General features: G+C 47.0%; 1 protein-coding gene and 2 pseudogenes across 1 annotated transcript; 2 read left to right on the forward strand and 1 right to left on the reverse strand.

Annotated features, from left to right (window-relative positions):
• Nucleotides 1-64,220: 64,220 nt before the first annotated feature.
• PLB1 (phospholipase B1) lies at nucleotides 64,221-211,752 on the reverse strand. Its single transcript, XM_019020713.4, has 58 exons — nucleotides 211,596-211,752; nucleotides 190,891-190,952; nucleotides 189,208-189,274; nucleotides 187,981-188,039; nucleotides 182,136-182,176; nucleotides 181,497-181,537; nucleotides 178,030-178,120; nucleotides 177,659-177,710; nucleotides 175,258-175,344; nucleotides 169,113-169,175; nucleotides 168,316-168,395; nucleotides 167,085-167,160; nucleotides 165,732-165,836; nucleotides 164,275-164,331; nucleotides 158,638-158,709; nucleotides 157,468-157,542; nucleotides 154,563-154,626; nucleotides 144,517-144,575; nucleotides 142,254-142,327; nucleotides 140,741-140,784; nucleotides 134,268-134,376; nucleotides 129,413-129,464; nucleotides 127,865-127,945; nucleotides 125,504-125,569; nucleotides 125,126-125,226; nucleotides 121,779-121,860; nucleotides 118,075-118,179; nucleotides 117,859-117,954; nucleotides 117,552-117,623; nucleotides 116,458-116,496; nucleotides 115,869-115,929; nucleotides 114,907-114,965; nucleotides 113,877-113,950; nucleotides 109,560-109,603; nucleotides 108,848-108,956; nucleotides 106,746-106,797; nucleotides 106,274-106,354; nucleotides 105,624-105,689; nucleotides 104,669-104,769; nucleotides 103,543-103,624; nucleotides 102,829-102,933; nucleotides 101,641-101,736; nucleotides 101,022-101,093; nucleotides 93,480-93,545; nucleotides 89,784-89,844; nucleotides 89,175-89,233; nucleotides 87,238-87,305; nucleotides 86,925-86,968; nucleotides 86,590-86,689; nucleotides 82,440-82,491; nucleotides 81,045-81,125; nucleotides 78,920-78,985; nucleotides 78,364-78,455; nucleotides 76,898-76,976; nucleotides 75,423-75,527; nucleotides 74,532-74,627; nucleotides 66,473-66,547; nucleotides 64,221-64,618 (listed from the first exon to the last, which is right to left on the reverse strand). Exons 1-58 carry the CDS (start codon nucleotides 211,648-211,650, stop codon nucleotides 64,415-64,417), a joined length of 4,377 nt encoding a protein of 1,458 aa, XP_018876258.4. The 5' UTR covers nucleotides 211,651-211,752; the 3' UTR covers nucleotides 64,221-64,414.
• A 14,663-nt stretch (nucleotides 211,753-226,415) lies between these two features.
• Nucleotides 226,416-242,423, forward strand: LOC134756747 (uncharacterized; annotated as a pseudogene).
• Nucleotides 242,424-254,479: 12,056 nt separating this feature from the next.
• Nucleotides 254,480-254,697, forward strand: LOC101128540 (small nuclear ribonucleoprotein G-like; annotated as a pseudogene).
• The last annotated feature ends 13,490 nt before the right edge of the window (nucleotides 254,698-268,187 follow it).

Below are 268,187 nucleotides of genomic sequence, written 5' to 3' on the forward strand. Positions count from 1 at the left end.
AGTTGCACTGTTGAGAAAAATAAAATAATGCATGTAAAGTCCTGAGCACAATGCCTGCCATATAATAGCACTTATTATTTGTATGAGATGCCAATAGGCTTTTGGAGAAAAACACATGAGAACTGGCAGTCAGTCAACTAGTGATGGCCCCTACTTGAGTAGTGAGGCAGCAGGATCACAGCCATAGGCTTTGGAGTTAGACCTGCTTTTAGATCCCAGCTCTGGCATTTTCTAGCAGCTGTGTGATCATGGGCAAGTCACCTGACTTCTTTTGGCCTCAATACCCATCTCACAGGGTTATTGCATGGATTAGTGATGTAGCCCATGGAAGCCTCAGTACCTGGCATGTAGTAGGTGCTCAATAAATGGTGGTTACTAGTCCAGGTCCTTAGAAAAAGGGGCTGTAAGAAGCCAGAGGAGTGAGGCAGTTGAGCCAGTTGTAAAACTAGCGGGGTTAAAAAAAAAAAAAAAAACACTAGGAGAGCAAGGTCAATCCCTTTGGGGCCTGTATTAGTTTCCTGTGGCTGGTGTAACAAATTAGCACAAACTGGGTGGCTTAAAACTACAGAGATTTATTTTCCCACAGTTCTGGAGGCCAGAAGTTCAAAATCAGTATCACTGGGTCAAAAGCAAGGTGGCAGCCGGGCTGCACTCCCCCCAGAGGCTCTGGGGGAGAAACTGCTCCTTGCCTTTTGCAGTTCCTGGTGGCTGCTGGCATTCCTTGGCTCATGGCTGCATCCAGTCTTTGCCTGTGGCTTCACATGGCTCTGTCTCTGTGTGTGTGTGTGTGTGTGTGTGTGTGTATGTGTGTGTGTGTAATGCTCCTCATCCTCTAACTTATAAGACACTTGTGATTTCATTTAGGGCCCACCTGGATAATCCAGGATAATCTCTCCATCTCAGAATCCTTAATCAATTAATTAATTTTTTGAGACACGGTCTCACTGTGTCGCCCAGGCTGGAGTGCAGTGGCGAGAACACGGCTCACTGCAGTCTCGACTTCCCAAGCTCAAGCAGTCCATCTCACCTCAACCTCCTGAGTAGCTGGGACTATGGGTGTACACCACCACACCCGGCAAATTTTTGTATTTTTCTTTTTTCTTTTTTTGTAGAGACAGGGTTTTGCCACGTTGCCCAGGCTGGTCTCGAACTCTTGAGCTCAAGCGATCCACCTGCCTCAGCCTCCATACCTGACCTTAGTATCCTTAATTGAATCACATCTGCAAAGGCCTCTTTTTCTTATTAGGTAACATTTATAGGTTCCAGGGATTAGGGCGTGATATCTTTAAGGGCCATTATCGTGCCTGTCATAGGGCGTAATGCACCAGTGGTTGGGAGAGGATTTCAGTTTGCTTTTCCCTGGAGTGATGTGGCAGGGACAGGAGTGGATGAGGAGAGGAGAGATGTCACCAGAGCAGTGGCAAAGTCAAGCCAAGTCTAGCCTGTATGATTAGGGACAGAGCAGGGTAGACCAGGGATATAGGGGACATATGGAGACCACATGGAGATAGGCAAGGGGACACCAGCAAAGCCACATAGCAGAGTCGAACTCAGCACTAGCATCTGAGCAGGGACATGTTTATGGCCTCTAGGAAAAGGCATGAGTCACTTGGACATCTAGCTAGGGGAAGGAAGAGACCAAGGTTTACCTGATTGCACTGGTGAAGTTCAGAGCCAAGGTAGACTGCACTGAGAGCCTTAGACCCAACAGCTCTTGCTTAACCTCCCTGAGCTGGGCCTGGCTGGGCCACAAGGAATAGGACAGTCCCTGTCTTTGAGCAGTTCACATCCTAGTGGGGGAGACAGGCATATTAAAAGTGTTTTATTATTAATGCACATATGCATATGAGTCTGAAAGAACATGTAAAAGAACAGCTGTTCTACCTAGAGCCAGAAGGTAGTGGATCTAAAGTTTCAAAGAGAGGAGGCACTTGAGGTGGATTTTAAAGTTTGAGAAGGAGTTTTCTAGGCAGAGGTGGACAAAGCTGGAGTTGAGACACAAGAAGGCAGGCAGGGTTGGGGAGGCTAGTGACCTTGCACGTTTTCTGATTTCGCCTTGCTGTGAAACAAGTGCACTCTTCACACTGAAACAGGCAATCAAGCATTGCCAAGGTTTTATAATAAATGATCAACTGCAATCTAAATTAGAGCCCTGAGATTGGAGTTAGAAGACAAACTCAAATCTCAGCTTTGCCATTACTAGTTGAATGATGTTGGGCAAACCACTCCAGCCCTCTGAGCCCCATTGCCCTATCTGCAATATGAAGGGAGGAACATCTTCCTCTGATGATGAAGTGAAATAATCCAAGGGAAATAGTCTGAAAATCTACATGCTCAAATGTTAGTTTCCTGCCTTCTTTATAGGTAAGGCAATTTAGTCTGACAGACCATCACCAGGCAAATGTTCTTCCTGCTAGGAAGGAACAGGAAGTTCCTTCATGAATGTCAAAGACATCTCACCTTACCAAGAACTAGACTTATTTTCTCAGTTGCATTTTCTTCTTCATTCTCCCCGCCCCACCTCCATGCTCACAGGAAAACTTCGGATTCTGCTCAGTCCTTTTACACATTTGTCCTTCTATATTTTGCCAATTTGAGACTGTTCACTTCTAAAGAGAAGGGAATTTCTTAGTATGGTAGGCACTAATCAATATATATGCACACTCTCCACCCCAGGCAGCAACCATCACACTCCATAATCCTTGACTTTCTGGGAGCAGAACCAGCGGCTCTCCATTGCAGCTCACCAGCTTGTGTAATCCTCCCTTGGCCACACCCATCATGCTTCTGACAGCCCAGTTTTGAGAAAATGCTATCTGAAGATCCATAGGAGGTCAGTGGAGTGGTTCAAAGGATGGGGTTTGGAGTGAGAGAACCTGGGTTGAAGTCCTGGCTCTGCCATTTCATATCTGAGCCTCAACTTCTTTCTCTGAAAAGTACAAAAATGATAGTAACTACTTCATAAAGAATGTTACAATGATTAAATAAGATGCTTGTAAGTTGCTTAGCACAGTACAGAGCTTCTATTAACTAGTTTTAAAGGGAAGGATTAGGACTAGAAAGATGCAAAAGTTATTTAGAAAGCCAGGAGGAGATGGAATGCTCCAACAGTACTTCCAACTCTCCCATGATTTCCAGTGACCAGATGACAGGGGCAAACCCCGTGCAAACTGTGAGCTGATAGAAGGGTTGATGCTGAGAAAAAAAAGCCTCTTCTCCAAGCTAGCCTCTTCAGAGGCCCAGTTGGGGCCTGAAATCCTAGCCCCTAGACAACCGTTTTCTCGACCAAGGCCTTACATCTCTAGGAATTATCTGATATAAAACAGAAAGGAAACACATTACATCATTAACATTTTTGCTGAAAATATAATATCTCATGGGACCTAAAGTAATGAAGCACAAGACAGGTATTTTTTTTTTTTTTAACACAGGGTTTCTATCTGTTCCTGAGGCTGAAGTGCAGTGGCGTGATCTCAGCTCACTGCAACCTCTGCCTCCTGGGTTCAAGCGATTCTCATGCCTCAGTGACCCAAGTAGCTGAGATTACTGGCGTATACCACCACACTTGGCTAATTTTTGTATTTTTAGTGGAGACAGGGTTTCACCATGTTGGCCAGGCAGGTCTCACACTCCTGGCCTCATGTGATCTGACTGCCTGCACCTCCCAAAGTGCTGGGATTATAGGCACAAGCCACTGCGTCTTTCCTAAGACAGGTACATTTTGACAGGGGAGGTGTAGTGGGTTGAATGATGGCCCCCAAGAGATATGCCTACATGCTGGAACCTATGAATGTGGCCTTGCTTAGAAAAAGGGTGCCTGCACATACAATCGAGTTAGAAATCTAGAGATGAGGTTTTCTTGGATGATGTGGGTGGGCCCTAACTGCCTTGACAAGCATCCTTATGAGAGAGATACTCACAGAAGAGAGACACATGGAGAAGAGAAGGCATGGAGGGAAAGCAGCCCTGTGAAGACGGAGGCAGAGATGAGTGATGCAGCCACAAGCCAGAGAACGTTTGGAGACACCAGAAGCTGGAAGAGGTGTGGAAGGCTTATCCCTTACAGACCCTCCGGAGGGAATGTGGCCCTGCCCACACCTTGATTTTGGCCCTATGATACTGACTTTGGACTTCAGGTCTCTAGAGAATTCTTTTTTTTTTTTTTTTTCTGAGACAGAGTCTCACTTTGTCACCCAAGCTGGAGTGCAGTGGCACGATCTCGGCTCACTGCAACCTCCGCCTCCTGGGTTCAAGCCATTCTCCTGCCTCAGCCTCCCAAGTATGTGGAATTACAGGTGCCTGCAACCCCTGGCTAATTTTAGTACAGACAGGCTTTCGCCATGTTGGCCAGGCTGGTCTCAAACTCCTGACCTCAAGTGATCCATCTGTCTCGGCCTCCCAAAATGCTGGGATTACAGGCATGAGCCATGGCGCCCAGCCCATTTCTGTTGCTTTAAGCTAGAGACAACAGAAGTTTGTGGTCATTTGTTACAGCAACCACAGGAAACTAATACAGGCTGTCAGGAAGGAGAGAGGGAAGGTTTGAGGTGCATGAAATGAAAACGGTTGGATCAATCCCAGCATTTTAAGACAGGTCAGGGCACTCACTGAGAAGGGCTCACTTTCAGAGGTTGTGCACACAATTTAGTCTATCCCTGTTTCCCTCATGTTGTTCATTCACTGGCTTCTGCCAATTTCGACAATGGCATGGACAACTAGTATTTATGTAGGCCTTGTTATCTCCTGCCAAACACTGCTCTGGGCTCAAAGCACACGGCACTTAGCAAGGTGGCTGGGACCCCTGCCCTCACAGCATGTCCAGTCTGGAGGAGCTGTTCCAGCACTCAGCCTGGCTTCTGGACTCTGTTCTTGCCGTCATTCACGCTTGGATTTGACAGTGGAGGTTCTGACCTTGACCTGTTCTTGTTCTGCTTGTTTTCAGCTTTGGCTCTTTCCTGGTTGCTGCTCCTCTCCCATCTGTTCCCCTCCCTTTCCAGGGTTGGCACTTGGCTCCTTCTGCATGCCTGGCCCAGCCTGGCACTTTTGGATCAGCTGACACTGCTCCATTCAGCCCGCACCCCATCCCAGGCCTCATCCACTATTTACAACTCTGTCTCCTGACCTGGGCTCCTGACATCCTGCTTCACCTCCTGAATATAGCTTCACATTTGTTCATGGATTTAACCACTTCTCTGGCTCTCCTGGTTCTGACGTGAGCTCGAAAGGCTGCTAGTGATTTATAGTTACTGACCTGCCTCACCTACCTGGCTCTAGGAGAATGGGGTTGTCCAGAGCAGGTTTAAGAAGGCTCTGATGAGCTGAATGAGATTTCTGTGGTACTATGATCTTGAGATGAATGTCAGCCATACCAAATGCTTAGTTGTCACAGTGTCTCCTTAAACAGGGACACTTTGCTGGTTCTTTTTTTGTTTTTTGAGACAGGGTCTCGCTCTGTCACTGAGGCGGTGCAGCGGTGCAATCTCAGCTCACTGCATCCTCGACCTCCTGGGCTCAGGTGATCCTCCTGCCTCAGCCTCTCAAGTAGCTGGGACTACAGGTGCACACCATCATGGCTGGCTAGTTTTTGTCTTTTTTGTAGAGACAGGGTTTCACCATGTTGTCTAGGCTGGTCTCAAACTCCTGAGCTCAGATGATCCACCTGCCTTAGCCTCCCAAATCACCTGTTGGGATTACAGGTGTAAGCCACTGTGCCTGGCCCTGGTTGTTTCTTATACATTGCAGCTTAGGCCTGGTTAATAATTCCACTTTGTAGACTGTAGATAAACTATCTGTTCAAAGCACTCTGCTTATTTTTAATGTGTCTAATACAATGATCATCACACACATCTCTCCACAACTTCTCTTCAGTTCATCTTTTATTTTCGCTTTCTTCTCTTTCCTAGTAAAGAGTAGAAAAGGGTGAAATTGAACCCTTGAAAAGACACAAGGAATTTGCGTTTGTTTTTTGTGTGTGTGTGTGTGTGTGTTTTTGAGATGGAATCTCGCTCTGCCACCCAGGCTGGAGTGCAGTGGCACGATCTCCACTCACTGCAAGCTCTTCCTCCCAGGTTCACGCCATTCTCCTGCCTCAGCCTCCCGAGTAGCTGGGACTACAGGCGCCCGCCACCACGCCCGGCTAATTTTTTGTATTTTTAGTAGAGATGGGGTTTCACCGTGTTGGCCAGGATTGTCTTGATCTCCTGATCTCGTGATCTGCCTGCCTCGACCTCCCAAAGTGCTGGGATTACAGGCATGAGCCACCGCGCCCGGCCGCTGCCTTTGTGGTTTTTAATGATCAAATGTATCTCCTTTTGGAACACACAGAACTGAAGAGCAGTGAATGTATCTTTCTGATTGTTTCTCTACAGTGCTATGTAGCAAAGGGTGGGAATGTGGGGGAGGAAAAGAGAAGGGAAGTAACTTTTACCCAATGTATCTAAGTACCAGGCATAGAGGTAGGTACTTTGTAGATAATATCTCATTTAAGGCTCACAACAATTCCAAGAGTTAGGTAGTAGTATCTCATTTTATAGATGGGGAAATTGAAACAGAAAATTTGTAAGTCCTATCCAGAGTCACGGAGTTGGAATTGGGAGCTGGGGCTTGAGCCCGTGTGCTGATGTAGGTGCCTAATACAAATGGAATAATAACAATGAAATGGTTTTTAGAAATCACCTGGGAGCATAACTAAAACTGTAGTCAAATCACCGGGACATAATACCTCTTTGCTAGAACGAGGGCTGACATGGGCTTTAATTAATTAATTAATTAATTTAGAGATGGAATCTTGCTCTGTCACTGAGGCTGAAGTGCAGTGGCATGATCTTGGCTCACTGCAACCTCCGCCTCCTGGGTTCAAGCGATTCTCCTGCCTCAGCCTCCCGAGTAGCTGGGATTACAGGCATGCACCACCACACCTGGCTAATTTTTGTGTTTTTAGTAGAGATGAAGTTTCACCATATTGGCCAGGCTGGTCTTGAACTTCTGACCTCAGGTGATCTGCCCGCCTCAGTCTCCCAAAGTGCTGGGATTTCAGGTGACGTGGACTTTAGCAACTTTGAATTTCTTTCTCAATGGAGGCTTGTGAGTATAAAAGAAACTACAGTTAAAGTTGGAGATTGCCACCTGCAAGTCTGCTTTTTTAGACAGTGTCTCAAATTAATTAACATTTTCGAAGCTCTTTGAGATACAAAGATAAGAGATGTCATAGGTGTGACAAGTGTGACTACAATACTGCCCCCAAAAGCAAGGTAGCATTCCAGATCCATCACCAGGGCCTGGCTGAAGCAGAAGAGGGTTCCAGTGGCCCGCATGGCAAGGCTTCTCCAGGGAAGACCCTGGGCATGGATACAAGCATCCTCCCCATGGAGAGGCAACAAAGTGAAACTCTGCAGTGTGATTTCAGGGCTTGGGCTCAAGGTCCTGGCCTTCATTAAAAGATAACTACTCTTGGGAGGTATTAGTGGTTGTCTGTTACTTTCACCTGAGTGGGACGGAATTCCAAATTCTGTCCAAAGATCAATTTGGTTAGAAGGGGAGAAAACCCCAAGATCTCAGGTGCCAGGGGCTGGGAGGAGGAAGACCGCAGCAGGCTGGGGGCACAACATGGAGAAGCTGAAGACTGAAGACCAGGCCTACTCAAACCATCATTTTACTTCGGGATGGTCCTTGGAATGAGACAGTGTTTTAATTCTTCAGTTAGAGGCCCAGGTACACACATAGATCTAGGCATTAACTGTAAGCAGGGACTGGAGCCATAGAAATGGATGGAAACTTTCAAGGAAAGAAAATAGGAGCACATAGAATGAGCGAAGGGTGGAATAGTATTTCAGAAATTCAGGTAGAAATGATTTCCCTGGGCAGGAAGTAAAGATGAAGCCAGAGGAAAGGAATGAGGGCTCCACATGTAGTGGGAAGGAGATTGATGGATTGATAGATTTTTTTTTCTTTTTCTTTTCTTTTTTTTTTTTGAGATGGAGTCTTGCTGTGTTGCTCAGGCTGGAGTGCAATGCTGTGATCTCTCGGCTCACTGCAACCTCCACCTCTGGGTTCAAGCAATTCTCCTGTCTCAGTCCCTTGAGTAGCTGGGATTACAGGTGCACACCACCATGCCTGGCTAATTTTTTGTATTTTAGTAGAGACGAGGTTTCATCATGTTGCCCAGGCTGTTCTCAAACTCCTGAGCTCAGGCAATCCACCCGCCTTGGGCTCCCAAAATGCTAGGATTATAGGTGTGAGCCACCGTGTTCGGCCTAACTTCTTTTCTTTTCTTTTCTTTTTTTTTTTTGACATAAGTTCTTGTTTGTTGCCCAGGCTGGAGTACAGTGACATGGTCATAGCTCACTGTAGTCTCAAACTACTGGGCTCAAGTGATCCTCCTACCTCAGCCTCAAGTAGCTGGGACTACAAGTATGCACCACCATACCCAGTTAATTTTTCTTTATTTTATTTTTGTAAAAACGGGTTCTCACTATGTTGCCCAGGCTGATCTCGAACTCCTGGGCTCAAGTGATCCTTCTGTCTCAGCCTCCCAAAGTTCTGGGATTACAGGCATGAACCACTGTGCCCAGCCAGGAAGGAGATTTAGAACCACCTAATAGATTGTCTATGACAAGACACAGAATATGCTCTGTGATAGCTTTACTGTTGTGAGGACACAACAACCCTCAGATGTGGGTATTATTATCCATCTTACACAGAAAAACTGAGGTCCAGAGAGCAGAAATTATGTGTCCCAGGTCATGCAGTTAGCAAGTAGGAGCTGGAATCCAGGTGCTCCAACTCCACCGTTTGTGCCCTTCCCACCTGCCTGTGGCTGCTTCCCACATCCATCATTTTCAAGGACGCAAGGTACCAAGAGAGATGAACGTGACACAGTGGAAAGAATCTGACCTTTAGGTCCCGCACATCCAAGTCTGACTCTTGGCTCCAACACTGAATTGTTGTGTGTCTTACACAAGTATTTGAGCCCTTCATTCTCATTCTCCTTAGTTATAGAATAGGGTGAGAGTTCCCATCTCTTACACTTTTTTTGAAGCCATTTATTTCACACTTTGAGCATTAAATAAACAGATGATGCTGATGATGATAAAAATTGTAATAGTTGGCTGGGAGCGGCAGTTCATGCCAATCCCAGCATTATGGGAGGCAAAGGCAGGAGGATTATCTGAGCCCAGGAGCTCAAGGTTGCAGTGAGCTATGATCATGCCACTGTACTCCAGGTGACAGAGTGAGACCCTGTTTTTAAAAAGAAGAAAAAGAAGAAGAAGGAGGAGGAAGAGGAGGAGGAAGAGAGAAGGAGGAGGAAGAGGAGGAGGAAACATACACACACACACATACAAACAACTGTTAGATAGAGATTATTCCCACTTTACAGATAAGAAGCCCATGCATAGGCTGGGCATGGTGGCTTATGCCTGTAATCCCATCACTTTGGGAGCCCGAGGTGGGAGAATTGCTTGAGCCCAGGAGTTCAAGACCAGCCTGGGCAACATAGTGAGGCCCCCATCTCTAAAAAAGGAAAAAAGAAAACAATGCACAGGAAAGCTAAATAAGTTGCACAATATCCCATAGATACTAAGTGGGAAAGTTATGTTCAATAACAGAGGTACAGATAAACCCCTAAGACAGGGAGTCTGACTGGGGGTAGAGAGACCCGCAAGGTTTAAGGAAGAGCTGGCCTTGTGCCACCACTGTGCTTTGCATGGTCTTTGCTCAGAGTGGGAGCTCAGCAGGGAATGTTGACAATGATCAGTTTCCTCTTCTAGATCCTCCCTGCCTTGGTCATTTTCCCCAAGAGGGTTCTCTTCTTGTATCTGGCTGTGATTTACTCATTGCTGTTTTTGAGCTGCAGCTCTTGTGACTCAGTTTATCTCTCTTGTCAAACTTTTCTCAATCAGATCATTTTTTTCCATTTTTTAAATTGTTGCAAGATACACATGACATAAAATTTACCATCTTAACCATTTTAAAGTGCACAGTTTAGTGGTATTAAATACATTCATAATGTCGTGCAACTATCACCACCATCCATCCAGAACTCTTATCATCTTGTACAACTGAAACTCTGTACCCATTAAGCAATAACTCCCCATTCCCCCCTCCCCCCAACTGCTGGCCACCACTATTCTACTTTCTGTCTATGATTTTGGCTGCTGTAAGTACCTCATGTGAGTCAAATCATACAGCATTTGTCCTTTTGTGACTGGCTTATTTCATTTAGCATAATGTCCTCAAGGCTCATCCATGTAATAGCAGGTGTCAGAGTTTCCTTCCTTTTTGAGGCTAAAGAATATGAAGAATATTCCATTGTCTGGATATACCATATTTGTTCATCCATCTATTGATGAACCCTTGGGTTGTTCCCACATTTTAGCTATTGTGAATAATGCTGCTATGAATGTCGGTGTACAAATATCTCTGGGATCCTGCTTTCAATTCTTTTGAGTATGTACCCCAAAGTGGAATTGTGAGATCATACGTGAATTCTATCTTTAATTGTTTGAGGAGTCGCCATACTGTTTTCCACAGCAGCTGCACCATCTCCATCAGGTCTTGACTTCATCATCCTTCAACAATGCCCATCCCACGTGTTGACAGATGGAATCCTAGTTTCCTGTCTTTTGTTCCTCTGATTTCTCTATTTCTCAGCGCCCCATTATCTTACTATCCTAACTTCTGAGTCTGATTCTGGGAGGCAACTTGTACTGTCTTCAGCTCCCCAAACTTTATTTATTTATTTTTAGAGAGGGTCTTGCTCTGTTGCCCAGGCTGGAGTGCCGTGGGGCAATCACAGCTTACTGTAGTCTCGAACTCCAGGACTCAAGTGATCCTCCTGCCTCAGCCTCCCATCGCTGGGATTACAGGCATGAGCCACCATGCCTGGCTCCCAGCTCCCCAAACTTTTACCTCCTACTTTTACCTCCGGGGAGCACTTGGCCTAAAGAGACCTGACAGAGATTGAAGGGACATCTGCATGTCAGGTAGAAGGTGGGAGGTTGGGTGTGGTTACCTTTAAGATTACCCTGTCTCCAAGCAACTATTATAAAGCAAATACACAGAGCTTGTGTGAGCTAGGCCCAGGGTAGGGAAACAGGGTTGAAGGAATGTGCACCTAGAGGCTTCTGGTCACATGCAGGTCCCTGCTCCCACATGTATTGGAAGCATCAGGCCGTGGGGCTTCATATTTGAATTCCAGGGTCAAACTGTCCATTCCAGACCTTGGAGAGTAAATTAAGCCCTGACTCCTGGGCTTCTTGATGCAATGCCACTCTCCCACTCCCCATTATCTGAATTTATTTGAGAAGCTACAGGTGCTGGTAGTCAAGCCATTTGGTGATTTTTTTTAAAGCCACTGTGTTATTTTTATTTTATATATTTTTCTATTTTTGAAACAGGGTCTTGCTGTGTCACCCAGGCTGGAGTATAGTGGTGCAAACACGGCTCACTGCAGCCTTGACCTCCTGGGCTCAGGTGATCCTCCCACCTCAGCCTACCATGTAGCTGGGACCACAGGCACACACCACAATGCAATGCCCAGATAGTTGTTTTTTAATTTTTGTACAGACAGGGTCTCATTTATTTGCCCAGGCTGGTCTCGAACTCCTGGGTTCAAGCAATCCTCCCACCTCTGTCTCCCACAGGCATGAGCCATTGTGCCTAGCCCAAAAAGCCACTTTGGTTACCAGGGCAAACCCAGAATAATAGAGCTCCAGAAAAATCCATGGCCTAAACACACGTTGAAAGAATGATTGGAACTTGTGACCCCCAATAGTGGCGGAACAGTGGTGCGCTAATTGCCCTGGGAGAGGGGTGCATGGCAGCTTGATATGTGGCCACAGTGAATAATAGACCAGGCACACACCCAGCTCACCCGGGAGTCTGGGGATGCGGAGGCTGCCTTGTGATTTCTGCCTCGAGTTCTAATTTCTCTCTCAGCTTGTCACAGTCAGGGCCCTGAAACTTCTCTCCCTGCTGTGGTGCTGCATGGTTTGAACCCTGTGGGCCCTGCCTGGAGGTGGAACAGCTCTCTGCTCCCACCCTGCACAGGGTGAGGCCGGGGGCTCTGGGCCTGGAGGAGGGAACAACTTGACTGATTACACTCACCTCCCCCAAAGCTCCTTTTAGCGAGCACAGGCTGTTCCACTTTCCCTGTAGCTTAGCAACCTGAGCCCCTGACAACTGATTTATTGGAAAAAAGCTTAACTTTCTCCGAGCAGGTTTCCTTTCTTTTTCTCTCTCCCACTTTCCCTCTCTCTTTCCTTCTCTCTCCCTTCCCTCTTCTTTTTTTTTTTCTTTTTCTTTTTGGTACATAAGCAAGCCTTGACTGTAACAAGGTCCTTGCAAATTCCTCTGAGGATGCTGATTTCACCCTCTGTAGTGTGGACTCCTGCCTGAATACCAGCTTTCTCCCCCATCTTGCAACCTCGGGTCTCACCTCCGGTCCCTCCTCCATACTGTAACCAGAGTGATCTTTGTTTATTTTATTTATTTATTTATTTATTTAGAGACAGACTCTCCCTCTACACAGGCTAGAGTGTGGTGGCATGATCTCAGCTCACTGCAACCTCCACCTCCCAGGTTCAAGCGATTCTCCTGCCTCAGCCTTCCAAGTAGCTGGGATTACAGGCGCACGCCACCAAGCCTGGCTAATTTTTGTATTTTTAGTAGAGACGGTGTTTCACCATGTTGCCCAGGCTGGTCTCGAACTCCCGATCTCAGGTGATCCGCCCGCCTCAGCCTCCCACAGGGCTGCCCAGAGTGATCTTTTTGAAGCTCAGTTCTGATAAGCTTCCTGCTATGGTCTGAATGTTTGTGTACCTCCAAAATTCACATGTTGAAATCCTAACTCTCAAGGTGATGGTGGTAGAAGGTAGAAGGTCCTAAAGGTAGAATGCCTTTAGGACATTCTTAGATTATGAGGGCTCTGTCTTCAGGAATGGGCTTGGCACCCTTATGAAAGAGGCCCAAGGGAGCTTGTTTGCTCCTTCTGCCATGTGAAAAGATGCTGTCTATGAGGAAGTGGCCCTCACTGGACACCGCATTTGCTGATATCTTGATCTTGGACTTTCCAGCCTCTGGAGCTGTAGGAAATAAATTTCTGTTATTTATAAGCCACCTAGTTTGGGGCATTTTGTTAGAGCAGCTTTAACCGTCTAAAACACTTCCCCTCTTGCTTAAAACACTTTGGTAGCTCCCAGGAGAAATATTCTTGTATGGCCCTCCAACAACCAGCTCTGCTTATCTCTTTCATGTCACCCCATCTCTCTCCACACCTTCACACTCTGCTCCCCCTGATTATAATTCTTCTCTTTCTTGCTTCATGTCTTTGCATATGCTGTTCATTCTAACAGGAATGTCCTACTTCTGCTCACTTAGCTATAAACTGTTCTTCAAGATTCAGCTGAAACATAGGTTCCTCTGGGCGGCCTTTCTTGCCCACCACCCAGGCAGAACTGCCCATTCCTTCCCCTGTGCTGCCACCCACCCAGGACCTACTTCTTGGGGTGCACATATGGACCTGTGCCACAAATGTGAAATTGTCACTAGACTGCGAACTCCTTGAAGGGAGGGAGTATTTCTCATTCTCCAACATGTCTCCAGTGCCTGACAGAGAATGATCTGTGTGATCAGGTGATCATGTGAGTGAATGAGAAATACAGGAAGGAAAGAGGGAAGGAAGAACAAATGGTGTGTTGGAAACACGTCTGAACATCCAGAAGCCAACATCCAAGGGGGTAGGAGGATGGCACCCACAGTGACATCTGCCCAGCAGGATGAAAATGACTTTTCCTTGACTTCCAGGCCCTAATCTTGTGGATCAAAGGCAAAGAAAGGTGGGCTTCTGGAGGCCTGGCAGAGGTACCTGGTAAGAGAAAATACAAAGCCAGGCCATCTGAGCCCTTTTGCTCCCAGATTCATTTCTTGCCCATCTCTTGCCTGGAATCAGGGAGGCTGACCCCTGTAAGTGCTGCATCAGTGGTTTCTGGCTGGGTTTGACCAATGGGAAGTGCTGGGGGGGAAGTTGGAGGGTGGGAGGAGGGGAGAAGCCAGGGTATATCTCCATGTCCCTCTCGGCTTTGGTGGTATTTCTGGCAGTGACTGTCTTTCTCTGAGTCTATAGATATTGCTGGAGAGGCCTGCTACTATTACAGCATTTGGCAGGTGATCTGGTCCCTGGGCTCAGATAACACTGCCTGCCATCTTTTGTCCCTCCATCCCTTGGGGGTGGTTGTTGCTTTCAGATGCTCTGGGCTGCCACTTCTTCCCTTAGTTGATTTCTCAGCCTTCTGTGACCTATGTAACCAGTTCCCTGCACTATGTCCTCCCTGTTGTAAAGAGTTAAGAGTGGTTTCCGTTTTCCTGGTTGGACTCCAACTACTATACCAGTTTAGTTTAGAAATTCCCTTATAGGGTCACTGATGCTTACTTTGGAGGAGATGGCATGTTTTTGTCTTTTTCTAGGATATCGAGTGGTAAGGTGGTGTGGTATGTCTGTTTTAAACTAGATGGAGAGAGTTGGGTACACTTGTTTGGTCTGCCAGGCCACACCTCTGCTCATTTTGAGCTCCAAGGGCCCACTGTGCAAGTTCTTCATAAATGACATGCCATCTGGGTTTCAGAGATTCTGCCTGACCTCTGACCCCTGTCCCTTGCCCCCAAGGAAGAAGATGGGAGCTCCGGGCCCAGTCCCTGAGTTCATGTTGGAAAAGTAGCATAAAGAAGGATATCAGGGAAGCAAGGTGCTGGTGAAAAGAGAGACTGTGGCATAAAGAAGGGAGGAAAGGAAAGGGAAAAATAGGGGAAGATGATGAAACAGGTGTGCCCATGTTTAGCACATAGTTTGGCTCAGCTGATACTGGTTGAATGAATGAAAGAATAGAGACAGTGGAAGGGACAGGTGGAATGGAATTTGTGGGCAGTACTGACAAAGGTCAAGTGGAACTTTGTCTCCGCTACTGTCACCATGCCTCAGGTCTTCTGAATGGCTCTTCTGTGAGAACAGCCTGCTAACTGGTTTTCTGGCCACTGCTTCCAGGAACTTATCCCAGATCACCATCTCAGTTGCTTGCGCCAAAATGTTCTAGTGGCCCCTAGGTGGGTAGTGATCAAATTCCACTGTGTACTTCCAAGCCTTGTCTTATACTGCACGTTTTTAAAACTGGAGTCCACATTATTCTCCATGCCTGGAAGGTGTGTTTGTGTGCGTGTGTGTGTGTGTGTGTGTGTGTGTGTGTCTAGGGTTGAGGGGAGGAGATGATTTACTTTGAAGGCATGGTACGTACCCTCAGTCTTGCTCCCTAAAACTGCTTTCCTGGCTTCTATCTTTGTCCCTTTAAGGCTTGGGATCCTACCATGATTTGAGACAGCATTGGGCAGCAGGAAGTTGGGTAACTGAACTCAGATCTGGCCCCTGACCCCACCTCCCGCTCTCCCTCTTCCCATAAATTCCTTTTGGCTGTTGCCGTGTGTGGAATGCTGGCTCCACTCCAGCAGACTGGAGGTCGCTCACAGCTGTCCTCACTCTCTGGGCTTCTGAGAAAGAATGGGCTGTTGGGCACACAATGGCTTAGCCCCCCAGACAGGCTGTGCTTATACTCAGAGGTCACTATGCCTGCTGCTGAGCTGTGTGTGTCAGAGCAGATGCAGGGACTAGCTCTGGGCAAGTGACAAGAAGACAAAAGAGCATGTCAAATTGTGCTTCCCCAGCCCAGTGGGACAGCCTGTGACTGCACTGGAAGCCAGGCTGGGACTTGACGATTCTTTTGCTGACTGCTGGGAGACTAGAAGATACCTGGCTCAACCTCATCCCTCATAGTTAATCCAATGAGCCTTTGCAAACGCATGTAGTGTGACATGGCAGCTATGCTTTGCATAGACCTGGGTGTGATCTCCTGCTGTGATACTTACCAGCTGTGCAGACTTGGACAAATTACCTGATCTCATTTTCCTCATATGTACAATGGAATAATGAATACCAACCTTGGCTGGGTGCAGTGGCTCATGCCTGTAATCCCAGCACTTTGGGAGGCTGAGGTGGGTGGATCACCTGAGGTCAGGAGTTCGAGACCAGCCTGGCCAACATGGCAAAACCCCATCTCTACTAAAAATACAAAAATTAGCGGGGCGTGGTGGCACACATCTGTAGTCCTAGCTACTCAGGAGGCTGAGGCAGAATGGCTTGAACCCGGGAGATGGAGGTTGCAGTGAGCCAAGATTGCACCACTGCATTCCAGCCTGGGTGATAGAAGGAGACTCCATCTCAAAAAACAACAACAACAACGAAAAACAAACTTATAGAGTTCCAAGTACAGATGCTCCTTGACTTATGATGGGGCTGTGTCCCACTAAATCCATCAGAAGTGGAAGATATCTGAAGTTGAAAATGCATTTGATGCTGGTAACACAGCAGATGGTCCCCGACTTATGGTGGTTCAACTTATAACTTTTTTACTTCATCCTGATGCAAAAGCAGTAAGTATTCAGTACAAACTGTAATCCCACTATAAGTCATAAGAAGCTCTTTGATAAACTTAATGTTAAGTCAAAAAATTGTATGTCTAACCATCATATGTTGGGGACTGTCTGTATTTTGTACCTTATGAGGCTTCAGTAAAAGGCACTATTTTTATTACTGCTATTTATTTATTTTTTGAGACCTGTTGGGGTTAAACTCTGTGCTTGGCCTCAAGGCTATGAGTGAGAATACAGAGATGAATAAGATGCTGTTAGGGGCCGGGCGCAGTGGCTCATGCCTGTAATCCTAGCACTTTGGGAAGCCGAGGCGGGCAGATCACCCGAGGTCAGGAGTTCAAGACCAGCTTGGTCAACATGGTGAAACACTGTCTTTACTAAAATACAAAAATTAGCCAGGTGTGGTGGCACACACCTGTAATCCCAGCTACTCAGGAGGCTGAGGCAGGAGAATTGCTTGAACCTGGGAGGCAGAGGTTGCAGTGAGCCAAGATTGTGCCACTGCACTCCAGCCTGGGCGACAGAGTGACACTCTGTCTCAAAAAAAAACAAAAACAAAAACAAAAGATCCGGTTAGGGCCAGATGTGGTGGTTCATGCCTGTAATCACAGCACTTTGGGAGGCGGAGGCAGGCAGATCACTTGAGGTCAGGAGTTCGAGACCAGCCTGGCCAACATGGTGAAACCCTGTCTCTACTAAAAATACAAAAAAAATTAGCTGGGCGTGGTGGCATGCACCTGTAGTCCCAGCTACTTAGGAGGCTGAGGCAGGAGAATCACTTGAACTCAGGAGGCAGAGGTTGCAGTGAGCCAAGATCGTGCCACTGTACTCCAGCCTGGGCGACAGAGGGAGACTCCATCTCCAGTAAAAAATAAATAAATGTTCTGTTAGTACTTTTGGGAGGTGACGATCTAGAGCAGGGGTGGGAAGACTACTGCCTGAGGGTCAATTTTGCCAGTACTCATTTTTTTGTTTTTTGTTTTGAGACTGGGTCTTGTTCTGTTTCCTAGGCTAAAGTGCAGTGGTGTGATCATAGCTCACTGCAACCTTCAACTCTGGGCTCAAGTGATTCTCTCCTGCCTCAGCCTCCTGACTAACTGGTACTACAGGCACATGCCACCACGCCTGGCTAATTATTTTTATTTATTTGTTTATTTTTGAGACAGAGTCTTGCTCTGTTGCTCTGGCTGGAATGCAGTGGTGCAATCATGGGTCACTGCAGCCTTTTCCTGCTGGGCTGAAGTGATCCTCCCATCTCAGCCTCTTGAGTAGCTAGGACTACAGGTGTGTGCTACTGCACCCAGCTAATTTTTAATTTTTTGTAGAAATGAGGTCTCGCTATGTTGCCCAGGCTGGTTTTGAACTTCTAACCTCAAGAAATCCTCCCACTTTGGCTTCCCAAAATGCTGGGATGACAGATGTGAGCCACCGTGTCTGCCCCCTGTTTTGTAAATAAAAAGTTTTTTTAGAACACAGTCATGTCTATTCATTTACATATTGTCTACGGCTGTTTTCACACAATGACGGTGGAATTGAGTAGTTGCAACAGAGGCCATGTGACCCACAAAGCCAAACTATTTGTTATCTGGACCTTTATAGAGAAAGTTTGCTGACCCTGGAAGATGGCTATATAATCAGGATGAAGCTATTTGGAGAAGAAGTAGAGATCGTTCAAAATGATGGCCCAGAAGGAGAGAGAATCAATTCTGACTTGAGTGGGCATCAGGGCTTTAAGCCAGGCTGTGAGGGCTGAGAAAGAAATTAATCCCTGGAGCCTGAAAGTAGGGGAGGGGTGGGAATGGGCATGTAAAATTTGAGCACAATTTTAAAGGGATATGATCCATATGCAGTAGAAGAGACTAGAGATTAAATGGCTAGTCCAAAGCCATGCAATTTGGAGTCAGAACTTGAACTTGGCTCATGATATGGTTTAGTTCTGTGTTCCTACCCAAATCTCATCTTGAATTGAAATCCCCACTTGTCGAGGGAGGGACCTGGTGGGAAGTGATTGGATCATGGGGGCGGTTTTCTCCATGCTGTTCTCATGGTAGTGAGTGAGTTCTTTTGAGCTCTGATGGTTTAAAGGCAGCACTTCCCTCTTTGCTCTCTCTCTCTGTTCTGCCACCATGTAAGACGTGTCTTGCTTTCCCTTCACCTTCCTCCATGATTGTAAGTTTCCTGAGGCCTTCCCAGCCATGTAGAACTGTGAGTCAATTAAACTTCTTTTCTTTATAAATTACCCAGTCCTGGGCGTTCTTTATAGCAGTGTGAAAATGGACAAATACAGCTCAGTGCCTTGGAGAATTTACACGACCTTATATTGATGTAGTATTTTATAGGATGCAAAATACATAAACACATATAACATTATTCAGTCCCCAGAACCACACTCAGAGGTAGGGATTGCTAGTGTTATTTTATAGATGAGATTAAACATTACATCCAAGAAGCAGCATTGTTGGCCTTGAATCCAGGGAAGATGCCTGTTGACTGTGACAAGGGTACAAAGCCTCTGCAGTTTCCAACTCTGTCACAGGATATGTCCTGGTTGTCTGGCACAGATGTAAATGACAGGCCTAAAAACACAGGCAGGGGAGCGTCTTCTTTTTTTTTTTTCTTTTGAGACAGGGTCTTGCTCTGTTACCCAAGTTGGAGTGCACTAGCACGATCTCAGCTCACCGCAACCTCTGCTTCCTGGGTTCAATTTATTCTCCCACCTCAGCCTCCTGAGTAGCTGGGATTACAGGCATGTGCCACCATGCCCAGCTAATTTTTTTGTATTTTTATTAGAGATGGGATTTTGCCATGTTGGCCAGGCTGGTCTTGAACTCTTGACCTCAGGTGATCCACCCTCCTTGGCCTCCCAAAATGCTGGGATAACAGGCATGAGTCACTGCACCTGGCCCGGGGCAGGGTAACTTCTGACCTGTACACCCTGTGGGTTATTTAAAACCCAATATGACTTTAGTGAAGGTCTGTTGTATAATATGCACAGAACTAAATGCTGAGAGAAAAACCCATGGAGAAACACAAGACAAAACCACCCCTGGCCCTCCAGGGGCTGTGGGTTTAGCTGAGGACATAATCTTCAAAGACCCATAATGGCATGAGACAGTATACGCCAAGTCACCAACATGTGGTGCAGACATGGGGACGGGAGTTGGAGGCTGTAATCAGGAAGGCTCCATAAGGGGTGTGAGGCTGGAGATGGGGTTTAGCTGATTCTATGCCATGGATTAATTGAAGTGGCCATCTCCTCGCATTACAAAATCCCCATTAAACCACAGAACCTCAGAGCTGGCAGGGATCCCAGTTCTTCTCTCCATTTACAGATGGGAAAACAGAGTCCCTAAGAAAGGGCTGAGTAGCCCATGAAGTCCTGATATGGAGCTCAAACTCAGGTTTCCCTTTGAAGTCCAGGGCTTTTCTATAGCACTGTTTCGTCCCTTTCCTCTAAATTAAACCCCTAGACTTCAGTTTTCCCTTTTCCTTTCCAAATGTACCCTACAGAGAGTTGGTAGATGAAGACTCCAGAACCTCCAGTGGTGTGTGTCACTCTTCTTGCTCACCTCTTCCTCCTCCCCATTTTCCATATCTCCTTGCTGCCTTCAGAATAAAGACCAAGGCTTAACCTGAGTGACTGGAGAGGGTAGTGGCTGAGAGCGTAGGCTCTTGCACCAAGTTGTCATTGGTTTGAACCCTTCCCTTCTCTACCACTTAACCACTGTGTGGGCCTGGGTGAGTGGGAGAACCTTTCCATGCTTTAGTTTCCTCATCCTCTTTCCTCAAAGTGGGTATAATCATACCCAGACTGTGTAATCACAGTAATTGCCTCATAGGACTATAAGGAATACATGAGATAATCCATGAACAAAACATAAATTAGTGTTTGGTATCGAGCAGGTACTCAATGAAAGTTAGCTAAAGTCATTGCCATTAGCCTGGTATTCATCAGCCCTTGCAATTGGACTCCGCCCATTTCTCCAACCTGGCCTCCCCAAACCAGTCTATTCATTGTCTCTTATTAGCCATGCACCATTTCTCCCTTTTGAGCTCTCCCCTCTACTCCCCTGCTCCTCCCTGTATATTTGTTTTACTGTGTGCTGTTGGGTCGCCTTCTCTTTCTCAGAAGCCCTGCAGCACCAGTCTGCACTTTGTTCTTACATTATCCATCCTGTAAGTCCATATCTAATGGTTTCCGGGAAGCAGGGCTTCTGGGTTCCCCTAGCACTTAACACTGGATTTTGCACATGGCAGGCGGGCACTCATCCAATATGTCTTCATTTATTGAGCACCTACTATAAAAAAGACCTTTGTAGGCCAGGGCGGTGGCTCAATCCTGTAATCGCAGCGCTTTGGGAGACTGAGGCAGGAGGATCACCTGAGGTCAGGAGTTCGAGACCTGCCTGACCAACATGGTGAAACCCTGTCTCTACTAAAAATACAAAAATTAGCGGGGTGTGGTGGCCGGCGCTTGTAATCCTAGCTACTCGGGAGGCTGAGGCAGAAGGATTGCTTGAACCCAAAGGCAGAGGTTGCAATGAGCCAAGATTGTGCCACTGCACTCCAGCCTGGGCAACAGAGCAAGACTCTGTCTCAAAAAAAAAAAAAAAAAAAAGACCTTTCTTTGTTGACACTGGGGACACAGGATTGATTAGTCCCTTCTTCATCCTCACAGTATGGAGGGAGACACAGACTCATAAGCCAAGTGCTTAGGACTAGAATGGAAGGAGGACCTCACTCAGGGGAGCCTATGGAGGGAGGGAGTAATTGGTACTGATGCATATTTCAGGGTCTTGACAAAGAAGAGTGATAGGACCCAAGAGGGAGATTCCAAAGTCATTATACCAGAGGAGTAAATGGGCCTAGGCACTGAAGGAGAGAGAGGAGTTAAAGCTGATTCTGGGCTTTTCAGCCTGGACAACTGAAGGCATCTTCTGGAGACGTGCCTGAGCTAGTTAGGGTCACCAAGAGCAGGGAACAGAGTGAGGACAAGGACCCCACTGAAAGGGGGTCTTTTACTTCATTCTCAGGCACAGCCAGGCCTGGGAAAGGAGGAAACTCAAGTCTGAGGCTGGAAAACAGCAAGAAAGTTGAAAGCTAGGGAAGAGGGTCTGTATTGGGCCGTTCTTGCATTGCTATAAAGAAATACCTGTGACTGGGTAATTTATAAAGAAAAGAGGTTTAATTGGCTCATGTTTCTGCAGGCTTTACAGGAAGCCTGGTGCTAGCATCTGCTTGGCTTCTAGGGAGGCCTCAGGAAACTTACAGCCATGGAAGAAGGCAAAGGGGGAGCAGGCGTGTCACATGGCAAAAGCAGGGGCAAGAGAGAGAGAATAGAGGGAAGTGCCATACGCTTATAAATGACCAGGTCTTGCAAGAACTCACTATCACAAAGACAGCACCAGGCTATGAGGGATCTGCCCCCCAGGATTCAAACACCTCCCACCAGGCCCCGCCTCCCGCATTGGGAATTACAATTCAACATGAGATATGGGCGGAGACAAATATCCAAACTATATCAGGGTCCTTCCATGCATGATGCAGGAGGGAGTGGCCTGAAAAAGACGAATGGGTTACAGGGGAAGGCTACAGGGGAGACAGGCATGGGTAGGGTGAAAGGGCATTCGAGAATGAATTTTCTGAGAATGCCCGTTCCATGAGTGGCTGTGAGCATTTGGGGGCCAGGATGGGGTTTCAATAGCCCCGCTGCACTGGGCAGTGACTTCAAGGGACTACCTTGAAGTCAAGAGTTGCATGTTTCCCAGCTTTGTACATTCTACACCATGGCAGGAATAGGGAAGTCAAGGAAGAGGAGGAAGACTTCACTTTTGGATTTATGTTAGTAAAGGAAGTTCAGGTATTATGGGGGCTATAGCACGTTGATTCCAAGATGCTAACTGGATGTACAAACACCAATGCTCAGAGAGCTGTCTGGAGATAGGAACTTGAGTTTTGGAGTCCACCACTTTGACAAAATGGTGGAAGCTACAGCAGCGAGTCCATCCTTTAAGGGAGAGAACCTTTGGCATGTGAACCTCCGGAGATGGGAGATGGAGAACAGTAAGATAGAGAGTCTCATCTCAGGGAGCTTCCAAGTAAATGGAATAAGAGAGACCCAATCCTAGGTGGGATGTGACAAGTGATACCAGCCAGGTCTAAAATGCAGGAGAAGTCAGAAGAGATCAAGGTCATTTCAGGAAATGGGTGGGGCAGGGAGGAAGAAGGGGTTCCGGGTGGATCAGGGAAGTCTCTCTGAGGGAAAAGGTATCTGAGGCAGATCTGAAAGAGTGGGCAGGACTCCAACAGTGGGGCCCGGGTGAGGCGGGCAAGGTGTTCTAGGTGAAGGAACCAGCATGAGTACTGGGGATGAGGCTGGAAGAGCAAACTGGAGTCAGATGGTGAAGGGCACCAGATGCTGGGCTGAGGAGTTTAAATAGGAGTCTGGCACAGGGAAGCAGCCACTGATGGTTGAGGGTTGGGGACAGACTGATACTGACATGACTCAAACTGGCTTTTGGAGAGTTCAGCGTGGAAGCCCTATCTAGTGTGGCCTGAGTAGAGAGCCCCTGGCACCATGGAGATCTCCTAGAGGGCTGTTGCTGAGTGCCCCATCTTCCTGATGTGTACTGGAGCCACCATCCCGGTCTTCTTGCTGTGCTGCCCCTCACTCGCGGAAATAGACCGAGCTCCTGATAAGGCGGGCCGGGTTACAGAGGGTAGCAGGCAGGCAGGCGGGCGCTGACTGCAGCTTAGCAGGTGTGTCACTGATAAGCGGTGATCTTCTTGTGTTTGACCTTATCCTGTGCCGAGCTCTTTGTGGGAGAGTGGAGAGGATCAAATATCTGCACCTGGCTCTTCTCTTTCCAACCTGCTCCAAAACTAGGGGTTTTTGTTTTTTGCTGGTGGTGTTATCATTATTATTTTTTTTTTACAAGCACGTAATGGTCTAGGGTTCTACCTTCCTTTCAGATTATTTCTCCTTTTTTATTCACCACAATTTATTTACTCTTTTGTCTTTTTTCCAAGTACTAACTAGGCCTGACCCTGCTTAGCTTCCTAGATAAGGCGCATTCAGGGCGGTATGGCTGTAGACTCATTACTCTCTTGTCTTAGGGACTATCCTGAAGTCAAGAATTGCATGTTTTTCAGCTTTGTACATCCCACACCATGCTTTGTATATAGTAGGCCCGCAACGTTTTTGGCGACCTCAAACCCAAACAAAGTCTCTCTTCTACTTCCAGAATCACTCAGTTCTGCTTCTGAGGTGCTCAAACAGGTCCTTGCCTTGGATAACCGGCACGACAGCATCTCCTCAAGAGGAGACAGGAGATAATAACCAAATGAAAACATTCTCTTGGCATCAGTACCTTCCAAGGACAGAGGAAGAATTGTTCTCTGGTGTGGTGTTTTGCAAAGGCATGTAAAGGGTTAATTAAATCTCAGCCCACAGGACTTTGCCATATAAAGGCATTCCCGCAGCAGGAATGTGGGAGTAATGTTGGGAAGCAGGTTTCTCTCCAGGCTCCGGGGCCTGGAGTTGGAGGCTAATGTCTGGGGCTGTGCAGAGGTAGGGAGACACAGGCCTCTGGGGGCCAAAGGGCATGATGCCGAGTGCCTGGTGTGCTCTGCCTGGCCTAAGCCTACCGAGGAGGAGCCCATGTGGGTCCAAACAGTGATCTAGCTTCTGAGTAGAGAAGGCTTAAAATAGTGGTAATCATTCCAGCAGCTGCCGTTTGCTGAGCGCTTGCTGTGAGCAGGCACCCTGCCAAGAGCTCTTCATGTGTGACCTCATGTCCACCTCTCTCCCTGGGAGCCAACGGCTCTTGAGGACACTTGCTTATGGCGTCCCCCCTGGAACATTGGGCCTCAAGCAGCACAACTAACGCTCATGGGATACTCACCATGTGCCAAGCCCTTGCATGCACTTCACCTCGTTGAATCCATACGCCTGTATTTTGGGGTAGGTGTATTTGTCTCCATTGGTCAGTTTAGGAAACAGAGGCTCTCTGAAGTTAAGTCATTTGCTAAGATGACACGAGCTAGGGGCAGAGCCAAGACTCAAGCCCAGGCCGCGGATGCCGAAGCTCTTAGCTGTTTCACAGTGGGACCTCCTCAGTGACCAAGGCCGCTCTGGTCCTCAGACCCCATTGACAAGCAGCCCAGTTTGCCTTCCTTTGGGGTCCCCTCATCTGGGAACAGCATCCTTTAAGGACCCTGATGCTACTCAGGGTTTTGGTCATCCTCCACCATCTAATGCGGGAATTGGGGACCCTGTTTCATTTCTGTCTCATCAGTTTCTGAGGAAGATTGGCATAGATGACAGCTCCTTTTTCAAAATCTCTGTCTCTCTCTTCCACCTTCTGTGGGCCCTGCTTCATCTTGAGTCTGATTTCCCTCAGGGTGGTAACATGGCTTCAACTGCTCTTGGCTTCACATACACACCTGCCCAGACTCAGGAGAGATAGACAGGGTTTCGGGGAATGGTTCCAGAAGAGCAAGGGAAGCTTTCCCCGAGGTACCCGGCACACCTCACCTGCTGTTCCATGGTCCTGAGCTGGGTCAGGATGTGGCCCTTGGACTGAGGAACATGGAAGTCCCCACAATGGGTCTGTGCTCAGGGCCTCTGCCTGGGGTCAGGCCCATTTACTGCACTGCTTTCCTTTAGTGTTTGTCACAAGTCAAAATTCTCTAAGCTCTCTTGGCTCTTGCCAAGCGATCTCTGACCAGCTCATGTGTCTTGACCCTCAGAACCAAACGTGTAGTCAGGGGGTGAGACCCTGCCCCAGAGTGGGTGGAGGGTGCAGGGCTGGCTTCTTCCAAGGCCTGAGCTGCACAGGAAGCTGGGTTTACCAGGAATGGACACGGGGGAGGCCCCCCGACACCCCCGTCCGTCTTCTGTCCCCTTGGCCTCCTCTGGTCCTAGACCTGCTATGCACCCACAGTGTCTGCTTTGTTTTTGGCTGTTTTGCTTTGTTTTGGTTCAGGCACATAGTAGGTGCTGAAGCAGGAACACATTTAGTTGTCCCACCTTTAATTTGAACATAAAGAAAACAACTCATTATCTTCTCCCTTCAATTTCTCTGGCCCTATGAGGGGTATTATTATCGCTTGGCTTGCTGGGTAGAATATTTATCTTTCTTGTTCTCTGTTGATTAATGTTCACTTACTGGAATACTGCCCTCAAATACATTTATTCTGTAAAGCCTTACTAAATGCATGCTTTAAGATCTCCTTCATTATGTATGTGTATGTATGTAGGTAATTATATGGTGCATATGTGGTTGGGAAATTTCTTTTGTATTAGTCAGGGTTGTTGTTTTTTTTTTCTCTCCAAGCGTTTCATTCCCCTGTGCCGCCCCCAGCCCCAAGTGCCCAGGCCTTGCTGAATCTATTGCTTTGGGGGAGGGCTGTGACAGGACAAAGAAGGAAACAAAGGCAGCTCCTTGGGGGCAGGAGAGGAGATCTGATCTGCAATCGCTTGGCAGGGGCCAGTAGAACTTAAAAGTTTTGACTTGGCTTAACCCTGTGGCAAACTATAAGGAATTATTCCTTAATTTCAATGATGAAACCTTCCAGGAAAGTGGTGCAGGGCAGCTAAGTGAGCCTGACCCCAGGCAGTGGTCCTGGCCACAGGCCTGCTCGCTGGGGCGTGGGGATTTCCCACACGCTTCAGTCTCATTTCCTGAGTAGCATCAGCAGGGCACACCAGTCTGAGATGCTGAATCTGAAGTTTAACTTCGCCCCATCCAAATGGTGTGATCTTGCTTGAGTGACCTAATCAACCCCCTTACATCTCAGTCCCATCTATAAATGGTAGCCCATAGCACCCACTTGGAAGGATTCCTGTTGGGATTAGATTATGCATGCACAGCCTTTTGTCCTGTGCCTGGCACAGAGGAGGTGCTTCCAACTGTGGTTTTCATCTCCTTTCTTTCCTTTCTTGGAAGAGCCAGAGTAGTGAGGAAAACCCTGAAAGCAGGCAGTGGGACCATTCATCCGGCCTGGAAAGAAATGGTTCGCATAACATTTGCCTGTGATTAGGGGCAAAATTTACCAGGTGTGTAGCTGTTTAAGGGGTGTCAAGAGTCCTCTGCCTCCTCTGGGTCATAGAAAGGCAGGAGCTTGTTTGAGAAGCAGTGTATCGTGTTTGGGAGACATTAGACACTGCATCAATATTGGATGAGGCTTGTGGGGTGCGGTTGGCTGACCGACTGCCGTGTGGGACTACAAGCTGTCCTGTACCTGGCAGGACCTGAAGACTGACGTGCTCAGGGCTGGGGAGCAGCATGTTGTCTTCTAGGGAAGACACCAGGCCTGAGCTGGCTCCAGCCTGGCCATTCTCTGTTTCCTGCTCTCCCACTGGAGAGGAAAATAATACTAATACCTACCAATTACCAACTGCTTCCTCTGGGCCAGGCATTTAACAGGTGTTATCTCTTTTAGTCTTCAGAAGGCTCATTTAAGGAAAGTGCTGAGAAAACTGAGGCCCGGAGAATTAAGAAACTTGCCCAAGGTCAAATAGTAAGCCATGGTCCTAGGAGGGCCAGCTAACCACTTGGGGTGAGAAACCTTGTTCCCAAACACCTGCTGCCCTGCTTCAATCTTTTTTTTTTTTTTTTTTTTTTTTTGAGACAAGGTCTCATTCTGTTGCCCAGGGTGGAGTGCAGTGGCATGATCACTGCTCACTGCATGTTCACTACTTAGCCTTGACCTCCCAGGCTAAGTGATTTTTCCACCTCAGCCTCCTGAGTAGCTGGGACCACAGGCGCATACCAGTATACCTGGCTAACTTTTGTATATATATATATATTTAAGGTAGAGATGGGGTTTTGTCATGTTGCCCAGGCTGGTCTGGAACTCCTGGGCTCAAGCAATCAGCATGCCTCGGCCTCCCAAAGTGCTGGGATTACAGGCGCGAGCCACCATGCCTGGCCCTGCCTCAATCTTAATAGTCAGGAATAGTGGGATTGACCTTCATCCCTTCATTTTTTTCGGGGGGTGAGGTGGGTTGTTGTTAGAGACAGGGTCTTGTTCTGGCACCCAGGCTGGAGTGCAGTGGTGCGATCATAGTTCACTGCAGTCTTGAACTCTTGGGCTCACAGGATCTTCAAGTGACCTTGAAATGGCTGTGGCTGCTCCTTTAGAGGACCCCATCCTGACCCTCTTCTAGCCATGCCTCTCCCTGTGGGTAAGGAGTCTACAGGGCCAAGGAGATGTGACTCTGTGAAGCCCATGGCTCCTTTCTAAAACAGTCTCTGGATATTCTCTGCAGTCTTGAACTCCTGGGCTCAAGTGATCTTCCCGCCTCAGCCTCTGGAGTAGCTGGGACTACAGGTGTGCACCACCACAGCCAGCCCTTCCTTCAGTTTGCACTTTCCTCTTCCAACTTATGCTCATTTCCCCCGACCCAGGCCTCTCCCTTTAAGAGCAAATATAATAATTCCTGGAATTCCCCACCTGAAAGGCTCCTAGCCTGTTCCAACCTTTTCCAGGCTTCTTTCCCAGATCTATCCTCCCAAAGACTGAGGTCACAGCCAGTATGGCTAGTCTGTGCACCCCTAGGCTTAAGAAATAGCAAAGGGGTGGCTGTGAGTGGGGCATGTGGATGGAGCTTGGTCCTGTGGGTTGGGCTGGGAGCAAGTAGAGTGGGAGATGGGAGGATAAGTCCATGAGTCCAGGACTAAGCATCTGGGAGCTGGCATTCTCTGGAAAAGTGAGAATTCTAAATTTGAAAGTAGCCTTCTAAGTCATTGTACATATATATTTTCAAGATAGGCTAGTAGAACATATTTAAGTTTGTCAGCTTGACGTATAATTTTAAAATATTAGACCTATGTCTGAGGGCCTCCATTTGTACTCTTGCACCGGGTGCCACAGATATCAGGGGAGTTTCTCACTGTGATCTGTTACGAGAGCACCAAGGGGAACCCTGATGAACAAGACAGAGAATCATCCACTGAAATGACTGCAAGAGTGTGACTGTTTTTCTCTTTTCTTTTTCCCACTGCCTATGAATGGCCAGACACATCAAAAAGCATAGACAATAGCATGGGGAATGTGAATGGGCTGTCAGTGAGGGTCAGAGAATCACCTGCACTATTGTGATAACATGATAGACATTCTTGGAAACAGGTGACTCTTTGGCCTTCTGATCAATTTTACATTAAAATTGAAGCAACCATTTGAAAATGCTTTGAAGCATTTACGTATGAGGCTTTTGAAGGCTTTCATCCAGACCAACAAGGCCTATAACGAGTAACATTTTATTCCTCATTTCCCAAAGTAGGAGGTTCAGGGAGGGTGTGTAGTTTGCTCTACATATGACTTCTTCCTTTTCCTCCTCCCATGGGGAGCTGCTTGGCCACAGACCCCACCCTCTTGCTGTAGGTGACCGTGTCCTTGGTGCTGTGGGCCACGCTGCCAAGGTTTATGGGAAGCTACACCCCTGGGCTATTGTGTTGCCCTCCCTGAAGGCAAATCTCTTTCCCTTCCCATGAATGGCATGTTCCACCATCTCTATTTATTGTCTTGCCCAGCATCCAGTTCCCAGAACTCCGTGGAGAATTCTCAGACCTCAAACAATGAAGTGTCTCATTCGGAGTAAAAGGAAGAGCACAGGAGTCACCGGAGTCCACGTGGACGCAATTCCACAAGTGACCTTGAAATGGCTGTGGCTGCTCCTTCATGTTGACCGAAGCCAGCTGGCAGCGGTCAGGATTCTGACCATGTTGCCAAAAAGAAGAGGGGCAGGAAGTGCTCCAGCAGGTGCTTGGAGGGATGGCTGAGGGCTCATCTCAAAGGTCAGAGGGTGGAGTCTTGTGACTCCTCATGTAGTATCGCAGGCTGTAGTTATTCCCCTATAGCCTAAGCTGGAAGGCTCAGCTTCAACAGGATTATGAGGTCAGACAAGTTTGTATTGGTCAAACCTCCCTCTGTGCCTCTCCCCCCAGAACCCAGTTGAGAACCTTGCTGTCCTGGCCTCGTATCCAGCATTTGTTCATGGCTTCCAGCTCCTCAGGGCTAACACTGGGCTGCCTGGGGGTCCCATCATCCTACCCTCCCTTACCATACCCTTGAGGACTAAGGTTTACACACAGACACGTGTGCATATGAATGTGTATACACATGTATCGAGCATGTGTATGCACGCACATGCACACACACACTCTCATTCTCTCTCACACACACTCTCATTCTCTCTCACACACATGCACGTGAAATTCACTGGTTGGGGTTTCATTTTCCCAGAGCTCAGCTCCATGTATTTTTCAATGGGAGGCAAGAGAAGAGTGATCCTTCCATTTCAGGTAGCATTTGCTCATTTAAACCCTGATAACGTGTTTTCTAACCTCCAGGCAAAGTATATGCTGGCCCATGTGGCAAGCCACCCATAAGAATGAGAGAAAAGCGCCCTCCCTCTGGGCAGTTATGGGCCTTGGTGGGCAGAGTTTGGGTTGGATTCCAGTCCCTACTTGCCTCTACCCTGGAGACCTTTGTGCTCTGAGCTATCTCACAGATACTTTGGAGGAGTGATTCTAATGGGAAGAACTCTAGGCTGGGGAAGGAAGGGAAAGCTTTGGGGGTAGATAAAGCCTTGTAGTTGCCCACAGATCATCCCATGTAGGTGTCTGTCTATTCTGTGTGCTCACAGAGCTGGCATGGCAGGCTGGGCTATGCCTCACTGACTCAGCAGGATTGATTGCTCAGCGCCCCTGCAAAGTGCCTAACACTGCAAGGAGCATCGGTGCCCATTTTATGTGACCAGTTTGTATGGCCCCTTTAAAATGGGCCATAATTTTAGAAACATGACTTAGTTGATCACTTGATCATGTTTGATCAATCAAGGTGACTGATTTGGGAAGTAGGCAGGGTAAGAATATTATAACCATCTTAAAGATGAAAAAACAAAGACTCAGAGAGGTAAAGTGCTAGGCACACAGTCACTCAGCTGGTAAGCGGCAGGGTTGGAACCGTGATCCTCTGGTTCTGCCAATTAGACAGCCATGTCATGTTGCCTCCTACCAGACAGACTCACGAATGCCGGCTTGAAGCTTAACTTTCTAGAATGTATAAATATTTAAGAAGTCCTAGCCAGGCCCAGTGGCTGGCCTGTAATCCCAGCACTTTGGGAGGCCGAGGTGGGTGGATCACTTGAGGTCAGGAGTTGAGACCAGCCTGACCAACATGGTGAAATCCTGTCTCTACTAAACTACAAAATTAGCCAGGCGTGGTGGTGTGTGCCTGTAATCCCAGCTACTTGGGAGGCTGAGGCAGGAGAATCACTTGAACCCGGGAGGCGGAGGTTGCAGTGAGCTGAGATCGCACCATTGCACTCCAGCCTGGGCAACAAAAGTGAAACTCCAACTCAAAAAAAAAAAAAAAAAGTCTTTTGTGCCCCTGAAGTACAGGCCATTTGCCCCACACATTCTCTCATGTCCAATCAGCCATTCTGATGGATTCCCCAGCAGTGTTACACATAGGTTTAGCACTTAATGTTCTACAGAAGCCTTTTGCTTACAGCAGTCTAGGAGGGTGCCAGGGCAGGTATTCTGTCCATTACATATGAACAAATGGAGACCCAGAGAGGACAGGTGGACTGCCAAGCTCACATGCCTGGTTTGGGACGAGCATCCAGGTCTCCTCATTTTCAAGTCCAATGAGCTTTCAGCCATATCATGCTGCCTCTTCCCCAGAGGGCTTAGGAAACAGGAGCAACTGCCTACAGGAAATATGCTTCACCTTCCTCCACAGACACAGGCTTCTAGGAGAACCAAGCTCCATGGAAACGGAGAGAGAGAGTGTGTATATGGCATTTCTTTTAGGGCCACTCCAGTTCTCATTAGAAGCTGATGAACCACAGCATATTTTCATGGTGGGTCAATCCTAATCCATGTTATCTTCAAAACAAACCAGAATAATTGAATTACAGAATGTCAGAAAAGAAAGAGAACCCCAGAGCCTTCTTTCTAGTCTAATTCTCTCATTTTACAGATGAGGATATAGTTTGGGGCTATGATAGAGACAGGTGAAATGATCTGCTCAAGGCCACCTGCCTAGTTAAGGGTAGAGAGAATATTCTACAGTCCCACGTTGAAGTTGTTAGCTTGGTTTCTGCCTACGTATATTCACAACCTGGGGATTAGGTCCTGAGAAAAGTGAATGGCTGTTGTCATTTCTATCCTATGCTTTACTCTGAAGGAGGCCCAGGAGGGTGACAGAGTGAGGAACGTGGAATACACTGGCATCATATTGGTCACTCTTTGAAATCTGTAATCTGGCACCCCCCAACCTTGATTTCCTGTAACCTGGAAGAAAAAAACAATCTTTACCTCAGCATTGGCCTTGAAGACTTCTGAGTCCTAAGCCTGTGCTCCATCCCCTGCAGATTCCCACTGTTCTCTGGGAGCAGTTGCTCTTTCCACACACATTTACTGAGCACCCATTTCATACCAGGCCCTGTGCTAGGCCAGGGGACACCCAATAAGCAAGACAGACATGGCTTTGATCCTCAGTCTAGCAGAAGCAGAAAGGCTGCTTAAAATGATTCATCCTGGAATTTATTATTTATTTCCTATTTTAAAATCTTTTTAGAGACAGGGTCTTGCTGTGTTGCCTATGCTGGAGTGCAGTGGTACAATCATAGCTCACTGCAGCCTCAAACTCGTGGGCTCAAGTGATCCTCCCACCTCAGCCTCTTGAGTGGTTGGGACTACAGGTACATGCCAACATGCCCAGCTAATTTTTAAAAATTTTTTGTAGAGAAGGGGTCTTGCTATGTTGCCCAGGATGGTCTCAGACTCCTGGGCTCAAGTGATCCTCCTACCTCAGCCTTCCAAAGTTGAGGATTACAGGCGTGAGCCATCATACTTCTATTATTAATCCTAGGAATGCCCTGGCATCAGCATTCATAACTCGGGCTGTTAGGTGTCCCTACTCATCTGTTCTGGATCCTGAGTTGCCTTTCCCAGTCTCTGTGTCTGAAAACCATTCCCTGTTTGTTTCCTGATGCTCATCCCAAATTGGATCCCAAATCCTGATTTATGGGAGCCTACATGGATGACCGCTGACCACACCCCTGTGTTCTCCTGCCTGGCTTGAGCACCTAAATTTATCAGTGTGCTGGGTATTGGGGATAGGATGCTGAACAAGTGACACATCACCCCCACTCTCAGGACTGGATGTTGGCTCCAGGCTGCTACCCTCTGGCCAGGGCTAGGCAGTGTTTTCCCTTTTCTCTTGGAACTGATGAGCATTGGCCATGGCTCTCTAATTCAGATGCTAAATCTTTTGCATGTTTTTGCTTTGATCTCATGTCAGTCTCTACCCTTGACTTTGACATTTGGATTCATGGTAACCTCCCTGATGAACTGGCCCCCAACTACAATCTTGGGCATGGCAACTTCCTGCCACTATGCTCACCAGCTTGGTCTACCTCCTAGTTCTTTTTTCTGGCTCACTTCATCTGAAGCAACCATGGCCTAGAGCTGACCCATCATGATAACAGGCCTTCAATAAATATTTATGAAGTTGAATCAACTCAGGAGCAGTTCAGAAATTCCAGGAACCTCTAAAAGAATACAAAAGAGTTGGCTGTCATATCATGATATGTTCCAAGTTGAAAATAACTCTTTTCATCTCTGTGCTTCTCTGTGCTCCAGAAATTTAAAAGAAAGCATAGAGTCTCATGGTGGGTGAGTCAGGGAGGGCCAAGGGGGCAGTTCTCCATACAGGACTTGCTTATCTAGGAATAGTTTGCAGCCTCAAACCCAGCCCTTTGGGAAGCCTGGATGGCCCTGGATGTTAGAAGTGCTGGGAACAGGTCCTACCTGTTACTGGCTGATTTGGTGTGTTCTTACTTCCATATCTCTGCGTGATAGGCTCTGTCCACACAGAAAGCAGAAGCAGTGCCCATCTGTGAAGTTCTTTGTTTCCCTTGAATGCCTCTTTATGTTTTTGCATAGGCTGTTCACTCTGGGTTAGAAACCTCTCAGCCTTCATGAGCTTTCTTCATACCCACATAAGGTAGGTGCAGGCAACTCACTTGGGGCACCAAAGCTAAAGCCTTGTGCAGCCAATGATGAGGCCTTCCCTGAGGGGCAGCCAATGGCCATTTTTCCTGCCATCTGGCTCAATTCAGCCACCATGTCACTAACTGGAGCACACCCTGGTCCTGGTTTACAGTGAGCATTAGCCATGGCTCTCTAATTCAGATGCTAAGTCTTTTGTATGTTTTTGCTTTGATTTCATGTCAGTCTCTACCCTTGACTTTGACATTTGGATTCATAGTAACCTCCCACTTTTCCTGAATTTTGTTTGCATCTTGATGATTTCACCCCCAGAATGAGAGAAAGATTTTGCCTTTTGAAAGAGTGGTTGAGCCTATATATCCTGATGACACAGCCTGTAGGATGGCCCCCAATGCCCTCCACCTCCTGGTGTTCATGGCCTTGTGTAAGGCCCTCCCCTTGAGCTATACACGTATTCTAACAAATAGAATACAGCAAAAGGGATGGACACAATTTCTGAGATTAGCTTATAAAAAGACTGTGGCTTCCGTATCAGGTATCCACTCCTTTCCTATTCCCTTCCCTCCCCTTCCTTCCCCTTCCCTCTCCTCCCCTGCCCTCCTCTTCTTTCTCTTTCTCAGATCATTCGCACTGGGGCAAGCAAGCTGCCATGTTGTGGGCAACTTTATGGAGAGGCCCACATAGCGTGGTGAGAAACTGAGATCCTCAGTGCAATAGCCTGTGAGGACTGACACCTGCCAACTTACCAAAGAGTAAGCTCAGAAGTGGATTTTTCAGCCCCAGTTGAGTCTTGAGATGACGGAAGCCCGAGCCAACAGCTTGACTGCCATGTTATCAGAAACCCTGAGCCAGAATCACTCAGTTTAACCACTCCTAGATTCCTGACCCCCAGAACTGTGAGGTGAGATGTGTTGTTGTTTTAAGCTGCTAAATTTTGAAGTAGTTTGTTATGCAGCAATCGATAAATAATACATATCCCCATATAGGAACTGCAAATACACAGCTTTCATTTCTTCCCTAGCCACTCATTTATAACCTTCTTGTCATATGCCTTCTCTCCCCATCAAGGCTGCTCCTAGCCCATAAGGCATCTTTGTGCCAGTTATGAAAAGGGACTCATTCTTCAAGATTCTTTTCTCCCTTTGGCTGGAAAATTGTCATAAATCTCCAATCTGTGAAGGGAGCCATGCAGTATTAGTCCATTCTCATGCTGATAATAAAGGCATATCTGAGACTGGGTAATTTATAAAGGAAAGAGGTTTAATGGACTCACAGTTCCGCATGGCTGGGGAGGCCTCACAATCATGGTGGAAGACAAAGGAAGAGCAAAGGAACATCTTACATGGCGGCAGGCAAGAGAACGTATGCAGGGGAACTCCCATTTATTTTTTTTTAAGTTTTATTTTACTTTAAGTTCTGGGATACATGTGCAGAATGTGCAGGTTTGTTACCTAGATAAACGTGTGCTATGGTGGTTTGCTGTACCTATCAATCCATTACCCAGGTATTAAGCCTGGCATGCATTAGCTATTTGTCCTGATGCTCTCCCTCCCATCGCCCCACTGACAGGCCCTGGTGTGTGTTGTTCCCCTCCCTGTGTCCATGTGTTCTCATTGTTCAGCTCCCACTTACGGGTAAGAACATGGAGTGTTTGGTTTTCTGTTCCTGTGTTAGTTTGGTGAGGATGATGGCTTCCAGCTTCATCCATGGGGAACTCCCACTTATAAAACCATCAGATCTTGTGAGACTTATTCACTGCCACGAGGACAGTATAGGGGAAACCGCCCCCATGATTCAATTATCTCCACCTGGCCCCACCCTTGACATGTGGGGATTATTACAATTCAAGGTGAGATTTGGGTGGGGACGCAGCCAAACCATATCACATGCCCTGTAGATTGCTGACTTTGTGCAGTGCATAATCCACACTACTGCATATAGCAACCCTGGCCCCACTCCTGCTGAAAATTTCGCCTCCACTGTTGTTGATGACCTGCTGTTTTGCAACCCTGATGATCTTTCCTTAGCTCCCCTTTCCTTTGATCTCTCAGCTTTACTTGACACTGTGGACCACCCCTGCACCCTCACAGTTTGTTATGTGGGATTGCAGGAGACAGGACTGATATCTTGCTGAAGAGATGGGTGATTACATCAATCCCAAACCCCAACACAGCTAAGCTGGTCCTTTAGCGTAATATACCCCAGATGCTGCTTGGTGTCTTCTTGGTGTCATTTTCACAGTCACTTCTGGTTCCAGCTTCCTTTCTCCAATGAGCTCCTCTCCCCTGCACTTGCCTTGGGCCTCTGCCTTTATTGCTACCCTGATGTTGCACCAACATGGAAGTCATATTTGTTCCTTCCTTTTCCCCCAAACCTCCCTACTTTGCTAAAGTTTGAGGAGACAAAGGGTGTATATTTTCATTAATGTCACAGACAATGGCCTCTAAGAAGCTTCTGTTCTTAGAAGTTCTTTGGTGCCTCTGCAGAGTGGCTTGCTCCCTGTCTGCCCTCTTACTCCTGCACTGATGCAGCTCCATTGAGCTTTCTCTTTTGCTAGCTTGCCTACTGAGAGCCTAAGCTCCCAGACTTACCTTCCATCTCAAGGCTTCTAAAGGTATTATGCTATGGCAAAACAGTTTCATCTCTAAGAGGAATTCTGTTTCCAGATATTAAGCTGAGTTTTTTTTTCCCTACATGCCTAAGTTAGTCCTTAAAGTGACCATACATTCATCATGTGTTAAATGTCACCTCCCCACACAAATTCAAAGTGGAGGAAGCTGTTTTCAGACAATGAGGCTTCTTTTCCAGAGTCCTTTCTCCCTGGGACCATCTTTTACCTCCCTCTTCGTTGGCATTTCCCCCAGCATGCTGCAAGTACTTTTTATTCCACATTGCTGAGTTTCTACCGCAGCCCAGAAACTCACTTCTAATTTGATGGATTTTCCATTGTGCTTCATGCAGGCAGCCTTTTACTTTGAAAATGATGACAATGAACTAGATGCCTGGGTTGCTCTTCATGCAGGCCCAGTCTTGTACATGACATTTTCTTTGACCAGCTTTGAAAAAAATCCAATTTAGATGGTCACCACCTGCAGTTTCAGCCTTGCACTCAGTGCTAACTCAGAGGTTCCTTTGTTATCGAAACAATTTGGCTAGAATTTGTTGAATAAACCCCTTCCTCCACCCTCTGGCATTGCTACTTTCCAAAAATTTGCTAATGGTGTCACAAATTCTTTCCCTCCCTGGCTTTTGTGACATGAGATCTTTCCTCCCTTTCTTTCTGCCTCTCAGACCACCCGTCTCTCTTTCTTTGGAATTGCTTCCTTCTGCTGTCCCTCAAATATGAGTCCTTCTGGCTCACTCTTCCCTCTTTTCCACGATGCCTCATCTACTTTTGGGGATTTTGCTACTGCTATTTGTTAAGCTACTAAATATTTCCTTCATTTATGTATGTATGTATTTTTTATCATCTTAATCAATTTTTGGGGGGAGGGGACAGAATCTCTTGCTCTGTCTCCCAGGCTGGAGTGCAGTGGTTCTACCTTGGCTCACTGCAACCTCTGCCTCCCAGGTTCAAGCAATTCTTGTGCCACAGCATCCCGAGTAGCTGGGATTACAAGCATGCGCAACCATGCCTGGCTAATTTTTTCTTGTAATTTTTGTAGAGACGGGGTTTTACCATGTTGTTCAGGCTGGTCTTGAACCCCTGACCTCAAGTGATCTGCCTGCCTCGGCCTCCCAAAGTGCTGGGATTACAGGTGTAAGCCACCATATCTGACCCAACTTAATTATTTAAAAATGTACAGTTCAGTGGTATTAAGTACATTCAGATGATTGTGTAGCCACCACCACCATCCATCTCCTCTTCTCTCAACCCCTGGCAACCACCATTCGACTGTTGTCTCTATGAGTTTGACTACACTAGGTACCTTATATAAGTGGACTCCTACAGTATTTGTTCTTTTGTGACTGGTTATTTCACTTAGCATCATGTCCTAAGGTTCATCTATGTCCTAGCATGTTAACTATTATTTTCACATGAGTGATTCCAGATGTGTAGCTCCAGTTCTTACCTTTCTCTTAAGATTTGTTTCTGCACCTCCACCTCCCTTTGGATTCTCTGACACAGATGCATTGCAGTTGCTTCAAAGATACTGAGAAAACGTGGCTTTTTGTCTTATTTTTTTGAGATGGAGTCTTGCTTTGTCACCCAGGCTGGAGTGCAGTGGTATGATCTTGGCTCACTGCAACCTCTGCCTCCTGGGCTCAAGGGATTCTCGTGTCTCAGCCTCCTAAGTAGCTGGGATTAGAGGCACGCGCCACCAGGCTCATCTAAAACCAGGCTCATCACCCTTCTCCCCAAATCAGAGTTGCTCATTCCTATCAACGGAAAGATGCTTCCACAGTCTCCTTCAATCTTGGGTCATTTCTATTCCTTCTTCCGTTTTTGTCTTCCACATCAAGTTACCCCACAGCTTATAAACTGTCTATTCTATAGGCTCCTTATTGCCTATAGAATGAAGTTCAAAGTCCTCAGACCACTTAGTTTGGCCTTGAATTGGAATTAGTCTCAGTTGTATATGTGTGAGAAAACCCAAAATAATAGTGGTTTTAAAATAACATAAAAGTCCACTTTTTCAGCCGGACACAGTGGCTCATGCCTGTAATCCCAGCACTTTGGGAGGCCGAGGCGGGCAGATCACTTGAGGTCAGGAGTTTGAGACCAGCCTGGCCAACATGGTGAAATCCTTTTGCTTTGTAAACAAACAGAGGCCTGGAGGCCTGCTTCAGGAGGAAACAGCAACTCCCGGAGAGGCCCCAGAAGGAAATTCAGGGCATGTCTTCCCCAGGTGGGGCTGCCCCTAGCAGGCCCCCAGCAATCACCAGCCTTGTAATCCACAGGAAGCCAAGAACCTGGAATCTGTGGCTGCATGTATTTCATAGGAAGTTTGTCTTGGGCCCATCCTACATGGTGTATTATTAAAGTGCCATAAAGGTCTCATTTAATTGTTGATTGCCCCAACACAGGAACGCAAGGACAATATTATAGCCAGGCCTCTGCTCAGGGTGAATGATGCCTTGTATTAGATGAGACAGCAGGGTTGTTGATGCATTTTCCTGTCTGGCTCCTTCTTGGGCTCATGACAGTCAAGTTTTGTAGGATTGTGGAGTCCCCTCCACCGATTCAATGCACTCTCAGTCATTGTCTTGCACACGTGGTTCTCCTAGTGTGGTCCCAGCACCAGTGGCATCAGCATCACCTGGGAACTTGTTAGAAATGCAAATTCATAGACTCCCTCCAGTCCTGCTAAATTAGATGGAGCCCCGCCATCTGTGTTTTAACAAGCTTTCCAGGTGATTCGTAGAAACACTGCTCTTGTAGGTGCCCAGGTGAAAGTTGAAAAGGGCAGTAAGCAAGAGTTGGCAGACTCTCTGGGTTGCGTGAGGGCCATCGGGAGGTTGGTGAGGTGTGTTCCTGCCTATCTGGAGTGCTGGCTTTGGGAGCATGAAGGCCTCCTTCCACGGCACCCTGATTCCTGGGAAGAAAAAGCTCATTCAGAAGGAGGAGCCGTGGACAGCAAAGGACAGACAACAGGTAGGGAAACTGAGGGACTGGGATATAGAGAAGCAGCTGGGACAGGCAGACCTGGTCAGGCGCATCAATGTCTAAAGTGCAGGCTGGGCCAGCATAGATACTGGTCTCTTGGCCAGCTTTCTTTTATTCTTTTGGGTACATGTCAAAGATTCCAGGCCACCCTGCCGACAGGGAGTTATTGATTCCTGCCTGGTTATTGGGTAACGCCCTTCACAGCTGCCTTGCATGAGCAAACATATTCAATGAGCAATTCAGGTTCTCCATATTTTCACAGTGTACTGGGCACCTCTCACACCTCTTTTTTTTTTTTGAGATGGAGTCTTGCTCTGTCGCCCAGGCTGGAGTGCAGTGGTGCAATCTCGGCTCACTGCAACCTCCACCTCCTGGGTTCAAGCAATTCTCCTGCCTCAGCCTCCCGAGTAGTTGGGATTACAGGCACGCACCACCACGCCTGGCTAATTTTTGTATTTTTAGTAGAGATGAGGTTTCACCATGTTGGCCAGGCTTGTCTTGAACTCCTGACCTCGTGATCCACCCGCCTTGGCCTCCCAAAGTTCTAGGATTACAGGCGTGAGCCACTGTGCCCAGCCTCTCACACCCCTTATAACTCATTTTCCACCACTGGCTCACCGTGGTCACGTGGGACAGCACATCCTTCCAAGGTGGTGCAGTTGGATGTTATGATACAAGCACTGTCCACTTGATTAAGGCTTTCATTTCATATCTTTGCCTCCTAGAGCTATGTCATTCCAGCGATGGGAAGATGAATGAGATATTGAGGTGACGTGTGGTCAGGAATGTCTGAGTTAGACGTGTCCCGTTAAAGTCAATAAGTCATTTTCATGAAAAGTTATTGATGAGAAATCATAAATTGTTCCAGTGCTGTGACTAAATCCTTAACTGCATTCCTACTGTCGGGCAGGGAAGGTTCTGTTCTACATGTCTATTTTGCACATTTATGCTAAATAATGCATCAGTCCTCTGTTAGCACGTCATAGTCACTGTGTTTGTACCTGTGAACAGGAATGGCTCAGACAGGCTTTGCTGGAAGGCATTGTGGCAGTGGAGGTAGGGATGAGGTTGGAAATAGGAGGGCAACAGGAAGGAGGCACTGGGGGAGGAGGGGCGACCCATATGTGGAGCTGGACTCTGAGGGAGGTGGCTGAAAAATCACTAGGTCTACATCAGTTTGAAAAATGATGTGGGCTTTTCAGGGTCCAGATGTGGGACACAGGAAAGAGAGTCTCTTGCATTGGTGAGAAACAAGGGTAGGCAGGTAACCACCTGAAAGTCCATCAGACTTGGAGCTGGGGGGAGGTGAGGGCAAGGCTTCAGATTGGAGACCAGCCAAATATGCAGCGGCTCCAGGCCTCAAAAAAGGAGCTACCCAGGAACTAGGGTGATGACCAGGATGGTGTAAAGACAGTTGGTGGACATGTGGCATCTGTTGCAATAGATGTGTGGCTGGAACGGTAACTCCGGCATCCACGACTGGCCACACTCTTATCCAGAATTGGCTCAGGATGGTGAAAGGTGTCAGGGCCTGCAGGAGGCAGGACTGCCAATGCCGGAGCCCCAGTTCCATTGCTGGGAAACAACGTGGGGTGAATTATCAGTCAGATAGTTTCCAAAGATGTCATGGATTTTCCAAGCTTTAATTACAAGTCTACCTCCCCTGTCCATGGCCCTGCCCATGCTCTCCCTGGAGGAGGTTTCTGAAACTTTGTTTGCTTCTCGAACATGGTGAGTTACAGTGGAAAGCACTTTGGAATCAGGCCAGCCAGGCTCTGATTCCTGACTTTGCTGTGTAAACTCAGCTCTTTCAAGAGAATGTCTCTTCATCTTGCTCAGCTTCAGTTTCCTCATCCATAAAATTGGATCATCATGTCTTACAAATATTATTTCAGTAATGAGGATGAAGGAGATCAAGCACCTACGGCGTCATGGAGAAGACTGGGAGTCAATGTCAGTCCTCTCTCGTTCCCTCTGCTCCCTCTTTCCAGTCCACATGCATTATAGGGGTGGAATCATGCAATACAGAGCCTCTGGCATTTGGGTTTTCAAAGTAAGAGAGGGACTCCAGCCCTCTATAATGCATGTGGACTGGGAAGAGGGAGCAGATTATAAAGACACATGCACACGTGCGTTCATTGCAGCACTATTCACAATAGCAGAGACATGGAATCAACCCAAATGCCCGTCCATGACAGACTGGATAAAGAAAATGTGGTACATAGACACCATGGAATACTATGCAGCCATAAAAAGGAACGAGATCATGTCTTTTGCAGGGACATGGATGGAGATGGAAGCCATTATCCTCAGCCAACTAATGCAGGAACAGAAAACCAAACACCGCATGTTTTCATTTATAAGTGGAAGCTGAACAATGAGAAGAACATGTAGACACAGGGAGGGGAAAAACACACATTGGGGCCTATGTGGGGAATCGGGGAGGGAGAGCATCAGGAAAAATAGCTAATGCCTGCTGGCCTTAATACTGAAGTGATGGGTTATTCTGTGCAGCAAACCACCATGGCACACATTTTCCTGTGTAACAAACCTGCACTTGTACCCCAGAACTTAAAAACCCAAATGCCTCGAGGTGCACACGTTATTAGTCTGTTCATGTTAGCTTTGTTGTAAACGGGGGCTTGGAAAGAGGGAGTCCAGCTAAGTTTCTTTCACTTGGAAAGCTAGAGGCAATTTTCTTTCTTTTCTTTTAGTAAGAGAGAATCTATGTCAGATATTCTATCCTGGAGATCAAGTTCAGTCCTCTGGGCACAGTCTGGTCACACAATATCCATCGCAATTACAGGAGAGGTTGGGATCTGGGCTTCATCCACAACATTGATCGTGGACAAACAGTCTAGCTCTGGTTTCATGTTAGGAGGAGCCGAGGTGGAGTGTGGGCTCAGGCACTCAGGCAGCCCATCCACTCTGTACCACAAGTTCAAGACAACTCAGTGATTTATTCCCCTCTGTAGGAATACATTTCTGAAATTTCTGCCTCATAGCCAAGACATGAATTTGGATTCTGCTGCTTCAAACAGCCCTGCTTGCTCAGTGTTCTCCCCCTGTCCCCACGGGAGTTTGAGCTGCATTTGCTGCTGTTGGCAGAATCTGCCAGAGGAAGGGGAGGGCCTTTGGACCTTCAAAATGTAATTCAACTGCAGGGTTTCCTGGCACAGCAGAGCATCGCAGCTGTACTTAATCTTCCTGGAGCAGAGCAGCTGGAGGCCTCCCAGCGTCCTGGCGCCTGTGGGCAGATGATTGGCTTGCCCCAACTATGCATTTGAGCCAAAGAGTGTTCAAAAGGAAGAGTCAACGTTGCAAAGCTGTAGCTGTTCCTAAGTGCTGTGTGTGAGGGGTGTGTGATGTGTGTGTGTCATCCTGGCTTTAAACAAACTTTTGAGAGCTGTAGTATGCTCAGTCGTTTTTGCTACACAGATTGGTAAAATACATGAGATTTCTGAAAGAAACAGGAGAAAAAAATGGTAGGAAAGAATATAGGAGCCCTCTTTGGGGTCAGACAATTCTGGAAGAGGAGAAAGAAGAGGAGGGGAGAGGAAAAGTAGAGAAGAGAGAGGACAAGGAGGAGGGGAGGGTGGCCAGGAAGAGAGGCCCCAGCTCAGCAATTGTCAGGTTCCAGCCCCAGCTGAGATCCGAGGGGAGTGGGTGGATGGGGCAAGGTGTGGGGGTTGCTGGAAGAACACTCGAGGAGTGGGTGGACGGGGCAGCAGGCGGCGGTGGCTGAAAGAACACTTGAGAGACAGCAGGTAAATCAGACGTGGCTTTATTCAGCATCTCTCGTCAGCCATTCTCTTACACTGTCCGCTCTGTCTAGGCTGCTTACTCTGGCCACTCCCACACAGAGCTGCACAGCCGGCTCTCGTTTGCCTTCAGGGTCAGCAGCTTAACTCTTTCTCTGGGCACCAGCAGGCTGAGCTGTGTCCTGGCTCCCCTCTGTTCATCTGCAAAGGATGGACAGCTCTGTCTCTCTCTCCCTTTCTCTGGGTTCGAGCACGCCTGCACAGTGTCAGCAAGGCAATTATGCCTTTACAGACAATAGTGGCTTAGAGCCAAGTGATAAGCCTTCCCGTGTTATGGCTACATGGCTGTGATAACAGGTGGAGTTATACACCTGCACTGTAAACTCGCTGAGTCACTCTGGATGTATACCTCGGCCTGTCCTTGACCAAAGCACAGCCATGTTCCTTGCAGCAATTCAGCTCCGCGCACTGTGCCCTCACTGTATTCCAGTACCTGTAACCTAAACAGCTTTCTGTGCCCTGCTATTCAACGAGGTGTCTTCAGGGGAAGGTGTCATGATGAATGTCCAGTGCTCTGGGCATCTCCGAGTTCAGCCAGGTAAGCATCTGCCCTAGCAGATGGGCTATGACCATGATCTTGGTTTTCACTTCTTTTGACAACATTGCCATAAACTCTTTGAGGACCTATACTGTCAGTGTTATTTACTGCCATATCTCCAGTGTCTAGCACGAGGCAGGTGCATAGTAAGTATCTGTTGAATGAACAGGAATGAATATTCAATTGAATACTGTGGAAAAAAGAACACCAGAGACCAATGAGGGACTTTAAGCACAGACACAACACTTGATATCAGTGCCTCTTAAATTTTAATGTGCATATTAATCTCCTGAGGATCTTGTTAAAGTCCCTCATGGGCCTCACTTGAGAAGCTGCTAGAAAGGCTGAAGGTGGCTTCACCAGAAAGTGGAAGATTGTAGGTTGGAACTCAAGTTTAGATCCCAGCCTTGTCTGTAGCCTCTTGAGCTCTGTAGTCCAGTGACCCAGCACCAGACAAAAAGAAAAAGCCAGCTTTTCCTCTCCTCCCTCTGCTGGTGCCCTGGGACATTTCTATAGTAAAGAGGTTTTCCTGCAGCCTGTACTGTGCACTTGTTGTGATTAAAGCCTTCTTGAATTCCAGGGAGGTGGGCAATAGAGTCCCATGGGCATAGAAGGCCAATGATCATTTTGCTAGGGGTCTTTGCCATCTTCTGGGCTCTTTGAGGTCCAAGGTTCTTGTCTAGCTTGGATATTAATTCTGGTGATTTGGGACAGACTCACTTATTCTCTTCTGGAATCCTAGTTATACGTAACTATCAACAACACCTCCATCTCCACCTACATTTTACTACTGCTGCCTCTACCCCTTCTGCAGCTTCACTGGCGCCACCTCCGCCACCTCCAGCTTGCATTCATACAGTGCTTTGGCAGTTTTAATACTGCTGTCACTTCAGCCTATGAAGTAGGCACCATTATCACCATTTGAAAGAAGTATAAGGGCCCGAGAAACTAAGTCCTACGTCTGAGGTCTCACAGCTAGTGAGTGGCAGGGCTGCAGCTCGAATCAGTCTTCTGACTCCAGAGCAAATGCTGTTACTCGCTCCCCCAGTGTTGACGCTGAGGGGGTGCTACATCCTCCCTCCGCAGTCTCGTCACCAGGTCTTCAGCTTGTACTCTGGTCGGGGGCTGGAGAAAGACTCCTCCTACCCTAGGCACGGTGCTGATCTCATCCAGAGAGGGAACTCAAGCCTCCCTGGGCACAGTGGTCAACCCCAGCTGGTTTATGGCCATGCTTCTGTGCCGAAGCAGCCACTGAATGGGTCACTTCACTCACACAAACTCAATTCACTGGAATGGATGGGGGTGTGGCCAGTGATGTCACCATCACTTCATAGCCTAAACTTGTAGAGTCAACCTTTGAAAAACATTTATTTATGTCTCAAAATAAATCAACAACTGCCTCACTCTGGCCCCATCCTGACTCTGTGATGTGGACAGAAAGACACAAAGTCATAAAGCACTGATAATAAGCACCTTGCTTTGTTTTGGTGATGTGTACTTTCAAAAAGCCCATAATACTTTATTTCATCTTAATCCTCCGAATGCCTCCTTTAAAGGTAGCCAGGGACAGGTAGTATTCTCACTTTATAGATAGGAAAACTGAGGTTCAGAGAGGTTAAAGGTCACGGGTCTAGGACCAGCATGTAAATAGTCTGCCTCCAATTCTTTTGACCACATTGTACACATTGGAGTTGATGCCTGCCTTGGACACAGTGTTGCCATCCAGCAGAGACTCCACCCAAGCCCTGACAGATTTATTACTAGCAATTTGTCATTGCTTATTTTATTATCAAAAAAATGCAACTCTTTAGAAAAACATCTGAAGATTAACCAACAAAGTGTGCAGAGAGCTGAGCTGGCATTGGAGTGATGAGATATTATGCCCAGGGGAGGGGCAGGGCTGTTTCTAGATGGGAGGGGCACAGGTACTGGAAACCAGTAGATCAGAGGTCACACCCAGAGATGGAGGGAGCAGCAGGTAGAGGTGTGCCAACCGGCAGGCCTGGAAGAAGCAGATCAGGTCCAAAGTCTGAGTTTTAAGAAGCCAGGCTCAGAATTCTCCAGGAAAAATGGTCAGGGACTCATATCTGGCAACAAACAGAGACTGGGCAAAAAAACCAGAGGGAGTCTAGGCAAGAGATCAAGAATACCAAGAGTGGAGCCTGATACTGAGCCTTGCGTAGAGCAGAGGCTGTTTCTAGGCTTCCTGTCCAAAACAGAACTAGGTTTAAGTGTTTACGTTGGCCCGAGTCCACGGAGGAAGGCAGGCCGGTCAGTGGACGGCAGTGAGAGCCCAGGGAAGTTCCAGACAGATGATTTTTGTAGGCTGTGTTTCCCAAGCTGACATTCTGCAGAATAGAATGTCTCCGTAGAATGTAGAATGCAGAACAGAGCATCTCTGCAGGATGCTCTGTGTCAAGAAGGGTCTGTGCTCAATAAAGATGGGAAATACTGGACCCAGTGAAGTTCAACAGGTTCCTTTATTACAACATTTCTCTGCATCTTAAAGAAACGCAGTATGTGTTTCCAAGGGAAAGCTATTGAAAGCAGAGTTTTCCAAGCTTTTTTGACCTTGGTCCACATATTAACATCTGGAACACAGTTTGGGAAAGTCAGTCCAACCCTTCCTTTCCTGGGCCAGTGGTCACACCTGCAACACTATCTGCTTTCTGTACCTGACCCCTGGCCTTTTCCCTTACCATGACTATCCTGGAGGAAGGGGTTGGGTTAGACACTTGAATAAAATAGGACTGTGATTTTAAGAATTAGTCCACCCTTTCACCTCTGATTTGGTGTGTTTCCTTCCAATTTTTTTTTTTTTTTTTTTTTTTTTGAGACAGAGTCTCACTCTGTCACCCAGGCTGGAGTGCAGTGGCATGATCTTGGCTCACTGCAACCTCCACCTCCTGGGTTCAAGTGATTCTCCTGCCTCAGCTTCCCAAGAAGCTGGGATTACAGGCGCCCACCATCATGCCCAGCGAGTTTTTGTATTTTTATTAGAGACCAGGTTCCACCATGTTGGCCAGGCTGGTCTCAAACTCCTGACCTCAAGTGATCTGCCCACCTCCGCCTCCGCCTCCCAAAGTGCTGGGATTACAGGTATGAGCCAATGTGCCTGGCTGCCTAGAGGCTTTTAAGATCCAGATTGCTGGGGCCGGGCATGGTGGCTCCTGCCTGCAGTCCTAGCACTTTGAGAGGCGGAGGTGGGTGGATTGCCTGAGCTCAGGGGTTCGTGACCAGCCTGGGCAACATGGGGAGATCCCTTCTGTACTAAAAATACAAAAAATTAGCTGGACGTGCTGGCTTGGGCCTGTAATTCCAGCTACTCAGGAGGCTGAGGCAGGAGAATCACTTGAACTCGGGAGGTGGAGGTTGCAAGTGAGCCGAGATCATGCCAGCCTGGGTGACACAGCAAGACTCTGCCTCCAAAAACAAACAAACAAACAAAAAAACCATATTGCTGGGTCTCAGCCCCAGAATTTCTCTTCTGATTGAATAGGCCTAGGATGAAACCTTAGGGTTTGCATAAATTCCTGCCGGATGCTAACACTGGTAGCTTAAGGAACACGTGTTGAGAACTACTGGTCTATACTTTCCAAACCTGAATTGGTTGGGAAGCTTGGTTTTATTTTTTATTTTAAATTTCCTTATTGTTTAAAACACTTTATTTAAAAAAAGTTTATTTATTTATTTATTTTTTATAACAGATACAGGGTTTCACCATATTACTCAGGCTGGTCTCGAATGTCTAGGCTCAAGCAATCTGCCCGCCTCGGCCTCCTAAAGTGCTGGGATTACAGGCATGAGCCACCACACCTGACCTGGTTTAACAAAAGTGGATTCCTGGGGCTCATTTCAGACCAAATGAATCAAAATTGTCAGGGATGAACATCCCTCCTGCCTCTCTTAGGCCTTGCCTCTGCTGGCCTGTTTCCTCTTGCCTGTGCCTAACAGAGATGCTGGGATGAAGGCCCTTCAGCTGCCTGTGTTCATGAAAACTCATCACAGCAACTGGGCTGCAAAAGTTCAGAAGAACATATATTTGCCCTTTGATTAGTTTTAAGATGGTCCCTACCTGGGTATATTGTTTTTTTCTCTCTAGTGGAAGTAAAAACAATCACTTGTAGTTTGTCAAATGTTGATTTTTTTTTTCAACAATAATCCTGTGGGATATCATTAGCCCCATTTTATATGTGCTCAGAAGGTTTAAGACATTTACTTGTGACTCTAAGTCGCATGAGTTTCCTATTCTCCAGTGCTTGGAGGCCAGGTTCCAGGTGAATGTAAAAACCTTGATCTGGAGGTTAAGTGCCTCTCCTTTCTACCTGGGGACAGGTGTGCAGGAAGAACTAATGGCTCCACCTGAGGCTAGGCAACACTGTAGTGAGCCCCGCAGCATCAGCCTGCATTTTATTTCAGGTAGTTTTTATACAAAAACATCTTGATGAAGCTTTTATATTAGAACTTCAGACAAAGGAATGGAGATGAACTGAATATATGTGGAATATATATAATACGTACTGAATACATATAATGTGGATGTAATTAGATATGTTAATTGAACAGTTTTCATTTTTACTTGTTGCATAAAATTCCCTTGCTTGAAAATTGTTATTTTAAAAATGAGGAAACTGGACTCAATAAGATCAGATGACTTATCTATGGTCATGGAGTTAGCAAGTGGCTGAACTAGAATTTAAAGGCTGTCTGACTGTTAATCCTGTGCTCTTGAAATTAAAAAGACTAACTATAACAAGTGTTGGTGAGGATGTGGGAGAACTGGAACCCTCATACCCTGTTGATGGGTATGCAAAATGTCACAACCACCTTGTAAAACAGTGTGGCAGTTTCTCTTAGAGTTAAATGTATTCTTGTCATATGACTTAGCAATGTTATTCATAGATGTGTACCTAATAGAAATGAAACATACATCTAACACAAAGACTGTATACAATGTTGATAGCATTTTTGTTCACAATAGTCCAACACTGGAAACTACCAAAATGTCTAACAATAGGTGAATGAAATAAACTGAGGTATATCTGTACAATGGAATACTACTCAGCAACCAAAAAACACAATGAAAAAGACTCACAATGTGGATGAATCTCAAAAATGTTAAGCCAAACATCAAAGAGTGCCTATTCTGATTCCATTTACAGAAAATTTTAGAAAAGGTAAAACAAATCTATAGGGATACATGTGCAAGAGTTAGGGTACAAAACAGGCTCTGTTTTTAAATATCCATTTGACAGCTGAGAAACTGAAAGGTCAAATAGCTTGTCCAGGATTACACAGCCAGAAAACAGTGTACTGGGGACAGGCAGTTCACTGTCCTGTTCTGGAGCTTGTCTACCTAATCTCCAAGCTGTGCTGAATCTGGACCTACCCTTCTCTTCTTGATCTTGGGCTGTCCTGTTTGACTTTGCTCATTTTTCTGGCTCCCTCTTCTCTTTGAGAAGGAGTCTACTTACTTTGCCCGGAGTCTAAGCCTGGGCTTACTACTTCCCTCTGCAAGTAACTTGATACCCTGTAAGGCTGATGTCATTTGGAGTTTTCTGCTCTTCCTCTATATCTTTAATTTCATTTGATATTCCCTTTTCCCACATTTGCTGTTCTCTCTCCAATCTCCCAATGCTCCTGCTTGCTCTCCTCAAATCTTCTCTTTTGCTTCCTCCTGGTCTCACTCTGTCTACATCTGTACCTTGCTGTTTGAGCTGGGTTTTTTTGTTTTTTTGTTTTTTGAGACGGAGTCTCACTTTGTCATCCAGGCTGGAGTGTAGTGGTGCGACCTCAGCTCGTTGCAACCTCCGCCTCCCAGGTTTAAGTGATTCTCGTGTCTCATCCTCACAAGTAGCTGGGACTATAGGTGCACATCACCATGCGCAGCTAATTTTTGTATTTTTGGTAGAGGCAGGGTTTCACCATGTTGGCCAGGCTGGTCTTGAACTCCTGGCCTCAAGTGATCCTCCTGCCTTGGCCTCCCAAAGTGCTGGGATTACAGGCATGAGGCACTGTGCCCAGCCATTGGGTGGGAACTTCCTGTTAGGCTGAGATTCTCAGACAAACATGACAAACATACTCTTCGATAAGGAAACTCTGCTCCTTCTAAGGTTGGCAGATTTAGGGTGACAGGATGACCAGTTATATGTCAATTTCAGACAAACAACAATTTTTTAGTATAAGTAAGTCCCAATTATTGCATAGGACACACTTATACTAAAAAATGGTTGCTTATCTGAAATTCAAGTTTAATTAAATGTCCTATGTTTTGTCTGGAAACTCTAGGCCCTCCTGATATGCCATCATCTTGGTAAAAAAGGAGAGGGTTTTGACAGAAACTCCAAGAAGATAATCTCACTGGAAAGGAAAGTATACTGGCCCTTCAGGGTTTCTTCACTCACATGCCTCTCAGGGTGCTGATCTGGTTTCACCCTTGAACCCTAAGTGTTTCCTCTTGGTCTCCCTGGCTCTCTGCCCTGTCCTTCATCTCCTTAACTCCTGCCACCTTTCCTGGTCCCCTACCCACTCATGTTGCTCCTTGGCAGGTGGCTTGATCCACTTTCTCTAGCCTTATACGTATTATACCTTCTCAACTCCAACTTGCACTGGCTGTAGGTATATACCCTGCCCCGCCCGATCTGGGAAGGCTCTGGGACTCACCATGCTGAGATCAAAGCCCTAGTCCATTCAGGACATCAGTGCATTCCACTCATTCAGAGCCTTCACTCTTCCCTCAGTTTCTACCTACTATGTGTGAGTCACATGAATAGACCCACATTCATTGCCAGGGTGGAAGCTGAACAGGTTTCTGATCTACTAGGTTGTTTTCAAGTGGTTACTGGAAAAAAAGACTTAGAAATATATCCTTAGTTGGCAAAGGGCAAAAAGGGCCTATGTTTAGTTTATGTCAATAAGATTCTGGTGATTGTTCCAGGCAAGGAACAAAGGAAATCTTCTGTTAAGCTACCTGGTGAGAGATTTTGCAATTCTTTCTATTTCCTTTAAGATTTTGTAGGCACAAAACACACATAAATCACTTGATCTTTGGAAAGCTAAGTGTAAAGTTGTTTGTGGGCACGGTTGGCTAGTTTATAGCCACAATATTTTAGAGGGAACAAAGCATTTAAGTTTGTTTCGGACATTGGTCCAGAAGTAAAGGTGGGATCAATCAATCAGTCCATAAACATAGCACCATTTCCCTGTAAGAACAGCAGTAAAAAATCCACCCACCCAGTTTTAGGGAAGACACACAAAACAAGAAAATCTCGTATGAGGCTGGGCTCAGTGGCTCACGCCTATAATCCCAGCACTTTGGGAGGCCAAGGTGGGCAGATCACTTGGGGTCAGGAGTTTGAGACTAGCCTGGCCAACATGGTGAAACCCCTTCTCTATTAAAAATACAAAAATTAGGCCAGGTATGGTGGCTCACATCTGTAATCCCAACACTTTGGGAGGCTGAGGTGGGTGGATCACCTGAGGTCAGGAGTTCGAGACCAGCCTGGCAAACAAGGCGAAACCCTGTCTCCACTAAAAAGTACAAAAATTAGCCAGATGTGGTGGCGGGCACCTGTAATCCCAGCTACTCAGGAGGCTGAGGCAGGAGAATCACTTGAACCTGGGAGGCAGAGGTTGCAGTAAGCTGAGATCGCATCACTGTACTCCAGCCTGGGTGATAAGAGTGAGACTCCATCTCAAAACAATAAAAAATAAACACAAAAATTAGCCAGGTGTGGTGGCACATGCTTGTAATCCCAGCTACTCAGGAGGCTGAGGCAGGAGAATCACTTGAACCTGGGAGGCAGAGGTTGCAGTAAGCTGAGATCGCATCACTGTACTCCAGCCTGGGTGATAAGAGTGAGACTCCATCTCAAAACAATAAAAAATAAATTAAACACAAAAATTAGCCAGGTGTGGTGGCACATGCTTGTAATCCCAGCTACTCAGGAGGCTGAGGCAGAAGAATCACTTGAACCTGGGAGGTAGAGTTTGCAGTCAGCTGAGACTGCACCACTGCATTCCAGCCTGGGCGACAGAGCAAGACTCCATCTAAAAAAACAAAACCAAAAAAGGAAGAAGAAACTCTCATATGCAGTATTATTTCTCATGTGCAGTGCTGCAAAGGAAGCAGTGGTCCTGGCTGGGAGAAGCTGGAGAAGGAATCAAGGAGAAGATGCTATTGTGTGTACATGTATATGCATATTTTTGGTAGAGATAGGGTCTCACAATGTTGCCCAGGCTTGTCTTGAGCTCCTGGCCTCAAGCGATCCACCACCTTGGCTTCTCTAAATGCTGGGATTACAGAGGTGAGCCACCACATCCTGCTGAGAAGGTGCTATTTGAAGTCGGGTCTGGATGGCTGAAAACATGTTGTGTTCCAGGGAACAGAGAATGTGTCCTCCTTGGGTCCTCCATCGGCCTGTCCCCAGTACATGAGGTGTATAGGAGGAGGCGGGGGCAGGCAACAGCTTGGCCGTTATTCCTGGCTTAGGTTCCCACTGGAAGGTTCCTTTGCAGGGTGCTGGGGAGGAGCAAGGTGAGTGCATCTCCTGGAGGGGCTGCCCTTCCAGCCCAGAGGACCCTGAACTCAATTTTAATGTTCTCAAATTTTAATGTCTGCCTGAGTCGTTTTGGTGTGGGGAGGAAGCAGTTGAGTGATAGATTAATGTGGGAAAAAATTTAGCTGGAGAGTTTGTTGAAATACAAATTGTTGTCTGTATCTACCCCCACAAAATCCAGATTCTGAAGTTCTGGCATGGGGCCCAGTAATCAGGCTTTTTAACAAGCTCTCCAGGTGATTCGATGTCAGTGGAACTTGGACTGTATTTCACCATATCCTCAGCAATGCTGTGGGAGATATCTAATCATGCCACACCCCTGCCTGCAAGATACTGTCAAATGCATCCTGGGCTAAGTCCAACTCTTTAACATGGCTTTCAAGTTTCTTCACAATTTTCCAGACCCAAGTACTAAGGAGGATAACAGAAGGAGATACCATTTCTCACTGAAGAAATAAAACATCCCTAAGTCTCTTATGGAAACACTGCACAATGTTAACGGCAGGCAGGCATATGCTAGGTTAATAGAAGCCAGTTTCACTCCCGTTGCTTCTGATCAGCTCTGAAAATCTTGACATTCCCCAAACATTTCACCATTCGCTCCATAGCTCTGTGCCGAGGCAGATGCTCTAATCTGTGCCCCGGCTGCTTTCTCCCTCTTCTTGAAATTCCAACCTTCTTTTAAAACTCGGCTCAAAGGTCCCATCCTATCACCACTGCGCTGAAGCCTTCTTGAGTTTTCCCTTATTCTGTCTCATGCAGGCCCTTGTATGTATCTTTATGATGGCATTCACTACATTTGTTTATGTGTTAGTTTCTCTGTCTAGCCCAGAAGTTCTCAACTATTTGTGGTCACTACCCAATGTGCTTTCCCTTCCCCCATGGGACATTCCCCTGGTCATGCCCAGTTAAGCTGGAGTCCAGGTGCCAGCTTTTAACTTCAGGCCATCTGCTCTTATTTAGGAAAGCACATTGGGTCATGAGAGGGTTAAAATGATAGATTGTAGTGATAACTATGCTACTTTGATAAATTGTTTCCTGGGACATAATACATTTTAGTAGAGAAGGCATCTTCAATCTGGAGTATGTGGGATGATTCATTAGGATGTAAGAAGAAAATATTAAATGTTCTACTTATATGCATTTTTTAAATCTAAAAATAAGTTAGCCTTCCTAATATTTTATTCGTGGATGGAATAAAATTCCATCACTAGTGGAATTAGTGCCCTCACTAATGTGTCACGTCACATACTGTATGGGCAGTCTCCTGAGAGTTGACAGGGTAGAGCCAGCACAGAGGGGTTGAAAGGGCCCTTTGCTCACTTGTTCACTTCTAATGTGCTGTCATGATTGTCCTCTAAAGTTGTGGAGTTAGCAAGTAACAAAACCAGATTTTGAAATCTGCCTGACAACAGGTTGTCAGATAAATTAAAGCAAAGTTCTTGACAGTAAGGACTCTTCATAGCCCCACTGTGAGATAAAAATAATGACAATCTAATTGGATCTGACAAGAAACAACATTGAAATGTTCAAGAAGTCTATATCAAATATGGATTTATATGTACCTCTTCTAGTAATAACCCCACCCCCAGATACAGGTGGCACATTTGGATATAAGCTAATGATATGAAACCATATGGATTAGCAAGACATTTAAAAATTAGGCATTCAGGCCGGGCACGGTGGCTCACGCCTGTAGTCCCAGCACTTTGGGAGGTCAAGGCAGGTGGATCACGAGGTCAGGAGTTTGAGACCAGCCTGGCCAATTTGGTGAAACCCCATCTCTACTAAAAATACCAAAATTAGCTAGGCGTGGTGGCACGCGCCTGTAGTCCCAGCTACTTGGGAGGCTGAGGCAGGAGAATCGCTTGAACCCAGGAGGCAGAAGTTACAATGAGCCGAGATTGCACCACTGCACTCCAGCCTGGGCAACAGCGTGAGACTCTGTCTCAGAAAACAAAGAACAACAACAAAAAAACTAAGCATTCAGTCCATAGTGACAAACTTTTACACTCTTTTTTTTTTTTTTCCAAATGGAGTCCTGCTCTGTCACCCAGGCTGGAGTGCAGTGGTGTGATCTTGGCTCACTGCAACCTCTGCCTCCCAGGTTCAAACGATTCTCCCGCCTCAGCCTCCCGAGTAGCTGGGATTACAGGTGCCTACCACCATGCCTGGCTAATTTTTTTGTACATTTAGTAGAGACGGGCTTTCACCATGTTGGCCAGGCTGGTCTCGGACTCCTGACCTCAGGTGATCTGCTGCCTCGGCCTCCCAAAGTGCTGGGATTACAGGTGTGACCCACTGTGCCCGGGGTCACTCTTTAAAAGCAATGTTTGAAATAATAGTGTTCTGAATTCAACACCTCTCAAAACTTCACTAAACGTAATGATAAATATTTACAGATTTTCTTCTGCCTCTTTTTTTTTTTTTTTTTTTTTTGGTTTCTTACTAGCAAAGAGCCACGTGCCATAAATGACTAAAATAAAACAAGGGAACTCACACAACAATGAAAAGAATAGGTAATTCTCTGCACACACAGTTGGAAGATGGATAGAAAACATTGCTAAGAGTTAGAACAAATTATGAAGACTTGGGCAACTGGATACAATATAGATTTTTTAAAAAAACACGTCTTAGACTATTTATGAGATTGTTTCAGTTATGAAATATACATAGTTGCTGTGTGTGTATATGTACCATAGAAAGAAAAATGTACCAGTGAAGATATTCTCAACAGAAAATTACTCCTTTAGTAAAAATAATGTTTTGGAAAGAACCATGGACGTGTCCTTACTAATAAGTTACTGCTTTGACTAGAATAAAAAGATTACTGGGTAAAAATACATGCAACAGTACCATAAATGAAATTCTTTCACTGTATCACTTCCTGGTGACTTGTTGCAGCAAATCCAGAAGTACACACTCTGTGATAGTATACCATCAATGTGCTAATTGTTATAAAAGCAAGACTTACAAGTATAGAATTCTTGTTTGGTAATGAGATGGAGAGTCACCATAAAAGTATTTTGGTAATGTGCTTAACAGCTGTCAAGCTTGAAGGTGAATTCTGCATTTTAAATCAATAGACAACTATTCAAACTTGCTGAACTGTTCTGTGATGACAATTGGTTGTCAGTAATATGTTACCTAATGTTTTAGAAAAAATAAACTGACTTCGTAGTAAAAGGAGAGGAAATAATTGTTTTTTGAAAGAAACATGCAGTGTGGGACATGGTAATTTCTTTAAAAGGTTAGGGGAAAGTTTATTTTTGAAAATAAATGTTTGGAAATGTTGCCCCTATTAAGTGATGCTATAGCTAAAAATGAGCTCCAAGTATATCATGTCTCGTATCTATGTACATTAAAAAAGTCTGGAAGTAGACTTTTTAAACTCTCTCTAAAAATTTCAAAATCAAGAGTATCAGTGGGGTTTGAACTCATTTGCAAAAAATGGAACAGCTTCTCTTCCAGAGAAAGAATACAAATAAAAAAAACCACCCCCAAAATATAACTATTAAAATAAATTAAATAAAAAGAACACCTTTCAATTATGTTGCCATCCTCCTTAAAAATGATTGACATAAGCCAGGCGTGGTGGCTCATGCCTGTAATCCTAACACTTTGGGAGGCTGAGGCAGGTGGATCACAAGGTCAGGAGTTTGAGACCAGCCTGGCTAGTATGGTGACACCTTGTCACTACTAAAAATACAAAAAATTAGCCGGGTGTGGTGGTGTGTGCCTGTAATCCCAGGTACTTGGGAGACTGAGGCAGGAGAATCGCTTGAACCCAGGAGGCAGAGGTTGCAGTGAGCAGAGGTTGCACCACTGCACTCCAGCCTAGGTGACAGAGCAAGACTCCGTCTTGGCGGGGGGGAAAAAAGATTGACATCAAGGAGAAGGGTAGTTTATTGGTGACATTTTAACAGAAATCTTTCTATAGTTGAATGAGAATCATTATTTATTTAATACAACCAACAAGAGGCATCTTCCATTTGGAGTTACCCATCTTTGTAAGGAACCTTACAAGTAGAACTAATCTTACAAGTAAAACTAACGATGTTTTAAATCAAGATTTTAAAAATAGTGAAACATTCAGTCAAAATACTTGCCCTTAACATATTACTGTTTTAGCAAGAGCAAAATGCTTACTTCATCTTAATCTTGTTCTTTACAAATTTTTATTTGATGACTGTTTTGTGATTTATATAGTATGTAAATTATATGTGTATGTAGTAATACCTATATACAGTGGATCCTCCATATTTATGGGTTCTGCATCTGTAGATTCAATCAGTCTTGAAAATATTTGGAAAAGAAATTGTGTCTGTACTGAACATGAAGAGACTTTTTCCTTGTCATTATTTTCTAAACAATACAGTATAACAACATTTACATAACATATTGTATTGGGTATTATAAGTAATCTAGAGGTGATTTAAAGTATATGGGAGGCCAGGTGCGGTGGCTCATACCTGTAATCCCAGCACTTTGGAAGGCTGAGGCAGGTGTTTCACTTGAGGTCAGGAGTTCGAGACCAGCCTGGCCAACATGGTTAAACCTGTCTCTACTAAAACTACAAAAATTAGCCAGGTGTGGTGCTGTGCGCCTGTAATCCCAGTAAATCCCAGCTACTCAGGAGGCTGAGGCAGGAGAATTGGTTGAACCCGGGAGCTGAGGTTGCGCCATTGCACTCTAGCCTAGGCGACAAGAGTGAAGACTCCATCTCAAAAAAGAAAAAAGAGAAAAGTATACAGGATGATGTGCATAGGTTATATGCGGATACCATGCTATTTTTACATCAGGGACTTGAGCAGCTGTGAATTTTGGTACCCACAGAGGATCCTAGAATGAATCCCCATGGATATGGAGGGACAACTGTGTCTAAAACTTATAAATAAATCTCTATATTGATGTGCATGTGCTAATATTTTTTGTGGGTACAGGTACATTGTCAAAGTGGTGATCCCTGCAGCAGACTGTGAAAGCTCGGAGGCAGTTCCGTGCCTTCCTCATCCAGGTTTCCTCATGGCCTGCACAGGACACATCAGGAGGCTCAGCCATGTTGGCTGAGTGGCTGATGGAAGGAATGGAGATGTATAGGGGAAAAGGTATTCCTGGCATAGGAACAACAGAAATATCACTTTGGGGTGGGGGAAATACTGAATAAGTCATTTGGCAGAACAACAAAAGCAATTAAAAATATGAAAATGGAAGAGGCCTGTATGACTAACGCTAATAATATCTAAACTTACTGAGGGCTGATTATGAGTCAGGCAGCGCTCTGGGCTCTACACCCATGACCACCCCAAATTCTCACACCAGCCTTGTGAGGTAGAAATCAGCCTTAGGATGCCAGTGGGGTTGATTTCACAGGCACCTGTGGTGCATTCTGGAAGGAAGGCTGCCCTGGGGACAATTTGGGAAATTGTGTTTGTCTCCCTAGGGGATTTCAGACCCAAAGAGAATGCTGATCATGTGCCCTGCTGTGTAAAATGAGTTGCAGAATTAGAGCCGGAAAAGAAAGGTCGTAATTGAGCCTCCATATATAATGACGTTATCATCGATCCTCTGGTCACAGGAGACATGCTCTGAGCAGTTTTCCCAGCAAGTGGAAAAAACCGAGTTGCCCTGCAGGCATCCTGGCCTGTGCCATGGGGCCATACCACCTTCCTCTCTAGGTGGTTGAGACCTCTTGGCCTCCTCCCTTTTTCTGCCCACAGAGAGAGGACAGAGGTGCTGTCATGGCCTGTCACTCCAGCTTTTGAAGAGCACAGAGAATCAAAGGGTTTCGGCAGGGCCAGCATTGTGGATGTGTGACCCATGAGTCACACAGGGACTCATGTTCAGAAGGGCCTCATGCTTGGTTTAATGCTCTGCTGTTGCTGTCTTAAAATTAATCATTTTTCAACAAGGGGCCCTATATTTTAACTTTGCACTAGACCCCACAAATTCCACCACCGGTCCTCGGTCTGGGTCAGGATGGGGTAGTCCTGACAGGGGCTGGCTTGGGGGACTTGCTTCAGCTGGTAGCAGACCTCAGGCCCATTGCCACGTTTGAAATCAAGTCTAGAAATGAATTTAACCTCAGACCAGACTGAATATTTGTGTTACAAAGTCCCCTGGCAGAAGTGGCAGGAAGGCATTTGCCTCCCAGGGTGATTTGGGGCTTGGGGGGTGGTTAGGAGCCTGTCCTTCCTTTATTCCTGGATGCTGAGATCTTCCTGAAGTTTAGGGCCCACCCAAGATGCTCACACATGGAGGCTGTACCATCAGGTGCTTTCATTGGCTTTTTGGGACATTAGTGAAGACAGACAACTCAGAATAGAATTTTAACAATGCTCAAAAGAGCAGTCAAAGGCAGGCTGTGTGGGTGCTGTGCCCACCCTGGAGTGTGGGATCCACAGTTGCAGCCTTAGTTGTTCCACTCAACAGAGGGACCTCCCTGTAGGCAGTAGCATAAGGCCAATACTTTTCTTCCAGGCTTTGTATGAAAATGTCTGGAGAACCAGGGTGGGTGATGTGTGGTGGGTGGAGCATGGTGGGGAGGGGCGGGGGTTGGCAGGTCTAATGGACACACTTCCAGCCCAGGCTTGCACACGAGGAATGAGAATAACCACAGCTTCACTTATCAAGCACCTGCTCTATGCCAGACCCTTTCACACACTTTCTCATTTAATCCACAGACAGCCTTCTGGGGAGGCATGATCCCATTTTGTTGCAGTTGAAGAAATAGGGTCATTCCTAACTACTCAGGATTAGAATCCTTTTCTCACGCCCATCTTATCCCCTACTCCCTGGGGAGTGCGGATTCTTCAGTCATTGAGGTTGATTGTATTTCAGATCTTAATTGATCATAAAAATAAAATTCAAATGACTAAAACATGGGAATATTTAGGGGATTCCTTAATTTCTTCTCCTTTTCATCCTCCTCACTTCCTTTTCTGTGTCTACTCCCCTGAGCACTGTTTGAAATTGTTCTGACAGCAGCATACTTCTTGCTGGGTGATGTAGCCAGGGTCCAATAGTAGTAGACTCTAGGCCTCTCCAGGACAGCAGACAGGCCCTTGCTATGTCACAGTGCCAGTTGCCAGAACAGTGGATTGAACTTAGAGTGACTTGTTCAGTGTCTTCTGAGCATTGCACGAAGATGGGAGTGGTGGTAGTGGAGCAATTGAGTGTCATGCTTTTGCTAAGCCCTGGCAAGCTGAAATACTTTTGCTAATAGACACAAAACTGTTTATGCTATAGGGGCATAAAACCATAACCTTGAGGTTATCTTTTTTGCCGGTCAGAAATCCACAAGTCAACATAATTTTGTAGCGTTCAGGCTCTAATTAAATAGTAATAAATGGCAAAGTCAAACATAGGTACGGTCTAGATAACTAAATATTTCTTAGAATATTGTTAAATAACATTGACAGGACATGTGGTCACTTATTTCTAAGTTTCTATAGAAAATGATTTCTATATCATCTTCTTAATGATATAGTCACCCCTCCTTATCCACGATTTTGCTTTCTGTGGTTTCAGTTCCTCAAGGTCAGAAAGTCAATAGTAGCCTAACCTCATTCCCCTCACTTCATCTCATCCCGTAGTCATGGTACCATCTCACACCAACATCAAAACAAGAAGGGTGAGTAGGCAAGACAGACCACATTCACATAATTTTTATTGTATATCATAATTCTTTTATTGTTGTTCATCTCACTTTAAGTTACAAATTAAACCTTATCATAGGTATGAATGTATAGGAAAAAGCATACTATATATATGGTTCAGCACTATCCATGGTTTCAGGCATCCACTGAGCCACGGGATTCTTAGAATGTATCCCCTAATAGGCCAGCCATGGTGGCCTGTTACACCTATAATCCCAGCACTTTGGGACGCCAAGGCTGGTGGATCACCTGAACTCAGGAGTTCAAAACCAGCTTGGGCAACATGTTGAAACCCTGTCTCTACAAAAAATAGAAAAATTAGCCAGGCATGGTGGTGTGCACCTGTAGTCTCAGCTCCTTGGGAGGCTGAGGCAGGAGGATTGCTTGAGCCTGGGAGGTGGAGACTACAGTGAACTGAGATTGTGCCACTGCACTCCAGCCTGGGCAACAGAGCGAGACTCTGTCTCAAAAAAATAAATAAATAAAAGAATGTATCACCCACTAATAAGCGGGGGAACCACTGTACTGTACTTTGCTTATCTTACAAGTTTGTGGTATGGATCAAATGAGAACATATTAAAATGTTTTGTAAACTTTAAGGTGCCAAGTATATTTTAATTATTGCGATTATTTTACAAAGCCCCTGAATCATATTGTATTGGAATTAATACTGATATAGAAAGGACAGAGAGAGAGAGCTAATTATTGAATACATATTTTTTGAGTATTGTTTTTATCTCATTTAATTCTTACAAAAAGACTGAAAAGATACAGGACATGCTTCATTTTCTCTGTAAGGATTATAACAGCACCTACTTCAAGGGGCTATTGTGAGAATAAATAAAAAATACAGACTTACTGCTAAAAACAGTACCTGGTATACAGTAAACACACAAATGTTGGTTCACTAAGGGCCCAGCCTGCTATTTGAACACATTTACTGAAGTTTATTTTTCTCTAATAACAACGTATTTCATTTCTGGAAGTTTTATCTGGTTCTTAGTTCTTTCACAAATCTGCCTTTATTTTTAAAAAATAACATGGTGTTCTTGCCTCATGTTTTAAATTCCTTTTGTCTTTTATCTTCCTAAACATACATAGTCTTTTTTTCAATGCTGCTGTTATATAAAATGTGTGGATCTAATCTTGCTAGTTGTTACATTTGATTCTCACAGGGATTGTTTTTCCTAATTAAATGATTTATTAGCTGCTAGAACAAGGGTATTCAATCTTTTGGCTTTTCTGGGACACATTGGAAGAATTGTCTTGGGCCACACATAAAATACACTAACACTAAACTAACTAACACTAAAGATAGGGGATGAGCTAAAAAAGAAAATCACACACACACACACACACACACACACACACAATCTCATAATGTTTTAAGAAAGTTTACAAATTTGTGTTGGGTGGCATTCAAAGCCATCCTGGGCCGCATGTGGGCTGTGGGTTGGACAAGCTTGTGCTATAATGTCACACATACACTAGCAAAAGAAATCTGGGTCCCCATAATGTTTTAAATCATAGATTATTGCTGGGCACGGTGGATCACCCCGGTAATCCTAGCACTTTGGGAGGCCAAGGTGGGCAGATCACCTGAGGTCAGGAGTTTGAGACCAGCCTGGCCAACATGGCAAAACCCCGTATCTACTAAAAATACAAAAATTAGCTGGGCGAGGTGGCGCATGCCTGTAATCCCAGCTACTCAGGAGGCCGAGGCAGGAGAATCGCTTGAACCTGGGAGGCAGAGGTTGCGGTGAGCCAAGATCGTACCACTGCACTCCAGCCTGGGCCACAGAGCGAGACTCCATCTCAAAAAAAGAAAAAAAAAATCATAGATTATTAACTAGAGATAGTTGAGTTTTTCAGACCAGTTGAAAGCAGAGGAACAATGTTGCCATCAGACATTCTAGGTCTTTATTTTATACCACATTTATTTGCAATTTGGCCCAATTCACTGCTGGAACCAGTGGTGGTTTTATTTTTCTGGGTTACCCCCACTACTCTGGGCTCCAGTATTCATTTGGACAAATGTCGCATTATGTAATCAAAGTATAACTCTGGGCCAGTTACTTCTTCCCTGAGTCTTGGTTTCCTTCTCTGTAGAAAGGGAATGGTAATAGGGATGTGTGAAGTTTCATTATTGTGCACCACGGTGCCCACCACAGCACAAGCACTTTATGTCAACTTTGATTAGCATTTTCTTTGTACAAACCTTTTCTCACTAACATTTATATTCCCTAGTCAAGTGTAGCCTGATGTTACAACCATCAAACAACGTAATCGCTATCAACTCCTCGTCCTTTCCATCATGTGCTCTAACCCATATCTGGCTCATCCATCCTCATTTTTCCTGGTCCCCATATTCACCATGCTCATCTCTCCATCTGCATGGAGTTTTCCCAGTCTTGACAACCTCACTCCTTTTGGTAACCATTCTCCATCTTTTCAGAGCTCAAAGTTCCATGTCCTGTAGGAAGACTTGGACCAGGTTTAAGCCACACGAATCTATCTTTTCTGAATTCAGAAGCCTCCATGGGGAGTGCCATGGACTGTGGCTTCCTCAGGTATTTGGTGGCTTTGCTCATGGTGTGGCTGTGGGTGCCGTTCTAGCTAGACTGGACATTTTCCTACAGAAAAACAACATGGCGCATAGCCAGTGTATGTATGTAATACCACCAATTTCAAGTGGGTGCTTCTCACGTATTTTTAATTTTTGGCTTCTTAGCACATACTTGCTGCGAATTTGGTGACTGGTTTGTGGCTCTGTCCGTGTCGCTCCAGACAGGATTTCTTTGTTTTGCCAAGTGTTCCTTGGTGAACCAGCTGGGACCATTTGTTGATGTTTTAGTCTGGATTACTCTGGCAGTGTGGATTCCAACACCCTCCCTCCCCACGCCCTAATGAGGGGAGCCTGTGGTTATGAATCCATGCTGCTTTGAGGTAGGAGCTGCTGGAAGAATAGAAACTTGCAGGAAAAAAAAGGGGTGGGGTGGGGGGAGGGGCGGTGAAGCGAACTCCTTGACTTCCTATGTTACCTTTGTCGTTATACTGTCTCAAACCAGGAGCGTAAGGGTTACCTTTGTCGTTACACTGTCTTAAGCTGGGAGCATAAGCTGGGATGTGTGACTTGGTCACCACGTTTTCCAGTCTATAGGAAAAAGTAGGGGAATGCATGCTGTTCCCATTGTATAGAAACAGACACTGAAGCCCAGAAGAACACAGAACTGGGTATAGGTCCTCCGGGTTCTCTGTTGTGCCAGAAAGAGATAAGATGATGAACCTCCCTGAGAGGAAGGCGGGCAGTCTCCACCCATATGTTATTACCCCATTTCCCCAAACTCATCTCTGGGTCTCACATCTTCCCCAACAGTCTGGGCCTTATCCCAACTCTTCACCGAGGAAAAAGGCCATTTTCAGTTGTGCAGCATTTTAGCGTTAGAGGTTCACACAAGTTCCTTATTTTTCAGCAGCGCCGTGAGATAAGCAAAATGTGTACTCTTATTCCAATTTGTACAGATGCAGAGCCTGAGAAACTGGGCTCAGGCTGGCGAAGGCAGCTTCAGGGCACAGCATTTCAGTGTTGCATCCGGGATTGTGACTCAGGCTCTTTATCATCCCGGACTTCAGGATCAGAGAGAGGTTTAAAATGCAGATGATGTCTACCTCCCTGGATTCTTTTTTATTGAAGTGAAATTCACATGATACACAATTAATCATTTTAAATGGAACAATTCGCGGCCTTTAGTACATTCACGGTGTTGCGCAAGCATCACTTCTATTTTCAAAGATTTTCCCTTTACCCCCTCCCTGGGCTTTTGTGCAGCATAAAAGAGACCATCTGTGGAAGGCCTCCAGCACGGGGCCTCGCCCCTAGCAGGGGCTCAGTGAATGCAGCCCATATTTTCAGACTCTCTCTAGTTTTCTCTCAGAAACCTGGGCATATAGAAATAGGATTTTTTCCCTAAATTTAGCACCTTGAGAAAATCAGGTTGAGAATATAGGAGGTATTTGTGTCCCAATCATTTTTTATTCCTTTTCCCAAAATGACATGTGAAGGTTGCTCTCCCCCAAGAAACTTTCCCCGAATAACCCTTTCTATTCTTTAAAACAATCAGACACATTTACCTACTGATGCCCTAGTAGTTACACATCATCACGTGGCTTCTTGGTTATTGAAGGAGTTTGACCTCTCGGCCAGGCTGTGACATGCACAGCCTAGGAGGCACCTCAGTGCTCCGCATTGTCCTGGATACAAAACAGTTACTTAATAGGTATGTATTGGATTGGACTGAATGGCAGCCAGCCAGCTCCAAAATTCCAGCCACCACCTGGTGACCAGCATTTTTTCTGCCTTTGAAATAGTGGGTTTGGTGACTTGAGGATATGTTCGTGGTGGCAGGCAGTTTGGGCTCTGGTTGGTCGTGGCTTGGGCAGCCCTGCCGGAGGCAGGCCACAAAAAGTGGCAGCTCCCACACCTGGGCTGCACAAGAGATGGAAGGCGAGTGCTTCACACAGGCAAACCCAGGAATAAAATAGCTTTGGACTTTATTTAAATGTATCCACTCCAGGAGCATAGGCCTGGAAGAAGCCCAGGCCCCAAGAAGTTGTGACTGTCCCCTGGGCTTCCTATGGCACCAGGCATTGAAGCATGTCCTGGTGGCCGGGAGTGGCTGGGGCAGAGGGCAGTGAAGAGAGTGGCTATAGGGAGTTTAGGGTGAGGGCCTAGAGGGCCACAGTGCGCAGGCTCATTGGAGGATCTTCCCTCCGGCCACCTCTCCTGCACCTCCAGACCACTGTCCCGATGATGCCCACCACAAGGCCAACTCCCGCCGCCACTGGCACAGCCCAGTAGAGCACCTCGGGGGCTTCTTCAGCCTGGTCTGGGAGCAGTCGGCTGTTCTGCAGGGTGTAGAGGTAAGGGCTGTCCTGTGGAGGAGGAGCGGGGGTCAGTGGAAAGGATCTCCGTGAACCATACATCACCAAGCCAAGACTTGCCTAGTCCCCATTCCTGAGATGCTGCAATAACCCTGCACGTTTTCACAGTGCTTCCCTTTTGTAAAGCTCCCTCATTTAGGCTGTGCCCAAACCCTCTTTAGCAGGATGGGCCTCCAAAGAGGTCAACACCCAGCTAGAACCTTCTTTTGGTTTCTCACCAGCGTTTCCTTGGCCGTCAAACCTGATTTTGAAAGATTGGGAACTGATAGGTGACCAATGACAGAGAGCCCTGGGGGGCCTGTAGAACTCCCACCTCTGCTTCCTCGTGGTCACAACTGTCCCCATTCTCCCATCCCAGGAGTACCCAGAAATCAGGGAAGGGCAGCATGGAAGGACAGCTGATTTTGTAGTAGATGAAAGATCCCCAAATCAGAAGGGCCGGGAGGGGAGGCATGTGGGCAGATCGTGTGCATTCTTGCCTTCCTATGCCCCTCTCCACTCTCCTTTCTCTCAGTGAATGTGAATTGGGCACGTGCTGTGTTGAGCCCCCCTGCTGGAAGCTGTGATGAGACCGGAGGGTTAAGATGTGATATCTTTTCTTGTGGCCCAGGAGGAAGGTGAGATGTGCAGAAACAATCACATCATAAAGGAGACTGGGTCAGTGTCTCATGAGAGGTACAAATAGAAAAGGAGACCCACATGGGTCAGTGTCTGGAGACAGGAATGGTAGCTAAGAGATGGTGAAACCGTTGCTTAGTAAAGGCAACATCTGGACCTGGAGGGAGGCGGATGTTCTCACAGCAGATGGAAGATGAACCTCCAGGAACAGATGGCAAAAGGAAAGGCCTGGACGCGGGCAGTCGTGGGGCTTCCTGGGAGATGGATCCACCGGCCAGGAGTGCAGTGTGTATCATGGAGGGAGGTGACCCTCCCTCCAGACTCTGGTCAATGGGCAGTAGGGATCAGGCAAGGATTTCAAGCAGCCTTGATGGGGCAAGTTATTTCCAGGAAGGTCTATCTGTGTCTGGCAGTAAGTGTAGGGTGGATGGAGAAGAGGGAGAGGAGAGCTGAGGAGACAAGTCACAGACTTCGAAGGTGGGCCAGGCAGTGGGTGTGGTGAGGGAGGAAGACCATTGCAGGCTCCAGGAACAGACACTGAGTCTATTTTATCTTTGCCTCCCGATCCCCAGATCCTGGTATACTGCCTGGCACGGGACAGCTGCTTGATGCACTTTATTTTTCAGACAGTCTCACTCTGTCACTCAGTCTGGAGTGCAGTGGCATGACCTCAGCTCACTGCAACCTCTGCCTCCCGGGTTCAAGTGATTCTCCTGCCTCAGCCTCCCGAGTAGCTGGGATGACAGGTGTCCGCCACCATGCCCGGCTGACTTTTGTATTTTTAGTAGAGACGGGGTTTCACTATGTTGGCCAGGCTGGTCTTGTACTCCAGACCTCAGGTGATCTGACCGCCTCGGCCTCCCAAAGTGCTGGGATTATAGGCGTGAGCCACCACGCCTGGCCTTGGTGCACTTTTAAGACTGAGGATGCATCAGAGCTTTCGGAAGGAATGGGTGACCCGAGACACCCTCCAGTGCTCATCTGCCTCCCTGAGCGACTGTCCTCCCTTCGGTTGGAGCTGTTGAATGTCCTCTCCCCTCCCTCCATGGCTGCCCACACACTGAGAAGTTTCCGTGGCACTGGGGATAGGTGGGATTTGAGAAGATGGCAGTGAGTGAAGCCGCATTTGAGGGAGCATCCCCGGGGACTCCTCTGTGCTTGCAAGGGACAGGACAACCCCCACCCCAGGCATCTGCTCCACCTGGGGCAGGCAGGACGTTTACTCACAGGAGAGGGGCACTTGAGTTTGGCTCGGCTGTGGGTGAAGTTGTTGGAGGTAGTCTTGCGGCCCACTTGTTCCAGCTGGAGAGAGAGAAAGGATACCTCGATTCTCTCCAAAGCTGGGAGACACTTTCCTCGCTGAGGGGGTGTCTCACACCAGAGCCCCTCCCTCAGGAAGGGGGTGGGGGATAGAAACCAGCAAAGTGGCTGGTTTTTGGCCCACAGCAGGGACCCAGCAGCCTGGGGCTGAGCGGGAGTTGACTTATGACACACAGAAGGCTAGGCAGCATCTGTCGGCAGGGCAGAACACTGAGTCTGTGCCCCTGGATTTGCCGGGTACAGCAAGGCCCAGGAGAGACCACCGGTCCTGAGTCCACAGGAAGTCTGTGGAGGGGCTGGGACCATCTCTGGCTTCCTTTGTGAGTGGCTGTGATTGCAAGACACCGTGTTTTCAATTTTATAAAACGATGACAATCCTATTTACCAACTTCTCAAAGTGCATGGGGCTAGTCAACCTTAGGAAGCTTTGGAAACATATTGCTTACCATGACATCATTACTGCACTTGACTTGTCAACCTTAGGAAATCGGAGTTTCTCACTTGTGCCACTTTGTAGGTTTTCCACATAGATGAAAAGATTTATCTGAAATATCCCTGGGTGTAAATACCTTTGATCCCAGGACCCTCTGAGGATGAGCTGGGAGCTCCTGTATCCCCCTCCCCAGCACCTTTTAGCCAGTAGCCAGGCCCAACATGTGGCCAGCACTGAGAAGAATGAGCCCCTGGCACTGTCACCTATTCAGAGTCTGTTTGGAACGTCTAGCCTCCACTCTTTGTGTAATCTGCCTGCTCCTGACCACAGGGTATTGCCAGGGAGGGAGGTGAAAGTTCACTATCTGAGCTCATGACCACACCTGGCCCATGATCTCACTTTCTGTTGTCTGAAGGCCTTTTACACCTGTTCCTTAGTAACACAATTGGAGGAGGGAGGGCAGTTCTGTTGCTGGGAGAGATGCCAGGGTGACTAGACTGAGCACGATGGGCAGATGGCTGGGATCCAGGCTCTGCTGGTAACGAGCTGTGCAGTGCTGGGCTGGCTACTTCTCTGAGGTTAGGGACAGGCATGACATCCTGTCCTGACACCTTGGTTTGTTGTGAGCATCAAATGAGAAGATGGCATGAAAGCACGTGTGATTGGGGTGGCTTACATACATAAAGTAGTATTATTTCCACTTTCTTAAGAACTGAGGAAACTCAAGTCTATCATAACAGTGACAGAATAAACGCTAAAGGTCAGGGCGGCTGATTCCTGATGCTATTCCAGGAACCCAGAACTAACTCACACAGAAGATGATCGTGATTACAAGGGTTTGATGAGTGCATCAGTTTCTCCCTTTCTACTGGTTCCTTCTCATCAGTACACAACCTGCTCCGACATCTCCCCTCCTTCACCTGCCCTTTCTTTGATCCATGTCCCCTCCAGTGACCGTGGCTGTTACTTCTCATAACTTCTGGAAAGAGCTGTCTATAGGTGCTGGCAGCACTTCCTAATCTCTCCTTCTCTCTGCTGCTCGCTCCAGCCAGTCTGCAGTCTCCATCGCTGGATGGAAGCTCTGGCCCTGGCCACCAATGATCGCCATATGGGCAGAGACAAAGATCATTTTTTTTTTTTGTCTTCAACTTGCTTGGCTTCTCAGGAGCATTCATCAAAGTTGACAGCTCTCTCTCTCTTGAAACACTGACTTCTCTTGGCTTTCTGGACACAGCATTGTTTCTCATTTCCCGTCTACCTCCACACACTCCTTCTCATCTCTCACTGGAGTTGAAAGCTGGAATGAATGCCCAGGGCTAGGTAGTTGGCCTTACACTCTTTTCTACCTACCTATTCTTTCTCTGGGAGCTCTTAGTTGATCCTGTAGTGGCTTTTTTTTTTTTTTTTTTGTTGACGGAATCTTGCCCTATCACCCAGGCTGGAGTGCAATGACACGATCTTGGCTTACTGCAACCTCCGCCCCATCTCTGGGTTCAAGCGATTCTCCTGCCTCAGCCTCCCTGAGTAGCTGGGATTACAGGTGCATGCCACCATGTCTGGATAATTTTTGTATTTTCAGTAGAGAAGGGTTTCATCATATTGGCCCTCTATGCTAATAACCCCACTTTTTTTTTTTTTTTTTCAATCTCCAGCCTTGACTTCCTCTGTGAGTTCCAGACTTCTGTATCCCGATACCTCTATGTGGATGTCTGGAAGGCAGTTTGCACCATGTCCAAAACAGAAGTCTTGATTTTTTTTCCTCCCACGCTGATTTTTTCTCTACCTGCTCAATCATCCACCCAGTTTCTTAGACCCCAAACCAAAAAGTCATCCTTTGTTCCTCTTCCCCATCTTCCATCTGCCAGCCCATGACAATGTCTCTCCTCCTCTGCCCTGACCCTAGTCTCAGCCCCCTTCCTCTCTCACTCATCACCAGCAGCCTCCTAGTGGTCTTTCCAGGTCCACCCTTGCTTTCTTCCAGTCCAGGGTACACGGACCCAGGGGTAGGCCAGAGCATATCACTCTCCTGCTTAGAAGCATCTAGGGACCTGGCCCCTGCCCAACTCTTTGACCTTGTTCACTTCCCTCTGGTCACACTGGCCTTTAAGTTCCTCAGACACTTCAAGCTCATTCCTGACTCTAGGCCCATGTGGGTCCTATTTCCTCTGCCTGGCAACCCCTTGACATGCGCTTCTCAATTCACTGTCACTTCTTCAGGGAGGCCTCCCTCTCCCCCACCATTACTCTGTGTCACATCACTCTGCTTGACTTTTTCTTAAACCACAGATGTGGTCAGAAATGACCTTGTTGATTATCTGTCTTTTCCCTACTATCCTGTATGTCCCATGAGAGCAGGAGTCATCTTTTCACTGCTGAGTCTTCAGCACCTGGAGCAGTACCTAGCACATATTAGTGCTCAGTAAATACTTGTTTGATGGATGGATGAATTAATTAAAGTCACAGAGACCTGAATGGAGAAGCTTGGCGGGGGAAGGCTTGGAGCTGGCCACAGGGAATGAAATTGTTTTTCCTAGAACCAGTCTTTCCTAAGCCAGGCACTGTGGCTACCAACCACGTAGCAAATGACAGGACTGGGCAGGGTGTAATGGACCTGGGTGGGCCACTGGCCTGTCCTGGAGATTCAGAGGTGGCTTCCTGCAGGAGGTGGCACCTGAGTTGAGTGGTGGAGTGGGCAAGGAGGTGAGAAGGGCAATCCAGGAGAAGGAGGAGAGCAAGAGTTAGCAGAGGTGTGGAACACAATGGGTGGTGCAGGACGCTGCTGGAGTCACTAGACTGCAACATGCGAGGCAGACGCTGGTGGAAATGGTAGCCAGAGAGGTTATTCAGGTGAACCAGGCCAAGTCCCAGAGGCCTAGTGTGCTGTGCTATGGGGCCTGGCCTGCCTCCTTCAGAGGTGGGAGGCTTTGGAAGTTTGAAAGCAGGGGAGTGACTGGGTCAGGTTTTCTTTTATACAGATTACTTGATTTCTCTGTGGGGACCAGATCTAAGGCAGCGGTTCATAAACCCTGCACATTAAAATAATCTCAGGAGCTTTCACAAAGTACCGAATCCAGCTCGCACTCCAGACCAATTAAGTCAGAATCTCTGGGGATAAGCCCGGTCAGGCACTGATATTGTTTTTCAAGTAAACTTTTTTTTTTTTTTTTTTTTAATTTGAGACAGAGTTTTACTCTTGTCACCCAGGCTGGAGTGCAATGATGCAATCTTGGCTCACTGCAACCCCCGCCTCCTGGTTTCAAGCGATTTTCCTGTCTCAGCCTCCCAAGTAGCTGGAATTATAGGCACGTGCCACCACGCTTGGCTAATTTTGTATTTTTAGTAGAGATGGGATTTCACCATGTTGGCTAGGCTGGTATTGAACTCCAGACCTCAGGGGATCTGCCCGCCTCGGCCTCCCAAAGTGCTGGGATTACAGGTGTGAGCCACTGTACCCGGCCTCAAGTAAACTTTTAATTGAAGCTAACATACACATAGAAACTAGTACAAATCATAAGTGAGTAACAGATAAGTTTCGATAAAATGAACATACCAGCATCCAGTCAGGCAACAGACTATTATAGTCCTCAGAAGCCCCTTTCCACCTTCTTCCAGGACTATTCATCCCCCAGTGAGTCGCTACACCATCATGCTGACGTCTAACCCCATATGCCAAGCTGCTTGCTTTTGAACTTTATAGATATTATTGTATGTTGTTGAAGTTTGTTCAGCTGTCACTTCTTCAGTGAGGCCTCCCTCTTCCCAGCCATTACTCTGTGTCACGTCACCCTGCTTGATTTTTCTTTAAAGCCACAGATGCGGTCAGACCTGTATGGTATTCCTTAGTATGAATGTGCCACAGTTTATTCACCCATCCTATTGTCAGTGGACATTTGGGGAGTTTCTAGTTTGGGGCTATTTATAAATAGTGCTGCTGTGAATATTTTTGTGTGTATCTTTTGGTAGACACATGTATACCTTTCTTTTGGGGATATACCTAAGGAGTGAAATCCTTGGATCACAGGAAACACATGTGTTCAGCATTATTAAATATACCAAAGAATTTTCCAAAGTGGCTGTAGGCACTAATTGTTTTAAAAGTCCCTGGATGGCCAAGCATTGTGGCTCACACCTATAATCCCAGCACTTTGGGAGGCCGAGGTGGGTGGATCTCCTGAGGTCAGGAGTTAAAGACCAGCCTGGCCTGGCCAACATGGCGAAACCTTGTCTCTACTAAAAATACAAAAATTAGCTGGTCATGGTGGTATGCACCTGTAATCCCAGCTACTTGGGAGACTGAGGCAGGAGAATCGCTTGAATCCAGGAGACGGAGGTTGCAGTGAGCTGAGATGGTGCCATTGCTCTCCAACCTGGGCAACAGAGTGAGACTCTGTCATACATACATACACACACACACACACACACATGCGTACACACATACATGCATATACACACACACACATGCATATACACACATACATGCACACATACACACACATACACACATACATATACATACATACATACATACACACACATACACACATACACACATACATATACATACACACATACACACAGATACGTACATGCATACACACACATCCCTGAATGATTCTAATATGCAGCCAGAGCTGAGAGTCGCGATTCTAAGAGCTCTAAGTCTGAAGACAGGGATGTCAGTTAGGAGGCTGGAGCTGTCACCCAGCACCTGGGGAGATACAAACACTGGCTGAGAGCAGGATTTCCGCAGAAGAGGGAGCAGGCAGCAGTAGAGGACTAGGCCTCGGGAAAGAGAAACTTCTTCAGATAAGAAGACAAAAGAAGGCAGAGGAAGAGGAAAACATCCCCTGGTGCTGCTGGAGCTTCTGGCTTATGCCTTTGCAAAAGTCTCGAGAAGGACGTGAGAGGAGGGGCAGGAGATGAAATAGTTTAAGGTGCTTTTTGTTTCCTAGTAGGGAACCCTGGGAACATCAGCCAAAGCCTGCAGACACTATGTCATAGGACTCTAATTGTGAGACATGAATTCACCGGGTATATATGTGCTTATCAGGTTGGGAGCAGTGGGGAGGGTGATGGCGTGGCCAGGTCACCAGGAAAGGACTAGAAAAACCTGGGCTGTAATCCCCCTTGTGCCATGAACAGTCTGTGTTATGTTGGGCAAACTGCTTCATGTCTCTATGCTTTAGTTACAGAATGTTCTGGCTAGATGACCTCTCAGTCTGTTCCAGCTCTAATGGTCTATTATTTATTTTTTGTTACTCTAGGGGTGAAATTCCAGCCAGAAGCCGATCTGAAAAGTTGGCATCATGCTACAGCTTTATGTCTAAGATTGGCTTTGGATGAAAACATTGGACTGTATAATTATTTCCCCAAATTATAGAGCCTAGGAATAAGAAGCCCCTGGATGGCTTTAGTTTTGTTTTTGTTATTTTGAAATTCAGGGTATGGCTGAGATAATAATGGCTGGGGAACCATGGACAGTCTTGTTTTGTTTCCACAATAGCTCCAGTGCAGTGTTTACGTTTTGTTTTCATATCTAAACTCCTCCCACTTATCTTTATGAAATAAAGGCCTCTTACCTGGGTGAATGGGAAGAGCTACTGAACTGCTTTGGAAGAGAAGGCCAGAGCTACATAGATTTTTTTTTCTATTTGTTTTTTGAGATAGGGTCTCACTCTATTGCCCAGGCTGGAGTGCAGTGGTGCCATCTCGGCTCACTGCAGCCTTGACCTCCCACGCTCAAGTGATCTTCTCACGTCAGCCTTCTGAGCAGCTGGGACTACAAGCATGCACCACCATACCTGGCTAATATTTTGATTATTTTTGTAGAGACAGAATCTCCCCTGTGTTGCCCAGGTTGGTGTCTAATTCCTGCACTCAAGCGATCCACCTGCCTCGGCCTCCCAAAGTGCTGGGATTACAGGCATGAGCCACCACGCCTGGCCAGAGCTACGTTGTTAATTCACAAGAAAAGAAGCCAATGGACTCTTTTTCATGTTCCAGCCGTCACTATGGCTATCCAGCCCCAGGAGATTCCTGGAGGGTCCCAGATTTAAGCAGACTTGGAGTGCCACCTGGTAGGAAGGCCATACCTTGATGAAAAAACTGGGAAGGAAGGGCCAAGGGCATCTGTGGAATCCCCTGAGGTCTCAGGGGAAAAGGAACAGGGAATAGGTACCCTTTCTTTGGGAAGATTTTTACAAAGGAATAAAGTCACATGATTCAGCCACTGAAGGACAACCACCTTCAAAACAAAATCCACAAAAGAAACAGGAATTATACCATATAAACTGATTTAAAAATCATGGGGCAAACTCAAAGACATTTTGGTTACAATCCAGAGTCTTGGGCTGAAAGAGTACAATAGAAGTTCTTGGAGTGGGCAGGTACGTGATGTCCACAGGAGGAAAACCCCCTGACAATGGAAGTCGACATAAGCTGAGTCTGTCATTAATTAGGCCAAGGATAAAGCCAGTTTACATGCTGTTCTTAAAAGAGGTTGCTAGAGAGGAGGAGATGGTATAGCTAAGGAGAAAGTCAATCTTGTGAGTCAGCCGAGTGAGATGCTGGACATACTGGATGAGCTGACAGGGGTGGGAACATTTGCACAGCGGTGGTTGGCAGAGACACTATGGGCCTGAAACTGTGATAAAAGGAGCTGGAATGTAGCTTGTTTAGTTGTCATAGGACAAAGGAGGGAACATACAAGTTGGGGTGGGGATTGTGTTACCCACTGAGCCTGGATTAAAAGAAACCATTGGATTGGGAAGGCATTTCATTTGCTCCGTGCAAGAGGATCCAGTTGTTGGGGGTGACAGGTCAAGTGCTGTGCGGAAACCGTTCAGTTGCTGGTGGCCAGCCACAGAAGGCAGAGTGGAAGCACCAGCCAGGTGTCCCTGAAAGACCCCCGGACTGTATGTTCATTTCATAAGGTCCCTTCTTCCCATCAGAAAGGACTGGAATAGGTATCAGCCTGGGAAAACAGGCTGTGTGGATCTCCACTTTTCGATGTTTAGAGAAATGAGTTGGGTATAAGTTGAGCCCGGAGTGCTTGGAAGGCTGATGGTGGTGACATTTGCTGAGTGCTAACTATTGTGCTAGGTGCCATGTACACATGATCTCAATGCGTTCTCTGAGACCTGTCTTGTTTTCACTGTTTTATAGATGTTGATACAGGTGGCCAGAGAGATCGTTTGCCCAAGGTCACACAGTATGAGGTAGAAGTTGGTATTTTCATCCAGCCAACCTATCTGATTACAAAGGGATCCCCTCGCAGTACCTGGACATTGCTGAAGGAACAAAGAATAAAGTTGTGTGTGTGTGTGTGTGTTTGTATAACTTTCAAAGGGTGTTGGATAAATATAGGGTATTTTCCCTTTGGAATTAATCTATCAGGACCAATAAGGTGTGCTGCCACTTTGGGCTTTGGGGAGAAAGGAGCCATGTCTCCAGTAGTTTTGCCATTGTGAGACAGAGTGTCAATATCCTTGGATCCCCCCCTTGACAAGGCCCACCAGGCCCTTGGCTGCTTACCATGTTGTTCCAGAGTGCGATGGCCATCTCGGCATGCCCGCGGTCTGAGAAGTGAAAACAGTCCTCGGAGAAGAAGGTGAGGTCAGTGTCCCCTCTCTGCAACCAACGGCAAGGAGGTTATCATCCTGGGAAAGGGCTCTGCTACCTGAGCCCCACTCACTCTCCCAGCAGGTGCCCTGGATATGTCTCCTTTCATTCTTTCAACTTTCCTGCCAACTTGCTCAGATACTGATGGAAAAACTCCCAGAATTTAGAATTTCTTTTTTTCTTTTTTCTGAGATGGAGTTTCGCACTGTCAGCCAGGCTGGAGTGCAGTGGCACGATCTCAGCTCACTGCAACTTCTGCCTCCCGAGTACCTGGGATTACAGGTGCCTGCCACCACGCCCAACTAACTTTTTGTATTTTTAGTAGAAACGGGGTTTCACCATGTTGGCCAGGCTGGTCTCAAACTCCTAACCTCGTGATTCAACCGCCTTGGCCTCCCAAAGGCTGAGATTCCAGGCGTGAGCCACTGCACCCGGCCGGAATTTTCTTTTTAAAGAGACATGAATTGGACCCACCCATAGTCTCTCCGTTTTCTTTGAGCACCCCTATCCTAAGAGTTGGAAAGAGTAACATTTTTAGGAAGCTTTCCATTCTATCCCAATCCAGAAAACATCAGGGTCAGGCCTGGGAGCTTAGTCACTATTGATTTCCTTTCAAAGTACATCTGAGTTCCAATCACAGCCCAGCCCCCACAAAAAGGAGGTAATGTGGAAAAAGCCACCCTCAGGAGTCCTCTTGGAGAGAGATGGTTAAAAAAAAAAAAAGCCCACTTAGAGAAGGAAGTACACCCATCGTCTGTGATAAGGCCCCCATATGTGAGCCTCCCTAAAATACCCGCAGCTCACCTCGTTCAGTGGGGTGAGTGTGTTTTGGAAGAAAGGTTGCACCACAACCGCAAAGTCCTCACGCTGTGTGTATTGGTGCCAGTAGGAGAAACTGGAGATGCCATGCTGGGGACGGAGAGAGAAGCTGCTCAACCCTCCTGGCAAGGCTGCACAGACAGGGTCCAGTCCTGCTGCCTTGGATTGGTTGTGACCGGAGTCAACTCACCCTAAAGGACAGTGACTTTAAGGGGCTACTCTAGTGGGATGCAAACATACTTTTATTCTCCACCCATTCATGGGCACGGACATTTCAAAGCCCTATGCTGGTTCTCAGGATCAGAGATGAGTTGAACCCAGCGGCTCCTGGTGGGAGAAGCTCCCTATCTACACAGCTCCACCCAGTCCCATTCCAAAGCCTCTGCCTGAAAGGCTGGGTCTGAGCCACTGACCAGATTGCGTAGGCCAAAGGCCTCCCCTCCTCTCACTGCATGAAGAGGTCAATTAGAACATGGGGCTGCAGGTCAGATGGGGAGCATCTCAACACCAGCTCCCAAAATGCCTGTGAACTTTGCGGGAGGAGAGTCCACGGTGGCTGGATTTAAGTACCCAAGCATGGAATGTAAAAGGAACAGACTAGATGTACTTATCTTCAAGGAGTTTATCATCCATCTGGAAAAATGAGCCAAGATGTGAAAACATGAGAACCCTTTGGGGCTTTTAGGGCCCATCAAGTACAGACTGAATGTGATATGGGGAGATGTCCGCGGGTGAAGTTCAGGCAGGGGAAGCTCCTTAGAGGAGGGAAGCAGACTTGCCTTGTGAATGAAGGAGGGTCAGTTTGCAGAATGGAAATGCTACCTGAGCCTGAGAGGGAACAATAGAGGCAGAGACATAAGCAGGAGTGGAGGTGGGGAGATGGAAGGGGGCAGAGAGAGGGCAAGGAGAATTTGAGGTAGAGGTAAGTAGGGCAGGGCTAAGCCCTTTTTCTTTTTCTTTTTTTTTTTTTTTTGAGATAGGGTCTCACGCTGTTGTCTAGGCAGAGTACAATGGCATCATCATAGCTAACGGCAGCCTCCAACTCCTGGGCTCAAGCTGTCCTCCCATCTCAGCCTCCTGAGTAGCTGGGACACCAGACGTGAGCCATTGTGCCGGGCCTAAGCCTTTTGTTTTTAATGAAGGGAGGGGAGGAAGTGAGTAGTAATCATTACACATGGCTCTGGGTGGGGAATGGGCCCTACACAAGGAGTCTACTCCGGGAGTCTCTTGCTGCCTACCCGCTGGGAGAAGGGGATTTTCTCAGCTTCCACTTTGGGGTCTCTCACTCCCTTCCCTGGCCTTGGTGTTGAATTTGCGGGGGTAAGTATTTCAGGGGCTGCGATCTGCTTTTAGGGAGTGGCTTGCTCTTGGCCACATCCTGCTGGGCATTTGATTTCCAAGTCCTTGGAGTACAGGGGGCCCCCCAGCTGGGTCAGTAAGAGAAGGTCTGCAGGGCTTACCTGGAGGTTCCAGTTCACTTTCTTCAGTTCTTGCTTCTCCAGGGAGCTTTGCGAGTGTCTGAGGCAAGTGCAGTTGTTCCTGTGAGACAGGGAGTGTTGTACTGAGGCTCCCTGGGGTACTGTGGCTCTGTCCTCCTGGGAGGCTGGCTCTGACACACAGAGCAGGCCACTACCCCAGGGGCCTGCAGCCTGTGCTGCCTTACCTAGGGCGGGGGGTGACACACAAGTATCCCCACAATACACCTTTGGCTGATTCTTGGACCCAGGTTACAGAATGCTAACTCAGGAGGCCTGAGGTCCAGAGGATGATTGTTCATAGAGAAAGAGGGAGAGCTGTTGCCTGGACCTCCTTGTGGACAGAACGCCTATTCCCCCTTCCTCCTTCCCAAGCCTGTGGTCCCTGGGATTTCTCCAGAGCAGGACTGGGTAGACAGGAGACTGGAGTTTAGGAAACCAGCCACGATGGCTCTGTCCCTGGGTTTGGAATCGCTCCTCAAGTTCCTGGGGCCTCTTAGCTCTTCCTGCAACTGCTTAGGACCCTCACTCAGGGCTCCAGTGTGGGAAGTCTGTGGGGAAGCTGGGGAGGGCCAACCGGCTGGAAGCAACCCTGACAACATGGAACACGATACAGACAGATTCTGGAGGAGCCATTCCCTGCAAGAGAGCAGGGTTCCCTGCAAGAATGGGAACCAGCTGGTCACCTTTGCAGCAAATCCATTTGAGCCCAGGTGTAGGACTCAGCTCCCTGGAGAACCTCCTCTCTCATAGCAATAATCACTCAAACTGTGGGAGGCCCTCTGCCCTCAGAACATGGCAACTTCCTACCAGGGTTCAAGAGCTTTAATGACTTCCAGCCCCCGACAGGAGTTCTTGTCTTGCCCATTAGCACCTTGCCTCCAAGCCCAGATCAAGGACAGGCCCCATCAAGGATGGAATAAGAGCTATTTCCTAAGACCCTGCTCTTGGTAGGCCAGGTACCTTGTTTCCTCTTGACCTCACATCTACCTTGCAGGGAAGATGTCATCACCCCCACTTTACAGATGAGGAGCACAGAGGCTCATAGAGGTTATGTGGTTTGTTCAAGGTCCCATAGCTCCTAAATGGCAGAACAGTCAAGGCTGGATGTAGCAGCCTTGAAAGCTCATGGCCCCATGCTGCTTCTCAACAGGGAGCAGCATGCCAAGGTTTGCCTTGGCAATCACTGACAATGTCAGGGAGCCTTAAGGATCATTTGGTCTGTCTCCTTTCACAGAAAAGCAAAAGGGGGTCCAGAGAAATGAGGCACCTTGCATACAGTAGGCATTTGCAAATGTAGAGGTACTTCCTGATGTTGTCCAAGCCCCTGAGCCATGTCTACCCTCTGGCAGGCCTGCCTGGCTCTGCCTCAACTGGTCTCCTCCTTTGGCACCTGCAAGCCCTCCTCACCGCAGGTGCCCTTGCCTTGGGACGGTGACCTGTCCACTTACTGAGCTGCCAGCATGGCACATTTCCCGCCTTGGCCCTGGTACAGGCTAGCCAGCTCCATGACCTCCACCACGTTGACGAAAGCCCTTGGGAGCTGCAGGGAGTGGAGGGTGGCTTTGTTAGGGCACTGGCTACTGCTGGGAGGAACCTGGGGGTCATCTACAAACCAATTCCCACTCCCCTCAATTTTACCAATAAAGAAACTGAGGCCCAGAGAGGGGATGCAACTTGTACTATCTCACTGAATCTTCTTGAGTGGCCCCGCTTTATAGGTTGAGAAACTGAGACACAGAGAAGTCACTTGCCCGAAGCCACAGTGCTGGGTGCAAACCTGGGCCAATTGGTTCAGAGGCAAGCTCATTGCTACCACGCAACCCTGTCTCTGGCCAAGTGAGAATTTTCCCTGCAGAGGAGCTTGACAACCACCTCCCTCCCTGCCAGCCAGGTGCCACTCATGGCCGGTCTCTGCTCGGTGAGCATCTCACTGAACACAGCCTGCCTAGATGCATCCCAGGGAGGCGGCTGGCAGGACCCAGGAACACATAACCCCTCTCCTACCTCCTCAGAGAGGATGTCCAGGGCCTGTTGGATCTGCTGAACATATTCCGTGGCCAAGTGGGCCTCCTGTAAGGAAAAAAGGGTACTCTCTTTAGCCCCTGGTTCCCGCTCTGAGAGAATGGCAAGAGCATAGGAGGGCTCTGGGGCCTGGGCTAATGACTGAGTGGGTACAGAGGGGCTTCGGTGGTCCTGGTCAAACTGAGAAGCCCAGTTCTTGTTGCTGCTGAGTCTCTGTAAGGAATCATCCCTTGTCCCCTACTAGACACCATGAACAATCCCAACCCCCACCCCGCTCTACATAATCTCAGACCCAACAGTGGACTCTGCCAGTGCTGGGTCCTGCCACTTTTTGGCCTTGGCTCTTGGCAGTCCCATCCATCATCTGACCTCAGCCTTCTCCAGCCCCTTGCCGTGCCCTGGGTGGCCACACTTCCTTTTTCCTTTGGGCTTTGGTCCATGCTGGTCCCACTGCCTGAAATGTTTTGCTCTCCTGTGTTCCTCTGACTTCTATCCCCTGTGACTCAGTGTCAGGTTCTCTTCCTCTGAACCATCTCCCCAGTAGGAGGCTGATTTAGAGGTGTGTCCACAGCATCCTGGGTGATGCAAACGAGGTACATAGTAGGTGCTCAGTAAGTCCTTGCAGGCTGAATCTCAGGGCTTTGCTTTATAGCAGAGGGAGATGGGCCTATATTTTTAGATGTGGCTCTGGGCTACAGGCCCAGAAGGTGTCACAGGCTGATACCAGTGGGGGTGCGGGTGGTGGTGACTTGAAGCTCTTATACTCATGGAAGAAAGCATGTCCGCAGGAAGTGGGAGTTGAGGCACCTACAAAGCAGCACCACTCAGGCAGGAGGGGAGAGCTCAGGCAGCCCATTATTTTTTCTGGAGACAAAGAGCTGAGGCCAGGTGAGATACCGTGCACTCAATTCCAGCACACTGATGGGCATAGAACAAGTGCTGTTCGCTGAGTTTCTGCCCACAGCTACCAGAAGGGGTACTGGGAGTTGGGAAGAAGGGGAAAGGAACAAGAAGATAGACAATCCACGCCGAAGAGTTAAAATAGAGGAGAGGGGACCTCGTGTCTCCCAGAGTTTCTGCCTTTCCCCCTTTCCTTCTTTTTAAAACAGTCTGAGTTAATCCTAGTGGGGGCAGCCCAGCCCTTTCAACTAAACTATGCTCTCAGAAGTATAAACCTGACTGTTCCCATGAAGAACACACATCCTGGGATGAGTAGAGGGCATTTCCCTACGCCAGCGTCCACAGTGTCCACGCAGCTCTGGGGTCCAGGTATCCCCGGAGTCCAGGACACAACAATAGTTAAATCCCCATGAGGTAAGGTCACTTCTGCCTCTAGAGTGTGGGTGGTCAGGGAGAGAACTGAGGGGAAGAGGTTTGGAAAACCAACTCCTGTGTGTGGGAGGATACTTCTCATCAAGCCTCTGGTAGTTGGCCTCTGTGAGCCACAAGGAGTGATAAATGCCTTTTCCCCCACACCACCATCTGTGACTGTCAAACATTCGACCACAACCTCTGAGGCTGGGCAGCTGCCTTTTCTCGGCCAAATAAAATACAGAATGTCCCCAACTTAGAACAAGATGTATTCCAAAATAAAAACTTTTGGAAGTTACAACTTTCAGAAGTTTGTGAGTCTGGACATATTTCCCCACGGAAACATCAGGAGCAGGTTTGGGCTCCCAGGGCCACCACTGAGGTTTGGTTAACTCGTGATGACCCATCCAACCCCATCTAGAACATTGTTTTGCCCTTCCTCAAAATGAAACAGGGCAGGGATAGGGTGAGGATGGCTAGTCCCCTATCTGGTACCAGAGGTCATATTTGTGTGGATAAGAGAGGCCTCACCTCAGCAGTGCCTACAGTGGGTCCACCTTGACCTTACTTCTGGAATTGGAGAACCAATGCACCTGCTCTTCCAGGGGTCGCTCAGGCAGTAGAAAAGGCTGGGCCTTGCCCGGCATGTGTAAACCAGGGAGGGCCTGGGGCAGCAGGCAAATGTGGTTCCCATGAGCGAGGAGCTTGGGGCAGGGCCAGGGATGGATGGGCAAGGATGTTGCCAGAGGTCAGCAACTTCCTTCTCACGTCCCCATGGGGTTGGTCGGGGGCCTACCGGATTCTCACAGTAATGACACAAGTCGTTGACCCCAATGAAGAGTGTGACCAGCTTCCAGTCTTTCTCCAGGTTGATGTCCTGAGGGGACAGAAGATCCTGAGTTTAGGCCTTGGTGGGAGGCACATACAAATGTTGCTACTGGGCTAGCCCGCCCACCCTCCAAGTGCCTTTTGTCTTATTTATACTGTAACAGAGAAAAGCAGCAAATTGGGCCAGGCACGGTGGCTCACACCTGTTATCCCAGCACTTTGGGAGGCTGAGGCAGGTGGATCACCTGAGGTCAGGAGTTCGAGACCAGCCTGGCCAACATGATGAAACCCCGTCTCCACTAAAAATACAAAAATTAGCCGGGCCTGGTGGCAGGTGCCTGTAATCCCAGCTACTTGGGAGGCTGAGGCAGGAGAATCACTTGAACCCGGGAAGCGGATGCTGCAGTGAGCTGAGATCGCACCACTGCACTCCAGCCTGGGTGACAGAGCGAGACTCCGTCTAAAAAAAAAAAAAAAAGAAAAGCAACAAAGTGGGGCTTCCCAGCCCTCAATTGGTGCTGGGATAAAGTGCTCCACAGAGAGGACTTTTTTTTTTGGCGGTGGGGGCTGGAGGGGGGCGGGGTTCTGCTTACACAAGGGAGGGCTATTTTCCCCTTGAAATCTTAAGAAAGTTGTGTCCCTGGAGAAGTAGAATGTGGATGTGTCCCACATATCCTTGGCCCATTAAATGCCGAGGGGATTACCACGTCCCCCCAAATGAAGGCCTTCCAGGGAGCTGCAGGCAAAGGATGCAGCTAGAAGCAAAGGCCCTAAGCTGCCCCTGGGATGAGTTCTTAGGGTCGGGGGAAGGAGACTGGAGGAAGAGCCCAGCGTGGACTGAGAAGCGGGGTTGGGGCTGGGAGGCCCTCTAAGCAGTTGGCTTTCCACTTGGCCACCTCCATAATAGGAATCCCACCGGGAGCTGAATTCCTAGGCATAAACACTGAACGGTTAAAAAAAAGTGCTAGTGAGAAGTTTCAGAGGGGCAGGGTGAGGGGAAGGAGGCAGAACTGGATTGGAATGAGAAGCCTATTTTTAGAACCTTGCATTTACATAATAGGGCTCTGGGAAGCCACCTCTTGGTTAAAGCAGGAAGCTGTCAGAGGCCAAGGCCACCACCTCAGCCAACTCCCTGTTCCACCTTGCCCTCCCGCAGCCGGCCCTGGGGTGAGGGGTGCCACAGCCTGCGTCTAGGAGTGTGGCCAGGGCAGGCGCCTCCTTGGTAAGGACTGCTTCTCTGGGGGTCTTTTGGCCAGCCCAAAGCAGGAAGTGCTGTGGTGAGAGGGACCCTTATGGGGCTGTCCCCTCCCCAGCCAGCAGGAGATGGGCACCTTTCAGGGGTGGCCTGGGGGCCTGTACTCACGGGGCTGTTTTTCATTCGCTCTACCAGGTCCCAGGCCTGGGCTGGCATGTCCCTAGGTGGGGGGTAGAGAGAGGGGCGTTAGTGCTGGCTCAGGAGTGAGGACTCAAGACATGGGATTTTGGCCTAGGAAGAGAGGTGTTTCAAGAAGAATGATGTTACCAGTACAAAGCTCATTCCATTCTCAAGAAATCTCAGCTTAGTAACGATCACAGGGCTGCCCTGGACCCTGGAGCCACACTGATCTAGCCCCTGCCACCCAGTAGTCTCATCGGCCACTCGGGTTGGGATCCCGTCAATCCTCCCCTCAGGGAGTTTCCCTTATATTTCCTCAAGCTCTTTCTTTGTAAGCCAAGCCTGTTCATTTCTTCTTCAGTTGCCTATTTTAAAAATAACCTTTTGTATATTTGAGAAAAGTCACAGCTCTCAATTATCCCTCAGTTTTCTCCTTTCCAGGCTTAATGACGCCTTTAACCTTTACTTCTAAGCCCTGCTCTCTGCTCCTTTAAGCCTTTTGTTTTTCTTTTCTGTGGTTACTTAGATTTCCGCACCATTCCCCATCTCCTCACTTTTTTTTTTCTCCCTCCCCAATAAACCAGGATGGACAGGATTAGTTCTCCCTTCATCCCCTGATGTCTGCCATAAATAAAACAATACCATTTGGTGTTCTGGATGAGCGATATGAATGCCAGCGGAACACTACTCAGCCATAAAAAGGGATGAACTATTGGTATACCGAATAACATGGATGCATCGCAAAATCATTTTGCTAAATAAGTCAGATAAAAAGTATATACGCTTTGATCCCATTTATATAAAATTTTTAAAAATGCAAACTAATCTATTGTGATGGAAAGAAGGTTAGTGGTTGCCTGGGGTGTGAGGTAGGGACAGGAAGGAGCAGGAGGGAGAGATTAGCAAGGGGCCTGAGAAAACTCCTGTGGGTGATGGACACATTTTTCATCTTGATTGTGGTGATGATTTCACAGGTACAATGTTAAATTGTATCCTTTTTGAGACAGGGTCTTGCTCTGTTGCCCAAGCTGGAGTGTAGTGGCGTGATCACGGCTCACTGCAGCCTCAACCCCTCTGAGCTCAAGTGATCCTCCCATCTCAGCCTTCCGAGTAGCTGGGACTACAGGTACATGCCACCATGCCCGGCTAATTTTTTGTATTTTTGGTAGAGACGGGGTTTCACCATGTTGCTCAGGCTGGTCTCCAACTCCTGGGCAATCTGCCTACCTTGGCCTCCCAAAGTGCTGGGATTAGAGGCGTGAGCCACCGCACCCAGCCAAATTATATCCTTTTAACATGTGACGTTTATTGCAGGTCATTTATACCTCAATAAAGCTGTGTTTAAATAAATGTCTGTGAGAAGTTAGGTCAGCAAAGGGGATATAGCCAATGAAAGCGTCCATGGAAGAAGCCATAAAAGCAGCAACCAGTGCGAGCTGGCCACTGAAAATCTTTGGGTGGCCACGGTAAGCTAGGTATGTGGCCAAACACACATGGTACCATCCCTACCCTTGTTTATCATTAAGGAGAATTTACAGATCTAGGATTGTATCCCATACATTATTGCTATTGATGCGTATACCAGAAAGCTATAAAGAAAGACTTTTCTGGTCAAAGGTGACCACAGAAGTGCCTTTAACCTTTTAACAGGTTCAAGGTGTGACTAAGAGAATCCATGGGCAATAAGCCCTCGTGGGTAGGAGGGGAAGTTACAAATGCCGCTTCTTCCCCTCTTCCTAGCCATCTTCTTCCCATCCTTCAGGCCCAGACCAAGTCCTACTTTCCCTTGAGCCTCCTCTCTGGGCTCACTGATCCACACATCTTGCATTTCCTTTTTTACCCCAGGGACCAGTGGTTCTACTTTCAGCTCTGCCACCAACTTGCTGTGTGAGCTTGTACAAGTTGCTGAATCTTGCTAGGATTGACTTTTTCCATCTTTTAAAGGAAGAGGTTGGACTGGATGATTTCAGGGGTCCCTTCTGGGTCTGCATCTGTCTTTAGACAGTGCAGTTCATACTGTGTGCTCTTCTGTTCTCTTAATTGCACTCCATGACGAAGCACTGCATTGTTGCCATACCCAGCATTGTCTTTTTCAGAAAGTTATTTCCCATTTGTTTAGCCTCCTTACCTAGAGTGCAAGCTCTTCGTGGCCAGGGAGTTCATCTTTTGATTCCTTTGTATCTTTTATTTATTTTTAATTATTATTATTTTTGGAGATGGAGATTCATTCTTGTTATCCGGGCTGGAGTGCAATGGCACGATCTTGGCTCACTGCAGCCTCCACTTCCTGGGTTCAAGTGATTCTCCTGCCTCAACCTCCCGAGTAGCTGGGATTACAGGCGTGTACCACCACACCCAGCTAATTTTTGATTTTAGTAGAGATGGGGTTTCACCATGTTGGCTGAGCTGGTCTTGAACTCCTGACCTCAGGTGATCCACCCACCTCGGCCCTCAATGTGCTGGGATTACAGGTGTGAGTCACCATGCCTGGCCCTTTGTATCTTTTAGTAACCACCTTAGGGTTCAGTCTTTTGCAGGTGTTGAATGAATTCTTATTGATTGATGGAAGGAAAGTTAGATGAAAAAAACTTTGAAACTGAAGATCCATTATTAAATGGCAAACTTTTGGTACATTTGTACTGTACTGCTTTTTTGGTGCGTATTATGTGTGGTACTACATTCTTTTCACGGATTATTTATCTCATTTAATCCTTATGACAACCCTGATAAGTACTATTATTATCCCTATTTATTGCTGAAGAAACTAAGACTCAGAGATGCTAGGCAACTTGCCCAAGGTCACACAGCTAGCAAGCCTTGGAGCTGGAATGTAGACACGAATGATCTGATCCCACACCCTATGATATTAGGTGTTCTGCTATGGTTTGTATGTTTCTCTTTAGGTGAACTCATCTGTATCTACGCTAATAAACAACAGAATAGAGATAAAGGAAAGTTATAGAGCAATTATCCAACCTCCCTTTCTTAAGTCAATGGATTACTTTCCTTTTCCCTAACATTGGACATCAGAGATACCCACAAGGAGCCACATGTTCTCAACTACTTCCCTGGCCGCTGACTTCATCTGGCAGAGGAGCTGAGCAGCGGTAAAATAGAAAAGGCAATAAGAGAAGTGAAGTGAGAAAGGAAGAAGGGGCTTGATTGTCAACAGAGTGAGAAATCACCTCCTGGAAAATGAAGCCTGTACTGTACAAGAACAACAAAATGATGATGATAATAACAATGATGATAGCAATCATAATAACAGTAATTAGATGTTGCTATAATGACCTCATGAAGCCCAGTTTTTGCAGAAAAATAAGTTCTTCCTGCTCGTGACGTTGAGGAACTGACATCGCTTCCTGTGGCTTAGAGACTCAAACAGAGCATGGGGCCCACGTTACCACTTCTGAAAGGAACATTCCCTGTAAACAGAGTGAGTCAAGCCAGTGTCGTTTCCCTGGTGATCGGAGCATAGTGATCCTTCTACAAAGCATACACCCAGCACGCTCCATGCAGAAAATCAATGAGCCTGGTCAGGCATTTCAGCTTTAATTATCTGAGTTGTTGTCAACAACAGAAATCCCAGTGAAAACAAACAGCCACCATGCTGTTTTGGGGGCCCTGACATCTAACTCCCTAGTGTCAGAATATAGCTTTTTCAGAGCCAAAGACTGAAGTGAGGTGGGGAGAGAGAAAGGGCAGCTATCCCCCGGGTCATGCACTCAGTTCTCGAGGTGCTGAGAGCCACCCTGCATGTTTGACCTGCTGGGCAGGAGGTGGAGCTGGAGCCAGCAGGGACAGCGCCCGGGTCCAGGGCAGATGTGCGCCTCCTGCTGCCCTGGAGAGGCGGTAATAGCATAGTGGTCAGAGCAAAGGCTCCTGATTCAGGCATGGTCTGATCCTGTCTCCTCTGATAACTTGCTGGATAATCTTGGTGGTTCTGGAAAGCTTATAAGCCTCAGTGCCCCTGTCCAAGGGTGTGAGGATCTCAGGAGATAATTCACATAGAAAGTCCTGCACAGCTGCTATTGCCCCTGGGACCAGGCTTCTGGACACCACCCTCCTCTCCTCTGGTTTCCCATCCTGGTGTCTCAGCCTTGCCTTCCACTCGCCCTCCTGTACGGCATCTACTCACCTAGCTCTGGCCCCTTCCGCTGCCACATTTAGTCCTGCTGTCCCCTCCCAGGTGCTGGTAGAGAAGCCAAGGAGGTAAGGGTTGAACTTCTTCAGAATGTCTTTAGAGGAGGAGGAGGAGGAGAAGAGCACAGGTGAGAGCCTGCAGGACCTTCACAGTAACTGAGATGAGCATGCAGGGTGGGGACATGGGTGGGACACAGGAGTTCTGGGGCTTTTCAGGGCTGGCTGACTTCCCTTCTTGCAGATAAGCTCCTCTTCCCCTCCTCCAGCAGGAAGGCCCTGCCCCCAGGGAGGACGGCCACAGTGATGGTGCCTCTCTGGGCTGCTACTTACTGGGCAGTGTGGTGTGAGTCTCCAAGTTCCCATCCCCTCCAATGCTGGGGAGGAGAAAGCATATTTGTTAAAATCACACCAACATGCTGCTCCCTGTGTCAACATATGCACAAGCCAGAACCGGAACTGGGTTCTGGGCCCCTGGGGCATCTCTCCCATCACCCTCAGGGGTAATGCAAGCATCAAGTCTCCTGTCTCAGCGCTGGGACCTGGGGACCCAACTGCATCCCTGGAGGGGTGACAGGGGAAACACACTACTCACACCTCTCTGAGAGAGCATCATCAATAGAACATGCATCAAGAACATCCTCACCTCCAAGAGAGTCCCCTCCAAGATGTGGGTAGGTCACTGGAGTTGTTTGGTCGAGCTCCCACTGCTGTCTGTAAAAATCAAAAAGAAAGTTCAGGGCTGGGGTATAGGCTGAGGGCACTGGAAGAGCCTCCTCTGGCCCTGGGGTAGCAGCTAGGACCTGGATTTGCCTTTTCTAAAAATAGTACCGGCTTTTCTCCAGGCCATATTAAACTTGGAGTGGTCTTGATACATTCTTCTCCTCAGTTCTTTACCTACAGCCAGTAACCAAGTCCTGTTGGTTCCTCCTTTCCACCCTCCCTAGCACCCACCCCTTTCTTTTTGTTCCCTTTGCCGTGTTCCTAATTGAGACCCTCACCTCCTTGCCACGGGCAATACACTGGCCTCCTGCCTGAGTGAACTGACTCCAGTTTCTGTTACTCCTGCACATGCCTCTTTCTTCATGTTCCCCAACCCCAGCCCTGACCCTTCAATGAGTCTCCCTTACCTTCAAGATTAAAGCCAAATCCCATCACCAATCTTCTGAGGTCACCATAATCTGGTTTCTACTTTCCTTACCCTTGTTTGCTCCCTCCTTCCCAGTCCACACAAATCTTCAGGGCTAAGCTATAATTACCTGCCATTATTTTGGAAGCCTGAGGGCCTTGAGCTGGTCTACCTCATTACCACCCACTCCATCCCCTCATGGAATGCTGAACTCCCTCCTTTCCAGCAGCTTACATTTCCAAATTCGTTCTCTAAGACCCTCATCAGTTCCCATCTCCTCTATACAGCTTTCCCTAAATGCCCTGTCTTAAAAAAAAAAAAAAAAAAAAAACCCTTGAAATTTACAAAAGTAACAGATGTGAAATGATACAAATATTTAAACAAACGAATAATCTACCCCTACTTTAAGAATCCTGCCCCTTGCCACAGATTCCACACTCCCTCCTCACCCACATGCAAATACCACCAGAGCTCATTAGTGGTGAACAGACTCATATGTGCCTTTCCACATCTTTTTCCATGTTCATGCCAAAATGGAAACACATTCACACACATGTGGGGCTGGTGTTTGTTTCTACCGAAATAAGTACCCTATTTTAAAAGTCCTAGGTGGAGGGGAACAACGCACACGGGGGCCTATCAGACAGTGGAGGGTGGGAGGAGGGAGAGGATCAGGAAACATAACTCATAGGTACCAGGCTTAATACCTGGGTGATTAAATAAATAATCTGTGCAACAAACCCCATGCCACAAGTTTACCTGTGTAACAAACCTGCACATGTACCCCTGAACTTAGAAGTTAAAAAATAAAAATAAAACATCCAAGTCCTGTATGTCATCTATGTGACTATGCATTTCTTTCTGTGTACATTTCTTGTTTTTCTAGCCAGACAGGTTGCTGGGGGGCTATGACTGTGTTTCATACCTCTTTTCCCTTAGAATTGCTAATAGAGTGTTGGTGTACACAACAATGGCTAAGTAACTGGCGAACACAATTCACTTAGCAAGACTGCTATGTGTGAGGAACTGGGCTCCCTCTGCCCCAAAGCACATGTCCTTAAATGGAGTAGGGAGCATGGGGCAGTGTGTGTGTAAGACCTGCCACTCTGAGTCTGGGTAGATGGAGATGAGTCCCCTGATGAAGGCAGGCAGACTTGAATGAGTGCCATCACACACCAACAAAACGCCTGTGAACAGTGGGGAAGGCGGGGATTGCTTCTCCCTGGGGAATTGAGGGGAGGCTTCATGGACGAGGGGGCTTTGAGCAGAACTGGGAAGGTGGCGAGACAGGGCATTCTACATCTCCTGGCTGTGTTTCAGTGCCTGACATGGGTAGGCCCTCAGTAACACCGGCTCAGCACTGAAAGCGGAGCCAATGCTGGGGAAGCACAGATTCTGCGCAGGGCCTGGCTGGACTCTGAGCTGCCCATCCTGGTTCATGGCTCACTACTCACAGTCAGAGAGTCACCCAGGGCGGCCACCACTTTGATGTCTGCTGGTCGGAGCTGGTGGACTAGGGGAGACAAGCAGAGAGGTGGTTGTGGGGGCTGGGGATATCTACCTCTTAAAGTACACATTTTACCAGAAGTCTATAACTCTGTCCCACTGCTCCCCATTGTACTTATTTTCAGCTTAAGGCTTTAGCAGTTTTGCCCCTCCCATTCATTCAGACCAACCAAGGCACTGCAGGGAATGGGTTTCATGGCTATCATCCACCCTCAGAAGAGCCTGATTGACATTGGGGTGGTCCAGGAAAGTTCCAGCTGCAGGGTCATGTAGCACAGGCAGGTAGATCCCAATCCCTGACTCTACCTGCCTCACTGGGCAGGGAGGCCTAAGGGACTGCCACTGGGACTATAAGGAGACAAGAAGTAGCATTCAATGGAGAGCTCTGTGCACCTCCACATGGAAGCCCAGCTGTGGTGGCAGGCCGCAGGATCTAGGTCTGCACTGCAGGGGAATTAGCAAGTCCTGCTTAAAGCTCCAGGGTATGTTTGCAGGGTCTCCCCGCAACCTGATATTCGGCAAGGCCCTTAATTGAAGGAGATGATGTTTTCACTCACCAGAGGTTGGAACACTATTGGAAGCCTTCCACTCTGTACACAGGAAGTCACTGCCCCAGTTCTAAATCAACAGGAGAAAAGATTCAGTGCCCAACACTCATTGTGCAGGGAGATAAGCTTCAGCCCAAGAAGAACCAGCTAAGGGATTTTTGATGGAGGCTAGAAATGAGTCACCATACAGGATCATGTGAGGGAAAGAACTGTGAGTTATAGGTGGGCTAGGAGGGAAATTAAAGGGGGAGAAATGGGTGTGTCTAGCTACCCCCATGCACAACCCATAGTGCATGTCTCCACATGTGCACCCACACACAACCTTTCTTATCCCCATATATCTATGCTTTGAATGGAGCCAGTGGCTGCCCCAAAGCAGGGAAGAAAACCATGAAGTCCTACACAGGTGGGTCTCCCAAAGGAACAGAGCATTTGGATGCCTAACATGAGATTACAGGTATGTGTGTTTTATAAAATTAAGCTAATTGACACTAATTATAATGCTAGAACCTAGACAATAATTAAAATATTTTTAGAATAATAACACAAAATATTTTAAAATTGTAAAGCTCCTGGTTTCTGCCTGTCTTTGCTGGATACCTGTATGTCTTTTTGCATATTTAACTTAACAGCCTTATTCCTTATATGTTTTTAAATTAATGTAAGCAACCCTGGATGCTTTTAGTCAATTTTCTTTGTCTCTAATACAGAACATATTTTCCAGGTACTGGGGAAAGGAGTGGGATGGGAAGCAGAGGGCACAGAAATGATTAGTACCAGAAATCTGGGGGAAAATTGAGTATCTTCCCAAAGTCTCAAATATATGCATGCTGAGTATGGAGTAGGGCTTGACCAGCAGATTGACTGTCCAGGAGTCTGACTGCCAGATGCTATGAAAGCTCATCTCATCTGTTCAGTCAGATGATGAAGACAAGACTTGTTGAAATATTCCTATCATGAGACAGCAAAAATGGAACTTCTTTTAAATATTATTTGCTTAATCCAATGGAATTTGGTTTTTTTCCAAGGGATTGCTCAATTCATCATTCTGATGGATTTCTTCTGTTTAAAGGTTTAATGAACTCAAGAGCATGCTTGTGTGCAGATGACAAATACTCAGAGAAAATGCAACGTAAAAAGTTATTCAGCCATCAGCACATGAGATATATCTCAGATAGTTGGTGAACCAGAGATAAGCATATTCCATGTAGATTAACAGACCCTGGTTGGAATTGAAACATGCTCATCCATCACAAGGGAAGAACCATGCACCACACCCAAAATCAGTGCATCCAAATCCCCTGAAGATCTTAAGCTGCAGATTCTGATTCAGCAGGTTTGGGGTGGTGCCCAGGACTCTGTATTTCTAAAAAGCTCCCAGGTAAAGCCTCTTTGTGGCCACTTTATTAGTTTTGCTTTTATTATTTTTAATTGACATATAAGTGTACATATTTATGAGGCATAGTGTGATATTTTGATACATCTCTACAATGTGCAGTGATCAAATCAGGGTAATTAGCCTATCCCTCACTTCAAATATTTACCATTTCTTTGTGTTGGGAACATTCAAAATCTGCTGTTCTAGCTATTTGAAAATATATGGTAAACTGTTAACTATAGTCACCCTACTGTGCTATAGAACACTAGAAATTCTCCTTCCTATATAGCTGTAATTTTCTGTTAATCAATTTCTGCTATCTCTACTCCCCAACCACCATCCACCCTTCCCAGCCTCTAATAACCACTATTTATACTCTACTTCTGTGAAGTCAACTTCTTAAGCTTCCGCATATGGTGAGAACACGTAGTATTTGTCTTTCTGTGCCTGACTTATTTCACTTAACGTAATGTCCTCTAGGCTCATCCACGTTACCTCAGATGACAGAATTTTGTTTCTGTGGTTACTTTGAGTAGAAAGCTGTTAAAACAAACACACGCCCTTCTAGCTCTGGGATTTTTAGCTCTTCCAGCAGCAAAAGCAAAGATGCATGAGACTGAAGAACCAAGAGGGCAGATCCAGACCCATTCGGCTCACCATTGTCTACCCAGCACTTAGAGCAGTGCCCACTCTACATAGGCATCCAATAGGTAAATGAATAAATGAAGAAATGCCTGATTCACAAGATGCAGCTGACATTTCAATTCTGAGGGAATTTGGTCACTGGTTCAATGAGGACAAGCCTCCACTGGACTAACGTGAGCCTGAGAAAATTCAGAGAGGCTGGACACAGCATAACCCGCAGCCAGCAATCTGGTATTGCTTGCACCCCAGAGCTTAGCATCCAACAGTTCTTAATAATTTCATATGGGTCAGTTTCTTCAGCTGGCTTATAAAATGTCTTTCCCCAATCACTCCTGCTGATGGCCAACCCATTCTACACATAGCAGTCAGGGAGATCTTTGAAAGACGTGAATCAGATCATGTCACTCTCTCCTGAGACCGCCAATGCCTTCCCACCTTTCTCCACTTGAAATCCAATGTTTTTACTCAGTAATTCAGGCTTTGTGTGATCTGGCTCCTTGGCACTCCTGATCTCATTTCCCCCACTCTCCACCTCATTCTCATGCCCCCAGCCCCTCTGACCTTCTTTCTCCTCCCCAAATACACCCAACACAGTCCCACTTCTGAGCCTGTGTGGTCCATGGTCCTTCTGCCTGGGACTGTGTTCCTGGCTCCCTGTATAGCAAAAGTCTCCTCATTATGCATGTCTCAGTTTAAATCTCACCTCAGGAAGGCCTGGCCTGCATGGTGCACCTGAATTTGCCTCCCTTGCCCCAGCCCCATCACCCTCCTCAGAGCTGTCATCACTATCTGAAATGACCATACCTAGCCATGTATATAAGACACCTTTCTCAGTAGATTGTAAGCTACGTGAGGGCTGGGGTCCATCTGTCCGGTTAACACTTCTGTCTTCCTGGAATAGTGTCTGGCACATAGTATGTGCTCAATAATTGTGAAATTCTACTGGGCTCTCACTTCCCTTGGTCCGGACCATGTTCGATACTTCTCTGCATGCCTTCTAGCCCCTAACATGAGACTGGATATAATATAGGTGTGAAACTGAAACTGCTGGTCAAACCCCATCCTGGTGACCAATAGACCTGATCCGGAACAGGCCTGACTGCCAGTCATGGTGTAGTCCGGGGTCCTCCAGGCCGTCTTTGCAGTGGCCGTCCTAGGCTCACAGACATGGTTAATCCAATGGAATTAACCATGGGCTCTGAATCCTCAGCACTAGAATGATTGACTTGAACCAAACAAGGCCTAGGGGCCCACAGGAACATGAACATGAACATGCCTCCACTTCCTTTTGGGCCCCATCCCCGGAATTGTAGTTCCCTCCCACTCAGCCTCCACCTTCCAAGAAGTCAACGCCACATCACACCAGCTGCCTCTCCCTCTTGAGAGGCTGAGCTGCCTAAGCAGTAACCACGTCTGTGAGCCCAGGATTGCCAAGGTCAAAGAAAATCAATCCACAGACACTTCCTCTGCTTGGGGGCTGACGTCAGGTAAGCAACTTGAGAACATGTTAGGACAATCCTGGGGCTTCGTGGTCCGGGAGCCTTTTCTGTACATTCCAATCCCCAGTATGTAAGAAGTACATTTCTGCTTCAGTGAATACTCTGAAACCTGTACCACACCCGAGCCCCTGGCAGGTGGAAATGGTTTGTGTCTGAGAGAGGCAGATGTGAGTCAGGGGTTACCTCAATGGCTGGCTTGATGGGGTAAGTGTAGTTACTGTTCCGAGGGGTTCTCAGGAAGGGCTCATTCTAAGAGAAAAAAAAAACACATGGAGAAGTTATCTGACAGCACTGAAGTTTGCTTGAGAAGGAGAAAAACTAACAATCCTGCCCTGTAGATTTATTAAACATGATTCTTCTGCACTTATATAGAAAGAACTGTATAAACATAATTTCATTCATTCCCCCGGAGGGTTTTACATAACAGCTTTGGCAAGGGATGGACAACAAAAGGCGTGCAGAGGGTTTCATACCCATTGTAGTCTGGGGTCTGCGCTTTTGTGTTCCTCCTAGCAACTGAACAGCTCCCTAATCCTCAGACCTATCTATTTTCTTGGCTTTGTAATTTCTCTAGCAAGGGATTCATGTTTCAGCATTTTTTTAATCTTCCAGAAAGTGTTATGATTATCAATATATTTGAGTATCTGTTATGTTTTTCTTTCTGCCTCCTTTGAATTGTATGTCTTTTCCTCTTTAGGTTGGGTTCCTGTATCTTAGTCATTTTTTTTTCTTGTAAAACACCCTCCTCATTCCCTACTTACCTATCTGTTTTACAATCAGTTTTCACACAAGCCCAGTCAAGAATCCAAGTCCCCCCAGTTGCAGGTGAGGAGTTAGTTAAAGAAGGAAGAAGGAAGCAGACAAAGAAGAAATGGGGAGAAAGCTAATGAGAAAATGTATAAATGACAGCAAAGCAAGATCAAGTTGATAAGACTGAGATCAGGAAACAGCAACCGGGCCCAGGGCTGTGAACACTCTCACAAAATGTGCTCAGTGGAGTAGTAAGCCCATGGTCTGAAAATGTGAGAATAAAATGGGAACAAGAAGAAAAAACCAGGCTGGCACAGTGGCCCATGCCTGTATTCCCAGCGTTTTGGGAGGCCAGGGTAGGAGGATTGCTTGGGGCCAAGAGTTTAATACCAGCTTGGGAAGCATAGCAAGACCCCATCTCTACGACAAATTAAAAAAATAAATTAGCTCAACATGGTGGCATGTGCCTGTAGTCCTAGCTACTCAAGAGGCTGAGGCAGAAGGATTGCTTGAACCCAGGAGTTTGTGGTTACAGTGAGCTATAATTGTGCCAGTGCACTGCAGCCTGGGCAACAGACTGAGACTCTGTTTCAATTAAAAAAAAAAAATTAGTCTGGGCACAGTGGCTCACACCCATAACCCCAGCACTTTGGGAGGCCAAGGGGGGGGTTGATCACATGAGGCCAGGAGTTCAAGACCAGCCTGGACAACATGGTGAAACCCTGTCTCTACTAAAAATACAAAAAAAAAAAAAAAAAAAATTATCCAGGTGTGGTGGTACACATCTGTAATCTCAGCTACTTGAGAGGCTGAGGCATGAGAATTGTTTGAACCTGGGAGGCAGGGGTTGCAGTAAGATGAGATCGTGCCAGTGCACTCCAGTCTGGGTAACAGAGCAAGACTCTGTTTCAAAAAAAAAAAAAAAAGTGAAAACCAGAATGTTGGAAAAGTGATCTTGTCTCATACCTGACCACATGTACGCAACCATGTTCTTGCCTGGCATTGTAGATGACTGACTTTGCAACCCCCAAATGCCCCACTTTATAGATGAGCAGCTGCTGAGCCCCAGAGTGAGGAAGGGACTGGTTCCAGGTTAGGGAACAAGTGATGAATGCCAAACTGGGGCCAGAGCTGACTGCACAAGCCTCCTGCCTGGTTCCGTTCCTCACACTGGAGGTCAGGCCAACAAACCTCTGACCCTGTTGGTCAGACAGTGAGAAAGGAAGAGAGGGACTCAGCAGCGACTGGGAGGACAGAGTCCACCCACACAGAGCTCTCAGCCCCCAGCTCAGATACTGGTTCCCTGAGGCACCCGACAAGTCTCCCCTTTCCTTGGTCTCAGCATTCCTGTCTGAAACAGGTAACCAATATCCATCCTTTCTTTCTTTTTTGAGACGGAGTCTTGCTCTGTTGCCCAGGCTGGAGTGCAGTGGCGCGATCTCGGCTCACTGCAAGCTCTGCCTTCTGGGTTCATGCCATTTTCCTGCCTCAGCCTCCCGAGTAGCTGGGACTACAGGCACCTGCCACCACAAATGGCTATTTTTATTTTTTGTATTTTTTTGTATTTTTAGTAGAGACGGGGGGTTCACCACGTTAGCCAGGATGGTCTCAATCTCCTGACCTCGTGATCTGCCCGCCTCAGCCTCCCAAAGTGCTGGGGTTACAGACGTGAGCCACTGCGCCCAGCCCCTGACATCCTTTCAAGGAGAGGTACTCAGGGCCAAGTGGGAGAAGTGAGCCCTGGACCCTCTACAACAGCATAAGACAGAAGAGGGCTTATGGTGGCAGGTCCGTGTAGCTACTTGGGCTTGTCTCGGGTTAACAGTAAGCATTCCCTGAGCATTCACCAACAAAGAGGGCGATCTGGGAGCATGCTATAAATAAGTGACCCATGCTGGTTGAGCAGCTCAAGCGTTAGAGAGCATTTCTAGGTGCCAGGATGAGAGGAGGAGAGAAAGAAACTCACAATTGGTTCAGGTGGGGAGACAGACTTGAGAAGCTGAGGCAGTGAAGCATCAGAGAATGGCGTGGCCAGTCAGTGTAGTACCTGCTGAGGAACTGAGGCAAGATTTGGAGAGGTAGGGTCCTCAGAGACAAGACTCAGTGGCATTCTCCCTGCACGTCAAAGGAGCCCAGACTCAGCTTAGGGTCCAGGGGCTGGAGCCAGTCCTACCATGACCAGAATGGGAGGCACTGAGGGAAGGACAAACTTGACCTTTTTGGAAGTGCTCCGAGTGCAACTGGACAATGTGTTTCATTGAATCTATTTGATCACAAGATCTACAGGTTGGGGAAAGGGAGGCAGAGCTAAAGGGCTAGAGGTCAAGGAGACACTAGAATGTGTTGCAGACTGAGGCCATGGCAAGAACAATTACAGCCCAGGTTGTGGCAGACAGGCAGCCGGGGTGCCTCAGGGCTTTCTCCCCCCTCCCCTTCTTTTCTTTTTTTCCCCCCAACTCCTATGTTCCTGTCTAATGGGTTTTATTGGGCTTGTTTTTAGCTGGGTTTATTGACCATTGACCATTTGGTACACGCATGAGTCAGAGTGGTTTAAAGGCCTGGAGCCAAGCAGATGACGTGAAAGAGGGGTTTGATTGAGACTGACTGGCTCTTGAAGGCTAGATTTGGAGCCCCCGTGAGTAGAAAGGGGGGCCGACTGAATGGCAGAACAAGGAACCGGTCTAGTAGTTCCAGCCATGCAAAGACGGTGTGGGCTGCCTGGGGAGGCAGAGCCCAGACAGCCTCCTGATGTGAGTCAGCAACGTGAGTCAGTGGCTGTGGGACAAGGCCATCAACATCCTGGCTGCTTTACCAGGTGTAGTTCCATGGGGAAGGAGGGGTGGTTTTCTTCACTGGTTGTGCTGGTTGGATCAAACCAGATGTACAGTCACCACCTTACAAGGGGCCACATTCCAAGGAGAAATACCCATATGAGGCAGGGGTTGGCAGCCATGTGTGCAATGAGTGGCTGGAACTGAGAAGACTCTCAGCTGGGTGGTGGCAGTCAGAGGCAGGAGGACATAATGGTATTTCACGGGATGTCCTATGAGGTTTTCTATCCCATTCCATTCAAAAAGTGCTAGTTCCGGCCGAGTGTGGTGGTTCACACCTGTAATCCCAGCACTTTGGGAGGCCAATGTGGGAAGATTGCTTGAGCTCAGGAGTTTGAGACCAGCCTGGGCAATAGAGTGAGACCCCATCACTATTAATTAAAAAAATAAAAAGTGCTGGTTCTTTACCTACACTGATTTCAGGTGGTAAGAAAGTATGAACATTTGGGGACAGAGAGCATTAGGACAAATACCTAATGCATGCACAGCTTAAAATCTAGATGACCGGTTGATAGGTACAGCAAACCACCATGGCACATGTATACCTATGTAACAAACCTGCACCTTCTGCACATGTATCCTGGAACTTAAAGTAAAATAAATAAATAAATAAAAAAGAAAGTGTGAACATTTAAGCAGAGGCCATAGGGTGTCTTGGGAGGGATGTGGTAGAAGAATTCCATTATCCTATGAGAGATTGCATCCACAGAAGTCTAAGGCCCTCCCCACTGAGAACCTAAGATTACATAAGTCTATTGTTTCATGGTGGGAAGGTGTGACTAGTTAGCCTTTAACGTACAAAGTGATGAGAATCTGAGCCCCTGCAGTGGCAGTGGGAAAAGGAAGAGGGACAGGTGGGAAGAATCCTATTAGATTCCGGAGGACTGGTAAGAATCCGATTAGATAGGGTCCCTGACATTTCATGCCTGTAGAGCTTGAAAACCCTAATGACGCTGGCAGAAATAGAGAATTCCTAAGGAACAGAGAGTTTGGGAAGACAAAGAATTACTTCCTATTTAGACATTCCTTGCTCAGAAAATTATTTTTTGAATGAATGTTAAGCTTGAGATGGTGGTGGGGTCATGGCAGGATTGGATTTAGAAGCTCTGAGCATCAAAAAGATAACAATGTCACTTATATGTAATTCAATATAGAAGCACTGCTAAACAACAAACTAAGTTTAAGGGAATTTGATAAACTTCGGCTTTTTCTCATAAGAAAAGATAGGGTACGATACATGAACTTATTTCAGCCCCCCTCCTGCTTGATCATACATTAATCTGCCTTTTGGGTAACCTTATACCAGATAGAGCATCCAAGGGGAAATGTATTTTAAAGGTCGGAAATAGAGGATTGGAGTTCGGGAAAGGAGAAATGAAGACACAGATTGAGAGACTGAGGAATCCAGCACAAAGAAATTTTACAGGAAATCCTGGAAATGGATAAGTCTCAGAGTGAGAGGATGTGGAGAGAGAGAAAAGAAAACAGAGTCCGGGCAAAGCTGCTCACACTTGTAATCCCAGCTCTTTGGAAGGCCGAGGCTGGTGGATCACTTGAGTCCAGAGTTCAAAATCAGCCTGAGCAAAATGGCAAGACCCCACCTCTACCAAAACAAATAAACCAAAATTAACTGGGCATGGTGGTGCATGCCTGCAGTCCCAACTACTCAGGAGGCTGAGGTGGGAGGATGGCTTCAGCCCAGGAGTTGAAGGCTGCAGAGAGCTGTGATTGCACCACTGCACTTCCAGCCTGGGAGACAGAGCAAGACCCTGTTTCAAAAAGTGAGTGAAAAAGGAAAGAAAACAGAACGGAGACATGAAAATTGGAGAATATCTACATTTTCAAGACTGGGGAGAGGGAGGAGGAGGGTCATTAAAGGCAAGCAAACAGAAGACCAGAAAAATCAAGGCGATTTAGTGTCCACAAACCCAGGAAGGAGTGAATTTCAAGGGGGAGGTGGTGACTTTTGACAAGGGCTTCAGAGAGGTCAAAAAGAATGAAACCTAAAAAAAGGACCAGGCATTCAGCCAGCTGCCCTGGGGTTAGGAAAGGAGTGGGCAGAGAGCCCATTAAGGCAGAGTATAGGCTCAGTCCACAGAAGGCTAGTCAAAAGTTGTCTGTAAAAGAATTTGTCCAACTTGAAACTACAACAGAAATCCATGGTGTGCTGTTAAGTCACCCTACCTGGCACACAGAATGTATGAGCAGTTAGACTGCGGATGGGAGGAGAAGGGAGGAGGCTGAGAAAGCTCATGCTCACAGCCATCTCGGCCTCCTGCCTCCCGCCCCCCACTGCGTCTTGCCTGTTGCCTGTTGCCTCTATGTTTAGACACATCTAGGACAAAAATATGTGCTGCCTGGCCCCTGTCAGCTCACACTGAGATGCTGGTGGACTTTTATATCACTCCAAGGCACATGGGAGGGAGCAGATGGGACTGAGGAATGCAGAATGCTCAGAACACAGTGAAGTTGGGCTGGCCAACAGATGGACCCTTTCAGAATGGGCTCCAATGTTGCTTAGCAACAGCTTCACCAGGGCTGGGCTTCTACTGGTTCCACGAGGCTGGATCTGCTCACCTCTGCAAATCAGTGCAGTGGCTCCATTGGGCTCTGTCTAGAAGGGAGGCGCTGAGCCCACTCAGCTTAAGATGCTGCTGGGTGGAGCAGCCTCCTTTTGGGGGTCTCTGCTTGATCTGGGGTAAAGCCTGGAAGTGGTTGCCTCGAAGCCCAGGGTGACAGGGCTCCCCCTGACCCAGTGCTTAGGCTCCAACTCAGTACTCAATACACGTTTGTTGAAAGAAAGAGCAAATGATGGCTGCTTTTGTTATGTAATGGAAAGGGAGTGGACAGTATGGAAAGGGCCCTCCATGGCTGATATTCAGTATGGCTACAGGGTTGGTAAAATATTGAAATATCTACAATATGGCTATTTCTGAGTCCCCAAATGCCCCCACTATCCACGTTCCCTGGCTTCTCCCCTAGAACCCCTAGGCATCCTTAGGAAAGCAGTTAAAGAGTTTACACCTGGCACAGTAGGGGCCTCTAAGGTTTTGCTCCAGGCCTTTGGCCAGCATCTGACCACCTGGACTAGAGGCATCTGTGTTGCACTAGCTGTTGCAGAATCTGACAATCTCCTTAGCTCCAAGCACAAGACCCAGCAACTGAGCCCTCTGCTACGACTATCTTCACTTCCCATCCCTTCTTCCTGCCATTCTTGCTCTCCTGATGGGGCTGATGGCACACAAGACTGAGCCTGAGCCCAAGACTGGGGTAGGGCAGGCAGCAGACAGGGAGCAGGCATGTGAACAGGGGTGCCCACACTCTCAGGATTCCCAGCAGACACACGGGGGAGCTGCAGGTCCATTCCCCAGCAGGGAGGGTGGGAGAGGGTAGTGTGGCCGACCTAGGAGGGAAACACAGCCTCCCAGATTGGGTCAGGCCTTCTGCTTTTATTGCTGCTGAGGGTTTTCTGGCGTTGGCCTTATTTGGTTAAAAAGCCATAAGACAGGGCCTAGAAACAGGAGCTGAAGACAATGAGAACCTGCCCCCACCCCAGGCCTGAAGTCAAGCTTAACAACCACTTACAGATTCCTCCTTAAAAGGAGCCTGGAGTTGCTGTGTCCTTGTAGGCCCACCCTCGTCCCTCCTCCATACAGCTCTGGGCTCTGCCCTTTGCTGCTGTCCTCTGTGATCCTTTCCTTGTGGAATCTCCCTAATCCAGGCTCTCCTGTCTCCAACCACAGCTATTAAGCCTGCCTGGCTCCTGCCTGGGCCCTCTAACCTGCAGTCAGACTTTTTCATCTGCCCCAAACACCACTGCTAAGAGAAGCCTTCCTGCCATTTTCCTGGCATCCTGATTTCCTCTCTCAGGAGCCCACTTTTCTCACCGGGATCCTCTCCCTCTGCTGGGGCCCAGGCCTCCTCTCCCTGCTGCATCTCCCGTTCCCAATGACAGCTGCACTCTCGTCTCCCCTCTCACCTCCCCTGTCCATCCTCATGGACTCCCCTCCATCCTCCAAATCTCTCAGGCCTCAGTAAGGGGGCAAGATGGGTACTGAGGAAGCTGTGGTGGAGCACGAAGTGGGTAGGGCGAGCTGTGTGCCCTGGTTTGTGGAGAGGAGCCAGGCAGGTCCTCCCCTACTACCTGAGTGGGACAGGTGATGGGCATCTCTGCTCTCAGGTCCAGGGTCTCTGTTTTGCTTCCAAGCGGTTCAAGCTGATCAGGGAAGAAAAGAGAGACACGGGTGTAGTAGTTTGTTTCCATGGAAGTGAACATTCCCTGGCAGAATCCTGCAGTGGGGAAAGCTCAGAACTCGATTTCAGGGGGCTTGGCTCCCACTTCTGGCTCTGCCAGTTGCCAGCCATGGGGTTTTGGGCCAGTCGCTTTGCTTCTCTGGGAGTAGCTTCCTTGGAGACTTGTCATGCTTCTCTAGCAGGGATATGCAGAGCCTTAAATGAGATAACGTGGCTTAAACTGCCTAACATGGCAGCTGGCACATAGGGAAAGTGGAATGAATATGGGGTTTTGGGCTTGCATTTCTGTACAGAGGACTCTCCTCAGAGTTCAAAGCTCTGAGGAGAGGGTGCAGTCGAGCCCAGGCTGAGCAGACTCTTAAGGACTCCACATTTCCAACTGCATAGACGTTTACAGATGTACCAGCCACTGCCCCCTCAGCCTCACTTGCAAGACTCCATTCTATAGGGGCTGGCGCCCTGCCCTAGACTAGAACCCCAGAGAACAAGGAATACCCCACTTATTTTACCATATTGGTCCAAAGGGCTCTGGCCAGCTGGGAGTGGAATTTCTGATTTGGGTGGATGCAGTCTGGGGCGAAGAAGGACGTATCTGGGAGCCCATCCTGAAAGAGACCAATATACCCCCTCAAGATCCTATTGGTTCAGAGGGAGCCACCACCAGCGGACCTGGCCCTGGGACCGACCACTCAACACCTTCCTTCCCCTGGAGTGCTCCAGGTCACCAGCCACCACAGGGCCCATTCACCTTAACAGAGAGATCAGAGCGATCCCACAAAGAATAGTTTTGGGTGACCCCAACCCCCAACCTTCTTTTTTGACCCTACAAGTGCCCCTTATTCAATTAGAAGTGTCGTATTTATTTTTGGGCACATTCATGTAATGCCCAAGGCCATGCCATGGACGAAGGAGGGGGATCCTGGTCCCGCGGAGAGTCTTAGCCCAGCCAGCTGGGAAAAGCTACTTCCCAGCTTTTGGTCTGCTGGTCCTGGTAGTCTTGGTGGGGAGAATGGAACAAAGCCTTGGGGAAGGCCTGGGTAGTTGGGTCCCCTGACTCCAGCCTCTTCATCTGGAGGTGCGGGGGTGCATAGAGCTGCTCTCCTTCCTGCTTTCCAGTTAGGTGAGGCTCTTGGGATGGCAGCCCAGGGGGACAGACCTCAGTCCTCACCTGGTCCACTCACAGATCTCTTCTGTTCAGAGTGGAAGTGCCAGGCAAAGGGCATGGCCTGGGTGGAAACAGAGAACCCCCAGAATGCTCCCTTATAACCGCAGTGTTGCACACGAGAGAGACCACGTGTGTGGCAGAAAGCTAGTCATCTGGAGCTGGCTGTGTTCATGTTGGCCTCCCTGTCCCTTATTTCCTAAATGATCTTAGGAAGGACGCTTCACATCTCTGCACCTGTGTTCCATGCGGATGATCACACTCATTTCCAAAGGCAGATGTGACAGTTTTATCTATGGGAAGCACAATGCCTGGCACTAGTAGGTGCTCAACACAATGGAGGCTGTTACAGGGGTCATGGGAGCCTCGCACATACGGATGTGGCGCAGGCGTTCAGGGAGCCTGCACCTGCCAGCACAGCGTCTGGAGAGCTGTGTCTTTCCCATTTTATGCACATGCTCGTGGAAGCAACTGGCATTTCTGCCTTGAATTTCTTCCTCTAAAAGAGTACCATGGGTGAGGGCAGGGGACATACCGCCAGGACAGGGAGCTGGATGTTCTGGAAGAAGGGCTGCAGCACCACAGAGAAGTCCTCCCGCGTGTCATAGCGGCCTGACTCCACCAGCTCACGCATGCTGCTCTGGGGACACATGCACAGGGTCTTCAGCCCAGGCCCTGGGTGGGCCCAGGACCGAGTGAGGCAAGAGTAGGGGTGGTGGGCAGTCCATCTCCCTGGATGGAGGGGCCGACTCAGCCTTTCCCTTGAGAACACAAATCACCTGAGGGCAAGTCCCTTTCCAGAGAATTTGGAAACAGGTTGGGTCACCTTTTTGTTTTGATTGTAAGTAGACTACTCTCTCTGAAGGGCTAGGCAGGAAGTCCCAAAAGGGATAAAAACCTGGGAAGAACCTCCAGAGGCTCGGCACCTGCCTTTGGAGTGGGAGTGTGGGGGAGGGAAAGATGGTCTCATGAGGCATCCAGGGCTACGGGCCAGGAGTTGGGGTTAAGCCCTCAAGGGTAGCTGGGCCATGAGGGCTTTTCTACCTGGATCCTACTGGGATGATTCCAACCAGGGCACCTGAGACACCACAGTCACGTGAGACAGAGGAAGGGACCCAAGGTGCTCCCCGTCTCCCCGCAAGCCCTGACCAGCTCTTCCTTCCCTGTGTGCCTCCTCTAGGGGCTCTGGGCTGTGTGTTAGAGTGAACGTAGGGGAGAGGACACATGATGGTGCCCTTCTTGGTCTTACCCGGTAGGCTCGGCTGAAGGCCTCCAGCCTGGCTAGCTCTTGGGAGTTCTCCCGCAGGGTCAGAACGCAGTTACACAAAACGCTGCACAAAGAGGGGGAGGCAGGAGGCCCCAGAGCTCAGGCTTCCATCAGGGGCTGGTTCTGATTGCCCAGGTTCAGGGGAGGGGTGGAGAGGCTCCCTCCCGCCCTGGTTTAGGAGCACTCAAGCCTTGAGGCTCTGGTGCACATGCTCAGGGGCAGGCTTCAGGCCTGGCAGGGGCACTGGAGATAGCCCGAGGGAGGGAGCCAGTGTGGGAATGAGCACCCTCTCATACCAACAGAGCACAAGTGTTGGACTGCAGGTGCTGGGCCTGCAACTGATTATTCAGCTGAGCAAATGAATTTGGGCAGTGAAAATTTAGTGTTTAATTAAAAAGAAAATGCATCCTCTGGTGTTGGAGCTGATATTTTGGGGCCTCTGATGCTATGCCTTAGACCTCTCCTTCTTTCACATGAGTGCCCTACTGTGTCCCCTTTGGTTTCATCATGAATTATTTCACACCCATCACATCTACTTAAGAGAGAGATTTCTAAAGCACTTGAAACAATGCCTGGTACACAGGAAGTTCTGTAAGATTTGCTGAGTAAATAGATGTGTAAGATATAAAGAACAATAAAACACACATCCATGTACTTATGGCCCAGTTTAAGAAACAAAACACTCCCAGTTTGAAGCTCCCTGTGTCCCTCCTAATTCTCTTCTTCCCCTAAAGGTAACTGAGTTGCTTGTTCCTTTTCCTTGCTTTCTGTTACAGTTTGACCACATATGTCTACATCCCTAACCACTGCCCATGTTCACAGTCTAGGCTATCCTGTCTCTCAAACACCAGCCTCTGTCCCAACTTTGATCCCTCCCCTCTGTGGCTGCCTGGTATCATAGAAGTTCCCGCCAGGCACCTTGAAGTTGGGTAACAGGGGAGTCATGGCTCCAGCCTCTGGAAGGGGACGTTCTGGCAGAAGTCCTCCTTTACAGACTTGGACACATGGATAGACCAAGTCACAAAGACCCTGAGGCATCACCACTGCATGTGGGCCAGACCAGGAGGTGAGGGCATCTCCAGTGTGGGGACAGCCAGGACCTGCCTACCTGGCCTGCTGCACTGGGCACTTGTCCGGGTTTCCCAGGAACACCTGCCGCATGATAGTGGGGTTCAGGAAGTCCACGAGGTTGACCAGGACTCTGGGCACCTAAGGGAAAAGCTGCAGATGAGAGGGGGGCTCTGGGCGCTTCTTCCTGGGGCTGTCTCAGGGCCCCGAGGAATGGGTTCCTTTAGCAATCCAGCTTGGTCTTTCTGGAGTTGAGTTCTGGGGAGGAGTCTATACAGGGCTACCTCGGGCCTTATAGGCCGTACATCACACAACTCCATGGGTGCCACCCAAAGGGGCTGCAGCGGCAATGGCACCTCCTGGAGTGGGACAATAAAGACTAAGAGATCATCTCTGTTTAGCCATCATGTAGTGAGCCCAGATACACTAGAATTACCTTCGGTGAGATAGGCAACCTCTTCCCTCCAGCCCAAACTGGCCTAACTCTGCTGAGTAGGCACGCAGACTCAACCCCCCCAGGGGAGCATCTGGTGGTCAGAGTGCCCTGTCTCATGCAGCCAGGGCAGCTTGTCCTTGCCAGAAGATGGTGGTGGCGGAGGGGGAATGTGCTGCTGGGTGCAGGACCAGACAGGGGCTTGCTCTAGACACACCCTGTGGCTCAGAAGGCAGTGCCCAGCCTGGGGGCCACCTGGCTGCTACCACCAGAAAATGTCCTGGATAGTAGTGGGGAGACATTAGACAATTCCACCAAGGAGTGTCCCATGTAGCGGTGAGGGAACAGCCTTCCCTCCTTCAGACCTGAGGCCCTTCTGGGCTGATTCCATATAAAATAAGGTTTCCTTGGGGTTAGACCCCAACCTCTGAAAAGGGAAGGAGTCCATGCCCCTGGCTGTCTCCTTGAGAGAAAGGGGTTCTTCTCTCATTCTTTCCCCCCATCCACCTTCACCCTCACCATGCTTGAGCTGTTACCAGCTTGTGGAAGCCCCCCCACCCACCTCTCTATGCAGGACGTCCAAGGCATTGCGGAGATGGTCAACGAAGTTGGCTGCAGAATACAGATTCTAGAAAGAGACAGGAAGGAGGAAAAGGAGGAATTGGTTAGGGTGGGAGGGCAGTGGGGCAGTTCTCAACTTCCCTTCTGGCTCCAGCCCTGAGGACTTGTTCCCCCTCTAGCCTCCAGCTGTGGCCAGCTCACCATGTCAAAATCTGAGATGAACAGCTGACTACTTGCTGTTGTCAAAGATGGGCCAGTGGGAAGACTGGAACCTTCAGCCAGAGCTTTGGTTCAGGAGCAGAAAATGGAGATTCCTCCTTCCAATTGCTTGCTACAGTTTCCTTTTTCTGAATTCTCAGGAGTTATAAGAGAGAGGAGTAGAAATACCATATATCTGCCACCTGCTATCTCACCACCTAGGACATGGAGATGGTGCCAAGGACCTGGAGGGTGGTGGGGTAAGAAGAGTGTGTGTGTGTGTGTGTGTGTGTGTGTGTGTGTGTATGTGTGTGTTGTATGTGTATATGTACAGACATAGGTGTAGGTGGATAATCCTAGGATTGGTTTTAGGAACTGTTCTCAGGGAAGATCTCCAATGCCTACTGGGCAAAGTTAGGAACAACAAGTAGGCCTGGACCTGGCCCCAATTACCGAATCTGTGCAGTAGTCACATAGATCGCTGCCTCCGATCAGCACTGTGATGACCTTCCAGTCTTCATGGAAATTTACTCTCTATATGGAGGGAGGAAAATGCTTGATAATTTCCAACAAGGAAATGAAAATATCCCTGCCCTAGGAAATCCATTCAACCCTCTATAACATCCTTGCCCACTTGAAATAATGGAATCAGCATCTCTGAACTGAAGGAATTTTAGAGGTTTATTTATAGACCACAGACTCTCAGCATCAGGAGGGATTTTCAGTGTCGCTGTACCCAGCAACAAAGCTCTCTCCATTGACATAACCTCCTCCATAGGACCTCTGTCAGGGGGCTGTCCGACCACGGCTTGAATGCCTCTAATAACATGGGGCTCACTGCTTTTCAGAGCAGGCCAATCCGTTTGGAGACAACTTTAGTGGGTTAGAAAATTAATGTTTAGAAATAACAATAAATCTGACTCACATGATCATCTTTCATCTTCTGCATCAGAGTTTGGACTTGGCTCATAAGATCCCTGAGAAAGAGAGAAAACCCATCCTTCTGTTGAGGAACAGTGCCCATAGTTTTCCTCCTAGAGGGCCTGAACCAGAGGCTTCTACAGTATCATCCCCACTGCATGAGCTGGCAGAGATCCCGAGGCTCAGAGACCAGGAGTGACTTGCCTCTTCTGGAAAGTTATTACAACAGATAATCATTTGAAAAGCCAATGATGTGTTTGTCCTACAGCTGTAGTCAAAGTACTGCCAATTATATTTGTTGCTCATGGTCTCCTTTCTGGGACTCCACATGCAAAAGGGCCTTTAGGATTCCATGCTAAGAGACCATTCATCTCCTTTGGAAGACTAGTTTAGATCCTAAAATTAGACCTGTGAAACTTTTAGCATGCTTCCTCTTTTCACTCTGGCTGCCAGGAAGCTGAGTTTGATGCTCAAACATAATAACCGTAAAAATGTTCATATCGACACACAGGCTTCCTCTTTATTTCCTCCAATGGCTGCGATTTTTCTCTTACGTATATTCTTTTGTTTGTAAACTTATCTAAATGGTTCTTTCAAAAAGAGGTAGGGAATCATATGTGCTCTACACATGCTTGGGTTTATAATTTATGGAAGGTGGCAGGCCTGGTGGCTCACGCCTGTAATCCCAGCACTTTGGGAGGCTGAGGTGGGTGGATTTCTTGAGTCCAGGAGGTTGAGACCAACCTGGGCAACATGGTAAAACCCCATCTCTACAAAAATTACAAAAAAATTAGCCAGGTATAGTGGTACATTCCTGTAGTCCCAGCTACTAGGGAGGCTGAGGTGGGATGATTGCTTGAACCTGGGAGGTGAAGGTTGCAGTGAACTGAGATCATGCCACGGCACTCAGCCTAGGTGACAGAGTGAAACCCCATCTTAAAAAAAAAAAAAAGGCCAGGTGCAGTGGCTCATGCCTGTAATCCAAGTACTTTGGGAGGCAAGGTGGGTGGATCACTTGAGGTCAGGAGTTTGAGACCAGCCTGGCCAACATGGTGAAATCCTATCTCTACTAAAAATACAAAAATTAGCTGGGCGTGATGGTAGAAGCCTGTAATCCCAGCTACTCGGAGGCTGAGGCACAAGAATCACTTGAACCTGGGAGGCGGAGGTTACCGTGAGCAGAGATTGTGCCACTGCATTCCAGCCTGAGTGATGGAATGAGACTCTATCTAAAAAAAGGCCAAAATTATAATTTATGGAAGGAATAGATTTCAGGCATCTGTGCTCCCCACTTCCACTTGTTCAGGGCCCTGTTATAGACCTGGGTGGGATGGATCCATAGCAAGCTGATCTCCCAGGACACGGTGGTGGGACCATCTGTCCCCAGCTGTTTCTATTACCAAGAGTCTTTCCAGGCTGAGGGAGTGGGTCTGGGGGCCACACCCCTCAACCAGAAGGTGTGGGCCTGAGCAAGAAGATGACATGTGACAGAGGCTTAGATGGCTGAGCCAGGAGCTGCATAGAGCAAGAAGACCTAGGCTGCTGGGGCCTCTAGGAGCAGGGTGGGGGCCCCTTTGGAGCCCACCCCAGGAGGCTGGGCAGTTGCTCTTCTTTGGGTACCTCTGGGCTTCTCCATTCCATTTCTTGTTAGCTCCATAATGGGGCTAGGGAGGGGACATGACTCTTTGCTCCAGACACCTCTAGGGCCAGAAGCCTTGCCCCATCCATTTGGTTGGCCCTCTCTGATCTTTTTGGGAAATTGCCACTTGTGAGGTTCTGGGGGGAGTGGATCTCTCTAGCACTGTTGTGCCTTGGTGAGTTGTAAACATTGGATAAGGTTAGTCGATTCGTCCAATTATGAGAACATGCTGCACATGAAGGCAAGGTCAGGAGTTGAACCTGTAGGGGCATCGCATCTTTCCAAGGCCACAGCCTCTCTGGCCTATTACAACCTTTGTCACAGGGGCAGCAGGGAAGAGGGCAGCCTGAGCCTCACAAGTGGCTAAGTGCCCCTTTACACATAGAGGCCAGCCCCATGATCTTAAAGGGTACTATCCACATTCCACTCCCTACTCTGCAGGCTCCCTCCCTCCCCAAATGCCATACTCAGCCTTTGCTCCGGGAACAGCTTGATTGAGGAATGCATTCGTGTCATTGGCATCACCCGTGCCCACGGCGTAGCCTGTGAGGTTTCTGTTAAACTCCCGAAGGATATCTGGAAGAGAAGGTGAATGGGATGCAGACGGCTCAGAAAAGAAAGCCAGAATAGCTTCTCTGGTACCGTGGGACCTAGGTCCCCAAAGTGGGCTATGTTATCATCCTCATGCTTCCTGGGGAGAGGCAGGGAGGCAGTGTGTGTCCTGGACATAAGCTGGGGCCACCCTAAGTTGAAATGACCTGATGACTAGGTGGGCCAGGGTGGCAAGAGCCTCTCACTCTTGTATTAAATTGTATTAATACAATTCACAGTGCATTGAAGGGTCACTACCTAATTTGTCTCAGCACCTCCTGGGCCTGTTGGAAAAGCCTGAGGCTAAAAATAGCGGGTAACTTGCCCTAGGTCACCTGACAAGCACATCGGAGATTGAACCCAGCACCAGGGATTGAAGCACCAGGGATTGAACTCAGATCTTCAGGCTCTAAATCTGGTGTTTATTTTACCTGCCTCGGCTGCTTTTTAATAGCCTCCTGTCTCCTACTTAAATGCTGGGCCATAAGGCAGATGTCATTTGCTGCTTACCTGGGAGGCACTTTCGGGAAGCCAAGGGGCCAGATGGGTGGAACAGTAGACAGATTCAAGCCCCTGATGGTTACTTACTAGGTAAGGTGGTCACATTCTCCAGGGAGCCATCCCCTCCTGCACTGTAGGGAGTGAGCAAGCCAGTGAATGAGAGGGAGAGACATATTGGTTCAATCAATCTAGGAACTTCACACAAGAGCAGCCCCCACCATTCTTAGTGCCCATCGGCAGCTTTGAGATGGGCCAGACCCATCTCTGAGTTTGAGGAATTCTGAGAAAATTTTGAATCCCCTAACATATTGGTTCCCTACCGAATCCAGGATTTGAAGATGAGAGAGCTGTTTCTTTACCAAATCAGGAGGGAGAATGCTTAGCTGAGTATATACTATGTGCCCAGACATGCACTAGATTCTGTGATTTCACATCTCCCAACAAGCCAGTGATGTAGATGTGACTATGTCCATTTTACAGAGTAAGAAAATGAGGTGCACAGAGGTTAATTAACTTGTTAAAAGTCATTGAAACCCAATTTGAGCTGGAAGCCTTTGGAAAATAGATAAGCTCTTCTCTGCTGAGCAGTCAGGTAAATTCCAATAGAAGGTTCAGAAGGGTGGCCGCTCACTACCTTTCAATGCCCCATCTAATTTTCATTTAATCTAACTTCAAGGTACACCCTATTTTGTTTCCTTTTATGCATTTATTAATAAATTGAGTAGGACACACAGAAGACAAGTAGTATTTCTATTTTACCAAAATCTGATATTCATATATACGGTATTTACTGTTCTTTTTCTTCTGTGTCTCTTTTTCGAATCCCAGCATGTTATATTCCAGGCTAATGGATTTTTTTTTTTTTTTTTTTTTTTTTTTTTTTTTTTTTTTTTTGAGACGGAGTCTTGCTCTGTCACCCAGGCTGGAGTGCAGTGGTATGATCTCTGCTCAATGCAAGCTCCGCCTCCCGGGTTTACGCCATTCTCCTGCCTCAGCCTCCCGAGTAGCTGGGACTACAGGTGCCCACCACCATGCCCAGCTAATTTTTTCTGTTTTTTAGTAGAGATGGGGTTCCACTGTGTTAGCCAGGATGGTCTCGATCTCCTGACCTCATGATTCGCCCGCCTCAGCCTCCCAAAGTGCTGGGATTACAGGCGTGAGCCACCGCGCCCGGCCCAGGCCAGTGGATTTTAAGAACATGGCCTTAGCTTCCAGCCCACCAGCAAAGACTTCTAAGGGACAGGCCATGAGTCATAGTTGTTCTTCATTCCAGGAATGCTTGGAATGAAGTGGACTATTGCATGCCAGAATGGTCAAGGACTTAAGTCAGAGGGTCTGCAAGCAATTCAGGTGGTACAGAGAAGGCAGATGCCGTAAATCTTACCCTTCTCCTTCACTCAGTTCTCACTCCCCACCTTTCCATTAGATGTCTGAGTCTAACTTGCTCAGTGGATGGGCGTTTGTTTAAGCGTCTGATTCTTTTCCAGCTCTGCATGAAGCTGTTGCTTTCTGATCCTTCTTTTTCTGGACTAAAGGCACCCAATCAAAATATTTTACATTTGAAAAGAAGTATAAATTTATATACCTCTGCCAATCACTTGTGTTCTAATTCTGCCTCCTTTTCTCCTTCAATAAAGATATAAACATAGACACACAAACACGAACGCATCAAGTACTTCCTACCGTAATTTCTTGTTTAAAGGTATCTTCATTTTAAAACAAGTATGGTGGCTAATCAAGACCAACAGGCTATGAAAATCTCTCCCTGACTTCCATTTTAAAGTGAAAACTTCCAGAAGAAAAGGATTATGACAAATAAACACAAAAGCGCAAAAATATTCAAACTCTCATTTTGATCAGAACTATGAAACATGAAAGGAAGTAGACCCGTATCAAACAGCTAGTCCACCTTAGACCCTTCAGATGGATATCATTTATGTTACACTCAATTTATGTTACAGAGCTCAATGGCTGGGCTCTGGTCATCTGTTGTCACCTAAAGTGTACAGAAAAATAGAGTAGATGCTCAATAACATTTGTTGAAGGAGTTTCAGTCATGTGAGATTGAACCCCTAGTTAATAAAACAAAGGCAATTTTTTGGTAAGTAAATTTTATTTTGATCCTTTGAATGGTCCCAAACAAGCAAACTTATTTCAATGGAAGAAAAGGCAATGCTCTCAAGACCTTGGGGCCCGGCACATTGTTAAGCTGGTCAAAGCTGCAACCATTCACTACACAATCTCACAGGTCAAGGGGCCTTGGAAATATTCACAGCCAAGCCTCTTCTGCAGGTCCTGTTCACAGCCACCCACCCCCCATGAATTCTGGGTCTACTTCTCCCCTAATTCCATGAGATCCACTCTTTTCACCTTGTTTCCTAGGGGGAAGAGGCTCAAATTGCATTCTGAATTGATCTAGTATCATTAATTGCCTAGTTTTTCCAATCTAGAAGCTTTAACGGCTCAAAAATTGCTTTTCTCAGATGAGTCTACTACGTGAACACTTTCAGGGGGTGTTAACAGGTGTTATGAACAAAGAAAATGTTCTGGAATTAAGGGAAACATTGGGTTAAACAGATAAAACTTAAATAGATTTCTGCATTGCAGGCCTTATGAGAGCCTTTAATATACTAATACACACATGAATTCCCCAAAGGAAGGTTATAGTAATGTTTCCCTCTCAAATACAAAGGATTTTCTCTTCTCCAGGAACAGGTCTGGAGTTAATGTTCCATGGAACACACTTTGAGACACAGTAGTCTATGTATTCTACCAAGTGTCAAGCTGTCTCTCAGAACCCGACCTAGAGCTTCCATCTTTAACACACGTGCATTTGGGAGCAGCTATTTGAAACATTTAGGACAAATGAAGGGTTTAAAGGGACAGCAGCCATTGAACCTGAGGCCTTAGAGCTAGAACTAAAAGATTGAGACATTAGGCTGTAATGGACTTCACTTGTTGGAAGAAACAGAGCAACGGCTGAATTTTCCCATCGCTGCAGAAAGAAACTTTTAGTAGAGGATTGCTGGTTCATATCTGAATCCCAGGAGCCCGGCTGGTCGATCTGTTTGTAAAGTTGGGCACATCACCTCACTTCCCCAGGCTGCCCCACCAGGTGCACGTCGCATATCTATTACCTGCAATGTGGTTTGTCTACTTGATTTTTGCTTCCCATGCTATCGTATGAGGTCATTGCCTTCTTTAGCTAAGATCAAGTGCAGCTGCCACAACCTCATGCTCTTTCCTGATTGTAACAAGCTCTGCTTTCTCTTCTCTGGTTTTTTTTCTTGTAGCCTCATTAGGAGCAGAATGGTGAGTCAGTGAGGCTCTGATTTGTTCCACGGCAGCCTGTTAGGACCAGGTACCTGACCAAGGACTTGTGGAAACGCAGGGACCTTGGCGCAGGAAGACACTGACCTCTGTTCTTGAGAGGTTGATGTCCTCATGCTAAGGACAGCCTAGGTCCTCGTTGTGGGTGGTACAGGCTGAGTGATGGCGCCTCCCTCTCGCCCTGGAAACCCATCCTCTCTGGGACTCTGCTCAGGTCTGGCCAGAGAACCGTCACAGTCTTGATCACCCGCTCCCTGCTCCCTGTCACTTCCCCAGGAAGCAAACTGACTCAGAAGAAAGGGGAGGCGGCGGCAAAGGTGTTGTCCTGGCTCCGCCACTCATTAGCACGCTGCCCCCTTGTGGCCAGCTTCGTTCTAGTTGTTTTCCCAGGTAAATTCTGAGCTACTCGCCACTTACTTTGAAGCCTACAGGAATGAGAACTTTATTAGGAGAGAAAGAAACTTGAGAATATCTACACGCAACCGCTCGCCTGACACACCCTGAGCTTCTCCACTTCCGTGTTCAGGATGCTCTTTCTCACCCTTTCCTCTTGTCGAATTGCTAATCTTTCAAGACATGGCCGATTGTGATTGTGTCTTGGTTATGCCCTCTCGAAGTGTGCGATGGGTTTCAGAGGTTTTCTGTGCAGATGTGTACACATATGTAAAGGCAGCTGTGTGACTACAAGACAACATGAATAAACACATAAAGACAGTAAACAGAGACGTAGGAACACCACGTGTACACGTATACATGCAAGCGGGGAGGTGAAGATTCAGGGATTTGGTGCTTTTCTGGTGCATTTCCTGTTGGATTTGCTGACCCAGGAGTCTGATAAGAACCCTGGTTTACTTTCTCTGCACAATCAAAAAAAAAATAAAGATTATCAACAGTAAAATATCCTCTCCACTCACCAAATGTTCACATTTTGCAGAAATATATAGTTTTTTCTTTCTGAAAGCCCCTTCCAGACCAAGTCTTCGACCTCTGGGATTTACATATTTACAGGAGACAAAGCCACACCTAATCTCTGTTGTGGGGGGAACCCTGGGAGAGGTCAAAGGTTAACATTACCTGTATGAGAGTCCCCGATACTGTGTGGTGACATCGGGGAGGTCGTCTGGTTTGGAGCCAATTCCATTGCCAGCCTTTGAAAATATACCAGAGTCCATAGGAAAATTAGCAAGTCAGAGAACAGGGAGGCTGTGAATGCACAGGGCTTCCAAAGAGGGGGTTCCCAATGCACTCGTGGTGGCAGGAGCAGACATGGGACCAGGAGCCCCTGGCTCTAAGTCTGCCATCCTCCTCTCCAGCTGTGTGCCTTCCCCAACTCTTAGCTGCCTCCTCGCTGAGCTGAGGACATGCCCTGCTCATCTCACAGGGGGCGTTTTGGGGATCAAATTGGATTACAGTTGTAAAAACCACTTTGAAAACTCTCAAGTGCTTTACAAACGTGAGAGAGTGTTAATAATGTCGTTCCCAGCGTTATGCCCCTACGTTCTTTATGAGCATGAAGAGAGAGCTCATTGGCTTAAGCGACTGCAGTGGACAGATCTCTCCTAAGTCTCACATTTCTCCTCTTTCCCTCTGGGGCATTCTGTAAGGTATTCTCAAGGCCTTGCACATGCTCCTGGAAAGTGATGATCTGGGATAGTAAAATAGCCCCATTTCTTGGAAGTTAGGAGCAGAGCTTCATCCACAACTAAGGAGTCCTGCTGCTTTCCGTGCAGATGCAAAGAAGAAACAGATGTGAGGGTCTCAGCTGATTATAAAGCATAATCCAAAGGAAAAAGAGCACCCTCACAGGGAGGTTTAGGAGAATTTTGAGTCAGAATGACATATTTTTACATATATTAAAAAAGTGTTATTGGGTGTTCAAAATCTCTGCCCGCAGAAACAATTCAGTTCACTCCCAAAAAAGATTTCCTCTGCATATCTGTTTGAGAAAGTGGCCACAAATCAAATAACTGGCATGCTCTTGGATTGACAGAGCCAGGTAGAGGGGCAAGATAAGGCAGAGGACAGGCATGCAGACCCTTAAGAGGACTGGGATCTGGAGCTGGCCTAGTTATCCCCAAACCACCCGGGGCCCAAGAGTCCTTACGGTCAGAGAATCCCCCAGAGCAGCCACAACTTGGATGTCTGCAGGTCTCAGGGCATGCACTGGAAAGACAAGTGGACACACTTAGGGCTGCAGGAGGGAAGCCACAGTCACACTCTAGTGCCTCTGGCTTCAAGCAAGATCCGAAACACAATCTGCATGAGCACTGGGCCATGCAGGGCTGGGTGTGCACAGTGCCATGGAGGCAAAGTTATATGAGGACAGTTTTCCTGTAAGACACAACTAATCCTGGACCTACAGGGAAAGAGAGGTGCAGAGAGGGAGAAGGAGGGAGAAGAAGAAAAGTGGGGAAAGGGAGAAGGAGAGATGGAGGGAAGGAAGAAGGGAAAGGTGGGAGGGAGGGCAGGGCAGAGTAGGAGCCCATTTTAGTGCCAGTGGTCATGGGAGATGTCAGCCATGGCCTGAGTGCACAACTAGACAGGCATCAAACCACATTAAGACGAGGTGCAGGACCTGACGTGCAGCCCGTTTAAAGGTGGGTTCTGAATTTCCACCAAGAGTCTGAGAATAGTCATGTTGGGCCTTTCCCTGCCCCCACATCTCTTCTGAACAGCCCAGGGAAATTTCCAGGCCCTACTGTAGGCGGCAGTGATTGCAGAGCCTAGGGCCACAGAGCCAGCTTCCTCTTGGGACTGAGGCCCACCTCTGGGCTGAGCCACCAAGGGTGTGCTCACAGGGCTCCTCTGCTTGTGCTCCCTGTAAGAGGCGCAGGTGGGCAGGAGACGGCTCCTGGTCCTAGGTATCTTGGTGCCTGCTGGGCATGGTGTCACCACCAGTCAGAGTGGTGCGAAACAGGGACTCGTCCCAGGTGACCACCCAGGCAGACAGCAAGCACTGGCCGTCACTGTGCCATTTAGTGAGTGTGAAAGTCAGGTCAGAGGACTCACCGGCACAGCAGCCCCTGTGGAGGGGCCCTGGGTCCTGCTGTGCCATAGGGGGCTTACCTGAGGTAGGGTGCAAGGCAGAAGGGGCTCTGTCCCTGCATGGCAGCCAGGTCCCATGACCCTAAGGGCATAGAACAAATCCCAGAATCTCAGGGTTGAAAGGGACCAGAAAAACTGGCTATCAGATGTACCCCAAGAACTTTGAAAAATACAGATTCCTGGGTCCTACTCCTAGGGAGGGGCCTCAAAAGGGCCTTTGAAGAAGGCTCCCTAGGTGATTTTGCGTATCGGCCACAGGTCGAGGTCCACTCATCGAGTTCAGACCCCTCCACCGTCCAATGCAAGAATCAGGGCAGCAACAAATGACCCCACTCCACACCTGCCCCTGCTTCTGCACCAGCTCTACAAGGAAGGGGATTTCTCTTCACTTATGTCTCAGTGAAGGTGTGATTGGGTTGGCTGGATGCCTTCCAGCTGTTATCCACGGCATTTACTCTGCCCACTACCCCATCTGAAGGTCAGGTGGGTGGCCTTTATGCCCATCTAGAACTCTTGCCCGTTTTCCCACCCTGTCCTGTTGGGCCTGTCCCAGCCCAGGGGTTGCCCGTTGCATTGCCTGGTGAGTCAAGAGGAGGCAAGAGGCAGGTACCTGCACGCTGTTCTTGTAGGTCCTCAGAAATGGCTGGACCTGTGAGGAGAGGGGGGTGAGCAATGGCAGCAAATTCTGCTCACTTCTCTGCTTGTCAGCACTCAGTAAGTGTCGGCCTGGCACAAACAGCTGCAGCCTGCCTGCCCTGTGTTCCAAGCCCAGCCTCTACCAGGCTGACTCCCTCCCAAGATGCAGGAGGCCATCTCTGCAACCTGAACCCAGCACAAAGAATGAGCATCAATTCATGCTTCACGGGAACGCGCCTGTCTTCCTTCCACCTCCCGCGCGGCTGGCTGAAGACGGCTGTGCTGCCTCTCTTTCTCCACCCTCCCCTCTTCCAACCATGCGCCTCTTTCTGCTGGAAAAAGCCCTTGTCTCCGCTCCCCAGGCTCCTTTACCACTCCATGCCTACCCCACCCTGCAGTGACCAGGGCCCCTTCCTGCCCAGGCAAGAAAAGTCAGATGAATTTGGTCCTGCCTCACGTAAACCCCGTACAATGGTTTCCAGTGTCAGCCTAGGAGCCCTCTGGGTACACAGAGGGATTCTTGGGGACGAGGGCAGCTGCTGCAGAGCTCCAAGAATCTTTCTGAGAACTTGTGAGTAAAAATGGGGGCTTCTTCTGCTTTTCTTTCCCTAGCTCCAGCTTCCAATTTACTCCCCACCACCCAACTAGAGATCCTTCTAGGTCTCGATTCCTCGCTCTACCCATATTGTCATGGAGGCAGGGGCTATATGAAGACAAGGGATCCTTCCGCCCCATCTGCCCTTGAAGTTCTCTGCTGCCCTCAGCTTTCAGAATGACAGGTAGATGTGGCTGCCATGCTCATCTCGCCTGCCCCAAAGAGTTGTCTCCACCTCAGACATGTGTGAGGGCTCCCAGCCACGCAGGGACCAAGCACTCCCAGGCCTCTGGGTCACTGGGGGTGGCCGTCCCTCTCAGTACAACCAGATGGGGCATTTGGGGCAGTTAACCCTGGAGTATAAAATGGGGTGGGTGGGCAGGCAGAGCTGGGGTGAGGGTGAGGGCCTAGGATGAAATGAGCCAAGAAGCCCAGTGCAGCCGGAGCCTGGAAGGACGTGCTTTCCACTCTACCTGGTTCGGACATGTGATATTGATCTTGTTTTCAAACTTATGACGAGTCGTCTTCTGGCCAACAGGCTCCAGCTAAACAAAGAAGCAGGGAGATGGGGAGTGAGGAAGAGGTGGCCAGAATGGAAAGCTCAGGACGGCAGGTCAGGGGTGCGGGAGGCAGGGAGGGATGAAGGAGATGGGGTTTGTTTATCATTGCCGTGCATAGAATCACACGGCCTGCACGATGGGCCTCCGACGTCCTCCAAAGGCTTTGTGGAGTCTTTTTCTTACCAGAGAGAGGATGCATTTTCCTACTGCAGCCACTTACCATATTGTTCCAGAGGGCACTGGCTGCTCGGGAGTGAGACTTGCTGCTGAAGTGGAAACAGTCAGGAGCGAAGAAAGAGTTGTCAGGCAATCCTTCCTGGTCACCGGGCAGAAAAAGAGAGGCAGTTATAGACACACTGGATCATATAAGTGACACTCAGAAACAGCCACACACTATCTGTGGATTCTATTTATCTACGATGCTTGCTTTCTTTACCGAGGTTTTTGGCATGTCCACGTTTTCAAAGAACGGCTGCACAACCACTGTAAAATCTTCCCTTGTGTCATATCGCCCACTCTCAATCAGTTGGTGGGTCTTCTCCTGCAGGAGGAAAAGGGGACAGATGTCAGGCGGTCCTCTCTGCATCTGCTCGGTCCTTGATCGATCTCTTTCTCCAACACAGAATTAAACAGAATCTGACTGTTGAGTGAAATCAACCTGGTGCAAAATCTCAACTGAGATTTTACATTTTAGATCAGCCTTTATCTCAACCCCTGGCCCCAAACTCTGCTGCAATTGCATATATTTGAGCTAGTCTGTGAAAAGGGAAAGGTAAGAAAAGTCTATCAGCTTGACCTTTTTTTTTTTTTTTTTGAGACAGAGTCTCACTCTGTCACCCAGGCTGGAGTGCAATGGCGCGATCTTGGCTCACTGCAACCTCCGCCTCCCAGGTTCAAGCGATTCCCCTGCCTCAGCCTCTGGAGTAGCTGGGATTACAGGCGCCTGCCACCACGCCTGGCTAATTTTTTTGTATTTTTAGCAGAGACGGGGTTTCACTATGTTGGCCAGGCTGGTCTCGAACTCCTGACCTCGTGATCCACCCGCCTCGGCCTCCCAAAGTGCTGGGATTACAGGCGCGAGCCACCGCGCCCGGCCAGCTTGACTTCTTTTAAAGCTATTCTGATTAAAGACGTGCGGGGTGGTTTTTGGTTAATGACATTTTGAATAATCCTAACAATTTATTTCTGTCCTACGTTTGTTCAGAAAAATCAAAGGTGAATCAAAATTTAATGTATATTTATATTGCCTGTGCATGGTGTGTGTGCACTTCTTTGAGGCTCTCAGATCTGTGTAACCCTCACAGCTTTTGCTTGGGGTCACTGCTAGGAAAATCTGTTACCCCAGTTCCGGCTCCCACTCTAGGCTGACTCAGCCATTCCACTGCTCACCAGGGTTTCTGCCACCTCGGGGTTACTGGCTGGAGAGGGAAGTCAGGCTTACATACCTGGGAATGTGAATGGGGTCACTTCAGAAGATACCACACACTGTCTTTTCCCAGGGTCAATTCCCAGGCCAGGAATGTCTCATGTCTGACCTCCCAAGCCAGTGTCAGCCTTGAGTAAGGCATGAGGAAAGGAGAGAAGGTCGTCTCTCAGAAGAGGGGAAGGAAGTGAGGTGCTGCAAACTAGCAGGGTGACTTCCAGCATGCTGCTTCCCTTTTAGTAAATGGAGGATGTTGGCTGAGTCCTGGGCCATCTCTTAAGTCCCTTCCAATGCTACTGGTTACTCGGGGGATAGCCAGATGGGCTCACAGTGGAACCATACACCTTTTGGCAGTGGAAAGAAATAGTGTGTAGAGTCCCTGGCACATGGCAAGTGGTAAGTGAGTGACTGTGGTTATTAATAGAAATGATCATCTCCAGGGAGAGTGATGAGAGCCGTAGCTTCTGTGGGAAGTAGGGTGTGAGATGATTCTGAGACAGGGCGTGATGGCCACACAGGGCTGACACATGGGCATCTCCAAAACACTAGATCAGGGCCTCAGTGACGACCAGGATCAGCCCTGGGAACATCTGGCCTGTCTGCAGAGGCTGGGAGGGCGATGTTGATCAATCTTTCTCCTGCTTTTCAGCTGCTCAGCATCTGAACCCACTTCCAAGTTTGGAGACCCCACTGCATAGAGAGCAGCCTGCCTCCCACTGTGGAGACTAAAAAAGATGAGAGAATGCCTGCTTTCCTAACCGCTCTTGCAGCCAGGGCGTGGGTATGTGACTGAGGCTTCAGCAATCATTGCCTGTGTCAGGGATGGCAAAACATCCATTCTGCTGAAGGTGGCAGCTGCAACCAGTTCCTAGAAGCAGCAGTGACAGTGGAGTCTGTGATGTCTTCCCTGAACCAGGTCTGTGGCCTGATTTTGATTTTTTTTTTTTTGAGACAGTCTCACTGTGTCACCCAGGCTGGAGTGCAATGGTGCAATCTCGGCTCACTGCAACCTCCGCCTCCTGGGCTCAAGTGATCCTCCCACCTCAGCCTCCCGAGTAGCTGAGGCCACAGGCGTGTGCCACCACGTCTGGCTAATTTTGGTATTTTTTGCAGGGTTTCACTATGTTGGCCAGGCTGGTCTTGAACTCCTAAACTCAAGTGATCCTCCCGCCTTGGTCTCCCAAAGTGCTGAGATTATAGGCGTGAGTCACCGCACCCAGCATTGATTTTGATTCTTATGGCTTGGCCCCTAGAATTCCATGATTCCATGATTCCTGATGGCTTAGCTCCTGACCCTAGCTCTCTAGCTCTGTCAGAGATTGTGTAAATATTAAATCTGCTTAAATTAGCCAGAAACTGCATGAACTTTAGTTGCGTGCACCCAGTAACCCCAATTGAAACAGGGTTGCTCTCACGGCCATAACCTCAGCTGCCGCCCCTCTTCTGATGTGGGCCAGGGACTTCCTCCCCAGAGTCACAGGTGCCTGCTCACAGCAGAAGGAAGTGTGGCTTGGCGCGGTGGCTCATGCCTGCAATCCCAGCACTTTGGAAGGCTGAGGCGGGTGGATTGCTTGTGTGCAGGAGTCCAAGACCAGCCTGGGCAACATAGTGAAACCCAATCTCTACTAAAAAATACAAAAAGTAGCCGGGTGTGGTGGCACACACCTGTAGTCCCAGCTACTTGGGGGACTGAGGCAGGAGGATCACTTGAGGCTTGGAGGTCAAGGCTGCAGTGAGCCAAGATTGTGCCACTGCACTCCAGCCTGGATGACAAAGTGAGACCCTGTCTCATAATAAATAGATAAATAAATAAAAATAAATAAATACATAAAATAAAGGAAGTCCAGCTAGGGAGTCATCCCGAGTGCTAGGCAGTAGTCACAAAGGATAATAAATACAGGTTCATTTCCCTGAGCCCTGACATACCTGGCAGGTCTAGCTGCCCCCAAAATGGGCGGCAGGGAAGTGGTACTGCCCCCAAGGAGTCCATGGACTCCTGGAAGGATGGATCCACTCTGGTAGCTGTTGGAGCCTAGTCTAGAAGATAGGCCTACCATTGTCCTCTTCAAGCTTGTTGGGGAGAAACTTTTTGCTGGGGAGAAACTCGATTGTTAAGGGAGTCAGCTGTTCTGGTCAAAGATGTGGTAGAGAAAGGACTAAAATGAACAACTCACAAGATGGAGATCATCTCCTGACTTTCTTTCTCCTTGTGCTCCCCTAAGAACATCCATTCTATAGGAGCGGAGGACAGAGGGAATGCACCCTATGTCACTGAACCCTGGAGAGCCTCAAGGGAGGGAGGACCTTCAGCCTCCGTTTCCCACCCAGGAGCTGGAAGTTCAGAGAAGTTTCATTGCCCATGTGTCTAACATTCCACAACCAGCGAGCAGAGTCGAGGTTTGGGTCTGGATAGATCCACTCTGAAACTTCTTTCCATGATCCATGTTTGCCCATGGACAAGTGGAAACGTTCATTTCATTTAACGACCAGGAACTGAGATTCAGTGGCTCATGTTCAGGGACTTGGTTCTGTGGGGCAATTCATACAAACCAAATAGCAGCCCCTGCTGTGTCTCAGGGTGTTTTAAAATCAGCAAACTAGACAGTGGTCATCCCCGACACAGGGTCAAAATTACCTAAGCACTGACTTGTTCTCTAGACAGAGCAATCGAATCACACAGCAGTTCTGGGAAGTCTTAGAACCCCTTCCCGGCTTACCTGAAACTTCTTGTTGAATTCAATGAGGGTAGCAAGTTCTGTTGAGTTATCATCAAACTTCAGGACACAGGGACACAGAGACCTGTAGACCAAACCAAAGAGAAACCCTCATCCCACCAAGATCACCATCCTGAATAAGTGATGCAGAAACGCTGGCTTGAGACTCAATATATTTCTTTTAACTTGGAGTTCAGAGATCTGTGCTAATGAGGAGCCTGGCTGGCTGACCTGCTGACCATACCAAACGAAGCTAAAGAAGATTTCCAGGCCAGGCGCGGTAGCTCACGCCTGTAATCCCAGCACTTTGGTGGGCCAAGGTGGGTGGATCACTTGAGGTCAGGAGTTCAAGACCAGGCTGGCTGACATAGCGAAACCCCGTCTCTACTAAAAATACAAACTATTAGCTGGGGGTGGTGCTGCATGCCTGTGGTCCCAGCTACTCGGGAGGCTGAGGCAGGAGAATGGCGTGAACCCGGGAGGCGGAGCTTGCAGTGAGCCGAGATTGTGCCACTACACTCCAGTCTGGGCGACAGAGCGAGACTCTGTCTCAAAAGAAAAAAAAAAAGAAAAAGAAAAATTCCTAGACCTGGATTTGCTCTTGAAAATGAAATAGACTTCTGATTTCTGTAGGAGTGACTTTTATGGAGACGAGTCACCTTATGGCTGTCTGAGGAAAGTGCTGTGCCGATGAGGCATACTGCAGTGACAACAATAATAATTGCTAAGATACATTGATTTGAGTGTATCTTAGCAATCATCATTGAATAATTAACATTGAACGCTGTACCAAGCACTGCAATAATAACTTTATGGGTATTAACCTGTTTAGTCCTCCCAGCCTTTCTAGAAGTGGTATTCTCATTATCCCTGTTTTAGAGATGAGGAAACACAGGCTCAGGGTGGTTGAGTAACTTTCTCAAGGTTGCGTGGGTGCTGAGTGTGGGAGCTAGGACTTGAACTCAAGTCTGCCTGGCTCTGAACCTGAGCTCTTAATCTCTATGTTAAACTGCTTCCATCCAGTCTGCAGCTCTGACCCGGCCAGCTATCTGGCACATCTGGGCTTTTGGTCCAGGGGGATGAGGTGATAACAGCAGGGATGGCTCCGTGTAGACTCAGCACTGCAGAGGAAAGCACAGCCACCCGATGAAACGGCGGAGAGGCGGGGAGTGCAGGGCACTGCAGAGGTGGCAGGAGAAGGTGACCTGAGTCTATCCGACCTTGACATTCAGTGACTTGGCCATCTCAGATCTGTGAATGGGACTGGCAAATGCCTATTTTGAACCTTGAGTTTGAATGGTCTAAAAAACCCTGCCAAGATGGGTAGCAAGAGGCTTTCTGGTAAGCTGCTCTGAAATGGAGTGAAGACACCGATCCCCTGTGTGGCCCAGTGACTGGAGAAAGTGGGAGCCAGCGGATGAGTCAGCAGTTGGAAATAGCATGCCTGACACCAGCTGCGTTCATAGGAACATGTCACCCAAGCAACCATCCTGTCTCTGCTCACAGCACCATGAGGCCTTCTCCAGGGGACCTGTGCAGTTTGGGTCCCCCAGGTGAGGCATGGCATGGATCTGCAGAGGAGCAGGAAAGGTACCCCTTAACTTCCAAGAGCAAGTCTGGCCCTTGTGAATTATTCAGTCATTCAGCAAACAGCAGCTGAGCCCCTACACCATGCTAGCAGTGACTCAGGCTGAGTTCACAGGCTGTGGGGGAGGGAGGCACATGAGTAATTACCATGTGATGTGCTCAGGGCTGGGATGGGGACCTGCACCGAGTAACAGAGCTGGGGGGCGGGGCAGGGTAGGGGAGCACAGTCTCAGTGACCTTGGCTAACAGTCCAGAGGAGAACCTGCAGGAAGGAAGGCTGTGGAAAACGTTCATGCTTCACTTAGAGGAACGTCTTATTCCTCACGGCCCTGGAGATGTGTGATACAGGCTGGGTCTCCCTTATCTGAAATGCTTTGAGCCAGAAGCATTTCAGATTTCAGATTTTTTTTTTTTTTTTGGAATATTTGCATTCCCCTATGGCTATCGTTTTAAGCCACATCTTTACAACACAGAGAATGAGCAAAAACTAGGTGAGTAATGCACGCAGGTCTTAGCCCCACATGAGCCATTATGGGAAACCTGTTGTTGGAGCATCCGGCCTGCACATGTGCCATTTTGCTACCCTTTGTGGGCATGCTTGAGCCGCAGGATCTGGGCATGCCCAGAAAAGAGAGTGCATCGCAGCTGAAGGGGGTTTTTTGGGGATGCTGAATAAACTGCGTGCTGTGCACCTGTGTTTTGACTACAACCTGTCACATGAAGTCAGGTGTGGAATTTTCCCCTTGTGGTGTCATGTCAGCACTTTAAAAGTTTTGGATTCTGGGCCAGGCGTGGTGGCTCACGCCTGTAATCCCAGCACTTTGGGAGGCCGAGGAGGGTGGATCACCTGAGGTCAGCAGTGCGGGACCAGCTTGGCCAACATGATAAAACCCCGTCTCTACTAAAAATACAAAAATTAGCTGGGCATGGTGGTGCGCCTGTAATCCCAGCTACTCAGGAGGCTGAGGTGGGAGAATTGCTTGAACCTGGGAGGTGGAGACTGCAGTGAGCCAAGATCATGCCATTGCACTCCAGCCTAGGCAACAGAGCGAGACCCTGTCTCAAAAAAAAAAAAAAAAGTTTTGGATTTTGGAGCATTTCAGATTTCAGATTTTCGGATGAGGGATGCTCAGCCTGTATTAGAGGGGGAAGCCAGCTCTGTCTGGCTCTGGGGGCTGAGGGGTGAAGACGTCCTCTCAGGCACCTTCTCAGGACCAGGGTTCTCTACTCTCTGGGGAGGACTCTGTCCTCTGGACCCTGCTGATTCTGGTTTGACCTCCTTCTCTGGCAGGTGACAGTGGCCCTATATCTGTGAATGCTTTACATGGAACACCCATACCAACCAGAGGCACCCCTGTCCTAGAGATGGGCCTCTAGGAGGGGGCAGATCAGCTCTGGACACACTTGGAAGTAGGTCCCAGCAGTGGCCTGGGCGGTCCCCAGGCCTCAGCCACACAGCTTGACTCCATTCCTAGCATTTTACTCTTCCCTCTGGAGGCCTGGAGGGTGCCTTGTGGCTGCCATGGCAACAGAGGCGGGGTGCAGGGGTAGTTCCCCATGCACACCCTGAGGTGGGCTGAGGCCTACACCAGGGTGGAAAAATCCTAGGATATCCTCCCCTTAGGCCTTTCCAGGTTAGAAGATGGGGTGGCCACAGCCCTTTCACACTTCGGCCCTTGGGTTTTCTAAGGAATTTGCTAAGGGTGCCACTGCCCTTAGCAGCGAGGATTCTTAGTAGAATCGGGGAGAAGTATCTGTCTGACCTGAGGATCATCCTTGGGCAGTAGACTTTTTTCTCCTGGTACAGCTCCCTCAGGTTGACGATCTCAAGCACCGTCACCAGGTTCACAAATGCCCGAGGAACCTGAGAAAAGGCAAAATCAGTCACCAAGAGGATGAGGCTGGGCAGCTCCAGGCTTTCACCTCGGATTGGGGCCTGCTCCTCCTGCTGCAGTTTCAGATCTAGGGACTTCCATCTGCCCCCATCCACTTCCTCCACCCGTCCCTGCTCCCCCTCTATGCATTTGGGCTGGGATCCACAACAAAGGTGACCTGCCAAGGAGGTCTCAGCAGGATGCCAGAGCTTCCTCTACGCTAAGTCTGAGGTCTAAGATGCAGGCCTCATGGCTTAGCCTCCGTACCTCAGCATGGAGGATGTCCAGGGCCTTCCCAATGTTGTCTGTGAAGTTCTGGGGAGAATAGTGGACCTGCAGGAAGAGGAAGTGTCCCTTGAACACCATTTGTCACCTAATCTCTCTACAGAACAAGGCTACTTTCTCTCTTGGGTCCCCTTCTCTTTTTTTTTTTTCTTTTTTTGAGACAGGATCTCACTCTGTCTCCTGGGCTGGAGTGCAGTGGTGTGATCATGGCTCACTGCAACCTTCACCTCCTGCGCTCAAGCGATCCTCCCACCTCAGCCTCCCAAGTAACTGGGACCACGGGTGCGTGCCACCACACCTGGCTAATTTTTGTATTTTTTGGTAGAGATGGGGTTTCACCATGTTGCCCAGGCTGGTCCTGGGCTCAAGTGATCCATCCACCTCGGCCTCCCAAAGTGCTGGGATTACAGGTATGAGCCACCGCACCTGGCCAGAGTCCCCTTCTTTCTGTATTCAGTCACAGTGGGCAATATTGAAATAGTGTTTGTCTTTGGGGCCCCAGCCTCGACACCAGCCTCATGATCCTCAGGTTTGTCATGGCTGTGGCCCTCAGGGAAATGCCTATGCCTCTCTTTTTTTTTTTTTTTTTTTGCATGGAGCTCTGGATCTACTCCATATCCACTAACTGTAGAGCCAAAGCATCACATCTCCAGGCCCCTCTAACATGGGGATGTCCGAGCAGATGACTCTAAGATCTCCTGCAATCTGAGCAGCCTCTGTCCTATGGCCCGATCTCTTTTGCTTGGAGCCTCAGTGTCTGGGGCTACTGAGCACACCCTACATGTATGAAAGCACACCCTACATAAATCAAGGCAATAATGGGAGGGGAAGAGGGGAAGAGCGTCCTGTGAAACACCGGCCACACCAAGCCTAAACACATTTTAACTGTTTCTCCTGATCTCGATATTTGCGGTTTTAAAGCTTTCTCAGCAGTGGAACTCTTTCTCTGATTGAAATCTAACCAAAAGCCCTGCTGTATGGAACATATGAAAGCTGTGTCACTTAACATGAGCAGGGGAGGGGCCCAGGGTCCCACCTCCCCACGGGCTACCAGCAGCCCCAAGGCTCCCCTCTGGGCCCTTCAGATCACAGCTTGAAAACTCCTGACTCCTGGTGACTTTGATGCCAAGAAAGTGGGTTGTGAGGGGCCTGGGGGCTGGGGCATCCCTCCAGGTAGATGCTCACAGGCCAGAGCAAGGCCACTGCTTCCTAAACCTCACTCTGCTGGTCCCCTTTCTGCCTGACAAACCTCCTCATCTTCAAGCCTGAGCTGGAAAGTCTCCTGCTCTGTGTAAATCTCTCCAACAACCCCCTTTCCCACACACCAGGGTCCCACAGCAACTTTGCTTTTTTTTTTTTTGAGATGGAGTCTCGCTTTGTCACCCAGGCTGGAGTGCAGTGGCATGATCTCAGCTCACTGCAACCTCTGCCACCTGGGTTCAAGCGATTCTTCCGCCTCAGCCTCCCAAGTAGCTGGGACTACAAGCACTTGCCATCACAACCAGCTAATTTTTGTATTTTTGTAGAGACAGGGTTTCACCATGTTGGCCAGGCTGATCTTGAACTCCTGACCTCAGGTAATCTGCCTGCCTCGGCCTCCCGAAGTGCTGGGATTACAGGTGTGAGCCACCACACCCAGCCAACTTTGCTTTTAGACCTCTCTTCTGTGTGTATCCCTACAACAACATCCTGATGTCTGCCTTGTGCTGTGATGAATTGCCTGTCTCTCTCTCCGCTGGCAGTGCAAGTTCCTGAGGACAGGGCCTGTGTTTCCTTAGCCACTGCTTTGCTCCTAGTACATTCCTGGCATAGGCGTGGGTGGGAGACTAGTGGGTATGCCCTGTCAGGCTTCTATCAGCTCAGAGACTGAGGTTCCAGGAGGACACGCAGCATCCATGGAGCAGCAGCCTTGATCTTGGGTTTCCCACCAGCCCAGAATGACTTGGCTCTGAAGCTTGCCCAAATGCCTGCAGGAAATCGACCTTCCCATACAAGTGACAGCACAAAGGTGGAAAGGGCAAGGCTGCTGGAGACTGGGGAAGGGAGCTAACCTGTGACTCTCTGTGAACATGGGAAAGATTTTTCTAGTCATTGGGTGTTATCTTGCTTTCTAGAATGATATGATCAAGCTCCCTTGATAGGAAACTTAATCAGGATCAATCTTATAACTAATCCTGCTTGCCCAGCTGAATGGTTCCCTGGAGGTGAATGCCTTCTCAGTCTCAGGGTTCATCCCAGGCCTGAGTCCCAACTTAGCTGTACTCCTGCCGGGCAGAGCAAGTGACCGGGCTGTGAAAATCCTTCTCTGGGGGTGAGCCTTGAGTAAAGTGCCTGGAGACCTACCAGATCATTGCAGAAATCACAGAGGTCATTGCCGCCTATAAACAGGGTTATTATCTTCCAGTCTTCCTGAAAGTGTATCCTCTGAAATGAATAGAAACATACAAGTAAGCACCTTGTCCCAGAGTCAAGTCAAGGAAAACACAAAATGCTTGCAACTAGAAAAGATGGGTCCTCACACACCAGAGTGTCTCATGGACTTCTGAATTTTCTGTTCCTTGGTTTTAGGGTCCTGAGATCATAGGTGCTAAATGGTTCATTTATTTTAGGTGGAATCACTGAACTTGCATGTGGCTCTGTCCACACACAAAAGCACACATGTCAGTTTCCACGTGTCCTGGTGGGAGTGGATACAGATGCCCTCTGAGCTCTGTTCCTCCATCTCCAGCATAGCAAGGAAGTGGGGAAGGGATAAGGAAGCTGGTCTTGGCCATGGGAAAGGAACGTTTGTTCCAGAATCTTCTAGAAATCCTGAATTCTAATTGTGCCTTAAGGGAGAAAGACCATCTTTCATTAAGAGGGCGCTCTCCAAATTTGGAATACTCACACTGGTGACTAGTTCTGCCCATGAACTAGTCAAGCCAGAGAGGCTGAGTAGGGTAAGGTGGCAGCTCTAAGCACAAGCTCTGAAAAGATTTTGCCACCTCTGGGATCTGTCTCCTCCAAAGAGGACCTGGAAAAGTATATGAAGTCACAGGGCGGTGTGGAGAGGGTGCAGCCATACACATTCCATAAACTATGGCCCCAGGGCAGCCACGGCCCTGCAAGCCTCTTATATTGCCCCAGGCCTACATAGCTTTGCTTCCCTGATCTACACTTCCAAAAGAGCGTGGAAGGAGGAAGGTGAGAACAAGATCCAGGAAAGTTTGACATTAAGGGTAGAAATACCCTGAGAACCTCCCAATAATAGACTTTGATGTACATTAAATTATATATAACATAACTCATCCTAATCTTTCTTTTTATTTTACCCACCTAGAAACCCCTGCAAAAAGCCTCTGAATTGAGACCGTGCTTTCATTTGAGGGAGAGCTGCATATTCATCTTTCAGAACCCGGCTCAAACATCTCCTCTACTTTTATTTTTTGGTACTGCTCCTTGCAGACCAGGGCTCTCCCGTAGGCCATGTGCCCAGAATAACAGCCAAAATCTCCTTTTCAAGCCTTCCCTGACTGTCCTAAGCAGAGGCGCCGGTCCCTTCTGCACCCCACCCTGTCTTATACAGAGCCCTTTCGATGGAGCACGTGGCAACTGTTTTATAATTTGATTCTTCACATTGCTCTCCCCTTCTAAGCTCCTTGAGGACAGGACTGTGTTGTATTCTTTTGTGCATCTGCAGCCCCAGCCTGATGCCTGACTCACAGTAGATGTTTAATTTCAACAGCCAACTGACTGAACAAATAGGAATCCCCTTTCCAGAGAAGCAGTGTTTTAGGCTTCAGATGTGTCTGCTAGAAACCCAAGCCGGGCTCCCAACCACCCCTCAATCCACAGCTGATCTTCTCTGTGTCCAGGGATTTTTCCTGCCTACTTCCCATCCCAGGGACCCACCGTGTCATTCTTCATCAGGTCCACCAGCCTCCTGGCCTGGACAGGTAAATCCCTGTGGAAACATACCAGAGGAAGTGCTGTGAGGAGTGGGGACTGGCAGGGGCCCTTAGCAGAGAGAACAGCAATCAAATGTATGGTGGAGGAAGGCCCAGGGTGGGCCTCCTGCAGGAAAATGGACTGAAGGCCGTGTCGCAGAGCTTCTTCCCCATTCAGGCTCCACTGCGGGGGTGTGGGGTTCTGACTGTGCTTGGGAAGGCCAGAGCACTGCACGTAGGAGGGGGTGACTCTCAGTGTGACTATTTTCCTTTTTTTTTTTTTTTTTCCCTGAGATGGAGTCTCGCTTTGTCACCCAGGCTGAAGTGCAGTGGCACGATCTCAGCTTACTGCAACCTCTGCCTCCTGGGTTCAAGCAATTCTCCTGATTCAGCCTTCCAAGTAGTTGAGATTATAGCTGTGTGTCACCACACCCAGCTAATTTTTGTATTTTTAGTAGAGATGGGGTTTCACCATGTTGGCCAGGCTGGTCTCAAACTCCTGACCTCACGATCCATCTGCCTCGGCCTCCCAAAATGCTGGGATTACAGGCGTGAGCCACCGTGCCCGGCCAGTGTGACTATTTTCTGATTGGCATATTTGATGGTGTACTTTTCTTTTCCTTCCAAGCCAGGCTTGTTCAGGGCAAACGGAAGTTTTGCCTGTGAGTATTTCACATCATGCACATGTCATGGCACCACCCATTTTGGCAGGTGCCATGGCCTAAGCCCTCCTACCCTTAAGATGATGTAGTCTAGTCAAATGCACCTGGGATGGACACTTAGGTGCCTTTTGCTAACTGTGTGAAAGTGACTTAAATTCTCGGTTCAAAAAGACTACAAAATGGAGACAAGCTCACTGATCTTGGAGGGTCACTGGGAGCAGTAGATGGGAGCCACTGCTGGTGCCAGACAGCCAGGGTTTGAATCCTGGTTCCACAAATGACCAGCTCTGAGACCTTGGCCGACCACTTGATCCTGCAAATCCTCCGTTTTTCCCTTCAGGAAATGAGGATGGTAACATACCTTCTTCATAGAGTTGTTGGGGAAATTAAATGAGGTGCCATATAAAGAACTTACAACAGTGCTTTGGCACATAGTATGCAACCACTGAATTATTTCTGCCATCATTACCACCATCATCATTGACAAAGTCCCTGGCACAGGGCTTAGCAGGAAACATTAGTGGTCATCTTCTTCCCCTCTTATCTATTAGCCCTACTGGCCTAATGTGAGTCATAGTACACTAGGTATTCCATTACCTGGATGGGAACTTCGGGTAAGTCACTTAACCTTTTTGAGCCTTGATTTCCTCATCTGTAAATGTGAAGTTATCAGAGCAGCTGCTCTGTCGATGGAACAGAGTTTGAGGATGATTACTCAACTACTCTGAAACTCTTTTTTTTGAGACTGAGTCTCGTGCTGTCGCCCAGGTTGTAGTGCAATGGCGTGATCTGAGTTCACTGCAACCTCCACCTCCCAGGTTCGAGCAATTCTCGTGCCTTAGCCTCCCAAATAACTGGAATTACAGGCACCCGCCACCACACCCGGCTAATTTTTGTATTTTTAGTAGAGACGGGATTTCACCATGTTGGCCAGAGTGATCTCGAACTCCTGACCTCAAGTAATTCACCCACCTCGGCCTCCCAAAGTGCTGGGATTACAGACGTGAGCCACTGTGCCTGGCTGAAGCTCAGTTTTATCATTGGTAAAACATGGGAGTCTGACGTTTTGCTCTGTTCATCTCATGGTTATTGTGCAGACTACAGGGATGATAAACGTGAGGGTGCCTTGTAAATGGTGCACTGCTGTATCTGCATGACAGCTATTGTCAGACCTGGAATAAAGCCTGCAGGGCACAAGGCCAGACTATGTGGTCAAGTCGATGCATTTGTTCAGGCCATGTGGCCTCTTTGTGCTATAGTTTCTTCGATTGTAATATGGGAATAATAACCCCCAACTTTTCCCTGCCACCCAGGATGTGCTTGGATTGCTTGCATGAAAGAGCCCCAAGGCCTCTGGAAATGCAAGGATAGAAACCCAGGGCCAGATGAATCACACTCATTTTGGTTACTTTTACGCTCTTGACTCTAAGGTTTCATTCTTGGATGCCTCCCTGACCTAATCATTCTTACAACTGTCTTTCCTCTTATACTACCAGCCCACATATGCTTGGAAAAAGCAAGATTATGGTACTATTAAAGCAGTAAACCTGCAGCCTTTTAATCCTATCCCCATCAAAAGGAAAAGAAAGCCTCAGAATTCATCATAAAACCTATTGGGCCTGCTGGGCACAGTGGCTCACACCTGTAATCCCAGCACTTTGGGAGGCCGAGGTGGGCAGATCCTGAGGTCAGGAGATCGAGACCATCCTGGCTAACACGGTGAAACTCTGTCTCTCCTAAAAATACAAAAAATGCACTCATAGTCCCAGCTACTCAGTAGGGTGAGGCAGGAGAATCGCTTGAACCTGGGAGGCGGAGGTTGCAGGGAGCCGAGATCGCGCCACTGCACTCCAGCCTGGGCAACAGAGTGAGACTCTGTCTCAAACAAACAAACAAAGTCTATTGGGGTCTGTGTTAGCCATTACTTTGGATACTCTTTCACCTTTCCCACTGGCAATGAATAAGAAAGCTACTTAGGTGGCCAATGGTCTCAGGATGGTGCTGAGAGCTGGAAGGATGTCAGGAAATCTAGGAACCAAACCACATGAGTCCTAGGAACCACATGGTAGTGTGATGTTTGTGACTAAAATTGGATCTAAAAAATCCAAATAATCCCATCAAAAAGTGGGCAAAAGACATTAATGGTCAATTCTAAAAAGAAGATATACAACCAGCCAACAAACATTAAAAAATGCTCAACATAACCAAAAGTGTCAGGGAAATGCAAATTAAAACAATGAGATATCACTTTATTCCTGCAAGAACAGCCATAATTAAAAAGTCAAAAAAATAATAGGTGTTGGCCTGGATATGGTGAAAGGGAACACTTTTACACTACTGGTGGGAATGTAAACTAGTACAACCGCCATGGAAAGCAGTGTGGAGATTCCTTAAAGGCTGAAAGTAGAACCACCGTTCGATCCAGCCATCCCACTTCTGGGTATCTACTCAAAGGAAAATAAGTCATTACATGAAAAAGACACATGCACATGCATGTTTATTGCAGCACAATTTGCAATTGCAAAGATATGGAACCAACCTAAGTGCTCATCAACCAACAAGTGGATAAAAAAATGTGGTATATATACACCATAGAATACTACTCAGCCATACAAAGGAATGAAATAATGTCATTTGCAACAACTTGGATGGAGCTGGAAGCCATTATTCTAAGCGAAGTAACTCAGGAATGGAAAATCACATATTGTATGTTCTCACTTATAAGTGGGAGAGCAAAGCTATGAGGACGCAAAGGCATAAGAATGATATAATGGGCCAGGCATGGTGGCTCATGCCTGTAATCCCAGCACTTTGGGAGGCCCAGGCAGGCAGATCACTTGAGGTCAGGAGTTCAAGACCAGCCTGGCCAACATGGTGAAACCCTATCTCTACCAAAAAAAAAAAAAAAAAAAAATTAGCCGGGAATGGTGATGTGTGCCTGTGATCCCAGCTACTTGGGAGGCTGAGATGGGAGAATCCCTTGAACCTGGGAGGTGGAGGTTGCAGTGAGCTGAGATCACACTACTGTACTCCAGCCTGGGCAACAGAGCAAGACCCTGTCTCAAAAAAAAAAAAAAAAAAAAGAATGATATAATGGACTTTGGGGACTCAGAGAGGGTGGGGGGGGTGAGGGATTAAAGATTACATATTGAGTACAATGTACACTGCTCAGGTGACAGGTACACCAAAATCTCAGAAATCACCACTAAACAACTTACTCATGTAACCAAAAACTACCTGTACCCCAAAAAGTGTTGAAATAAAAATTAAAAATAAATACAAATAGTATAAGAAAGAAAGGATCATCCAATTTTATTTTTCCTTGATTAGGTATGGCATTCACTTGCTCTCTGACCAGGCAGCAAACCTCAAGCAGCACTCAAGGCCCTGGAATCTTGGAATGCAGTGAAGGGATGGGACCTAGGAAAGCTGACCTGCCCAATCTTGGGGACCGGCCTGGCCGTGCCCAGGGACCATGACAGTGATGGCCGTGCTCACTGATGTTTCCCCCGAGGTGGGCCTGCCACCTTGCTGCATTAATGCCAGGACCACCATTTTGCCCAACGTGTGTCACGTGTACACTATTTACAGCTCACCAGAACTTTCGTATCCAATATGGCATTTGAGTTTCATGACTGCCCTGTGGGAGAGGTTCCTAACCAGCCCCACCTCTTAGAGTCTGAGGCTTAGAGAGGCCAGGGAGGAAACCGGGCTCGTACTCAGGGCCTCCCCTCCCAGGGCTGGTGCTCTTCCCAGGACACTGGAAGGATGCAGAGTTTAAAGCCCAAAAGGCACAGCTGAGGAAGGGAGGGAGAGCAGGACTCTGCAACAGCAGTGACATAGCAGTGACAACTGGGACGCAGAATGAGCCTGCTTGTAACCTATGTCTTAAGTGAGATTTACAGACAGGCAAAGTAATCTGCTCAGAGCATATGCCTGGCATCAGAGTCCATTGTGACTAGTTTCTGGGGGTGGGGGTTAGGGTAGGCTCACAGATTTCTGTGACACCTCCAAGAGAGCTCCGTCCAGGCTTTGGCCCTGAAACCCTTTCCCCTGACAAAGCCCTTCAACCTTCAGCCATAAACCCAGTTTAGGCCAAGCCCACCCCTGGTCCCCAGAGGACGTGTGCTGTTCACCGCCCCGGTCACCCCTGCTTACTCAGCTCGGCCTCCTGCCACAGCCTGGTTTAAGAAGGCATTAGGACTGGTTTCTTTCCCAGTGCCAACAGAGAAGCCCTTCAGGGAAGGGTTGAATTCCCGGAGGATGTCTGCAAATACAAGGAAAAGACACGCTTAGTGACTACCGCAAAGCAATCTTCAAATTCCTTTGATAAGCACCAGTGGGTGTTAAGGAACAGAGTCCCCACTCCGCAGCCCCTACTCTTACCCCAACCTTCACTCAGCATGGGAAGAAAATGTTCAGCAGGATGGCGCTTAACGACAGGGCAGCACACGACAGATGTTTCAATTATTGTTGAAGAAATGTGAGTCTGGGTTACAGGCTTTTCTCGTGTATTTTTCTTTTTTTCTAACTGTATACTAGCTTTACTGAGATACAATTCACTTACCATAAAATTTACCAATTGAAAGTATACAGTTCAATAACTTCTAGCATATTCACACAGTTGTACAATCATCACCACGTAATCAACTTTAGAATATTTTCATCACCCCAGAAAGAAACCTAGTACCCACTAGCAGTCACTCCCCATTCCCTGCAACCTTGTGGCAATCGTGGATCTACTCTGTCTCTGTAGTCTTGCTTATTCAGGCCATGTCATATGAATGAAATCACATACCCCAACATACCTTTTGTGACTGGCCTCTTTCCCTTAGCGTACGGTTTTCAACATTCACCCGTGTTGTAGCATGCAACTGTACTGCATTCATTTTTATTGCTGAATGATAGTCCATTGGATGGATATACCACATTTTATTTATCCATTCTTCAGTTGATGGGGCTTTGGAGTTACTTCCACATTTTGGATATTATGAAAAATGCTGCTGTGAACATTTGTGTACAAGTTTTTGTGTGGATTTCTCTTGGATATATATCTAAGAGTGGAAAAGGTTAAACTCTGTTTAACTCTAACCCTAACCCTGTTTAACCTTTTGAGGAACTGCCAGGACTTTTCCCAAAGCAGCTGCACCATTTTTACATTCCCACCAGCAGTTTACAAGGGCTTCAATTCTTCCACATCCTTGACAACACTTATTATGTCTTCCTATTATAACCATGCTAGTGGATGTGAATTGGAATCTCATGGTGGTTTTGATTTACACTGATGGCTACTGATGTTGAGCATATTTTCAAGTGCTTACTAGTCATTTGCATGACTTCTGTGGAAAAATGTCTATTCAGATCCTTTACCCAATTTTAACTGGGTTATCTTTTTATTATTGAGTTCTAAGAGTTCTTTATAATTTCTAGACATAAGTTTCTTATTAGATATAGGATTGGCAAGTGTTTTCTTCCACTCTTTGGGCTGTCTTTACTTTCTTTGATATATGATATGACATCCTTTGAAGCGCAAAATATCGATTGTTTTTCTTTTGTCACTTGTCTTAGTGGCATATCTAAGAAGACTTTGTTTAGCTCAAGATCATAAAGATTTGCTCCTATATTTTCTTCCTAGAGTTAGTTTTAGCTCTTACATTTAGGTCTATGATTCATTTTGAGTGAATTTTTGTATAAAGTGTGAGGTAGGAGTTCAACCTCATTTTTCTGTAACTATCTAGTTGTCTCAGCACAGTTTATTGAAAAGACGATTCTTTCCCCCATTGGTTTTGGCATCCTTGCTGAAAATGAGTTAACCATGAATATGAGAGTTTAATTTCTGACTCTCAATCTTAGTCCACTGTTCGATATGTCTATCCTCATGCTAGTACCACATGTCTTGATTACTATAGCTTTATAGTAACTTTTGAAATTGGTAAGTATGAATCCTCTGAATTTGTTCTTTTCTAGATTTCTTGGGATATTCTGGGTCCCTTGAATTTCCACATGAATTTTAGGGTCAGCTTGCAAATTTCTGCAAAGGACCTAGCTGGAATTTTGATAGGGATCACATTGAATCCGTAGATTGATTTGGGGAGTATTATGAAGAATATTAAATCTTCTAATCCATGAGTGTCAGATGTTTTTCTACTTATTTAGGTCTATTAATTTCTTACAGCAATGTTTTGTGATCTTAAAAGAGACGCTCTTTTTTGGTTAAAGTTGGTTAAATTTATTCCTTTTATTATTTTTGATGCTATTGTAAATGGAATTAATTTCATTTTCATATTAATTGCTAGTATAAAGAATTATAATTGATTTTTGTATATTGATTTGTACCTTGCAATCACTGAACTCATTTATTAGCTCTAATAATTTTTAGTGGATTTCTTGGGATTGTCTCTATATAATATCATGTCATCTTTAAATAGAAGTGGTTTTATTTCTTTATTTCCAATCTTGGTACTTGTTCTTTCATTTTCTTGCCTAACTGCCATGGGCAGTGTGATGTTGAATAAAAGTGGCAAGAGCATGCATCCTTGTCTTACTCCTGATTATCAGAGAGAGGGGGCAGCATTCCATCTGTCACCATTGCCTATGATGTCAGCTGTGGGCTCTTAAAAGATACCCTTTATCAGAATGAGGAGTTTTCCTTCTATCCCTAATTTGTTCAGTGTTTTTTTTACTTTATTTATTTAGAGACAGTCTTACTCTGTCACTCAGGCTGGAGTGAAGTGGCGCAATATCAGCTCACTGCAACCTCTGCCTCCCAGGCTCAAGCTATTCTTATGCCTCAGCCTCCCATGCAGCTGGGATTACAGGCACCCGCCACCACACCCAACTAATTTTTGTGTTTTTAGTGGAGACAGGGTTTCACCATGTTGGCCAGGCTAGTCTCTAACTCCTGACTTCAAGCGATCCACCTACCTAGGCCTCCCAAAGTGCTGGTAGTACAGGCGTGAGCCACTGCGCCCGGCCTTTGTTGAGTGTTTCTATCATGAAGTGGTGTTACATTTTTGTTAAATGCTTTTTCTGATCCATTGAGATGATCATGATGTGTGGTTTTGGTCTTTTATCTTATTGACATAGAATATTACATTAATTGATTTTGAGGTTGAAAACTAGCCTTGTATTCCTGGGTTAATTCCACTTAGTCATGAGGTATACTTTTTTTTTTATATTGCTGGATTTTGTTTGCTAGTATTTTGTGTAGGATTTCTGGGTCTACATTCATAATACTTACTGGTCATACTTTTCTTCCCTTGTGATGTCTTTGTCTTATTTTGCTATCAGGGTAAAACTCATAGAATGAGTTGTGAAGCATTCCTTCCTCTTCTGTTTTTGGGAGGAATTTGTGAAGAACTAGTAATTGATACTAATGTTTGATAGAATTCACCAGCGAAGTCAGAGACAGTCTGGGCTTTTTTTGGTGGGAAGTTTTAAAATTATTAATTCAATCTCTTTGCTTGTTATAAATCTATTCAGATTTTCTTTTTTTTTTTTTTTGAGATGGAGTCTCACTCTGTTGCCCAGGCTGGAGTGCAGTGGCGCGATCTCGGCTCACTGCAAGCTCTGCCTCCAGGGTTCATGCCATTCTCCTGCCTCAGCCTCCCAAGTAGCTGGGACTACAGGCGCCCACCACGACACCTGGCTATTTTTTTTATATTTTTAGTAGAGACAGGGTTTCACCGTGTTAGCTAGGATGGTCTCAATCTCCTGGACCTCGTGATCCGCCTGCCTCGGCCTCCCAAAGTGCTGGGATTACAGGCGTGAGCCACCGCGCCTGGCCTCAGATTTTCTACTTTTTATGGAGTCAATTTCAGTAGTTTGTGCCTTTCTAGGAATTTGTCCATTTCATCCAAGTTATCAGATTTATTGGCATACAATTTGTTCATGGTATTCTCTAATAATCCTTTTTATTTCTGTAAGGTTGGTAGTATCTCCTTTTTCATTCTTGATTTTCATTTCCCCTCCCTTTTGTCAGTCTAAAGTTTTGTCAGTTTTGTTGAACTTTGCAATCTCATGCATTCTAATTGCCTTTACTAATATGGATCCACACTTTTCACGTTTTCATCTTTCCAACTTGGCTGAGCCGTCCTGAGAGCAGGGTTTATATATACCCCAGGGCCTCATATAATGCTCAATACATGATTATGGACTGAATTAGAAATAAAACAAAGTTCAGACAAGCTTGGAGATTTGTTCAAAGACATGTAGGTGCTGAGAATGGCTGGTATCTCAGCTCCAACACAAGGACACTTGCCCCCGCTGTCTCACAATCTGCTAGGATGTGAGAAAGAAACTGGCCGGGTAGCAGCCAGGACTTTAGGGCCCCATTCAGCAGAGTGCTTGCTAGAACCCAGCACTGCTGCAGGTTTATTCAGCACAGATGGACTGGACTCATTCCTTGAGGTTTGGGGATATTACACTAATAAATGGAAATTGCTCCGATTTCTATTCAAGAGAAGAAAGGACTGTGAAATCACCTGAGCGATTTGAAAGTGGAATGGTTTGTCCTAGGAGGTGGCAGCTTCCCTAGGAGGTAGAAGGAACTCAGCACAGCCTACCCAGCTACTTCGCAAGAATATCATAGGGAGGAACCGCACATTGGATAGGGCAACGACTTGCTGGTGCAGGCAGTTCTCTCTGCCAGGAACATTCTCTCCCCTTTCCTTACCTGACGAATTCTAATTCTTGACGCTCCTTTTCAGAAGACAGGGTTAACAGCCTCTATGTTTATTTTCCCCTAAGCTTTGTACACATCTATAAATATTAGTCATGTGTCTGTCTTTAGGAAGACATGCTGCCAAAGAGACTTCGGTGATGTCATCGGAGCACTGTTCTCCTATTTTCCAAGCACTCAGCACTGGAATATTTGCTGGATTAAATTGAACAGGGGGTTGAACGGGGATTCTGTTCTGCCCTTACATTCTTATGAGTTTTCTAACACGTTTCCATATAGTTACTTCCCCCTGGATTATCTAGCCCCTACAATCAAATAGTCTTCACATCTCTAGCAAGAAGAGTCTAAATAGCGGATAATCCATTTCTGGGCTAAGTGTGTCAGGGAAGTCATCCACCTGTGGGGTAACATTGTCTCAATCCTTTGTAAATTACTTTGGTGAAAGAGGTGAAGCCAAATATTATCCAATTATCTTGTCCATAATACGAGCATGGGAAGTAAAGAGCCCAAAAAGCTATTGCATACATTGGGCCATCCCACAGCCAAGTTCATCACACTCACAAAAGCACCCTGAACCATCTCCTAGCAATAGAGGAACTGATTTATAGCTCATGTGTGTAGACCTAGATATAAAGAAGGCAGAGAGTGCTTGTGGCACAGAACCCTGTCTACCTAAATTCGACAGGATTTACAAATAACCAAAACAGATAACGCGAAGTCTGCTCAGCTCTGCTCTGCCTATGTGGAGATTAAGCTATGATGTCCCCCTCATCCAAGTCTTGGTGGCTTCAAGTTGTTAGCTTCTAAATATATATTACAAAGGGCTATGTACCAGGAAAGTAAATGAAAATGGGACCAGTTAAATTCCTCCCAGGCAAAATTATCAGCCAGAAGATTCCAGGGGAAGAATTCAATTTAAACATGTATCGCTTGCATACTTTAAGAACAAGCACGGAGATGTGTATGCACTGGCGAGAATTTTAAAAAGATAAGATCAGACCCTTCAGAGAATATAATCAGACTTTAAAAAATCATTCCGCCTGTAATCCTAGCACTTTGGGAGGCCTAGGCGGGCAGACCACGAAGTCAGGAAATCAAGACCATCCTGGCCAACATGGTGAAACCCTGTCTCTATTAAAAATACAAAAATTAGCTAGGTGTGGTGGGGGGGCCTGTAGTCCCAGCTACTCGGGAGGCTGAGGCAGGATAATCGCTTGAACCAGGGAGGCGGAGGTTGCAATGAGCTGAGATGGCGCCACTCTGCACTCCAGCCTGGCAACAGAGCGAGACTCCATCTCAAAAAAAAAAAAAAAAAAAAAAAGAGAAAGAAATCATTCCGAGCAGGTTGGTGGAAAGTAAATTAAGGAAAGTGTTGAGTCCCAAAATGGCTGTGTCTGCACAGCCTGCACAAGATAACTTCATCTCCTCCTGCGGCAACAGCAGCGGTTCCTACAGCAACCCCGCAATTCAATATCTGTGCGCAGCTGTGCCTGCGCCCCAGGTGCCTGGATCGATGCCTCTCGCGGGGGTGATCTGCTGGGAAAGGCAGGCGCCGCACAACAGGGTTTCTTTTTCTTTTTTCTTGAATCACTTTTCTTTATTCTCTCTAATCTCATGCCAGATTATTGAATCACTTTTTAATGACTTGCACTAAGATGTGATCTTTTTCCCCGCTTTACTTTCTTCCTCCCTTGGTCAAAGACAATTTCTTTTTGACACCTCCCCGCCCCGGGCCCCCAAGCCCCGAACCCCGCTCCACCCCCAACTCTAAGGCTTTCGTCACTGTCGGAAGCGGAGCTGGGCGGCAGTCTCGGGAGGCAGCGCCCCCTGGTGAATTTAGCGGGCTCCTGCAGCCGGGGCTCCTCCCGAGGCCCGCGCCACCTGCAGGGGGAGCGGGAAGCGTGCAGGGGCCGCCCCCAACCAAACATCCCAGCCGCCGCCGCGTACTCACTCGCCAGGGTGGTAACGGTGCCGATGTTCTCATCTCCGCCGACGCTGTAACGTGGGTCCAAGAAAGAAAATGAAGGGTTAAAATGCCAGCCACGCCGAGACCCTTCAGACACTAGCCAGAAACGCCCGTCTCCCGAGAAACAGCCCGGGGGCCTGGAGCTTGCCCTTTCCCCATCACTTCAGTAGAAAAACGGAAAAAGCAAACCAGAATACGACTCCCCTCCCCATAGGCCAGCACATCCAAACAAAACGCCAGCTTTAAACCGGCGGCTGATTTTCGCTGATGTTGGGGCAGGGGAGGTAGGTTGGTTCCTTGCACCCCTGCTTTCAAAGGGGAAGTAGTCCCTCGTCTGCCAGCCCGTTTCCAACTAGCCACTGCAGCGTGCATTATTAATATTATTGGTGTAAACGTAGTTTTTAAAAAGTTGGCCCTATTTTTTCTCTTTTCTCTTCCTGCTTGGCTTGGAAAAGCCGTTTTTAGAAGGTGTCTTCTAGAGAGCCAGCCATTTTCCAAGCCAATAATAAAATTCCAAGGTGATCAAAGTTAGAAGGGTTTCTAGGCATGCAAATATGCAGCATTCCAGAGTGGATTGGATTCCCTGCTTTTCCACACCCCCCACCCCATTCTGTGCCAAGGGTGTCTAGGAGCATCTAAAAGGTTCCCCAAATGTTTGGGTTTAACTGTGCTGCAGCGTGAGGAAGGATGCCAGAGACTCGGCACTCAGGTTAAAGCAGGTGTCAGATAGAGATGCCAGATTCCAGGTGAGGAAACACCAAACCTGCCTGGGCTTGCAGCAGAGGTTTGATCACATACAGAGCAGAAATAAGCCTGCCCAAAGTGATACAGGATAAGGGAATGCACTGGTGGGGGCCAGGAAGCATCTGCTCTGCTTCCTGATCTTTTACCTTCTGGCTCTGTGATCTTGGTCAGGTTACTTGCCCTCTCTGAGCCTTGTTTCCTCATCTGCAAAATAAAGGCCCTATAATAACAATGCCAACTACCAGATACTTAGTGTCAAGCACTGTGCTGGACACTTAAATTCTTTCTAGCCCTCAGACAGTGCTCAAGTAGTAGCATTATTTCTGCATCAGAGATGAGGAGAGAAGCTCAGAGAGGTTAGGGAACTTGCCCAAGGTTACATCCAACTGGGCAGCTAGGGCTCAGCTACAACTCTGGTTCCAAAGGCAATGATCTGTGCATCACTCAGGCCACTGCCTCCTTCTGAGATTGTATCACAGAGGGAGAAATGGAAGCCAGAGAAGCATTTCCAGCCCAAACATTTATGTAGTTTCTCTCCTAGACTCCTGGCTCAAGGCTCAGCTACTGTTTTGGGCAATGTAGTGGTTTGAGGAGGCTGGTGAATACCTTTTTCAAATTAAACCTAGAAGTTGGTCATAGAAAAGAACAAAACGGCCCACCCTTCTGCTTAAGGCGTTGTTTTCTAGAACGCTCAGGGGGTTTCCCTTGCTCTGCAATGAAGGGGCCTTTGGGGCCTTGCCACACCCTCACTCACCTCCAGGACAGGCCTCGGTACTGAGTCAAGACATCCAAGACGTTCCCAGCTGTGGACCCGGCCCCATTGCCTGCCTGAGAGGGAACAATGAGGGGGTGAGTTTCTCTGCTTTCCCCAGTGGCCCACCTCTGCCTACCTGCCAAAAGGTCTATGTTCTTATGCTGGCCAGGACCACCTGGGCACTCTCTGGGATCTAGGGTCTAGATGGCACTATGTCTCCATATGTATCCTGCCTTTTCAGAGATGAGTGAGAGCGCCCACTGGGAATGCCTGGTGCTACTCACAGCTCTGCTTCATTCTAAGAAACCCTGCCTAGGCCAAGACCAAGTAAAACTTGTCCAGCAAAAGTGCTCTTGAAATTAGACTGTACCTTTTCAAAAGGATACATTTCAGGGTCCTGTTTTTCTCATTTTTTTAAAGTTGTGAAGTGTATCATAACAGGAAATACATCATTATCCTTTTATACCAATATATCTCACCTATGCACAGTTTAAAATGTAGTAATAAAATGAAATCCCACGTAGCCATCATCAGCTGAAGAAAGCACAATGTGGACACTCTCCAGGTGCGTGTCCCTTGCCTAAAGCACTTTGTTTCTGAGCATTTTGAAGGGCATGCTGAGACTGGCCTCCCAGGCAGTTGGGGGTGAAGGCTGGCCTCCATGAGAGGCCCCCCAGGTGTGATCCCTGCTCTCTGGTGCCCAGTTCCTTTGCTACCTGCCAGGCAGGTTCACACCCAAAGTGCTGCCTCCCTAGGAACCCCTGAGCAGCTGTGCCGAGATGTGATGACCCCTTGTCCTGAGAGTATCTTCAAGGAGACCAGGGAATTGGGAGCAGGTGATGTCAGGCCCTGCCGGGCAGGAAGAGGTTGGGACAAGCGGTATATGAAGCTGCTAAGGCCCAGCCTGCCAGTCCTTCCTGGGAGGTTATGAGCAGTCAGGCCTTTGGGGTAAAGAGTGGCTGAGGGGCCATGGAGGAGGCTGCCACAGCATAGGGATAGGGCCCTGGACTTAGGGTCAGGATCCCTGATTTGTGATCCTGGCTCGAGCACTTACAAGCTGTGTGACCTTAGGCACTTCACCTTGCCCAGCTTCATTCACCTTCTTATTGATTTAGAGACAGGGCCTTGCTCTGTTGTCCAGCCTGGAGTGCAGTTGCACCATTGTGGCTCATTGCAGCCTCGAAATCCTGAGCTCGAGTGATCTTCCAGCCCCAGCCTTTCAAGTAGCTGGGACTATAGGCATGTTTCACCATGCTTAATTTTTTTTCTTTTTTTTTTTTTTTTTTGTAGAGATTGGGTCTTGCTTCATTGCCCAGGCTCACCTTGACCCCCCGGCCTCAAGTGATCCTCCCACCCTGGCCTCCTAAAGTGCTGAGATTATAGATGTGAGCCACTGGGCCCAGCCTTTATTGGTTGAATCTAAAGAAAGTCATACCTCACAGGATTTTGTCATGAAGATACATCCCACTGAGTGGATGATATCATTGTGATAGACCATAGACATGAGAGGTGTCTGCTTGTTCTTGGGGAGGATTCAGCTGGAGACCCTGTATTCTACTGGCCCAGAGAATAGCAGCTGGACTCTGATGAGAGGCTGTTGAATGGAAGCTGTGTCTAGGAACCTCTGGGACTCCCAGCCCCCAGGCTCTCAAGGGCCTTATTCTGCTTTTCATGGATAGTGCTTTGCAGGGTCTGGGATGTCACCCAGGGGCAGATGCAGAAGTGGGTTTGGAACATCTCTGGCCTATCTGCCTCTTCCACAGACTCCCGTCTTCCCACCCTCCCCCACCTCCCTGCCCCCATTAGCACTTGCCCTGTCTCATCATCTCTTCACCTCTCTTCCTGGTACCTTCCCTTAGCTTTTCTACATGGACAAAACAAAGCACTGGATCCTTGGAGGAGTCCTACACCATGGTCGGGAGATCTTGTCCAATCCTGCCCCTCTGCTGACCAGCTGTGTGACTTGGGGTGGGTCACTCCTGTCACCCACACTCCCTCTGGGGTCCCTCCACTTCCTGCTCTCTCCTTCATCTCAGCATTGGGGGAGGAAGATGAGACCAGAATGGAGGTGGGAAACCATGATGGGAAGGGAATGCTGTTGAATGCCAGGGTGGGTCGGACAATGGAGAGATGGAGATCAGGACCCGAGATGGCAGCATCTAAGAGCCAGGCGTGAGACCTTCTCTCTCCATTTTCCTCTCCAGGTTCTCATATTAGTCAAAATCTTTTCCCCTCCTGCCCCTTCTGCATCAGGGTCACTTACCGTGAGAGAGTCACCCAGGGCTCCAATTACATTGATGTCAGCCGGCTTCAGCCTATGAACTAAGAATATAAGCAGGAGTGAGTGGAAAATGGGGCTTCCAGGAAAGCACTGGACCCATCTACTCTGAAACAAAGGAACAACTTCCAGGATAATAAAGAAAAAGTCAGTTTTTACTACCAAGACACCTTGGATAAAAGATAGGAAAAACCCATGCTTGTCAATGGGCTCTGCAATGCCAGCTGTGGAGTCTGAGTGCTGGCTTCCTCTCTGGGGCACCTGGACACAGGAACAGGAAGCTGAAAGGTGGATCCTGCTTTAAGTGGGGAGCTGTGCTCACATTTGGTGAGACCAGATGCTACAAGGCGAGTGGTGGCAGGCCCTTGGCAAGGTGATTTGGGAGGAGGGAAGAAATTGCCATGGAAATGCAACCAATACTTAATCTATTCTAGGATCTGATATTTGGGATAAAATATTACATCATCCTATAAAAATCAGTTCAGTTTCTCTAAAGTGAAAAAGGAATACTTTTATGCCACTGACTTTTTTTTTTTTTTTTTTTTTTTTTTTGAGACAGAGTCTTGCTCTGTCGCCAGGCTGGAGTGCAGTGGTGCAATCTTGGCTCACTACAACCTCTGCCTCCCAGGTTCAAACTGTTCTCCTGCCTCAGCCTCCTGAGTAGCTGGGAATACAGGTGCACATCACCACACCTGGCTAATTTTTGTATTTTTAGTAGAGACAGGGTTTCACCATGTTGGCCAGGATGGTCTCGATCTCCTGACCTTGTGATCCACTCGGCTTGGCCTCCCAACGTGCTGGGATTACAGGCGAGAACCAATGCACCCGGCCGACTGTTTTTTAATTGAGATGAAATTCATATAAATAAAATTAACCATTTAAAGATGAACAGTTCAGTGGCATTTAGTCTATTCACAATGTTGTGCAACTATCACCTCTATCTAGCTTTGAAACATTTTCATTACCCCAAAATGAGACCCTATAACCCATTAAGTGGTCACTCTCCATTTCTCCCTCTTCCCAGTCCTTAGTAACCAATAACCTGCTTTCTGCCTCTATGGATTTATCTATTCTGGATATTTCATGTACATAGAATCATATAATATGTGACTTTTTATGTTTGGCTTCTTCTATTTTGCATAATGTTTTCAAGGTTCAATTATGTTATAGCATGTATCAATACATTCGTTTTATTTTTATCTTTTGAGACAAAGTCTCACTGTGTCACCTGGGCTGGAGTGCAGTGGCTTATGATAATGGCTCACTGCAGCCTCGACCTCCTGGGCTCAAGTGATCCTCCCACCTCAGCCTCCTGAGTAGCTAGGATTATAGGTGTGTACCACCGTGCCCAGCCAATTTTTTATTTTTTTGTAGAGAGAGCCTTCCTATGTTGCCAGGCTGGTCTTGAACTCCTGGCCTCAAGTGATGCTCCCACCTCAGCCTCCCAAAATGCTGGGATTACAGGCATGAGCTACAGAGCCCAACCACTTCATTCCTTTTTATTGTTGAATGATATTCCATTGTATGGATATACCATACTTTTGTTTATCCATTCATGCATTGATAGGCATTTGGGTTATTTCCACTTTTGGGCTATTGTGACTAGTATTGCTATAAATATCTGTGTACGAGTGTTTGTTTGAATGCCTGTTTTCAATTATTTTGGTATACACCTGAGAGTGGAATTGGTGGGTTATATGGTAATCCTATGCTTATCTTTTTGAGGAAGCATCAAGCTGTTTTCCACAGCTTGACTATACATATTTTTATCTTTTGAGTTTGAGCATTCCGTGTGATGTGGCAGCTATTAACTCACAGGACAAACATGTTGAACACCAAGCAGTGGCTGGGTGCTTTGGAGACCACACAGTGATCAGAAACAGAGAATGCCCTCAAAAAGCTCACAAGCTAAGCAGAAAATGAGAAATAGCCATAGTTATTATAGTGTAAGACTGATAAACACTAAGAGAGGTGTGAAGTGATGTGAAGCTATAGAGCTGGAGGGATGATCTTCCCCTGGGGGGCCTGAGGAGGGGGTCACAGCAGGCTTCATGGAGAAGGTCGCATTTGAATTAAGCCTCAGGAATAACAGGAGGATGAGGGAGAGCGAGATCGGGTGATGGAGGGAAAAGCGTGATGGATGGATGTGGTAGGGTCGAGCCTGGATGTCTCGAAAGCCCAGCTAGTCACAGTTTGGCTTGCATGAAGCATATATGAGAGAGCAAAGAGAAAACCACCTTGGAAAGGTAGGTTAGGGCCACAGGGCCTAACCAATATCTGGTAACCAGTAATCTGCTTTCTGCCTCTATAGATTTATCTATTCTGGATATTTCATGTAAATAGAATAATATAATACGTGACTCTTTGTGTCTGGCTTTTTCTACTTTGCATAATGTTTTCAAGGTTCAATTATGTTATAGCATCTATCAATATATTCGTTTTATTTTTATTTTTTGAGACAAGGTCTCACTCTGTCACCTAGGCTGTGGCGTGTGATCATGGCTCACTGCAGCCTCGGCCTCCTGGGCTCAAGCGATCCTCCCACCTCAGCCTCCTGAGTAGCTGGGATTATAGGCTTTTATGCCTGGCTAACAAGTTAGGAGTTTAACACAGATATTGCTATATATGTAATTACTCACATACACACAGAGGTACTACATCTACCTACCCCTTTACCTTATACACATAAGAATGTGAATCCTAGTGTATTTGGGGGACCACGCCTAGAATTTCTTAAGCCATATATAGCTTGGTCTCTCAAGTCACAAGCTCACCTCCCACTCCCCCAAATTACCTCACCCCCAAGGTCACCCTGACTTGGCCACAGCTCTACCTTTGCTGATGTGCTTCTATTGTGTCTAGTGGCACAACGCTGCACTAAATTATTGAAATAGCTCTTGTGGTTTGGAAGAAGCCTAGTACAGAGTTTGTACCAGGGAGTGGCCCACCCTGGTACATTTCAGTGGTTAAGTGCTTAAGAAGGATAAACTGAAAGTTGTCTGCAGGAGGCTTTCTCAACAGCCTTCTTTGCCAAAGACAGCTTATAAAGCCTGTAGCGTGACCAGATTACAATCCCAGCACTTTGGGAGGCCGACACGGGCAGATCACCTGAGGTCAGGAGTTTCAGACCAGCCTGTCCAAAATGATGAAACCCCGTCTCTACTAAAAATACAAAAATTAGCCAGGCGTGGAGGTGTGCTCTTGTAGTCCCAGCTATTTGGGAGGCTGAGGCATGAGAATTGCTTGAACCTGGGAGGAGGAGGCTGCAGTGAGCCGAGATTGCGCCACTGCAATCCAGCCTGGGAGATAGACCAAGACTCCGTCTCAAAAAAAAAAAAAAAAAAAAAAAGCTTTCAGGCCTGCAGTGAAACACAGGATGAGATGATTTTGACACAGCTGGACTATATTCAACCCACAGCACCCATCAACATCCAAATCATGGCTGTGGAATTATACTTGTGCAGGAAGCCGGATTAACATTGAGTGGAAAACATACTCAAGGGACTTCCAGGTCTCCAGGTCTCGTCTCCTTTCATGGAGACATCTTGTCTACCTTCTTTCATGCTGTCTGCCAATGGAGAGAGCCACTCCCAATGAGGATTTGCTCTCATTGGAAAAGTAAAAGTTCTTGCCTCTTCCTATGAAAGGATACAAACTCACACATACAAAGTTGTAAATATATGTGTGCAAAATATATACAGCAGCGGTCCTCCACTTAAGCCTGCATCGGAATCACCTGGAGAGCCTGTGAAAACACAGATGGCTGGGCCCCACCTTCAGAATTTTTGACTCAATAGGTCTGGGGTGGGCCCAAGGATTTGCATTTCCAACAAGTTTCCAGGTAATGCTGATGCTGCCAGTCCAGTCTGGGTACCACATTTTCAGAACCACTGATAGAAACACTTGATTATCAAAGCCATTGACTGCAGTCAAGTACTGCGCTTGGACCTGAAAAACCTGGAATCAAGCCCAGGAGGCAGAGGCTGCAGTGAGCTATGATTGCACCACTGCACTCCAGCCTGGGCAACAAAGTGAGCCTGCCTGTAAAAAATTAAATAAATATTTGGCTGCGTGTGATGGCTCATGCCTATAATCCCAGCACTTAGGGAGGCCAAGTTGGGAGGATCGCTTGAGCCCAGAAGTTCGAGACCAGCCTGGGCAATATAGTGAGACCCCTTCAATAAAAAAGAAAAAAGACTAGAGTTGTTTCTCCTGTGTGTATGTATAAATTGTCTTGCAACCCTCACAACTGTAGCTGCCACTGCACAGCCTGATGACAACTCTGCCTCTTAGATTCAAGAGCTGCTGACTATCTTTCTTCAGTGTTCTTTCTCCTCCCCACCGCCATGCCTTGAATCCACCCTTACACACACACACACATACACACACACCATGCACACATGCACCATGCACATATGCACCCTTCCACATGATTACAGCCTGCTTGGCTCTTCCCAGCCATCCACAGCTACACCATGTGGTTAGAAGAACAATATCAAATCACAAAGCCAGCTGCACACATTAGCGCATGTCCACCAGGCTGTGCAGGAGAACTTTAAAATGACCTCTTCTCAAAGAAATCAGGCAATGGGGTTAAAAAGGCAACAAAACAAAAAATAAGACCTTTTCCCTCCAACTCTAGAGTGGTTTATTTTAGCTTCTGGTGATAACAGTCAAACACTGTATTCTTACTGCCACAATGCATCATACAGTGAATCCTGTGAACACTAGCTCGTATGCAAATGTTAGGGGAAATCCTTGGGACTGGGTAAAATATGGCAGAGATAGATAAATTTCCTTCAAAAATATTATCATTACAGTTTGCTAAAGAGGCAGCTGAAACCTACCATTCCTGTCTCCTAAATTTGTAGCAGGCAGAAAACACATAGAGACACACACACACACACACACACACACAGAGACACACACACCCCCCTATGTTTATGTCTGTGTGTACATACATATGTATAGATAGACTGATTGGTCTATGGCCATACCACCCTGAAAGTGCCTGATGTCATCTGATAGATTGGTTGATTGTGGTGGGGGTGGTTCTCCAGTTGGCCATTCTGAAGGAGTCTCAGCAAGAGATACAGTAATAAACCAGATGAAGCAAACCTGGGTGGAAGGAGTTAACTTAATCTGTGATCTTATTGTTAAGATAGAGCACATCACATTTCACTGGCCTGATTTTCCGTAGACCTTGATTTGAGGTTTGTTAATGTCATCATTAATGACAAACACAGCTTAGAAATACAGTAAAGCACTTTAGCAGTTGCTCTCCCTGGAAAAAGAACTATTTAGTGATAAGATTAAATTTGTGTGGGCTGATTAGCTAAACATTATCTGGTACAAATTGTCCACCACCTTGAGAGAAGCTGATAAACACATCATTAACTCATCACGATTTCTACAGAGGGGACCTCTTATCAGAAGGCCATCCAAGCCATGATGAAGCATCACAAATAGCAAGGAAATTGCACACTAGACTGTAGAATGGGGACACTGCCCACTGTACATAGAAGGTTATACATAGGAGAAAGTCTTGGCATGCTGGGGCTTTTTCTTGTGTAACCCAGCAACTTAAACCACCTGGGGCCCTAATCTGAAAAACATGCTTTCTCTCAATTGTCACCAAGCATTGCCCAACCTATTTGCCGTCTGATTTTAGGGACTTACATTAAGACTTCCACAATGGCAGTAAGCAGCTGCCTCAAGATTGGAACCATGTTTTGCCTTTGGAGTCTTCGGTGTGAGTTTCCATGAACCAATGCGTGCCTTCCACAGAGGAGCTCAAGAAACGTGTTAACTGGAATTAAAGGCTAAGTGACTCTGTGACAGGGACTTTACAGATCTCGAAGTTTTAGATGATGAAAACCAAAGGGCAGGGAAACACTTCTCTAAGTGTCTTGGGGGAGTTTGAACTCGCTCAGTAGCCTGGTTGTGTCCAGGGACAAGCAGGCTGTTATTTCCCACAGGGCATCATTCCTTCCTGATGACAGGGTAGGTCAAGTCACAGGACCCCTGAGTAGGTGGTGACCACAGAAACGGCCTCATGACCTACACTGAACATTGCACTGCTGGCTCACGATGAGATGATGCCCGTGGTGAATGACCACCCAGTGCTGTAACCTGGCCATTTTTCATATTGGCTTTTGAAGAGATGATTTTAGCCAAACGGGTCAAATCAATGACATCAGGGACTTAGCAAGGAATTGATGGCTTAAAATAAATGAATGAACTGTTCTGGTTTATACTATTGGTGACAGCAGCATGTAATTAGCTTTGTGGATCCCTATTTGCAAAAGCTCTGAATTTTTCCCACTGTGTGGAATTTGCCATCAACATAGCCACCTTCATCAGAAAGTCAATAAGCCATGTCCCCTGTGACTCCTCATTGTCACTCTTTTATTTTCAAAAAGTGACTCCTTTTCTTGCTGGGAAAATCCTAAGCTCACTAGTAGGCCCAATATGTTTTTCTTGGTTATGCTAACTATGTTAGGGAGAGGGCCGTCTAGCAATGGAGCATGATATGAGTGTTTACAAAGTTATAAAGTCCATAGGAGAGAGCACTTGGCAAATTGCATCTACGTGCTGACTAGGAGGAAAAAGTTGCAAATTTTTAGTTTTTACTGGCTACCCAATACCAACTGATTATAAAAAATCACTTACATTAACTCTATGTATCTCATCCTAGGGCCCCGTAAGTCAGTGGATAAAGCACATCACTCACGAGCTCTGAAGTGTACTCAGAACGAGGCACCCAAGTTGCCAGGGCCATGGCCTGTTGATGACAGGCTGCATCTCATTTTGAAACATCACTTTTAATGATGTTTAGATGCACGTATCTGTGGTCAGTTTGGAGAAGCACTAGAAAATGAGACTATAAAGAAGGTTTTTGAAAATAACTTTGGACCAGCATGGTAGCTTATGCCTATAATCCCAGCACTTTGGGAGGCTGAGGTAGGAGGATCATTTGAGCCCAGGAGTTCAAGGCCAGCCTGGGCAACATAGTGAGACCTTGTCTGTACAAAAAATAAAATTAGCTGGACCCGGTGGCATGGGCCTATAGTCCCAGCTACTTGGGAGGCTAAAGTGGGAGGATCTCGAGCCAGGGAGATCAAGGCTGCAGTGAGGTGAGATCGCATCACTACACTCCAGCCTGGGCGACAGACTGAGACCATCTCAAAAAAAAAAAAAAAAGGAAAGTAACTTTGAAGGCAAAATGCAAAACAGTTATTGTAAAAGATATTCTTAGTGAAAAATTGTTTTAATGAAAGGCATTTTGGTCTAGTTGATTTTTCAATACCTTTTTCAATCCTAGGGATTGTTCATCTGATGATTTAGAAATGCTCATTCAGATTAGTTCAGCAAATATTTATTGGGCTTCTACCATGTGCTTGAGTCACTGGAGGTATAAAGATAAGATGATCTCCTCTTATAAGACGTATATCAGATTATTTTGATTAGAAATTGCAAACATGATCTCCAGAAGAGTGTATGACCTCACCAGAAATATATGATTCATATCAAAGGAAAATAATAATATGCACCTGTGCTGTCTTTTTACCTACCCCATCAGTCACAAGAATAGTTAGAATGTTCAGTCAAGATCACTGGCACATGGCTGGGTGCGGTAACTCATGCCTGTAATCCCAGCACTTTGGGAGGCCAAGGCGGGTGGATCACCTGAGGTCAGGAGTTCAAGACCAGCCTGGCCAACATGGCGAAACCCTGTCTCTACAAAAAATACAAAAATTAGCTGGGCATGGCGGCAGGCACCTATAATCCCAGCTACTTGGGAGGCTGAGGCAGGAGAATCGCTTGAACCCGGGGGGTGGAGGTTGCAGTAAGCGGAAATCACGCCACTTCACTCCAGCCTGGGTGACAGAGCAAAACTCTGTCTCAAAAAAAAAAAAAAAAATCACTGGCACAATAACGAAATGTATTTTTCATTATTGGCCAGTTAACTGTGACCATTTTTCTGAGTGACACTTTCCAGGTGAGACTCAGAAGTGCAGGCCCAACACTCATCTATGAGCGCTGATTCCAGGTGGAGAGCGAGTGTTTGGGTCCCAGGCTCACCTTGGTCAGATCGGGGAGCCTAAATCTACCCATCTTGTTATTATATAAATGGCTCCCGTCACCAGAGGATCTCAGATTTTAAGGCCTTGAGATTTCTTGATCTTTAATCTTCAAGTGCTGATAAACACACTAATCTTCAGGGACAGGGAATAAGGAAGAGGTTTACATTTTACCCAGCTTTTAGATGTTGAGATATGCTCTAATGAGATTGGCTGGTTATCACTTTCATGACAGAAACATCATCTAGACAGATTATAAAATGCTTTAGAGAGCATTCTTCCAGAATAAGATTAAAAAGGGAATGGATATTACTTTACTGTAAATGTGTGTGGCTATTAAAACTTTCAGATGTTCTCTCTAGACCAGGTGAGCTGGTTTATGCCTGTAATCCCAGCGCTGGAGGATCGCCTGAGCCTGGGAGTTCAAGACCAGCCTGGGTAACAATAAGACCCCATCTCTTAAAATAAAAAAAAAAAAGGCAGGTGTGGTGGTAATGCCTGTAGTCCTAGCTACTTGGAGGCTGAGGCAGGAGGATCACTTGAGCCCAGGAGGTTGAGGCTGCAGTGAGCCACAATCATGCCACTGTACTCCAGCCTGGGCAACAGAGTGAGACCCTGTCTCAAAAAAAAATTTCTCTCTCTCTATATAGACATATATAAACACACATCTATCTATCTGTATCTATACCTAATCTATCTATTTTTGAGTAAGGGTGTTTATTATAGGAGGGTCTACATATGAAGCTGATAATTTATTTCTGCTAATAAAGTCCTGCTAGTTAACTAATAGGAATGAGTTGGCACCATGTATGAGGGGAAATAAAGACTAAATGTGTATATGTAAGATCTATATCCCCATTCCATTTTTCTACAACTTAGAGCAAGAGTCAGTTATATACCGAGGTTTCGGTTAGAATATTTTTAACTTTCCTGCCAGCAATGTGTCTTAGTTGGAGTGTGGAGAGCTACGGCATGTATGAAGGGCAGCCAAGCATTTATTTGCTCTCCTGATGCTCAGCACAAGGAGACAATCTGACTACAAAGATTTGCAGCCCCGGAAGATTCTTGCTAGGCACTGTGACATCCTCAAACTTAATTTTCTGTTTTTTATAATCCCGAGGCCATGAGAAACAATAGATTCATTAGAATGTAAACTCCTGAAGGCAAGGAGGCACTCAACAATCCTCTAACACACAAATGAGTAAATAAACGAACAAATAAACGGACACGTGAGTCCCCCCCTTTAGGACCAAGCATGGGAATCTATAACACTGCTACAGATGCTCCTAGGCTGATGTTTTGAGTCACTCAGGTCACCAGATGGCCATGACTTCCCAAGGTTACGTGCCCATAGCTATCACACCCAGGCTACCTTGCCTGGAGGCAAAGGTACAGCCCTCAGGCAGACCATCTTTGGGAAGGTTGCTGATGACTGCCTAGAACATCCCATTTTATGGCCCAGCAACAGACATTTTAGAAATACTGAGAGGCAGTGAAGATGGCGCGTTCATAAGATGACATGCTTTCCTGCTCTGCGTGGTGTTTTAGTGCATTCTGTGTGTGAGTGAATCTGCAGGCAACTCAGACAGGGACTATGGACTGGCTATTTTTGCTTTCTGCTTAAAGGTAGTTTTGCTCTTTTGGAGAACAAATCCACCCATCAAGGCGTCAAGGCAGGGACGATGACAACTCACAACTAACATTGGGTTCTTTGCAGAACATGGCCTGGTACAGGGTTACTGCTCAATAAATGCTTTCTGATAATGATATCACATTTTAGTTAAAGAATAGTCAAACACAGCCATGGCTTTACAAATATACATACAGAGTTATTTCCGTTGTCCCTGATAAACCACTCGGGAGCATTTCAGGTTATGTGGAAAGCCCTTACTTGGATGATTTCAGGCCTCGAATGAATTTAAAAATCACTGGGTGCAAGCTGTGTACCTGAGGTGGGAACCATATCGGAGGGGTCTTTGTCAGGACATCTGATTTCTGCTCCTTCTCTTACCTGAAATGAGACACACAGGGAAATAAGGAAAAGGGATTTTTCTAAATTGGAAATGGGTGAGAAGTAGGGCCTCTATTTTGGAAAACATCATTTAAGATAAAGTAAAACTTTGATGTCGTTTAAGATTTCTCCCTCTCCTTCAACACTCATATCCAATTGTCCACATCTTTTCCAAGTGCTCCCAAATCTGTTCCCTCTGCTCCAGTGCCTCTGCCTCCACCTAAGTTCAGGCCTTTGTTATTTCTTGCCAGGATATTGCAATGATTCACTAGCATCATGGCCGTCTGCCCCACAGACTTGCTCCTCACCCTCTGAATCTATCCAGAGTGGTCATTCTCAACGTGATCTGATGTGTCACTCCTCTGCCCAAGTTCTCAATGAAGGCAGGGATTTTTATCCATGTTGTTTGGTATTGTGTCCCCAGAGCCTAGAACAGTGCCTGGCATAGCAGATGCTCAACAAGTATTTGTTAGTTGAACAAATAAGTTACTACACTGTATTAACTTCAGCAAAAAGTCCAATCTCCCTAGCATGGCCTAAGAGGCCTCTAAATATTCTAAACCACCAGCCCTTGACCTGAGTCTCCATATTTCCCTGCATCCAGGCCTTTGCCCAAGCAGTTACCCTCTCCCCTTTCCCTTTCCTTTCTTCTATTTGCTCACCCTCCCATCAATCTGCCTCAGCCTTAGTCACCCTTCAAGACTGAGGTCGTGGGTATCCTTTGGAAAGCCTTCTTCAACTTTCTCCTGTCTAGGTTAGTTTCTCTTCCTCTGTGTTCCCAGAATACCCCATGAAAACATGCATTACAGTACCTATTATAGTACCATTGTGCTATAATTGCCTGTTGACTTGTCTATTTCTCTACCAGACTGAGTTCCTTGGGACAAGTCCTATTTTTTATTTACATTTTAATCTCTCATACCTGGTATCCATCCATCCACCTATCCATTCATTTTTTCATTCAACAAATAGTTATTGCTGCCTACCCTGAGTTCCTGCCTCACTGAGCTTGCATTCTAGTGGTACACAGTAGATAGTCAATAAATGTATCCTGAAGAAATGTATCACTGCTTTTATCCAATGATAATGATAGCAATACTTATATAGAACTCATGGTATGCTAGATTCTATTATAAGTGCTTTATACTTACTGACTTATGACATTAATAACTCCGCAAGGTACGACTATTACTGTCATTATTTCCCAGGTTAAAAAACTAAGGCACAGAGAGGTTAAGTATCTTGCTCATTGACACAGAGCCCATAAGTGAAAGAGTCTGGATCTGAACCCAGAGCTGGTTACTTTACCTCACTGTGCCATGCTGCGTCTCAGGTGTATGCTCATTGCTATGCTGGTTAGTGTGAGTCAAGTTGATAAATCGAGTCTTTCACACTGTGTCTGTCGGGGTGGAAGCCCAGGCCATCAACTCTGCCTCCACTATTTGGAGTAAATCTCACCCTTTTCCATAAAATAGGGAGGGAAGGATGTCACTAGGACCAAATTTGTCTCAGCTTACCTCAGTCCCCCCTTCTCTGGGAAAGAAGACATCAACCCTTGAGTGTTCCTTGCTTTCCCAGAGGAGTGCAGGGTGCCCTGCCTAATCTCCACGGGAAGTCTCGGGGAGACTCCTGAGAAAAGCAGTGAGCAAGGCATGAGCACCCGTCAGGGGCCCCCTACCAGTGTGGACCCACTCAAGGGCTTTCGAGCTCCACACGATCTGGGTTCAGACCTCACCACAATTCTCCGCTCTTTCTTAATTTTCTCTTCAGATGAAGTTCTCAGATGATTTTAGAAGAATTTGTCAGAGATTTGGGAAGGGTCAGAAGAATGTGTCTTACATCAAAACAGATTGGGAACAGGAGGTGCTGGGCAGTGCAGACACTCTGTCAAGCCTCCCATGCTGGTTGCAGAGGCAGCTCTGAAGATGAACTGTGGGGGAGACCTGCTTCCAGGCACCCAGGGGATGGCCACATACTGGATCCTTCTCCCTCCCCCAGCCTGTCCTGACTGAACATCAGCGGTCAGTGGCAGACCTCCATATGCCTAGGGGCAGTGGGAGTTCCAGGATGTTAAGAACCACATGGAATGGCTGGGCGTAGTGGCTCACATCTGTCACCTCAGCACTTTGGGAGGCTGAGTTGGGTGGACCATGAGGTCAGGAGTTCGAGACCAACCTGGCCAACATGGTGAAACCCTGTCTCTACTAAAAATACAAAAAAATAGCCAGGTGTGGTGCTGCGTGCCTATAATCCCAGCTACTCAGGAGGCTGAGGCAGGAGAATCGCTTGAACCCAGGAGGCTAAGGTTACAGTGAGCTGAGATCACACCATTGCACTCCAGCCTGGATGACATAGCGAGATTCTGTCCCCGCCCTCCTCCCACCAAAAAAACAAAATTGTATTGAGGTTGCAAATCTGGCCAGTTGATCTGCTTTAAAATAATCCAGGCTGGGCGCCATGGCTCACATCTGTAATCCCAGCACTTCGGGAGGCTGAGGCAGGCAGATTGCTTGAGGTCAGGATTTCAAGACCAGCCTGGCTAACATGGTGAAACCCCGTCTCCACTAAAAAAAATACAAAAATTAGCCAGGCCTGGTGGTGTGCGCCTGTAGCCCCAGCTACTCAGGAGGCTGAGGCAGGAGAACTGCTTGAACCCAAGAGGTGGAGGTGGCAGTGAGCCGAGATGGCACCACTGAACTCCAGCCTGCGCAACAGAGTGAGACTCCATCTCAAAAGAAAAAAAAAAAAAAAAAAACCACGTGGAAGGTTCGAAAGATTCAGCAAGAAGTACAGCCCCTCGTTCATCTGCATGTTTGTCAATTACAGAAAATCTTTCCTTACCTCAAGCTTGTCTTGGGGTTTCTGCAGTCTGGTCAGGTAGTTGCTGTTTCTGTAGCTGAACAAATAGGGGCTCTCCTGCAGGGAAAGGCGACATGTTGGAATCGTGACCCTAGAAGTCTGTATCCCTTAATTATCAGGCTTGAGCATCCAGTGATGCTTTTGGCCAACTAGGAACATTCACATCACGCTTCCAGTGAGGACCAAACCATTCTCTGGCTCTTCTCTCTGGTTCCTGAAGGACTCATGAATGCGTTGACATTTCCCATTTGTGATAGCCAGTCTCTCTTGCTCTTTACCCTGGGGGTTCATGCTACCAGGCTAAGTATATATATTTTGATGAGAAGGGAATCTAATTTTAAGCTTCTTCGCAGCCAAAGCAAAAAGTGCAAGAAGGTGAATTGTATACTTATTATTGCATAGTAACAAAAAACTTACCAATTCATCAAGAAAGCCAAATACTTGACTAGCATTAAATGATAGAAAGACTAAAAATACAAAAAAATTAGCTGGGTGTGGTGGCACGTGCCTGTAGTCCCAGCCACTTGGGAGGCTGAGGCAGGAGAATCGCTTGAACCCGGGAGGCAGAGGTTGCAGTGAGCCAAGATTGTGCCACTGCACTCCAGTCTGGCAACAGGGCGAGACTCCGTCTCAAAAAAAGAAAAAAAAAAAAAAAAAAAGAAAGAATCTCATTCATTTATGTCCAGTTATTTTCTCATCCACTTATTTGGAAACATTAATTATAAGCCTACTACATACTAGGCACATATTTAAGACGTAGTCAAAATGATCCACCTTTCAGGTACTTAGATACTCACCATCCCTCCCTTCTTTGCCACTCTGAGGTAGAGGAAGGTCTGGAAATGGCATCTGGGGCAGAGGGCCAGGACCCAGAGGAGATACGTGGGGCAGCATTTGGGGCCAGGTGAGCTGTGGCCTTGTTCCTATGCCTTCCACAGGCATGGAGGGGGCTGCAGTTTTGCTAGAACAGCTCTCATGACCCACAGCTGTAAACATTAGGGCTGCTATGTATGCAAAACTGTGTGCAGGCCCAGAAGAACAGAACCAGGATTCACATCTCAGGTAAGACCCAGTTCACAGCAAAGCCCACTTGGCCACCCCACCTGCGCCCTCGATTCAATAAGAGTCCCTCCTCTGCCCAGTCCCTCCTACCTGAGAGGGACACTTCATTGGCCTCCTGTGTTTTACACTCAATGGCTCATCTTTCTCTCCTGCTGGCTCCATCTAGAAAGGAACGTGGGCTTTAGAACAGGGAAGTTTTGTGCAGGTAGCAGCCTGCCAAGTCACCAGTGAGAAAGACTCATTAGTCCAGCAGCAGTACCAGGGAACGCATTAGAAATGCACGTGTCCAGCCCCTATCCCCAAACTACTGAGTCTGAGACTCTGGGGCTGGGGCAGCAGTCTGTGTTGTAAGCAGCTCTCCAGGCGATTCTGATGCACACCCGAGTTTGAGAACCACAGCATGAGAAGCAGCATCGGTTTTATATATATATATAGAAGGGACTTCCTAGTCTACCTCTCCTAGAAGGAAAAGCTGCACAGCAGAGGTTGAGGTGGGGCCCAGCCAGCCAGGACAGAGCTGGGACTCCAACATTGGTGTCCTGCATCCAACCAAACATCTAACAATGGGTCACACAGCTTTCTGATCACGTGGGGGCCGGTTATCCAGCTTGGCTTCTTGTCCCCTCCTTGCTGCCCAGCTACTTTCTGGCTCACTGATTCAAGTTCCCTTAGACAGGAGAGCCAGTATGGGAAGGAAGGGCAAATGCATCGCTTTTGCATAAAGCATGTATTCTTTCCCAAGTCCTCCCCGCAGCCTGTGTCCACAACCCAAATGTAGGTAAATCTGCGCACAATAGAGAATGGAAACCCTCCGTTCCCTGAGAACTGCTTTCACAGCTTTGAGTGAAGCAAGTTATGGGGCCTCGGTCAAGTCTCATGTCTTTCACGGGGTCACAAATACAGTGACATGGAACACAGCACAGCCAACGCTCACAAACCGCTAGAGTATCTAGTGAGCCAGGAGTGGGTGGTGTGGTATCCGCTGTGAAATAGGCAGCTACTTAAATGACAACCACGAAGGCCATCAAATGACATCTAATAACGTAGATAAAACATTTATGGTATAACAGCAGGAGAAACCAGCAGATTCTCAACTTAGTAAAGCATTAGACATAGGGAAGTGAAGGCCGTTAAAGAATTAGAGGGAGGGAGGGATTTTTTTAAAAGTTGTTTTTGTTATTTTTAAATGTTCATTATACATATATAAACACAAAGAAAAATGCAATAGCTTGGAGGGATTGCAGATTTTCTTCTGCACGTGCTATTTCCTACTGTTGGAGAACCAGTTTTACTGTCATCTGGCTGCCCACAGGTGCTGGGCTCTGGTCGTACCTCTGGCCCTCACCTCCCCTTCCAATGACTCTGCCAAGGGACGTGGGAAGCTACTGGATGGGACAGCCTGTCTGGCTCAGTCACAGCTTCTACCAACCTCCATGAGGATTTTCAGATTCCTCAGCGGTATCTTACCCCAGCATCTGTGCCCCAGTAAGCAAGAAACAAGAAAAGAACTTTACCCTTAGTGGAATTGGCTCTTCAGCCAGACTGAAAGAGAATCAGATAAGGAGGTATAATTAGCTGAACATTTGGAAAAGGAGTGGCAACTCTCTAGCTCAAGGCCTAGGAGAGGAAATGGACTCCACGCTTCTTTCTGTTTTATTCTGATGGTGGCTGCTCCTAGAAACAAGGTCCCACCTGGAACATTCAAGGTGGCTGTCAAAGGAAGTATTGAGCAGGCCTGGGTGAGGGCCAGGTGCTGATCTGTCTTGCCACCTTCTCTTCCCCAATTTTTTTTTTCTTTTTTTTTTTTTTCTGGAGACAGGGTCTCATTCTCATTGCTCAGACTGGAGTGCAGTGGTGCGATCACAGTTCATTGCAGCCTTGACTTCCTGAGCTCCGGTGATTCTCCCACCTCAGCTTCCTGAGTAGCTGGGACTATAGGTGTGTGGCACCATACCCAGCTAATTTCTTATATTGTAGTAGAGGCAGGGTTTTTGCCATGTTGCCCAGGCTGTTCTCAAATTCCTGGGCTTAACCATTCCTCCTGCCTCGGACTCCCAAAGTGCTGGGATTACAAGCATGAGCCACCACGCCCACCTTTCCCCAACCTTTCAAGAATTTAATCCATAATGGAATCTGGAAAGAAACCTTGAAAGAGCCATATCTAAATGATTCTGACAAAGTGGATAAAGCAGAGTCTATTTTTTTTTTAAAGGGCCTCAAAGAAGGAAAATTCATAGATTTTCCCAAGAAACCCATTTCCGTTGAGAACTTTGTCCTAAATGTCTCTTTAGGAGTCCCCTCCATCCTCCTTGCTTCCATTCATTCCCTTTACGCTGGCTCTGACCCTTTCTTCTCCTGCATCCCCAATCCCCAGAAAGGATGGAAATGACACAGTTACTTCAAATAATTCCTCATGTGTGCCTCTTTCTCCTGCCACACTGTGGGGCCCATAAATGCACGTGCTATTTACTCCAGGGACAACCGGGGCTGGTCTGGGCTTCCACCCCACTCTGCACATCTCCCCAGCACGGCTTCCCTGCCCCTGAGGAATGAACTGCAGTGTGGGAGGGGTGAGGGCAATGACCTTAAAAATCCTCTCCGAGCAGCAGAATCCTCCCTGGACTGTGAGCAATCCCCAAGTTCCTTATTCTGCCTGTGGCTTCGGCACCTGGTGTAGACTCGGCATAAGGTGCGGTCAGTGATTGCTGAGACGGCCAGGGACATCAGTTCCCTAAAGGTGGGTCCCTTCAAAACGACTGATGTACAAGAATTACCAGAAGTTACTGCGGCAGCAGCAGAAAGGGCCTAGGGAATGAACTGTGTCCCAGACACAAAATCCTCCTCGGCTTGGCACCAGGAGTGCAAGCTTCAGCCTGGAGGCCTCACTCAGCCAGGACAGTTCCAGGCATGTTTAGATGGGGCTACTGTCACCTCCCATGCTGATGGGTGGAGCTTTTCCTTTGCTGGTCCTCAATGCTCACCTATGCTAGGGCTTGGAGGATGAGGGAGGGAGGGAGGATGCTGATGTGGTCTGGGTATGTGGCTTTGTGGGCTGCAGAGCTGAGAGCTATCCTCCTTCCCTACAGCTGTGTCCGGGGGTGTTTGAGGACAGAGTAATGGACCTGGACTCCCTGTGATCATGGGGATTCTGCCAGTCCCTCTCTGCTCCCCACACAGAGGGCAGCCCTCACCTGGGCTCCGTGTGTCTGCGAGGGTAGACACAGAACAGGTACACCTGCCTTCCACCTCGATGTCCCAGTCCAGCCCAGCAAAGAATCACAGATGTGGTGGCAGAGACTCCCGCCCTCCCCGCACCTGGAGGACGCAATTAGGGAAACCAAGGGTAGGAAGGAGCCCAATGCCCTCCCATATTTTCACAAACCCTTGGGTGCTGGCTAAGGGTGCTTAGACCTTTTTGGCAGGTAGAGAAAATGGACACCCCGAAAGACCGTGTGACTTGCCTCAATAAACCACCGAAAGTGGGACTGAAATCAGAGCCCGGGTTTTCTGGCTCCTGTCCAGTGCCCTTTGCCCTAACCTGTTACACCCGTCGCTTCTCATGGCTGAATTCGGGTCTGCAGGAGCTTCTGATGTGTTCCAGCAGCTGTGCTCGATCCGGGAACTGTGGGATGGTCTGGCATTTTGCTTGTGAGGAAACGAGGGACTGGGGATGCTTGGGGAACCCCCTCCTATCCTGTCTCTCCCTGCCCCCCATGTCCCTACTGGCTGAGACTGCAGGAAGCTTGGGGTTTGCGCTGGGAAACTGGACTTGTATGGGTGTGGAGAGAGTGAGGTCACTGCTTACCTAGGAAAGCCACATCCTCCTCCTCTTCTAAGCCCTTGTGACACTCTCTGTGTCGCAGGCCTTTGGCCTTGAGGGTGAGACCTTCCATTCCTGTGTACGTGCTCATTCTGACCCTCGAGTAGTTTTAAGAGACCGTACGTGGGGTGTACCTTATTTGTATGCATGGGACCATCACCTGGCAGCTCTGTAAAGGCGGTTATTATTGCTATTGCCACCAATATCAAGGACAAATAGCATGATGAAAGGAGAAAGGGATAGGAATCCAGCCCTCTCCCTGGACCTGCCCTCTCCAGCTTCTCTGTCTGGTGCTCAAGGGCTCCTTTCACGCTGGGAGCCTTATCTCCGTATCTCTTCTCTTATCAGACAGGCCTCTTCCTGCCCTTGCTGCTGCATCTGACGCATTCTTCTCTCCATGCCCTTTGCTCACAAAGGTCCCTTTGCCTGGGAACGCCCTCCCTGACCTCCTCCAACACATTTCACAAAGCCCATTCAAATCTCCTCTTCATGGGCTCTCCCGGCCTCATTGTTCACATTGCTTCTTGGTGCGTGGCCCAGCACAACACTGCTGGCTGAGTCCCTTTTGACTCTTGTTCCTCTGGGCTGTCTGGCCCTTCCCAGCTACACCTGAAGCCTGGTGAGAACAGAAGCCACATTTGGTGGGTCTCTTGTATCCCCCTTGGAACCATGGAGGGTACAAGGGCAGGGTACAAGGTGGTATGGTACCTTCAAGGGCAAGCCATGTCACAGGTGTCCTTTTGTTGGCTGGGAGAAAGATGGCAGGAGAGGAGAGGTTTGGCTGAGCTGGAATCATCAGCCCTCCTCTCCCTGAGAGGGCTTGGGAGAGCAGTCCCTGCTGGAGGGGCCAGGTTCCTCTTCTCTGCCCATCTTGGGAGATCAGCAGCAAAGTGGATTTCTGGGGACATATTCCCTGCAAGTGCCAGGCACACTGAGAAACGTCCCTGTTCAGAGAACTCAAATGCCTTCTTCAAAGGACAGACAGTACATTTCCAGTGTCAGGGACTGTCGGAGGCCGTGCCCCTTCCCTCCCTACACTCTGTTTCACACTGGCTCATGTGTGCTGAAATGCAGCTGTCCCTGGTACTCAACACAGTATGTCAGTTGTGGAGATGGATCCACAAAAGAAGAAAAATGAATTTCTGTCACTAGAATTCTAAAAATAAGGCAGCTTGGGTGGGAAGAAAATAAATGGCAAATTCAGGTCTCTGTCTGATGCCCTGAAAATGTTCAAAGCCTTGACGTCACATTCCATCCCCTGACTAATCCCAGATATCCCTGGGGGCCCTTTGGAATCTGGGGATATCCTGTTACAGTTACAGTAAAAAGGCCAATCCATGTGGAGTGCTTACTACAGGCCAGGAGCGAGCTGCGCGCTAGATATGTTGGGCCAGGGGCTGACCTGGATTTTGCAGAGAGAGCATTGAGACCTGAGTTCACAGAGCTTGTGAGTGGTGGGCTTAGCATTCCAACCCAGGCCTTCATCACGCTGCAGTCCACGATTGTTCCAGGCACCACCTTGGGCCTTGACAACCGCACAACACCGCCTAAGTGTGAGGGCAGGCTGGACAGGAATGGTGAGGGGAGCACATTCCCCAGTGCTTGACTCAAGCAGGTCTTCCACACAGACTCTGAGAAATGGCCCTGCCTCTGGGAAACCAGGGCTGAGGCTCCTGTGAGACCCTTGCTGCTCACTGGCCTGGCTGCAGCGCAGCACCTGTGGCGAGGCAAACTCTCAGGCAGTCAGAGAGGGGCGTCACCAGGAGACAGAAGCATCCCTGGTGGCCCAGAACCATTGTCCTGGGATCCTGGGGCGCCCTGCAGCCCCTCCTCAGCACGGTGGGCTCAGTGGTGGTGGAGACCTTGCCCCTCCTCTGTGGGCCCCACCCCAGGCCCCATCTACTCACCATCCTATTCCAGAGATGCCAGGCCAGCGTGGTAGAATCCTGGAGTGGGGGGTCCTCCTAAAAGAGAACCAGTTGACAGCGGGACCTTTGTCTCCCCAGGAATGCAACGGACCTGCTACACACTTTGAAGCTCTCTCTGGCATAGAGTTGGGGCAGCCTGATCTGTCCAGGCCCTTTCTCTCAGCCCCTCATCAATAACAGGGGCACTTATGGGACCACCGTCTGGGGTCAGGGCCCTGAGGTCAGGGCCTGCAGAAGCAGGTGGCACGTCAGGCAGCTCCATGTCATCATGGGGTTCTCTGTCACTGAACTAAACAGTGGAAGGAGGGGTGGCAGGGAATGATTCAGGTGTGATCTGAGTAGAAGGATGAAGGAAGGGAACGTGAGCTAATATTTCTCCTCACCCTCTTAAACCATCACTTTAAACACTGTTTATGGTGTGGAGATGGCACAAGGATTCCAACAGGCAGGAGCCTGGAGGGAGGGACTGTTCCCAGACATGGGACTGAGGCTGCGGAGACCTCGGTCAGCAAGTGTGGACCAAGTGCTACATGGTCTGGGTGGCCCCTTGCCCAGTGTCCTGGGGGAGCGGGCAACGGCAACTGAGATTCCCCTCCCTTCCAGAGATGGATGGAGAGGAGCGTGCAGGGGGAGGGACAAGAGCTGGCATCCCTGGAGATTCTCTTCGGAATAACCACAATGGCCAAGAGGTGCGAGCACTTCCCCAGCACCGGATGCCACTCTACATCCCCCCAAGTATTAACTCATGTGGCCCTGATGGCCACCGAGAGAGAGAACATGTTACTAAATGGCCCTGATTTTACAGAACAGAGTTCAACACCTTGTCCAAGGTCACACAGCTGGTCACCCCAGAGCTAGGAGGGGAAGCTAGGCCATGCACCCTGGGCTGCCCTGCCTCTAACAGCCCATTTCATGGGGGCTGTTCAACCCTGTGAGGAAATTGTACAGGAAAGTATAATATGGGGGTATTTCCCCTAAGACTATGCATCCTGGGTTCAGGAGAGCTGAACTGGGCTGAGGCTTATTGGGGTAAGGTGGAAGAGGGGGCAGGAACAGATGTATGGCCCAGGCCTCCTCCCCACCACACTCTTCACACTTTTTTTTTTTTTTTTTTTGAGACTGAGTCTCGTTCTATTGCCCAGGCTGGAGTGCAGTGGCAGGATCTCAGCTCACTGAAGCCTCTGCCTCCCAGGTTCAAGCGATTCTCATGCCTCAGCCTCCCGAGTAGCTGGGATTACAGGCGCCCACCATCATGCCTGGCTAATTTTTGTATTTTTAGTAGAGGCAGGGTTTCACCATGTTGGCCGGGTTGGTCTTCAACTCCTGATATCAAGTAATCCACCCACCTTGGCCTCCCAAAGTGCTGGGATTACAGGAGTGAGCCACCATGCCCAGCCCCCACCACACTCTTGATACGCCATGCAGCCCCCACTTACCGAGCGCAGAGACGGGGTGGTCTCATAGAAGAAAGGCTGGAAAACCACGGTGAAGGACTCCTTCTCACTGTACCTGCTGGAGGCCAGGAGGCTGTTCCAGGCTTCCTGGAGAAGGGAGCAGAGAGGTGCCCATCCAGGAACATGAGCGAGGCAGAGCCGGCCCCAGCCCTGACCAAATCATTCTCGGCAGCCCTGGGACAGGATCTGCCTCTTGCGTTGTTGTCAAGTGCTATTCTGAAGCTCCCTCTTGTCTCACCCTTCAGGGCTCTTTGATAGCTAAGCTGAGTTTTCATTTGTCTCTGAAGTACCAGCATTAGGTAATAACACAGACAGACCTAAAATATATTCTCTGGAAGCTTAGGAACGACAAGACAGCCCAGTGTGTGGCAGGGCCCCCCGCTCTCTTCAAGAGCTAAGTTCGGTAGAGTCAGGTGCCTTAACCACTCAAAAAATGTTGTCATTTCCAGACCGAGAGAGATGCCATGCAACTTCAAATGCAATTTTCTTCATAAGCAAAAGTCATCATGTTAACACATGCTAACAGAAACTGTGCTCTGAGCTGTTTGCTAAGAGGGATGGTGGCTTTCATTGAGCCCTTTGCCCTTATTTATTTATTTTTGAGATGGAGTCTCGCTGTCTTGCCCAGGCTGGAGTGCAGTGGTGCGATCTCGGCTCACTGCAACCTCCACCTCCCAAGCTCAAACGACTTCTCCTGCCTCAGCCTCCCGAGTAGCTGGGACTGTAGGTGCATGCTACCATGCCTAGCTAATTTTTGTATTTTTAGTCGAGATGAGGTTTCACTATGTTGCCCAGACTGGTCTTGAACTCCTGACCTCAAGTGATCTGCCCGCCTCAGCCTCCCAAAATACTGGGATTACAGGTGTGAGCCACCACGCCCAACCCCTTCACCCTCTCTTGGGGTCTCTTCTGTGAACTGGAATGTGCATCTTCAGGAGCCCTGGTTTGCCTTTGGGCTGTAAGCTAGGGACAGGCACACTGGGCAAAACCAGCTCACCCACCCCAGATGTGGTACTACAAGTGGCACTGATGACCAAAAGCATTCCAGAATGAATCTTTGAAGTTCCTCACTATCTTTCGCCTCAAGTACCCCCCACTGTCCCCCAACTCGCACCCCTACCAGTACTGCAGGCCCCATTTTACATGCAGGAATACTGAAATCACTACCACGACATGAAGCAAGAGTAGCTCTCTTTGCTCCTGACTTAGTCCTGAATTCAGCTGGAGAAGTCCTAACATTAGCAAACTCAACTAATTGTCCCTATCACTCCTGTTCTCCTTGGCGACCACGCCACCCCGGTGAGCCAGCAGCTTGGGATCCCAGGGTGGGCTCACCTGATAAGACCACTGCATCACCACCTTGGCCAGCTGGGTGGTCTCCTCTGAGCAATTACAGGGCTCTGGTGCAGGGCTGCAGGTTAAAACACACCAGGAATGAGAGAGGGGAGGCAGTGTGGTGGGGGGAAGGGGATGCATCCAGCCCGCCTCTTATGGAAGAAGGGGCATAGGAGTTGCTTAAGGAGTAGGGATGAAGAAGCATAAGTCTTAGAGGACATAAATGTTGAGAAGAATAGAGGGTGGGTGGTCCCTTCTTGGGGGGTGGGTATGGGATGGAGGGAAGCTGTTCCTGGGGGGTGGGTATTGGATGGAGGGACGTTCTTCCTAGGGGGTCGATATGGGATGGAGGGAAGCTCTCCCTAGGGGGTGGGTATGGGTTAGGGGGTAGGTATGGGATGGAGGGAAGCTCTCCCTGGGGGGTGGGTATGGGATGGAGGGAAGCACTCCCTGGAGGGTGGCTATGGGATAGTAGGAAGCTTTTCCTGGGGGGTGGATATGGGATGGAGGAAAGCTCTTCCTAGGGGGTGAGTATGGGATAGAGGGAAGCTCTTTCTCCCCCTTCATCTCTCAGTCCTCCTCCTCCCCCCTCATTGTTCTTCACACCAGACACCCACATCCCATTCCCCTTTCCCTCCCCTGTACCTTCTCTGTCTTGTGTCCTCTTCAGAGCCCTCCCTCCCCTCAGCACCCCACTTCTCTCCTTTCCAGCACTCTCTTTTCTCCACCGCCCTTGCCCTGACTTTTTCCACATGAACTTCTTTTCTAGGTCCAGAGCCAGAATTCTTAGGATTTGGCTCCAAAAAGTTTAAAGTCTATGAACATTTTCAGAAATATATAGGAATCAAGTTCTGTGAAGTTAAACTACATTTAGGCTACGTTTTTCTATCCAATTTCCAGAAGTAACACTTCTTAGCTTATGGATGTTTTGCCAAGATGAACTCTGAAATCACTCTGGCACGGAGGAGAGCCTCTGGCACGACATCAACCAGAATAAAAGAATAAAGTATTTTATTCTTTGACTCAGTCCCCAAAACAATGCTTGGCAGAGGGCCCACGCCACCCCGACTCTGCCCCTCGCTCGGGTGTGAGCTCGCATGTGTTTCTTGGCCTCCCTTGGCCTCTGTTCTTTAGGACTCCCTCAGAGATTAAGGCACATGAAGGGCCCCCACAGGCCGCACACGTGACAGCCATGTCACAGATGTGTGTCTCATTCCACTTCCCCTTTTACCTGAGCCAAGTGCCGTGATACTGACGAGAGACCTCTGCAACCTCAGAGAGGTCCACCAGGTTTACAAATGCTCTGGGGACCTAGGAGGACACACAGAGAGGGAGGTGAGTATTTGCCAAGTCACCATGGCTGCCGGGCTTTCTGGAACTCCTGCTTGGGCCCCGTTGGGGTGTGGTTGAGTGTGATGGGCCTCCCCTTGGTTAACTGGGCCTGATCCTTTGGGAGATGTTTGGTCGGGGTCAGTCTGTGCTGCCAGCCCTGCATCTGTGCCATCCAGAAGCAGGACTCTCTGTCCCTCACGGTGGGCAGGGCGCCTCCCACCAGTGTCCACAGGGGAGGGAGACCACTGGGGCTATGGGCCTGCAGCCTCCTCCAGCAGAAAGCTGCCCTCCAGGGGAGCAAAGCAGAAGGCAGAGCCACAGCAACCCCCAGCTGATTCTCAGACCCTGCAGCAGCATCATGGTCACTGAGCAGAAAGGCCTTGAAGGTCCTCAGGCCCCCTCCATCTCATCCTCGCCCCAGACTCAGGTAGAGAGAGGCCTTAGGGAAGAGCAGGGCCACCAAGGACTCAAGAAAGAGCCGAGTTTCTCTCAGAAGTTTCCTTTGCAGGAGTGGAGTGTGCTCTCCTGGCCCATGTTCTCATTTGAAAGGATGAGAAGATGGGATGCTCTAAAGTTTCCCCTTTCCTGAGGGTCCCAGTCTCCCTCACAGGGGTCCATTTCCCCACCCCGGTGGAGGCCACATGAGGGTAAATGGGCTCCACCACCCTTGGGGAAGCCCTAGGCCCGCGGCCTCACCTCCTGCTGCAGGTAGTCCAGCACCCCCATCAGCTCATTCACGCCGCCCGCCGCAAGCCCATTCTGTGAGAGGAGAACCGTGCTAAGTGAGGGTGCCTGCAGGAGGACCACGAGGTGAGGACACCCAGACTCACAACAGGCCCGTCCCTGCCAGGCAAGACCACAGGCAAAGGCACCATCTAGACCTGGCATTCCACAAACGAGGATAGAGTTCCCAGAGCTTCCTAGTTTTGTCTTCATTTTGTTCATCCATTTTCTCCCCAACCCATCATCCACCTGGGAAAAACCAAACTCCCCATAGGTGAAAAGTTCCATCAGGAAAGGGCAAACTCAAGGTTAGAGCAAGATCAGAAATACCTGGTGTGATTCTGAAGCTCACACTGAGGGACAGGAGACTTACTCCCAAAGACTTGAGGAATCACTTTTTCCCAAAGAAAATCAGGTCCAACAGGGAAATACAATTAACCCTGTATTTAAGGCCCCAGATGGGCCTCAGAACCTTCATGTGATCCTATTTTATTAGCCTTTCTCTTGCTGTGTTTGCCCTAAGATAAGCGTTCCTAGAGAAAGAGTATGAATGGTTCCTGCCACCTGAGTATTTAAAGACATCTCCCACCCACCCAACACACACACCACTCCCCTTCCTGCAGGTCATGAAAATCAACAAATGAAGGACCTCAAAAATGCACCCTGCTTTACCTTTTTTTTTTTTTTTTTTTTGAGATGGAGTCTCGCTCTTTTGCCCAGGTTGGAGTGCAGTGGTGTGATCTCGGCTCAGTGCAACCTCCACCTCCTGAGTAGCTGGGATTACAGGCGCCCGCCACCATGCCCAGCTAATTTTTGTATTTTTAGTAGAGACAGGGTTTCACCATGTTGGCCAGGCTGGTCTCAAACTCCTGACCTCAAATGATCCACCTACCTTGGCCTCCCAAAGTGCTGGATTACAGGCTGGGTGCAGTGGCTCATGCCTGCTTTACCTTTTCAATGTGAAAAATAATAAAAATTACAAGACAAACTTCTAAGTTGCCTGCAGACTGGCTGTCCCCTAAGGCAACTTGGCTCAGACAGGAAGACAAGGAAGGCCAAGGAGCTGTTCTGTTTCCCGGAGGGGACACAGGCAGTGACTCTGGAGACAGCTGTCAATCACCCGGGCTGGCACCGCACAGGAGGAAATGCAGTGTCCCTGTCTCTCTGCCCCTTCACCGGCTGTCCCTGCTTTGGTGTGAGGCTGGCTTCTGGGAGGCCGGGTCAGCCAGGTCTGTTACCGTAAAGCCTTCTGTCTAGTTTTCTCCTAAGTGAGCTGCTCCCTGACCGTGACATCAAACATCACCCTCTCTTTCCTGAAGAGCCCAGGGGAACTCTGTCTAGAGGCATCCTCGCTGCCCATCTGAACCATACCCACTGTCCCTGGAGAGGCGGGGGACCCTGTGTGGCTCTCTCTAGAGTGTGAATCTTGCTGTAGAAACCCCTGGTCAAGGTGTTTACTTGCAGCTGCAGAGGGAATTGGGGCCCACCCAGTCATTCCAGGCACTGCATGGTTGTCGCTCGGGACACCAACTGTCCCCATTTCTCAGTAAAAGACATTATGCTCCTATAAGATGTCCCTCCTCTATAAGGTCATACATAATAAACTCCTAGAACCCAAAGTCAGGAAAAAGCTGATTTCTTCAAATGAACTTGTACATTTCCATTTGTATCATTTGCCCCCTGGTTTGGAAGAATGTCTATTATCAAACACGTGCCTGAGACCCGACTTAACTCTTTCTAATAAATTATTTTCTTGGGATTTAAACCAAGGAATGGGATATTATTCAGTCAAAAACTAGAAACACGTTTAGGTTTCTTGAATCACACGCCAGTGTACCCTCCAAAAGGCCGCCACCTGTAGCTAGAGACGTTTACAAGGGATAAATGTGTCTGTTTTCTTGTAATCAGCTCTTTTTTTCATTTTTTTCTTCTGATTTTTAAAATCTTACTAATTAATAAAGCTAAATTTAACTAGAGAGCAGTAAGCAAGTGTCCAGATCCAAAAAGTATCCTCAGGTCACTGCTGTGAGCCAGCTCATCATTTACCTCCAAAGCACCTGCCTTCAGAGTCATTGTCACACCTAATGGATAGTTGCTGACTTGACTCTCTGACTTTGGTCATAAGAAACTCCTAAAGAACAACTGTGGACACAGGCCCTTGTTTATTTCCCACTAAATGAGCCCAAAGGTCTCCACAGGGGAAGAGAATTCAGGTCCTAAGTTGGGGCAGGATAGTAGCTCAACATTTCCTCTTAAGGGTAAAACATGTTTTTCTCATGTGAACTTTTAGGAAACCCTTGACACCTGCTCTGTAAGGTCAGGTGGCAGTTGGTGCCCACCTTCTCAACATTTGCCCACAGAGGGATCTCCAGTGGCCCCTGGGTCTCTACAGAGCATTTGTTTTGTTTCGTTTTGTTTTTAAAGACAGAGTCTCACTCTGTTGCTCAGGCTAGAGTGCAGTGGCATGATCTCGGCTCACTGCAGCCTCCACTTCCTGGGTTTAGTGATTCTCCTGCCTCAGCTTCCCGAGTAGCTAGGACTACAGGCATGCACCACCACACCCAGCTAATTTTTGTATTTTTGGTAGAGACGGGGTTTCACCACGTTGGCCAGGCTGGTCTTGAACTCCTAAGCTCAAGTGATCCACCTGCCTTGGCCTCCCAAAGTTCTGAGATTACAAGCATGAGCCACCATGCCCGGCCATCTACAGAGCACATTTTTACAACCACCGAGGGAGAGCTTATACCTGAGATGTGCTTTCAGAAAAATAAAAATGCCACGTAAGAACTTCTCAAACGAGGATGCTGAGCTACACCACAGGATTAGCTTAAACGGGGAGGTGTGGCCAGAGGTACCACTAGGAGGTGAGTGTGGGTCTGGGCTGTGAGAAGGGCAACACCAGCAGGCCTGGCCAGGAGGCCAAAGGAGCCAGGCCTAGGAGCCACAGGGCCTTTGGGGTAAGTGGAAGTGGAGGTGAGATTTATTCCAGGCATCAAAGCCTTGGTGGTTTTTGTGCAACAGGAAAAATCAAGATGGAAGAAGAAATAGAATAAAGAGGGAATGTGAGTGGATGCTAGCAGGTGTTGCTGTAATTAGCTAAATTTATGGACATCATGTTATTGGTTTACAGCTGTTTAAAAATGAGGAGGCATGATTACTTTTGTCATATGTTTTGAACCAATTAAAAGTGTGAGCTTCTAAGTGTGAATAAACTCAATTCATATGTCATCAACATGACTAGATCTTGCAGGAATTTCTCATGTTGACAAAAATCATTAAGTCTGAGAACAAGTGTTGGGGAGGTTGTAGAGAATAGGTGCTCACTGCCACTGGTGGAAATATGAGAGTTCAGCCACTTTGGAGGGCAATTAGGAGGCAGAGCCTATTAAAACCCAAAATGTGCGCACCTAAAGACTGGTATAAGAATCTACTCCAGGTGCTTTTCTTGAGACTGTTTTCTTTTCTTTTTTTTTTTTATTTTCTTTTGAGACAGAGTCTCTCTCTGTCGCCCAGGCTGGAGTGCAGTAGCGCGATCTTGGCTCACTGCAACCTCTGCCTCCTGGGTTCAAGTGATTCTCCTGCCTCAGCCTCCCGAGTAGCTGGGACTACAGGTGCCTGCCACCAAGCCCGGCTAATTTTTGTATTTTTAGTACAGATGGGGTTTCACCATATTGGCCAGGCTGGTCTCAAACTCCTAACCTTGTGATCCACCTGCCTCGGCCTCCTAAAGTGCTGGGATTACAGGCGTGAGCCACCGCGCCCAGCTCTTGAGACTGTTTTTATCTTGACCCACAGTGTGAGATGTGCTTCACGTCCCAATCCAGTACAAGTATCCATATAGAAATGATGCAAAAATCTCATGAACCAATACTTACCTTACTACATGCAATGAACTCGAGGATTTTAGAGTTTATTCTATTCTATTTTTTTTTACAATGTCGGTTGCAATCCTTTAAACTGATTTTTTGACTCACTAATGTACTTCAGTCCACAATTTGAAAATCACTGTATCTAGGAAAACTCTTCCACATAGTCAAGTAAATGAGCAAGACTGTTCATTGTAGCATTGTTTATAATAGTGAAAAACTAGAAATACCTACATGGCCATCAGTATAGGAAAATGGTGAAATAAAATGTAGTAAATTTACACAGCAAAATACTCACGGAAGAGAAATAAACTCATTCCATATGTGTCAACATGACTAGATCTCAACAATACTTGGTTAGTGAAAAAAACTGTTCAGTAGTACACACAATATAACACTATATTAAATCTCTCTCATACATACAAGCACACAAAATAAGGCTTGGATTTATAGATATGTAAGAGGTTTGCAAAGAAAAAGAGACAGAGGATTAGGGAGGTGGCCAAAAGGATACATATTTTAGCTTTAACTGATGTTTTAGTTTTTAGAAGGAAAATATTTGTGTATTGCTTGCATAACTAAAAATACAAATAATATGTAGTTGAATACATGTGCACAAGAATACAACATGTATTCAAGAATGCTTGAAGGCATAAATACATGAAAGCATGCAAGAATTTATGTAGGAATGTTTAAACACAAGATGAAGTATATGGAAAAATCATCGATGAGTCTAAATATTCATAAATGCATTCATACATTTTAAAAAATCATATGCTATCATGAACAAACTGATCACAAATACAATAGCATATGTCTGCATGTAAGATGAGAAAATGAATTTATACATGAATATAACTTATGGATGAATGATTCTATTAGTGAATACATAGAAGAATGCAGCAATATCTAAATGCTTGAACACTTCAGTGCATGACTGCATAAATGCATGAGTTAATGTCATGGATTAATGAGTAGAGAGAGGAATGCACCAATGTCTAAATGCTTGAGCATGTCAATGCATGAATGCATACATTCATGAAGTAATGCATAATGACCAAAAAGGGGGGCTGTGGAGAGAACAAACGAGGCATGTAAATTTCACTCGGCACTGGAGAAAACAGAAGGTAAACTGGAACAATAAATCTTCATTATCTATATGCTAAAAACCCAGGAAGGCTACAGGAATATTGGCCAATGGGAGCTAGTCAGGAAGATGGATTTCCATCAATGTTCTTCCAAGGCTTGACATCACTAAAGGAAGGGGAGTTTTGATGGTGAGCCTGGAGTCAGTGGGAGTGTGGGGCACTTGAAGGAAGGCAAGAGTATCTATTGTAGGAGAGGGGCACAGAAAAGAAACCACCACCTCCAGAAGCTCCACCATGCCTGTGCCCTGGCCTGGAGGGTGGCGAAGAGGACAAGCTGGTCCCACAAGTGGCAGGGACAGTGTGGCAGCAGCCAGTCTTCAGGATCCTGAAGAAGAGTCCAGGTGCCATTTATTTCACCATGGCTTAGATTTCTAAACCACCCCTTACACTTTCAACTGATCCTAATCTGAATGATCTTCAATAAAGACTTAAGTCATAGATATTCACCTACATAAATGAGACCACATGCTTCATGTCCTGTTTCCAGAAAAGCCAAAGCACTTGGAAGATACAGTCTACTTCAATAAACAGCAGCTTTCCCACCACAAATAGAATTCATGGGCCAAGGGGTGAGGATGGTATGCACCCTGCTTTATTTCCTAACTTCAGAACTTACATGAAATCAGAATTAAGACGCAAGATAGTTTTTAACCAACTAGGACGCTAATTTTCTCAGTTGCGGAATGACTGTTGACTCAGCTTATCTATGCCTCTATTTCCTTTTCCTGATATGAGGGATGGTAAGTAAAAAACACCTGTTCCTTGTGACAGTTATGAATGCATGTCATATGTACAACATTATGAATTATCTAATGTCACTGAACTGTACACTTAAAATGATTAAGATGGTCAACTTTATGTGTATTTTATCACAATAAAAAAATTGAAGCAATAAAACCCACAAAACGCCTGTTCAAGCGTATGTTTGAATATGTGACTGTCTGTCTGTCTGCCCATCCATCCATCCATCCATCCATCCATGTTCTAAAATAGGTGGCATTAGCCCCATCCTGACAGCTGGGGATTGGGTAATTAGGCAGGTTTAGTTCACTCCCTCTCCACCCCAGCATGTGTAATCCCTTGGTCCCCAAGGCTGCCATTTACCTGTTGAGCAGAGGGGCACAGGTAACACTGGCTTGCATTATTGAAGAACACATTGATGAGCTTCCAGTCAAATTGAAAATCAAGTTGCTGAATAAAAGGGCAACAGCATGAAAAGGAGATTGTGGTAAGACCTTGAACCAAAATAATGTCTTTGTTTTCATGTCTTTCCATTTCATACACCCATCCCTGAAAAACTCATGTATGAATTTTTTTCAATAGTAGTATATGGCAGGAGTTTAAAGTGGTATAACTGCTCTAAAACTTTTTTTTTAATTAAAAGACACACCTTTTGATCTAATTATTTTGATCTAATTATTTCATTTCCCCAAATATAGTTTAAGGAAACAAGGATACGTGAATGATTCAGCTACAATGATGAAGCCTTATGCATAAGAAGGAAAAACTGGAAACAACATAAATGTCCAAAACAGGGGATTGCTGTGTAAACTGTGGAATACTCATGAGATGAAACACTATGTAGCTTTTAAAATGATGCTGAAAAATGTAATTATCATGGGAACTAATCTGTTGAGAAAATCTGTTTGAGGTTATAAAAAGTATCTCTGGCTGGGTGCAGTGGTTCACGCCTGTAATCCCAGCACTTTGGGAGGCCGAGTTGGGCGGATCACCTGAGGCTGGGAGTTCCAGACCAGCCTGACCAACATGTAGAAACCCCATCTCTATTAAAAATACAAAATTAGCCGGGCATGGTGGCACATGCCTGTAATCCCAGCTACTTGGGAGGCTGAGGCAGGACAATCACTTGAACCCGGGAGGTGGAAGTTGTGGTGAAACGAGATTGCACCATTGCACTCCAGCCGGGGCAACAAGAGCGAAACTCTGTCTCAAAAAAACAAAACAAAACAAAACAAAAAACAAAAAACAACATCTTTATCCAGTAACATCCCTGTTTTATAAAATATATAAAGATATATATGCTAGGAAAAAATATGGAAGGTAATGTACACCAAGTTATTAACCATAATTATCTTTGGGTTATTAGGATTAAGGATGGTTTTACTTTTTGCTTATCTGTGTTTTCTGATTTTTTCGGTTATGAACATGCATTTCTTGTGTAACCAGAAAACAAACTTTGGTTTTTTAAGAGGCAGCACGATGTAGTTGAGGAACACTGGACTGTGAAGCAGGCACTTTAGATTTGGGCTCTAATTAGCCGTGTGAACTTGCACAGGTCACATGACTTCTGGGAACTTCAGTTTCCCCATCTAGAAAATTACAGGGTTAGACCCAGGATCTCTTCTCTATTTTATAGAATAATCATTATTTCAGAAATTCTGGAATTCTCCTGTTCAAGGAAAACAAACTTTATGGTGTAGCTCCTGCTCTAATCCCTGTCCTTATATGCCTTAGAATGACCTTCACTTCACTTCCTGAACGCTTTAATGTATGCATGGCTGGCTGAAACAGCAGCTTCCTTTGGTTCCAGCAGTCCAGGCTCAGTGCTTGGTTAGATACAGTTTGCTAGCAAGGCTTGCCTTGGTTTGATACTTGCCAATAAGGGCAACACAAAAGATCCAAGGATGCTTATTACAAACTTATACAGGTTATCGAGTACATAGTATACGAACTGTTAGGAGAGTGGTACCAAGGCACCCAGCATGTATGTGACAGAGGCCTCCACACTCAGAACTAAAATTAATATGGTAATTATTAATAACAGCAATCGCCACTACAATAACAATGCAAGCTACAGGCTTTTATATTATGTATTGAGTCTGTGTCAGGCACATCCAATACCTCAATTAATGCTGCCAAAACCCTTTGCTGCAGCTCTTTTATCACCCCATTTCATAAACAGAAAAACTGAGGTTTAGGGAGGTAAGTGCCTTACCCAACATCATACAGCTAATAGATGGAGAATTCAAGATTCAAACTCAAACCAGTCTCACCTGGAACTGAAGCTCTCCACCACCTCCCTTTGGGACAAGTCATTTAGTCCATCTGCTGACTTTCAGCACGACCACAAGGAAAACCATTCTGAAGAGGATGGGTCCTTTTGGCTGAGCATTATCACTTGTCCTGTAATTTCAGCACTTTAGGAGGCCGAGGCGGGCAGATTGCTTGAGCCCAGGAGTTTGAGATCAGCCTGGGCAACATGGCAAAACCCCGTCTCTACCAAAAATATAAAAATTAGCCAGTCTCATAACTGGTCTCAAAATAAATAAATAAATAAATAAATAAAAATAAACAACAACAAAAAAGAATTGGTCCTTTCCTTTAATGACCACCAGAGAATGGCAAAGACATTTTTTAAAGAACCCAGGCCACACTAGTTGCCGAGTTCATAGTAAAATGGTACCAGGGTCATCATCACTTCGGTCTGCCCGCCTTGCAGCAAAGCCAGGCAGCCCAGCCATGCCAGAGTTGGATGGATGCTTACCAGGTTCTCTTTCATGTTTCTCACCAGTTCTTGAGCCTGAATCCACAAGTCTCTGTGCAGAGGGAGGGAAACAGAGAAAAATTGGCTAAATGTTATTTTGTTAAGGGCTGGAAGCTTGCCCCTTGCCATAGCTCAGGTGTCAGTCTCTGAGCTTTATCCTCCCCTGGCTTCTGAAGGGTGGGCATTGACCTGCTTTTCAAAATGAGGCTCATCAGGCAGCCTGAAATCAGCTTGAGGGGGCATTTGGGCTTTGACTTAAATACTTCTATTTTTAAGCCTCTTTGACTTTGCCAGCCCCCAAATCCTCCCGCCTATATGTTGAAGACCAGTAGGAACACATAACCTCAGAGAGAGACAGAAAGGGAACTTACTCAGCACCATCGTGGGGTATGACTCTCTTTCCAGTGTGGCACACAGGCATTGGAACAGAAGGACTGAAATATCTGATGATGTCTGAAAGGACTAAAGAGAGAACTGGTTTGAGGCCCTGGCCTTCACCAGCTGAAGGCCACCTCTAAAGACTGACCTACCTACTGCCGGGAGTGGTGGCTCATGCCTATAATCTCAGTACCTTGGGAGGCTGAGGCAGGAGGATCACCTGAGCCCAGGAGTTTGAGACCAGGCAGGGCAACAGAGCAAAACCCTGTCTCTATGAAAACAAAAATTAGCCGGGTGTGGTGGTGCTCACCTGTGGTCATAGCTACTCGGGTGGCTGAGGCAGGAGGATGGCTTAAGCCCAGGAGGTCAAGACTGCAGTGAGCTGTGTTTGTGCCACTGCACTCCAGCCTGGGCAACAGAGCAAGACCCTGTTTCAAAAAAAAAACAAAAACAAAAAGACTGACTCCCTTCCTCTAGGGTGAGCTGCCGGGGTCGCTGCCCCTATTCCAAGGCATGGTCCTTCCTCACACCCTGCCTGGGGCTGTGAGGCCACCCCTGTAGCCTCTGTGAGGCTATCTGTACCTCTGGAGCAGGCCTCTGGAAGTGAAGGAGCTAAAAATGAACATCTATAAAGTGCTAGGCCAGGCCCAGTCCTAAACACTTTACATGCGTTATCTCACTTAATCCTCAGTAACAAACACAGGGCAATATGATCTCCAAGTTACAGAAAGGGAAAACTGAGACTGAGAAAAATCAAGCGAGCTGCCCAGGGTCTCACAGCTAACTGAGGTTGCTGGGGTTTGAACCAGAGTTCTGGGACACCAAGGCTTTTCACTGTCATGTGCTACTGCCTCATTAGAGAAAGTGATGCTGGGACAGGGACTCGGGCTGCCTTCCAGCCCCCCTCCCTTCTCCTGAGAGTGACAGCAGGGTGGGAAAGCTCCAGGGAACATGCAGAGAACATGTCCCAGAGCTGACAGCCAGAGGACCGCTAAAAATAGTGCTGTCAGGAGCAGTTAAGTTGTGTCTTGCTCCTGAGAGGGAAGAGGGCAGAGCGGGGAGAGAGTGTCATGGGAGGCAGATGCCTCCACTCCTCCCCACAACTCCCCTTTCTTTTTGCCCCATCCAGAAGTGCCTCAGGGCTTCCTGGGAGCAGAATCCAGAAGGTGGCTTTAAAGGGGCTCCCTGTGAAGGAGGCTGACACTGTGCAGGCAGCAGGCAGGGTGCGGGTGGGAGAGCTGGCCTGGAAGTCAGGGGACTGGTCACTTGGCTTTGCAAACTTGGGCAGCCTCCTAACTCGTGGGTGATTCAATTTTCCCCATCCTTAACCAAAAATAATGAACTTCATTCTCTAACCCCGATTGGCTTGCAAAGAAACCCTTTTCCACCTGTAGTGGGAAAGCGGGGAAAGTTCTGAGCTGGGTTCAGGTTTATAGGGACAGCATGAATGTGTGCATGGGTGAGGGGTACTCTTGCTCCCTCATCTGAAGATAGTCTGTAAGGATCAATGACAAAATACAAATATTTGGTGATAGGTCTGAAAGAGATTGCTTTCTGAATGAAAGGTACCTGTGTCAGTGCTTTGTGATCAAACATGACGTTGGATCTTTTCACGTAAATTTGCCAGTCATTTTGTTTTAAGTCTGCTGTGTACTTGGTCTGTCCTCGCTGCCTCCACGTTCCCTGGCAGCAGTGGGGTGAGAACAAAGGGCACAGCCTGTGGGGCTGGACACCTGGGTTCACAGGGACCATGCCACTTACTGAGCACATAGCCTCAGGAAAGTCCATTTACCTCCCTGACACTCGGCTTTGCCACCCACAAAATGGCCATGGTGGGCAAGGGCATGGCTACGTTTGGAGATCTCAAAGATCAGGAGGCCTCTAAAGTTCTGAGATTGATGGTCAGGTGGGCTGAGCCTGAGCCAGCCCCATCCCATGCTGCACAGCACAGGCCTGGATGTCCCTAGAGTACTTTCTTCTGGGAAGACCTGCTCCTCCTGCTGGCTCAGCCACCCAGCTGAGCTTGCAGCTGTGGTCTCCACTCCTCCCTCCTTCCCCATTGGGTATGCTGGAGTAAGGCCTGCCTCGGAGGGCTTCAGAAGCGAGATCTGCCCTCACACCTGCTTTCTGCGGGACCTCTGGCCAGCTGGGACTCCTGGCCCCTCTGCTTAGAGAGGGGCACTCAGACTTGTAACAGGGCAAATTGGGAGGAAAAATTGAGACGAACTGAGAAATTAGGCAAAGAGGCATCTGCATTTGTGGCTTCAGGGTCTAAACTATATCCTGTCTTCCCAGACACCCCCCAAACAAGCCGCTTCTTTTTTCCTACCACTTCAAGACAAACAGGGCCAAGCCTAGGCATAGCTGTGATAGCCACGGAGTTGGTAATGGGCCTCCCCTTTCAGAACCCTTTGATTCTCTCCAAGGGGACCCTCCTGCCTACCGCTTTGGCCACCAACATCTTCTCACCTGTCAATCAGATCCAGGAGGGCTGAACTGCCAGACTCAACCTTCCCTGCTGGACCATGAGTTCTGTAAGGCAGGGCCAGCATCCTGTTCATCCCTGTGCTTTCCAGGGAACCTAACAATTCATGGGCCCCTCCTTTCAATTCACTGGCTGAATTGACAGGGCACTAGCTGCCTCACTTGTTCATTACTCCCAGGGAGCATCAGCTCAGCAGAGTGCTTGCATTGTAATCTACGTCTTCTCGCTCTAATATGGACGGCGAAGTGGTTTCCCTTATTCTTGATTTATGAGCACCAAGCATAGGAGACTAACATCCCGCTAGGCTGACCCAGCTGCTGTTAAAAGACTCAACTTCAGGGTGACTTAACCGAATTATAAGGAATCTCTGATATTACATTTTAAAAAAACTAAATTATGATAGTATATTCGCAAGCACATTTGTAAATCAAAAGGCGAAAATGCTAACAATAATTATCTCTAGATAGTGGGATTATAGTTGACTTTTATTTTTTTCATTTCATTTGCCTGAACCCAATTGAGGTCTTGTATTTTACAAGCAAGGGCAATATTACAGGATAAAATAGACTGAAAATTCGGCTGGGTCCTCCCGTTGGGTGGGAGGAGTGAACCACGGGCGTTTTCCCTGGATGAAGTCTAGCCCTGGGTCTGGGTGGGCAGGAAACTCAGGACTCTGGCCCAGACACCCATCCCAGCTGGCCCCTAAGCCCTCTCCTAGGTTCCCCAATCTTAACCCAATGCCCACTGGCTTCTGTTTGCCCAGAGACCCTGGATACATTTCGCACACCCCCATTCAGGGTTTGTGATTTTTCATATCCTGGCTTCCTTATCTGTCCTCTCAGAACACCGTCCCCTTTCTCCTGGGCTCCAGTGATAAAGTGGCTGGTGGTGTCCATTCTCTTTATTAGAGAAGATGCTGCTGTGTTGGGAGGGAGAGGGGCACTCTGAAATCTGGCCGTGAAAACCAGAACTCACCTGTCATCACTCCCATGCACACCTGCTGTGGCCTTTCAGTCCTGCAGGTAGAAGCAGGCATGTGAGTGTCAGGCTGCATTTGTGTCACCTGCCAATAGCCCTTCCCCTTGGCTGTGGTCTATTTCATAGTAGTCTTTGGCCTAGCCTTGCTCTGGTTCTGGGATTATCCTCCCAGGGGTTATAGGCACACCTCAAGTGGCCATGGAGTAGCCAAAATGGGGAAAACAGCTCTCTCTGGACCCTCCTCCGCTCCTCCAACCCGCTCTCATCTGGTCCAAAGCTGGAAGGGGAAACTGACCCCAGGGTACAATGAGACTGAGCCTGGCCCCAGCCCTGCATGGTTCCCCAAGAGCAGAGCAAGGAGAGCTTGTGGGGAGAAATAAGCACTCCCTCTATTAGCCTTTCCCACTTCTCCCTCATTCACCCCAAGGACCCACTGGGGTTCTCAGGCAGAGGAAGGGTTAGACGAGGAGGCAGGAGGCTGGGTTCTGGGAGCTTCTCTGCCACCTTCTCAGAGGGTAGCCTCGAGCAAGGCACTGAGCCTCCCTGGCCTCCAATCTTTCCCATCAATAAGGCAAGAAGATTAGATGGGAGCATCTCTGGGCTCCTTTCTGTTTTCTGTGTTTTCAGGATAGTTACCATTCTTGCTTCTCCAGATCGCCCGTCCCTGGGTCTGGAGGCTGGAATAGATACTCAATGTTAACACCCAGCTAGGGGAGGTGGCAGAACCTCTTCTAGTTAGACTGCAAGCTGCGTGTCAGAACTCCCCCTCCTGCCAGTAAGAGGGAACCTACAAGCCCAGGCTCGGTGGCTCACACCTGTAATCCCAGCACTTTGGGAGGCTGAGCACAAGAAGGATCACATGAGATCAAGAGTTCAAGACCAGCCTGGCCAATATGACAAAACCCCATCTCTACTAAAAAATACAAAAATTAGCCAGGTGTGGTGGCACATGCCCATAATCCCAGCTACTTGGGAGGCTGAGGCAGGAGAATCGCTTTAACCCAGGAGGCAGAGGTTGCAGCAAGCCAAGATGGTGCCACTGCACTCCAGCCTGGGCCATAGAGTGAGACACTGTCTCAAAAAAAAAAAAAAAAAGAGAGAGAGAGAGAGAGAACCTACAGAGAAAGATGAAGCCTCCTTCTGCAGGGAGGAAAAATTCTTGGCTTCCTCTGCAGCATGTTTGTCAGACCTTGGAGCGATGGAAGGTGTGGGACGTTTTCCTCCACTTAGATTTCAATGCCCCCTAAAGTCATTAACTTTCTCCATAGAAACAAAGGATTGTTTTATTATGACCCTCCAAAATCTAGAATTTATTTAACTCTCCCCCTACTAGACATAAGAGCCATGAAGGCAGGAATGTGTCCATTTTGTACTTGACTATGTTCCTTGGACCTAGAACAGTGCCTGGGCGTGTTGTAAGTATTTAACAAATATATGTTGAATCCATATTTTTGGAATGAACAAGATAAGTTTCCGATTTCCCCCTTGGTAAAATGCTGGGCAACATAGGACTTGAGCTCTCTGCTGAAGTTCCTAAGTCTAGGACTAGATTTGAGACCGCGGTAACTTGACTGGGAATCACGTCCTTTTGTAAGCTCCCAGAAATCTTGGAATTGTGCCCAGGACATATAAAATACTCAGCAAATCTTAGCTCCCCTTGGTTGTATTATTTTCAGTTTCTGATGTGAATTTTCTCTCTCAAAATTCCTAGAAGACAGTATCTCCAGGTGTGGTGGTGACAGGTAGACAGCTACACCGCGTCACCTACTCCAGCCTGCACCACTTCCCTTTAAATGGCCCATCTGTCCTGACCACCCAGCCACAATGAGCACTTGCCTATAGACCTGGGTCACGTCTGTGCAGCTCTCCAGGTAGGACAGGCTGACTGGGAAATCTCACTAATTGGAGACAGCGTCCTTTGCTCCTCAATAAGAGACAGGAGATAAATCTCCCAGGGAGACAAACAAATCACACTAAGATACAAGTCAGGGATTATTTAAAAAGACACCCGACAGGTTAGGTAATGAGGGGAGCAGGCCTCCTGCGGCTGTGGCAAATTGGACAGCCTGGGCCCAAGCAAAGGGGGCACCCCCCAGAGTCATTTTTCAAGAGGAGCTGGAAATGTGAACACTTACTTGAAGTCCGATTTCAATGTTGGCAGCTGATTCAATTAAAGACAAAGCGTCACTTAGGACCATCAATTTGCTTCTGGTAATTAATTGATAGAGCACCCCTCCCCCGCAAATGAACTTGATTGGAGGAGAGGGTGGTAAAGAGAGATATTGGGAGGAAAGAGGAGAGAATAAGAGGAACAAGGCCAGGAGAGGGGGTTGGGGGAAGGGCTCAGAGGGCAGCCACAGAGAGGGGAGGCTGGGGCTAACCCAGCAAACTCCACGTCCCCATTGTGCCCACTCCCAGCCACTTTCCCTTCACACTCTTTGTTTGCTGAATGCGTGCCTTATGGCAGATACTGTGACTCTGGGGCTGCAAAGCTAAGTAAGACACAGGCTCTACCCTCAAGGAATTTGATAGAGTGAATTGTAACCTCCTTGGCAAGGAAAAATATCTATGACACTGAGTTAGAAAAAAAAAAAAAGGCCGGGCGCGGTGGCTCACGCCTGTAATCCCAGCACTTTGGGAGGCCGAGACGGGTGGATCACGAGGTCAGGAGATCGAGACCATCCTGGCTAACACGGTGAAACCCCGTCTCTACTAAAAATACAAAAATTAGCCGGGCATGGTGGCGCGCGCCTGTAGTCCCAGCTACGCGGGAGGCTGAGGCAGGAGAATGGCGTGAACCCGGGAGGCGGAGCTTTCAGTGAGTCGAGATCGCACCACTGCACTCCAGCCTGGGCGACAGAGCGAAACTCCGTCTCAAAAAAAAAAAAAAAAAAAAGAAAAAAAAAAAACTCGCAGATAAGATATTGCAGTATGACCCTATTTAGGTTTTATATATACACCCTATTTCCCTATGTATTGCTATACATTGGAGAATGAATGAGAATGTATATATGTGTGTGCACGTGTGTATGTTTGTTAAGGTAGAGGAATAAAAGATGCGAACAGGGTCTTGTATTGTGCGTACATCTGTTTTTTCTTATATTGAACATGTGTCACAAGTGTTATTTGCAGAACTTCTACAAACATTTACATAACTGATTTTTGAAGTTCTACAAGGAAAAGGGGGTCTATAGCAATTAAACAAATGCTAGTTGTAGTTCCAAAGAAGTGCGTATACCTAGGTTACAGAATGCTCCAGGCACTCAAGGCAGAGGGGTCAGCACTATGGACTTTTTTCTTTTTAAATTCACTGTCTTCCATTATTTTGCCCTGGTCTAGCTTTTAAAATACACACCCCAGGTAAGTTCATGATGGCCCTCTCTCTCTTAGGACAGACAGTGGAAGAAGGCTTGCAAGGAATTTTGCTTTCAGGTTTTTATCCTGAAATTCGAGGTACCCGTCAGTGCACAGACAATGATCCTGGGGCTGGGAGGTCATCCTGATGGAGTCGTGTTCCCGAGAAGGGGGGGCTGAGTGACAGCAGGAGCTGTCAGCCCTGAATAATTCATGGACAAAGAGCTCTTTCCGAGATGAGACCAAGGAGTGCAAGTTGCTGACGGGCTTAAAGTTAGAGACCAACGCTGGGCGGAGATTTCCCTGTCCCAGGCAAAAGGACCCGAGAGTCCTGTGGCAAGTGTGTCCCACATCCTGGGCTCTGGGATGTAAATATCGGTGTGCACAGACACACAGGTGTAGCAAAGTCAGCCTGCTATCTGGGACATGAAACCTCTTTTCTCACTTATTTCCATCCAATTTCACCTCTTATCAAGGGTAACCCTCCACCCCCACCCTGACCAACACCACAGTCACAAGTGCAATTTAAAAACCATCAGCATCGATAAGAGAGAATGCGCGTGGGGAGCTCTGCCTGCTTTCAGTGGGCCTACAGTTGGTTTCCTAAGGTTCAGTCTATACCTCTACACACCACCATCTCCTCACCCTTCTTTCTGTTATACCCATTTCCCTCAGTTACAATTGTGATCAGGGTGAAGTTCTAGGTCTGGCCAGCTTCATCCAGTGCTCAAGCAGAGGTGGCATTGATAAATGTGGTGAGGCCAACACTGTCTAGGCAGGGAGTCCAAGCCAAGTTCCAGAGAGGTTGAAACTGGTTATTTGAGATGAGGAGAAGGTAGAAGACAGGTCCAGGGTCTCTGGGGACATTGAGTGGACTGGCACTGTGCGTGGAGTGGTGGGCTGGGGCTTGCAGCTACAAGGGGAAGGGGCTGAGGTTGCAGGGAGTGCAGGCTGCTGCAGGGATGGGGGAGGATGCTGGGAAGGAATCATGGGAGGCGGAGTGGGGAGGGAGGCTCTGGGGGAGAAACAGTATCCTGGTTCAGACATGGGAGGTACAGTAGGGCTCTGAGTGGGGTGGAGACTGATAAGGAAGTGTTCTATCCAGCTGGGGCTGCTGAGATTGGGGGCAGCAAGGCTGTGGATCTTTGCTAAGACCAGGAGAGGGGCTGTGGGGAAATGCTGACATTCTCCTTTGCTCTCCAACCTTCTTCTATCCAGATCCCTCTTTCTCTGTTCATCCCTTTCTCCTTTTGTCTTTTTCTTTCTTTCTCCCTTATTTGACCAAATAAAATATACCACTTAGAATTTATTAACAACAAGTGCATGAAAAGATGTTCAACATACTAATCATCAGGGAAATGCAAATCAAAACCACCATGAGACATCACCTCATAACCATTAGGATGCCTACTATTAAAAATCAACCAACCACAACCAACCAACACCAGAAAACAGGCATTGGTGAGGATGTGGAGAAATTAGAACCCTTGTGCACTGTTGGTGGGAATATAAAATAGTGCAGTCACTATGGAAAATAGTGTGGTGATTTCTCAAAGAGTTTTAAAAATAGAATTACTACATGGTCCAGCAATCCCACGTCTGGGTGTATATATCCCAAAGAAATGAAAGCAGGGACTTGAACAGGTATTTGTACACCCAAGTTCATAGCAGCATTGTTTGCAATAGCCAAGAGGTGGAGGCAACCCAAGTGTCCACTGACGGGTGAATGAATAAATGAAATCTGATCTAGATATACAAGGAAAGAGCATTCATCCTTAAGAAAGGAAGGGAAATCTGGCATATGGATGAACCCTGAGGACATTATGCTAAGTGAAGCCAGTCACAAAAAGACAAATACTGTACGATTTCACTTATATGAAACATTAAGTGTATGATTTCTTTTTTGTTTTTTTAAGACACAGTTTTGCTCTTGTTGCCCAGACCAGAGTGCAATGGCATGATCTCAGCTCACTGCAACCTCTGCCTCCTGGGTTCAAGCGATTCTCCTGCCTCAGCCTCCCAAGTAGCTGGGATTACAGGTGCCCACCACTATGCCCGGCTAATTTTTTTCTATTTTTAGTAAAGATGGGGTTTCACCATGTTGGCCAGGCTGGTCCCAAACTCCTGACCTCAAGTGATCTGCCCACTTCAGCCTCCCAAAATGCTGGGATTACAGGTGTGAGCCACCACACCTGGTCAATTTCACTTATATGAGGTACCTAGAACTGCCAAAACAGAGAGGGAAAGTAGAATGGTAGCTGCCAGGGGCTGTGAGAAGAGGAGAATGAGATGTTATTTCATGGGTAGAGTGTTTCAGTTTCGCTAAATGAAAAAGTTCTGGAGATCAGTTGCACAATAACGTGAATATATTTAACACTAGTGAACTATACACTTACAGATGGTAAATTTGTGTTCTATGTATTTACCACAATTGCAAACAAAATTTTAAAAGTTATTTACAAAGATCGGTGTCTTTTTAAAAATTTACAAATCAGGTAAGAAAATTTATCTTAAAAAATTTAAAAGATTACTTTTAAAATTCTGTGTGATCTTTGATTTAATGTATTAATGGATTTAATTTATTAATGGGAAACTCCAAAAGCTTCCTCACCTTGATGTAAAGAGAGGCATTCATTTGATTTAAAAAAAAAAAAAAAAAAGATTCAGCTGGGAGCAGTGCCTCACGCCTGTAATCCCAGCACTTTGGGGGGCCAAGGCGGGCAGATTACCTGAGGTCAGGCGTTCGAGACTAGCCTGACCAACATGGAGAAACTCTGTCTCTACTAAAAATACCAAACTAGCCAGGCATGGTGGCGCATGCCTGTAATCCCAGCTACTCGGGAGGCTGAGGCAGGAGAATCACTTGAACCCGGGAAACGGAGGTTGCGGTCAGCCAAGGTTGCACCATTACACTCCAGCCCAGGCGACAGAGTGAGACAGTCTCAAAAATAAATAAATAAATAAATAATAAAATAAAATAAAAATAAAGATTCAACCTCCTGGATTTATCTAGTTCACATGATGTTCTCTCCCAAAATGAAACGTTCTGCCCAGTTACCAGGAGCCCATTCAGAGGTTCATCAGTACCAAACTCTGTCTCCTGCCCCAAGCTAATTCAAATACTCACAATTTCCAGATTGCCAATGGCTGCCACAAATTTAATATCAGAAGGCTTCAGAGAGTGAACTGTGGAGACAAGAACCCATATAGGAAGGTCAGATCTACATTCCCCATGATGTCGGCCAAGGATACCGTATGGGAGAGGAGACTCACATTCCCCAGCCCCTGGACAGCTGCGGAGGTCCAGCCTATTGGCCATGGAAGTGGAATGCCAAAGACCAGGCAGTGCCTGGGAACCCTAGGAATCCTGCCAGAAAGACACCCGCTCCCCGCTCTGGGAGCCACACTGCTAACTGGACTTGAGCTGTCCAAACAGGTGACCCATAGAAGGTCACTCATGGCCCTCATTTTCCCCTCACCTGGACCCCATTCTGCCTCTCACTTCCTTCTGTCCCATAGTCCTGCATTTCTGGGCCACCACGAATGAGAGGACAACACATTAAGATTAAAACCACCTGGTTACCAAAAGGATCACTTTAGCTTGAAGATTGCCAGAGAATAGCATTCAAAGCCTGTGAACACATATCCTCACCAGATGCAAGCTGTATGCAAATGCCACACAAGGAAGTCTCCTGGACCCACTTGAGTGATTGGCATTTTTAGCAATGAAGTCTCCCTAGAAATCACTAATCACACTCCCTGGTCACGTTATGGATCATTTACATGTAAGCCACCTAAAGAAGACATTTCCTTAAAAGTGCATCAATTTCTTTTTCAACCTAAAGTCCTTATATAACAGTAAGAATAGCATGCTTAACTGGATACCCCAGTCAAGGCAGAATAGTACAAACATACATCTATTAAATATGGTCTGGTCTGTAATGCAGCCTCTCAATATGATAAAGTCAGGGAAGAAGGCCCACTCAAGAGAATTCATAGCATCCAGGTCATCAGACAAACCCAGCCCATTGTGGGGAAAAAGGTCCAGAGCTGCCATTGTGCTACATTACAAGAATAGGGAAGCCACATGAGTGGCCAAGCTCTAACTCACAGTTCCCACACCACCATCCACCCACAGGAAGGCAAGATCCTGGAGATTACCCTCATCCAAGCAAGCCACTGTGGAAATATGACAGATGACTGGGAAATCATCTGTCACACTGAGGGACTGAGGATAAGGAAGAGGAGGACTTGAAGGGGCAACAGGTCCAAGAGGAATAGGGTTAGAGCCTCTGCTGGCCACTTCAGAGAGAAAACGCCAGGCTTTTCCTGCTCATGGCCAAGGGTTACATACCTGATTTAGAAGGCATATTCACTCCTAATTTATTTGGGTTGCATGGGAATGGAGAATTCTTCAGGGTCTGCAATTGAAAACGAACATCAGAAACATCAACTGCCTTGTATAGAAATATTGCAGGTCCTGAAAACTTGGTGTAGAAATGATCATGTACTCATTCTATCTAGGCTCAAAATCTAGAAACAACAATTGCCCATAGTCATTTTCTCCTAACCCCATACCCAGTTCATCTGGTAAAAGCGTACATAAGTCTATTGACAATGACTTTAATAGGTGGCAAGAATGCCTCAGAACAGTGGAGTAGAGAGGGAAGAAAGATGAAGAAGAATGAGAAAGTTCTAGAAATGGGTCTGGGCACGGTGGCTCATGCCTATAATCCCAACAGTTTGGCAGGCTGACGTAGGAGGATCACTTGAGATCAGGGGTTTGAGACCAGCCCGGCTAACATAGCGAAATCTTGTCTCTACTAAAAATACAAAATACAAAAATACAGAAATTAGTGGTGGCGTGTGCCTGTAATCCCAGTTACTTGGGAGGCTGAGGCACGAGAATCACTTGAACCCGGGAGGCGAAGGCTGCCATGGGCTCAGATCATGCCACTGCCCTGCAGCCTGGGCAACAAACAGAGCAAGACTCTGTCTCAAAAAAAAAAAAAAAAAAAAAAAAAAAAAAAAAAAAAGAGAAAGTTCTAGAAATGGATGGCAGTGATGGTTGCACAGTAATGTAAAGTACTTAATGCTACTGAATTGTGCACTCAAACATGGTTAAAATGATAACTTTTGTATATATTTTACCAGTGAAAAGAAGTGATTAAGACTCAGGAAAAGAAGTAATTAAGCCTCAAGACACCTTGACTAAAACAAGAAAAAATAATCAATCCCATGCTATATTTATCTTATATTCCATGCTATATTTACCTACTTTCCATCTTTTAATTTGATAACTTATACAAAATTAAGTATATGAGGCATTATGTTTATTTGTTACCAAAAACTGAGTACACCTGAAACTGGGAGACTCTCATGTCCCTACCAGAGTGTCCTGAGCCTGGAGGAAGGACTTGGTGACCAGTACTCAGGTCCTCAAGACCACTTGGACCTCCTCAGCTGCTGGTACTGGGTCCGGGGCAGCTTCTGCTTTTGTGAATACCATGGAAGACTCTGGGAAGGGAGATTGTGTCTTTTCCCCCAAAAATTGAGAGTGGAAGGGGGGAAATACTCCAATAGGGAAAAACATGCAGTAAATGAGGTGATTGAGGACATCTCACATCACAAGAAGACACAGTTTCTCTTGAAGTACTGATTACAGTAAGAAACCACAGCATTTACTCTCAGCTCTTATCTTATGGATGTTCTGGGAAGACCTCACCCAGATTCCTTCAGATAACTCCCAACATCTGCTTCAAGGTTCATGGAGATAACAAGCCCATTTATAACTCCTTCTGGACACTTCTGGGAACCGCCCATTCAGTCTGCAGGGATGATGAGCTCCAAATTCCAGGACACACACTCTGCCGGACACCCCGGCTGTCCATGGGGGAAGCGGTTCATCCAGCCCATTCCCTCAAGGCCTCAGGAAGGGGCCTGTCAACTTGCACCAAAACTTGGGTTTACCCACTACAAGGAAAATCCTCCCTCTCCCCTCCACACACACGCACCTCCCACCAGGCAAAGCCTTTACCTCTGGCCATAGCTGCCCTTCCAATGTATTCTTTCTAGGAGAGGTATGGATCTGAGGGGTCCCTGAAAGAAAGCAGAAATAGTTCAAGTTATTTAGCTGGAATTAACTCCCACCCAAATTTGTAGCTTTCATGCCCTTCCTCCTAGCCATATCTATGTGCCCAGCTCAGTAATGTCCATTGTGTTAGGGAAGCCCAGATTCTATTTGTCCAGCTATCCCCTCCCCATTGTGTGGGACACCGTGCTTCCATTAACACAACCCATTAGGGCAGAATCCCCAGGTTAAAAAGCAAAAGTGTTATCTGGGAGGGGTCAGCAATAACATTATATCATGCACAAGCACATTATCACAGATTGCTTATGGGCTCCTTGGCAAAGGGCAGAACCCACAAAGAAGGTAATGTCAGACAAACAGTTACTGTTGTTGCAGATCCAAGACAAAGCAGGGAAGGCAAAGGACATTATAAAATAGTTTGAAGGGTAATGTGATCTTAGGAGAAGAGCTAATCACAGGATTCCTAGCAGCCATGACTGTACTAAGTACCTGCACAGGGGCTGTATCGAGGGGTCTTGCTGAACGTGAGGAGTAAGGGGAAGAAAAGGCAGGTAGGGAGATGGCAAACACACTGTCCTTGTCCCAGCTTACTTTTGATCAGTCTTTAAAAACATTTATTATTTTTTACTTTTTAAAAGTGTAATTGACTTACAATAAATTAAATTCATTTTAAGTGTACACGTAGACAAGTTTTTCCATGTTTTTTATCTACACAAATTATAGTATTTTTAAATTAACAGCACCCTAAATTTAAAAAGCGGAAAAAAACACCCACAATGCTATGCCTCTTACAATCAAAAGTGATTTCGTTTGTTCATTTTTTCATGACTATAATCAGGCACATGTTTTATTCAGTTATAATCTGTGTGCATGCAAATTTGTATCCTGCAAACTTCCTTTGACGTATCATGAGCATTTTAAATGTTGTTACATAATTTTGATGCTTATTTCAATAGCTACACAATACATTAATGATCCTGAGATTTAATCAGAGGTCAGGGTACCTTACTTCCTCTGACTTCTCCCCACCCAATGCCTGCCCAGGGTACATCTTCCTTATAAGCGCATGTGATACAAGAACCCCCAAACAACATTAGCAATGCCAAAAGGAAGCCTGATTTGGGCGACAGGGATTGATTTCTTTTCCACCACAGCCTTCTTCTGCAGCTTTACTTTTTGACCCTGAAAATAATTTATCTAGAGTTTCATGAAGAACAACAGTATATTTCCATTTTATGCCCACTGTGAGATCAGGCACTGATTTCCACATTAGAGCTTGCACAAGGAATGATGACTGGAATCTGCCTTCAGATTGCAGTGATTCCTTTGAAATTCCCAGAAGCAAGCTTTCTGGGCAGAAAGGGCCACATGACGGGAAGGCATAGAAATGTGGACAAGCACAAAGTGCTGGAAAAGGCTGGCATAGGTGTTTGTAACTGGAGGCCAGGGAAGTGGTGGGCAGGGGGGATGAGGCTGCACAGACAGATGGTAGCTGGGCTGGGGAGTCACAAATGCCAGGCTAGTCCATGAGCAACAGGGAGCTGTGACCAGTCTCTGAAGAGATGATTTTAAGGTGATCATCACTCCAGGGGGAGTGGAATAGAGGAGTTAGCAGAGCAGAGATTTGAGACTATTTTGGTAATTTTCTTTCTAAGCCAGGATAAAAATGTAAATGGTAGCCAACACAAATACAGCTTCTATGTGTCAGGCACTGTTCTAAGCACTTATGTGAACTAATTCATTTAATCCTCATGACAACTTTATGAGATAAATATCATCATCCCCACTTTACAGACAGAAAACTGAGGCCCCAAAAGGTTAAATGGCCTTTTAAAGGTGGCAAGGCATGGTGGCTCATGCCTGTAATCCCAGCACTTTGGGAAGTGGAGATGGAATGATTGCTTGATCTCAGGAATTTGAGACCAGCCTGGGCAACATAATGAGAACCCATCTCTAAAAAAATAAAATAAAAATAGAAAAAGATGACATTGCTAGCAAATGGTGATGGTGGAGTTTGAAAACAGGCAGTCTGGCTCAGCTGACTCCATGAGCCATGCTTGTAACCAAGAAGCTAAGTGTAAGCCACATGCCCAAGGTCTAGACCAGGGCCAGCAGACTTTTTCTGTATAGGGCCAGATAGTCAATATTTTAGATTTTACTCACCATATGGTCTCTACTGAAACTACTCAACTCTGCTGCTGTAGTATGAAAGCAGCCACGGACAATATGTAAACAAATTAAATTTATTTATAGTGACTGAAGTTTGAATTCCATATAATTTTCATGCATCACAAAATATTCTTTTTATTTTTTGGAACCATTAAAAAACGTAGAAACCTTTGTGGATATCAAGAAACTGATTCTAAAATTTATATTAAGAGGCAAACGACCTAGAAGAGCCAACACAATATTGAAGAAGAACAAAGTTAGAAGACTGATAGTATGTGACTCCAGGATTGAAGATAAAGCTACTGTGATCAAGACAGTGTGACTGGCAAGAGAATAACCAACTAGATCAATGAGACAGAATACAGAGCCCAGAAATAAACCCACATAAATAGAGTCAACAGATCTTTGACTAAGGAGCAAAGGCAATATTACGGAGAAGAGACAGTCTTTTCAACAAATGATGCTGGAACAACAATTTTTTAATTAAAAGAAAACCACTCCTCAAAAGCTTTTGGACCCCTTCTTTAAATAGTAGCATTCTAAAACAAATTTTATGACAGCTAATATACTCAGCACTCTATTATAAAGTTTTAAAAAATAAATTAAATAAGCAGAAGATCTAACCCAGTGCCTGTACAAAGTATATGTTGAAATACATTAATTATGATGAAAGATGCTCTCATTTGATTATCAAAACAATCCAGGGAAATAGATGGCATTATTAGTATAATTTTATAGCAGCAAGAGTTTTAAATGTTGTTTAGAGGGTTGGGGCTGGGTCCAGAGTTTACTGCTGACTCCGGAATTCAAAGGTTTTAATGGGGCTCAAAAGAGGATGCTTCTGAAGACAACAGGTGGAGCCCCACATCTTTTCCTAAAACTGTAATGGAATCTTCTAGGTCTTTTATTTTTTCTGCTGCACTCCCGCATTCTGTTAGGCACTCCCACACTCTCTGTGTGGTGTGTATGTGTGTGTGCCTGTGTGCAAGTGTCTGTTCAAAATTATAAAAGTAGCAAGAATTTGAGAAGTCAGGACCCCAAAGAGAAAATAAGTACAGAGAGTGGGCTCAGCATTTGATACCAGTTTTATCCTTGAAGCATTTGTCAAATCATGAGCAACAGAAATCAGCAGCCAAGAGGCTAAGATACTGAGCAGAGCTTCAGGCAGTTTAATGGAACTGGGGGAAAACACTGAGTTCGGCACCCATTGAGGAGGGGGGACCCTGATGAATATCCCAGGCTTTCAAGTGGGACTTAAAACAGACCTTTGGAGTAGGGATAAACTAGAAATGCGCTGATCTGTAAAAAGTCTAAAGACCAGACTTGAATAAGTTTGATTCCTGATTAGATAAAAGTGATCTGTTCCTCCCTAACTGCCTGCCAAAAGCAAAAGGAAAACCTTTATGGATGAAAATACTACCAGCCAGAGCATGAAAATTATCTTTTATATACAATGCCTGGCTTTCCGTTAAAAAATTACCAGGAGACAACATTAAATAAACCAAAGCCAAGAGAAAATTTAAAAACACAACAGACAACAGATTAGTGAAAAGCAGTGGACTAATATGGAAATAAATGAAGGAAATCCATAATCTTTCCAGCTCATGTTTTTTACCCAGTTACAGCAAGAGGTGGTCCAATCAGAAATTTAATGGGGCAATCTAGGAAATAAGAAGTACTGAGATATGCTCCTCACATATCCCTGAGTAACTGGAAATTGATGTATGTGCCAGAAAGACTGAAAGAGCCACATGTAAATCTAAAACCAAGAGAGACTTAAGAATTGGCTACAACTTCGTGCTCATTCCCTAACCTGCATACACAGCAAGCAACAGAACCTTATGGTCTCAAGGTGTTTGAGCACAACCTCTGTGCAAATCATTGACTGACCACTAAACCATGCAGACTCAAGGGTGACTCCTAGGATGCCAGGCCAACAAAAAAAAAAAAAAAGAAAGAAAGAAAAAAAAAAACTGAGCAAAGACATCAGTGGTTAGCTGCACACAATTAGAGAGACAGATTTCACAGTTTAAGTCCAGGCAAGTTATTAAAAAACAAATTGACGACCCTTAGAAAAATAAAAACAGAATCCAGAATTGCTATGTTTGATCAAACATGTCTAGTCTTCAAACAAAAGTTACCAGGCATGGCTTGACATGAAACACCAGTCCCAGATGAAGAAAAAAAGCAATCAATGGAAACTAAGTTGACACAAATGTTGGATTTCACAGACAAAGTCTTCAAAGCAGCTATTATATGTATTTGAAGAATTAAATACAGCCATGAAGACAATGACAACAAATAGAAGTGATATAAAATGGAAATTCTGGAGTTGAGAAGTACACTAACTGAAATGAAAGATTCACTAGGTGGGCTCAGTAGCAGGCTTGAGATAACAGAATAAAAGATCAGTAAACTTAAAGATAGTAAGTATATTTCTAAAAAATACAGAGGAAAAAAGATTGAAGAAAAACAACCTCAGAGATCTGTGGACAGTGTCAAACATAAAAACATACATGTAATATGAGCCCCAGAAGAAGAAGAAAGAGAGAGATGGGTGGGGGGAGGGCAGGAAATGATTTAAAGATAAAATGGCTAGGCTGAGGTGGGTGGATCACCTGAGGTAAGGAGTTTGAGACCAGCCTGGCCAACATGGTGAAACCTCATCTCTACTAAAAAAAAAAAAAAAAAGTTAGCCAGGCATGGTGGTAGGTGCCTGTAATCCCAGCTACTTGGAAGGCTGAAGCAGGAGAATTACTTGAACCCAGGAGGCAGAGATTGCAGTGAGCCAAGATCATGCCATTGCACTCCAGCCTGAGCAACAGAGCAAAACTCCATCTCAGAAAAAAAAAAAAAAAAGATAAAATGGCTGAAAACTTCCCAAACCTCCCACATTTGATGAAAAATATCAAACCACAGATTCAACAAGCTGAAAGAACGTTAAGTAGGATAAGCACAGAGAATCTTACTTAGACACATCAACTATAATAGTCTATGTATCTAGGTGTAGTTCTAAAACCAAAGAAAAAATTTTGAAAGCAGCAGGAGTAAAACTCTTCGAGTACAGGAGACCAATATTAAGATCAGCCTGACTTCTCATCAGAAACAATGGAAGGCAAAAGGCAGTGGAAAAGGAAAATGATCCCAGTTGGGACGTTGGTGATGTAAAAAGGAATGAAGTACAGAAAGAATAAATATGTAGGTAAACCTAAAATAATATTTACTGTACAAACTGGAGACCAGCCAACTATGACCCATAAGTCAAATCTGCCCACAGCCTATTTTTATACGTCCCTCTAGACAAGAATCATTCTTAAATTTTTAGTGTCATTAGAAAAAAACACAAAGAATGTGATAGAAAATATATGTGACTCATAAAATCTCAAATATTTACAACCTTTTCAGAAAAAGTTTGCCAACCCTAATATACATAAAAATATATTTTGGAGTTTAAAAGACATGGAACAAATTGCTTTGTGGGCAGATTTGGATGGAATAAATGGAGTTAAACTGTTATAAGATTTTCCCCTTATCAAGTGGTAAAAGTACTGATTTATATTAGACTTTAATAAGTCAAGGGTGCATGTTATCACTTTAAACACCAAAATAATGATAAAAATTGTATAATCCACAAGCTAGTTTTGGGCAGGATGAGGTGGTGAAACCTAAACAATAAAAATACTTAATCCTAAAGGAGGCAAGATATCAGGGGAAGGCCAGGCACAGTGGCTCATGCTTGTAATCTCAATGCTTTGAGAGACCGAGGTGGAAGGATTACTCCAGCCCAGGAATTCAAGACCAGCCTAAGCAATGTGGTGAAACCCTGTCTCTACAAAACACACACACACACACACACACACACACACACACACACACACACACATAATTATCTGAGTGTGGTGGTGCATGCCTATAGTCCCAGCTACTCAGGAGGATCACTTGAGCCCAGGAGTTTGAGGTTTCAGTGAGCCGTGATCACATCATTGCACTCCAGCCTGGGTGGTAAAGTGAGACTCCATCTCAAAAACAAAAAAAAGAGAAAAAGAAAAAAGAAAAAAAAGTCAGGAGTAAAGAACACAAAAAAGGTAGGGTGCATTGAAACATAGATATTTTATTTAAACAGAAGCTGAGGAGGGTGTATGAGAACTTCCTTCAGGATCTGATAGGTTGGATGCCAAGTGGGCTGGCCTTGTTCCATGTGGCTCTCAAACCAGGACTAGACCAGTGGAAGCAAGTTGCCCCTTGGCAGAATAGCTGGAGCTACCCAAACAAGAATGGGCTGCCAAGGCACTGGTCCAAGCAGAGAGTGGTGATCGTGAACATGTGGCACATACAGCAAGCAGAGGTTAAGAGCTTGGAAATCCTTAGTCTGATCAACTTCTCCAAGCCTTACTTTTCTCACCTATAAGGTGAGGTTGATAATACCTGCCCCATGGAGTTGCGTGAGGATTAAATGCATGTAAACATCCAGCACAGTGTCTGACTCATGGAAAGAACTCAGTAATTGTTAGTTATAATTTCAGCATAGACCATCTTTTAGATCCTTTCAGCCTCAATATTCTGGGATTTCTTCACATAACTAAATGCTCAGGAGTTCATGTTTTTACCTTGATGATGTGAGTCATCCATGATAACTGCTCTGGGGTATCACAATAAAGCGTTCCTGGGATCTAAATGTTAAGCGTCCAGACCTGAAGATTCAAAGGGAAACTTGGTGCCTCTCAGTTCTGGCCCCACTAACCCTTGGAGCGACATGGGCCCTCAATCTACTTCTCTGCTTTCACCAGGTACAGTGCCTGTTCCCACAGTACCCCGAGGTGCTGTGGAAGAAATTATTGAAGCACTGTGGCATCATCAAACCCCAATCATGGAATCCCAAGGGAACTTTCCCCTTTTGAAAGGTTGTTTTGACATCAAGCCCATGGATATATGAAGGGCTTTGAACTCTCTGAAAAATTCCCACCAGAGTCAGAGCAGTCAGGGGAAAAAAACAAGCACTTTTCTATCCTGATGGGAATGCAAGAAAAAAAACACTTGTGTATGCTCTGAGAAACAGGTTTGGCCGAGATCAGTCATCCAAGTTGGACAGGGCTGTGACCACTGGGGTCTGGAACCAACAAAGCACCATGAAGACATCAGGCTTTGACAAGGTAAAACCACATGTGCTTCTCCCTTAGGGGTTTACCTTCTAAAGCAGTGGCTCTCAGCCCATCACCTGCTACCTAGCCCCCAAATGCAGAGACTCAGATTTGACTGGCCTGGTGGGGCATGGGTATGCTGGGCACCAGAGTTTTTAAAAGCCCCTCCAGTAATGTTCACGTGCTTCCAAGGTTAATAGCCTGACTCTACAAGGAAACCCAATGTGTGTTAGTCCAACAGCTGGCCACATATGGGTGGGGTGATTGCAAAAGCAAAATTAAAGCAGGGCATGCTCTCTTAATTTATAGATTTCCTTTATGTTCGTATACTTATGATGTGTCTGGAGTGCAATTTTCTAGCCCCTGTCCCTTCCTTGAGGGAATACAGCCATTTCATGACCTTGATTAAACATCTAATCTATCTGAACATTGACTTCCTCATCTATAAAATGCAAATAGGACTAGCTTCCCTGTCTTCTTCATGAGGTCGTTATGAGGATCAAAGAACTGGAAAGGGTTGTGTAAGTGAGAGAGGGCCATACACAGGGAAGAGGTGACTTGTCTCCCTGGATGAAAGGAAGAAGCACCTCCTAGGCATCAGGGAGGACTTTCAAGGCCAACTCATGTGGCACTGAGGTCACTCTTCAGTGCACATTAAATTCTTGGGCTCTTTGAAAAGTTGTAATGCTCTCACTGTGACCTTAGGGGCAGGGTTTATGACCCTTTTGGCATTTTTACAGGCTCAGAGGGCCATAAGTGCATGCAGACCACACCAGCAAGGGTGTGGACCACACTGCTCTCCACTAAGCACTGAGCTGTGCTGGTGAGCTCAGAAGGGGAGGGCCCAAGTCAGCCAGTGTCATCCCCTGTGTGGTTTTGAATGATAAGCAGGTCCTGTGGGTGACTATGTGCTGCACTGCACGAGGTGGCTGTAAGCTGTCACCCTATGTGACCTATAGGGACTGTAGGATGCTGCATGGACCTGTGAGCAGGTGCTGCATGTGACTAGCTGTGGGTGCTGAGTCAGAAAACCATGAGTCATGCCTGGCTGACTGCTCCATTAAAATTCCAGGTGCTCTAAGGCGTATAGGATGTTAGCACAGCGTCCTGTCAGTGTGGTGCTTGGCCAGTCACATGCTGCCACCAGTGGAAGGTGAGAATGAGGACCAGAGAACCCTTCTGAGGTAGCTGGGTTGACCTCTGAATGTATGTCTCAGAATTCTAGAGTAGATGAGGTGAGCAGGCCTTCAAGATCATCTTGTTTACTAGATCCAGAGAGGCTAGCAAACCTGCCAAAGGCTATTCAGCAAGGTACTAACAGAGCCATGTGTAGAACTGGATTCTCCTTAACCTAGTCAAGTACGCTTTCCCTGAGACCAAAGTCTTTTTGAAAGAAGGTTATAGAAAGACTTGTTACATGTGTTGTCTTCTATCCCGAATTTCCAGAAGAAATCTATTGTTTTGCCCTGTCTGTAGATCAGTATTTCCAGCTGTCCTTATTACCATTAGTCACTCTAGATTTACCATCAGGAAAGCTGGCCAAAGAATGATTTAGGATCAACAATGTCACAACCTTTGGGTAGACACAACCTCTAGTCTGATTACAGAAAACATTCGAGATGGCTTGAAAAGTCTCAAACCATAATTAAATACTCTGTCCTGTACTGATGGTCCCAGAGAGACCACACCACCAATTACAGACCTCATTCCAGGCAGAGACCAGTGCACCCTCCTGTCTCCATCCTCTGATGCCCACAGATATCCAATATCATACACCCTGTGCCCCAATGGAGGAAAGCAGTCCCAAAAGGAAATTACATATTCAAAGTTTATTTGTAGTTTTGCCCTTGGCCTCAGACAAGGGGATGCCTTACTTTTGCATCACATTTTCTTCAACTTCCTCATGGGATTGCTGTGGTTTGGATGTGTCCCCCGAAGTTCATATGTTGGAAACTTGATCCCCAATGTAGCAGTGGTAGGAGGTGTGACCTATAACAGGTGACTAGGTTCTGCCCTCACAGATGGATTAATGTCATTATTGTGGGAGTGGTTTTGTTATAAAAGGATGAGTTTGGCCCCTTTTGTCTCTGTCGTACCCTCATTTGCCATTTTGCCTTCTGTCATGGGATGGCACAGCAAGAGGGCCCTCACCAGATGCCAGTCCCTCAATCTTGGACTTCCCAGCCTCCAGAACCATGAGACTATAAATTTCTGTTCATTATAAATGACCCAGTCTGTGGTATTATAGCAGCACACTACAGACTAAGACAGGGACAGCTGAGGCCAACCCAGAGCCAGGAAGGAGCAACCTGTAGAAGACAGTCCCATGGTGAAGATGAACAATCAGACCTTGACGATGGCAGGTTCCAGAGCCCTGACTCCTCCTATACTAATATCTTCCACAATCAGCAGCAGCTCTAGCTTCACCTCAGCCACCACTGGCCAGAACTTTAAACAGGACCAGGGATTCCTCAAAGCTGGATGGCGGCAGGTGTGTTGATCAGTAAGCCCCAACAAGAAGGGAGTCTCAGGAAGGGAGACCGTCAGGAAGGTCTCCTCCCAGAGACAACTGGGAAGTTGTGGTGTGAAGGAAGGGAGGCTTAGGACCCCTCATTCTCAGAGATGCAATAATGCAAAAGGAAATGGTGGCCTAAGGCTTGAAGAAAAGCACTTACCCTTCCCAGAGCCCAGCCGAATCCCTGCTGGGCCCCTTCCTATGATCCAGGGCTCTGTTCACCAAGGTGGTGCCTCTTTTGACTCATGACCTTTTATGTCTGGAGCTGGAGGACTCATCTTGCCCAAAATACCACTTGCGTCATGCCACTCCCCTGCTAAAGAACTTTCTATAGTTCCCCATTTCCCACTACAGCAAATTAAAATTCCACGCTTGCTGCATGACCTTAGGCCGGTCACTCCACCAGTTTAGTTTTTGTAAATGTAAAATAAAAGATTTGGATTCAATCATTTTAGAATTCTCTTTAAGCTAAAAGGCACTCTGAAAAATCTCCACTCTCTTTGCACCGGGGTTTAATTGTCCTACCTTAACTCCTCATTTTGCCCCACACCAACCCCACACTCCAGTTCAGCCAGCCTGCTCCTGTTCCTCAAACCCATCATTGCCATGCCCTCCCCTTGCCTGCCCTCTCTGCTCCTTGGTGTTTATCTCAGTCCCACTCACCCTTCAGTGAGCAATTGAGTTTCACCTCCCACATGAGATTCCTCCAGCCCACATTCATCTCTCAGCTCTCTGAATCCTGTTGCTTTTATTACAGCTGCTTGCACCTATTTTGGTGCTTAATTCTTCTCCAGTGATTTTATGCGGCTCCTTTCTCTCTCCCCAGAGGGTTCCTTAACATTTGATTTAGTAACTACCAGCCAGGCACAGCCCAACTTGGGGTTTTAGAAGGGTGCTCAGTTAATTGACAGTAACAAAAATGCAACTTGATGAAAATGATGATTGACAATAAAGTCCTAGAAATCTACAAGGCACAGATGACATCCCAGGAAAGTAGAACTTCTGAGCCTCTGGAGAAAACCCCATACCTGTGCTCAGTGTCCAAAGCAGACATTTGGAGACAAGTGTGTGAGTTGAAGTGAGGGTTGGGGATGGGGATGGAGGCATTGGGATGTAGAGTCTAACACCAGAGATTCGGGGATGGCTATGCCACCAACTAGGTGTGTGACCCAAGCAGGTTCTCCCTGATCTTGCATCAATAATTTGAAGGACTCAGGCCACCAAAAGTTCTCAAATATCCCTTTCTACTCTTATTTAGAAAGACTGTATTTCTGGAAGGCTTGGGAAAACTTCCTGCAGGAAGGGAAGGAAAGCCAACCTTCAGGAAGAACCCCGGGCTCTTGCAAAACAAATGTTACCTAGCTTGTTTTAGTAATGAAAAGGTATCCTTTTCTCACTCAATGAGTTCACCCAGCTCCCACCGTTGGTTTTGCATTGACAGGCCTGTCATGGGTACGTTACCAAAGCAACAAGTTTTTCCCACAGGCATGACAATCTTCTGGGAACTTCTGACCCATTCGAGGAAAATAAAATTCTAGCAAAAATGGTATTTTATTAGATACAATGATTTCTTGCCAACTTGCTTTTGCCAACTGCAGTTGAGTTAATGATATTTCAGTTTTATAAGCCAAAACATTCAAAGCAGGAATCTGTTTTCATATGTATTGCTTGTTGAGTCCATTTAAAAGTTTAAATAAAAGTCTAATTTTGGTTCTTCCCTCGAGCTCTATTATATTGTAAGGTAGCGAAAGGTGCTGGCCCTGGATCCAAGCTCAGGACTGACCTCAGCTTCCTGTACTAATTAGCTGGATGATTTTGGATAAGTTACCTAGCTTCTCAGTTTTCTCATCTGTAAAATGGGAAAAATAGCACAGGCCATCTTAAAGGAAGGCTGTTATACATGAACTGTGCTTATCATAGAGCCTGGTTTTTCTAGGGAGCCTCACACCATGAATTTAGTTTGAAGTGATCCTCAAATGTGATAACATCCCCAGTGCCCAATAGAATGAACACTTATATCTTCTCTGAAGACATTCACCTTCATCCTAGGCCTCAAAGAATCTCATAAGTACATTTTCAAGGAGTCTGAGCAGCATGCAATAAAAGATAACCAGGTATAGTACATAAAGAAATTAGGTACATATGAGCAAGAATCAGCAGGAGAACAAAAGAAACAGATCACAAAGACTTTGGATACTAAAATCATCAAAATTGTAAAATTTCAAAATGCATTTTTGTTGTTGTTGTTTTGTTTTTTGAGACTGAGTCTCGCTCTGTTGCCCAGGCTGGAATGTAGTGGCCCAATCTCGGCTCACTGCAACCTCCACCTCCCAGGTTCAAGTAATTCTCCTGCCTCAACCTCCTGAGTATCGGGACTACAGGCACACACCACTATACCCAGCTAATTTTTGTATTTTCAGTAAAGATGGGGTTTCACCATGTTGGCCAGGCTGGTCTCGAACTCCTGACCTCAAGTGATCTGCCTGCCTCAGCCTCCCAAAGTGCTGGGATAACAGATGTGAGCCACTGTGCCTGGCCCTTAAAATGACTATGTTTTTTAAAATAAGACAAACTTGAAGTTTTTATGGGAATCCAAAGTTATTTAATTACCAATTTGGTAAGAAACCAAATGTAAGTTAAATTTGAAAAATAAAATCACCAATTTTCAAAATCTTCAACGATCAGGTTTAACAGAAAATTAGATGCAACTGAAGGAGACTGAATAAGCTAGAAGATGTATCATAATAAATTACTTAGAATGCAGTATAGAAAGACAAGAAGATGGTAAAGTTGGTAGAGAGGTTAAGAGACATGGTACATGGAGTGAGCAGGCCAAACGTTGTGCTGGCATTCCAGAAGGAAAAGGCAGAAATAATCAAGTAGAGGCAACATTTCAAGAGATACTGGTTGAGAATTTTTCAAAACTGATGGAAGTAATCAAGCCACAGATTCAGGATGTGCTAAAAAGGCCAAGCAAGATAAATTTACATAAATGAATGAACTGGAAAACAAACATACAATATAGACGATGGTATATTTTTCCAAAGATGGCCACAGCATTTCGTCTCATCCTGTATGCCCTTTTGCAATGTGACTTTTGCCATTCTTCCCATCAAGAGGCAACGTCTATTTCCTTCACCTTGAATCTAGGCTACTACAGAAACTTGCATTGACTCATAGAAGCAGCAGAAATGACTTTGGGGACCGGACATTAGAAGGCTTTGTGGCTTCTATTTGTGCTCTTTTGGGACCTTGGGTCCCCATGTAAAGAAGTCCAGACTGCGCATACAGAAACAAAGGCCAAGTAGGGGAACATGAAGACACCCAGGTCCCAGTACCAAGTCCCCAGACATCTCATTTGGGACCCACCAAGTCAATCCCAGATGATACTATGTGGAACAGGGATGAGATGTTTCTGCTGAAGTCTTCCCAAGCTGCAGGTTCACAGAACTGTGAGTAAATGAAGTGGTTGCTACTGTAAGTCACTGAGATTTGGGGTAGTTTGCTATGCCTCAATAGAGAACGGTGACATAAAAGATCAATAAAAGCCAGATATGGTGGCTCATGCCTGTAATCCCAACACTTTGAGAGGCTATTGGAGGATAGCTTGAGCCTAGGAGTTCAAGACCAGCCTGGGAAAGATAGTGAGACTCCCTCCCTACAAATTTTTTTTTTAATTAACAGGTGTGGTAGTATGCACCTGTGGTCCCAGCTACTTGGGAGCCTGGAGGGAGAGCAACTCTTGAGGCCCAGAGGTCGAGGCAGCAGTGAGCTGTGATCAGGCCACTGCACTCCAACCTGGACAGCAGAGTTAGACCTTTCTCAAAAAATAAAAAATAAAAATAAAAAATTGGTTTAAAAAAATAATAAAGTAGACAAACCTCTGGTAAGATAAATCATAAATAATCAGTACCAGAAACAAAAAGAAGGACATGACTACAGAAGCTACAGGTATTGAAGGGATAACAGAAAACCATACACAAATTTTATGCCAAACCACTTGCAAATTTACTCGAAATGGACACATTCCTAGAAAAAAAAACTTTACAAAGTGGATTTAAGAAAAATAAAATATGACTAATTCTATAAGTGCTAAAGAAATTGAACCAGTAGTCAGAAATCTACCAAAAAATAATATTCCAGGCCCAGATGGCTTCATTGGCAAGTTCTACCAAACATTAAAAGGAAAAAAAATCCATGATTATTACAAACTATTCCAGAAAACAGAAAAATAGGAACACTCCCAAATTCATTTTATGAGACTGTAAAATATTGGTACCCAAATCCAGCAAGGGCAGAGAGAAAAAAGAAACTTATAACTCACTCTCATTCATGGGCATATAAGAAAAATAACCTGAAACAATTGTTAGCAAACTAAGCCTAGCAATATAAGGAAAAAGATACACCATGATCAACTTGATTTTATGCCAGCAATGGGTATACAATCCCAATGGATCATTCAGTATTAGCAAGTCTATTAATATAACTCAACATAATAGATCTAAGAGTAAATAATCATATGATTATTTCTATACATGCTGAAAAGGCCTTTAACAAAATTTAATATGAATTTCTGATGAATTAAAACTCAAGGATGTAGAAATTTATGGTTATTTCCTTAATATGAACACACATATATACATATGTTATATATATATGTATGATTCCCAAAGGCTATCATCTAACTGAATAGGAAAATATTCATTTCCCATTGCTTTTTGTAACCTTGAGACCACATGGTCCTTAAAAATATGAAAACATAATCAAATTACATTGTAATAAGATAAACTAAAATGTTTCTTACCTATGACATTTGCAAAAATTCTAAGTCTTGACTGCATGCTTTATTGTCAATATAGCTTTATTGTCAAGCTATGAAAAAATAAGCAATTTCATATATATTGCTGGTAGGACTGCAAATTGGTACAATCCTTATGGAGGGAAATTTGGTAATACCTAACAAATCTATATGTGTGTTCACCCTCTGACCCAGAAATCCCAGTTCCAGGAATTTATCCTAAGTTACATGTATAGCCTAACATAAGCTGAACTTGAAAAAGATACATGCATGTGACTGTTCATGACAGTAGTATTTGTAATAGCAAAATATTGGAAACCACCTAATGGCCATGTTGGGAGGCTGGTGGAATATACGGTACATACTGGAATATTCTGCAGTTGGAAAAAAATAAAGATCTCTGAACCGACGTAGTACAATTTTCAGGACATATAATTAAGTAAAAAAATCAAAATGCAAAAAACATGTATAGTAGGTTATCTTGTGCAAGAATAAAGGAAAATAAGAATATATTTTCTCAAAAAGAAAAAGGATATTAAACTAATAAAATTGGTTACCTACAGGAATGACAGAAATGGCATAGAAAGGGTAGGGGAAGGGGACAGGACCTCTCTGAGTATATCTTTTCATATAGTTTCGACTTTTGAACCATGTTAATGTTTTATATATTGAAATAACTTAGTAAACAGCAAGAACTGAAGAAACACAAAATTAAATACAGACACACTTCACTGTATGCCAACTAGGTTACATAATTACACAGAGAGAACAAAAAAAAAATTCAAGTGATTTTGAACACAATATTTTGATTATACACCCTGAGTGGGATATATTCTAAAGGATGGAAGTATGGCAAAGGAATTTTGAACTTCATTTGTTGTTGGTGGTGTTGTCATAGCAATTCCAGTACTGTGTTGTATGTATTGTAGGATTCAGTAAGTGAGTAAATTCATTGATGTGTCTGTAACCCAGATTTGCACTGTGGGTGAAGGACAATACAAATATGGAATGAAAGAAGGAGATGAAAAAGTGTAATTCTACCTAAATTAAAGATAACTTTATAAATTTATTGGGTGTTTTTAAAAAAGAAAACTACATTTCTTAGTTTTGTCACTGAAAGGGCCTAGACAATAACACTTCAGCATCAACAAACATTCCTAGCACCTGGACCTTGGTTTCTAAATAACACTCCCCTACCAATGGAAGCCTTGAAGAAACAGCTGATTCCAGGTTTGGAATAGAGGAAATACAAGGTTAGCGGGGAAAATCTTGTACCATGAAGTTTAAAAGTGCTTAAAAATTGATAGGGCCACAGAAGTTACCTTGAAGAGGCTCTCACTGGCCAAATCTGTAATAACTTTGGCATCAAAATGAAAAATAACAGGCCTGGATTACAACACACAGATTAATAAGAGTCCATAAGTGAATTTCTTTTCTTTTCTTTTGAGACAGGGTCTCACTATATTGCCCAAGCTGGTCTCCAACTCCTGGGTTCAAGCTATCCTCCCTGCTTAGCCCCCATAGATGAATTTCATATGAAAAAGATAAGACAAAAAGGAGTGGGGAGTTCAGTTAAATATTTTTTTAAGTGGGGGAAAAAAGGGAATCTCTTTTTTATGGAGGAAACCCAACTGACAATAGCAGAAGGAAGAAGGAATGATAGAAAAAATCACCATCTTCCAATCACCATGGTAAAAATTTAGGCAAGAAGTATCAATGGATGCTAAAAATCACTGGGAAAAAGGGTAATCACACAGTCTCACAGTATCTCCCCATGGATAATTTATAAACCACATGGGGAAGGTACCTTCACAAGGGAAAAAAGTCAGGCAGCCACACCTTCACCAAATTATCAAATTTGGCATCACCAACTAGGGGATTCATGAACATCACTGTTTGTTGTTCATACACAAAAACCAGCTGAAGATGTTCATTGACACAAAAGAAACAAACAAAAAGCCGAGAGAACTATTCTTGATGAAAAGAGATTAAAGAGACAGGACAAATAAATGCAACGTGTGGTCTCTGATAAATCTAATAAGCAATGACTGAAGAAATGAACAAAATAATAAAAAGTCAATTTATTTAATTCACAACATTAGCAGATAAAAGGAGTAAGTCACACAATCATCTCAATAAATACGGAAAAAGCATTAGATGAATTTCAACATCCACTTCTCATTTTAAAAATCTCTCAGCAAATTTGGAATAAAGGTTTCTTAATCTCATAGAGCTTATCTACAAAAAAAGCCATTAGCAAACAGCACAATTACTGATGAGAAATTAAACATTTTCCTTTTTTTTTTTTTTTTTTTGAGACAGAGTCTGGCTCTATCACTCAGGCTGGAGTATGGTGGTGCAAACTCGACTTACTGCAACCTCCACCTCCCAGGTTCAAGCAATTCTCCTGCCTTAACCTCCCGAACAGCTGAGATTACAGGCAACCGCCATCACGTCTGGCTAATTTTTGTATTTTTGTAGAGATAGGGTTTCACCATGTTGGTGAGGCTGGTCTCAAACTCCTGACCTCGGGTGATGCACCCACCTCAGCCTCCCAAAGTGCTAGGATTGCAGGTGTGAGCCACCACGTCCAGCTTAACATTTTCCTTTTGAACTTGGGAATAATATAAGAATACCATCTTTGGTATCATCACCTCTTTGAAAAAAAAAAAAAAACTGTTGTGCAGGCACCAGCCAGCACAGTAAGATAAGAAAAAGAAATAAAGGTACACAGATTGAAGAGGAAGTAACAACACCGTCATTATTGGCAGGATTATGTGTGTTAGGTTGGTGCAAAAGTGAGTGCTATTTTGCCATTGCTTTGTTACAAAGCAAGAGCACTAATCCAGACTTGAGCCTGGATTCTCTATTCTGTTTTTCAAAAGGTCAGTTGGAACAACGCTATGTGCATTAGCTCTTCTGATGGGAGCATTAAACAGCATTAAAAGTAATGGCAAAAACAGCAATCACTTTTGCACCAACCTAATAGAAAACCCAAAAGAATATATAAATTATTAAAATTTTTAAGTTTAGTTGAGTTCAAAATCACAAAATTCATTTTATTTCTATATATCAATGACAAACATTTTCAAAATAAAAATTTTAAAACCCACTTGCCACACAACAAAAATATCTAAACCTAGGAATAAATTTAACAAAATATGTCCATGCCTTCAACAGAGAAAACTTTGAGAGGCATTAAAGATCTAAATACATGGTCATGACTTGAAAGACTCAATATTGTAAAGACATCTATTTCCCCAACTTGATTCATAGAATTCAAAGCAATCTCTGTCAAAATCCCAACAGGTTTTCTCCAGTGGAAATTGCCAAGCTGATAGTACAATTTACATGGAAATTCGAAGCCAAGGCACTTCTGAAGAAGAAAAAATAGGAAGACTTCTTTTCTCAAAAACAGAAGTTAATATAAAGCTACAGAATTAAGATAATGGGTTATTGGCCCTGAGATAGATAAATGGACCAATAGAGCAAAAAAGAGAACTGACACAGATAGAAACATGCATGAATCCTTAATGTACAAACAGAGGTAGCTCTTCACAGTGGTAGGGAGACAACCGATTTTTCAATAAATGGTACTGAGACAACTGGGTATCTGCATTTAAAAAAATGAGGGGCTGGATGTGGTGGCTCATACCTGTAATCCCAGTGCTTTAGAAGGCCAAGACAGGAAGATTGCTTGAGCCCAGGAGTTCAAGACTAGCCTGGGCAACATGGTGAAACTCCTTCTCTACAAAAAATACTAAAATTAGCCAGGCGTGGTGGCATGTGCCTGAACACAATATTTTGATTATACAACCTGAGTGGGTGTGTGGTCCCAGCTACTTGGGAGGCTGAGGTGGGAGGATTACTTGAGCCTGGGAGGTTGAAGCTACAATAAGCCATAATTGCACCACTGCCCTCCAGCCTAGGTGACAGAGTGAGACTCTATCTCAAAAAGAAATAATAATGACAACATTGGGTTCCTCTCATATACTATTCATAAAAGTCAATCCCAGATGTAGGGTGATTGACTTAAACGAGAAAAGTAAATTTATAAAGCTTTTAGAAGGAAATATAAGATATCTTCATGACCTCGAGGTAGGAGAGGAGTTCTTTAAGATACGAAGAGCACAAACCATAAAGGAAGATTTAAAATACATACACTTAAGAATAAAGGCCGGGCACGGTGGCTCACACCTGTAATCCCAGCTCTTTGGGAGGCCGAGGCAGGCGGATCACTTAAGATCAGGAGTTTGAGACCAGCGGGCCAACATGGTGAAACCCCGTCTCTACTAAAAAGACAAAAATTAGCCAGGCATGGCGGCAGGCACCTGTAATCCCAGCTACTCAGGAGGCTGAGGCAGGAGAATCACTTGAACCTGGGGGGCAGAGGTTGCGGTGAGCTGAGACCAAGCCACTGCACTCCAGCCTGGGTAACACAGCCAGACTCTGTCTCAAAAAAAATAAACAAAAAAATAGAGAACATACAAATGGACAATGGTGGGACCACATATGATAACAGAACTCTGGGCCACAATCTGCAATCGGCCAGGCCAGAGAACCAAACTGCAGCCTCTGCAGCAATCAGCCCAGAATGGTCAGGTTTGGTTAATGACTGCCATCTTCTCTATTTTTTGCTTTGCTTCCAACTCAGGACCGCTCAGAGAAAGCCAGATACACTCCCAACTGGATAACTTCAGATGCCCTGCCTCTAGTCAGCTGGTCCCTGATACCAACAACCTCCAACCAGAGCAGATCTGAAGATTTCCCTTTTTTCCACTGTGAAGCTTTCCCACTCCCCTGCCTGCCTTTGAATCTTGGCCGAACATAAGTTATGTCTCGCTACAGCAAGCTCTGAATAAATAGCCTCTGTTTGTCCTCATTTGGGTGGTCTACATTTATTTACACAAAATTAAGAATTTTGCTCATCAAAAGTCCCCATAGAGTAGGAGGACAAGCTTCAGAGTGGAACAAGATATTTGTCATATATGTAACCTCCAAAGAGCTAGTACACAGCATATATGGAGAACTCCTAAAAAATCAATAGGAAAAAGACTTCAACAGGCACTTCACAAAAGAGAAACTCAAACAATCTCTATGAAAACACTCCTTGGCCTCATTAGTAATCAAAGAAATACAATCATCCTGTGCAGAAGGCATAGCAAGCATCGTCATTCTGCCCCATGGCTCAGAGCGAAAACTGACTTGCCCCAGAGAAGCCTCAAGCATAGGCTCAGACCCTAGGCAGGCCCAGGACTCTGTCCCATGCCTCCTCCTCTCTCTCTCTGGGGAGTCAAGGGCAAGTGCCTTCTCACTCCAGACCCCGTCCTCTCATCTGGAGAGGATGAAAGATCTTTAAGGCCCTTTTCAGTTTATAAGATTAAGCCTTCCTAAGCAAAGGGAGAGCCAATGATGGGAAGAAGAGGGGCAGAGAGGGATTGTGGCAGAGGCACAATCTACCCACAGTCATTAATGTTGGGGGGAATGGAAAGCCCTGGCTGGTTGCCCACTCAGTTCAATGAAAGCTCAGCACTCTGTTTAGCAGCACTAAAGAATGTAGGCAATCTTTTAGAATTTATCATCTGGAAATCTGTCTTCCTTTGTCCTTCAAAAACAAAACAAAGCCCATAAATGGTAATAGTAATGATCAAAATGTGCATAGTAGTAGTATTTCCATTTTAAGGGTGAAAAAAATCGAGGTTCAGGGAGGTGGAAGAATTTGCCCAAAGCCACAAAGCACAAATAGAATCCAGGTTTTTTTCTGTACCATGGTACTGCTGCCCGACTGCACTTCTCTCCTATCCCAAGATCTGCCTCGCTCACGGCAGCCTTTGGGACATGTAACCCTGCGTAGGCAGCCTCTGCATCCCATTCCGCAGGAGGCAAACCAGACTTCTTATTCTTGAACTGTACACTTTGTGCTTTATCTCATCAAAAGCACACACTCCTCTCGCACACCCCTTGCCTAAGCAACATGGGACACCACCGGGGCTAAACCATTGGTTGTCCTCTGAGCAAAAGGCACGCTTACCTTGCCCCAGAAGCAGCAGCAGCTCCAGGAGGAAAATGCCTGGCCGCAGCCCCATGCCAGAATGCTCCAGGTGACTCGGGCCTCTGGAAGAGCTGCTCCAGCAGATGGATGGGCTATCACACCTCCTCCTGCTTTTATGCTCCTCTGTGTTCTGATAGAGCACCTGTCATAAATTTTACTGTGTTCACCTTTGAAAGGGGGTAGTGGCGGGCTGTAAATGATAAATATTAACACTTAGGCGGAAGAGTTCTTAAGGCAGATGAGTCAATGATGGGTAGCATGTTCTAGTCATAGACACTGACAGACCAGGGCCGCATAGCTGCCTCCATACAGCCTTCCATGATGGTGGGTGCCCAGAAATTGCCGGTGTTCGGGTCTGCTGGGAAGAACGTGGGCCTGGGAATCCCAGGTGCTGGTCGGAATTCCAAATCAACCACAGCTGTGGGAACTTGGGTGTATCCCTTAACGTGGCCTCAGCTTTCTCAGCTGTAAGCCAGGAGATCAAAAGTACCTTGTAACAAATGTAAACCATAAACCTACCTCCAAATGTGAAACGTGTTCCCACCGTGTCTCAGAAGCTCTGCTAGGTTCCCTGGTTTGCATGACACAGAGAGGTTTGTTTCTGTTCCCCCTATCTCCAAACCCATGGGTGGCCAGTTGTGTTGGGTGGATGTGCACACCATAGATTTGTTGTCTGCATGTTGAATTCAGAGATACAAGCCAGAGAGGGGGAACCAAGTTTGACAAAATCAGCCGTTTCCTTTGGGTAAACTAAGTCAGGAATGCAGGCTGGGTCTAAACTGGGCAGACAAAGCTGGCATTTAAAGCCTGAGTGACAAATACCCTTGAGAGTAGAATTTAAATTTTTTAAACAAATATCAAGAAACAATTGCCTTGGTTGATAGGAACAAACATATTTAAATTATCCTTGCTTTCTGGCCATGCTTGTGGGTGTGAGGCTGGGATCCTGACTTCTGAGGTCTAGCTAAGACTCTAGGGCTGGTTCCCATGACCCAACCTCAGATTCTGATCTCCTGGCTGACCCACTTTTCTCATATTTAAAAATCACAGCCAGACACAGTGGCTCACACCTGTGATCCCAGCACTTTGGAAGGCTAAAGAAGGAGGATTATTTGAACCCAGGAGTTTGAAAACCAGCCTGGGCAACTCCATCTCTATAAAAAATAAAAATAAATTAGCCAGGCGTGGTGGCATGCACCTGTAGTCCCAGCTACTTGGGAGGCTGAGGCAAGAGGACTGCTTGAGCCCAAGAGTTCAAGGTTGCAGTGAGCTATGATTGCACCACTGCACTCCAGCCTGGACAAGAGCAAGATTCCATCTCAATTTAAAAAAATTGTTTTTAATTACTGTTATAACCTCTGTTGTCTTGAGTAGAAAGTGAAGACGAAGTGAGTGGCCCTTTGTTCCTGAATCTCTGGTTTTAGGATGTTGTCTCCCTTTCTCAACTGCTCAGAAAATATGTGACTTGTGGGTCACCACTGATTTAGCCAATGCCAAAGGCTTAGCTTAAGCCTCAGGACTGTAGGGGGGTATTGGGACATGCCAGAGGTGTGTGGACACTGACACACTTAGTCCAGCTGGCCATCAGCTAGTTCCAGAGCCTAGAAGAGGGCAGCACACACAGACACACAGAAAAGGAAGAAGAAAATACGCCCAAGGCCAAGGTCTGTGGGAGACAAGTGAGCACAGATGCCCCTGGATATGTAGACACTTGTCAACTTCACCAAACTGCCCCCAAGTTCAATGAGAAGCCAGAGCTGCTGTCCCACTAAGGATGTCAGGAGTTTACCCAGCTCCATGCCACCAGCAGCTTTGAGGAGCATCATTGAACTTGCCTGGGCTGAATAGGCCAAGGTCCCTACTCATGTGCAGGCCAGCTGGAGGTGGGGTGGAAAGGACATGGGGCATGGGCAGAAGTAAGTTGGTTCCACGCTCCAGGTACTCGCTCCATCTCTTAACTGCTTCTCTCCAGGACTACCACAGCCCAACTGGGTTACCATCCTTCCTCTAACTCCTTTCACATTTAGAAAAATTGAGAAATGCCTTAAAAACATTTGAATTTTGGGAAGGCATTTTGGTATGGGATAGACTGGATGTCCTTTTAGGTAGAATAAATCTCTGAGTTCCATCCATGCATCAAGGAATCCTCACCAACTGTGAGGCTGTAGGGGAAGCAACATTTCTTAGACACTCTTTAAAAATTTTTTTGAAAAATAGAGATGAGGTCTCACTATACTGCCCAGGCTGGTCTTGAACTCTTGGGCTCAATCAATCCTCCCACCTTGGCCTCCCAAAGTGCCGCATTTACAGGCATGAGCCACGTCGCCCAGCCTCTTGGCACCCTTACAGCATCGCAGCTTAACTGGCACCTACTATCTATGTGGTCTAGTAGCAGCTATGAAAACAAGGGGAAAGTCGTCTGAAGTCAAAGGCTCCATCACTTGTCCATAAACTTTTGTTCTCTGACTTTTGCTAGAAAATGTCCTAAGAGGATATGTCCTATAAAAGGGGATGAGAAATATTCTCCATTTCAGATTTTAGCAATAATCACCCAGGTGCTCCTTTTGGGAAAGGCACAGGCCCCTGAATTAGCATCTTTCAGGGATGGTAGCACATGCCTTGCTCAGAGGTTTCTTGGCCACTGAAAAAGCTAAGCATTCAGGCTGGGCATGGTGGCTCACGCCTGTAATCACAGCACTTTGGGAGGCCAATGAGGCTGGATCACAAGGTCAGGAGATTGAGACCATCCTGGCTAACATGGTGAAACCCCATCTCTACTAAAAATTAGCCAGGTGTGGTGGCGGGCACCTGTAGTCCGAGCTACTTGGGAGGCTGAGGCAGGAGAATGGCGTGAACCTGGGAGGTGGAGCTTGCAGTGAGCCGAGATTGCGCCACTGTACTCCAGCCTGGGCGACAGAGCAAGACTCCGTTTCAAAAAAACAAAACAAAACAAAACAAAAAAACACAGCTGAGCATTCGCTGTTGTCTAAGAATCCACAAGGAGGTGCTAGACTAAGCTCCTGGCACAGAGCCCACGTGGATTAAAGCAGTGTGGGCCTTCCAAGAGAATTTTTCCAAACTGGGGGTTTACAACCCATTATTATCCCGTCAATTTGATTTGGTTAATGATCAGCCCATTTAAAAAAAATGAAATCGAATGTAAAATATCTGAGGACATAGCAATGTAATAATAAGGGTAAGTAATGTATCGGGAAAACTTTTGTTTCAGCTACCTATAGTGATGCAATATGTTTTTCTTAATGTTTTTCTTTCAGTGGCCAAGAAACCTCTGAGCAAGGCATGTGCTACCATCCCTGAAAAAAAAAAATTGAAAACCACCACAACTTTAGAGAGTAATAGATCCACAAAGAAATCCCTAGATTTTGAGAAAAATAAAACAGGTTTGTTTTTCCTTCTGGTTAAAGATGTAGCTAGACCCAATTCCCTTGTGTTAGGAGCTAGAAGCAATGTCTACAAAGGGCCTGAGTCTTAGGAAGAAGCAAGCTTTTTTTTTTTTTTTAAGAGACAGGGTCTTGTTCTGTTGCCCAGACTGGACTGCAGTAGTTATTCACATGCATTATCATTGCACACTATAGCCTTAAACTTCTGGCCTCAAGCAATCCTCCTGCCTCAGCTTCCTGAGCAGTTGGAATTATAGGTGCATGCCACCACACCCAGCTTCAGGTCAAGCTTTTTAATGACTGTAAACAGAGAGTAAATCAACTTGTCCTCTTCTTTCAACAAGGAAAATTTAGTCCCTGGCACCTGACTGAGCTCTGCCAATGTGATGGGAAGTGTGCACCAGCAGCCTGCCATCTTGGACAAGGACCCCTTGATGCCTGTTTTAGGAAGACACCCCACTGGAAGAGGGAGGGTACACACCAGAACTGTGGGAGGGGTGGAAGCAGAGTACCATATATCTCAGGGTAATCTGCATTATGGCAGTAATGCCCTGGGGATTTCCTGCCTCAAGTTTCAGCTTTTCTGAAGTTCCTATTGAACCTCACCATGATGGTTTTGCATTGTTCATGCCTTCTGCATGGAGATGGTCCTATGTTCCCAGCAAGAGAGGGGCTGGGCCTTTCTGTTCCTACTATCTTAGCACCCTCAAAACTCTTCCCCCAGGAGCACCTAGCCCAGTGTTTTACACATACCAGGCCCCCCACAAATCTTCATTCACTGGCTGAGTATTCTCCAGGGGCAAAGAAACAACTGGTTTAACTGGCCTGTGTTCTCCATCACCCCTGCCACTTACAGAAGTAAAAGGAACCTTGGATTGGACTCTCCAAACCTGGCATACTATCTAGATGCCAGGGCTCCTGTGTATTTCCAATAAGACCTGGGTACATGTATGCAAAACATTGTCTAATGCAAGTAACTGGGCTGACTTAGCTTTCCTTGGGCAGAGGCTTTGCTTATAATCAAGATACTAAGGACAAGAAGAGCTTAATTAAGGGATGAAAAAGGAAGAGATAAAATGAAGAAGGTACTAGTGATATATTTCTAGAAAAAAGTATAGTTTTCAAATATCACAGCCTTATTAATAAAAAGAGAAACACTGACAGGGCAAATCCCAGCAGAATGCACCCTCCATGAGGGAAGGGACCTGGCCTGTCTTGTTCTTTGCTATGTTCCCAGCACCTAGCATACTGCCTGCCATAGCAGGCATTTGTTGGATGTTGGATGAATAAATAAATAAATGAAACTCAGAATAAAAGGAAAGAGATCAAGACCACTATAAAAAGATCAGATCAGCAGAGTAGGATGTAATAAGGAATAAAAGCATATTTTAGGATAGAAAGCTGAGGAAAAAGAGAGGTACATTGCCCAATACCATGAAGCATGATGGGAACAGACAATGGAGAAGTAACATGGGGATTCATGGGTCAAGCTCTTCCCCAAGGCCACAGCATTATTCTTCCACATAGTGGTTCTCAATCCTGGCTGCACACTGGAACCACCTGGGGAATGTTGTAAAAGAATACTCGTGCCCAGGCTTCACTCTCAGAGATTCTGATTTAATTGGTCCAGGGTGGGACATGGGCATTGATCCTTTTTAAAGTTCATCAATAGATTCTGATTGCAGTTAGGGCTAGAACCCCTGCTCCAGTAGAGCCAGAGCTCTCAGGGACCTGCCTAGTGCCCAGCACTGAGGGACAAGAGGGCTCCATGTCTGCTGTCTCGGACAAGGCAAAGGTTCACTGGACATAGCAGGATGCCGGGACAGGCTACTCAGCGCTGACAAAATCAGGCTGACCTGGCAGCCTCTCCAGATGGGAAACCCAGGGAAAAGACACTGGGTAAAGTGCTGGGACTTCTCTCTGAGAAGTCAGGGAGTAGGCGGGAAAGGGCTGGTTTCTGGTGCCTGAGGAAGGCCCGTCCCTGAGCACCAGGACGTGTGGGCTGGAGTCCCAGATCCACGGTGATGCCTATGATCACCTGCAGTCATTTCCTCTTCCTTACGCCTCTGTTTCCTCAGCTGTGAGACTGGCAGCATGGATTCCATTCTTTTGAATGCAGTGTAAGCTCATCTCATCCCTTCCCCACCATGGCAGTGGCAATGTGATGGGAAGCCCAGGCATCCTCCAAGCCACACGGCTACTCTGTCTTTTGGTCCCTTTCTTTCTCCTCTCCCTCTTGCCATTTCAGACTCAGGGCCTCCTAGACCCCCAGAGCCCTTTTAGCAATGACTGGGAACTTTATTAGTGCTTTGCTTCCCAACCTGTACTCCTCCCAGCTCACGGAAGATGGGGATCTTTGAACAGCACAGAAGGAAACCAGAGAAGGAAGTCTTTGGCCTGAGATAATCAGCTAGAGGTCCTAAACAGCCCCAAGCCCCTCCTGGCAGTCCTGAAGGGCTCGGAGGGTCAACATCTTTGGCCATCTGTAACCCACGGGAGCTCCTACAATCCAGGTCCAGATTTAAATACCATTTGTTGAGCACCTAGTAGGTGCCAGGCATCTTGTTATTTGAATTTATAAATGTTGTCTCATTTAATACCAGCTACATTCCTCAGGGAGTTGAGTCTCAACTAAGATCACCCAACTAGTAAGTTTAAAAGGAGGCTCTGATCCAAGTCTTCTCCCTGCATCCATTAATGTGTCCCCAGCGTGACTGCGAGCTGCACCTGTGAAATGTCCTGAACACCCACAGGATGAAGCCAGGAAGGCTCTTGATTCTGAGCCAGCAAGGAGCAGCCCTCAGCTCATGCACCCACTTTTTAGGAGAGTCTGGACAATAGGCCCTTCTCTCCTGGACTCTGAGTCTGAGTTGAGCATCCACCACAATCATCATACAGCCTGGGCCCCAGGGCCCCCACTACCCTGTGGAGGAAGCACCATTTGTCCTAGCAGAAGGCACCCGAAGAGCATCCCCCTTAGTACCATCTCAGAAGGACCAGAGACCCAAACGGGATTCTCCCATCCATCCGAGCTTGTGGATGCCCGAGTGTGCCCCTTCCTTCTCCCCTTCTTGGGGAGAATCCCACCCAGTGGCAGGAAAGCAACAGGGACTAGGTCAGAACTGGTCAGTGAGCACCTGGACCTTAACAGCCACTAGTCCAGTCCTCTTCCCGTCATACAGAGGAGGACACTGAGGCAAGGAAAGAGGCAGGCAAGGCCTGTACTGGGTTTTGGGTTCCCTGATCCAAGCCCAGTGTTCTTTTCCACTCATGATATAAGACTGGATCACCATGGCCATGAGCAGCAGTGGTATTTCTACTCCAGTTTGACTGATAAGACAACCCAAGGGGATTAGTAAGTTGCCTAAGGCTGCTCTGCGACTAAGGCAGAGGCCAGAGCCCTTTCCTCTCTACCACAGCCAGGGAGTGGCCAAGTTCAAGCCATGGACACTCAATACAGACCCTGTGCTAGCAGATACCACATAAAACCCATGTCCACCCCATCTCCATTCTGGGGAGGGGGTCCCATGGAGACAGGCTAGTATGGCTGCTGGGTCCTGGCACATGGGAGAAACTTCCCTGGATCTTTTAGAGCTGAAATCCCCTGTGTCCTGGTCCCACGTGGCAGGGCCAGGAGATGGCTCTAGGGAGAGAAGTGTTGTGAAATTTGATGCTCTGCCCACCAGGGGGATCCTGTAGGACCACCTGCTATGGGGCTAATCTTTCCCTCACTTAATTCCCTTTGCATTCTGTCCATGGGAGCTATAATCTGTCCTTCAAATCCAAAAGAAATAACCAAAGGCTCCTAGTCTTCCCCTGGGAATCTCATGTGCTCCAGACCACAATGGGAGGCTCCTGGCTCCAACAGCCCCAAGCCTCAGGCACTGACCCCATATATCCCCCTGGCCTGTGTTCAGAGGAGATCATCTGCCCAGAAAAGCTTCCGCTGGACAAGGGGTCCAGGGAGGAAAGACAGCCTTTCTAGCCCCAGCCATGGCAACTTACCAGCTGGGGAAATCTCTTTATCCTCACTGCAGTCACTCTGGAATGGGCCTCTGAGCCTTTGGCTGTGTAGCAGGGGATTGAGGTGGCGTGGCATAGGATGGCATGGCACGGTGTCATCAGCTTGTTGGGGCTGAGCTGTCAACATCATCAGACACTGGCACGTGGGTGTTAATAGCTTTGGCAATGATGTGCAAGCTTTCTTGCTCTCCCAGCTACGCAGTCCCACTATTTACCTTGATGTCACTCCCTGGGGAGAGGGTGGTGGTATAAGAGTAGGCAGGACAAGATGAGGTGAGACTGGGACTGGCGTCTGTCCCCAGGGCCCTGATGCAGACTGGCCACTAGGCCTGGCTAGGCAGAGAGATCTGTGCTGACCTCCAGCCATAGGGACATCGAGCTGGACTGGGCACAGCCCTGAGTTTACCATCTCAGCTGGCTCCATCCTGAGGGACTGCCTACCACCTCTGCCTCTGGGCACCACTAGCAGACATTGCAGCCTCCTCTTCCTTCCCCTCCTCCCCCTCCCCTCCCCCTCCCCTCCCCCTCCCCTCCCCCTCCCCTCCCCCTCCTTCTCCTCCTTCTCCTCCTTCTCCTCCTCCTTCTCTTTCTTCTTTTTGAGACAGGGTCTCACTCTGTCACCCAGGCTAGAGTGCAGTGGCTCAATCTTGGCTCACTTGGCTCACTGCAACCTCTGCCTCCTGGGTTCAATCCATCCTCCCACCTCAACCTCCCAAGTAGCTGGGACCACAGGTGTGTGCTACCATGCCAGGCTAATTTTTGTATTTTTTATAGAGACGGGGTTTCACCATGTTGCCCAGACTGATCTCGAACTCCTATGCTCAAACCATCCACCCACCTCAGCCTCCCAAAGTGTTAGGATTACAGGCATGAGCCGCCATGCCCTGTTCCTCTCTTCCTTCATGGGTTCAGTAAGGGCTTTGTTTGTAACTGCAAGGTTAGCACCCAAAGAGAAAACTTGAGGAAACAGAATTTTCAAATTCCACATCTTCTCCATTCTAATCCCTGCATATTTGCATAGTACAATCTTTCTGAAACAGACTCTGTCTTATAATCCACAAAAATGTTTAGAAACTTGCCACACAGAGAGCGGGTGGGAAAGCCAGATTTTCAATCCAGTTTTTGTGCAGCAACAACTTGTGTCTCTTAACCCAAGACACAACACCGCATCACTTTTGTTCAGTTGGGTATGGTCCTTAACTGACTCTCAGAGGCCTTCTAGGAGTATGTGGGAGGAGGAGCATCCAGGGACACGGCTCTCCAGAGAGTGGCTGGAATCTCAGCCTGGTCTCTGTGGGAAGCCTGGATGCCTCCTTCTACCTCCTACTCACTTTCTTCTTTGCTTCTGAGACAGAGCTGCTCAGACCAAGTTTCCAATTGTTCCTCTCTGTTGACCTTGAGATCCATGTTTCCTTAGTCATCCTGAGACTCTGAGTTCTGTGCACCTTAACATCTCTTACCTGAATTCATGTACATTCCCTTCCGGGTCAGCATCCATCACCAGGGTGACCTTTCTAAAACACCTTCTGCTTACTTGTCCCTACCCTTCAATGTGGCTTCTGCTCCCACCACACTACTAGAATTGCTTGAAGGTCAAAATTTGTTCAATCCAATAAATAATGAGGTCCTCAGACCTCATCTTACTTGCCATCTCAGCAGCATTTCACAGCCAACCTCAGCCCCTACTCTTGGACAACTTGCCCTTGGCCTCCAGGCTTCCAGTTTCCTGGTTTCTTCTCTCCAGCAGTTCCTTCTTGGCCTCCTTTGCCAGCTCCTTCTCTGCTGCTGCAGTTCGTCTGGAGCCTCCTCTTTCTACCTGTCTCTCAAGGTGACCACATACACCCCATGGTTTAATTAAAAATCTATGTTGACCATTCCCCCATTTCAATTTCCAGTCGGACCTCTCTTCTAAGCTTCAAACCCCATAAACTCATTCATGGACTAAGTCTCCACTTTGATGTTTCAGAGGCACCTCAAACTCAAGGAGTTAAGAACCAAATGTATGATCTTCCCCGACTCATTTGTAGCCCCATCGGATATGACAAAAGTGGCTCATGAAACCACTCACTGTTCTCCATCTCCACTGCCCCCAGATGGGCCCAGGCATCTGTCCCTGCTCCCCTGAACAGCTGCCCAGCTGCTCCATGTCTACACATGCTTGTTCCAGTCTTTTCGTCTTCACACACAGCAGCCTTAACAATCTTGTCAAAGGGCAAACCTGATGTCACACCCTTGTATAAAACCCTCACCAGCTTCCCACTGCCCTGCAGATCAAGTCCAGCCATTGTAGTGTCACTTACAAGGCCCTGTGCTCCCTCCTCTCTCCAGCCTCAAGTCCCACTTGGCCCATCTTCTCTAACCTCAGGCTCACTGAGGCTCCATCATGTTCTTAAAAATGTCATCCTTTTTGCATCCTGGCGGCCCTAATGTGTGCTGTTCCCTCTGCCCAGAACTCTCAGACTGTGTCAGTACCCTTCCCACCCCTTGACCTCCCTAATTCTCCTTCTGGTCTCAGTTGAAATATTTCTTCCTACAATGGGCCTTCTCTGGCCTAGTGAAAGAGATGCCCTGACCTCATGCTCCTCTGGCCCCCCGCACTTCTCCTCCAATACTCAGTGTGCTTTTAACTGCTTCTGTAAAGTCTATCCTGCCAGGTGTGGTGGCTCACACCTGTAATCCTAGCACTTTGGGAGCCCAAGGTGGGAGGATCGCTTGAGCCCAAGAGTTCAAGATCAGCCCAGGCAACATAGCAAGACCCCATCTCTACAAAAAATACAAAAATTAGCCAGGCGTGGTGTTATGTGCCTGAGGTTGCAGCTACTCAGGAGGCTGAGGCAGGAGGATTGCTTGAGCCCAGGAGTTCGGGGCTACAGTGAGCTATGATCGTGTTGCTTCACTCCAGCCTGGGACAGAGCAAGACCCCCATCTTTTAAAATAAATAAATAAGATAAATAAATACAAATAAATAAAGTCTATCCTGTCTGTCCGATGGTAAATTCCAGGAGGGCAAGGACCATGTAGTTCACTGCTGTGTCCCCAGCACTTAGCACAGAGCCTGGTATCTGTAAGTGCTCGATAATTGCTGCATAGATGAATAAAATCCAGACCCACTTCAGTCACTCCCCCAGGGCCCTCGTGAACTGAATTAAGTTTTGTGTCACAGTGGCTTAACTCCTTTTCTCTCTGGCAGTTTGCTTATAGCTTCATTGCATAACTTACTTCACCTTGTTGGGGATCCAAAAATTAGCCAACTGGGGCTGCATCCTCTGCTGGAATGGGTATAGCCCATGTTTCATTCATCTCTAACTGCCTGCACAGTCCCCAGTATGGTGACTTTGCACAGTCCCCAGTATGGTGGCTTTGCACATGGTAGGAAACTGTGTCCCAAAAACTGCACTCTTGGGACTAAGAACAATATATTGCTGCACAAAGGGAGACCTACTTGGCCTCTCCATGGCCAGAATTCTGTCCCTCGTTCTTACCTCCCATCCTGCAGAGTTGATAAATCTCTTTAAATAGTCCTCCTAAAAACCAAGAAAATCTGAAATTTTCCCAGTCATGTAAATAAGGCTAGTGAACCAATCAAGGACTGTCAAATGTTTTGAAAGGTCAATTAGGGTCTCCCTCACTTTCAAAACTCCATCCCAATAGAACACCTGCCAATCAGAGACTGCCTTAGTATTTCCTCTTTTTTCTCTAAGAAACTTACTCTTCTTTCAGATACCTTTGAACCCCTGCTGAAACCCAAATGACTGCAGATGTTTCTTTGCGGATGCAAGTTTATAAATAAGTAGTCTTTGCTAATTTTGCCTTGGGTTTAGTTTTATTTTTGACTGTAATCTTGGTGCCATGACTCGGATCCCACCTGACCTGCTCATCGCTGTGGACCTTGGCTCTTAATCAGGTGGGAGCCCACCAAGGCCCCTTGAACCACACACTGACAAGTAAAACTGCCCTGGGCCTCAGCTCCATTATCTCTCTGGTTTTTTGTTTGTTCTTTGTTTTTTGTTTTTTTTGAGACAGGGCCTTGCTCTGTCACAGAGGCTGGAGTCCAGTGGAACAATCATGGCTCACTGCAACCCTCACCTCCGAGGCTCAAGTGATCCTCCCACCTCAGCCTCCCTAGTAGCTGGGACTACAGGCACATGCCACCATACTTGGCTTTTTTCTTTTTTTTGGTAGAGACAGGTTTCCACCATATTGCCCAGACTAGTCTTGAACTCCTGGGCTCAAGCTATCTGCCTGCCTCAGCCTCCCAAAATGCTAGGATTGCAGATTGGCCACTGTGCCTGGCCAACTCCATGCTCTTTGTGCTGAGTTCCGTGGCTGTTTTATTTACTTGTCAAATCCAGTTATTTATATTTGGTTAATGTTTCCCTTTGGAGCTGCATCCTTGGTGATTTGCTTCCACCTGTCCCTTGTTTTTTCCTGTGTCCTTAAGTGTTATTTGTTTATTTATTTAAAAAAAAATTTTTTTTGAGACAGAGTCTCACTCTTGCCCAGGCTGGAGTGCAATGGCATGATCTCAGCTCACTGCAACCTCCGCCTCCTGGGTTCAGGCAATTCTCCTGCCTCAGCCTCCTGAGTAGCTGGGATTACAGCCTCCTGCTACCACATCTGGCTAATTTTTTGTATTTTTAGTAGAGACGGGGTTTCACCATGTTGACCAGACTGGTCTTGAACTCGTGATCTCAGGTGATCCACCCGCCTCAGCCTCCAAAAGTGCTAGGGTTACAGGCGTGAGCCACCGCGCCCAGCCCTTAAGTGTTATTTAATTATGAGAAGGAAGAATTTAGAGTAGAACACAGGCATAGTTCCTATAATTTGGCTGTTTGAGACAGCCTTACAGACTAGAAAGTTTGCAGTTCCCTCCAGACCAACATCCTCTAAGAACAAACTTTGCTGTGGGTGACCAATAACACCTGATGAGATTATTTTCCCATCTTGGCTATTTGTCCTGAGAGCCTTGTTTGGATTCAGAGAGCACATTCCTCCTGATACATTCCACCTGCTAGGGACTCAAGACTGTTGGGTCTAAATTCTGAGGGGCTGACCATTAGGTCAGGGGCCCAAGACACTAAGTTGTCTAAACACCTTCAGCTGACTGTAACTTTCAACTGCAGTAACCAGGAGTCTTCCCAATCTAACCTCCCCCTCTGCAAAAAACTCCGCTTCTTACAGGTATCCACGTGACCACCATAACTTCTATCTCTCTAAATGGCAGAATTTCACCAAGGATGTTTTGGCATTCAATGCACACTTTGGGGAACATTTAATTTCATTCAAACTGCTCATTTGAGAGGTGCCTTAAAACAAAAGAATAAAATTCCCCTGGCCCAAGAAGCACAGTTTTTTTTTTGTTTTTTGTTTTTTTGTTTTTTTGAGACGGAGTCTCACTCATTTTGTTGCCCAGGCTGGAGTGCAGTGGTGCAATCTCCACTCACTGCAACCGCCATTTCCTGGGTTCAAGCGATTCTCCTGCTTCAGCCTCCCAAATAGCTGGGATAACAGGTGCGCACCACCACACCTGGCTAATTTTGTATTTTAGGTAGAGGCGGGGTTTTGCCATGTTGGCCAGGCTGGTCTTGTCTAAATATTACATCTTATTGATGACCCTGAATAACCAAAACAATGTTGGAAATAAAGAACAAAGCTAGAGAACTCACACTTACTGATTTCAAAGCTTACTACAAAGCTATAGTAGTCAGAACACTGTGGTACTGGCATAAAGACAGACACATAGACCAATAGAATAGGATACACAGTCCAGAGACAAACCCTCTCATATATAGTTAAGTGGTTTTCAGCAAGGGTGCAAGACCATTCAATGGAGGAAAGGACAGTCTTTTCAACAAATAATGCTGGGAAAACTGAATATCTCATGCAAACGAATGAAGCTGGGCCCTTACCTAATGCCATATACAAAAATGAACTCAAAATGGATCAAAGACCTAAATGTAAGACCAAAAACTCTAAAACTTTTAGGAGAAAGCATAGGGCAAAAGTTTTATGACATTGGATTTGGCAGTGATTTCTTGAATATGACACTAACAGACAGGAAATAAGGAAAAAATAGACAAATTGGACTCCATGAAAATTTAAAAGTTTTGTGCATCAAAAGATACTATCAATAGAATGAAAAGGCAATCTACGCAATGGGAGAAAACATTTGCAAATTATATATCTGATAAGGGATTGATATCCAGAATATACACAGGATGCCTAAGACTCAACAACAACAAAACAACCCAACTCAGTAATGGGCTAAGGACTTGGATAAACATTTCTCCAAGGAAGATATGCAAATGGTCAATAAGCACATGAAAAGATGCTTAACACCACTTATCACTAGAAAAATGTGCATCAAAACTACAATGAGATACTACCTCACACCAAGTTGATGGCTACTCTTTTTTTAAAAAAAGCAGAAAATAGATGTTGGTGAGGGTGTGGAGAAATTGGAACCCTTGTACATTATTGATAGGCATATAAAATGGCACAGCTACTGTGGAAAACAGTACGGTGGTTCCTCAAAATGTTAAAAATAGAATTATCATGTCAACCAGCAATTCTAGCTCTGTGTATTTATCCAAAGGAATTGAAAGCACGGTGTTGAAGAGATATGTGCACTCCTACATTCCTAGCGGCATTATTCACAATGACTAAAACACGGAAGCAACCCAAGTGTCCACTGACTGATGACTAGATAAGCAAAATGTGGTATAGACATGCAACTGAATATTATTCAGCCTTTAAAAGGAAGGAAATTCTGACATATGCTACAATATGGATGAATCTTTTTTTTAATCTTTATTTTTAACAGGATATGGCTCTGTTGCCTAGGCTGAAGTGCAGTGGTACAATCACTGCTCACTACAGCCTTGACTTCTCAGGCTCAAGCAATCCTCCTACCTCAACCACCCAAGTAGCTGGGACTACAAGCACACACCACGGTCAGGCCTCTGAGCCCAAGCTAAGCCATCATATCCCCTGTGACCTGCACATATACATCTAGATGGCCTGAAGCAACTGAAGATCCATAAAAGAAGTGAAAATAGCCTTAACTGATGACATTCCACCATTGTGATTTGTTTCTGCCCCATCCTAACTGATCAATGTACTTTGTAATCTCCCCCACCCTTAAGAAGTTTCTTTGTAATTCTCCCCACCCTTGAGAATGTACTTTGTGAGATCCACCCCCTGCTCACAAAACATTGCTCCTAACTTCACCGCCTATCCCAAAACCTGTAAGAACTAATGATAATCCCACCACCCTTTGCTGACTCTCTTTTTGGACTCATCCCACTTGCACCCAGGTGAAATAAACAGCCTTGTTGCTCACACAAAGCCTGTTTGGTGGTCTCTTCACATGGACATGCGTGACATTTGGTGCCAAAGACCCGGGACAGGAGGACTCCTTCAGGAGACTGGTCCCCTGTCCTCACCCTCACTCCGTGAGGAGATCCACCTAACAACCTCGGGTCCTCAGACCAACCAGCCCAAGGAACATCTCATCAATTTCAAATCGGGTAAGCAGTCTTTTCACTCTTCTCCAATCTCTCTCGCTACCTTTCAATCTTCTCTCTCACTATCCTTCAATCTCCCTGTCCTTCCAATTCCAGTTGTTTTTCCTCTCTAGTAGAGACAAAGGAGACACATTTTATCCATGGACGCAAAACTCCGGCGCTGGTCACGGACTCGGGAAGACAGTCTTCTCTAGGTGTTTAATCACTGTGGGGATGCCTGCCTGATTATTCACCCACATTTCACTGGTGTCTGATTACCGTGGGGATGCCTGCCTTGGTCATTCACCCACATTCCCTTGGTGGCAAGTCAATTGCAGGGATGCCTGCTTTGGCTGCTCACCCACAGTGCAGCCCAGGGTTGCTCCCCACCCCCCTCTCCATGTCTCTACCCTTCTCTAAACTTACTTCCTTCATTATGGGCAACCTTTCACCCTCCATTCCCCCTTCTTCTCCCTTAGCCTGTGTTCTCAAGAACTTAAAACCTCTTCAACTCACACCTGACCTAAAACTTAAATGCCTTATTTTCTTCTGCAATACCACTTGGCCCCAGTACAAACTCGACAGTAGTTCCAAGTGGCCAGAGAATAGCACTTTCGATTTGTCTATCCTACAAGATCTAGATAATTTTTGTCGAAAAATGGGCAAATGGTCTGAGGTGCCTGACGTCCAGGCATTCTTTTACACATTGGTCCCTCCCTAGTCTCTGATCCCAATGCAACTTGTCCCAAATCTTTCTTTTTTCTCTCCTGTCTATTCCTTCAGTCTCCACCCCAAGCTCTGAGTCCTTTGAATCCTTCTTTTCTACGGACTCATCTGACCTCTCTCCTTCTCCCCAGGCTGCTCCTTGCCAGGCTGAATGAGGTCCCAATTCTTCCTCAGCCTCTGCTCCCCCATGCTACAATCTTTCTATTACCTCCCCTCCCCACATCCGGTCTGGTTTACAGTTTCATTCTCCAACCAGCTCTCCCCCACCTGCCCAACAATTTTCTCTTAGAGAGGTGGCTGGAGCTGAAGGCATAGTCAGGGTACATGTGCCTTTTTCTCTAGCAGACCTTTCCCAAATCAGCCAGCGTTTAGGCTCTTTCTCATCAGACCCCACTAAATATACACAGGAATTCCGATGTCTAACTCTGTCCTACAATTTAACCTGGAGTGACTTAAATGTCATCCTAACTTCTACCCTCTCCCCAGATGAATGGGAAAGTGTTTTTTCTCTAGCCCAATCTCACGCTGATAACTGCTGGCTTCATGAACCAGACCTCCAGGAAGGCATTAGAGCAGTTTCCCGAGAAGATCCCCAATGGAACTATCAGGCAGATTCCCCAGGTATAGCTAGGCAAGATTACATGGTTTCCTGCCTCATTGAAGGGCTTAAAAAGGCAGCTTACAAAGCTGTTAATTATGATAAACTTAAAGAAACTACCCAAGGTAAAGACAAAAACCCAGCCCAGTTCATGGCCCACTTAGCAGCAACAATTAGATGCTTTACCACCCTAGACTCAGGGGGGCCAGAAGGCTACCTTATTCTTAATATGCATTTTATCATCCAGTCAGCTCCTGACATTAGAAAAGAGCTTCAAAAATTGGAATCTGGCCCTCAAATCCCACAACAGGAATTAATCAACCTCGCCTTCAAGGTGTACAATAATAGAGAGGAGGTAGCCAGACAGCAACACATTTCTGAGTTACAGCTACTTGCCTCTGCTGTAAGACAACCCACAACCATGTCTCCAGCATATAAGAACTTCAGAACATCCAAGCCAAGGCTCCCAGGGGCTCCTTCAAAACATCCTCATGGACCTTGCTTCAAATGCCAAAAGCCTGGCCACTGGGCCTCAGAATGCCCACAGCCCAGGATTCCTCCTAAGCTGTGCCCTGTCTGTGTGGGCCCCCACTGGAGGTCGGACTGTCCAACTCAACATCGCTGCTGCTCCTAAAGCCCCTGGAGCCCAAGCCCAACATTCCTTGGCTGACTCCTTCCCAGATATCCTTGGCTTAGCAGCTGAAGACTGATGCTGCCTGATTGCCTCGGAAGCCCCCTGAACCATCACAGATGCCAAGCTTCAGGTAACTGTTACAGTGGAGGGTAAGTCTGTCCCCTGTTTAATCGATGCGGGGGCTACCCATTCCACATTACCTTCTTTTCAAGGGCCTGTTTCCCTTGCCCCCATAATTGTTGTGGGCATTGACGGCCAAGCTTCAAAGCCCCTTAAAACGCCCCCACTCTGGTGCCAACTTGGACAACATTGTTTTAAGCACTCTTTTTTAGTTATCCCCACCTTCCCAGTTCCCTTATTAAGCTGAGACATTTTAACCAAATTATCTGCTTTCCTGATTATTCCTGGACTACAGCCACATCTCATTGCCACCCTTCTTCCCAACCCAAAGCCTCCTTCGTGTCTTCCTCTTGTATCCCCTCACCTTAACCCACAAGTATGGGACACCTCCACTCCCTCCCTGGCAAATGATCACATGCCCATTGCTATCCCATTAAAACCTAATCACCCTTACCCTGCTCAATGCCTATATCCCATCCCACAACAGGCTTTAAAGGGATTAAACCTGTTATCACTCGCCTGCTACAGCATGGGCTTCTAAAACCTATAAACTCTCCTTACAATTCTTCCATTTTGCCTGTTCAAAAACTGGACAAGTCTTACAGGTTAGTTCAGGATCTGCACCTTATAAACCAAATTGTTTTGCCTATCCACCCTGTGGTGCCCAGCCCGTACACTCTTTTGTCCTCAATACCTTCCTCCACAACTCACTATTCCGTTCCTGATCTTAAAGATGCTTTTTTCACTATTCCCCTACACCCCTCATCCCAGCCTCTCTTTGCTTTTACCTGGACTGACCCTGACACCCATCAGTCCCAGCAGCTTACCTGGGCTGTACTGCCAAAATGCTTCAGAGACAGCCCTCATTACTTCAGCCAAGCTCTTTCTCATGATTTACTTTCTTTCCACCCCTCCGCTTCTCACCTTATTCAATATATTGATGACCTTCCACTTTGTAGCCCCTCCTTTGAATCTTCTCAACAAGACACCCTCCTGCTCCTTCAACATTTATTCTCCAAGGGATATTGGGTATCCCCTTCCAAAGCTCAAATTTCTTCCCCATCCATTACCTACCTCGGCATAATTCTTCATAAAAACACCGATCATATCCGACTGATCTCTCAAACCCCAACCCCTTCTACAAAACAACAACTCCTTTCCTTCCTGGGTGTGGTTGGATACTTTCGCCTTTGGATACCTGGTTTTGCCATCCTAACAAAACCATTATATAAACTCACAAAAGGAAACCTAGCTGACCCCATAGATCCTAAATCCTTTCCCCACTCCTCTTTACATCCCTTGAAGACAGCTTCAGAGACTGCTCCCATGCTAGCTCTCCCTGACCATCTCAACCCTTTTCATTACACACAGCCGAAGTGCAGGGCTGTGCAGTCGGAATTCTTACACAAGGACCAGGACTGTGCCCTATAGCCTTTTTGTCCAAACAGCTTGACCTTACTGTTTTAGGCTGGCCATCATGTCTCCATATGGTGGCCACCACCGCCCTAATACTTTTAGAGGCCCTCAAAATCACAAACTATGCTCATCTCACTCTCTACAGTTCTCATAACTTCCAAAATCTATTTTCTTCCTCACACCTGACACATATACTTTCTGCTCCCCAGCTCCTTCAGCGTACTGTCTCTTTGTTGAGTCAGTCTCCCACAGTTACTATTATTCCTGGCCTGGACTTCAATCCGGCCTCCCACATTATTCCTGATACCACACCTGACCCCCATGACTGTATCTCTCTGATACACCTGGCATTCACTCCATTTCCCCATATTTCCTTCTTTCCTTTTCCTCACCCTGATCACACCTGGTTTATTGATGGCAGTTCCACCAGGCCTAATTGCCACACACCAGCAAAGGCAGGCTATGCTATAGTATCTTCCACATCTATCATTGAGGCTACCACTCTGCCCACCTCCACTACCTCTCAGCAAGCCGAACTCATTGCCTTAACTCGAGCCCTCACTCTTGCAAAGGAATTACACATCAATATTTATACTGACTCTAAATATGCCTTCCATATCCTGCACCACCATGCTGTTATATGGTCTGAAAGAGGTTTCCTCACTACGCAAGGGTCCTCCATCATTAATGCCTCTTTAATAAAAACTCTTCTCAAGGCTGCTTTACTTCCAAAGGAAGCTGGAGTCATACACGGCAAGGGCCACCAAAAGGCATCAGATCCCATCACTCAGGGCAATGCTTATGCTGATAAGGTAGCTAAAGAAGCAGCTAGCATTCCAACTTCTGTCCCTCACAGCTAGTTTTTCCCCTTCCCATTGGTCATTCCCACCTACTCTCCCACTGAAACTTCCACCTATCCATCTCTTTCCACACAAGGCAAATGGTTCTTGGACCAAGGAAAATATCTCCTTCCAGCCTCACAAGCCCATTCTATTCTATCGTCATTTCATAACCTCTTCCATGTAGGTTACAAGCTGCTAGCCCGCCTCTTAGAGCCTCTCATTTCCTTTCCATCATGGAAATCTATCCTTAAGGAAATCACTTCTCAGTGTTCCATCTGCTATTCTACTACTCCTCAGGGATTGTTCAGTCCCCCTCCCTTCCCTACACATCCAGCTCGGGGATTTGCCCCTGCCAAGGACTGGCAAATTGACTTTACTCACATGCCCGGAGTTAAGAAACTAAAATACCTCGTGGTCTAGGTAGATACTTTCACTGGACGGGTAGAGGCCTTTCCCACAGGGTCTGAGAAGGCCACCACGGTCATTTCTTCCCTTCTGTCAGACATAATTCCTCAGTTTGGCCTTCCCACCACTATACAGTACGATAACAGACTGGCCTTTACTAGTCAAATGACCCAAGCAGTTACTCAGGCTCTTGGTATTCAATGAAACCTTCATACCCCTTACTGTCCTCAATCTTCAGGAAAGGTAGAATGGACTAATGGTCTTTTTAAAACACACACCTCACCAAGCTCGGCCTCCAACTTAACAAAAAGGACTCTGTCAAGAACAGAGCCCAAAAACTCGCCAGCCAAGCAAATAATTACACTGAACCCCATTGGACACTCTCTAATTGGATGTCCTGGGTACTCCCAATTCTTAGTCCTTTAATATCTATTTTTCTCCTTCTTTTATTCAGACCTTGTGTCTTACGTTTAGTTTCTCAATTCATATAAAACTGCATCCAGGCCATCACCAATCATTCTATACAACAAATGCTCCTTCTAACAACCCCACAATATCACCCCTTACCCCAAAATCTTTCTTCAGTTTAATCTCTCCCACTCTAGGTTCCCATGCCACCCCTAATCCTGCTCGAAGCAGCCCTGAGAAACATTGCCCATTATCTCTCCACACCACCCCCAAAAATTTTTGCCGCCTCAACACTTCACCACCATTTTGTTTCTTTTTCTTATTAATATAAGAAGACAGGAATGTCAGGCCTCTGAGCCCAAGCTAAGCCATCATATCCCCTGTGACCTGCACGTATACATCCAGATGGCCTGAAGCATCTGAAGATCCACAAAAGAAGTGAAAATAGCCTTAACTGATGACATTCCACCATTGTGATTTGTTTCTGCCCCACCCTAACTGATCAATGTACTTTGTAATCTCCCCCACCCTTAAGAAGATTCTTTGTAATTCTCCCCACCCTTGAGAATGTACTTTGTAAGATCCACCCCCTGCCCGCAAAACATTGCTCCTAACTTCACCACGTATCCCAAAACCTGTAAGAACTAACGATAATCCCACCACCCTTTGCTGACTCTCTTTTTGGACTCATCCCACCTGCACCCAGGTGAAATGAACAGCCTTGTTGCTCACATAAAGCCTGTTTGGTGGTCTTATCACACGGACATGTGTGACAACCACTATACTCAGCTAATTCTTATTTTTTTATTTTTTATGGAGACAGAGTCTCACTATATTCAAGTCCAGGCTGGTCTCAAATTCCTGGGCTCAAGCAATCCTCCTGCCCTGGCCTCCAAAAGTGCTGGGATTACAGGCATGAGCCACTGTGCCTGGCCAGCGTGGATGAATCTTGAGGACATTATGCTGAGTGAAATGATCCAGTCACAAAAGGACAGATCCTATATGATTCCACTTATATGAGGCACTCAGAATAGTCAAAATTGTAGTGACGGAAAGTAGAATGGTGGTGGCCAGGGACTGGAGGGAGGCAGGAAAGGAGAGTTACTGTTTAATGGCTGTAGAGTGTCATTTTTACAAGATGAAAAGAGTTACAGAGATGAACCCTAGTGGTGTTTGCACAACATTTTGAATGCATTAAATGCCACTGAACTGCACATGTAAAATTGGTTAAGATGGTAACTTTCATGTTATGTGTATTTACCACAATAATAATGTTTAAAACCACCGTTTGTGAATCAGACATGCCTTCTACCATAGAGCCCTAATCTAAGAGCTATTGTCAAAGATTTCCCTGAATACTGACAAGGCAGACACACCCCTTGAATTCAGAATCTCCCAGAGGCCTATAATCCAGGCTTGCCAGATGATACGGTTTGCCTGTGTCCCCACCCAAATCTCATCTTGAATTGTAGCTCCCATAATTCCCATGTGTTGTGGGAGGGGCCTGGTGGGAGATAACTGAATCATGGGGCGGTTTCCCCCATACTGTTCTCATGATAGTGAATAAGTTTCACGAGATCTGATGGTTTCATACAAGGAAACCCCTTTCACTTGGTTCTCATTCTCTCTTGCCAGCTGCCATGCAAGACTTGCCTTTCACCTTCCACCATGATTGTGAAGCCTCCTCAGCCACGTGGAACTATGAGTCCATTAAACCTCTTTTTCTTTCTAAATCACCCAGTCTTGGGTATGTCTTTATCAGCAGCATGAAGACTGACTAATACACCAGATTTCTGCCAATGAATTCACACACTGGTCAGAACATCATGTAGGGTCCCCCAGTTCCCATTGCTTTCTTTCCATGTCCTGGCCAAAAGTCACAGCCACACCTTGACTGCTCTGTGACACAGCCACCTGCAGGTTTTCTCAGCAGGCTTGAACCCAAACTTTGGCCTTGAACTTTTCCAGGCACTGATGAAGGTATCTAGCTTGTTGCTTAAAACACTGAAAGAAACTGGCCCCAGCCTTAAGCCAAATTCCTTAAATCCTCGTATAAACTCCCATACTCAGACTGCCTGGCTAGTGCTTCTTTCTTGGGAATTCCAGCCAGCCCCATCTTGGGATGGTTTGGGGGCATTCCCCACCCTCCCACCTTTGGTTGCTTCTCATTATCAAGCAGGACTCATCTAAGCCCCTCTTGAGCAATGAGACAGGCACACAGGATTCTGCAACGTTCCTGTTTTTTGGTTTTTTGTTTGTTTTTGAGATGGAGTCTCTTTCTGTTGTCGCCAGGCTGAAGTGCAGTGGCACAATCTCGGCTCACTGCAACCTCTGCCTCCCGGGTTCAAGCGATTCTCCTGCCTCAGCCTCCTGAGTAGCTGGGATTACAGGTCAGGTGCACATCACCATGGCTCGGTTAATTTTTGTATTTTTAGTAGAGACAGGGTTTTGTCATGTTGGCCAGGCTGGTCTTGAACTCCTGACCTCAGGTGATCCACCCACCTCAGCCTCCCAAAGAGCTGGGATTACAGGTGTGAGCCACCGTACCCGGCCAATGTTCCTGTTCTTTAAACAATACATTGTGGTTTGAAATACTGGGAACTATTTCATTGTTCATCATCAGAGAGTGTCCTACTAAGCTGTGGAATAGCCACACTATAGGATACACAGGAATGAAGAAGAATGAGGTGGAGCCACACAGATTCACAAAGCTTTTCAGGATTATTAGGTTGGTGCATAAGTAATTGCAGCATTACTTTAATGGCAAAAAACTGCAATTACTTTTGCACTAACCTAATATAATGTTGAGTGAAAAAACTAAGAAGCTGACAGGTAAGAACAGTGAGATACCAATCAAATACTATATTTTTCTATGGGAAACTACATATGCATGTGTGTATGTGTGTGTGCATATGTAATACATATAGAAGAAAAGGCTTATAAGGATATTAAAAAGTCATATAAGTGGTTACCAGGTTACCTCTGCTTGGGGATTGGCAGTCTAAAGGTCTTTAGCCTTATTAAAGTTGTCTATACAGGCTGAGCTCAGTGGCTTACACCTGTAATCCCAGCACTTTGGGAGGTCAAGGGGGGTGGATCTTCTGAGGTCAGGAGTTCAAGACAAGCCTGGCCAACATGGTGAAATCCCGCCTCTACTAAAAATACAAAAATTACCCGGGCGTGGTGGCGGGTGCCTGTAATCCCAGCTACTCGGGAGGATGAGGCATGAGAATTGCTTGAACCTGAGAGGCGGAGGTAGCAGTGAGCTGAGATTGTGCCACGGCACTCCAGCCTGGGCAACAGGAGTGGGATTCCATCTCAAAAAAAAAAAAAAAAAAAGTTGTCTATACATATTTTACTTCAAGGATGTATTCCAGTACTGCTGGAATAACTAGACATTTTTTAAGGAGGAAAGAGAACAGTTGGAACTTTCTAGGTGATTGGGTGATATATTGACTTGGCTGACATCCCAATTCTGCTATTTATACTATGAATCATTTGCCCTGTGGGGGGCTTCAGTTTTCTCATTGCTAAAATGGGAATAATATCCTTCCCCCAGTATTTTTGAATATCTCAATGAGATGATGTGAGACCCTTCGCAGGGCCAAAGTGCCATGTAAATATCAGCTTAGTGTCCTCTCTATGACTCCCATTGGCCCCCCTTCCTTCTCAACAACTTCTATTGACTCCTGTCCTGCTCTGAACTCTCTCCTGGACTTGCCTAACTCTCCTGCCCTCACTTTTTTACACCTCCTTGCCTTTTATGATGTTCATGAAATAGAAGGATAAAAGTAACTCTTCCTGTTGTCTGGGCAGAGCCCCTAAAGGCCTAGAGCAATTCAGAAGGTGCCAGACACACTGTTTCCTAAGTTGGGATGCAGGACCACTGCGCTACTTGAGTAAGGGTCTGTGAAATCAATCATGCCATCCTCAGTCTATCACCCACCTCCAACTCTTTGGGAGACTGAAGGGGCCTGGGGCACATGGTGAGGATTTCTCTCAAGGGAAGTGATCAATGGGCTATAGGGGATCTCAAAGAATGTGTCAGGCATCCCCTGAAATTTGAGGAACACAGGAACGGATTGACCGACCCACCCTTGGAAAGCCCCTGTGTGAGAGGGAGTGGCTGGGTGAAGAGGGGCTGTCTTAGAAGAGCCTGTGCCTCCAGGGTTTAGGGGAGCAGGGATGGGCGTGGGGGCCAGATACAGAACCTGCAGGAGCAGACTCAGAAGGGGTGAGGTGAGGGCTGATGGGAGCCAGAGAGATCTTATGTGGCCAGGCCAAGGAGGCAGCCACGTCTGTTGACTGAAGCCTCAGCAATTCGAGAGGCTTCAGAGCAACCACAGACTCCTAGGGCAGAACTAACTCTGCAATCTGCCATGTCCAAGGGCACTAATGCCAGATACAGCTGCAAAAGGTCAAGCTAGCCCTTCCTGGCCTCCCTCTCCTTTCTTCCTGTCTCCTCCACCCATGGAACAGCCTGGGGAGAAAAGGTGAACAGAGAAGTAAGAGAAGGAGACAGTTCTCTGCCCTTGCAGCTTCCCCAGCCTGAATGGGCTTGGCAGAGACATTTTCAATGGAGCAGAGCTTGAGGTTTGACATCACATGGGGCTAGATATTTTATTACATGAGAGTGGTCAGAAAAGGATGGGAGCTGCCTGGGGTTTTTCTGCGGGGCAGAATGGGTCCGAAGAATGGTTTGCTGGAGAGGATAAGGTGCTTTCTGCTTCTGTCATGTGACCAGCTTGTTTGGGAAGGTGTTCACCTGTGTTTCCTATCTGCCTACATAGATGAATATCCTAGGTTTCAACAGACATGACTGAGCCTCCACCAGGCATTAAGCCTGGGGCCTCTCTCTATCTCTTTTGGTTTCATGCTGCAGCCCAGCTTGTCTGATCTGAAACTTTCCCTTGTCCCATTTTAAGATTTGAGAATGCATGTGTCATGAAAGCTTCTCATCAGAGGCCTGGATCCTCCAGGTACCAGACCCCATGTATCCAGGTGGATCCCACTTAGGAACCCAGGCAGCCCAAGGGCTTCTGAAATAGCAACACCTGATAGCATGTCCACTGGGGGCTCAGGGACCCTGTCCCAGCCATGCTGGGCACAGCACAGAGGAGAAGCCTTCTCCTCTCCTTGAGCCTCTCTCAGTTGCTTCTGCCAGTTAGACCCCACCTGCTAAAAGACCTCAAGGCTCCTTATAATTGTCCAAGTCAGCAGATGTCTTAAAAAGGATGTGCCTCAGTCCCAAGTGTGTAGTAGTGATTTACAGAGAGCACAGGGCCACTCACCTTGCAATAAATGCTCAAGGTGGACTCTCCTTTCCTGCAGTCCTCTCCCCTCCTCCTTTCTCATATGGGTGGCAAATAAAACAATTATTTCCCCAATTCAAGGCCCAGTCCTCAATCAGCATTTCTTCCCTTCCCCTGTGGCCATCACCTCCCTGGAGCCTTGTGTTCCAGGCCCTCTCGCCTCCCTCTCACTGACCCCTGGTGCTCCAGGTGCCCAAACCTTACCTGGCACTCAAGGACAATGTGCACCTCCCCTGCAAAACTCAGTGAGCTGAACCCAGAGGCATCCTCCCTGAGAGGAGCCTGAGGTCAACACATGTTTACTGTGCCACTTCCATACGCCAGGTGTGCCCACTGACCTCAAAGAACTTATATTCTATATGCCAGGCGTGGCCACTGACCTCATGGAACTTGTATTCCATACGCCAGGTATGGCCACTGACCTCATGGCTGGGGCAGGGTCTCTGAAGGGACATGCTATCAGGTGTTGCTATTTCTGTTTGTTTTGTTTTTTGTTTTTGTTTTTGTTTATTTATTTATTTTTTGAGATGAAGTCTCGCTCTTGTCTCCCAGGCTGGAGTGCAATGGCATGATCTCGGCTCACTGCAACCTCCACCTCCTGGGTTGGAGCAATTCTTCTGCCTCAGCTTCCCAAGTAGCTGGGATTACAGGCGCCTGCCACCACGCCCGGCTACTTTTTTTTTTCTATTTTTAGTAGAGACAGGGTTTCACCATGTTGGTCAGGCTGGTCTCGAACTCCTGACCTCAGGTGATCCACCTGCCTCAGCCTCCCAAAGTGCTGGGATTACAGGCGTGAGTCACCATGCCAGGCCAGGTGTTGTTATTTCAGAAGCCCTGGGCTGCCTGGGCTCCCAGGTGGGATCTGCCTGGATACATGGGGTCTGGTACCTGAAGGATCTGGGCCTCTGATGAGAAGCTTTCATGACACATGCATTCTCAAATCTTAAAATGGGGCAAAGGAAAGTTTCTATATTCTAAGCACGGTAGAGAGGCATTCATCAAAGAATTTCACAAATGAATATAAAATGATAATACGGAAACATACCAGCAGGGGCCTCTCCTAGGCTCTCTGCACAGCTCTGTGATTAGTAGGATCTTGGGGAATTCCAGGAAAGACCAGGTGGCTGTAATGCAGAATGAAGGGAGCTTGAGGCAGGAGAGGTCAGCAGAAGCCCGCTAGGCCTTGGTAACATCTGGGCCTTTATTCTAAGAGGAAGAAGAGGCTGGTAAAGGGTTTTAAGTGGGAAAGTGACAGGACCTGCTTCATGTTTTCAAAAGCTGACAGATAGCTGCATGGAGAAGGGAAGCCTGGGAGACAAGGACAGAGCCAGGAGCCCAGTCAGGAGGCTGTCACTCTCCCAGCCAGAGCTGAAGGAGGTTCATGGTGGTGGAGAAGGAGGAAGGCAGTGGGAGGTGAGGCCAGCTGGACTTCCTGGGTTGAGTGGGGACTTAGGGAACTTTCCTGTCTCACAAGAGGATTGTAAAACGCACCAATCAGCACTCCATAAAATGCACCAATCAGCGCTCTGTAAAACACACCAATCAGCACTTTGCAGCTAAAGCACCAGTTTGGGGCCAATAAGAAAAAGGATTCTAAAAGTAGCCAATCACAGGGAGGATTGAAAAAAGGGCACTCTGATAGGACAGAAACGGAACATAGGAGGTGACAATAAGGGAATAAAAGCTGGCCACCCCAGCCAGCAGCAGCAACCCACTTGGGTCCCCTTCCATGCTGTGGAAGCTTTGTTCTTTCACTCTTCACTATAAACCTTGCTACCGCGCATTCTTTGGGTCTGTGCCATCTTTAAGATCTGTAACACTCACTGCGAAGGTCCCCGGCTTCATTCTTGAAGTCAGCGAGACCACGAACCCACCAGCAGGAACCAATTCCAGACACAGTAGGTACGGAGATGTTCAGGAAGTGAAACTGATGGGTGATGTGTCTAGGTAAGGAAAGATCTCTGACCTTTGCACTGGAATGGATGCACTTCATTCCCTGCATAGGGATCACTGGGCATGGGAATTTTGGAAGAATGCAGAGGGAAATCATCAATGCAGATGTGGACACAAGCAGCATGCAGTGCCTTTAGGACACACACTCAAGAGATGCCGGAGGGGCAGGTAGACCCATGGATCAGAATCTCACATGAGAACTCTGGGCCAGAGTGGCTCAGAGTCAGATGCAGTCACTCGAGCTGTGGCAACAGAGCCTGCTAGGGAGAGAGAACAAGGGGGAAGGGAAGGGCCTGGGGAACTCTTAATGATATTTAATAGCTGGGCAGATAAGAAAAAATCCTACAGTGCAGACAGAGGAAAAACTGATTGGAGAAGTAAAAGGTTTGTGTCAGGGAGAGAAGTATGTTTTTAAAATAGAGAATACTGCTGAAAAGTCAAGGATATGAGGCCTGGAAAATTGGGTTTTCTCAATAAATAAAAATAAAATAAAAAATTGCTGATCTTAGTGGGATCCCTCAGAGCCTCAGCTCAGTGTCCCTGGGCACCTATTTCCAATCTGGAATTTTTTTTTAAGAGACAGAGTCTCACTCTGTCATGCAGGCTGGAGTGCAGTGGCACCATCATTGCACTGCAGCCTTGAGCCTGGGCTCAAGTGATCCTCCCGCCTCAGCCTCCAGAGTAGCTGGTACTACAGGCACACACCATCATGCCTGGGTAATTAAAAAAAAAAATTTTTTTTTTTAGAGATGGGGTCTTGCTATGTTTTGCTCAAGCTGGTCTTGAACTCCTGGTCTCATGTGACCCTCCCACCTTGGCCTCCCAAAGTGCTGGGATTATAGGCATGAGCCAATGTGCCCAGCCACCACTCTGGTGTGTCTGGAATTGGTGGGTTCTTGGTCTCACTGACTTCAAGAATGAAGCCGCGGACCCTCGCGGTGAGTGTTACAGTTCTTAAAGGCGGTGGGTCCGGAGTTTGTTCCTTCTGATGTTCGGATGTGTTCGGAGTTTCTTCCTTCTGGTGGGTTCATGGTCTCGCTGACTCAGGAGTGAAGCTGCAGACCTTTGCAGTGAGTGTTACAGCTCTTAAGGCAGCACGTCTGGAGTTGTTCCTTCCTCCCGGTGGGTTCCTGGTCTTGCTGGCTTCAGGAGTGAAGCTGCAGACCTTCATGGTGAGTGTTACAGCTCATAAAGGCAGTGTGGACCCAAAGAGTAAGCAGTAGCAAGATTTATTGCAAAGAGCAAAAGAACAAAGCTTCCACAGTGTGGAAAGGGACCCCAGCAGGTTGCCACTGCTGGCTCGGGCAGCCTGCTTTTATTCTCTTATCTGGCCCCACCCACATCCTGCTGATTGGTCCATTTTACAGAGAGCTGACTGGCCTATTTTATAGAGAGCTGATTGGTCTGTTTTGACAGGGTGCTGATTGGTGCGTTTACAATCCCTGAGCTAGACACAAAAGTTCTCCACGTCCCCACTAGATTAGCTACATACAGAGTGTCAATTCGTGTATTTACAAACCCTGAGCTAGATACAGAGTGCTGATTGGTGCATTTACAAACCTTGAGCTAGATACAGAGTGCTGATTGGTGCCTTCACAATCCCTTAGCTAGACATAAAGGTTCTCCAAGTCCCCACCAGATTAACTAGATACAGAGTGCCGACTGGTGCATTCACAAACCCTGAGCTAGACACAGGGTGCTGATTGGTGTGTTTACAAACCTTGAGCTAGATATAGAGTGCTGATTGGTGTTTTTACAATCCCTTAGCTAGACATAAATATTCTCCAAGTCCCCACCAGACTCAGGAGCCCAGCTGGCTTCACCCAGTGGATCCTGCACCGGGGCCGCAGGTGGAGCTGCCTGCCAGTCCCGCGCCGTGTGCCCACACTCCTCAGCCCTTGGGCGGTCAATGGGACTGGGTGCCATGGAGCAAGGGGTGGCGCTCGTTGGGGAGGCTCGGGCCACACAGGAGCCCATGGTGGGGGAGTGGCGAGGCTCAGGCATGGCGGGCTGCATGTCCCGAGCCCTGCCCTGCAGGGAAGAAGCTAAGGCCCGGCGAGAAATTGAGCACAGCAGCTGCTGGCCCAGGTGCTAAGCCCCTCACTGCCCGGGGCCAGCGGGGCCCGCCAAGCCCACGCCCACCCAGAATTCTAGCTGGCCCACAAGTGCCACGCAGCCGGGTTCCCGCCCATGCCTCTCCCTCCACACCTCCCTGCAGGCTGAGGGAGCCAGCTCTGGCCTCGGCCATCCCAGGAAGGGGCTCTCACAGTGCAGCGGCAGGCTGAAGGGCTCCTCAAGCGTGGCCAGAGTGGGCACCAAGGCCAAGGAGGTGCCAAGAATGAGCGAGGGCTGCCAGGGCTGCCAGCACGCTGTCACCTCTCACTGGGACTTTTATTTGTCCATCAGTAAAGAGGAAGAGATCATCATCAAGTTCCCTCCCCTGCTGAGCATCATTCCAGAGCACCATCATGGAGGAGACGTCCCTGCCCCTGTCTTCACTTATATCCTCCCTGGGCCCCTGTCTTCACTTATATCTCACCACATCCCATGGGCATGTTTTGGGGTCACACCCCCTAAGCCACAGGGCCCATGTGTGGGTGGAAGGAAATTCCTATTCATTCAACATTCTGTGAGTGTTGGGCCTTCAGTGAGCCAAACCCATTTTAGGTGTTATGTGGAAGACAAAAAAGAGACAAGATGTGGTCCCTGCCCTCAAGGATCTCATCATCTCTGGAGAGATAAGATGAACATACTCAGAAAATAATGAAGTCTAGAAACATAACAGGAAAGTGCATGGAAATGTACACAGAGGCACCAAGTGCAAGTGGGACTCTGGGGGCAGCTGCCTGGGGAGGGGAGATTGGAGGAGGCCTTGAAAGGGTGATGTGCCCTTGCTGGAGGAGCTGGGGCAGCGGCATGGAGCTCAGGTATGACAAGATGGGTATGGGGTTGGCCTGGCATGTCTGACCAGGTGGGGTGGGGCTTCCCAGAGACGGGGTGACACAGGTGTGGCTGCTTCATTCCATCCAGGCCCACAGACCTGGGCCCAGGACCAGCCAGCACCACAGGTCCAAAGCCACATTGGACAGATGTCATCCTGTAGGAACATGTTCCCCGAGGAGGGTCCCTTCAGCCCTGACTAGCATGCCTGGATACACAGACACACAGTACATCCTGGCCAGGGCGGGGGCTGTGGGAAGGATCCAAGCATTGCACTGCAGCTCTTATCGCACCTCACCCTTCTCCATCCCCGCAACCAAATCGATAAAGGGTCATCTCCTACCTGAACCGTTCACAAGCTCCTTTCTCCCTCTTCCTGTCACCCTCACAGCTGGCCTCTTGCTCTCCTCGCTGGCATGATGGGTGCCGTTGGGCTTCTCCCTGGGCTCTGCCAGCTGGACCTTCAGCCTGGGACAAGCCTTTCTGGGCAGTTCATCCCTGAGAACACTGTGGTGGCCACATGAGGGAGGCAGATCCTCCCCTGCCCTGGCTCCCGCCCACATCCCAGCAGGTTCCTCCTCCTGCACTCTTCATTGGCTTCTTCCCTTCCTCCCCTCATCACCGGGCTTCTCCTCAGTGCTGTCAGCTTGGGCCTCTTCCCTTCACCCATGATGCCTGTGGCCTTCTGGAAGGGTCACATGCCCCTCTCCCAGACCCTCAGGGCCCTCCATCCTGAGCCCAAGCCCTCCCTCTAGCCTTAACCTGAAAGATTCCCTCAGAGCCCGCCACATAGTTCTAGGGCCACGCTGCCTCTGTGTCTTCGTTCCAGCTATACCTTCAGCCTGGAAGGCCTTCCTCCTGCCTTCACCTGATAAGTCCCTTCCTGCCCTCCAGATTCACCTCGAACCCCACCTGTCTCAGAGCAAAATGCACATAAGGGTGCACTTTGGAGTCAGAGACCTTGGCCCTTAATTCCTGCTTGGCTACTTTCCAACCATGTGGCCCTGGGCAAGTCACTTCACATCCTTCTGAGTCTGTTCAATGAATAATAAACTTTCCCAGTTCATGAGAGGAGGGGACGATCCCTAGCTCAGAGGTGAGAATGGAATGAATCAGGTATATGGAGTGCTCAGCACACACCTGCTCCTGGTCTGTCCTCAGGAGTGCCTGTCATTGGGGTGTGTTTCTGGTCCCCTCTCACCAACTGTGGAGCTTCAGAACATTCTGAGTCTCTCTGACAGCGCCCAAATTGGACGTTCTTTAGAGGTGGCAAACTCGTCTCAATTAGAACTCTTCTTTGCACCCCCTTTTGGTCTTATACAAAATGTTTTTGTTGAATGGAAATAAGGATTCACCTGTCCTGAAAAGAACAAACACTTCCTGTGGCTGGAAGTGCCCAAAGCCAACAAACGCCTCCCTGCCAGCACCTGCCTTCCGACCCTGAGGCCAGCCCAGCACCTCACCTCACACCTCACCCCTGTGTGTTAGACCACTTTGGCCTTTTTCTGGTTCCTCCTGTGCCTCCAGCAGAGTGACCTTGGACAGGGAAAGGCCTGGCTGAGCAGAGATGACCCCCAATAACAGCCAAAGAAGAAGCTGTGCTCGTGCAACTGACAGATCCTGCCCACCAGCCAGGCTGCTCCTCACAGACCTTCTTCTCATGCTGTGCAAACAGAATGAATGGTGCCAAAGGCCAGGTGGAGTTACACTATTGGCATGGGAAGAGGCCTAAGGTGTTCGTATTTTTGTAGGCACAGAACAAAAACTTTGAAAGGATATCCTCCCACTTCCTCCTCCTCCTCCTCCTCTTCCTCTCCTCCTCCTCTTCCTCTTTCTTCTCCCCTCCTCCTCCCCCTCCCCCTCCTCCCTCTCCTCCTCCCCTTCCTTCTCCTCTTTCTCCCCCTCCTCCCCTTCCCCCTCCTCTTCATCCCACTTCCCCTTCTCCCTCCTCCTCCTCTTTCTTCTCCTCCTCCTCCTCCTCCTCCTTCTTCTTCCTCTTCTTCTTCTTCTTCGATTTTCCTGCTTTAGCTCCATTTTTCAGGAAATTACATTTCCCATTCTATTTGTGGGCAGGGTGTGTAGCTCACCCTTCCCGCAAGGGGGAACATTTTTCTGGCTTTGTTGATTTCTGTATTATTTCTATTTTTTCAAAGAGATGAAGTGTTTTTTTTTAAACAAGTAAAGAAAAAACAAAACGTTGAATGAATAAATAAGTAAATAAATACATGGCTTTAGCCCACGCTCTCCCTTTTCAAGAATTTGCTCTTCCACAAATCCACCTTCCCCCAGGGACTTACTCAGTTTAAGCAGTCAGTGATCTTCCAACTAGTCCCCTTGGGATAGAAAACTGAAGAATTGAGGCCCTGTGGGGGTGGCTGTGGAAATCACACAGCCAGGGCTGTCCCAGTTCCCTGCCATCACTATGACTAAGGCAATGCCTGCTGGCCAGTATCCAGCCAAAATCCCTCCAAGGATGGGGAGGGAAGCCTCTCTTTCCAGCACACCCAGAGTGGCCCTGATTGGCTAGGCCAGGGGCACTGGATCAGCATCTCCCAGGCTCAGAGAGTTTCCTTCCTAAGGCCCCAGGGTCTCTCTCCCACCAGCTGACCTCAGAGGATTTGCCTTCATCTCTTAGAGATGTGAGAAATCATGGTCCCCAGCAAGCAGGAGGCAGGTTCCTGAGGCTGCTCAGGGCCACTGCACAGCTGACACCTCCTTCCCAGCAGCCTTCCAGCTCCACCTGCAAAGGAACATGTGAGAACGGGGTCCAAACTGTCCCATCATGCCTGTCCTTCCCCCAGGACAGTAGATGTCTACTCACAGAAGTCCACACAACTCAAAGCAAAGGGAACCCACTCAGGGCGGTGAGCAGAGTCTCTCCTTATCCAGCCCTCTTCCTAAGAGAAGAACTAAATGACCAGGCAAATCATAGGTGTCACCACACACAGTGACAAGGGGAGCTCTTGTCCAGCTGGATTGGGCCTCACTTGAAGGCTTATTGGGGAATTAGTTAATCAGCAGTCCAGCAGCCTCCCGGAGCCCCCAGACAAATGGAAGGACATTTTTGGGGTTCATCTCCCAGCCCCCTTTCCTGCCCTCTACCCAACCATGCCCTTATGCCTCATACTCCAGTTAGACTAAATGCACCCAGCACTCATCATTTATGAGCCTTTGCATACGGTATTTTCTCAGCAGAGACCACCCCCTTCCCTCCCTCCTCCCCCGCCTGGATAACTCTTACTTCAAATGCAATCCGTGCCCCTGGAAAACCACCCTGCCATTTCCCCTAATCTCCTTGGTGTCCCTCCTCTGGCCAGGCCCACTGGCACCCTGTGCCCCCAGAATAGCCCTAATCCTCAGTCTTTTGTGGATCATAGGTCTGTCTTTGTATAGATGCAGGAGTCCTTGAGAACTTTGCCTTTCTATAGCCCCAGTTGCCAGCACATAGCAGCACAGCACTGAGTAGCTGCTCAATAAAAATGTGTTGAAATAAATAAAGCCATGAATTAGAATGTAGATTAAGACCTAGAGGCCAGGAGAGGTGGTTCATACTTAGAATCCCAACATTTTGGGAGGCCGAGGCAGGAGAATTGCTTGAGAACAGGAGTCCAAGACTAGCCTGGGCAATATGGCGAGACCCCATCTCTACAAAAAAAAAAAAAAAAATAGTCGGACTGTGTGCCTGTGGTCCCATCTACTTAGGAGGCTGAAGTGGAAGGATCCCTTGAGCCTGGGAGGTAGTGAGCCATGATCCTGCCACTGCACTCCCGCCTGGGTGACAAAAAGACCCTGTCTCAAAAAATGTTTAAAATTTAAAAAATTTAAGAAGACCTAGAATTTAAACTCCTCCCATTGGTACAAGGAAGGAGTAAAATGAAGGCTCCTTCTCAAGACATCCCAAACTACATCTGAGAGTCTGTTCTGCCTGCTGGCCAGGCCCCAGACCTCCACCTTCTGACTCTATCCTCTCCTTGCCCTTTGCCTCCATGAAGCTCTTTGTAACCACCCTGGTGTCTGAACCCCCAAGCCCCTGCTGCCTGAGCTCTTCACCTGCCACTCAATTGGTCCTGCTTTGGTTCCTAATTAGATGTGGGCCTGATTCTTCTCCCTACCCAGGGCTGAAAGCTCCAAAAAGGCAGCCAGCCTGGCTTCTGCTCCTTTGCCTCTCCCAAAGGAGAGGTGCAGGGTATGGCCCAAAGTCTGCATTTCATAAATTAGCAAAATGGCTGAGTGAATTGATGAATGGCTTAATTTCCAAGGAGGGTTTCACATTATTATTTCACATTATTACACAGCTCCCTACATCCCTGTGGGACTCGGTGAATCTCTTGTGCCTTCTCCAAAGAACGTGTGCTATGGCACATGGCACATGTAGGCGTATTCACACACTCCTCCCAGTGTGCACAAGACCCTTTGGGTCCCCTACTACCCCACACCTTCTGAGTGCCCGCTGCTCCCACCCCAGGTTCACATGTTTCTTTCCCAGCCCTACTGTAGAAGAAAGAGCTCAGGGGCTGAGGGCAGGAGCCTGATGTCACCTCAGCTTTGGTCCTGACTTGCTGGGAGGTTTGCCCTCTATATGCCTCACCTTTCTGTATCTATGTATTTTCTTTCTTTCTTTCTTTTTTTTTTTTTTTGAGACAGGGTCTTGCTCTGTCACCCAGGCTGGAGTGCAGTGGCACGATCATGGCTCACTGCAGTCTTGACCTCCTGGGCTCAAGTGATCTGTCATCTTGCTTCAGCTTCCTATGCAGCTGGGACCACTACCACACTTGGTTAATTTTTTTGTACAGGCAGGGTTTCACCATGTTGCCCAGGCTGGTCTCGAACTCCTGGGCTCAAGCGATCCACTCGCCTCTGAAAGTGCTGGGATTATAGGTGTGAGCCACCACACCTGGCCCAGCATCAAAACATTAGGCAAATTACTCCCTGCATTCGTTTACCGCATTTGGCCAGCTAGCTGGTTGAAAGGCCCATTCTTGCTCCAAAAGTCTATAATTCTGTGGATCCCATGATACTTTTATAATTTTGTGATAAGCAACTACATTTTTACCCTGTCATTGCACGTTTTATATCTGAAAGTGCACAAAAAGATTTTTATGTTCACTACTTTGCAAACAGATAAGCAAACAGAGTCATTGAGAAGGAAAGTTGGAAGTTACTCAGGAAGCTAGAGGCTAAGGAAAGACTGAAGCAAGTAGGTAAGTACCCTGGCCAGGGTAGGGGATCGGATTCCATCGAAAGCCTTCTTTGACACAGTATTCCAGGTTCATTTGCTTTCTCCACTTACCAAAAACAAACAAACAAACAAAAACCCACTAGTGCAAGACTCAGGCCAGCTCCCTCTGGCTCTTCAGAAAATGTGGTTGTTTTCTTGAATTTGGCCCTGGCTACAGCAATGACTTGAGAACGTCTGGAGAGACCTGGGTAAAAGCTGGGTGGGTAAGTTACCAGGCTCTGCCCAGACTCAGTCTCCCAGCACTACGGGCGCAGAACTGGGCTCTGAAGGCAGATGTGAGTGTCACGGTGTCTTCAGTGAGCCTGGGCTGTCAGCTCATGAAAAATTTAAAAAAGATTTTGAATTAGTTGGCATTTTTTAATGGGATGATTTTATATTTTAAAATGCAGCTTTCTGGCATATTTTGAAAATATGAGGCTGGGTGCCGTGGGTCACGCCTGCCACCCCAGCACTTTGGCAGGCAGAGACAGGAGGATTGCTGGAGTCTAGGAGTTCCAGATCAGCCTGGGCAACAAAGCAAGGCCCTGTATCTGCCCAAAAGGAAAGAAAGAAAGAGAGAGACAGAGAGAGAGAGAGAGGAAGGGAGGGAGGGAGGGAGAGAGGGAGGGAGGGAGGGAGGGAGGGAAGGAAGGAAGGAAGGAAGGAAGGAAGGAAGGAAGGAAGGAAGGAAGGAAGGAAGGAAGGAAGGAAAAGAAAGAAAGAGCAAGAAAGAAGAAAGAAAGGAAAGAAACTACCTTGCTAAGTAGTGAGCCCTCTGTCACTGGAGAAATGCAAGCAGAGACTGGAGATCACTGAACTACACCAAAGGGATAACTGTATCAAACACTTCTTAGGTCTCTTTCACCTGTGATATTCTATGATTCAAATAGTTTAACTTCAAGGGCTCCCAGGGGGACTGAGTGGGGAGAGATGGAATGTGAGGTGCAGTGGATGAGATAAGGAGAGAACAAAGGAATGAAGTGGTGAGCTCAGCACTGTAGCTCTCAGTGTGCAGAAAAGTAAGTCAGGTTTGAGGTCAGGTCAAGGGAAACCAACAGTACATTTACATAAATGTGCTCTAAAGTTCACATTTGCTAATCTATGGGAATAGATAGATACACCGAGATAATCAACTCAGTTTGAGGCTTCTTGGAATCTTTATGCTGCTCATCACCCTGAAAGAACGAGACAGACCAGAGCAAAGTCATCTATGTGGTTACAGTGGTATTTTCCCAACTACAGGTTAGAAGTCATGAAATCAGTTTCGTTGGTTGTAACTAGCATTTAAAAAAAAAGGAAAATACCAGAGCGCATCACAAGTGATTAAATGACCAATTGTTTCATTAAAGTTTTGTTCCAATACTATGTAAGTCTATATATCATATATGTGTGTGCACCAAATTACGATGTAAAATTGGTGAAAAAGAGTTTGAAAGCCACTAGGTCAGAGACAGAGTGGGGGCAACCCTGCTCTGTGAGCCAAATCCTGTCTCAGATTAATTTTATCTGGCCAGGGGTGGAGCAAGATGGCAACCAGGTGCAATCCTGATGGGAGCAAGGTGACAACCAGGCCTGGGACCAAGCTCTGATGGGCTTCATTCCTGAGTCGAAGAGGCCACAGCAGAGTACACAGGCAGATTCCAGACTTTCCTCCGGAAGCTGCTATCCGTCTTCTCAAATGAGGTCCGTGTGTCCCGCCATTCGCAGACATACCTCCCCACCGTGACCACCACCATCCTGACACTTGCATATTGGCCACACTCCTCACCCTACCCCAGGAGGAAGCCAGGAACTTCTGCATGCATCATGTCTTTGGAGTCCACCCCATGGCCAGTCCTGTTCCCTCCATCCCTCCACCTCAGCCCCTTAGTGCCTCTTCCATAAGATTGCCTGGGGTATGGCAATGAATTAGTGGCATAGTCTGTATTCCCTGTCTCCATATTCCTGAATTGCCTAACTTATTGAATAGGTTTCTTTAATATCATCTGCAGACTGAAGGAACTGACAAAAAATGATGGTGTGGCTTTTGACAGTTGCTATGAATGAGCTGCCTACAATTCTATCTAAGGCTGGCTCTCCATTGGAGCACAGGATTCTGTACTCTCACTTTCTTTTTTTTCCTTTAAATTAGAGATGGGGTCTCTCTGTGTTGCCCAGGCTGGTCTTGAACTCCTGAGCTCAAATGATCCTCCCACCTTGGCCTCCCAAAGTGCTAGGATCACAGGTGTGAGCCTCCACACCCGGCCCAACTCTCACTTTCCTGACACATCAATGATCCCCTCTCAATTATGCCCTCTGGCCTACCAACATGATATAATTTTTCCCAATGTCGAAAATCAAAACATAACTTCTCTTGACCTCATAGCCCCCTCTAGCTTCAATCCTATTTTTCTGTTCTCTTGGCAGTTAAAATTTCTTGAAAGCTTTCTCCAAACTTATGGATTCAATTCTTCATTTCAGTGAGTTCTGAGTCTTCCACTGGAACAAAACTGTTGTCAGTTCACCAAGGACCTTCATGTTGCTAAACCCAGTAGTGAACTTTTCATCTTTATCTTACTTAAGCCATTAACAGCATTTGATACCATTGGTCACTCTGTCTCTTTTTGAAATACTTTCTTCATTTTGACTTCAAGACAACGCTCTTGTGGTTTTCCTCTTCCGACATTGCCCACTCTTTCTCATCTGCATTCTTACTTCTTCCTCATCATGCTGGTGTGTAAACACTGGAGTGCACTGATCTGGGTTCTGGACCTGTTTCTCTTATGCATCTACACTCACGGCCTAGGTGATTTTACCCACACGCATGACTCTTCATACCTTCTATACCCTGTCAAATGTTAAATGATTTATCTCCAGAGCTCCGGGTGCATATATCCAACTGGCTAGTGCACATCTTCACTTGCACATCTTGTGACCATCTGAAATGTAATGTGTCCAAACAAAACTTCTCGCAGTTCTGTTTCCAGGGTAGCATAGTGAGCTCCTGCTGTATAAACCCCTACAGGTAACTACCATAAACTGTGAACAAAATAGGAAAAACAACGACCTGAAGGCCCTGGAGTGTGAACAAAATCAGGCAGTTTCTGGAGAGGAGTTACTACTTGGAAAATGAAAATGCATATGGGATGAGTTTCATGGTTTTTATGGCTTTTATCCAAAAGGCAGGCCATGGTAGAGTCACACAGGGCAGATAAAATGATGATAGAAAGTCTGCAGTCCTTCTGGCCTAAAGAATCAAAGGATAGAGTTCGAGGCAACCACAGCCATTGGAAAGTGAGAGGGAGAATCCATAAATACAGAGGCGCAGAGAAGAAGAACCACAAATTCTGTGTATAAACTGTCCAAATCTCTGGCCAATTCCTAGTCCATGCATGCATGAGGCAGGCTCAAGCAGCCCAGATAAGAATGCACAAACTAAACTGAGATTTAAACTGGTGCTCAAGAGATGGTTTACAGCTTGATCCAACCAAGTTAACAGCTTAAAACAAAACAAAATTTAAAAATCAGCATTTGGCCAGACATAGTGGCTCAATCCTTTAATCCCAGTGCTTTGGGAAGCTGGAGCCAGAGGAGCACTTGAAGCCAGGAGTGTGAGACCAGACTAGGCAACATAGCGAGACACCTCTCTACAAAAAATAAAATTTAAATAAAAATTTAAAAAAGTAGCCAGGCATCGTGGCTACTTGGGAGGCTTGAGGTGGGAAGATCGCTTGAACCCAGAAGTTTGAGACTGCAGTGAGCTATGATTGTGCCACCACACTCCAGCCTGAGTGACAAAGTAAGAATCTACATTAAAAAAAAAAAAATCAGCAGTTAGGGGAAATAACAGGATCCAGAGTCTCCACAACTTAACAATCATAATGTTCAGAATATCCAAATTATTTCGTATATGAAGAACAGGGAAAATGTGATCCATTTTTAAGAGACAAGACAATCAACAGAGACTGACCCTGAGATGACCTAGATATTGGAATTAACAAAATCATAATTCTCAAGTAGCTATTATAACTATGCTTTGCAAGCTGAGGATGATACACGTACAACAAATAAAAAGATAGGAAAGCTCAGCAGAGAAATAAACTTGATTTAGAGGAAAACTAAATAGAAATTCTAGAACTGGAAAAGATAATGTTTGAAATAAAAGATTCACCAGTTTGGCTTAACAACAGTGTTCAGATAATAAAGGAGTCAACAACCTTGAAATTAGATCAGTAGAAAAAGTATCCAATCACAACAAAGAGAACAAAGATTGAAAACAAACAACAACAACAAAAACACAGAGCCTCAAAAGCCCGTAAAAACAGTATCAAAATGTTTAACATGTGAAATGAAACCCCAGAAGGAAAAAAGAAAGACTACAGGATAAAAGAAGAGAAAATATTTGAAGAAACAATGGCTAAAATTTCCCTTTATTTGGTGAAAGACATGCATTTACAGACTCAAGAAACCCAGCATACCTCAAGTAGGATAAATACAAAGAAAATCTCCCTTAGGCACATCATAGTCCAACTGCTAAAAATCAAAGATAAAGAGGAAATCTTGACACAGCCCAAGAAAAAAGATATGTTACACACGGGGTGGAAAAAAAATCAAATCACTGGTGACTTCTCATCAGAAACCATGGAGGGCAGAAGCCAGTTTTTCAACCCCAGATTTATGAAATATCCTTCAAAAATGAAGGTAAAACAAAGATATTTCCCCAAAAACAAGAAAACTAAAAGAATTCACCATTAGCATCTTCACTACAAGAAATGCTAAAGAAAGTTCTCAGGCTGAAAGGCAACAATACAGAAGACAAATGTGGATCATTAGAAACAAAGGAAGACTGTGGGAAACAGTAAAAAGCTAGGTCAATACAAAAATCCTGATTCCCACTCTGCCCCACCTAAACCTGCTTTCTCCCATAGACTTGCCTGTCTTCGTGATGGAAACACTGGCTTAATGGTTCCCAGGCAAAAACCATGGCATTCATTCTTTTTCTCACACCCCAACAAGGATTCTTGTTTCTATCTTCAAATTAAAATGTATTCAGAATCTGACCATTTTTTCCGCCTTTCTTTGTCTTCCTGGTCCAAGCCACTGTTTTTTTATTTTTTCTTATTTCTAGAAGAGTTTTGAATACATCTGGATTGCTGCAATAGCCTACTCATTGATCTCCTATTTATTTTATTTTATTTTATTTTATTTTATTTATTTTATTTTGTAGAGGTGGGGTCTCAGTATGTTGCCCAGGCTGGTCTCCTGACTCGCCCTCCCAAAGTGCTGGGATTACAGGTGTGAGCTGCCACACTCAGCCCTGATCTCCTATTTCTACTCCTGGTACTGTACAGGTGATTTTCCACATAGCAGCCAAGGAAACCTTTTAACACCTATGCCAGTTTTTCACTCTTTGCTCAACACTCTCCACTGGTACCTTATCAAGGAAAAGAAATGAGTCCTTAGCACAGTCTACAAAGGCCCCGGGTGATGTGGACCCAGATACTTCTCTCATCTTCCCCTCTTTATACACTTCCTCCTTCTCTTGCTGTGATCTGGCCACGTTGGCTTCCTTGCTGTTCCTCAAAGACACCATGTACCTGCCTCAGGGACTTTACATTTGTCCTGGTATCTTCTCTGGTAACTACAGGACTCACTCCCTCAGTTCTCTGTTCAAATGATGCCTCATCAATGAAATGTTTCCTAGCTACTCAAAATAAAATAGCAATAGAGCACACATTTCCTATCTTGCTCTGTTTTTCTTCTTAACACTTACTGCCTTCATATTCAATTAAGCAATTGTTGAATGAATGAATGAATGATACTATTATCTATAATGTAAGACTGAAAGTTCAGATAACGGGCTATGAGAGTTCAAATGAAAGAAACCATTATTTATTAAGCATCCTCCACATTCTAGCCCTGTTGATTATGTTATATTATTTAATCTTCATTATCATTCTGTTAGGCAGTTTATTGCCATTACTTTACAGGGAGATGTTGAGGCCCAAGAAGGTTGTGTTTTACCAAGGTCACGTGAATAGTAAACAATGGCAGCAGAATTCAAACCTATGTCTTTTTGATCTCATTACATATTCATTGCATCACACAGGTCCCAAGACTTCATCTGGCCCAGGTGAGGGGAGAGGGAGGGAGTATCTGGGAAGGCTTTCTGGAGGAGGTAGCATCTTAGTTCCCAAGGCATAAGATCTAAGCAGGAGGATAAGATACAGGCACTGCTCAGGATAACAAGGGTTGGGATGGAGCATGAAGTTGCTAAAAGAAGAGAGACATACCAAGATATATATAGTAAGAGGTGAGGTAATAGTAAGAACAACCTTTGCTACTTCACAACTCTGCCGGAACTTCCCAACAATCAGAACGATCCCCTAATGGAGCCGATGACCTACGTGGGCAATTATAATAATGCTAATAATCCCTTATCTGTTCAGAGTGCTTTAGAGTTTAAAAGTATTTTTCCGCATATTACCTCATTGATCCTCATGGCGGCTCTGTGAGGTAGGACTGCGCAAGTGCTACTTCTTCCATTTGAGGTGTGAGGAAGCTGAGGCTTAGTGCCCAGGTGCCAGCGCAGGTTTTCCCACTTGAGATTCAAAGCTCTCCAGGTAGTGAGATCTCCATCTGTGAAGGAGTCAGACTGTTGTAGAGAGGGTTGTGTGAACAGTGGTAAAATGATGGCATAGGCTCTCTGCGCTTCGTGATCCTGGTTCAGTCTTTTTTTTGAGACAGGGTCTCACTTTGTGACCCAGACTGGAGTACAGTGGCATGATCTTAGTTTATAAGGCGTAAGATATAGGCAGGTGGAGGTCCCTGCAGCCTTGACCTCCCAGGTTCAAGCAATCCTCATGCCTCAACCCCCAAGTAGCTGGGACCACAGGCATACTCCACCACACCTGGCTAATTTTTTTTTTTTTATTTTTTTTATTTTTGAGACAGAGTCTCACTCTTTCACCCAGGCTGGAGTGCAGTGGAGCAACCTCTGCTCACCGCAACCTCCGCCCCCCGGGTTCAACGATTCTCCTGCCTCAGCCTCCCAAGTAGCTGAAATTACAGGTATGCACCACCATGCCTAGCTAATTTTTGTATTTTTAGTAGAGATGGGGTTTCACCATGTTGGCCAGGCTGGTCTCGACTCCTGACCTCAGGTGATCCACCCACCTCAGCTTCCCAAAATGCTAGGATTACAGGCATGAGTCACACTGCCCTGGTCTAAAAATTTTTTTATTGTAGTAAAATATATGAGAAAGAAGAGAACCTTTTTATCTGCACGCTCTTTAGTTATCAGGCCCAGAGAGGCAATGAAAAGTAACAACATCACATTCCGTTTCAAGGCACCTGTGAGACTGCAGAACAGGTGGCAAAGCTCACCCTCACAAGCTGAAAAAAATTATGGACAAGAAGTTATCATTGAAATTAAACGGTGGCAGACATGTCCAAGGAATGCTGCGAGGATTTATCCCTTTATGAATCTTGTGATAGATGAATGTGTGGAGATGGCAACTAGCAAGCAACAGAACAATATTGCAATGCTGGTAAGATGAGGAAATAGTATCATCATGTCAGAAGCCTTGGAACAAGTGTAAATAGTGGCTGTTCAACAGAGACTTTCATGTCCCCTCTCCAAAGGGCCCATTTCACTATGATGTAAAAATTTTGTCATGAAAATTTTCATATTAGACTTTTTGTTAAATAAACTTTTGTAATAGTTAAAAAAAACAAGAAAAGTGACAGCATGCCACATCTCATCCTCTCCACCATCTTGGGCTAAATAATTATGTCTTACAGCCCCTTGCTATGTGGGCTCTAAGACTAACTGACACCAAGTAGCTATAAAATGCTACACACTCTGGACGTCATAACTCTTACCCTGTAGTTCAACAATGTATAGCCAATTACTAATAAATGTTATTTCCATTAACTGATGAGAATTCCTGACAAACAACTTTTTATCAGCCCACTCATTGTCTCCTTTTGCCTTTTTGACTAAAATGTTTAAGCAATTAAAAAAGTTTTTTAAGAGACAAGGTCTTGCTATGTCACCCAGGCTAGACTCAAACTCCTGGGCTCAAGCTGCCTCAGCCTCCTGAGCACCCGCCCCCTTTAACTTTTAAAACCCTGTTTGTGGCCAGGCGCAGTGGCCTGTAATCCCAGCACTTTGGAAAGCCAAGGCGGGCGGATCACCTGAAGTCAGGGGTTCAAGACCAGCCTGGTCAACATAGTGAAACCCCATCTCTACTAAAGATACAAAAATTAGCCGGGCGTGGTGGTGCACACCTGTAGTCCCAGCTACTCGGGAGGCTGAGTCAGGAGAATCACTTGAACCCGGGAGGCAGAGGTTGCAGTGAACCGAAATCGTGCCACTGTACTCCAGCCTGGGCGACAGAGCGAGACTCCGTCTCAAAAAACAAAAAACAAAAAAAAACAAAATAAACTGCTTGTAGCAGAGGCCAAACAGAGCATTGCCAAGGCAACTTGGAAGTGTGTCCTGAGCTATAGTCCTTAACCTTGGCCCAAATAAGCTCTATATTAATTTTGCCTCCATTTCTTTCTTTAGATTGACACAGCCATAACATAAAATTTACCATTTTAACCATTTTTAAGTGTACAGTTCAGTGGTGTTAACTACACCCACAATGCTGGGCAACCAACACCATCATCCATTTCCAGAATTCTTTATTTTTTAAACTTTTAATTACAGGTACATGTGCAGGTTTGTAACTTAGGTCAACATGTGTCATGGGGGTTTGTTGTACAGATTATGTTATCAACCAGGTATTAAGCCTAGTACCCATTCGTTATTTTTCCTGATCCTCTCCCTCCTCCCACCCTCCACCCTCTGAGAGGCCCCAGTGTGTGTTGTTCCCCTCTCTGTGTCCATGTGTTCTCATTATTTAGCTCCCACTTATAAGTGAGAACACACGGTATTTGGTTTTCTGTTCCTACCTCAGTTTGCTTAGGACAATGATCTCCAGCTCCATCCATGTTGCTGCAAAGGCAGAACTCGTTTTATCATCCAAAACTGAAACCTGCACCTGTTGGACACTGATTCCCCATTTCTCCCTTCCTCGGGCTCCTGGCAGTCACCCTTCTACTTCCTGTCTCTATGAATTTGACTACTCCTATCAAGTAGAATCAGACAATATTCGCCATTTTGTGACTGGCTTATTTTACTTAACAGATGTCCTCAAGGCTCATCCATGCTATAGCAGGTGTCAGAATTTCCTTACTTCTTCAGGCTGAATCATCTCCATTGTATGGATAGAACACATTTTGTTTACCCATCCCTCTGTTGCTAGGGTTCAATCTCGATGACAAAAGGCAGCAGCCTCCTTCACCAGAAATGTTTTTCCCTTTAGGCTGCCAGCCCCAAGGGCAAAACATACCAGCATCCTTTCTCCTCACCCCATGAGGCTCTCTCCAGGCAAATGGAACCTTTGCGCTGGGAGCCACCTACTTGAGATCAGATTCTATGATGAGGACCGGATTTCCCAGAACTTTCCAGTCTTCCAGGAGACAATACTGAGTGAGGGCTAGGCGAGCAAATGGCAAAATGCCCCAGATCTTCCCCCTTCCCAAACCAAGAAATACAACTGAGCTGCCCACCTGGCCCAAGGGAGCAGGAGGGAGAAGAGGCCTGGGGGGAGCAGCCCCCATTTCCATCTTGGTCCTGCACACAATGCCCCAATAACCCTATGCCCCACGCAGTCATGACCTGTTTAAAGCAGAACATGGTGGTGTGGCCGCCTGTTGGGCACCGGAGGTGACGCAGCCTCAGGGCCCAGAATGGCCTTGCCTTTCCCAGCCTGGAGAACACAGCACCCGCAACAGCATGGCCCTGCCCCAACCCATCCCTCGGAGATGAAAGGGCTTGCAGGCTGAAACCACTGCAGGAAAGCAAGGAAAAAGCCAAATGTCAAGCAAACAAAACAAGAAAGAAGCCTGTATTAGTCCGTTTTCACGCTGCTGATAAAGACATACGCGAGACTGGGCAATTTACAAAAGAATGAGGCTGATTGGACTCACAGTTCTGCGTGGCTGGGGAGGCCTCACAATCACGGCGGAAGGCGAACGGTACTACTTACATGGCGGCAGCAAGAAAAAAATGAGGCAGAAGCGAAAGCAGAAACTCCCTATTAAAAAAAAAATCAGATCTCATGAGACTTACTACCATAAGGAAAGTATGAGAGAAAGCACCCCCATGATTCAATGATCTCCCACCGGGTCCCTCCCACAACATGTGGGAGTTACAGGCGTATCATTCAAGATGAGATTTGGGTGGGGACACGGAGCCAAACCATATCAAGCCCCTATATCCAGAAAATGCAAATTTCTTTCAACGCTAAAAAGAAATGTGCTGCCAAGCCATGAAAAGACATGGAGAAAACTTAAATGTATATTATTAAGTGGAAGAAGCCGGTATGAACAGGGTGCATACTGTATGATTCCAACTATATGACACTCTGGGAAAGGCAAGACTACGGAGACAGCAGAAAGACCAGTGGGTGCCAGGGGTTGTGGGAGGGAGGGATGAACAGGCAGAGCACAGAGGATTTTTAGGGCTGTGAAACTACTCTAAGATGCTGTGACAGTGGATAAAGTCACCACACTTTGGTTAGAACTCATAGGACATCAACACCAAGAGTGAACCCCAATGTAAATATAGACTTTGGGTGATGATGCATCCATGTGGGTTCTTGATTTAATGAATGTACTACACATGTAGGGGCAGGGGTATATGGGGACTCTGTATACTTTGTTTTCAAATTTGCTATGAACCTAAAAAATAAAGTCTATTAGAAAACAAAACAAAAGGATCCCCAGATGCCCTGAGCTCTGTTTTACAAGGAGGGCCACCTGGCTCCTCAGGCCACAGCTCAGAAACCCCTGCTCTCCCTAGGAGGACTCACAGCCACATTTTCTCCTTTGCCTTTTAAGTGAGCTGTAGGGAATCCTTTGAGTCTCTTATCTGGGTCACCATTTAGGATAACTTCCACCGGAAGTGTCCTCTGCTTGGTTCCTTGACTTCAGTGTCACCTCCCCGGAGGCCTTCCCCAACTACCCCATTCCTAAGTCACTGTCCCTCCCATTATCTTGTATGATTTTCCGCCTAGCACTCATCATGTCTGAAATGAGCTCACCTGTTTACATATTTATTTTAAGTCACCCCTTTAGAGAATGCAAGCTCCACTAAGGCACTGACTGTGCCCCAGTGCCCAAAGCAGTGGCTGGCACAAAATAGGAGCTCAGCAAATATTTGTTGACTAAGTTATTTTGTTACTGAGCAGCAGCATAACCTAGGGCAAGGCAGTTAAACTTTTCTGGGCCCCAATTTCCTCATCTGTAAAATGGGCAACTACTCTTAATGATTGTGCTCCCTTTTCAAGACAATGCTCTGAGTGTTGTCTCAACATGACTTTGTTTTGCCACGAAAGGACTTCTGCAGTGAAACAGGAGAGGTCCCCGATCCCCCTCACAGGATGTGCCGCTTGCCTTTTCGGTCACCCCTGCTGCTCAAACCCCTCTCAGGAGGGGGAGCATGCAGATGGGAAGGTGCAGAGGCCAGGGTGAGCCATTTGGGCTCTGGCCCTACTGTAGTGTCTAAAGGTGGGTGCCTGCAACCCCAGTGTTACAAAGCTCTTTCAGCTTTGCTGTCCGCAGACAGCATGTGTTAACCAGCTCAATGGACCCTCTGCCTTTTTGCAAGGGCAGAGGGCCAGTGTGACAGCTCTCTGTATCACAAGCTCTTGTCCAGCATCCCGGAAAAACTGGATTGCACATGGGCTTGAAAGATGAATGCGAGGTTTTATTGAATGGTAGAGGTAGCTTTCAGTGGGACGGATGAGGAGCCAGAAGCGGGGTATGGAGTAGGAAGGTGATCTTCCCCTGGAGTCAGGCGCCCAGCAGCCGGACTCCTCTCTGACCGTTCCCAGTCAAACTCCTCTCTGCGTTCAGATATTCCTCCTCCTCTCTCTTTCTCTACTGCATCGTTCCACTGTCCGTCTGCTGGTCTGCTGGCTTGCTTGTCTGTTTCTGAAGCCTGGGGTTCAGGGTTTATATGGGTGCAGGATAGGGGGTGTGGCAGGCCAAAAGGCAACTTTTTCCGCTCAAAAACAGGAATGCCTGTCCTCATTTAGGGCCGTGGGTCTTCAGGCTTGAGGGTGGGGCCTTTGCCAGGAGCCACCCTCTTCTACCCAGTATTTCCCTGTCTCCTGTCCGTATCACCAGGCCATCTGGATGAGTACTTATGGAGAGAGTTCCTAGCAGCTTAGGATGTTGCTTAACCTTGCAGACTTGAGTTTGCAGATGCCAGAGAGAGGCTGGAATGTGTGCTAAGTAGATTGAGGTATATGAAAGTCTGTCCCCTAGAAGGTCAGCCGTAAGGAGGCAGGGATCTTGTGTTTTATTGATTTTTATGGCCCAAGAGTCTAGAACAGTGCCTGGCACCAAGGAGGCTCAACGAATAGTTATGAAATGAGCACAGGAGGAATGCTGGACACGTCATTGACACTCAGAACATGAACTTCCATTCTTGGGTAAGTGTCGTGTGGTATGGAAACAGCAATAATAATGCCTTCCATTAGTGGAGCCCTCTGTAAGGTGTTTGCACACACATCATCTCATTTGATCCTCATGACAACCCCATGAGATAAGTACCATTAAGTGTTATTATCCCCAGTTTACAGATGAGATAACTGCGGCTCAAAGAGTTCAACCTGCCTGAGGCCACATAGCTGGTAAATGGCAGAGCCTGATTTTGAACCCAGGATTTTCTCGCCCTAGACCCAATGCTCTTATCTGTCTGTGTGTTGCTGGTCATGCAAAGCTCTGAGTGTGAGCAGCAGCTGGAAGCCTCACATGAGAGCCAAGGCCCTGAGGAGAGCCACCATGGAGCAGACAGAAGAGCTATCTGTGACTGAGCCCAGGCCTGCTGTGCACACAGAGGCTGCCAGAGCTCTCAGCAGCAGGGGTTGGATGAGAAGCAGGAGAGGCGGGTGAGCTGGGCCAGGCCCCTCGCAGCTCCAACAGTGGCCAGGTGCCCCTCTCGGGGAGATCCTGAAGAGACTGCAGGGCCTCACGTAGGCACCGCCACCCTCAGGCCCAGACATGCATGGCTCCAAGCGGGCCCTTCACAGGGCACAGATGATGCCAAGGATGTGGGCAAACTGGTTTGAGGAACACAAAAACCAACTCAGAGTTTTCTCCCTTTCCTCAGCAAAGCACCAGACCTGGCTTGTCACCCCATGCCAAAGAGAAGTCTTCAAAGTGGTGTTTGCTTAGCCCCCACATCCCCCTGACTTTGCCAAAGTCCCTTATGTCTCCCTGAATCATACCTATGCACACGAACATACACGCACGTGCGCACACACACATACACACACACATACGGTGCCCTGGACACCCCAGGCTCCTTTCCCTGGGAGCCCTCGAGCTGAGCCCTGGCCCACCTCTGTCCACAGCAATCCTTCGCACTCATCCTGCAGGCTCTTCTCTCTGCTGTCTGTTCCAAAGGCGCCTTCCCTCTTCTATACTCCAGAGCCTGCCCCAGGCCCTCCGCCCTGGTTCTGGCCATGGGGGCTTTCCACTAGATTTATCTGTACAGGTGACCACTCCCCGTGTAGCCGCCAGCTCCCTGAGGGTGGGGCTCAGGTCCCTGTGCTGGGACCCACCTGGTCTAGGGGTCACAACCGCTGGCCACCCTGCATCAGGCCCTGTCAGGGAGCCCTGGGAGTCAGTAGTTTAGCAAACCTGTCTGGGGCCTTCCCCCTAGAAGCCACGGGGGCAGTCATGAGGAAATGGAGGGTGAAGGTGGGTGAGGCCAGGACAGGTGGCGGTCCACACACTTGCTGTGTTAGTCATCAAGGGCACCCAGCAGGGCAGAGGTCATCCCTAAAGCTGTGGCAAAGGGGTTGGGTGGGGAGAAGGAGACAACGCATGCCAGGGAAAAGGCATCATGTCAAAACATCTTGCTGGAAAGGCAGTTTTCCTTCCAAACTCCCCAACAAGACCTGAAACGGCAAGTGGAAGGATGTCTTGATTAATCTCAGGCTGACGTTTTGCATTTGCTCTTGCAGCCAACACACACCGAGCCATCCAACCACCCTCCTGCTCCGTGCCAGACTCCGAACATGGAGTCCTCATTCCTGCCTCAGCAGCGCTGGACAGAGCTTCTCTGTCCTCCCGCCTGGAAACGAGCCCCCAGCACAGGACCAAACAGACCATCACTTCTACCTAGTGGAGCTAATAGCTGTTCATTGACCACATAGTCACTGGTACCCTACTCTCCCAGCCCCTTGCTAAGCATGTCACATGCATTATCTCATTTACAAATGGGGTGGTTCCCAGAGATGGTTCTGGGGACCACAGTGGAGTGGGGAGGGGGCACTTCTGACCTGAGTGGAGTGAAAAGACAGCTGGCCCAGTCTCTTTTTGTGTCTGCTGCCCAGCATCATTGTCAACAGAGTCCACCTCATGCTTAGGAATGGCCCGGTTTGGAAGGTCAATTCTAGGTTCAGAGATTGGCCCAAGGCACCCTGTACCTGACAGGGGCAGACACTAGAGGGCGCAAGGGAGCTGCGCTTGGTGGCCCAGGCTCAGGGATGTCAACTGGGCTGCAGCCTGGGGGCAAGGGCTATCTGCAGAGAGTAGAGGTGGGAGGCAGGTGGGGGGGGGGAGCGGGGGAGAGTGCCTAACCCTGCTCCCTCACAGAGCCCTTGCCCAGACCCAGCCCTAGCCCACATCCTCTCACCTCCATCTATCGCCCAGCAGGAGCCTGACCAGCCTGGGAACACAAGAGGGAAAAAGAGGTTCTGGGCCTGGCCTCTCCCCTCTCCACCACTTCAGCCCAGCCAGGCCCCAGCAAGCCTCTCCCCTGGGCTGGAGCCCGCTCTCCCGATGGGCTGGGACTGCAAATGAACCACGTTCTGGAAAAACAGCCAGGCCGTGCATCAAAGAAACTCCACGGCCCTCCAGGGGGTAGGTGTGGGGAGGGCTGGAAGCAGGAGGTGGAAGGACTGATAGAGCCCTTGGTTAGGAGTTCCGGTTTGGAACACCTTCTCCTCCTTAACCCACCCTCAGGAGCCACGAGGGCTCAGTTACAAGGCTCAGGTGGCAGCATCCTGGCCTGTGAATCAGGCTGACCAGGGTCCCTGCCCCGCCTGCTCCCACGGCCACAGGGCTTGTAACCTATGAAAAGCCCACTTCTCATGGTCCTAGCCTGGCCAGAGGTTCTGAATGTGCCACTGCCCCGTCCAAGACTCTGCCCGCAATCAGACGCGGGGCAGAGGGGGCGCCTCCAGGAGGCAAACTTTCCATTCCCACTGGGACAATGCCATGACCCCAGCCCCTGCTGACTCTTCTCCAGCCAATGGATCAGGCCACAGGAGGCCCTGCCTGCCTCCAGGAACTGGACGCCCCAAGCCTCTAAGTCGCCTTCTTGAGAGAAGGCCACACAAAAGGCAAGATGGTGACGTCTTAAAGGCACGTACTTCGGTGTCCCACAGACTTGGGTATAGGTTGTATCTCTGATATTAGCGCCTTGGGCACAATACTTCACTTCTCTAAGCCTGGGTTGATTCACCTGTAAAAGGTAATAAGAACATCTACTTCACAAGGCTGGTGTAAGGATTAAATGCTACAAAGAACAGAAAGCGCAGAGCTGAGTTCCTGGTGCCCAAGCCAGCAGGAAGGTGGAGGAAGATGCTCTGAGCAGCACCTGCAGGGCCCTTCTGGCTCAGCCCAGTTTCTCTCTGCAGTGGAGTCCCAGTCTGCAAGCTAAGAACGGAGATGGACTTTCAATCCCAGCGTGGTATACATGGTATACACGGGTGAATTTTCTATTAGACAGTGGCACCAACGGATATAGGAAGCCATGAATGCCTCGGTGCCAGCAGCTTCAGCCTGTTAAAGAATCATTCATTTATTCATTTGTTCATTCATTCACTTATTCAACAGACACCTTTTTGTCCAGACAGTCCCAGATTACAACTGTTGTCCAGATGTAATTATTAATAGCCTCCTTTGACCTTGAAGTGTCCCAGTTTGGATGAAATTATACGGTCCCTCTGCCTACTGAGCACCTACTATGTGTCAGGTCCCAGGCTAGGCCCCGGGGATTGAGAGAGAGATAACATAATGGCCCTGCCCTATAGGGCTCCGGAGACAAGGCGGTGATTGCAAGGCAGTGTGAGAAGGCGGGGGTGGACATGCTGCCACGGGACCCCTGTATCCCTTGACAAACCTGTCAAGAAACAACCTTTGACTTTCCTGCCCTTCTTGGGTTTATTTACCTTTACTTGTTTACAAAAAAACATTTTTTGGGTTAACTCATGTCATGCTTTTCCCACCTGATACAGGAAGCAGCAGTCCTTTTATTTATTATGTTTTCCTCTGGCCTCAGAAGTTGCCTTTTAATGAGATATTTATGATCCTTTTTCAAGAATCTCAAATATCCCATCTGTTCCCTTCATGATGTCACAAACATCAGTTTTCCAGAAGCAGGGTCCTAATTTATTTCTTCATGAAAATGGTATGACATGAAAATGGCAGTGACCCCGGGGCATGCTCTGGTTGGCCAGCTCCTCACTACTTGTGCCAGAAACACCTCCATGACATTTAGGGGAAAAGACAGGAGGAGTCACAGGAGAGAAGATGAGATGAAAGGCAGGGATGTTCCCTAGGTGGGCTCCTTCCTGATCATCTGAGTTGGATGTGGGGAGGATGGTTGCCCCCCGCAAAGGACCTTAGGCAGCCAAGTGTATGGGACAGGGCAGTGGCCTCTCCCTTCATGCCAGACCAGGGATGCCTTGGCCTGTGCAGTCTGTAAGGAGCCCAACCCCGCCAGTTTCCCACACCCCATACCCATTCTCCTCAGCTCAAGCCTCCTCCTTCCCTACCTAGGTCCTCCCAGTCTCCTACTCAGTTAACTCCAGAGCACCAGGGGCCAATTGGCATCGCATCTCCTTGTCCAGCACTTGGGGATCGACTTCCTGATTCTGTCTCACAATTTCCCGAGTCACTAGATGAAAATCCTGATAATTCACAGCCCGGAAGGAACACTACCTTATTTAGATGTGCTGCCCCCAGAGGAGGGGGAAAGAAGGAGGAGGAGGGGGATTTAGAAGCAGGTAGAGTAAAAGGAGAAGATAGAAGGCACCGGTGATTCTGAGAATTCAAGGTAATGATGATGTCATCACGGGGAGGGTTTCACTGGGGTCAGTGGGTGGGGGCAGGGCACGGTGGCTCAGACTTGTGACTCATTTGTAGAAGTGGGCCCTGTATTCAGAAGTCATTCATTGAGTAAGCCAGTAATTGTTTTGACACTCATTTATTGAGCTGTTATTATGTTTCAGACCCTGGACTAGGCCCCCGAGAGGGAAGATCAGGGCCAGGGCCCGGGAGCTCGTGGTCCAGAGGGGAAATAGAGTTCCACTGCAGGGTGTGGGTGGGCAGCGGGAGAGGGGGGTGTGGCAGGAGGCCAGAGGCATGGCTGACAGATGGATGGACAGACAGACAGACACAGACAGCCAGGCTCCATGCAGAGGGAGTGGTCAGGAAAGACTCCCTGGGAGAAGACGCGGGGTGGGGAGAGATATCTGAGATAATCGTGTGGGAGGAGTAGGCAGAAGCCAGACATGGGAGGGGAAGGGAGTTTCAGGCCGCGGGAAGAGCATCGTGCAGGAAGGCATGGAGGTGGGGGCTCGGGAAGGTTTGGGGGAAGTGCAAGAAGTTCCTGAGATGGTGAAGGGAGAGAAATGGGTTTGAAGAGGGAGGGGCAGCCACTTCCTAAAGAATCTGAGCTGCTGCCCTGCAGGCCCTGAGGATCCTGAAGGCACCAACCCTGGGGCTCCTGGCCACATTCCCCCTTCTTGGGAGAGGAACCCCTGAGCGTGCGATGGCCAAGTCCCACCCTGACAGACCCGTGCCTGGCTCCAGCCCTCACCAGTGTCCTGCCTGGGCTGGAGGTTTTTTCGCACATCATCCCATGCCACTCCTTTTCTCCAGAACCCCATTGATCCTCGAAGGTCGCCCAATGTCCCCTGACGATGGAGAGATTGAGGTTCTCTAGAGGACAGAGCTCGCCAGGCCCGTCGGCCAGCATGTGGCACAGCCAGAATCAGAAGCCAGGGCTGTCTGGGCTCTTCCTACTTAATTCCAAGCCCTCCGTTGCACCGCAAGGCCTCCCTAGGAGCTCCTGCTCGAACTCCACTTTCCAAAGTGTTTTACAGCCCCTGCCCGAAAGCTGCCTGTTCCAGGCGATGCCCCTAAAACCAGCCCGGCTTCATGGTGACCTGACACCACCCCAGCCTCAACCTTCTCACCCATGCCCTGTTTGATCCCATTGCAGGACCCTGGCTTGTAGCTGTGTGGACCCCATACTCTCTTCCTATTCCAAACCTTCCTATTCCACCAGGGTGCCCTTCTACAAGGGCCAGGACCTCCTCCAGGCCACAGCAGTCACCTGGATGATGAGGGCTCCAGGAGGCACCCTCAACCCTGGAATTCTCTTTTTCCAATAAGAGATCCAGGTGAGAACCGTGAGGATGGGCACTTGGACACGAAGAGGTTGCTTTGGCCCGAGCAGCAACAACGTTGGTCACTCAAGCCTTCACCAGGTTCTGCTCCACGCAGAAGGAAGGAAAGCCCATCTCATCAGGCCTTGGGCACCAACAACACAAAGAGTTCCTTGCTAGCAATACATTTTCCGATATGTTTTTGCTTCTTCCTCTAACGTTTAACCTTGGGTATATTTCAAAAGAAACGCAAGTCTGCTTGCTTCTGATTCATACTCACTGAGATCATCAAAACCAGAATTATTTGGTAATAGCTGCTGGGTTTACTGGATGCCCTCTGGGATCTGTAAAATCTCTATTCCTCAGAAACAGGAAGTTTCAACAAGAGGAAGGAGGCTGGTTGCAAAAATCAAAATTTGAATCTTCTCCGCCTATTGGAGAGCCCAGCGTTCACGGCACTTCCTTCAGCCAGTTAACAAATGTGGATTCGGTGCCTACTGTGTGCAGGAACTGGGGACAGAGATGATTTTTTAAGGGGCTCTGAATGAGTTTGCTGAGGCGGTCAGAAGAGAATACTGTACACCAGGTGGCTTCAACAACAGAAATTTATACTTGCACAATTCTGGAGGCTGGAAGACTGACAGGTGCCAGCAGGGGTCCTTTCTTTTAAGTCCTCTCTGGCTCGGAGATGGCTGCCATCTTGCTGTGTCTGCCCACGGTCTTCCCCCTGTGTCTGTTTGGTTCTAATCACTTCTTGTAAGGACACCAGTTACATTTAATTTAGTGCCCCCCAATGACACCATGTTAACTTAATTACCTCTTTAAAGACCCTGTCTCCAAATACAGTTGCATTCTGAGGTTCTGGTGGGTTAGGACTTCAACATATACATTTGGAGGAGTGGGGCGCACAATACAGCTCAATGTAGCCTCTGATCTCAAGAAGTCATTTTCCCATGTCAGGTCTTTCTCTTTGGTCACCATCTGAGGTTAGCGTCTGCAGTGAGGTGGTCGAGGTGCCTGTTCTGGGCTGTTGCAGGTTTTCTAAGGCAGGATGATTTGGTGAAACGGCCACCACACCATCAGATCTGAACTCTTGTTCTGCCCCCTTCACTAGCTGGGTGGTATATAGCCTGAGTTACGTAACCTCCAAAGCCTCAGTTTCCTCATCAGTATACTGAGAATAATCATTTCTGCCTCGAAATGGGAGTTATTTTCCCAGGTGTGTTTCCTGAAGGGTTTCCTCCTCCAGTGAACCAAGGATGCCTTCTCATGGCTCTATGGCAAGAAGTGGGCTGGGAAACGCAAGAAAGGAAGACACAGGGTTAGAGGTCAGGTCCCTCAGCCAATCCATAGCCAAAATGCCTGACTGCTAGTACTTAACTCCTTAGGCTTGGGCCTCTTGGGAGCTGATGCTTGGTCAACTCCCACTGTCTGGGCAGACCCACCCACTGACTCTCCATCCTACCGGGGTTCCCCTGGCTCTCTCCCCTGTGACTGCCTTGGAAAAGGTTCTCCTCTGAAGGCAGCCAGCTCTCCTGGGTCAAGTCCCAGGCTAGGAGGAGGGGAAAGTGACCTGGAACTGAGCATCCCCCAGGAGTACCCACGGCCAGGACCTCTGTAAGAGTGTGGTCTAGGAAGGCAGGGACAATTGTTGGGTCCAGGCTAAGCCCACTTGCTGAAAGATGATGTTGGATAGAAAACAAGTCGAAAGGCTAATAGAGCCCTGTGTTTAGAGGAAGCCCTCACAGTCCAGGGACGTAGGGGCTGGACTAGTCATTAAGGGACCTGGGTTCAAATCCCAGCTCCAGTAGTTGCCTGTGATAGGACACTAGCAGCTTACATGACTGCCCTGAGCTTCAGTTCCTTGGCTATAAAATGGAGATAACAATACCTAACTTGTTCCCCTCAAAGGCTCAAAATGGAATAAAGTGCTGGACAAATATGAGTACATACTTTATTGTATTGCATTGTATTTGAGACAGAGTCTCACTGTGTCACCCAGGTTGGAGTGCAGTGGCACAATCGTGGCTCACTGCAACCTTGATCAGCTGGACTCAAGCAATCCTCCCACCTCAGCCTCCTGAGTAGCTGGGACCACAGTTGTGTGCCACCACCCCCAGCTAATTTTTCAAATTTTTTTAGGGCTAGGGTCTCACTATGTTGCCCAGACTAGTCTCAAACTCCTGGGCTCAAGCGATCCTTCTGCTTCGGCCTCCCTAAGTGCTGGGATTACAGGCTTGAGCTACTGTGCCCTGCCTGAATGCATATTTTATTAATAAGTAAAAAAAGTGCCCACTTGGCCTCCGTCCTCTGAGCCAGCACACCTTCTCAGCTCCTAGGAATGAAGGGAGAAGTCCTTGTTGCTTTGGTTTCCAGTTTCTTTAAGCTGCCAGTATTCTACACATACACACACACACACACACACACACATATACACACACACCCCATTTGGGAGCAGATTAAGGAGACATCTCTTCTCAAAAAGAAGAGCATTTCCAGCTTTGGAGTAAGGAGGAATTAGGGCTCCTTCTGGGCCACATCACCTCTTCAGCATCAGCCCACCC

Source organism: Gorilla gorilla, chromosome 12 (assembly GCF_029281585.2).
Source record: "Gorilla gorilla gorilla isolate KB3781 chromosome 12, NHGRI_mGorGor1-v2.1_pri, whole genome shotgun sequence".
Classification (NCBI taxonomy): Eukaryota; Metazoa; Chordata; class Mammalia; order Primates; family Hominidae; genus Gorilla; species Gorilla gorilla.

What these genes read in the sequence shown, in the direction of transcription:
- PLB1 (XM_019020713.4), bottom strand. Translation starts at nt 211,650, where the DNA reads ATGGGGCTGCGGCCAGGCATTTTCCTCCTGGAGCTGCTGCTGCTTCTG. An exon ending in AATTCAACAAGAAGTTTCAG is followed by an intron (nt 118,180 to 121,778) that starts GTAAGCCGGGAA and finishes TTCCTCCTGCAG; the next exon opens with GAGAAGACCCACCAACTGAT. An exon ending in AACTCAAGTGCCCCTCTCCT is followed by an intron (nt 64,619 to 66,472) that starts GTGAGTAAACGT and finishes CCTCCTCCACAG; the next exon opens with GACAGCCCTTACCTCTACAC.